Source organism: Lissotriton helveticus, chromosome 4_1, assembly GCF_964261635.1.
Source record: "Lissotriton helveticus chromosome 4_1, aLisHel1.1, whole genome shotgun sequence".
Taxonomy (NCBI): domain Eukaryota; kingdom Metazoa; phylum Chordata; class Amphibia; order Caudata; family Salamandridae; genus Lissotriton; species Lissotriton helveticus.
In genome coordinates, this window is record NC_136063.1 from 1202653770 (window position 1) to 1202942127 (window position 288358).

The following is a 288358-nucleotide window of genomic DNA, read 5'->3' on the forward strand; positions in this document are numbered from 1 at the left end:
TGAATGATGTAATATGTGACATCATCAGCAGCGGATTGCGGGTGCGCGAAATATAGTTAGTACAACTAACTATATAGGAGCAATTTTAATGGTTCTGTATGAGTGAAATGTCCAGCTAACTATAACATCCCTAAAACGTATAGTTTTTTGAGTGAATTTTAAAGGTTTTTTAAATGCTAATTCCTAACTATATAGGGCATTAAACCTATGGTTTTTTCAGTGAATATATATATATATATATATATATATATATATTAATATACAGAGCCACGACACCGTCTTATATCCAAGAAGAATTTTATTCGTCTTTGGCAGCATGTAAGTAACACTCCTCATCCTTACGCGTTTCGATGAATAATCGCCTTGCTCACAGGTGAGTGTCCTTAAAACCCAGTGGTCACGTGGCCCTGATTAGAAACCACAAAGTCCAATATGCATCATCACGGTTCTCTCGTAACATGACATGTGAAAATTGACATCGTAGCTTAATAGCGTTTTCAACTGTAAAAATGTTACGCAAATGTTTCCGCACCAAATTCAAAGTGCATGTCTTTAGATCAGAGCAAAATGCACATGCCGCCACTCACATGATAAGTACTTTGAATGCGGGCCACCGGAGAGAGGAATGCACCTCCCTCGTCTCCCTTTCTCTTTCAACACGCCATATATCTCTGGAAGTCCTGTGGCTGGCGTGTGTTGAGCGGGTCATGCCCCCTCCATCGTATATTCCAAACAAGCTCCACTTTACTGGGGGTCCCCGACCCTGCAGGGTGAGCTCTGTAGCAGGAATGGAGATCCTGTTTACAAGTACTGTCACAACCAAAATGCAGAGCCACAACACTGTCTTATATCCAAGTAGACTTTTATTCGTCTTGGGCAGCATGTAAGAAACACTCCTTATCCTTACGCGTTTTGACGAATAATCGCCTTGCTCACAGGTGAGTGTCCTTAAAACCCAGTGGTCACTTGGCCCTGATTAGAAACCACGAAGTCCAGCATGCATCATCACGATTCTCTCGGAATGTGACATGTGAAAATTGACATCGTAGCTTAATAGCGTTTTCAACAGTAAAAATGTCACATAAATGTTTCCGGACTAAATTCAAAGTGCATGTCTTTAGATCAAAGCAAAATGCATATGCCGCCACTCACATGATAAGTACTTTGAATGCGGGCCACTGGAGAGAGGAATGCACGTCCCTCGTCTCCCTTTCGCTTTCAGCGCGCCATATATCTCTGGAAGACCTGTGGCTGGCTTGTGTTGAGCGGGTCATGCCCCCTCCATCGTATATTCCAAACAAACTCCACTTTACTGGGGGCCCCCGACCATGCAGGGCAGGCTCTGTAGCAGGAATGGGGCCCCTGTTCACAAGTACTGTCACAACCAAAATGCACAGCCACCACACTGTCTTATATCTAAGTAGACTTTAATTCGTCTTGGGCAGCATGTAAGTAACACTCCTTATCCTTACGCTCGCAGGTGAGTGTCCTTTAAACCCAGTGGTCACGTGGCCCTGATTAGAAACCACGAAGTCCAGCATGCATCATCACGGTTCTTTCGTAACGTGACATGTGAAAATTTACATCGTAGCTTAATAGCGTTTTCAACAGTAAAAATGTCACGTAAATGTTTCTGGGCCAAATTCTAAGTGCATGTCTTTAGATCAAAGCAAAATGCATATGCGGCCACTCACATGTTAAGTACTTTGAATGCGGGCCACCAGAGAGAGGTATGCACCTCCCTCGTCTCCCTTTCTCCAGATCGAGAGAAGGTCACTGCTGCAAAGCTTACCTGCAAGGTGTGAGAGACCACACTATTGAGAGGAGACCCAACCAAAAAATATTCTTTTGGAACCACAAGCATGGTTCGTCACGTCAAGACCCTATTCTGCGACCCTATTCTGCAATTATGCGAGAGCTTCTTGTGATCGACTGCGAGACGACCCTCCAGTAGCTGTTGCCAGCACTTCGACTTCACCAGCCACAGTACCATCCAGTTCACATCCGGACATCCGTCCCGATTTCGGAGACTTAATAATCATTTGTAAATTTTGCATAGAAAAACTGTGCTACGGGGAGCAATCAATTGATTTAATTTGCCGGCGCAAACAGGAGAACCGTTGCCTACGCTGCCTATTTTTTGTTTATTTGTTTCTGTTGGACATTTTTTTGTTTGCACAGTTCTTTATTTCCTTTGAAAAAAAAACGAAAACAATTAAAAACTGATTAGAAAATACAAAAAAAATTCAAAACTTTCAAAAAGACAAAAAAAAGTTGTTTTAAGAACTAACTTCACTGGTCAAGAAAAGAGCTATATTAGTATGATAGTGTGTAAAAGTTTTTTTGAATGAATATGTAGTGCATGCATGAATGAAAGAATACATTAGTAATGTATGATGAATGTGAAAGTGCAGAACTATAAGGAAGTGCTACAGCATAAGTCTGTAAGGTGTTTACTTACAGTATACTGTAGAACTTCTGAAGCATTTGAATGTAACATATGTGCATAAATATGTTACAAGTCTATGCTTTCCTTTGCACTGCTGGTGAAACTGCCTGGGTGAATTTGTAAGTGTTATGCGCAGATTTATAACCCCCTTGTGCTTCTTTTATGCTGCTGATCCGTCACATTTGTGACGCAGTGGCGGCGCAAAAGATGCGCCATGGTGTGAGGTATTTACAACGTGACACATTTGGGAGATGCGTCACATTGTAGAGCTCAGCGCCAGAAGGAGGCGTTCCTGCATGGAGGGGGGGGGGAGTTACGGCGCATGAACACCTCCTACAAGTGGCTGAGTGAAATCTACAAAATTTCACCTAGTCACTTTTGGGCCCATGCTGCTTCAAATTATGCACCTGCTTGCAGCAGGTGTAAGGATTGACACATCATTGTGAGCATAGAGCCCCCAGAACATTGCTGGAGCTGCGTTGTGCTTGTGACGTAATTCCAGCAATGAGCCGCCTTTACAGCACAGATGTGTCACGTTGTTGAAATCTGCCCCTTACTGTTTTAATGCAGTGAAAGGATTACTACACGCTGATGAATGAGTCACTACAACAGTGCAACAGCAGTGACAGAGTGCTTGGTGAAAGTGTAAGGATACAGACTGGGGAATGGAAGGTATAAAAGACAAGTTTGCAGGTGCATAGAAGACTGCAAGCATAGTATATAGGGGATTGAAGCAGTCCATGCCCTAAGGCCTACTTTCCTGCCTGAATACTTAGGTACTGACTGAATGATTACAGTTCTGCAAGGAAAGTGCATTATTGAATTTATAAGTGCTTCAGTTTTAGCACAGTGAATAGATAAGGACATACAGCCTGATTCATCAACGGGCCGTTTTGCGAGCCCCTAAAAGCGATTCATAGCGAATCGCTATTAAGGACTCGCAAAACGGTATTCATGTAGGAATTGCTAAATAATTAGCGATTCCTACACATTCCTTATTTGCGAGTAGCAAATTGCTAATCGCAAATAAGGAATAACTCCCCATACATTCCTATGGGCCAAAAGGCCCATAGGAATGAATGGGCCAAAGGACACCCTGTAGCACCCCTTAAATGCAAATTGAAACTGGTGTTGCGCACACACATGTCCAAAGGACATGTGTGTGTGCAACATGCAACTTAGAAAAATGCTTTTAAAAGCATTTTTCTAAGTTTTTGCTATTTACCGAGAGGTCTGACCTCTCGGTAAATAGCGGCCCGAAATTGCGAATTAGCAATTTAAAAATGGTTGATGAATTGCATTTAAGGAATCTCAAATAGAGATTCCTTAAATGTAATTCCTCGCAATTTAGCGAATTAGCAATTACCGATTTTTGCATTTGGGATGATGAATCCCAAATGCAAAAATTGCGCTCGCAATGGGCCAGATTCTCAGAATCTGGCCCTTTGCGAGCGCAATTCGGCTTGATGAATCAGGCTGATACTGCTGAATGGCTCACTACAATACTGAAACAGCAGTGTCAGAGTGTTTGGTGGAAGTGTAAGGATACAGACTGGACAGTTGAAGGTATAAAACACAAGTTTGCAGGTGCATAGACCACTGCATGCATAGTGTATACGGGTTTGAAGCATCCAGTCTCCAAGGCCCACTTTGCTGCATGAGAACTTGGGTAGTGACTGAATGATTACAGTTCTACAAGGAGAGTGCCTGATTGAATTTATAAGTGCTTCACTTTTAGCACAGTGAATGGATAAGCACATACTGCTGAAAGGGTTACTAAAAAACTGAAACAGCAGTGACCGACTGTTTGGTGGAAGTGGAAGGATACAGACTGGGGAACTGAAGGTATAAACAACAGGTTTGCAGGTGCATAGAAGACTGCATGCATAGTCTATAGGAGTTTGAAGCACTCCATGCCCTAAGGCCTACTTTGCTGCATGAGTATTTAGGTACTGACTGGATGATTACAGTTCTGCAAGGAGAGTGCCAGACTGAATTAATAACTGCTTCAGTTTTAGAACAGGGCATAGATAAGCACATTATGCTGAATGGCTCACTATAATACTGAAACAGCAGTGACATAGGGTTTGCTGGAAGTGTAAAGATACAGATTGGGCAATTGAAGGTATAGAAGACAGGTTTGCAAGTGCATAGAACACTGCATGCATAGTGCAAAGAGGTTTGAAGCAGCCCATGCCCTAAGGCCTACTTTGCTGCATGAGTACTTGGGTACTGACTGAATGATTACACTTCTGCAAGGAGAGTGCCTGACTAAATTTATAACTGCTTCACTTTTAGCACAGTGCAAATATAAGCACATACTGCTGAATGGGTCACTACAATACTGAAACAGTAGTGACAGAGTGTTTGCTGAAAGTGTAATGATACAGAATGGGAAATTGAAGGTATAAAATACAAGTTTGCAGGTGCATAGAAGACTGCATGCATAGTGTATAGGGGTTTGAAGCAGTCCCTGCCATGAGGCCTACTTTGCAGAATGAGTACTTTGGTACTGAATGAATGATTACAGTTCTGCAAGCAGAGTGCCTGACTGAATTAATAAGTGCTTCAGTGTAAGCAGAGTGCATAGATGAGCACATAGTACTGAATGTCTCACTAAAATATTGAAACAGCAGTGACAGTGTTTGCTGGTAGTGTAAGGATACAGACTGGGCAATTGAAGGTATAATAGACAAGTTTGCAGGTGCATAGAACAGTGCATGCATAGTGTATACAGGTTTGAAGCAGTCCATTCCCTAAGGCCTACATTGCTGCATGACTACTTGGGTACTGACTGAATGATTACTGTTCTGCAAGGAGAGTGCCTTATTGAATTTATAACTGCTTCAGTTTTAGCACAGTGAATAGATAAGCACATACTGCTGAATGTCTCACTACAATATTGAAACGGCAGTGACCGACTGTTTGGTGGGAGTGGAAGGATACAGACTGGGGAACTGAAGGTATAAACAACAGCTTTGCAGGTGCATAGAAGACTGCATGCATAGTCTATATGAGTTTGAAGCACTCCATGCCCTAAGGCCTACTTTGCTGCATGAGTATTTAGGTACTGACTGGCTGATTACAGTTCTGCAAGGAGAGTGCCAGACTGAATTAATAACTGCTTCAGTTTTAGCACAGGGCATAGATAAGCACATACTGCTGAATGGCTCACTATAATACTGAAACAGCAGTGACAGAGTGTTTGCTGGAAGTGTAAGGATACAGACTGGGAAAATAAAAGGTATAAAAGACAAGTTTTCAGGTGCAAAGAAGACTGCATGCATAGTGTGTAGGAGTTTGAAGCAGTCCATGCCCTAAGGCCTACTTTGCTGCATGAGTACTTCAGTACTGACTGAATGATTACAGTTCTGCAAGCAGAGTGCCTGACTGAATTTATAAGTGCTTCAGTTTTAGCAGAGTGCATAGATAAGCACATACTACTGAATGTCTCACTACACTATTGAAAAAGCAGTGAAAGAGTGTTTGGTGGAAGTGTAAAGATACAGACTGGGCAATTGAAGGTATAGAAGACAGGTTTACAAGTGCATGGAACACTGCATGCATAGTGCAAAGGGGTTTGAAGCAGCCCATGCCCTAAGGCCTACTTTGCTGCATGAGTACTTGGGTACTGACTGAATGATTACACTTCTGCAAGGAGAGTGCCTGACTAAATTTATAACTGCTTCACTTTTAGCACAGTGCAAATATAAGCACATACTGCTGAATGGGTCACTGCAATACTGAAACAGTAGTGACAGAGTGTTTGCTGAAAGTGTAATGATACAGAATGGGAAATTGAAGGTATAAAATACAAGTTTGCAGGTGCATAGAAGACTGCATGCATAGTGTATAGGGGTTTGAAGCAGTCCCTGCCATGAGGCCTACTTTGCAGAATGAGTACTTTGGTACTGAATGAATGATTACAGTTCTGCAAGCAGAGTGCCTGACTGAATTAATAAGTGCTTCAGTGTAAGCAGAGTGCATAGATGAGCACATAGTACTGAATGTCTCACTACAATATTGAAACAGCAGTGACAGAGTGTTTGCTGGAAGTGTGTGGATACAGACTGGGTAATTGAAGGTATGAAAGACACGTTTGCAGGTGCATAGAACACTGAATGCATAGTGTATATGGGTTTGAAGCAGTCCATGCCCTAAAGCCTACTTTGCTGCATGACTACTTGGGTACATAAGGACATACTACTGAATGTCTCACTACAATATGGAAACAGCAGTGACATTGTTTGCTGGAAGTGTAAGGATACAGACTGGGCAATTGAAGGTATAAAAGACAAGTTTGCAGGTGCATAGAACAGTGCATGCATAGTGTATACGGGTTTGAAACAGTCCATTCCCTAAGGCCTACATTGCTGCATGACTACTTGGGTACTGACTGAATGATTACAGTTCTGCAAGGAGAGTGCCTTATTGAATATATAAGTGCTTCAGTTTTAGCACAGTGAATAGATAAGCACATACTGCTGAATGTCTCACTACAATACTGAAACAGCAGTGGCACCGTGTTTGGTGGAAGTGTTAGGATAGAGACTGGGCAATTGAAGGTTTAAAATACAAGTTGGCAGGTGCATAGAAGACTGCATGCATAGTGTATAGGGGTTTGAAGCAGTCCATTCCCTAAGGCCTACTTTGCTGCATGAGTACTTCGGTACTGACTGAATGATTACAGTTCTGCAAGCAGAGTGCCTGACTGAATTAATACGTGCTTCAGTTTTAGCAGAGTGCATAGATAAGCACATACTACTGAATGTCTCACTACAATACTGAAAGAGCAGTGACAGAGTGTTTGGTGGAAGTGTAAGGATACAGACTGGGCAATTGAAGGTATAAAAGACAAGTTTGCAGGTACATAGAACACTGCATGCATAGTGTATAGGGGTTTGAAGCAGTCCATGCCCTGAGGCCTACTTTGCTGCATGAGTACATGGGTACTGACTGAATGATTACAGTTCTGCAAGGAGAGTGCCTGGCGGAATTTATAAGTGCTTCAGTTTTAGCACAGTGAATAGATAAGATCACACTGCTGAATGGCTCACTACAATTCTGAAACAGCCGTGGCACAGTGTTTGGTGGAAGTGTGAGGATACAGACAGGGGAATTGATGGTTTAAAAGACACATTTGCAGATGCATAGAAGACTGCATGCATAGTGTACAGGGGTTTGAAACAGTCCATACCATAAGGCCTACTTTGCAGAATGAGTACTTCGGTACTGACTGAATGATTATAGTTCTGCAAGCAGAGTGCCTGACTGAATTAATAAGTGCTTCAGTTTAAGCAGAGTGCATAGATAAGAATATACTGATGAATGGCTCACTACAATACTGAAAGAGCAGTGGCAGTGTTTGGTGGAAGTGTAAGGATACAGACTGGGCAGTTGAAGGTATGAAACACAGTTTTGCAGGTGCATAGAACACTGCATGCATAGTGTATATGGTTTTGAAGCAGTCCATGCCCTAAGGCCTACTTTGCTGCATGATTTCTTGGGTACTGAGTGAATTATTACAGTTCTGCAAGGAGAGTGCCTGACTAAATGTATAACTGCTTAATTTTTAGCACAGTGCATAGATAAGCACATACTGCTGAATGGCTCACTACAATACTGAAAAAACAGTGGCATAGTGTTTGGGGGAAGTGTAAGGATAGAGACTGGGAAATTGATGTTATAAAATACAAGTCTGCAGGTGCATAGAAGAATGCATGCATAGTGTATAGGGGTTTGAAGCAGTTCATGCCCTGAGGCCTACTTTGCTGCATGAGTCCTTGGGTACTGACTGAATGATTATAGTTCTGCAAGGAGATTTCCTGACTGAATTTATAAGTGCTTCAGTTTTAGCATAGTGAATAGATAAGATCATACTGCTGAATGGCTCACTACAAATCTGAAACAGCCGGGGCACAGTGTTTGGTGCAAGTGTAAGGATACAGACAGGGGAATTGATGGTTTAAAAGACACATTTGCAGGTGCATAGAAGACTGCATGCGTAGTGTATAGGGATTTGAAGCAGTCCATGCCCTAAGGCCTACTTTGCTGCATGACTACTTGGGTACTGACTGAATTATTACAGTTCTGCAAGGAGAGTGCCTGACTAAATTTATAACTGCTTCACTTTTAGCACAGTGCATAGATAAGCACATACTGATGAATGGCTCACTACAATACTGAAACAGCAGTGACAGAGTGTTTGTTGGAAGTGTAAGGATACAGACTGGGAAATTGAAGTTATAAAATACAAGTTTGCAGGTGCATAGAAGAATGCATGCATACTGTATAGGGGTTTGAAGCAGTCCATGCCCTAATGCCTACTTTGCTACATGAGTACTTCGGTACTAACTGAATAATTACAGTTCTGCAAGCAGAGTGCCTGGCTGAAAGTATAACTGCTTCACTTTTAGCACAGTGCATAGATAAGCACATACTGCTGAATGGCTCACTACAAAACAGAAACAGCAGTGGCAAATTGTTTGGGGGAAGTGTAAGGATACAGACTGGGCAGTTAAATGTTTAAAAGACAAGTTTGCAGGTGCAGAGAAGAGTGCATGCATAGTGTATAGGGGTTTGAAGCAGGTGCAGAAAGAGGCGCAGAAAGAGGCAAGAGGAGTACTGAAAGAGGCAGCAGAGGTAGAGAAAAAGGAAGAGAACTGCAGAAAGAGGCAACCGAAGTGCTGAAAGAGGAACAAAGGGTACAGAAACAGACAAGACAGGTGAAGAAAGAAGGAACAGAGGTAAAGAAAGAGGCAAGAGTGGTGCAGAAAGAGGGAAGAGAGGGAGGTGTAGAAATGGGCCAGAGAGTTGCACAAAGAGGGAAGAGGGGTGCAGAAACAGGTAAAAGGGATGCAGAAATTAGCAAGTGGGTACAGAAAGAGGCGAAAGAGGTGCACAAAGAGGCTAGAGAGTTACAGAAAGAGGCAACTGAACTGCAGAAGGAGGCAAGAGAACTGTAGAAAGAGGCAATAGAGGTGGAGAAAGAGGCAAGTGAGGTGCAGAAAGAAGAAAGATAAGTGCAGAAAGAAGCAACAGAAGTGCAGAAAGAGGGAAGAGGGGTGGAGAGAGAGGCAAGAGCGGTGCAGAATGAAGCAAGACAGGTACACAAAGAAACAAAAGAAGTGCAGGAAAAAGGAACAGAGATACAAAAAGAGGCAAAAAGGGTATAGAAAGACATAAGAGGGGTACAGAAAGAAGAAAATGAGGTGCAGAAAGAGGCAACAGATGTGCAGAAAGAGGGAAGAGAGGTACAGAAAGTACAAGAGATTTGCAGAAAGGGCAAGAGAAGTGCAGAAAAAGAAAGAAACATGCAGAAAGAAGCATCAGAAATGCAGAAAGAGGCAAGAAAGGCGCAGAGTGAAGTAAGAGTGTTTGCACACCATTAGTACCAATTTAACAACCACATTTAGCAATAAGTAACAGGTGACTATTCTAGGTTTGCAAAGGGCCTTCCACCACACTGTAACACTTGTCGCTGCATTTTTGGTAATGTTTGAGCTGTTTGAGTTAGAAACAAGGCTTGTTTGTGCAAATCTGCAGATTAGGGAGCAGATGATGAATTATGTAGCTAATGCAGAAAATGTATATTTATGCGAAAGTTGGTGCAGCCAGTCACATAATTCCAGTGGCCCTGCTCATACCTCTGACTAGGTCCACAAGTGCACCTCAGTGATTCCTTCTTTTTTTGTTTCAATGAGTTCTTAGTTGAGATACTATGGAAACGAGGAAGACTAAACCTGAGGCTACCACTACACAACACAGACTACCATACCACAAAATTGGTCTTCATAACACATAATCCCACTCCACATAATTCCTATATACTAAATACCACATACATTCTATCCACATAATTTCACTGCACCTCTTAGCACATAATTCCACTACACACAACGTACATCCACTCCACTCCAAAAAACATTAGTAAAAAACATTTGCATTCACAATGACAAAAGCTCTAATTCTCGCAAATACAAAACCTATTACATTGCAAACACTGCTTTAACTAGAAGTCATGTTTGCAGAGTGGTGGAGAAGCGGTGCTGGACCTCCAACCAGTACTCAGGAATTCTGCTGCGTAGGACTTACAGGGGGTACCAGGAGGGCTTCTTGGCCCTCAAAGTCCCTCAGGAGTAAATTGGACTTCATCCACCATCCTGTAGTCTGCCAGGAGGCGCGTTTGCAGAGTGGTGGAGAAAGGGAGGCATGGCCTCCGAAGACGTCTCAGCAATCCCACTGTGTGGGACTTACTGGAGATAACAAGAGGGGTAGTTGGCCCCCAAGGACATCCTTGGGGGCCAACTACCCTTCCTATTAACTCCAGTAAGTCCCACACAGCAGAATTGCTAAGTTCTCATAGCAGGCCACGCCTCCTTAGCCCACCACTCTGCAAATGTGCTCCCTGATGCGCTCTTGGATGGGGATTGAAGTCCCCTTCCCTGCTTGAGGTCATTTAGGGGCCAACTAGCCTACCTCTTCACCTCCAGTAAGCACCACACAGTGTGATAGCTAAGAGGTGGACTAAGGCCATGCCCCCTTTCCCCACCACTCTGCAAACGCGCCTGGCGCATTCTAAGTTGGGGTATTAAGTTCCATTCATTCCTGAGGGGCCAACTAGCCCACCAGGTACCTTTAGTAAGCGCCACACACCTGGACTGCTGAGAGTGGTCCGACGCCACGCCCCCTTTTTCCACCACTGTGCAAAAGTGGCTCTTAATGCACTGCTGCTCAAGGGAAGAAGTCCACTTGTGCCCTGAGGTCCTCAGGACACAAGTGGACCTCATAGCCCCACCAGCAGTGCGCCAAGAGGCTTGTTTGCAGAGTGGTGTAAAAAGGGGCTTGGCCTCTGACCACCGCTCTGCAATCCAGCTGTGTGGTGCTCACTAGAAGTACCTGGTGGGCTAGTTGGCCCCTAGGGACCCTCAGTATTGAAGGGGACTTAATTCCCCAATTAAACATGCCAAAGGGCACACTTGCAGAGTGGTGCAGGGAGAGGACGGGGCCTCCGGTGAGATGCCGGCTTTTTTTATAGATATTTTTAGAAGAGGGGCTGTGTGACCGCCATTCTTCTAGTATTTTTGGGGCCCTGGGGACCCAATCCCCCAGGGCCTGAACCTTTAAAAAAAATCAGGAATGAGGCCACGGAGACCCCCTCCGAGGCCGATTTCGGCCCTTGGAACCCCATCTCCAAGGCATGGCCTCCTTTTTTAAATTATATTATTAGGGGAGGGGGGCACATGGAGCAGGAGTTTGCTATGACAGGGCATAGCAAATGGCAATGTCCCTGGGGTGGGCACCCCAGGGACACACACACACATCTATGAATACGTTTTCTCACTTACTCTTCTCAAAATACAAAAACATAAATTACAGAAAACTACAATAAATAAATCAAAATAATTTGAATTGCGATTTCTGCTGTCCACAGTGTAGACTCTTCAGTGTTCCTTTCCACTTGCAAGATACATTTGATCATTGTAGTAAATCTATAAGTCATCTAAAAAATGTCTTCATGCAAGTATACTAAAAGGATATTGTGTATATTTCAATAGACATTGTAGTTACTTGACTACTGGATTCTGAAATTAAACAATCACCCCTCGATCTGAATTGTGAACACTTCTGTCTGCAGTGTAGGCCAGAGAGAGCAGTTAGCAAGGGCCCACAGCTACGTAAAGTGGACTTGAACTGTCCAGTTTGTAATACGCGAAGCAAAAAAAAGCATGTGGGGAGCCTGTAATGATGTGTATGCATGGTGCAGACAGAGCGCACTGGAGCAATGTCTTTTCCTACAGGAATGTGTCATCTACGATAGCGACTCAATCTAAATTGTGAACACTGCTGTCTGCAGTGTTAATTGAAGGCAGTACTCACACAGACAACCATGAATACTGTTTCTCACTTCCTCTTCGCAAAATACAACAACATAAATTACAGAAAACTCTGCAATAAATAAATCAAAACAATTTGAATTCCGATTTCTGCTGTCCACAGTGTAGACTATTCAGTGTTCCTTTGGACTTGCAAGATGAATCTGGTCATTGTAGTAAACCTATAAGTCATCTAAAGAAATTCTTCAAGCAAGTATACTAAAAGGTTATTGTGTATATTTCAATAGACGTTCTAGTTACTTGACTACTGTATTCTGTAATTAAACAATCACCACTCAATCTCAATTGTGTGCCCTGCTGACCACAGTGTAGGCCAGAGGCACTATTCATTAACGCCTCACAGCCACATACCGTTGAATTCGAAAGCATGGAGTTGGTTTTTTTTGTTGTTTTTTTTAATCCTCATTTGCCGTCTTGCCGCCCATAACTTCTTTCTAATCCACCTCTGGGCTGTTATTGTCTCTTAAGGCTGGGTTAGAATAATGGGGCGTAGACAACACATATTTTGGGTCTGGTCTGGTCTTGCTCTAAACTATCTTTCTTGACCACCTGACCCAACATGTGAGTCCTCCACCATCTCTATTTATCGTCCTAGGATAGTCCATGTACCAGCGAGACAGGCACGGGCTTAATCATCGGACTTTAGCATAAATATAATTTAACCAAAATTTAACAGGAAGGGTACCCAAAAACCTCTGTTTCTTTTAGAGCGGTCTAACATATCCAGCTTAGCCATATACCTCATGGCTAAAATCCAATCCATTAAGATGGGACTAAGTGGTGAGACCCATAGTTTACATATCTCTCGACGTGCTAGTAACATAGCATAGAAAATAAGTCTAACATTGTTCTTCAAAAATCTATTTTGTAAATCATATCTCCCAGTAATAATTAGTTCGGGGCTTACCTCAATGCGTAGGTTCAAGGATTTGGAGAGAGAATTACTCACGTCAATCCAAAATTGCTTGATATTTGGGCAGGATACAAACATGTGTAAGTCATCAACATTTGGAGCTTTACATTTTGGACATCCAACAATCCCTCCATCCTTAAATTTAGAAAGTCTATACGGAGACCAGTAAGCCCTGTGAATGGTAAATAAAAGGTTTCGCCTTAGGTTTGCAGGTTTAACAATTCTATATAGCATGCACATAGTTACTTGCCATTGGTCTTCTGTCGCGATCCTTGGCAAGCTATCCTTCCACAGGGTCTCTGGTAGGTCGAATAATCCATCTTCCATTTCTAGTATTTGCCAATACCAGAAAGCTACTTCCTTCTTGAAGGCCTCTGACTCCAACTTTGACTCAAAATCATTTTCCATTCCGATCTCCGATTCCAAATGGTTTGCCCAGCTTTGAATCTGTAGATATTTGTATTTTGAAAAAACTGGGCCCCACATTTGCTGACAAAAACCCCAAGAAATTAAATTGCCGTCTTGAAACAAGTCTTTCCACCTTTGCAAAGCAGGTTCCTTTTTCAAATTTAATGCTAGCGCGTCTCTTGTCCAGGAGGGAGCTCCAGGGGATTCCCATATTGGAGCCATATAGCTGAAATAAGGAAGCTTGAATATTTTTCTAATTTTGCACCATATCTCTGCCATGTCTCTCAAAATTCTAAGTCTCACCTTTTTGAAAAATTTAAGATCTCCAAACTTATATAAAAAACCAAACTCATGATATCCTGATCTCTTCAGCATTATCCCAAATAGTCCGCCAATCTGAGAACTAAAAAGGGTACCCAACAACATCCTGCAGTTTTTTAAACAAAAAGCCCATGCATACATTTGTATATCTGGAGCAGCCAACCCTCCTTTGTTTACTCTCCTCCTTATTTTCTTCCAGGAAATTCGAGAGGCCTTTGACGCCCAAATAAATGATGTAATCATGCTCTGTAACTTCGCTAGCCATTCTTTTTTGAAGCCCAACGGAATAGTCTCAAACAAAAAAGTAATTTTTGGTACAATCACCATTTTTACAAGATTAGATCTTCCATATATTGACAGAGGTAAATTCATCCAACCTTTTAGCGTGTCGCCAACCTCCTTTTTCACTCTCTCAAAATTAGTTTTTGCCAGATCTTCAATTTTTTGAGTGATCCTAACTCCAAGGTACCTCATTTCTGTTGTAGTTTTTATCCCTCCCGTATTAAGATTCCAAGTCATTATTTCAGTTTTTTCTTGGTTTAACTGATATCCAGAAATCTTACCAAAATCCTTTGTTGTCTGTACTAAATTTTCCAAGGATCTAACTAAATTAGAAGAATAAACAATAATATCATCTGCATATAAACCAAGTTTCTTTGACCAGTCCATCACAACAAAGGGAGGTATCTCTTCTGAGGCTCTAATTTTACATGCAAGAGGCTCTATATATATATATTAAAGAGCAGAGGTGATAAGGGGCATCCTTGTCGGGTGCCCCGCATTACTCTAATAGGAGGTGTAAGAATTCCGTTTACAAGTACTCGTGATGTCGGTGCACAATACAAAGAAAAAATTGATTGCGTAAATTTATCTCCAAGATTGAGGTAGTGCAGGAGAGCTTTTAAGTATACAAAATTAACTCGATCAAAGGCCTTGGCAGCGTCTAACGCAATCACTGCCAAGGGGTATTCATATTTAGTAGCTAAATCTATCATCCCTATCAAAGAGTAAGTGAGTTCTTTTAAATACCTCATCTTAATAAAACCTCTTTGATCTTCATGAATCAATTTGTGGATGATTTTACCGAGCCTGTCCGCTAAAATTTTAGAGAAGAATTTGTAGTCACAATTTAAAAGTGAGATCGGCCTATACGCATCCATGTTTTTTGGAGATTTCCCTGGTTTAAGTATTAGGACAATAGTTGCCTCATTCCATGAGCTCGGGATTGTCACTTCCCCTTTAAAAATGTTATTGTACAGATGACACAGAGTAGGAACCATTGTATTTCCTAGGGCTTTATAGACTTCTGCGGGTAAACCGTCTGGCCCAGGGGCTTTCCCTCTTTTACTTTCCTTAATCACCTTCCTCACTTCTTCTTGGGTGATTTCCTTATTTAACTCCAACATATCCTCAACTGCAAGTGGTTTTATTAAAGGTAACCAAGTCTCAATCTCAGCCTTTTCTGGACAAAGGTCCTCTGTGTAGACATTAGCAAAGTATTCCTGAAACGCTTCTACAATCTGTTTGTTATCTGTTATAACCTGTCCTGTGCCCGGATTCTTAATCTCTCTAATCTGGTTCCGTATAACATTTTTCTTGGCTTTCCATGCTAATAACTTGCCACATCCCTCTCCATATGAAAAATGTGCCAACTGACTAGCTTCCCATCTCTCTTTAACTCTTTGGGTAAGTGTTGCAGTGAGTTGAACCTTTAAATCTAAAAGTTTTTTCTCCCATGGACCATCTGGAATAATAGCTCCCTGTAGGGTGCGACTAATTTCACACTCTCGGATCTCTTTTTCTAAATTTGAAACTCTGCTATAGTACAGTCTTCGTTTTTTTGCACCTTGAGCTCCCATTCTACCTCTCATAAATGCTTTGCATGTTTCCCACACAATCTCCTCCTTAGCTGAACCCACATTTACATCTAAGAAGACTTGTATCTCTTGTTCGAGAGATTCTAAAACTTCTACATCAGCTAAAATTGTACGATCTAGTCTCCAAACCGAGCTCATCTCTTCTAACTCCAACCTTAGATTTAAACTCACAGCAGAATGATCTGACAGATGTGCCCCTATGTGATCTACACTTATAACTCGCTCTTTCAACCTAGTGTCTATCAGAAAAAAATCTATCCGTGAATTATGTTTATATTTTTTGTTATAAAAAGTAAATCCTAGCTGCTGTGCTGCTTTAAATCTCCAAATATCACAGAGTCCTAACTGAACCATCACTGACTTTACTTTAGCAGTCATTTTGCTGTTCTTTAAGGCCCTAATATTACCAGTTCTATCCAGCTTGCCGTCTAATACTGTATTGAAATCTCCTGCCATGATAATTTTACCTGAAAATTCAAGTAACTCCAATTCAATCTTCTCTAAAATTGTGGGATCGTCTATATTTGGGCCATAATACCCGACAACTACCAACACTTCACCCGACAATCGTAACTTACAAATCACCCATCTTCCTCTACTATCCACTAAACTATTTTCAACTACTATGTCCGATCCTCTTCTAATCAGAATAGCCACTCCCTTTGTAACCAAATCTTGAGATGAAAAAACAGCATTTGCGATCCACTTTTGAGTACTAAATATCTCTTTACTTTCCTTTTGTGTTAGATGTGTTTCTTGCAAAATAATAACCTGCGCTGGTGAATCTTCTAAATATTTCAAAATTAGTAATCTCCTTGATTTAACCCGAAGCCCATTCACATTCCATGTAAGGAACCTTAGCTCCTTATTTTTAACCCTATTAGTCATGCTTATCATATATTGGCCAAATTTTCTTTCCAATTAAGGCACAGCAAGACAGCTCATGAGGAATATATTTTTTTTTTTCTCCCTTAACCCTCTCCCTCCCCTCCCCTCACACTTGATTCCCTCCCCGGAAAACCCAACCATTACTCCCATGGCCTAGGCCAGTGGATGTCTCAGTGGTGTTGTCTTTTATTATTAATATTTTGTATATACTTTGGTCAGTATTCTATGTCTATACATCTTGAGGGCCAATTTTTCCATCTTGAATAACGTCCAAAAAGGCATCTACCTCGTCAACTGTACGAAATGTATGCCTCTTATTTTGCCACATAACTTTTAGAAAAGCGGGAAATTTTAGCTGGGCCGTGGCTCCTATTTCTCTTAAAGGTATCAATCGTTTTCCCATCTCCCATTGCCTGTTTGCTGTGGCTGGTGACAAATCCGACCTAATGTCCACTGATACTCCGTCTATCGTAATGGACTTTTTCTTTAGAGCAAGTGACACATTTTTTTCTTTTAGCGAATACGTCGCAAAATTAATCAGGATTTTTCTTGGCTTTACACGGTCTGGATTCAACCTAAAAGGATCACGATGTACTCGTTGAATATCTCGGGCCAACATTTCCTCAGTTTCAACTAATGATAATTCTTTTTTCAGCAACTGTACAACAAAAGTCTTTATGTCCGTCCCCTCCTTTCCTTCTGGAAGTTTAAGAATTTTTAGGTTATTGCGCCTTTGCATGTTTTCCAATCTTTCTACTCTTTCATCCAATTCTCTATCTTTAGAATACAATGTCTCTATCTCTTTGCGATTCTCCACAACTCTTCCCTTTACAACTTTCATTTCGGATTCCATCTCTCCTGCACGTGTAGTTAATTTATCGATCTTATCTTCTAACAACGTACATGTGGCACTTATGCGCTCCTGATTCTTTTTAGAAGCTTCAAAACCTAGATGTATATCCTGTTCCAATTTCCTTAACAGTTCCATAACAGATATATCTATTGGGGCAGATCTCTCTCGCTGGCTTAAGTCAAATTCTTCTAAGGGAATCAACGTTTTCCCATTACTCCGAGATTCATTGTGCCTTGTAAATATGTCTTCTCCCGCCTTCTCTATCAGCTCCCCAGAGACAACAGTTAAACTTTCCGCTAATGAGTCTGATGTATTAGTTTGGAATTTCTGGACAGAGGATGCCTCTGCGCCCAATCTAATGACCTTGTCTGCCTCCATCTCTATATCCAAAACTTGAAAGGGATTTGGTGTTAAGAGGGTTGACCAATCCTGTTCGCGTTCCTCTTCAATGATACTCAATGAATGATCAGCTTTCTCATCCAGCTCTACTGCCTCCTCCGCCCTAAGTTGAGATTGGGGGATAGAGTCAGGTTTCAACACCAGAACTTTAGGAACTGACTTAAAGTATGCGTTAAGTGAAGGGGATTATTGGAGCCTTAAATACAGCTTTTTCTTTCCTTTGCCTTTTTTTTTTCCCTTTCTTTGAAGGTGAGACCTTAGATTTGCAGGAAGTGGGCTTAGAGAATGCTTCTTCCTTTGTCACATCATTCTTAGCACTCTTTTTAAGCTCTACATTATAAGCGGTGATTGTCTGGTGACTACGCGGTTACCACGGCGAGTTATCGGCTGATTTTGGAGGCCGTTTGTCGGCCGGACTCGGGAGACTTGCAGCGGATGGCGGAGAGCTCGGCTTCGCAAACCACCGAGAGTGAGGGGGCGGAGTCGCGTCATTCGCCGTCTGGGAGTTGGGAGCGAGCGGCACAAGGAGTTAGCAGAGGACGCCGAGTGCTGGCGAAAAAAGCATGGAGTTGGTTGCACCAGATCGGAGGGGGTACACAGAAATAATCACAGACTTTAACTTCAATCAATCAATCAATCAATCAATGACACTTGTAAAGCGCGCTACATACCCGTAGGGTCTCAAGGCGCTGGGGGGGGGGGGTGCCGCTACTGCTCGAACAGCCAGGTCTTCAGCTTCCTCCTGAAGGAGAGGTGGTCTTGGGTCAGGCGCAGGTCGGTCGGGAGGGAGTTCCAGGTCTTGGCAGCCAGGTAGGAGAAGGACCTTCCTCCTGTAGTCGCTCTTCGGATGCGGGGGACGGCGGCGAGGGCGTGGTTGGCTGATCGAAGGTGGCGTTTGGGAGCGTAGAAGTTGACTCGGCTGTTGAGGTAGCTCGGGCCTTGGTCGTGTAGGACTTTGTGTGCGTGGGTGAGGAGGCGGAAGGTGATTCTTTTGCTGACGGGGAGCCAGTGAAGGTCTCTGAGATGTCCGGAGATGTGACTGGTTCGTGGGATGTCGAGGATGAGTCTGGCTGAGGCGTTCTGGATCCGCTGGAGTCTCTTCTGGAGCTTGGCGGTGGTACCGGCGTAGAGGGCGTTGCCGTAGTCCAGTCGGCTGGTGACGAGGGCCTGGGTGACGGTCCTCCTGGTCTCGGTGGGGATCCACCAGAAGATCTTCCGTAGCATGCGTAGGGTGTTGAAGCACGCCGAGGAGACGTTGTTGACTTGCCTGGTCATGGAGAGGGAGGAGTCCAGGATGAAGCCCAGGTTGCGTGCATGGTCTGTTGGTTTGGGTGCGGAGCCCAGGGCGGGAGGCCACCAGGAGTCGTCCCAGGCGGAGGGTGAGGGTCCCAGGATGAGGACCTCCGTCTTGTCCGAGTTCAGTTTTAGGCGGCTGGTCGTCATCCACTCGGCTACCTCCTTCATCCCTTCGTGCAGGTTGGCTCTGGCGGCGGCGGGGTTGTTGGTCAGGGAGAGGATCAGCTGGGTGTCGTCGGCGTAGGAGATTATGCTGAGGTTGTGTTTGCGTACGATGGCCGCGAGGGGGCTCATGTAGACGTTGAAGAGGGTGGGGCTCAGAGATGATCCTTGAGGGACGCCGCAGATGACTTCGGAGGCCTCTGACTTGTACGGTGGTAGGTGGACTCTCTGTGTTCTTCCGTCGAGGAAGGAGATGATCCATTCCAGCGCCTTGTCCTGGATTCCGATGTTGCTGAGGCGCCGTACTAGGGTGCGGTGGCAGACCGTGTCGAATGCCGCGGAGAGGTCTAGGAGGATGAGGGCCGCTGTTTCTCCATTGTCCATCAGGGCTCGGATGTCATCGGTGGCGGCGATGAGGGCGGTCTCGGTGCTGTGGTTGGCTCGGAAGCCGGACTGTGAGGGGTCGAGGGATCCGTTCGTCTCGAGGAAGGCGGCTTCTGACTTTCTTAATCATAGAAGCAAGACTCTGTTTCACTGTTGGGACCTGCTGTACCGTGGTGTACTCCACCGACTGCTGTCAACCAAGCACAATAATCATGTGCAACAGTTAGCTACGCAAGCACAGACTCTGATGCATCTCAACAGAGGAAGTTCTATGAAAAACAAGAAACAAGTATTATATGATATCTTCCATTGTGGAATCAAGACACATTTCCACTGTTGGGACCTAGAGTTGGTCAAACCTGATCGGAGGTGGTACACAGAAATAATCACAGACTTTAACTTCTAACATCCTCAAATATAGAATCAAGACCCCATTTCACTGTTCGGACCTGCTTTACCGCGGTGTACTTCACCGACTGGTGTCAACCGAGCACAATAATCATGTGCAACAGTTAGCTACACAAGCACAGACTCTGATGCACCTCAACGGAGGGAGTACTGTTAAAACCAAGAAGCAGGTTATTTCGGACATCGTCCATTGTGGGATCAAGACACCGTTCCACTGTTGGGAACTAGAGTTGGTTGCACCTGGTCGGGGGTGGTACACAGAAATATTCACAGACTTTAACTTCTGACATCTTCAATCATAAAATCAAGACACCATTTCACTGTTCGGACCTGCTGTACCGCGGTGTAGTCCAGCAACTACAGTCAACCATGCCCAATAATCCTGTACAGCAGTTAGCTACGGAAGCAAAGAGTGTGATGCACCTCAACGGAGGTAGTTCTGTGACAAGCAAGCAGCAGGTATTATCGGACATCGTCCATTGTGGGATCAAAACACCGTTTCACTGTTGAGACCTAGAGTTGGTTGAACCTGATCGAAGGGAGTACCTTCATTTCCACTCTCAGATGCAGTTCTAACATCGTCCATTGTGGGATCAAGACAGCGTTCCACTGTTGGTACCTGTTAAACTTCTGTATTACTAGTATACAGAGCACACCATGCTGCTAGGCCTCAGGCTGGCCGCTGTGTGCCTGTGTCCATCACCACCCCCTTTTGTACAGCTTGTGGCCGCCATAAGTGTGGCAGGGTATGCTCAGACGTTAGTCCCTTGCTCACTTTGCCACTGGATTCAAGCAAGCCGGGCTGAAGACGGCTGTAATGCCAGAAACCAGTCCTCGGAAGCTTGTTTCCGGTCCAGGGAAGACATGGCTTGGCAGTTCGGGCTGGACTGTTCCCATGAGGCACAGGGTCAGACTGATTTGCTTATAGCCATGTCTGAACTGGGGTGGCAGAGTGGGCTAAAGAACGGTGATGGAATAAACCCAGATATTTTGACTGGGTGTGAGTGTTTGATTGGTTTAGATGCTCCGTCCATCACCACCCCCTTTTGTACCGCTTTTGGCCGCCATATGTGTGGCAGGGTATGCTCAGACGTGAGTCCCTTGCTCACTTTGCCACTGGATTCAAGCAAGCCGGGCTGAAGACGGCTGTAATGCCAGAAACCGGTCCTCGGAAGCTTGTTTCCGGTCCAGGGAAGACATGGCTTGGCAGTTCGGGCTGGACTGTTCCCATGAGCCACAGGGTCAGACTGATTTGCAAATAGCCATGTCTGAACTGGGTTGGCAGAGTGGGCTAAAGAACGGTGATGGATTAAATCCAGATCTTTTGACTGGGTGTGAGTGTTTGATTGGTTCAGATGCTCCGTGCATCACCACCCCCTTTTGTACCGCTTTTGGCCGCCATAAGTGTGGCAGGGTATGCTCAGACGTGAGTCCCTTGCTCACTTTGCCACTGGACTCAAGCAAGCCGGGCTGAAGACGGCTGTAATGCCAGAAACCGGTCCTCGGAAGCTTGTTTCCGGTCCAGGGAAGACATGGCTTGGCAGTTCGGGCTGGACTGTTCCCATGAGGCACAGGGTCAGACTGATTTGCATATAGCCATGTCTGAACTGGGGTGGCAGAGTGGGCTAAAGAACGGTGATGGATTAAACCCAGATCTTTTGACTGGGTGTGAGTGTTTCATTGGTTCAGATGCTCCGTCCATCACCACCCCCTTTTGTACCGCTTTTGGCCGCCAAAAGTGTGGCAGGGTATGCTCAGACGTGAGTCCCTTGCTCACTTTGCCACTGGATTCAAGCAAGCCGGGCTGAAGACGGCTGTAATGCCAGAAACCGGTCCTCGGAAGCTTGTTTCCGGTCCAGGGAAGACATGGCTTGGCAGTTCGGGCTGGACTGTTCCCATGAGGCACAGGGTCAGACTGATTTGCATATAGCCATGTCTGAACTGGGGTGGCAGAGTGGGCTAAAGAACGGTGATGGATTAAACCCAGATCTTTTCACTGGGTGTGAGTGTTTGATTGGTTCAGATGCTCCGTCCATCACCACCTCCTTTTGTACCGCTTTTGGCCGCCATAAGTGTGGCAGGGTATGCTCAGACAAGAGTCCCTTGCTCACTTTGCCACTGGATTCAAGCAAGCCGGGCTGAAGACGGCTGTAATGCCAGAAACCGGTCCTCGAAAGCTTGTTTCTGGTCCAGGGAAGACATGGCTTGGCAGTTCGGGCTGGACTGTTCCCATGAGGCACAGGGTCAGACTGATTTGCATATAGTCATTTCTGAACTGTGGTGGCAGAGTGGGCTAAAGAATGGTGATGGATTAAACCCAGATCTTTTGACTGGGTGTGAGTGTTTGATTGGTTCAGATGCTCCGTCCATCACCACCCCCTTTTGTACCGCTTTTGGCCGCCATAAGTGTTGCAGGGTATGCTCAGACGTGAGTCCCTTGCTCACTTTGCCACTGGATTCAAGCAAGCCGGGCTGAAGACGGCTGTAATGCCAGAAACCGGTCCTCGGAAGCTTGTTTCCGGTCCAGGGAAGACATGGCTTGGCAGTTCGGGTTGGACTGTTCCCATGAGGCATAGGGTCAGACTGATTTGCATATAGCCATGTCTGAACTGTGGTGGCAGAGTGGGCTAAAGAACGGTGATGGATTAAACCCAGATCTTTTGACTGGGTGTGAGTGTTTGATTGGTTCAGATGCTCCGTCCATCACCACCCCCTTTTGTACCGCTTTTGGCCGCCATAAGTGTGGCAGGGTATGCTCAGACGTGAGTCCCTTGCTCACTTTGCCACTGGATTCAAGCAAGCCGGCCTGAAGACGGCTGTAATGCCAGAAACCAGTCCTCGGAAGCTTGTTTCCGGTCCAGGGAAGACATGGCTTGGCAGTTCGGGCTGGACTGTTCCCATGAGGCACAGGGTCAGACTGATTTGCATATAGCCATGTCTGAACTGGGGTGGCAGAGTGGGCTAAAGAACGGTGATGGATTAAACCCAGATCTTTTGACTGGCTGTGAGTGTTTGATTGGTTCAGATGCTCCGTCCATCACCACCCCGTTTTGTACCGCTTTTGGCCACCATAAGTGTGGCAGGGTATGCTCAGACGTGAGACCCTTGCTCACTTTGCTACTGGATTCAAGCAAGCCAGGCTGAAGACGGCTGTAATGCCAGAAACCGGTCCTCAGAAGCTAGTTTCCGGTCCAGGGAAGACATGGCTTGGGAGTTCGGGCTGGACTGTTCCCATGAGGCACAGGGTCAGACTGATTTGCATATAGCCATGTCTGAACTGTGGTGGCAGAGTGGGCTAAAGAACGGTGATGGATTAAACCCAGATCTTTTGACTGGGTGTGAGTGTTTGATTGGTTCAGATGCTACGTCCATCACCACCCCCTTTTGTACCGCTTTTGGCTGCCATAAGTGTGGCAGGGTATTCTCAGACGTGAGTCCCTTGCTCACTTTGCCACTGGATTCAAGCAAGCCGGCCTGAAGACGGCTGTAATGCCAGAAACCGGTCCTCGGAAGCTTGTTTCCGGTCCAGGGAAGACATGGCTTGGCAGTTCGGGCTGGACTGTTCCCATGAGGCACAGGGTCAGACTGATTTGCATATAGCCATGTCTGAACTGGGGTGGCAGAGTGGGCTAAAGAACGGTGATGGATTAAACCCAGATCTTTTGACTGGGTGTGAGTGTTTGATTGGTTCAGATGCTCCGTCCATCACCACCCCCTTTTTTACCGCTTTTGGCCACCATAAGTGTGGCAGGGTATGCTCAGACGTGAGTCCCTTGCTCACTTTGCTACTGGATTCAAGCAAGCCAGGCTGAAGACGGCTGTAATGCCAGAAACCGGTCCTCGGAAGCTAGTTTCCGGTCCAGGGAAGACATGGCTTGGGAGTTCGGGCTGGACTGTTCCCATGAGGCACAGGGTCAGACTGATTTGCATATAGCCATGTCTGAACTGGGGTGGACTCATTCAAGGAAATACCCCCACTCCATTGTATATATGCATGTGGTTTATACCTTGTTGTTGTGTGACATTTTGTTTCGTTTTCACTATGTTCACTTGTGTCACGTTCTGCACTCCATCACTCATATGAGCACCTGAAACGTTTTTGACATATGCTAAAATATGAAAATAAACTAATGAGTTTATGTTTACCTACATCCTTAGCTCCCTAGTGTGAATTGATTGCACACGTTATTATCTCTCCAGGACCTTATTAGGCCACCCCTGAACCATTGTTTTTCAAAAATACTGGATTCAAGCAAGCCGGGCTGAAGACGGCTGTAATGCCAGAAACCGGTCCTCGGAAGCTTGTTTCCGGTCCAGGGAAGACATGGCTTGGCAGTTCGGGCTGGACTGTTCCCATGAGGCACAGGGTCAGACTGATTTGCATATAGCCATGTCTGAACTGGGGTGGCAGAGTGGGCTAAAGAACGGTGATGGATTAAACCCAGATCTTTTGACTGGGTGTGAGTGTTTGATTGGTTCAGATGCTCTGTCCATCACCACACCCTTTTGTACCGCTTTTGGCCACCATAAGTGTGGCAGGGTATGCTCAGACGTGAGTCCCTTGCTCACTTTGCCACTGGATTCAAGCAAGCCGGGCTGAAGACGGCTGTAATGCCAGAAACCGGTCCTCGGAAGCTTGTTTCCGGTCCAGGGAAGACATGGCTTGGCAGTTCGGGCTGGACTGTTCCCATGAGGCACAGGGTCAGACTGATTTGCATATAGCCATGTCTGAACTGGGGTGGCAGAGTGGGCTAAAGAACGGTGATGAATTAAACCCAGATCTTTTGACTGGGTTTGAGTGTTTGATTGGTTCAGATGCTCCGTCCATCACCACCCCCTTTTGTACCGCTGTGTCACGGTAGCCAGCATTGATATCAGGAGCCTTCCGAGCTCGCACACCTCGGCCCAGGAGCTTCCGCCGGCACGTGACGGGCCCTCTTTTACATACGGCAGTGTCGAAAGATGAACTGTGGGGCATATGTGTGTCACAGCAACCATGAAGGTTTCTGAGTACCAGCACGCTGAGAGCATCACTCACGCTGCCACCTTCCCTCACACGGGCAACCTCGAGGCGTTGTAAACTGTGCAGACCTGGCAGACACGTTCACCATTCCAAAAGAGAACCACATCCAGAGAAACGTGCCTTTTATTCATACCCCTATGCTAGCCTTGCGTACGCCGAACCAGCCCACCACGCTAAAGATTGGGGGGAGGGGCAAATACGCACTACGTTTCTGTAATCTTCCATACTGACTGTACTATCATGGTAGTGTCCACTATCCACTTCATTCAATACACCATCAGTGTATTTCGACATGTACATGTCTGTGCTCTGCATACTCAAGTCTGTCCGGCACATCCCCTCAACACTTTGCATTGTATGCTTTTAGAATCGAGAATCACTAGCCACCTTTGCACATACTTTGCTCCCATCTCTCCCTGCATTCTACATTGTTTGGCTGAGGTGCCATGCCATGTTTCGTGTGTGTACATGGCTAGCCACGGTTTCCACAGTACATAGTGTCACTGTGTTTGCTAAGTGCACATGTTGTTTGTCATGTTGTATGTGATTATACAATGCAGCATGTTTATACACAACCAGTGGTTTCTCCCATTTGCATATCTCAGTCTTAAAGAGCATATAGAAGTTTTTTCTCACAGGTAAAAACTGCGACCACAATGGCAGTCATTCATTACTATCCAAGAATGTCCAACTGCACGCCGCTTCTAAGCTTACAGCCCCCAATCTTGCGTGCTTTCTTAAAAGCATGCCAACTCCCACAATTAGACCAACATTCACACAGCTTTCTAACGGCAGTTATCTGCTTCTCAATAACATTCACTCCTACGGAATGTGAGCTGGCATACCGTATGTCCTTACTGTTTCAAACCGAGTAACTTCCTGTGGCAATGTCTATTCCCACCCACACAAAGTAACTCCCAAACTTCAACTTGGCCTTCAATCCCTACTTTGAAAACAGATTTCATTAAACTAGCCAAACTGAAAGAGCTTTCGTTCAGAACAGAAGTGTCCCTCACATCTGAAAAACAAATTTATTGACTGCATATAGCACAAACTGCAAGTAAAATGCAGTCCCTTTTAAATACAAACCTTCCATTACAGTTTGTGAATTGTTACACAATTTTGAATACCTCTCACACTCAAGGTCTGGCACACTTTTTTAACATGGTCTCCTCTGGCCTTCTCACAGCTGTTCAAACTGTTTTTGGTACAATACCAGACTTCATTCATTCGATCATCTCTGGAATAACAGGAACAGTGCCTATGATTCTCGCTCTGTTTGCGGCCATCCTAATACTATTTTTGCTTATAAAAAATGTCTGCGCTCCCTGTGGTAACAACAATGTCTGACAGAATATGTCTCTACGCAAAGCTACATCAATAACGTGAAAAAATGTAACTATTTTTCGGCTGCCTTCCTCTATCTATTATCGGAGCCAGCTACAACATGACATTTATGTTCACTTATGCAATCTGCGTGCAACCATCTTTTCATTGCAAAACTCGCCCATTCGACTGGCGAATGGATCGATGCCTTTGCCAACATCCCAACAATCGCTCCCGATATCCAGCATCTAATGCAGTATCTTGAAAACTATGAACATGATTGTTCGGGCACTGGGGAAATGGCGGATGCCACGCAAAAACGTATTGTGGCAGAATGGAATTTCTGCACAGCCGCAAAAGATCTCCTGCAAGATGTGACCTTTGACAACATCGCAGATTGCCTGCCAATTCAAAATGCTGCTCCAACATTCGAGGAACATTACTGTCCCTTCGAGGATATGAATTGGATCGCTTCACTTCTCACACAATGGCAACAATGACCTCTTGGACATTATGCATCTCAAGCCGCTGAAGAACTTGCGGACTGCAGTCTCCAAGACGTGTAAGAAACTCACGTTATTCTTGGATTGATTTTTTCCATCTTTTTTTACTTTTTCCTTTAATTTTTTTTAATACTCTTCAATTGTACTACTTTCATATAATAACTTTCTGACTACGCTTACGCATTTGAACTCTATTTTTATTATTTCCCCTTACATCTCCACTCTAACCAGGGATCCGTGATGTATGGCCTAAGCAAATACGCTATTTACTTGCTAAATTAGCCTAAAGCCAACATCCATTTTGAAACCATGTCTATTCTTTGTGCATACGTCTCTGCCTGCCTGTTATCCACAAAGTCGTTCACACAAATTTACTCTTCCTCAGCCTGTGCTCACAAGCTGCTGATGAAGATCAAAAAAACACAACGTTGTTTAGGAACTAGTTGGCACACTGTGGTAATCGTATCCAACCTTTATTTTCATTATACAATGTAGACATTGCTGTGTAATAGCTGTTGTTCATGTCACATGGAACTGTAACATGTTATGTGGAATTCACTGATGCAGGAGCTTCGGTTTGAATACAGCAGAAGCGGTTGGAGTTTGCCTCAGCTTGATGACTTAGCTCTCTGCACAAGAATGTTTTTTTGAAACAGCTGAAGACAATAATGTATGGTTTGATCAGAAGGGTACAGAATGTGCTTCTCAGAAGCGCAATGTTTGTATGCCTCCTCAAAGTTCCAATGTGGGTAGAACCCTAACCAATTCTGACACGCACCAGATTGAATCTACTGTTCAACAGATTCCTGACTGTTCTACTGTTGATACTTGTGTGTTACAAAAAAGCAGTACCAGGGTACCTAAAAAGTTTGATCATTACGTTTTGGAAAATCTTTTCTTTTCTTTGTTTTCTTAAAGGATATATGTGGTAATCGTATCCAACCTTTATTTTCCTTATAGAATTTAGAGTCATTCAAGTCTAATAGGTATTGTTTATGTCACATGGAACTGTTACAAGCAACCACTTTTGGGTGTTATGGGTAACCGGCGCTCATATAGAATTCAACATATAAATCTTATTCCCCTAGTTATATTGCTGGTGCATCCAAGAATTTCGGGAGACAACACCCCTCCTCCACTAATTTTCAACCAAAGTTGAAGTTACATAAAACACAAGATCTCGGAGCACACAGAAAATTAAATGCAATTGCCAATTGTAAGTCCAAACTTCCACTCCAAAGTAACGGTGTTACAACAGAAATCTTTTATTCCACAAAATCCACTCCTTGCGCCAATGCGTTTCGCCTAGGTTCAAGACACCTACGAATTCGTCAAGGCTGGAAATAATACAAAGAACGTATATTTGTAATCATTTCTTACATGTGGTTCTAAAAAACCATCCACCATTCTCATGCAGACCGTGTCAAGACTGTAAGTAAACATAGGTGCATTGTAGCCATTCAGGCTACTATTTAACCCAAAGCATTGACATATTTTGTAAGTTTAAATACAATATTATTTGAAGTAATACATAGTTGCTTAAGGTGTCTATTGTCATTCTATAGACCCTTATTTACCTTGATAATCATTATTATTTGTACAACCCAAGTGCTCGAGATAAAAAGGGAATATGCATCAGGTATGATGCTAGTACCTTCACAAATTCAGGATCACCCTGAATTCCAAGATAAAAGAAGTATGGCAAAAGTCAGTTACTCAATTATTGTATAGACATGGAACGTATTCCTACCTTATCGATGTTCCCCTCCTGTATTGGATATAATTTCTTCCAAATGCTTGGAGGATATTTTTGAAATGCCGTTTTACCCTGGCTATTCAATCATGTATATTGAGGCAGCATGCCTAAAATCATATTGAAGACCTCATTAATAAACCATCGCCATTCTAATGATATACTACACATTTACGTTTACTGCATAACAGTGTTCTTTTTTAGGGGGGTGTAAAGGCTCTTACCTACTATATTGCAGCTTGGCTTAAATTCTCCAATATTAGAGGTAAAGCCTCCAATTCGTATTGCCATCTGTTTGGTCCAAGGATGTATCTTCCCTGAAATGTCAATTATATACTAGGTTTCAGTCAACAATATCTAGTCTTGAGACCAAAACTTCTAAAGCCTCCTTTTTTCTAAATCAAGTCGCGTTATATCTCTTACCTTTAATTCTGGGTCCCTTCGTTTATCGCGGCATCCTGCCCGTGTACAGGCAAGTGTATGCCTCTTCCGTGTATGTGCTATAGCGAACATACTCGTAGATATAAAGGAAGGACCATGTTATTGCAACCGCGGTTGCCCACCATCTTTGAATAGGACCAGATCAGTCCTACTCTACCATGTGTGCGCATAGATATAAAGGAAGGACCAAGTTATCGCGACCTTGGATGGCCGCCATCTTTAAATAGAGTCACTTGGTCCTTGTTTGTAGAAGTACAGTTTATTCTATATTTAATATATCGAGCTAATTTTATGTGTATTTGTTGGAGTGTACCCCATATCTCATATCTTTCTAAATAAAAAAACTCATAAACTTGTTTAAGTATCCTTCAACATATAGACATCTCATGTCATATATATATATATATATATATATATATATATATATATATATATATATATATATATATATATATATATATACTGAAGAGCAAGGTTATAACCGCAAAGTTAGGAACATTCAAATATTGGCAGTGTAGATGCCTCATAAGCATCATTATGTTGGAGGCCTATGAAGATTAGTCCCATATTTGATACACTATAAACGCATTTGGATTGTACAAAGATATTTTACCGTTCTCATCAAAATTGAAAATTCATTGGTTAACAAACATATACTTGTTCATCATATTCAGATACAGAAAGTACAGGTTTTAAAATATCAATCTGAACAACTTTCTTAAGAGAGAGTGTGTGACCATAGATTGGGCATCATACCCCACTCTTAGTCCATCGTGATCCAACATGTGATTACATTCTAATGGTCTTAATCATGTTTCAGTCCCCCAGAAAAAAACTGTAGCTCATGATCAAAGTTTATTCCGTTTTCCACAGCTTTTAAGCGCACAAAATTTTTACAAGTATTTTGTGCTGGACAGTTATTCATGTGTTCCGCCGTGGGATATCTAGCATCATTGTGTTTCAATGCTCTAACATGTTCTCCCATGCGGTCTTTCAACATTCTGATTGTACTTCCCACATATATCTTACGACATTTACATTGGATAATATACACAACATATTTTGTACTACAAGTGATATTTGTTAGGATTGTTTATTTTTTACAACTATCAATGTGAAAGTCCTTAGTCTTGTCCAGAGCATATTTACAAACGCCACAGTGTCCACACTTGTAAAAGCCCTTAGAATGTAAGTCTAGCCAAGTATCTGATCTTTGTGTTGGATAGCTCGGGCTTAGTAGAGTCCCCAATGTTCGTCCCCTGCGATAAGTAATTTGAGGATATGTACCAATGTGATCTTTTAATGTTTTGTCCATCATCACTACATGCCAGTGCTTATTCATACTTTCTTTCAGTTTCATACTTATAGGATTGCAATTAGTAATCAACCTCTTGGGTTGTTTCTTAGTCACCGTTCTGGTGACAGGTTTGAAGGTGGATATGCGTTTTGTGTCTAAAGCTCTTTGTTTAGCTATCTGTACGTCTGAAGGGCGGTAACCTCTTCACTGGAACCTGCCCTCCATGTCCTCTATACAATGTATGAACCAATGATCTTCGCTACAGTTTCTTCTTGCACGGAGCATCTCCCCAAAGGGGATTGCTCTAATCCGATGTCTCGGGTGTGCACTTTTCGCATGTAGAATAGCATTACATGCTGTAGATTTACGGTGCATTTTACTAAGGATTTTGTCATCTTTAGAGTAGAGTTCCACATCTAGGAAAACTACACTGGTTGAGCTGTGATCGTGGTGCACCTAAGGTTCATGTTATTGCTGTTCAAAAAATCATAAAACTCATATAAGAGGGGTTCAGGGCCGGTCCAAATCATTAGCCAATCATCAATGAACCTGCCCAATACAAAATATGTTCATTCCAGCGACTTGCTTGTGGGACCCAAATAATCTTCTATCCAGCCCATGATAATATTGGCATAGGCTGGGGAAAATTTGGAGCCCATCGCCACACCCTGTTTCTGCTTGAACCCTTCTCCATTAAATAAAAAGAGATTATTGGTCAAAATTAATTCTGTCATGGTTAATACCATACGTGTATGTTCCCATTGGTGGCAGGTTTTTTTGATAGAAAATGGCTAAGAGCCTTAAGTCCTAATTCGTTTTTAATGCTGGTATACAGGGATACCACGTCAAGAGTGACGAGTATCATACCTGTGTCCCATCTAATGTCACTCAAGATATTGAGTATATGTTGTGTATCTTGTATGAAAGAAGGTACATTTTTCATGATAGGTTGAATAAAAATGTCCACGAATTAAGATAGACGTTCCGTCGGTCCCCCCATCCCTGAAACTATTGGCCTCCCTGGTGGAAAAGGGAGGCCTTTGTGAATCTTTGGTAGAGTGTACAATATTTGGTGTCTTGGGCGGCTGACTTTTAAAAAAAGAAATTCATCATTATCTAACAATCCTGAGTCATACCACTTTTTTAAATGTTCGTTAATCACATTTGTTAATTTGAATATTGGATTAGATGCCACTTTCTCATAACATGTCACATTTTGCAGTTGATTATAGATTTCATTATCATAATCAGTTTTGTTCATGAGAACAATATTCCCACCTTTGTCCGCATTCCTGATAATTAATTTCTTATTTTGCTTGAGTGTTTCTAAAGCTTTTTTCTCCCCCAACGATAAATTTGATGCATGTTGTTCACCTCTGTGTATATGTTTTATGTGTGCATCTGAATCAGTCAGGACTAAGCGATAAAAAAATTCAATATGATTTCCACCCATTAAGTTAGGATCCCATCTTGATTTCCCTTTGAGACCACTGGAGATTGTAAGATCTGGTCTCATATCCAAATCCTCCAATACTCTTGAAATTGTATATGGATCCTCTTCACGTTCAGTGATTGATAACAGGTTGACCGTATCTTGAACATCATTAATAGTAAGTGAATCAGAGACTGAGTTATACAATTGCACGGTAGTCGCTTTATTCTGTTCAGGTTTATGCGAGAAATATTTCTTTAATTTCAGTCTTCTTATGAACTTGAATAGATCTATTTTCACATCACAATCATCACCCTTAGTATTTGGACAGAATCCCAAACCCTTCTTAAGCAAACTTATCATTTCTTCAGTAAGATTGACATCAGAGTGATTCACCACTTCTACTTCTAGGGGCCAGATGTAGGTAATCAGATTTTACCGATTCTTAAATACCGAATTTTACCGAATCGGTATTCAAGAATCGGTAAATGAGATGTAGGTAAAAAAAAAAATCGGTATTTGTTACCGATTCGGTAAAATTCGGTATCGGACTTTCGGAATCGTTATTTACCGAATCGGTATTTCCCATTCATCCCTATGGGCCAAAAGGCCCATAGGAATGCATTGGAAATACCGAATCGGTAAATACCGATTCGGTAAAATCCGAATCGGGAAGCAAGCAAAAGTGAAACTAATGAAAACAGCCAATGAGGTGCAACTACCCTCCCCCTCCCTACCAGGAAGTGGCTACCCAGGCAGCTGCAACTGATTAGAAGGTTCTGGAGAGGCAGTCAGAGCTGAGCAGAGACACAGAGCAGCAGGGAGTGATTTCTTGGAGTTTACCACAGTGAAAATGGCTAGCAGCAGTGAGAGTCAGAAGGCAGAGAGGAAAAGGTAAGTTAAGTTCAGCAGCATGGAGCTGCAGGTACTTGTGGAGAAGGTGGTGATAGTCCACAAGCAACTGTTTGGCAGGCACTCCCTCACTGTAGCTGAGTCAGCAAAACGCAAGCTGTGGCTTACTATTGGAAAAAGGGTAAATGCAGTGGGAGTTACAAGCAGGAGCATTGATGACCTTAAGAAACGCTTCCATGACATCAGGAGTCTCACAAAAAAGAAGATGTCAGAGCTTCATAAGCAGGCTGGTGTCACCGGTGGAGGCAGGAACCCAGCGCCCCCCCCTGACTGACCTGGAGGAGTTGGTGGCCTCAACCATCGAGCCAGACAGTGTTGTGGGACTAGGAGATGTGGACAGCTCAGCCAGAGCCAAAGGAAAAGGTAAGACGCATGCGCAGCATGACACCCCATACCAACCTGCTACCCTTAACCCTTTGTGCACAGGGCAACCCTAGTCCAGTACTGCTAGCACTATACAGGAGCAATGCATTATGGGAAATGTAATCAGCTAATGTAAGACCATGTGTAACTGCACAGACATCAGCAAGGCAGTGAAAGTAATGCAGAATAATGACAGTTAAATGTGTAAAGCATTTATTTTAGTGACTGTGACACAATAGCACTCAGTTGACATACGCTTATTTATACCTAGGGTCAACATCAGCCAGTCGAGCCACAGCAACAGCAGGGACTGCACCAGCGAGGGAGGAGAGTGACGAGGCAGGGCCAAGCCATGTCCATGCCTCGCAGGAGGAAGAAGGCACAACTGCCATCTCCCAGAAAGAGGAGACAGTCCAGACCCCCGAGTTTCCCCACTCCCCACACTTTTCTCAATCCCCTCAATTGCTTTTCTCTCCTGAGACCTCCCCATCACTGTCACTGCCTGCACCTGCAACCTGACCAGCCAGGAGGCGAGTCGTGGCCCCACTGCCAGTGATGGAGGCAGCAGAGGGTGAGGCTCAAGCCACTGCACCTGTGAGTCCTGCTGCACTGCAGCCCACCACTGATTCTTTCACCTCGCGCAGACAGCAACGCAGGCCCAGCAGTGCAGGTGGACCTGGAGATGGCACTGTGTTCCGTGGGCTGGAGGGGAGCATGGTGCACATCCAACGCATGCAGGGGAAATCCATACATGCCTGCCACCGCCAATTTCGTGTCCTAAACGAACAAATTGGAGAAATGGGGAAGGGCATCAGAGACATTGTAGAAAGCAACAGGGAGGTAGCAAAAACAAATGCGGACCTTGCTGCAGGAATGCAGCAAATGACCACTTCAATCACCCAGCTGTGCACAAAACTGGACAGCCTGGAGCACACAAGGCGCAGGGACGCCCGTGTCAACAATAGGGCCATGAATCGTCTGGCCACTGCCACATCACAGCTATGCCGTAGAGGCATTAATATGCAGGAGAGCCTCACTCAGAACACGGCCGAGGTCACCAGGGGCATGGCCAGGATCACTAGTGCCCTAGAGGCAATGATAATATCACACACTGCACTGAATCCTGCCCTGGATGTGGCTGAGGGAGATGACAGCAGTAGCTGCAGCAGCTTGGCAAGCGCTGTAGTTCAGCCACGTAGGAGCAGCAGGCGCCCAGCTGAGGCTGCAGGCCATGAGGAAAGCAGTGACCAACATCCCAGTGGCTCTGGGAAGCGCGGGCGCAAATGACTTTGCCGGTGTGGGTGATGTAACCCAGGACATGTAGTCTCCACCTTTATTTTGTTTAATTTGTTGCACTTCAGTGCATGAACGTTGTGGCAACATTAAATTACGTTCTTCTCATTCACAACCTGTCTGTGTCTCATTACTTACTCAGAAATAGTTGCTTGTTATTTCCTCACGTCTGTATCTGCCATCACTTGGTGTTGTCACTCCAGCAGGTTGTCTTTCAGGCACAGCATTGTCGTCGTCATGATCCTCGTAGTCAGACAACTCCACCTCAGTACCCTTCTTAACAGCAAGGTAGTGCAACATGGCACAGGCAGCAATTATCTTACAGCAGGTGATGGGGGTATACTGCCTTGCACCTCCACTCTTGTGCAAGCATCTGAATCTGCTTTTCCAGATACCAAAGGTCCGTTCGACGACATTCCGTGTGCTTTTGTGGGCCCGGTTATACCTCCTTTGGCTGGGTGTTGAGGGGTTGAGGTAGGGGGTGAGTATAAATGAGCGGAGGGCATATACGCGGTCTCCTAAAAGGAAAAGGGAATACATTACTCACATGCATACATGTACTTCTTACTGCAATAGGTAGTATGGGGGTCAGACACTGTGTCTTACCTAGGAGGTATCCTTCACCAAATTCCCCTGCAGTCAGCCGTGCATAGATGCCACTGTTTTGAAACATATACGAGTCGTGGGTACTTCCAGGGAATTTTGCCACAAGGTCAGTGATGACGAACTTTGCATTGCAAATCACCTGCACATTGATGGTGTGGGTGGACTTCCTATTCCTATAGATATATTCTGTGGCAGCAGGGGGACAAATGGGAATGTGCGTGCCATCAATGCAGCCAATTATATTTGGAAATCGAGCCATCTGGTAAAAATCTGATTTTGTTTGCAAAAGTTCAGCATGGGTAGCAGGAAAAGATATGTAATGCTCCATCCTCTGTAACATGGCGTCAAGGAATTTGTGGAAAAACCTTGAGAGGCTGCTCTGGGTCACCCCACCCACTGCAGCAACCACGCTCTGGTAGCTCCCAGACGCAAGCAGGTGGAGGCTGCACAGCACCTGCACATGGGGTGGAATAGCATGTGCCCTTGGGGTAGTGTGCTGCAACAGTGGTTGGAGGTCCCTGATGAGCTCCAAGATGGTGTCTGGATCCAACCTGTACCTCTGCAGTATCTCTGCCTCTGTGAGCATAAACAGGGTAACCCTCTACCTGTAGACCTACTCCTGTCTCAGCCATTCCCTCTCTCCTTCCTCCTGTAGCCGTAGCCATCTTGCAATGACATAAAATGCCGCCATTGTGCAAGAAGAATTGCATTTTGGGTCCATTTTTATACGTTGCACCTGGTTACCACCTGATTTCAATCCATGGTAAATACCGACTCTTAAATACCGAATTTCAAGCAAATTCGGTATTTCAGAGCTTCCCTACATCTCAATATCCATTTTTACCAATTCTTAATTACCGAATCGGTATTTTACCGATTCGGTAACTTTACCGAATCGGTAAATTTACCGATTCGGTAATATTCCTGATTCGGTAATTTAACGAATCGGTAAATTTACCGATTCAGTAAATTTACAGAAACAGAGGATTTTCGGTCTCCTACATCCCGAAAGCTCAATACCGGTCGGTAACGGCCAAAAATACCGATTTTCGTCCGTTACCGAATGAAATGAAATGAAATGAAAGCAGGATTTGTATAGCGCATGGCTGCCCATGAGCGTCCCAGCGCTGACCGGTAAAGGCCTTCCTACATCTGGCCCTAAGTTACTACTTGTTACTTCTTGTCCGAGGACCTCGTTTTCATCCCTGGTCTGTTTGCATCTGTGGGGTCTCTTCTTACCCCGTTTGTTTTTTTTGTTTGTAATGGCACCACGTCTGGCCTGTTCCCTGTTCCCTCTCTTTATGCGATTTACTTCTTGCACAAAGGACGAGTTGCCTAAAGGGAGCATCTGTCTTAATCCTGATTCCGACGCCCCTTCATTATCACTGCTACTGGAAAGAATGGTACTTAGTGATGTGGTACTAGTACTTTCAGTGACTGTCTCTGGGGCCTTTTTGGTCTTATCTATTTGCATTAAATATTCATATTTCTTGGAAAAGGTAAATATTCTCCCAGAGTTATAATCTATTTCATCTCGCTTCAGTTTGCGAGCCTTCCTCTGTTTAATATCATTTTGATGGGCACTCAAGATACCCTTCAAGACCTCATAATTTTTGGTGGTAGGATCGGGTAGGTTTAATGCTTCAATCTCACTCTCAAGTAGAGTAATCTCAGCTACGAGTTTTCTGACCTTTCTCTCTGAGTTTTCAATCAGAATGTCCATTAATTTAAGAGAACTGGAAGTTAGTTCTTTTTCCCATACATCTAGTAGATCTTCGTCTAGATCATCGTAGGTGGGCATGATCTGTGAACGGAGCCCCCTAGGCACCCTATTGAGTTTAACATATTGCTTTAGGGGGGCTCAGTTTCACCATTTCGACATCTCCGCTTTTTTGAGTCTTTCAAGTTTTATAAATTTGCCCTTTAAACCTTTAGTCTTATTTGTGTTACCCAGTTTCACAGCCTCACTCACGGTACTGCCTTTACTTAGGTTATCGAATAATTCTGCAGCAAGCCTATCTCTGTCCAGATAATCACTCATTGTGTCCCGACTATTGTTAATATCTATATGCCTATAGAGCTGCCCCCCTGAAGTACAGACGTACACACTTTCGGGTGTTATGGGTAACCGGCGCTCATATAGAATTCAACATTTAAATCTTATTCCCCTAGTTATATTGCTGGTGCACCCAAGAATTTTGGGAGACAACACCCCTCCTCCACTAGATCTCGGAGCACACAGAAAATTAAATGCAATTGCCAATTGTAAGTCCAAACTTCCACTCCAAAGTAACGGTGTTACAACAGAAATCTTTTATTCCACAAAATCCACTCCTTGCGCCAACGCGTTTCGCCTAGGTTCAACACACCTACGGCTTCATCAAGGCTAGTAATAATACAAAGAACGTATATTTGTAATCATTTCTTACATGTGGTTCTAAAAAACCGTCCACCATTCTCATGCAGACCGTGTCAAGACTGTAAGTAAACATAGGTGCATTGTAACCATACAGGCTACTATTTAACACAAAGCATTGACATATTTTGTAAGTTTAAATACAATATTATTTGAAGTAATACATAGTTGCTTAAGGTGTCTATTGTCATTCTATAGACCCCTATTTACCTTGATAATCATTATTTGTACAACCCAAGTGCTTGTGATAAAAAGGGAATATTCATCAGGTATGATGCTAGTACCTTCACAAATTCAGGATCACCCTGAAATCCAAGATAAAAGAAACTAAATTTCAAATTCACTCAGTCTGGGGAAGTATGGCAAAAGTCAGTTACTCAATTATTCCTACCTTATCGATGTTCCCCTAGAAGTTTTGGTCTCGAGACTAGATATTGTTGACTAAAACCTAGTATATAATTGACATTTCAGGGAAGATACATCCTTGGACCAAACAGATTGCAATACGAATTGGAGGCTTTACCTCTATAATATTGGAGAATTTAAGCCAAGCGGCAATATGGTAGGTAAGAGCCTTTACCCCCCCTAAAAAAGAACACTGTTGTGCAGTAAACGTAAATGTGTAGTATATAATTAGAATGGCGATGGTATATTAATGAGGTCTTCAATATGATTTTAGGCGTGCTGCCTCAATATATATTATTGAATAGCCAGGGTAAAACAGCATTTCAAAAATATCCTCTAAGCATTTGGAAGAAATTATGTCCAATATAGGAGGGGAACATCGATAAGGTAGGAATACGTTCCACGTCTATACAATAATTGAGTAACTGACTTTTGCCATACTTCCCCAGACTGAGTGAATTTGAAATTTAGTTTCTTTTATCTTGGATTTCAGGGTGATCCTGAATTTGTGATGGTACTAACATCATACCTGATGCATTTCCCTTTTTATCACGAGCACTTGGGTTGTACAAATAATAATGATTATCAAGGTAAATAAGGGTCTATAGAATGACAATAGACACCTTAAGCAACTATGTATTACTTCAAATAATATTGTATTTAAACTTACAAAATATGTCAATGCTTTGTGTTAAATAGTAGCCTGTATGGCTACAATGCACCTATGTTTACTTACAGTCTTGGCACGGTCTGCATGAGAATGGTGGATGGTTTTTTAGAACCACATGTAAGAAATGATTACAAATATACGTTCTTTATATTATTTCCAGCCTTGACGAAGCCGTAGGTGTCTTGAACCTAGGCGAAAAGCGTTGGCGCAAGGAGTGGATTTTGTGGAATAAAAGATTTCTGTTGTAACACTGTTACTTTGGAGTGGAAGTTCGGACTTACAATTGGCAATTGCATTTAATTAACTGTTACAAGTAATGTGGAATTCACTGATACAGGAGCTTATGTTTGAACCCAGCAGAACAGGTTGCAGTTTGCCTCCACTGGATGCCTTAGGTCTTGCACCAGTGGGTCCATTTATGGCACTTAAATAAACACACTTTTTATATAACTTTCAAACTCTATCGCTTTATTACACACAGCCACTTTCTTAGACACACCTGATTTCACCATTAGTCTTCTGTGGCATTGCAACATTCTGCATTATATTCTTCCCGATTATTTCTTTACTCCTGCTTGCTAAAACACTACATTTGAGTCTTCAGACCTGTAGAGGTGAGTAGCTCGCTTCCCACTCCTTGTATAGTATAAACACATACTAACACTACTTACACAAGTATGCTACAGAGGCCAGTATCCTACAGTGCCCACAGCACATAACTTTACAGCAATCAGCTCACGGCTTAGGCTCACGGTTTCATCCCGAGTCTTCAGACCGGTACCAGTGAGTAGGTTGCTTCCCCCTCTCGCTATAGTCTAAAAGCATACTAACACCACCTGCATAGCTATGCTACAGCGCTCAGTATGGTACAGCGCCCAGAGCACATCAGTTTACAGCACTCGGCTCACGGTTTAGGCGCACGCTTTCATCCCCGAGTGTACCGGCCCCTCACCTCAGCACCATCTCACAGTGGGCAAAATAGCACTTTCACACCGGTACAGGTAAATACTTTGCATCAGCCAGTATGCTACAGTGCCCAGAGCACATCAATTTACAGCACTCAGCTCACGGTTTAGGCGCACGCTTTCATCCCCCAGTGTACCAGCACCTCACCTTAATACCATCTCACAGTGGGCAAAACAGCACTTTCACACCGGTAGGGGTAAATATTTCACTTCCGCAAGTATGCTACAGCATCAAAGGCACATCAGTTTACAGCACTCATCTCACGGTTTAGACGCAAACTTTCATCCCCGACTGTACTGATACCTCACCTCAGCACCATCTCAGTCTGGGCAAAACAGCACTTTAACACCAGTAGGGGTAAATACTTTACTTCACACTCCCTGTATAGCACACCCTAAACACCCCACAGACCTTACAGTGCTCCTACCCTCCTCTTTCCTACTTTTGTTTACCATTTTACCCCTTACTTGCTTCAACAGAAACACAAAATGGCAGCCAATACTTCCTAGTTGCAACCGACTGCCCAGAGCACATGAGTTTAGAACCCTCAACTCATCATTTATGCCCACGCTTTCATCCCTGAGTGTACCAGCACCTCACCTCAGGACCATCTCACTGTGGGAAAACAGCACTTTCACACCGGTAGGGGTAAATACTTCACTTCACACTCCCTGTATAGCACACCCTAAACACCCCAAAGACGTTACAGTGCTCCTACCCTCCGCTTTCCTACATTTTTTACCCTTTTTTCCCCTTACTCGCTTCAACAGAATCACAATATGGCTGCCAACACTTCCTAGTCGCAACCGCTTGCAGCCGATAAGCAGCAAGCTCGTGCTTGTAACGCCTCACCCAATCAGATGACAGAATTCCCAAATATCAATATCTGTAAATTTCGATATTTCTCCAAAACGTCTGTACGGATTGACACCAAATAAACAAAAGCATGGTTTCTAGACCAAGACCCTTCTCCCTGCCAAATCTGGGGTAATTTTGTTGTCCCGTTTGACCTGAAGCCTTGTCTAAAATTTCCTATGGAAATTAACATGGAGAAAACACGTTTTTGGGCCCTCCTTTTATCTCTGCCCCCCTTAACGAATCACCACAAACTTTCAACATAGGAGCTGATATGAACAAAAAATTCGTTTGGAAAATTTCATGAAGGTTCATCAAACGACGCCAAAGTTATAGGCAAAACAAAAAATGCTCTTCCTATGGAAACTTGGTCCTAACTATAACTACCTACTGGCAACCGCCAGTAGGTAATATATATATACATATATATATATCCAAGCAAATATTCGTTTTGAAGTTAAAAACAACAGACTGGAGCCCATAATCATTCTCTTTTGTGCAATTTATTTATGGCACAATTAACACCCTATATCATGTGATCAAGGCCGCTGGGACGGCCAAAACGCGTCGTGATGGCACACTGGTGAAATAAATCGAATTTGCACTAAGAAGGTCTGCCCTCGTCATTTCTCATGCGGTATTGGGAAGTTAATGTCACGAGTTGAAGTGATTTAGATAGATATATATATATATATATATATTACCTACTGGCGATCGCCAGTAGGTAGTTATAGTTAGGACCTAGTTTCCATAGGAAATCCACAACATTCTATTGGTAATAACTTTGGCGCCGGTTGACCAATCTTAGCGAATTTCTCAAAGAAGATGGCCCGCTCCGCTCCGCTCCTTCCCTAAAAGTTTTGGGGAGATTCGTCAAGTGGGGGCTGAAAGAAAAGGGGGTCCCAAAACGTGTTTTCCCCATGCAATTTTCCATAGGACCTTTAGACATGGCTACAGCCCGAACGGCTAAACGGAATTCCAAGAAATTTGGCAAAAAGGTAGGGTCTGATTGGCAGATCGCAATTTTGTTTGAATGGAGTAAATTCCTCCCGTAGATGTTGAGAAAATTGAGTTTGAAAAAATGTATATATCTATAAGCGCGCACCATGCGCGCACCTGTCTGCGGACGGTGCGCGCACCAGGTGTGCGTGAGCGGAATTCTGATTTGCTGTTAGATGTCTGTCAACATTCCATTTGGCCGAAATCAGGAAGTATTGGCCGCCATTTTTTGTCCGAGACAGAGGCCAAAAGTGGAAAGCGTGAAAAGGGGGCAGGGTAGAGACTCCCTGACCCCCAAGGTGTTCTTAGGGAGTCCCTGAAGGACCCCTGAAGGCCAATTTTTTTATTTTTTTGTTGCAAGGTGCGCGCACGTTGCGCGCACCCTACAGCCGCCATTTTGTGTAGTTTCAAAAGAGAGTGACAAATAAAAGTAGAGAATGTGAAAAGGGGGCAGGGTAGAGTCTCCCTGACCCCCTAGGCCTTCTGAGGGGGTCCCTGAAGGACTCCGATGGGCAAAAAAAAAAATTATTTCTTTTAAAAAAAAGTCGCGAGGTGCGCACACGTTGCTTGCACCCTGTTAGCCGCGATTTTGTGTTGTTTTGAATGAGAGTGACAAATAAAAGTGGGGAACGTGAAAAGGGGGCAGGGTAGAGTCTCCCTGACCCCCTAGGCCTTCTGAGGGGATCCCTGAAGGACCCCGATGGTAAAAAAGGTTTTTTAAATTTTTTTTTAAAAAGTCGCAAGGTGCGCGCACGTTGCGCGCACCCTATAGTCGCCATTTTGTGTAGTTTTAAAAGAGAGTGACAAATAAAAGTAGAGAACGTGAAAAGGGGGCAGGGTAGAGTCTCCCTGACCCCCTAGGCCTTCTGAGGGGGTCCCTGAAGGACCCCGATGGGCAAAAAAACCATTTTTTTTTTAGAAAAAGTCGCTAGGTGCGCATCAGAAAAAAAACTAAAAAAAAATACAGTTAAATAACAAATTTGAGTGTTTAGATGTTGGTTGGCTCTAAAAAGAGCCGTTGCGTTCATTGAGTGTTTTTTGTACCTACAAGTAAGTACCGATGTAGAGTCTAAAGTTTAAAAGGAAGACTCTATTCCCCTCATCTGTGAAATGTACACCATCTCTCCTATAGATGCCTTGCATGTTGTAACGCAAGTTGTTGTGATATATAGAACCCATACCATAGTCTCTGAGGAAAGCAGAAACAGACTTATTGACATGTTTCCTTGCTTTCTCAATCTGCGGACAATATGGGCTGGACCAGTTCCATTTTATACCTTTGGCATATATTAGAATATACCAAGGTAGTTTGGGAAAAAGTGTCATCAATTGCCCAAAGGTGTCCTTTAAAAGCATTTACAGACCTACCCCAGTCAAAGTGCCTAGGTCATTGCCACCACAGTGCACAATTATGAGGTCAGGGTGTGGGAGATGCATAAAGTATTTTACCAACGGCTTCAATTGGTGATATCTCAGTCCTCTCTGGCCAATCCACATAATATCCACATTTGGTAAATCAAGGTTGAGAAAGCATCTATTTGCTGCATACCTTTCACTCCAGAAAATATAGCTATGTCCTACAATCCAGACTCTAAGCATCTTGAAGGCAGATCTAGTTGTACTCAGATGGTCTCTGGAAATGAAACGGTAGTTTGAAAATTTGGAGTTTGGAAAAAAATGTGGTTGAGATTCAGTGCTCTTGAAAAACAAGAAATGATTGGTGGTTTCTGTTAATTTAACATTGAAAACTAGGGTGCATACTACTGTTTTTTTAAAGGAATAATACTACTGGTTTAGAAAAAGTAATTGAAAAGAACATTGCACAGGATAAGCTGGAATATTTAGAAGTCAAACACACTTGCTGCTTTGGTTTGCAACATTGAGAGATGAACTTTTCACCTTTTGAGTTCAGTTAGGTGTTCTATGGAGAGTTACCATGGTAACAGGCAGAGAGAGCAGTGGGGGAAGGTTGAACATTATGTGAGTTTGAAAGTGTTGAAATGTACAACCAATTAAAAAGCTAGTTTGGTTTTGAATTTGTGTGGTAAGAAATTTAATTGGTTATGTACTGGAATATGTGTGAAAAATGAGAGGGAATCAGTGCCATTTGTGGTTGCAGTGTCTGAGGTACATTTCAGAGATTCTGCTTAAGAAAATTAGGTGTGATTGACACTGTTCTAAATCTTCAAAGGCATTTTTAAAGGTGAGTTATTAATTTGTAAGGGGATATATGTTGTGCACTGTTAGTTAATAATAAAAATGTGTTGTAAATGTGGAAGTTACTCACTTTCCCTGTCTTTCATTCTCTCTCACTGTCTTCCTTTCTCTCCACCACTGTTCTTTTTCCTTCCTCTCTTTTTCTATAAATCCTTCTGTTTCACTTACTCCTTTTTCCTTTTTCTTAATATGCTTTTTTTCATCACTCTCCTTTCCTTACTCTCATATCTTTTTCCTAACTGTCATTATCCCTTTCCTTTACTCCTGTTTTCTAACTCCCTCTCTCCACGTGATTTACTTCCTTTTGTTTATTTCTTCCCTCTCATTGTCTCTCTGTTTCTATCTCCCTCACCCTTGCTCTCTTTATACAACACTACTAGCAAGACCCCCTACTCCCCCCTTTCACTGTAGTAATCATTTGACTGAATTGAAGGATTTCTGTTATGTGTCTAAGGTCACAGTGTGAGACTCGTGTAAAGTAATGCTGTAAAATGGAAATGTATTTTGAAAATGACTCAGGTTGCTGCACTGTAATGTAGTCTCTTAAACGTTTAAGTGTGGTAAATGTGTTTTGGTAAAATGTATGATTTTAATTTTTTTTCCAGGATCACACCGAGTGCCTGTGTAAATTAAAGAATTATATGTGCACCTTTTTCTATTATCTCCCCTGTCTCTCCTCACAGTCTACCTCTCTCTGCTTATACTGTCTTCTTTCTTCTGATATTGTGTCTCATGTTTGGATGTAATGCTGGCAAAAAAGTAATGCTGCAAATTGGAAATGTATTTTGAAAATGACTCAGGTTTCTGCACTGTATTGTAGTGCTGAAATAGATAGGCTGTGTTCTGTCTCTTTAACTTTTTCGTGTGGTAAATGTGTTTTGGTAAAATGTTTGTTTTAAGCTTTTTGACCAGGATCACACTGAGTGTCTGTGTAAATAAAAGATTTATATTTGCACCTTTTTCTATAATCTCTCCTGTCTCTCCTCACAGTCTACCTCTCTCTGCTTATACTGTCTTCTTTCTTCTGATATTGTGTCTCATGTTTGGATGTAATGCTGTGTGTACCATGTCTGTGTCTGCTTGCACTATCTGTGTCTCTGATTGAACCATCTCACCCTCTCTGTGCACCATCATTTCTCTGCAAAAAAGTAATGGTTCATATTGGAAATGTATTTTGGAAATGAGTTAGGTTTCTGCATTGTAATGTAGTGCTCATATTCATGGGCTGTGTTCTGTCTCTTAAACGATTTATTGTGTTTTTTGGTGAAACGTATGGTTTTAACAATTTTGACTAGGATGACACTGAGTGTGTGTGTAAATTAAAGAAATATATTTGCACATTTTTCTATAATGTCCGGTGTGTCTCCTCACAGTTTGCATCTCTCTGCTAATAGGGTACTCTTTATTTTGATATTGTGTCTTATGTTTTGATTAAATGCTGGTATAGAAATAGTGCTGTAAATTGGAAATGTATTTTCTGTTTGCACTATCTCTCTCCCTCTGGCTGCACCGTCTGCCTGCACCCTCTCATGTGCATCTGCAGAGGCCTATTATGATATGGTTGCTGGTGTGTATTACACAGCACTACCATGTTAAATCTTTCCCTTCTCTGCCTGTAATCTCACACTATGTCTGTGTCTGCTTGCACTATCTGTGTCTCTGCTTGAACCATTTCACCCTCGCTCTGCACCATCTTTTCTCTGACTGCACCATCTGTCCCTCTGCCTGCAGCCCTGCACCATCTATCCTCCAAATGTTCCAGTTTAGTCTCTGCCTCCATTATCTCATTTCCTGTCTGCACCAACCCTCTCCCACTGCCTGCACCCTCTTATATGCATCTGCAGAGGTCTATTATGATATAGCTGTTGGTGTGTATTACACAGCACTACCAAGTTAAATCTTTCCCTTCTCTGCCTGTAGTGTCACACCATGTCTGTGTCTGCTAGCATTATCTGTGTCTCTGCTTGAACCATTTCACCGTCTCTCTGCCCCATCTTTTCTCTGACTGCACCATCTTTCCCTCTGCCTGCAGCCCTGCACCATCTATCCTCTGATTGTACCAGTTTAGTCTCTGCCTGCATTATCTCATTTCCTGTCTGCCCCAACCCTCTCCCACTGCCTGCACCCTCTCATGTGCATCTGCATAGTCCTATTATGATATGGTTGATGGTGTGTATTACACAGTGTTACCATGTTAAATCTTTCCCTTCTCTGCCTGTAGTCTCGCACCCTCTGTGTATACCATTTTATCTAAGTCTTTGGTATCTCCCCCCTGTGTGTTCCAATTAACCTCTGCATGTGACATTTCTCTCACTGTTTACAGTATTTCTTCTCTGTTGTACCATTTTATCCTCTGTGTGTACAATGTCTGTGTCTGCTTGCACTATCTGTGTCTCTGCTTGAACCATCTCACTCTCTCTCTGCACCACCTTTTCTCTGACTGCACCATCTCTCCCTCTGCCTGCAGCCCTGCACCATCTATCCTCTGATTGTATCAGTTTACTCTCTGCCTGCAGTATCTCATTTTCTGTTTGCTTCAACCCTCTCCCACTGCCGTACCCTGTCATGTGCATCTGCAGAGGCCTGTTCTGATATGGCTGCTGGTGTGTGTTAGACAGCGCCTACATGTTAAATCTTTTCCTTCTCTGCCTGTAGTCTCGCACCCTCTGATTGTACCATTTTATCTCTGTCTTCACTATCCCCCCTCTGTGTGCTCCAAATAGCCTCTGCATGTAACATTTCTCTCACTGTTTCCAGTATTTCTTCTCTGTTGTACCATGTTATCCTCTGTGTGTACCATGTCTGTGTCTGATTGCACTATCTGTGTTTCTGCTTGAACCATCTCACCCTTTGTCTGCACCACCTTTTCTCTGATTGCACCATCTTTCACTCTGCCTGTAGCCCTGCACCATTAATCCTCTGATTGTACCAGTTTACTCTCTGCCTGCAGTATCTCATTTGCTGTCTGCACCAACCCTCTCCCACTGCCTGCACCCTCTCATGTGCATCTGCAGAGGCCTATTATGATATGGGTGCTGGTGTGTGTTAGACAACGTTTACAAGTTAAATCTTTTTCTTCTCTACCTGCAGTCTCGCACCCTCTGTGTGTACCATTTTATATCTGTCTTCACTATCTCTCCCTGTGTGTGCTCCAATTAGCATCTGCATGTAACATTTCTCTCACTGTTTCCAGTATTTCTTCTGTGTTGTACCATTTTTTTCTCTTTGTGTACCATGTCTGTGTCTGCTTACACTATCTTTGTTTCTGCTTGAAGCATCTCACCCTTTCTCTGCACCACTTTTACTCTGACTGCACCATCTCTCGCTCTGCCTGTAGCCCTACACCATCTATTCTCTGATTGTACAAGTTTACTTTCGGCCTGCAGTATCTCATTTTCTGTCTGCACCAACCCTCTCCCACTGCTTGCTTCCTGTCATGTGCATCTGCAGAGGCGTATTATGATATGGCTGCTGGTGTTTGTTAGACAGCACTTACATGTTAAATCTTTTCCTTCTCCGTCTATAGTCTTGCACCGTTTGTGTGTTCCATTTTATCTTTGTTTTCACTATCTTCCCCTCTGTGTGCTCCAATTAGCCTCTGCATGTAACATTTCTCTTACTGTTTCTAGTATTTCTTCTCTGTTGTACCATTTTATCCTTTGTGTGTACCATGTCTGTGTCTGCTTGCACTGTGTTTCTGCTTGAACCATCTCACCCTTTCTCTGCACCACCTTTTCTCTGACTGCACAATCTCTCCCTCTGCCTGTAGCCCTACACCATCTATCCTCTGATTGTACCAGTTTACTTTCTGCCTGCAGTATATCATTTTCTGTCTTTTCCAACCCTCTTCTACTGCCTGCACCCTGTCATGTGCATCTGCAGAGGCCTATTATGATATGGCTGCTGGTGTGTGTTAGTTAGCGCTTACATGTTAAATATTTTCCTTCTCTGCCTGTAGTCTCGCACCCTCTGTGTGTACCATTTTATCTCTGTCTTCACTATCTCCCCCTCTGTGTGCTCCAATTAGCCTCTGCATGTAACATTTCTCTCATTGTTTCCAGTATTTCTTCTCTGTTGTACCATTTTATCCTCTGTGTGTACCATGTCTGTGTCTGCTTGCACTATCTGTGTCTCTGCTTGAACCATCTCACCCTCTCTCTGCACCATCTTTTCTCTGACTGCACCATCTCTCCCTCTGCCTGCAGCCCTGCACCATCTATCCTCTGATTGTATCAGTTTACTCTCTGCCTGCAGTATCTCATTTTCTGTTTGCATCAACCCTCTCTCACTGCCTGCACCCTGTCATGTGCATCTGCAGAGGCCTATTATGATATGGCTGCTGGTGTGTGTTAGACAGCGCTTACATGTTAAATATTTTCCTTCTCTGCCTGTAGTCTCGCACCCTCTGTGTGTACCATTTTATCTCTGTCTTCACTATCTCCCCCTCTGTGTGCTCCAATTAGCCTCTGCATGTAACATTTCTCTCATTGTTTCCAGTATTTCTTCTCTGTTGTACCATTTTATCCTCTGTGTGTACCATGTCTGTGTCTGCTTGCACTATCTGTGTCTCTGCTTGAACCATCTCACTCTTTCTCTGCACCACCTTTTCTCTGACTGCACCATCTCTCCCTCTGCCTGTAGCCCTGCCCCATCTATCCTCTGATTGTACCAGTTTACACTCTGCCTGCAGTATCTCATTTTCAGCCTGCACCAACACTCTCCCACTGCCTGCACACTGTCATGTGCATCTGCAGAGGCCTATTATGATATGGCTGCTGGTGTTTGTTAGACAGCACTTACATGTTAAATCTTTTCCTTCTCTGTCTATAGTCTCGCACCGTTTGTGTGTTCCATTTTATCTTTGTTTTCACTATCTTCCCCTCTGTGTGCTCCAATTAGCCTCTGCATGTAACATTTCTCTTACTGTTTCTAGTATTTCTTCTCTGTTGTACCATTTTATCCTTTGTGTGTACCATGTCTGTGTCTGCTTGCACTATCTGTGTTTCTGCTTGATCCATCCACCCTTTCTCTGCACCACATTTTCTCTGACTGCACAATCTCTCCCTCTGCCTGTAGCCCTGCACCATCTATCCTCTGATTGTACCAGTTTACTCTGTGTCTCCAGTATCTCATTTTCTGTCTGCACCAACCCTCTCCCACTGCCTGCACCCTGTCATGTGCATCTGCAGAGGCCTATTATGATATGGCTGCTGGTGTGTGTTAAACAGCGTTTACATGTTAAATCTTTTCCTTCTCTGCCTGTAGTCTCGCACCCTTTGTGTGTTCCATTTTGTCTATGTCTTCACTATCTTCCCCTCTGTGTGCTCCAATTAGCCTCTGCATGTAACATTTCTCTCACTGTTTCCAGTATTTCTTCTCTGTTGTACCATTTTATCCTTTGTGTGTACCATGTCTGTGTCTGCTTGCACTGTGTTTCTGCTTGAACCATCTCACCCTTTCTCTGCACCACCTTTTCTCTGACTGCAACATCTCTCCCTCTGCCTGTAGCCCTGCACCATCTATCCTCTGATTGTACCAGTTTACTCTCTGCCTGCAGTATCTCATTTTCTGCCTCCACAAACCCTCCCCCACTGCCTGCACCCTGTCATGTGCATCTGCAGAGGCATAATATGATATGGCTGCTGGTGTTTGTTAGACAGCACTTACATGTTAAATCTTTTCCTTCTCTGTCTATAGTCTAGCACCATTTGTGTGTACCATTTTATCTCTGTCTTCACTATCTTCCCCTCTGTGTGCTCCAATTAGCCTCTGCATGTAACATTTCTCTTACTGTTTCTAGTATTTCTTCTCTGTTGTACCATTTTATCCTTTGTTTGTACCATGTCTGTGTCTGCTTGCACTATCTGTGTTTCTGCTTGAACCATCTCACCCTTTCTCTACACCACCTTTTCTCTGACTGCACCATCTCTCCCCCTGCCTGTAGCCCTGCACCATCTATCTTCTGATTGTACCAGTTTACTCTGTGTCTACAGTATCTCATTTTCTGTCTGCACCAACCCTCTCCCACTGCCTGCACCCTGTCATGTGCATCTGCAGAGGCCTATTATGATATGGCTGCTGGTGTGTGTTAAACAGCGTTTACATGTTAAATCTTTTCCTTCTCTGCCTGTAGTCTCGCACCCTTTGTGTGTTCCATTTTGTCTATGTCTTCACTATCTTCCCCTCTGTGTGCTCCAATTAGCCTCTGCATGTAACATTTCTCTCACTGTTTCCAGTATTTCTTCTCTGTTGTACCATTTTATCCTTTGTGTGTACCATGTCTGTGTCTGCTTGCACTGTGTTTCTGCTTGAACCATCTCACCCTTTCTCTGCACCACCTTTTCTCTGACTGCAACATCTCTCCCTCTGCCTGTAGCCCTGCACCATCTATCCTCTGATTGTACCAGTTTACTCTCTGCCTGCAGTATCTCATTTTCTGCCTCCACAAACCCTCCCCCACTGCCTGCACCCTGTCATGTGCATCTGCAGAGGCATAATATGATATGGCTGCTGGTGTTTGTTAGACAGCACTTACATGTTAAATCTTTTCCTTCTCTGTCTATAGTCTAGCACCATTTGTGTGTACCATTTTATCTCTGTCTTCACTATCTTCCCCTCTGTGTGCTCCAATTAGCCTCTGCATGTAACATTTCTCTTACTGTTTCTAGTATTTCTTCTCTGTTGTACCATTTTATCCTTTGTTTGTACCATGTCTGTGTCTGCTTGCACTATCTGTGTTTCTGCTTGAACCATCTCACCCTTTCTCTACACCACCTTTTCTCTGACTGCACCATCTCTCCCCCTGCCTGTAGCCCTGCACCATCTATCTTCTGATTGTACCAGTTTACTCTGTGTCTACAGTATCTCATTTTCTGTCTGCACCAACCCTCTCCCACTGCCTGCACCCTGTCATGTGCATCTGCAGAGGCCTATTATGATATGGCTGCTGGTGTGTGTTAGACAGCGCTTACATGTTAAATCTTTTCCTTCTCTGCCTGTAGTCTCGCACCCTCTTTGTGTACCATTTTATCTAGGTCTTTAGTATCTCCCCCTTTGTGTATTCCAATTAGCCTCTGCATGTAACATTTCTCTCACTGTTTCCAGTATTTCTTCTGTGTTGTACCATTTTTTTCTCTGTGTGTACCATGTCTGTGTCTGCTTACACTATCTTTGTTTCTGCTTGAAGCATCTCACCCTTTCTCTGCACCACTTTTACTCTGACTGCACCATCTCTCGCTCTGCCTGTAGCCCTACACCATCTATTCTCTGATTGTACAAGTTTACTTTCGGCCTGCAGTATCTCATTTTCTGTCTGCACCAACCCTCTCCCACTGCTTGCTTCCTGTCATGTGCATCTGCAGAGGCGTATTATGATATGGCTGCTGGTGTTTGTTAGACAGCACTTACATGTTAAATCTTTTCCTTCTCTGTCTATAGTCTCGCACCGTTTGTGTGTTCCATTTTATCTTTGTTTTCACTATCTTCCCCTCTGTGTGCTCCAATTAGCGTCTGCATGTTACATTTCTCTCACTGTTTCTAGTATTTCTTCTCTGTTGTACCATTTTATCCTTTGTGTGTACCATGTCTGTGTCTGCTTGCACTATCTGTGTTTCTGCTTGAACTATCTCACCCTTTCTCTGCACCACATTTTCTCTGACTGCACAATCTCTCCCTCTGCCTGTAGCCCTGCCCCATCTATCCTCTGATTGTACCAGTTTACTCTGTGTCTGCAGTATCTCATTTTCTGTCTGCACCAACCCTCTCCCACTGCCTGCACCCTGTCATGTGCATCTGCAGACGCCTATTATGATATGGCTGCTGGTGTGTGTTAAACAGCGTTTACATGTTAAATCTTTTCCTTCTCTGCCTGTAGTCTCGCACCCTCTGTGTGTACCATTTTATCTCTGTCTTCACTATCTCTCCCTGTGTGTGCTCCAATTAGCGTCTGCATGTTACATTTCTCTCACTGTTTCCAGTATTTCTTCTCTGTTGTACCATTTTATCCTCTGTGTGTACCATGTCTGTGTCTGCTTGCACTATCTGTGTTTCTGCTTGAACCATCTCACCCTTTCTCTGCACCTCCTTTTCTCTGACTGCACCATCTCTCTCTCTGCCTGTAGCCCTGCACCATATATCCTCTGATTTTACCAGTTTACTTTTTGCCTGCAGTATCTCATTTTCTGTCTGCACCAACCCTCTCCCACTGCCTGCACCCTTTCATGTTCATCTGTAGAGGCCTATTATGATATGGCTGCTGGTGTGTGTTAGACAGCGCTTAAATGTTAAATCTTTTCCTTCTCTGTCTATAGTCTCGCACCCTTTGTGTGTACCATTTTGTCTCTGTCTTCACTATTTTCCCCTCTGTGTGCTCCAATTAGCCTCTGCATGTAACATTTCTCTCACTGTTTCCAGTATTTCTTCTCTGTTGTACCATTTTATCCTTTGTGTGTACCATGTCTGTGTCTGCTTGCACTATCTGTGTTTCTGCTTGAACCATCTCACCCTTTCTCTGCACCACCTTTTCTCTGACTGCAACATCTCTCCCTGTGCCTGTAGCCCTGCACCATCTATCCTCTGATTGTACCAGTTTATTCTCTGCCTGCAGTATCTCATTTTCTGCCTCCACCAACCCTCTCCCACTGCCTGCACCCTGTCATGTGCATCTGCAGAGGCATATTATGATATGGCTGCTGGTGTTTGTTAGACAGCACTTACATGTTTAATCTTTTCCTTCTCTGCCTGTAGTCTCGCACCCTCTTTGTTACCATTTTTTCTATGTCTTTAGTATCTCCCCCTTTGTGTTTTCCAATTAGCCTCTGCATGTAACATTTCTCTCACTGTTTCCAGTATTTCTTCTCTGTTGTACCATTTTTTCCTCTGTGTGTACCATGTCTGTGTCTGCTTGCACTATCAGTGTTTCTGCTTGAAGCATCTCACCCTTTCTCTGCACCACTTTTTCTCTGACTGCACCATCTCTCGCTCTGCCTGTAGCCCTACACCATCTATTCTCTGATTGTACAAGTTTACTTTCGGCCTGCAGTATCTCATTTTCTGTCTACACCAACCCTCTCCCACTGCTTGCTTCCTGTCATGTGCATCTGCAGAGGCGTATTATGATATGGCTGCTGGTGTTTGTTAGACAGCACTTACATGTTAAATCTTTTCCTTCTCTGTCTATAGTCTCGCACCGTTTGTGTGTACCATTTTATCTCTATCTTCACTATCTTCCCCTCTGTGTGCTCCAATTAGCCTCTGCATGTAACATTTCTCTTACTGTTTCTTCTCTGTTGTACCATTTTATCCTTTGTGTGTACGATGTCTGTGTCTGCTTGCACTACCTGTGTTTTTGCTTGAACCATCTAACCCTTTCTCTGCACCACCTTTTCTCTGACTGCACCATCTCTCCCTCTGCCTGTAGCCCTGCACCATCTATCCTCTGATTGTACCAGTTTACTCTGTGTCTGCAGTATCTCATTTTCTGTCTGCACCAACCCTCTCCCACTGCCTGCACCCTGTCATGTGCATCTGCAGAGGCCTATTATGATATGGCTGCTGGTGTGTGTTAGACAGCGCTTACATGTTAAATCTATTCCTTCTCTGCCTGTAGTCTCGCACCCTCCGTGTGTACCATTTTATCTATGTCTTTAGTATCCCCCCCTTTGTGTATTCCAATTAGCCTCTGCATGTACCATTTCTCTCACTGTTTCCCGTATTTCTTCTCTGTTGTACCATTTTTTCCTCTGTGTGTACCATGTCTGTGTCTGCTTGCACTATCTGTGTTTCTGCTTGAACCATCTCACCCTTTCTCTGCACCACTTTTTCTCTGACTGCACCATCTCTTGCTCTGCCTGTAGCCCTGCACCATCTATCCTCTGATTGTACAAGTTTACTTTCGGCCTGCAGTATCTCATTTTCTGTCTGCACCAACTCTCTCCCACTGCTTGCTTCCTGTCATGTGCATCTGCAGAGGCCTATTATGATATGGCTGCTGGTGTGTGTTAGACAGCGCTTACATATTAAATCTTTTCCTTCTCTGCCTGTAATCTCGCACCCTCAGTGTGTACCATTTTATCTCTGTCTTCATTATCTCCCCCTCTGTGTGCTCCAATTAGCCTCTGCATGTAACATTTTTCCTACTGTTTCTAGTATTTCTTCTGTGTTGTACCATTTTATCCTTTGTGTGTACCATGTCTGTCTGCTTGCACTATCTGTGTTGCTGCTTGAGCCATCTCACCCTTTCTCTGCACCACCTTTTCTCTGACTGCACCATCTCTCCCTCTGCCTGTAGCCCTGCACCATCTATCCTCTGATTGTACCAGTTTATTCTCTGTCTGCAGTATCTCATTTTCTGTCTGCACCAACCCTCTACAACTGCATGCACCCTGTCCTGTGCATCTGCGGAGGCCTATTATGATATGGCTGCTGGTGTGTGTTAGACAGCGCTTACATGTTAAATCTTTTCCTTCTCTCCCTGTAGTCTTGCACCCTCTGTGTGTACCATTTTATCTCTGTCTTCACTATCTCCCCCTCTGTGTGCTCCAGTTAGCCTCTGCATGTAACATTTCTCTCACTGTTTCCAGTATTTCTTCTCTGTTGTACCATTTTATCCTCTGTGTGTACCAAGTCTGTGTCTGCTTGCACTATCTGTGCTTCTGCTTGAACCATCTCACCCTTTCTCTGCACCACCTTTTCTCTGACTGTACCATATCTCCCTCTGCCTGTAGCTTAGTGCCATCTATCCTCTGATTGTACCAGTTTACTCTCTGCCTGCAGTATCTCATTTTCTGTCTGCACCAACCCTCTCACACTGCCTGCACCCAGTCTTGTGCATCTGCAGAGGCATATTTTGATATGGCAGCTGATGTGTGTTAGACAGCGCTTACATGTTAAACCTTTTCCTTCTCTGCCTGTAGTCTTGCACCCTCTGTGTGTACCATTTTATCTCTATTTGTACTTTCTCTCCCTCTGTGTGCTTAATCACCTAAATCATGAACTGAGTCATGGTTTAGGTGATGTAGTTGTAGAAAGTCCTATGCAGTCTGTGTTTCAGGCCTCATAATTTTCAAATTGTGTTCATGCTGTGCAATTTAGATGCTGGATGTGCTGTTGAAATGCAAAAGCAACTGTGTCTGTAGCATGTAGTAATCATTTCAGTGATTTTTCATTTGTTCATTCTCAGTCCCAGCATAACTCACTACACTGCTTGAAGTTCACTCCATTGTCCTAAACCCTGAAACTCCATTCCTAGAAAAATATTCAAAACTCTTGCAACACAACTGCAGTGTTGTAAACCCTAAAAGAATATTCCCAGTAAGACTCCCTTTCATTGTAGTAATAATTTTACTGAATTGGAAGGGATAGTGTTATCTGTTTAAAATCACAGTGTCAGTCAGTTTTCATTTCAGAAGAATGAAGCAGAATAATTTGTGTAGTTGTTGTGTTTAAACATATGGGAATATATGTACTTATAAAACTGATAAAGGTAGTTTTTTATTATCTATTAGTGAAAACTATGTAATTAAGTGTTTATATTTTTTGCAAAGTGCAGCAAAATTATCATACATATAAAATGGATGAGAATCAGGAGAACTTTGCAGTCAAATTTGACATTTCGTATGAAGTCATAGAGGACTTAAATGGACCTTTTGGAGAGGATATTGATGAAGAAAATTGAGTTTTCTTTGATGAAAGTTTGGACCATGAGTTATTAGAAGCAGTGGAAGAAATTGGATTTTAAGATACAAATTTGGAAATTGAGGACAATGTTAATGAAATACCAGATGAAGTGATGTTGGAGGTTTTATTGGAGTATGAAATGTTTGATGAATAAATTTATGATTTAGAATTAAAAATTATTCGAGTGAGTCTTTTTGTACTATTGTAATAATTTGGTTTGTTGATGTGTTTAAAAATATAAGAATACATGTTCTGATGAAGTGAGTCAGGGTTTAGGATATGTAGTACTAGAAACTGCTATGCAGTACGTTTGTCAGGCCTCTTAATTTGCAAATAGTCTTGATGGTGTGTACTGAAGATCCTGGCTGTGCTGTAGAAATACCATACTAACTCTTTCTGTAACATGTAGTAATCAGTTCAATGAATTTCAAGGTATATTTCTATCTTTTTTCATTTAGAATGCAAATGAGTGTGTTTTTTTAAATATTGTGTCAGAATCACTTGCTCGGTGTATGTGTTTTAAGACATGGGAATACATGTACTTATGGAGTGAATTAGACTTTAGGACATCCGATGCTTTTTACTCGTAGGCCTTGTTTTGATACCATACACTGTGTACACACAACTGTATTGCTCTGAAGTCAGAAATATAAATCCCACCATGACCCCCTACACTGCCTAAACACCACTGTACTGTTCTAAACCCTGAAATACCATTCTCAGCAAATTTCCTTATAATGTTGAAACACCACTGCACTGCCATTAAGTCAGAAGCAACACTCACTGCATGCTTTCCTACTCTGTCCAGACACTGTTGCTATACCTTAAACTTACTTATGAAGTGAACCAGTGTTTACATCATATAGTTGTTATAATTGCTATGTAGTATGTTAGTAGTGGTGTATAACATGTTTTATTTTCTTTACAATAGATTGTTATCTACAGAAAGAAAAACCAACAAGCCTACAAAGGATGCCATAAGAAGAAAATATAAACAGGTTTACATTTCCCAGAAAACACAATTACAAGATTTCTCTAAACAACATTGTACAGAGAAAAAGACAAATGCTTCTGGTAAGACAACAAAGGATTTTATAAGGAAATTAACTGAAAGAAAAAAAAGTGTGGACAATGTGGAAAGGTAAAAAAAGTATCGGTAAGAACAAAGAAAAAGCAGTTAAAAAAGAAGAATGTTGGAAAAGTGTGTGGCAATGAAAATGTCTATAGTAATAGACGTAAAAATCAGTTTCTTCAAATTCGGAAGAGAATGTTTTATTACAGAGTTGTATTAAATTTACAAAAAAAATGTAAAGACTTATGAAAGGAAAACTGCTTTTTAGAAGCAAAAAAAAAAAAAAAAAAAGAATAGAAAGTATTGTTGATCAGGCTTTTGAAATAAAAAAGAAGTTATTTATTGTAGTAATCAATAGAATTTGAACACTAGACAAGGCAATCAATCTTTTGAAAGCGAAAAGTAAGTGGAAAAGACTAATTAATAGAACTAATTCTTGCAATGTTTTTTCTGGAGAATGGAAGCATTGTTCAAGTTCTGAGCCATTTTTTAATGAAGAGACTTACTTTCAGACTAATGATTTGTTGCATGCAGTTGACACCAGTGGTCGAGCATATGAGGTGAAGGACGGTTGTCCGGTTGAAAAAGAGAAAATTGTCCCAAGAAGTGCAGAAGAGGTGTTAGCTGATGAAGTTTTAGGGAGACGTCCTAAGGCTCCAGTGTACACTTAGAATTGTAGTAGTATTTGGAGTGCACGACAGGATTCAATTGATTTTTTTCGCAATTTCTTACGTAAGTATACTAAGAAAATTCTTAAACAAAAGATTAAGATGTTGCAAGAATTAGATTTTTGCGGACTGAGAGAAAAAACGGGTTTGCAAGGGCATTCTCTGGCTTGTCTTTCTAAAAAAGTATGCCAGAGTGTTTTTCACCATTTTAGGATGTTAGCAGTGCATCATACTGAAGTGAGGAAATTAGTGAGAAGGTTGTATTATGCAAAAAGTCCAGCACTTAAGCTAAAACAGTTAAACAGTGCTCTTTTGCATGGATCTATAACCCAGTCATTTTGTCCATGTGGAATGCAAACATGGTTATTCAATATGTTGCAGACAACTCCATTGCTGTGGCTTGATATGTAACTTCTTACATTACGAAATCTGAAAAGACAGAACTAAAGGAAATGTGGGAAGAAATTTCTCATGAAAAGAGCCTAAGCAAGAAATTGTACAGCTACAGTTTGAAGATGTTGTCTCATCGAGGAATCGGAGCATATGAATGTTCAGATCGCTTATCATCTGCAAGTCTATATGCCAAATCTAGAACAATCATTTGGGTGAGTTTAGGTCTTGCAAGAATACGAAACAGAGTTTTGAAATCTGTACAAGAAATTGAGTATTTAGCAGAGAGACAACCAAACAGTACAGATTATTTTGAAGACAAATATGTTGGATACATACTATCCAAATAGAAGTAATCATCTTGAGAATGTTTGTCTCTATGAAGTACTGCAAAGCTATACTTTTAAGAAGAACATTACAGAAGATATCAATAAAGGAGTATATGCTGTGTTTGGATCTGAAGGATGTCTGGTGAAACAAAGAAAAGGACATTTGATTAATCATCAAAAACTGAGTTGCTAAACTCCTGACAAAAGGGAATTTTACTATTTAGCTCTTTTGCAACTCTTTAAGCCATGGCGTACAGAACAGGAACTACTTCGTGATTTTCTCAGTTATGAAGATTCATTCAACGCATCCAAAAATACTATATAATGTCCTGTTTTTACTAATTATCTCCAAATGTTGAACGAGGAAATACAGCAAGAATCTATAATTGCAGCAGAGATTGCTAGAGACAGTTCTCAAGACAGTCAAAGTTCCTCTTCGTTGAGTCAGGATCCACTAGGAGGACCAATGATCCAAAATGAAGCAGCCACTGCCATGGATGAGGTGGAAAGAGCAATGGAACAAGCTCAGGAGGATATAATAAACTTAGAAGAATTGGAAAAACAACTAAATGATGAGCAAAAACAAATATACGATGAAGTGACAGAGCAGATTGAGCATGGTTTATGTCATGAGAAAAAAGAATGCTCATGTACGTCATTTAAACCTGTCCGACTGTACGTGAGTGGAGAAGCAGGAACTGGAAGAAGTTTTCTAATTAAAGCAATTACAACTTATCTACAGAAAAGAACTGAATTGTCACTCTCTTGTGTTGTTACCACTCCAACTGGGTTGGCAGCATATAACATTAAAGGGATTACTTTACATCGTTTATTGTTGCTGCCAGTAGAGCACGAAAATACATTAGAATACCACAAACTATCTGGAGAAGCTTGTTGTGAAGTTTCCAGAGTCTTGAAAAAAATGTTACTTCTCATTATTGACGAGGTAAGCATCGTATCAAATTTAATGCTTGCCTTTGTGCATTTAAGAATGCACCAAATTCTTAAAACAGAGTATGATGTGTTATTTGGAGGCAAACACATCATCGTTTTTTGAGATCTACTACAGCTAATACCTGTGAAAGAACAACCAGTGTTTAAAACCGTTACACATGAAGATACCAGAAAGAGCCTGGGAAGCATTGGAAATGTTAATATATGGTTATATTTCAAATATACAGAATTAACTCAAAATATGCGACAGGCAAAGGATGCTGATTATAAAAGTATTCTTGAAGATATAAGAATTGGAAAAGTGAGTGAACATGGCAAAGAAGTTTTACAGGAACGATTACTTTCAAATTTGTTTGCAAAAGGAAAATGTTGGTGCAGAGAAAATATATAGAAAAATTGCAGAAAATAAATCAGTGATATGCTTAATGCCAACTCTGCAAGAATGTGCAATCTTCAAAGAAAAAATGTTGAAGTTAGAAAATCAGGAAATTATAAAATTGGAAGCTATTGATAGAATAGAGCATGAAGGAGCTACTATTATTTTATCAGAAAAGTTAAAGTCAAAATTGGATTCTTTAGACAAATCAATATCTAAAACGGCTGGTTTAGAAAAGAATCTATATGTATGTTTAAATTGTCGGATAATTTTACGACGTAATTTAGATGTGGAAAGAGGTTTAGTAAATGGAGCAATCGGTCATGTTGTTGATTTTGTGAATTACCCAAATAGAGATGATATTGAAATTATGAAAATCAAATTTTATGAAATTGAAGAAGTTCAACCATTGTGTCGTTGTTCAACTCGATTTTTGCTTGTACAAGATGTATATGTCCGCCAAAAACAGTTTCCTGTTTGTTTGGCATATGCGGTGACTATTCATAAATCTCAAGGTTTAAGTGTAGATTGTGCTTTGGTGAATATTGGGAGTACTGTGTTTAAAGAGGGTATAAAAGGGGGTGGTGGTGATGGACGGAGCATCTGAACCAATCAAACACTCACACCCAGTCAAAAGATCTGGGTTTGATCCATCACCGTTCTTCAGCCCACTCTGCCACCCCAGTTCAGACATGGCTATATGCAAATCAGTCTGACCCTGTGCCTTCATGGGAACAGTCCAGCCCAAACTGCCAAGCCATACCTTCCCTGGACCGGAAACAAGCTTCCGAGGACAGATTTCTGGCATTCCAGTCGTCTTCAGCCCGGCTTGCTTTTATCCAGTGGCAAAGTGAGCAAGGGACTCACGTCTGAGCATACCCTGCCACTCTTATGGCGGCCAAAAGCGGTACAAAAGGGGGTGGTGATGGACGGAGCATCTGAACCAATCAAACACTCACACCCAGTCAAAAGATCTGGGTTTAATCCATCACCGTTCTTTAGCCCACTCTGCCACCCCAGTTCAGACATGGCTATATGCAAATCAGTCTGACCCTGTGCCTCATGGGAACAGTCCAGCCCGAACTGCCAAGCCATGCCTTCCCTGGACCGGAAACAAGCTTCCGAGGACCGGGTATATGTTGCTTTATCTCGAGTCAGAACTTTATCTGGATTATACCTGATTGATTTTGATGACACAAAGATTAGCGCAGATGTAAATTGTGTAAAAGAGTATAATAGGTTAAGATGAGAACATGCTCCCAATTTACCTCAATATCCAGTACTTGAAAAGCGTGTTGTAAGCCGAAAAAGAAGATATGATAAAAATTGTAGCGAGGTTGCAGAGAAAAGAAAAAAACTAGATAAACCAGTGATAGTAAGCAAAAAGAAAAAGGATTCTATTGAAGAGGTTGTTGGTTTTCGGTTTGAAAACAGTTCTGGTGTCAACTTGTAGTGTAGTTCCTATAGTCCCAATAGGCTCTGCGCATTGGAATAATATATTCAGTAGTGTAGACGCATGACTGAGGTTAACTAGGTCTCTACTGACTATATTAGACTTAAGTTTTTGCCAGCTAGCTCAGAGGTCACTAGAAACTTTCTCGAATAAGCGAGGAGGAGTTTAACCTCCCTGGATTGACAAGAAGGGATTAGCTTCTGACAACCATAAAACATGACAACTTTGCTCTCCCTGATTAAGAGTATATCTCTAGAGTCGTGTGAAAACAAAAGACAGCTATTTCACTCAGCCAAATGTGCGTACTTAGTTTCACCAGATTGCAGAGAAAAGAGAGACGGGCGTTTTCAATAAAAGGTGTTATTGATTGAGCAGTCTTCTTCCTCATACAAGAGAAATTAATTGCCACGATTGTAATGCTCATGGTAAAGTAAAGTGCGTACAGTAAAAGCAGGATTATAAAATAATACTGTAAAAGCATTGATATGGTTTCTTAGCCATATGATACTTTAAAATAGATAAAATATATACATACATATATACATTAACGAATCGTACTCAACTGGTGCTTCTAAATACGCCTACCCCGGTGTACCTGACCTAAGCCTAATACGTGGGAGGGAGTAAGTAGCAGTTTAAGTTAAGTTTGTTTTGCCAAGAATCTGACTCAAGAATTCTCTGTAAGGGTTTAGTCAGTTCCGTACCTGGGTAATAGAAAGCAGGAGGTCTGGTATCTCTCTCTCAGGACTCGATATCCCAGCAACCCGCAAGGGTAGGCTGGAAACGCCGGAGCTGGATTTCTCGGCAGGAGAAAAGACAGCGTCTTTCTCAGCGCGTCTAAGAGGAGGGGCAGCGTCCGTGGGCTCTGGCATCAGCTGGGTTTTCGGAAGTAGATAGCTGCTCTGCTCCAGATTCACCACCGTGTGTTTGCTTAAGGCAGCGTTGGTATATTTATACCTGAAAGGTGCCGGGTTTGACGTAAGGTTGGACATAAGACGTCAATAAAGATGTCACTAAGAACTGGCCGTTCTTACAGTGCTTTACAGGAGTTCTAGGATGAAATCAAAACAATAGCAAGGGGGATTTCCCAGGTTGCTGGAGGCTTGGTTTGTTTAGAGAACTCAGTGTGCTTACTAGGGGGCCAGAGAAGTAGCCTTGCTTAATGTGACAGCACGTGCTATGACTGAATTATGGATATGATTATTATGCCATTGTATGGATATTATTGATTATAGCCGGACAAGGGCATGAAATAGGAATATCGATTCAGGTTTCCTAGATAACACACTACAAACTGCTATGCTAATGTAGTGGTTAATGATGTGTTTTTTTCTTGAAACTTTACTACAAGAAAATGTTGAAAATCGGGACAAAAGATTTTGTTGTTTGTTGAATTCTGTGTTTGAGAAATGTAGTAGCGATAAAACTAAAATAGAAAGTGTTTCTGATATTCGAAATCTTTTAGACATATGTTCTGGTTTAAATCAATTTTCACACAATATTCAGCAAGATTGTCAGGAATTTCTAATGTATATGTTTGTTGTATGCTTGTTGTATTGTAAGGTATAGATATTGAAAATCTTTTTGGCCTTTCACATGACTGTGACAATTGTTCGTTTTCAAGTAGTACTAAAATAGACACTGAAAGATTTATATATTTGACTTTACCAGACTGCAAATCAGTGTCTTTTAATAATCTATTTAGAGAAGAAAATCAAAACATGGTCTGTACCCAATGTAACTCACAAATGTTATCTACATTATTTATACAAAGATATGGACAGTATGTAATTTTAATGCTGCAACAATGCAGACCTGATGGAAGAACACTGACAACTTTAATAAAAAAAAATTGTGGCTTCTCAACTATCAATATCAGGAAAAACTTTAGTAACTGTAGCAATTATTTTCCATGATGGTCCTTCTACAACATCAGGACATTACACAGCTTATTTAAAATGTACAAAAGGCTGGACTCATTGTAATGATACTCAATTGATTTTTAAACAACGTTTGCCTTATGACTTACCAAATTCTTACCTAGTGTTTTAACAACCCAAATTTTAGGGAAAATAATTGGCATGGGAAAATTACTGCTGTTAAGAAAGGGTAGTCTGGTGTTGAAAAGTACTTAGTAAGTGAGGGTGATGAGGTTAAAAAAATTATTGTAGTTGACGTAGAGGTAGTGTAAGTGTATCAGATAGTGGTTGATGTGGCTATCATAGGAGATGTTGATCATCAGTGAGGCAGAGGTGTTTTAGATTTGTTGTAGTTGTTGGAGATGTTGGTGACATTTTTTATTCCCTTGTAGAGGTTTCTTTTTAATGGTATACAGCTCCTTGGTAAGATAAAGGATGAGCAGAGTGTCATCGGCATACCAGATGATGTTGAGATTCTGATAGCATGCTCGTTGTTTAAGGTTCTATGTACATGATAAATAGCATTGAGTGGAGGTATAACTATTGTTAGATGGTACAAACGATGTTGGTGCTTTTGATTCAGAAGGTTGGGAAACGGACGCTTAAGAGTACTATTAAGTATCTTCCAAACTAAGGATTTCACACATACTATTTGGCCATGAGGAATGGTATCCGAAACAAAAAATTACTATTTCGGGTAAATGTTATTAGCATATGTTTGTACATTACTTTATTTAGAGTATATAAAAAAGAAGTAATAATGTTTTGTTACTTTGTGATTGTTGGAAATATCACTTACTTCTGTGAAAAATTGCTGTTCGAAAAAGACATTTAAGATATGTTTTTTTCTAATTGTTACATTCTTAATGAAAATGTTGAATGGGTTTTTTAAAGACAATCATATTGATTGTCTTTTTTTTGTTGCCCGCTGTTAAATCATGAGTACTATTGAACTCACTGTTTTCAGTGAAATTCAATATATTCTGAGAACAGCAAAATAAAGTACATAAGATATTGTACAAATTATTTTGTATTGTGAAATATATATTATACCTCATTTTTTCCTTCTCTTCCACAGATATTATATTTATTAGAAATATATTATTAATTTTTCATTACTTATAAGGTGAGTATGAGAAACAAAAAATACTTTCTCATCACTTACTTCTCTTTCCCTTTTTTCACTTTGTCTCTTACTCCACTTTTTTTGCTTATGTTACTTTCCTTCCCTCACTCCCTTTACTCCCCTTAATTCACCTTTACACTCCTTCTCTCACCATCAGTACCCTTTCCCTTACCCTCACTTATTTTCTCCTGCTCCCTCCTTCCTCTCTGTGACCCTCACTTCTCTTTTCTTTCTTCCTCCATCACTACCCTTCTTTTGCTCTATCCCTCACTCTTATCTCTCTCCCCCTCACTCTCTTTCCTTCACAATATCCCTCACCCACTTTCAGTCACTCCCCTTCTCTTATTCCCTCACTTCCTTTTGCTCACTCCCCTTCCTTTATTCCCTCCCTCACTCCCCTTTCCTCCATCCGTCTCTAAGTCTCTTCCTCTGTCTCAGTCACTATAACTGCCTCACTCTCTCACAGTCCCTCACTCTCCCTCTCTTTCTCTCTCTCACTGTCTCCCTATCTCTCCACCAATCTTTCTTTTCTTTCCTCTCTCTTTCCATAAATTCTTCTCTCTCACTTACTACTTTTTCCTTTCTCTTAATATGCTTCTTTTTCCCTCACTCCCCTTCCCTTACCCTCATATTCCTTCCCTCACTGTCACTGCCCTTCACTCAATCTCACTCCTCTTCTCCTATTTCATATTCTCCTCTTTGTGCATCACTCTCATTCCCTTTCTTTTGCTCCCATTCCCTCACTCCCCCTCACTCTCTTTCCCTCATTCCACCTGTCACTCCCCTTTCCTTGCTCCCCTTTCCTCATTCACTTTTGCTAACTCCCATTCCTGTGGTCCCCTCTCTCCTTCACTCCATTTCTCTCTCCCTCTGTCTCACTCAGTGAAACCGTGCTTACTCCCTCCCCAGTCACTCGGCCTCCCTCTCTTTCTCTCTCACTCTCTCTCTCTCTCTCTCCCTCACCTTTTCTGTCTTTCCCGCTCTCTTTTCCTCACTCCCCCTCACTCTGCTTCTCTCACTCCCCTTCCCTCCCTCTCCTTCCTTTACTCCTCTTTCATCACTCCCTCACTCCATCTCACTTACTCCCCTTCGTTCACTCCCTCACTCACTTTTTTTCATCCATGTTTCTCTCCCTGTCTCCCTCTGACTCACTCACTCTAACTGCCTCACTCCTTCTTAGTTCCTTGCTCTCCCTCTCTCACTCTCTCCCTCTCTTTCATTTACCCTTAATTTTCTTTCTTCACTCTTTCTATCACTCCTCCTCTCTCTCACTTTCCCTCTCTCTTAATTTTCTTCCTTCTCCCTCATTCCCCTTCCCTCACCCTCATACCCCTTCTCTAACTGTCACTGCCCTTCACTCGCCGTCACTCCTCTTCCCCCATTTTACTTCCTCCTGTCTGTATTTTTCACCCTTTCACTTTCCCCTTCCCTTTTCCTCACTCCCCCTCGCTCTCCTTCTCCCACTCCATTACTTACTCCCCGTCTCTCACTTCCCTTTACTAACTCCCTCCATCCCCTCACTCCACTTCTCTCTCCCTCACTCCCCATCTCTCACTTTCCCTTACCCCCCTTTTCTCATCCTCATACCCCTTCCCTCACCGTCACTCCACTTCTCTTACCTTCACTCCCTTTACCCATCTCTACTTCTCCATCTCCGTCTCTAACTCCCCTTCCCTGTCTCCGTCCCCTGCTCCCCTTTTCTCACTCTTCCTCCCTCACTTTCCTTTCCTTACTGCCCTTCCCTTACTCTTTCACTCCCCTTACCTCACTCCCCTACCCTTAGTCTCCTTGTTTCAGTCACTCTTTGACTCCCCTTTCCTCACTCACCATGCTATCCTTTCCTCACTCATTCCATCAGTCCCTTCCTCCCCTTCACTCAGTCATTTCAGTCATTCATTTATACACTACACATTCATTAAAAAAGTATAACACAGTATATAAGAGATATAGCTCTTCTTTGAGAAGTGAAGTTAGTTCTTACAAGAACTGTTTTTTTTGTTTGTTTTTCGAACAATTTTATATTTTTGGGGGATTTTTTAGAACAAAAATAAAAAACAGGTAACAAAAAACTGCTCAACAGGAACAAAAATTATTAACTGAAAAAAATTATTGGCGAGAGCATGTGTGCTGGGTAATCCTCAGCTCCATTAAGTTAATAATCTGCTCTCCATAACAAAGAATCGCATTGCAGAAGTTGCATCGGAGGTGGACATTAGCGAAAAGTGGCCGGATATTCGGAGCAAATGTAAATGTAAATGGATTTGTATAGCGCAAATCACCACTGGTTTCTAAGCGCTTGCTTAGGGAACCCGTCCTGGTATTCCCCTGTGAGATAACCCCGGCAGGGTATCCGCAAGGTGAAAGCCAGGCATCCCACCGCGAGGGGCCGTTGTGGAGATTAAGCAATCTATTGCCCAGAGTCGCAGAGTGTGAACCCATGAATCGATTAGGCACCGGAGAGAGAATTGTCGAGTATATGGACATTTTAGGACTCAAGACCCCGCCGAGCCGGGAATTGAACCCTGGTCCTGGGCTGACCTCTGCTTCCAGGTCTGCCTCCTCTAACCAGTGAGCCACACTTCTCCGCAGTGGATGAAGGAGATGCTCCTGCAGATGAAGTGCTGGGGACAGCAGCTGGAGGGTTCACTGCAAGGGCTTGGGTAGATGCCCTTGCAAAGTTGTTAGGATGCACATTTTTTACGTGCCTAATCATTGTGTGTATACTAAAAGAATAGTGTTTCTTTGGGTCTCCTCTAGAAAGCACACTTCCACAGATTTTGCAGGTGACCTTCGGGGCATTAACTTTTTTCTGCCCCTCTGGAAAGGTGAAAAACTTCCAGATAAAGGACTCCTTGCTCTTCTTACCACATGGCTGTTCTTCAACAGACTCCACATCTGAATCAGATGATGTATCCTGTGGCTGCTGTTGCTCTGCCATTTTGCCAAGATGAAAAACTGAAAGAAATCACGAAAGATCCTTCTCCCAGAAAAGTGAAAGAGATAGTGAGCTTAGTGGGTGGGGTTTTTGAAGATGCTGGAAAAGAAACTAGTACAAACCAATCAAAACTGTTGTTTTCTAGTCACATGACTTTACGTGCGCGCACGGGCGCGCGCACGTTGCGCGACCGTCGCATATGAATGACGTTTTACCCGATTTTCGTAAATACTTTTAAAAACATGAAAAGGAGGCAGGGAAGTGACTGCTGACCCCCTAGGCCTTCTCATGGGGTCCCTGAAGGATCCTGAAGGGCAAAAAAACATTTAAAAAAAAAAGAAAATCACGAGGTGCACGCACGTTGCACGCACCGCCGAGGCAGAAGTGACTCAAAAACCAAAGTGGAGAACCTGAAAAGGGGGTAGGGTAGAGACTCTCTGACCCCCTAGGCCTTCTCAGGAGGTCCTTGAAGGACCCTGAAGGGCAAAAAAAACAGTAAAAAAAATAAAAAAACGCGAGGTACGTGCTCGTTGCTCGCACCCCCGAGGCAGAAGTGAGTCAAAAACAATAGTGGAGAACGTGAAAAGAGGGCAGGGTAGAGACTCCCTGACTCCCTAGGCCTTCTCAGGCGATCCCTGGAGGACCCCGAAGGACAAAAAAAGAAATAATTAAATCGCAAGGTGCGCGCACGTAAAAAAAAGAAGTTAAATAATAAATTTGAGTGTTTATATGTTGATTGAAGATGTAGACTATACTGTTCAACTTTATCCAAATCATAAAAACTAGCTGTGCCGTTGCATATTACAGGATACAGTCACTGTATTACAATATACAAAGGCAGTTTGTGGAAAAATAAATATATAAAAAATATAAAAAGTGATACAGAAATGAGCATTTTAAAAACCTTTGAAATTCACTTAAAAAACCATAGGTTTCACACTCGTTATAGTTAAGAATTAGCATTTAAAAAACATTGCAAATTCACTGAAAAAACCATAGGTTTCACACATGTTATAGTTAGGAATTAGCATTTAAAAAAACCTTGCAAATTCACTGAAAAAACCATAGGTTTCACACAGGTTATAGTTAACTGGACATTTCACTCATACAAAACCTTTGAAATTCCCCCGAACTCGCGCGCCCGTAGTGCACTGCTGATGACGTCACATATTACATCACTCATGACATGGTCAGTGAAATCACTCATGACATCACTGAAGACATCTCAAATGACATCCCTGATGACATCACCGATGACATCATCCTTGTGGCGGAACTCCTCTCACTGTAATATAACCTTTGATACATACGATCAAAAATAGAAACTAAAATTAAAAAGAAAAATGGAAATACCAATTCCAGTTAGAACAACCCATTCAGTAATTCCAAAATCTACATACACATCCACTCATTCACTAACAGTTCTATATAGGCACTCATACATGTACTCACTCATCATATGTACTCATACACCTATATATCCTGTTATACACCAACACTCATCTATAGAGTTACTCACACACATGCAAATAAACTATCAAACATCCATTTACTTGCATATACAGCTATACACCCACCACTACACTAATTTCTACAGAATCGTACACATACTTACTCTCTTAAACAATCACTTATAGAAACACATACTTATTTATAGAGGAACTCTTACAATCTCTCGCTCTCACATATACTCATTTATATACATCAATTCTCAGATATACTAGTTTAAAACATATGTAGTTACTCATAAAGATACTATTGAGACAGTCATTCACTCACTAACACACCCATAGACACACTCATCCACCCATACAGTCCTGCACACGTGCAGTCTTCAAAACACATACAAACAGGGAGTCAGTCATTCATGCATCTGTGCGCTAAGTAATACTTCCCACCGAACCATACAGACACTCATTCTGATACTCAAAAACACAACTAATAACCCATATACACACTCATGTAGCTACTCACCAACCCATGCAGCCACTTATTTACAAAGTGAGACACTGATACAGATATTTAAATATTTAAAGATTACTCGCTAATACACCTATTCACTAAGATATACTTAATAAGTCAGTTATACAATCAATTTTACAAAAAAAACAACCATTTAGACACTTATTTACCCATTTATTCTTCCATCGACCTTTAGATATACATATATAAAAAACTATTTATTTTTCAGAAAGACACATTTACTGGATGATGTCATCAGTGATGTCATCAGGGATGTCATTTGAGATGTCATCAGTGATGTCATGAGTGATGTCACTGACCATGTCATGAGTGATGTAATATGTGCCGTCATCAGAAGTGCATTGCGGGCGCGCGAGTTATAGTTAGCTGAACTAACTATAACGGGGGGAATTTCAAAGGTTTTGTATGAGTGAAATGTCCAGTTAACTAAAACATGTGTGAAACCTATGTTTTTTTTCAGTGAATTTGCAAGGTTTTTTAAATGCTAATTCCTAACTATAACGTGTGAGAAACCTATGTTTTTTCAGTGAATATATATATATATATTACCTACTGGCGGTCGCCAGTAGGTAGTTATAGTTAGGATTGATTTCCATAGGGAAATCGTAACATTCTATTGGGAATAACTTTGACGCCGGTGGAGAAATCTGCCAGACATTTTCCTCAACTTTGCCTCGCGGCGCTCTGCTCCTTCCCTGAAAGTTTGGGGGGCATTTGTCAAGCGGGGGCCGAGATAAAAGGGGGGTCCCAAAACGTGTTTTCCCCATGTTAATTTCCATAGGGCGGTCGAACTCACTTTCAGCTCGAACGGCTGAATGGATTTTCACAAAACTTGGCAAAATTGTAGGGACTGGTAGCCCGATGTGCCTTTGCTATGTCTCAAGATATGTGCTCCAGAGGATTTTGAGTTATTTAGGTTCAAAAAAATTTATATATCTATAGCCGCGCCCCAGTACGCGCACCGGGGAGCGCTCCGGGCGCGACACGCGACTTGCGCACGGAAAGCTGATTGGCTCTCGGGTGTCTGTAAACATTCGAAACAGTCCGCAGTGGCCGCCATCTTGTGTCTCGGTAGGATCGAGACACAAGAGGTGGCAAAAACAAAGGGGGAAATGACCATAAGGGGGCAGGGTAGACCCCCCCTGACCCCGTAGGTTTGATGTGGGGGCCATAAAAGGGTCCCACGGGTGAAAAAAAAAAAAAAAAAAAATCGATTTTCGCGGGGGGAGCGCCCGGTACGCGCACCGGGGAGCGTACCGGGGAGCGTACCGGGGAGCGTACTTTGGTGAAAAATAGTGAAAATAATAGTGTAAAATAATCATTTTCAGTGATTACAGGTAGGGTAGCTCTGAAAAGAGCTTTTGGGTTCTGTGGCTGTTTTAGGTACCTACAAGTACGTCCCACACACACCCACACACACACACAACCCCACACCCCCACACTCCCCACACACACCTCACACACGCATACCTCCACCCACACCCAAACACCCCACACCCCCACACCGACACCTTACACATCCACACCCACACCCACATCCCACACACCCACACTCACACGCACACCTCACCCCCCCAACACACACACACACACACGCAGATACCTCACAGACACACCCCACACATCCCGCACACACACCTCCCCCCACACACACCTCACAGACACATCCACACATCCCACACATACACACACATTCTACACACATACCCCCCACACCCACACACACCCCACACACACCTCACACACCCACACCTCACACACCCACACCTCCACCCACACCCAAACACACCACACACCCACACCCACACACACACCTTACACACCCACACCCCCACCTACACCCACACACCCCACACACACACCTCACCCCCACACACACACACACACACCTCACAGACACCCCCCACACATCCCCCACACACACCTCACCCCCCCCTCACACATGGGGAAAACCCAGTGAAACAGTAAAATAATAATTTAAAGTGCTTAGAGGTAGGGTAGCTCTGCATAGAGTTGTTGTGTTGTGTGGGTGATATAAGTACCAGCATGTAGGTACCAATGCAGAGTTTTAAATTCAATGTAGACTGTGTCCTCTGTAGATAATTTGCATGTTGTTACAGAAGTTATTGTGGTATATGGAATCTATACTATAGTCTGTCAGGAAAGCAGAAACAACATGGAGGCAGGAGATGAAAAAGAGATGTCAAATACACATTGGAGATAATAAAATGGGAGAAAGGAAGTAACTATGAGCAACATTACTATGTAACACAAAAAAGTTGCACAGTATACTATAAGTCTCACTTTATATTATAATCATTTTGGTACTACTTCATGAATTACATATAAAAATGAATCATGTCTCCAACAATTTTTGATTATTAAATATACATTTATTTTTCTGATTCTTTTTCAAAATTTATTAAAACTTCTAACAATATATTGTCTGGAATGTCCTCATTTTCATTCTGTGATTCTATTGCTTCCACACACAAGTATTTCATGGTCCAGAGACTAATCCATAAAGTCAAAGTCATCATTCTCAGCAATATTTTCTTCAGGGTTGTTTTCAATAACAATTTCGAAAGAAATATTCATTTTATTCTGTTCTCCTTCCATTTTCTTGCTGTAAATTGCATAAAAAATAAATATATCAGTAGAGATAGGGCACTGTTGGGTTTAAGTTCAGACAGGTAGTTTTAATTTTTTAACAGTGAAGTTATCTTTGGGCAGTGTATGGTATCAGGCTGGAAGTAGAAATATAAAAAAGTGTATGTGATAAAGCCTAAGTAAATTCATAATTATACAAGAGAAGTCTAAGTCAATCCATAAGTATAACAGAGAAGCCTATCTCAATCTATAACTATTACAGAGGGATAGTATATAACTATCAGAAAATGTTTTCCAAATTAACTTAAAGTGCACAACATACTTCAGTTTTCAAAATAACATCTTACCTTTGAAAAAGAAGTTTAAGTTCTCAGTGAAAATTCTTTTGAAATGTACTTCAGGAAGTAGTAGTCAAAATGGCTGGGTTTCCCTCTCTTTCTTTATATAGATTTGTGTACATAACCAATCAAATGTCATGAAATAATAGTAGAAAATGAAAGTAACATTTTAATTGGTTGTAAATTCTAACACTTCAGATGTGTTTTTGTCAAGTAATTCACCTCAGGATATTTAAAGAGGGCTACAGGCCAAATGGCTCAATGGAATTCCACCAAATTCGGGAAAATGGTAGGGACTGGTATGTAGTATGGCCTATTCTATATTTAGTGAAAGTGTCTCCAGTGGTTTTTATGTAAATTAACTTTTTAAATTTTTGGGAGCGCTTCCCGGTGCGCGCCCCGGTACGCGTACCGGCAGCGCTACGGGAGTCCTCCATTTTGTTTTTCGGTAGATTTGAGACAGAAAATGGAGGAGAAACAATGTTGGGAATGGGTATAAGGGGGTATGGTAGGCACTCCCTGACCCTCTAGGTTTTCTCAGGGGGTCTTAGGAGGTCCATATAGGCAAAAAAAAAAAAAAGAAATTTAATTTTTCGCGGGGGAGCGCCCGGTACGCGCCCCAGGAGCGCCCTGGGCAAAAAAAAAAAAAAAAAAGGTTTTGCATAATTATACAATATAAAATTCATTATAAAAAATATTACTTTTCATACCTATAGAGATTTGCTATTAAAAAAACCTATGAAATTCACTGAAAAAGCCATAGGTTTCACACCAGTTATAATTAGGAATTAGCATTTAAAAAACCTATACAATTCACTGAAAAAACCATAGGTTTCACACCAGTTATAGTTAGCTGGAAATTTTACTGGCATAAAACCAATGAAATTCCCATGTTCTAGTTAGTTGGACTCACTATAACTTGCACGTGCAATGCACTGCTGATGACGTCACATATTACATCACTCATGACATGGTCAGTAACATCACTCGTTTTGGGCTGCAGGCATTGTCCTCGTCGCCCCTGTCTAATGGATTTCTGCATTTGGAGGCTGAGGCGTCATAGGGGAGCTGAGGAGGCTCTATTGTGGACATGTAAGCTGCCAAACAAAGCATCACATTTTCGTTTTGTTTCATGGACTCACTTTGCTTTAATCCGCACTCATGCACAAGGGAACCTACGGTTTTTCCACCCCCACCGCACCAATTTCCTCAGTCCACCCACAAGGGACTCTGGGACATGTAGTTTTTCCCACTACTCGGGATGCTGCGCAGGTGTGCTGATACTAACGCAATTGGGGGAGGTGCAGACTCGATACCTCGGGTCTTAAGAGAGGCGGAACCTACAGCTGAGTGACATTATTCTGTGGAATCTTCGGGCGCTGAAGACGGCATAACAACAGCCAGAAATGCATCTGCCATTACCTGCAAATAAAGCTTCTTTAAGTTTCCCCTGGGTCTCTGCTATCTCTTTTCAAGGAAGGAGTGTATGCTGTACATATTCACGCGTCAGCCAGAGACGCCATCGCAGAGTACCCCGCCTCACCTTGGGTTAGGACATCACAGGCATGTGCTGTTCTCAGCTTCTCTTCGTACCAAAGTGATTTGGATGGTCCGTCACCCGCCCCTGAGTGCAGGAAGAAAACCGGCAGTTGCGAGGTTATTCCAACCTCGTTTTGGGCTGCAGGCATTGTCCTCGTCGCCCCTGTCTAATGGATTTCTGCATTTGGAGGCTGAGGCGTCATAGGGGAGCTGAGGAGGCTCTATTGTGGACATGTAAGCTGCCAAACAAAGCATCACATTTTCGTTTTGTTTCATGGACTCACTTTGCTTTAATCCGCACTCATGCACAAGGGAACCTACGGTTTTCCACCCCCACCGCACCAATTTCCTCAGTCCACCCACAAGGGACTCTGGGACATGTAGTTTTTCCCACTACTCGGGATGCTGCGCAGGTGTGCTGATACTAATGCAATTGGGGGAGGTGCAGACTCGATACCTCGGGTCTTAAGAGATGCGGAACCTACAGCTGAGTGACATTATTCTGTGGAAGCTTCGGGCGCTGAAGACGGCATAACAACAGCCAGAAATGCATCCGCCATTACCTGCAAATAAAGCTTCTTTAAGTTTCCCCTGGGTCTCTGCTATCTCTTTTGAAGGAAGGAGTGTGTGCTGTACATATATATATATATATATATATATTCACTGAAAAAACCATAGGTTATAGACCATATATAGTTAGGAATTAGCATTTACAAAACCTTGAAAATTCACTGCAAAAACCATAGGTTAGAGACCATATATAGTTAGCTGGACATTTTATTGACATAAAACCAATGAAATTCCATATATAGTTAGTTGCACTAACTATATATCGCGCACCCGCAATCCACTGCTGATGATGTCACATATTACATCATTCATGACATGGTCAGTGACATCACTGATGACATCACTGATGACATCTCAAATGACATCACTGATAACAACATCCAGTGATTTTTTGTTTCTATAAAGTTTAAATATGTCTTACATATTGAAGAATGAGTGGATGTGTAAGTGTCTGGACGAAGGATTTAGTAGGTGCATGACTGACTGTATGAGTGAGTGATTAAATGTGTCTCACTGAGTGCATGGGTTAGTGACTAAACTGTCTTAATTTGTGCATCATTATGTCTGTTGTTCTGTAAACTGCTGCATGTGTTGATCAGTAGCTATATGAGTAACTATATGGGTTATTGATTGATTGCCCAAGTATTTGTATGGGAGACTGAGTGTGTGTGTGGCTAGCTGGGAGGTGTGTGACTCTGTGCAGATCAATCTGTACTTGTATCAATGATTGTATAAGAAGGTAAGTATGTGTTAGTATATGTTTGAAAATGTAAGGTGCTCTATGTTTAACTGTATAGACAAGAAAATGGAAGTCTCATTGATTCTTTACAGGACTGACTAGGTGTGTGAGTAACTCCATGGATGAGTGGCAGACTGTGAGTGTCTGTATAGGTGTATGAGTGCATATGATAGTGTTGTAAAGATGAGTGATTGTATGTATGAATGATTGTATGGGTGAATGAGTGAAGGTGTGTGTAGACGTAGCAATCAGTGAGTGCGTATGTAGTAACTAGTATTGGTGTGTCAATGGTTTCAAAAATTATACTCTTTTTAACACTGGGTGAAACAGAGGTTATATTAAAATGTGAGGAGATGCATTGTATTGTCACATGAATGATATCAGTGATGTGGTCATTGATGTCAAATGAGATGTCATCAGTGATGTCATCAGTGATGTCATTTGAGATGTCATCAGTGATGTCATCAGTGATGTCACTGACCATGTCATGAATGATGTAATATGTGACATCATCAGCAGTGGATTGCGGGTGCGCGATATATAGTTAGTGCAACTAACTATATATGGAATTTCATTGGTTTTATGTCAATAAAATGTCCAGCTAACTATATATGGTCTCTAACCTATGGTTTTTGCAGTGAATTTTCAAGGTTTTGTAAATGCTAATTCCTAACTATATATGGTCTATAACCTATGGTTTTTTCAGTGAATTTTCAAGGTTTTGTAAATGCTAATTCCTAACTATATATGGTCTATAACCTATGGTTTTTTCAGTACTCTCTCTTTGCAGATAGTGAAGGGTAGTTAACGCAGCCCTTTGCCCCCTTTGTAATCCGTCGTGCCTGCTTCTCTCTCCATTTGATTGATTGTTCTCTTTGGTTCATTCTCTATTTACAAACAAGCACAGAGTCGCAATACTCTGTTTAGTCTTTGCAGATAGCGAAAAATCGTGTAAAAAAACAAAAGGAATCGAACAAAATCAGTAGGCCACTAATGGGATCTCTTTTTGACCTCGCTAAAATAGAAACATTAGGAACAACCTGTTGAAAATAGCAATGCGTATGTACATAAGCGGCGTTCATTTGTGTTCACAGTACCCCTTGTTGATTGTTTCAATCGAGCATTGAATTGTTCGAAGTTGGTTCTCTTAAGGATCTTCTCTGCCTGCAAACGAGGAAGAATAGGAATATTCTCTCTCCCTTTGCAGATAGTGAAGGGTAGGTAACGCAAGCCTTTAACACGTCGTACCTATTTCATTCCTCATTGATTGATTGATTGTCCGAACATTGACTGTTTGGGAATTAGTTCTTTTTGGAGGTATTCCCTGTTTGCAAATAAACGTAGGAAAATCTTTGCAAGTAGTGAAAGGGTACGTAATGCGGACCTTTCTCCCCCGTTGTAATCTGTCATGCCTATCTACTCCCCACTGATTGATGCACCTGTTTCACCCGGACCATTTACTAGAGATACGTTATCTGGCCCGACCAGAGAGCACCCCTAGTGAAAAGGACATATGCAATAATAACGAAGTGATCACTGTATCCTGTTAACAGAAACTTTAGCATGAAACAACCTGGAAAGAAAAGAATAGGAAAACGGAAATCAGTAGGCCACTGATGAACATGAACTTTTATTAAACAACGAACAAAGAAACGATAACATAACGTAATGATAAAACCTATTAATGTCCTAGAAACAAGAAAACGTTAAAATATGCCAGTGGTGAGAGACCAGAAAAACAGTAAGAGAAACCAAATCACCCCTCGCTGTCCCACCGCCTGCCACGCCAAAAAAATCGATAGACTAGGGAAAATGCAAGTCAGTAGAACATCCGCCCCCACTCTGGAAACTTCCAAGGTGGGGCAGGGTTGCGGCTACGCCCAGCCGGGAGCAGCCCATATAAGGCAGGTCCTGCTGCCACGCCACGGCCAGGAGATCCTAACGTAGGGTGTAGCCGGAGGAGAGGCCGAGGCCAGCGGGACCCGGCCAGGGGATTGCCTTTACAACGCTGAACAGTTGCAGGGGGGGGAAATGTCTCCTCGACCCTCCCCTCTCTCTCCCAGTCCGGCCGCAGTGGCCCTTGAGAGTTGCAGGTACTCCCGCCACATGCTCTTCCGGTCCGGCCACCAACGGTCGGGGGGCCGAGGACGACGGGATCCGGCTGCAGCCGATAAACCAAGAAACCCGTTCATGGGGCCAGAGCCAGGGGCGTCCGGCCGACATCTACCGGAAGCCCGGCCCGAAGACGGACGGGACACTTCTTCTTTCTTGAATAATGGCTGCGACAACACGGGGGGGGATTTCTTGCACATGCCTCCGACCCCCCCCCCCCTCGTCCTCATCACCTGGTCCGGCCATAACAAATCTCAAGCGAGACGCCGTGGGGTGCACTGGGAGGGAGAGACGGTGCGAACAGGCCTCTCCCGCCTCCCCAGGTGGAGGCTTCCCAGCTGCACCCTCAGCGCTCCAGGCGCCCGGAAAAGGGTTCTTCCACTGTGGCCATGCTGCAACGTCTCGCCCGGCAGGGTGGAGCCCGTCCGCTCATTTGACCCCGCGATCGCCAGTAGCTACCGAACTCTCAAAATGGCGGTCGACCTGGCAAGAGCGGGCCCAGCATAAAGAAATGGCCCGGTCACTGCTTGACTCCACCACCGTAGTCCTCCACGACCTTGAAGATTCTAGACCGCGGGAGTCTCCGACCCCCGATGGGGAATGACTGCCATGATCGCCCGTGGAGTGACGAAACTGTATCTGCGGGACGTCGGCGCTCCCATGCTGGCGCCAGCCTCACTTTGAATTACTAGAATCCTGCAGACCTCAGTTCCGGTGAAAGCACAGTGTGACCCGGTAGGAAAAATTGTTGCACCCCCTCCCCTTTTTCACTGATGGTTCAAACCACCGATCCTTTCCTTTGCCCTTTTAACGGAACTTTGGACTGCCTCCCCCTCTTTTACATTTTCTAGAGAAAACAAAACATTAACCACTACATTAGCATAGCAGTTGACACCAGAACTGTTTTCAAATTTAAAACCAACAACATCTTCAACAAAATCCTTTTTGTTTCTGCTGTGACCCTGCTACAGCACAGGCATTGTCCCCAGCAGTAATTCTGCGATGCCGGTAAGAATAGCTGTGGTGCCTACTGGACTCACTCACCCCCGCGGCGCCCCACGCCGTTATTTGCTGGGCGGCAACTTACTAGACATCACTTTCGTGCCATCTAGATTTCAGCACGTTCTGCTGCCTTGGAACTATTCGCACAACAGACCGCTACTGACAAGAATATTTCATTATTGGTGCTGTCAATTTCAATAAATCTATTGGATAATTCAAAAGAAATTGCCACGGTCTCTTCGTTGTTTAAATGTTTTTACTGTTTTTGTTTTGTTGTATATATTTATATGTTATTAAAGTTTTATATTCCTACTACTTTGTTGGAGTGCTACATATTTTTAATGTGACACATAATTGTAAAAACTTTGATGTACCAAGAGTCATTCCTGGAATCTTCCGCTTCAGGCTCGGTCCCCTCCCCAATCACAATACAGGATGGTTTTCAGATAGTAGGAACGCATGTGGTGTGACGGATCTCACCGGGTGTGGGCCTTGATCTACTATAACTCCTTTGAAGAGGGGTGATTCTTTACAGCTGGGGCCATAAACTACATCTGCAGGGCTAGCTGATAGCCTGGACAATCGGACACAGAGGAAGAGGAGTGTCAGAGGGTGCGGTAGTGAATAGGGCGAAAGGGAGGTGTCGGGCGGGCACAGAGTGTGATTCTCAGGGAAGAGCAGCGCAGATGGGGGGAGGTTTATTGCCCATGCATAAGACAGAGAGCGGGGGTGACCAGTGCCTGGGGAAGATGCTTGCGAGGGTGAGGAGCCATGCTACGAATCGACAGCGTGCAGAGAGTGGGTCTGGTCAAGACATCTAAAATGGCTGCCGTGCACCACAAAAGTGTGGCATTTCAAAAAAGGCAAGATGGCGCAAACAATGTTTTTCAACACTTCCTCATTTCCTTCGAATCGAACGTTAACAGACGTTGGGGCATATTACCAAAGTTAAGCGATATTTATCGCTAACGATGCTTACCAACGAATTTTTTACCGCTAAGCATCGTCAGAAATTATCGAAGATAAACCTTGCTATTATCAAGGTTTATCGTAAATGCGATAATAAACGGCCGCAATGCATCAATATCGCTAAAAACTCAGCGATATTCATGCATTACCGAGCTAATGCTCTTAGCCATGTTATCCACCTCCCATTGGATAACATGGCTAAGAACTGCTCAGGGCAGGTGTTACTTTTTGGAGATATTCGCGCTTAGCGCGAATATCTCCAAAAGGAGATAGATATCTTGCATGTTGTAATGCAAGTTATTGTGGTATATGGAACTCATACCATAATCTCTCAGGAAAGCAGAAACTGATCCTTTTGGGACCGCCTAAAAAGGCCTAGGGGGTGAGGAGTACTCTACTTTGCCCCCTTTTCACGTTCCGAACTATTTTATTTTACTCTCTTCTGTAATTACACAAAATAGCAGCGATAAGATGCATCGGAGACACAGTGAGAGAAAGGAGGCCGGAGATGAAGAAGAGATGTCAAATACACATTGGAGATAATATAGTGGCAGAAGGGAAGTAAATATGAGTAAACTTACCATGTAACATAAAAATGTTGCACTCTATACTATAAGTCTCATTTTATACTACAATCACTTCGCTACAACCTCATAAATTAAAAATAAAAATGAATAATGTCTCAAACAATTTTTGATTTCTACATATAAATTTATTCTTCAGAATTTTCTAAATTTGAAAGAACTAGTAACATGTCCTCATCAGCAATGTCCTCATGAAAAGTCTGCAATGATGATTCTTGTAACTCTATGGTCTCCAAACATTCGATAAATTCGCCATCAAGAGATTGATCAAAAAAATCATTCAAGTCATCTCCTCGTGAGAATATTTCATTATTGGTGCTCTCAATTTCAATCAATGTAGTGGAATCATTCAAGTCATCTCCTCCTTGTGACAATATTTCATTATTGGTGCTGTCCATTTCAATCAATCTAATGGAATCATACAAGTCATCTCCTCCTTGTGACAATATTTCATTATTGGTGCTCTCAATTTCAATCAATGTAGTGGAATCATTCAAGTCATCTCCTTGTGCCAATATTTCATTATTGGTGCTGTCCATTTCAATTAATCTAATGGAATCATACAAGTCATCTCCTCCTTGTGACAATATTTCATTATTGGTGCTCTCAATTTCAATCAATGTAGTGGACAATTCAAAAGAAATTGCCACGGTCTCTTCATTGTGAGCCATTTTATTTTGAAATTGCTTGCTGTAAATTGCAGAAAAAAATAATCACTTTCATTTATCGTTTTTAGTAATACATAATATAAAACTAACTTTATCAAGTATTTAGTATAACAGAAGGACTGCAAATAAATAACAGAAAACATTTTTCAAATTATCTTCAAGTGTACAACATAGTTCCCCTTACAAATTAACAACTCACCTTTTTAAAAGTAGGAGAAGTGTTAGTACTGTGTAAATCAAACACCAGAAATTCACCACCAAAAATTCCTCACAAATGTACCTCAGACAATAGTATCACAAAATGGCTGTGGTTTTCTCTCATTTGAAATATATACATAACCAATTAACTTTCATCACACACAAATACAAAACCAAACTAACATTTTAATTGGTTCTAAATTTCAACACTTTCAAATGTGTTTTCCCCATGCAATTTTCCATAGGACATTTACATACGTCTACAGCCTGAATGGCTGAACGGAATTACACCAAACTTGGCAAAATGGTACATCAAACCTAAAAGGTCAGGAAGGATCTACTATGCCCCCTTATGGTCATTTCCCCCTTCGCTTTGGCCTCCTCTTGTCTCTCAATCCTACCGAGAGACAAGATGGCGGCCGCTACGGACTGTTTGGAATGTTGACAGACGCCGGAGAACCAATCAGCTTCGCAAAGCTCCGTAACGCGAAAAGTACGCGAAGCGGAGCGCTGTTACAGATATATATCTTTTTTTGAACGTTAATTTCTCAAAATCCACTGGAGCACATATATTGAGACCTAGCAAAGGCACATCGGGCTACCAGTCCCTAATATTTTGCCAAGTTTCGTGCAAATCCATTCAGCCGTTCGATTATTATTATTATTTTTTTTTTTGCCCCGCGGGGCCCTTTTAAAACCTCCACATCAAACGTAGGGGGTCAGCGAGGATCTACTATTCCCCCTTATGGTCATTTGCCCCTTCGCTTTGGCCTCCTCTTGTCTCTCGATCCTACCGAGAGACAAGATGGCGGCCGCTACGGACTGTTTGGAATGTTGACAGACGCCGGAGAACCAATCCGCTTCGCTTCACAAAGCTCCGTTGCGCGAAAAGTACGCGTCCTGGAGCGCTGCCCAGTCCGCTGTTACAGATATATATCTTTTTTTAAACGTTAATTTCTCAAAATCCACTGTAGCACATATATTGAGACCTACAAAAGGCACATCGGGCTACCAGTCTCTATAATTTTGCCAAGTTTCGTGCAAATCCATTCAGCCGTTCGGGCTAAAAGTGAGGCCAATCGCCCTATGGAAAACTCAATGTTAAAAACACGTTTTGGGACCCCCCTTTTTTCTCAGCCCCCCCTTGACGAACCCCCCCCAAATTTTCAAGGGCTGCTCAGAAACAAAATGTGCCATTTTCCTGAAAATATCAGCCAATTCCGTCCACAAACGCCAAAGTTATTAGACATAGAATTTTCAAAAAACCCATAGAGAAAAAATCCTAACTATATATACCTACTGGCGACCGCCAGTAGGTAATATATATATATATATATTCGTTCCAGGTAGCTCCTTCCGAGGTTCTGGGACCCGAGAAGGATGGCGCATGCTCTGGCGGAGCAAGCCGGTAAATTCCAATATTCCACAAAGTAAACAATGTTCAATGCGCTCTCAGGAAGAACAGGCAAAGACCAAAAATAGTGCTTCCAGGTTTATTCCACACAACGCGTATCTCTAAAAAGATCATCCCAAGCTCCCAATCCTATACCTAATACCCAAGCTACACAAACATGAAACAAAACCACCAGGGCGCCCCATCGTCTCTTCCATCGGCAGTGTAATTGAACACATTTCTAAATATGTCGATCACTTTCTACAGGATTTCGTCACCCAATTACCAAGCTATATAAGAGACACCAAGGATTTTCTGTGTAAAATCGAAAATCTGGCATGGGATCCTGATTTTTTGTTCATTGTACTTGACGTACACTCTCTGTACACCATAATTGATCATGAACAGGGCATAAATGCCTGCAAACACTTTCTGAACAACGGAGCACTTAGGTACCGAGAACACACCAAAATGGTCATCGAAATGATGACATTTTGCTTAAAAAACAATATATTTTCCTTTAACGGCGCCCTCTACAGGCAGACCAACGGTACTGCTATGGGATCTTGCTTTGCTCCCAGTTTCGCAAATTAGTTTATGGGTTATTGGGAGCAAGAAATCTTTGCCAGCACAATCTTATCTGGAGACTTCCAAAAGGTCATCATGTGGCTTCGCTACATTGATGACCTGTTCATCATATGGAAGGGTACCAAAGATGATGCGGTAAATTTCATTACCAAACTCAATAACAACAAGTACAATATTATCTTGACAGGTAACATCAGTGAAAATAAAACCGAGTACTTGGATGTGGCCCTAGAGATCAAACAAAACAACATATGCACTACTCTTTATCGCAAGGCCACGGCAGGTAACAGTGTCCTGCATGCCCTCAGCAGCCACCCAGAGGCACTCAAGTGGAGTATCCCCTATGGGGAGCTGCAGAGGGCCAAACGAAACTGTAAAAACAGTGAGGCATATGCAGACAAAAGTAGTAACATACTTGCAAGATTCCGCAGCAGAGGTTACCCCAATTGGGTACTTAAGAAAGCTAGGGAACGAGCAGAAGGGGTGGAAAGGACACAGACCCTTCGGGACAAGCCCGAGGAGGAATCAAATACAAATGATGATACCACACGCATGATACTCACCTATAACTCAGAGTCCCACAAGGTGAAACACATACTGACCAAATACTGGGACATTTTGAAAACTGACAGTGTCCTAGGGAAAACCTTACCGGTAAGACCCAATATCACATATAGACGGAACAAAAACATACGTGATCTGGTGGTCAGAACTGACATCGCAGAACGTCCATCCAACACACAACATGGTCTTATTGTTTTTTACCCCTGTGGCCACTGCAAGGCCTGCAGGAATAGCAAACACAGAGGGACACTTGAGTATGCTGGCATCACCAAGAAAATTACCCAATTTCTAACCTATAGCACAACCTTTGTAATTTATGCCATAGAATGCACGTGCAAGCTGTGGTATATAGGTGGCCCAGCATTTGATGGTAATTCCTTACTTCCGTCGCGCCAGGTTGGGCGGTCAATCGTTTTCTGTAAAAGCAGCCATTCTTTGGAATGCCCTACCTATAGTCCTACGTCACATTCAGGATATAAGATGTTTTAAAAAACTTCTCAAAACTCACCTTTTCAGCCAGGCCTATTAATTCATTTTCTCTCGCCATAGGTGTATTATTGCTTGGTGCCAGGATACTCATGAGTAGTTTTGCGCGCTATAAATACCAATATAACATAACATAACATAACAGTACTACCCGTGCGGCCAAAAAAAGAATCCTGGAACACATTAGGGCCATTACTAACCATGACCCTAAATACCCGGTGGCACGCCATTTCAAGGAGAGACACTTTTCCAACATCAATGATCTGAGTTACCTGATTCTTGAACATATCCCCAGACATCCTAGGGGGGGAGACTGAGTACTTGCCCTAAGAAAACGCGAATCACATTACATAATCAATTTTCAAACGAAAAACCCGGGGCGATTGGTTATGGACGAGGAACTTGCAATCCATCTAAGGGAGCGCTCCTAGATACTGTATTGGCATTGTATGTGTTGTTTCTGCTGAATTGTATCATGATTAATATTTCCATCTTCGAATGTCTTACAGCAGACTAACAATTTAATTGTGTAATAATTGTCTGTTGTTTTTAATCTTTCACTATTCGGAAATTTACATTTTGTTTTTCTGTTTCTTTATCTAGGAAAGGAAGGGGCCCTCGCACAAGTACTCACCTACACGGGGGTACCTACGCTTTGCACTCCTTGTATCGTATCACCTAAGTCACATAAGGTTGGACACTGTCATATATGTGGTTATTTTCCTGTAAGTGACCTCTTGGCACCTTTGATTACTGAGCTTTGTAAATACAGCAATTGGTTATGCTCGCCGCAATAATAACAAGTAGGTTAAAACTAGGTAATCACCTGTCCTACTCTCAGTATGATCTTGCACTTGCAAATGATACTAGTAAATTACTGATAGGGAAAATCACAAAACGGTGACTTTTTCCATTGTTAGAATGTTGTAATCGTTTTGGCTTCCCTTGTCGTTTTGCAATTACCCCTATATCCAAAAGACTTTCTATAACTTCTTAAGACAGAAGATGTATGACATACAGAAAACTGTTTAGGTGCATACAATTTTCGTAACTGATCAGGTTTTATTGTATAAATGCCGAATTACATGCAAGGTTGAGTCTCCACAACATGTAAAGTTTTACAACATTATAAACATGCATTTAGCCGATATTATTACTAACTCGCAATACTGTTGTTTTACAACTACATTTTACCTTTCCAAGATGGATGCCGTATTTCATTGTAAAATCAGTCCCTTGTCTATGTTTGTTTAATTTGCACGGTCATTGAAAACTTTATTTATGCTTGCATGTGACTCACGCTTCTACATGTGATCAAGGCTTGTTGCCAAAACGCGTTGTGTGGAATAAACCTGGAAGCATTATTTTTGATCTTTGCCTGTTCTTCCTGAGAGCACATTGAACATGGTTTACTTTGTAGAATGTATATATATATATATATATATATATATATATATATATATATATATATATATATATATATATATATATCAATGCTCCAAGAGTGCCCAACATTCCAGAAGCACTCGGACAGCAGCCACGAGCATCAAGCCTTTAATGGTATATGTACTTCCAGCACACCGAATCCATAAGCAGCTCGACCCCCGTTAATGCCTGATGCGTTTCTGGAGTATCTCAACTTCTCCTCAGAGGCTTCGGCAGTTCAAAAAAGCACGAGCCACCACCCCTTCATTAGAATACTAAATATTACGCCCTGGATTGGCTGCTCCGTCGCGTCTCAAAATGGAGTAGTCTGGGATTTGTAGTGTCCATAATCATTTCACAGATGGTTAGTGCTGTTAATTAATGCTGGCAAAAGTAGCAAGCCCTCGATGGGCCTAGGCATGCTAGTGCACACTAAATCCTTAGCTGCTGTCCCACACTTATAGCTCAGTAGATACCAAACAACATGGCTTCAATCTCAGGGTGATGCTGCCCGTGGCAGGGTAGCCACGTTTAATATCAAAGCTCCAAGAGTCCCCAACGTACAAGGAGCACTCGGACAGCAGCCACAAGCATCAAGCATTTAATGGTATGCGCACATCCAGAGCACCACTTCCATGAGCAGCTCGACCACCATTAATGCCTGATGCATGTCTGGAGTATCTCAACTCCTCCTCAGAGGCTTTGGCTGTTAGAAAAAGCACGGCACACCACCTCATCATTCTAAACTATATAGTATGCCCTGGAGAAAAAGTGGTGCCACTGTGGTGCCAAAAGACACTGGACAACCACACAGCCCTGAAAAACGCCAGCCGCAAGCACCACCAACTCATCCAAGCCACCAAAAGAAACTCCTTCAAGGAACGCATCGACAACAAAGCACACAACAGCAAAGAGCTCTTCAACTTCGTGAAGGAGCTCTCTAACCCCAGCTCCAGTTCCAACGACATTCCGCCGTCACAAGACCTATGCGACTCCCTAGCCCCCTTCTTTCACTGCGAGATCGCAGACTTCCACAGCAGCTTCAACACCCAGACCTCCTCAGAGCCACCGACACTGCAAACTCAACGCCCCCTAGCCCCAGCAACCACCTCCTCTCCTGGGCCCACGTCAGTGATGACAACACCATCAAGACCATGAATACCATCCACTCCAGCTCGCCATCCGAACCCTGCCCTCACCACATCTTCAACAATGCAAATCGCATCATTGCACCCTAACTCTGGAAGATCATCAACAGCTCCTTCAAGACCACCACCTTTCCGGAAAGCTGGAAGAATGCTGAGATCAACGCGCTACTCAAGAAACCCACAGCAAACCCAAAGGACCACTGACCTGCTCGCAGGCAGGTCGCTCCCCACGCCACTACATTGCCGCCAGCTGCCTCGTACCTGCTTCCTGCCGCCCGCCTGTTTTCTCACCATTTCCCGATCCTTCCCGCCGCTGTGTCCCTGCATCCCTGTCCCCCTGCTCCTAATTGGCCACCCCACTCCCGCCTCCCAGCTGCTCCTTCCTCCCTCCCTATCCCCCTCTTATGGAGGCCATGCAGCGGCCGCGCTGCTGGTGCGCCGAAAGAGCGCCAAATGCAAGCCCGTCTGCGCCCGTCCGCGCCTGGACCGCGCCCAGCGCCAGAACCCCTGGGCCCCGCGAACGCCATAACACCAGACACCGCGACGACTGCAACCTCTACGCACTCGATGTCGGTTGAAACCACACCTGCTTCCAAGCCGCCCCGAAACAGACTCACGGACCTTTCTCCTGCCATACCTGCAGCTTCACCTGCAACAGAGCCACCAAACCTCCAAGGACTGGACCCAACCACCTCTGCTGCATACTCCTCAACACCCGCTCCGCACGCATACACGCCGTCGAGCTCTGGGATCTGCTCGACACCTCCGCCCCAGATGTGGCCTTCCTGACCGAGACCTGGTGGAACGACTCCTCGGCGCCCGACATCGCCATAGCCCTCCCGGACGGCTACATGATCACCCGCAGGGATCGCGCCAACGGAATTGGAGGAGGAATAGCCATCGTCCACAAGTCGACCCCCAAAGTCACCCCCCATGCAGACGACACCCTCAACACCGCCGAACACCACCCTCAGAGGAACACTCATCTACAGACCCCCGGACCCCGAGTTCAATTCAGCGACTCCATCGCCGACCTCGCTAGCACCCACGCATTCACCTCCACGGACTATATCCTCCTCAGGGACCGAAATTTTCACCTCAAGAACAACAACGACTCCAACTTCACCACCCTAACCGACAACCTTGCCAATCTCGGCCGCAGACAACTCGTCACCACATCCATCCACGCCACTGGCCACAGGCTGGACCCCAACTTCTCCACAGGCACCCACGTCACCTTCGACCATACCACTGAACTCCACTGGACTGACCACCACTGCATCCATTTCACCTTCAATAAACCAACCATGCACCACCGCACCCAACAGCTACCTCGCCGCTGCTTGAGCAAAGTCACCAAAGACAAGCTGATCACCACTCTCACCCAAAACCCACCCACCGACCCCACCAACCCAGACACCGCAACCCACAACCTCAGACAGTGGATCGACGACTGCCCCAACACCCTCGCCCCACTCAAGAAACCCTCCAACAACCACGCCAGCAAGAGAGCCACCTGGTTAACCGACAAGCTGCAGACCTCAAAACGCACATGTCGGAAACTGGAGAAGATAGGGCTCCACAAAACGCACTCCGGACAACCACGCAGCCCACAAGGACGCCACCCGCAAACATCACCACCTCATCAGATTAGCCAAGAGATCCTCCTTCAAAGACCACCTGGATAACAACGCACACGACAGCAAAGACCTTTTCAGCATCGTAAAGGAACTCTTCAACCCCAGATCCAACGCCATACCACCCTCACAAGTAGGGAGGATGGTGGCAGTGTCTTCCTGACCCACTTGAGCCCAGTGGTCTAATTGTTGGAGCGTTCCTCTAACCAGTGATTCTTTCGTAAATATCTGAATGCCCTGAATGTAAATTCCATTTTTAAAACTGAATAGTATTTCGCCGCAATTTTAACTGTGTGCTAACGATTTATGTTAGTGTAAGACCCAGACATTTAGGCATTGAATCTGAGGTGTCACTGGGGGATTTACTTAGCTTCTCAGATTACATGTGGAACAGAAGAACAAACCCCTCCAGAGGGGCCGTTTTCATGTAGGCGTTGTCATTTTCAGGCACTAGACGACCCAATTCCCTGTAACACAGAACACTCCCAAGATACGACTGTAGGTATCATCGTCGAAACAACACAGGGAGGGTGTAATGTAAGATCTCTGGCCAAACACTACACTGAGGTCTGGGATCTCATTTCTACTAGTGAACCTGACCTCCGTTTCCTCACTGAGACATGGCTTAAACCTCATTCGGTCCCTGTTATCACCCTTGGGATTCCGGAAGGGTATAAGATCATTAGATTGGATCGGCCTATTAAAGCGGGAAGGGGCATAGCAATTGTTCATAAATGTAGCATAGCTGTTTCCATTCTAGACCAATGCTGTAATTCTGATTTTGAAATGATGATTTTTAAATGGGTACTTCTGCCAAGTATTGCAGGAAGGGAGCATTAGTGTATCGCCCTCCAGGCCCTACATAAAAAGTCTCTAGCTCCCTGGTGGAAATATTGGCTCCGTATGTCAATATGGACAAAGATTTCCTATTGCTCGGAGACTTTAACATCCACAGCGAGCTTAAAGATAACATGGAGGCCCAGTCCTTCTTGAATGACCTTTCTTTGTTAGGTCTAAAACAGTGCAACATCGGGCCCACCCATCATGCAGGGCATACCATAGATCTGATCCTTTCTAATTCTCCTGATATTAAGTGTTATGTACCTATACAGGCTAATTGGACAGATCATTTTATTTTAGAATTTTCCATGCCCACAATTGATGCTCCTCTTAGCCACTCCCTGAAGATTCCAGTACGACGAAGACAATGGCACAAGATATCCCATGAAACTTTCAAGGAGATATACATTGCGCCGATTTTTCAGTCTACGGAAAATATTGATTCCGCTCTATCTAAATATGAATCTGCCTTACATACAGCGGTAAATCGTATTGCCCCATTTAAAAATTATTTAAAAATCGACCTGCCAAAAAGCAGGAAGTCTGGTTCTCCGAAGAGTTGCGGGTTATTAAAACGAACCGCCAGGAAACTTGAAAAAGCTTGGGGAAAGTCACACTTGGAGTTGGATAAATCCTGTTACCAGACGGCTCTGAGTGCTTATCACAAAGCCATCCGAGTTGCACGTAAGAATCACATTACCTTGCAACTTGAGGCGGCAGGCAAAGCCCCTAAAGTCTTATATCAGATTTTAAACACCTTCCTAAAACCGGTGGCGTGTGAAAGGACAGATATGTCGTCGCAACAACTATGCAACGATATTTCAGGTTTTTTAATGGATAAGATTGACATTATCTATGAAAAAATCAGGGCATCCATCCTACCCATAAGTAATTATACAGTTCACACGCAGGTGATAAAAGGTGCACATTTGCATACACTTTCCAGATTTCCTAATATCACCCGGTTGGAAGTGGAGAGGCTGACTGACAATATCAAGAGCGGGAGTCCATCAGATCAGATACCAGCAAGAATTATGGGAGTTGTGGGTAGGGCACTTGGTCCTGAAATCCAGAGCCTTGTTAACCTCTCGCTTAGTACGGGCTGTGTCCCACGAGATTGGACCTATCCGGAAGAACACCTCCGTCCCATGGACCAATCTGTCCTACCTTAGACCGATCTCCCTGCTCCCTTTCTTGGGTAAACTCATCGAAAAGCATGTTAATAAACATCTGTCTAACTTCCTGGAACAATCTGGAAGCCTGGATCCCTCTCAGTCCGGTTTTAGGCCGGAATATAGTACAGAATCGGCCGTGCTGTTGGTTACAGATGATCTCCGTATGTACCAGGACAAAGGTATCTCAGCTGCCCTGGTACTGTTGGACTTATCGGCAGCGTTCGATACTATATCACATAAAATCTTGATCGAACGACTGGCTGAGAGTGGACTGGAGGGCATGCCACTGGACTGGCTAAAGAGCTTTCTCTCCGACCGCACCCAATGTGTCACCATGGGTGAGTTCCGGTCGGATGAGGTTAAGATCACCAAGGGGGTGCCACAGGGCTCCTGCTTGAGCCCGACCCTTTTTAACATCTATGTGGCCCCCCTGGCTAATATTATGAGAGCCTTTGGTTTTTGTCCAGTGTCACATGCTGACGATACTCAGCTGCTTTTTCCATTTAAATCTCTGACCTCGGAGGTTAAGCGATCTTTCTCCGAAGGGATGAAAGCGGTATCCCAGTGGATGTCTTCCAACTTTCTTCAGTGTAATGTTGGTAAGACTGAGGTTATGCTTTTCGGTGAGGCCAAGATATCATGGTTCCCTGACTGGTGGCCACTGGATTTGGGACCAGTTCCTGAAACAAAGCAAGTTATTGAGAAATTGGGGGTCCGCCTTGAATAGGAGTTGTCCTTGAAACAACATGGAAATTACACAGTGGCGTCATGTTTCCATGTGATAGGACTCCTTCGTAAGGTATTTCCGCTTCTCCCTGACTCCACCAGAAAGACTCTGGTCCAGGCTTTCGTGCTCAGTCGGCTCGACTATTGCAATGGCCTTCTGGCATCTGCAAATGAAGAGGTACTGGACCGACTTCAGGTGATACAGAACACTGCGGCCAGGTTGGTCCTTACTGCTCTTCCCAGATCCTCTTCTAAACCTCTGCTAGAAAAACTCCATTGGCTCTCGGACCGCCAAAGAGTGAACTTCAAGATATGTTGTATAGTACATAAGGGACTACATGACTTAGGACCCTCTTATCTGGCAGACAAATTTGTCCCATATGTTCCCACACGTGCCCTGAGGTCAAGTAACCAGCTTCTTCTGAGGGTGCCTATGATTAAAAGGGCTAGACAGGGAGGTAAAGCACTGTCAGTGGTGGGCCCAACATTATTGAACAAACTGCCTCTCCCGCTAAGACAGTGCTCGGACCACTTTGTCTTTAGAAAAATACTGAAAGCTTTCTTGTTTCAGGCCTAATCAGTTGGGCCTAGACCCAACTCATACATGATTCTCTGTTTAGGATTAACTGCCCCATCTTTATGCCACTGTTGCTTCTGGTGCGCGGGGATACTCCTTCAGGAGTTTATTCAAGCGCGTTATAAACCCGCAAATAAATAAATAAATAAACAAGAACTGTGCAACTCACTGGCCATCTTCTTCCACTGCAAGATCGCTGACAGCCATGACAGCTTCAACACCATGACTGCCCCGACTACGCCAGACCCCACCTCGCCTGTGAACACCACGAGCGTCAACCGTCTGACCTCCTGGTCCAACGTCAACGACGACGAGACACGCAAGGTCATGAACTCCATCCACTCAGGATCTCCGTCAGACCCGTGCCCACACCACGTATTCAACAAAGCAGACGCTGCCATCGCACCCCAACTACGGAAGGTCATCAACATCTCCTTCGAAACAGCGACATTCCCGGAAAGCAGGAAATACGCCGAAATTAAGAAGCCCAAGGCGCACCCCAAGGACCTCAACAACTTAAGGCCAATCTCCCTGCTCCCGTCCCCGCGAAGGTCATCGAGAAAATTTTAAACATGCAACTGGCCCGCCACCTAGAAGACAACATCTTGGACCCGTCCCAGTCCGGGTTCAGACGAAACCACAGCACCGAAACAGCCCTCATCGCCGCCACAGATGACATCAGGCGCTAACTAGACAACGGTGAAACATCAGCCCTCATCCTCCTGGACCTGTCAGCCGCCTTCGACACTGTCTCCCATCGCACTCTAAAGACATGCCTCCTAGAAGCCGGAATCCAAGAGAAGGCCATTGACTGGACCGCGTCCTTCCTCTCCGGCAGAACCCAGAGCGTCCGCCTCCCGCCCTTCCGATCCGAGGCCACCGACGTCCCCCAGGGCTCAGCCCGACGCTGTTCAACGTATACATGGCCCCCCTCGCACAAGTGGCCCACTAACACGACCTCAATATCATCTCCTACGCTGACGACACCCAGCTCATCCTCTCCCTCACCAAGGACCAGCACACCACCAAAACCAACCTCCACGAGGGAATGAAGGCCGTCGCCGACTGGATGAGGAACAGCCGTCTGAATCTGAACTCAGACAAGACGGAGGTACTCATCCCTGGACCCACCCCCTCAGCCTGGGACGACTCCTGGTGGCCGACCACACTGGGAACAGCACCAACACCCACCGACCATACACGCAACCTAGGATTCATCCTAGACTCCCCCCTCTCCATGTCTAAACATGTCAACACCGTCTCCTCCTCCTGCTACAACACCCTCCGCATGCTCCGCAGGATCTACAAGTGGATCCCGACCGAAACAAGAAGAACGGTGACACAGGCCCTCATCAGCAGCAGACTGGACTACGGCAACGCACTCTACGCAGGAATCCCAGCCAAACACCTACCACGACTACAATGCATCCAGAACGCCTCCGCCCGACTGATTGTCAACGTCCCCCACCGCAGCCACATCATCCCCCACCTGAGAGACCTACACTTGCTCCCCATCAACAAGAGGATCACTTTCAAGCTCCTCATCCAGGCACACAAAGCACTCCACAACGTCGGACCAGCCTACAATGTGGAAAAGTAAATTTTGCCATGTTCTGTGTCCCTACGTGTTCCCCATCCTATGTTGTATGTGCATGATTAATATGCATATGTATTCCCCATGTTCGATTAAAGACGCAATTACAGTTGTGTCCATCTCTAATATGCCAGTTTCCAGTTCTCGTGAAAGCTACGAGTATTAGGCCTATGTAAAGTTACGTTGCCACGTTTCCCCAGTGTGCACGTTATTTAATTGAAAAGTCCCCGTTTCTAGGCCTCAAAAGGGCCCGGACACCAGATTCAGCTCCTGTCTCCTGAGCCCTCGCTGAGGAGCGATACAGCCCCCACCTGTATTCCTGACCCTTCACTTACTTCCTGCCTCGCAGTGCCCGGCTCGGCCTGGCTCTGCCTGCTAGTCTGCCAAGAGTATGTTATGATTCTAGTTATCAGTCCGGCTCTCCTTCTCTGCATTCCTAAACTACTGAATCGCATCAATAGTTTCCGTCATCGTCTAGCCCTTACGTCCCCATGTAAGAGAAATACTGTATTAATGGTCATTTAATATTCTTCAACACGCACCACATGTAGAATAATGCATGCACCAGTCTTAGAGTCTGTTAGCCTTTACCCCGATAACTTTTGGATTCTATCAACATGTTCTCTAAACATCAGATACTAGATAGTGTTAGGTACATGTCGCCCTGACTCTCCAGACTTCAGTCTCTGCTCCTAGCGCAGAAGTCATAGCCCCCAGCTTCTCCTAGTAACACGTCATTGTCAGTTTGCGCGCACCATTAGGTTAGAGGTCCCGGCTCCTTAGGTAGCCCCCTCCATGTTTCCGCCCCATTTATGACATATTCTGTTACGTTTAGATCACATGTCTATGTATACGCCTCTTGTTACACCCACTTTCACCCTTATCTTTCGCGACTGCTATTGACCACACCCACTGCTCCGCCTATTGTATGTATTGTAGTGCAACTGTTTTAGTATATATGCTTGTGTACTGTTATTAAAGTTAGCGCGCTCATCCCAGATCCAGCCCCGGCAGCTGCCGGGCTCTGCCATCCTATTCCTGTGCAGGTTGTCCTGTTCCTGTCCTTTATGCTGTATTAAACCTGCAAACTCCTACTACCTCGAATCTTGACTCTTATTTATTGAGCTATCTGTTATTGCTATGTCCAGTCAAACCTAGATCCGGTATTATTTATTTATATACCACAACCTGAACAGCAGACTCAGCTTCTACACCCCCACTCGCCAGCTCTGCTCGAACGAACAACCTCAGGCGGCAGATCCTTCTACTACCTCGCCACCAAGACCTGGAACAACCTCCCTACTTGCCTAAGGCAGACCCCAGACCTACTCGCCTTCAGAAGACTCCCCACGATCTGACTCTTCGAGCAGTAGCGGCACCCCCTCCCCTCAGCGCCTTGAGACCCTCACCGGTAAGTAGCGCGCTTTACAAGTACTCTGATTAATTGATTGATTGATTGATTGAAAGGGCCTCAAGAATTTCCGACCCATCTCCCTTCTTCCCTTCCCGGCGAAAGTCATTGAAAAGATCGTCAACAAGCAACTGTCCCACTTCCTCAAGGAGATCAACATCCTGGACCAGTCCCAATCAGGATTCTGCAGCAAGCATAGCACCCAAACTGCCCTCATTGCTTCCACCGATGACATCAGGACCATGCTGGACAACAGCGAAACCGCGGCCCTCATCCTCCTGGCCCTCTCGGCCGCCTTCGACACCGTCTGCCACCACACCCTCCGCACACGCCTCCACGACGCAGGAATAAGCAACAAGATTCTGGATTGGATCACCTCCTTCCTCAACAACAGAACACAGAGGGTCCGCCTCCCCCCTTTCTGCTCCGAAACAACCAAAGATCATCTGCAGCATGCCCCAAGGATTATCCCTCAGCCCTACCCTTTTCAACATCTACATGGCTCCACTCCCCAACATCGTCCGCTCACACAACCTCAACATAGTCTCCTACACCAACACCCAGCTGATCCTCTCACTCACCAAGGACCCCGCAACTGCCAAAATAAACCTCCAGGAAGGACTAAAGGCTGTTGCCGACTGGATAGAGAACAGTCGCCTGAAACTGAACTCAAGCAAAATCAAGGTCCTCATCCTCTGCTCCTCCCCTTCTGCCTGGGACGGCTCCAGGGGGCCGGCCGTGCTGGGAGCTGCACCAACGGCCACCGACCATGCACGCAACCTGGAGTTCATCCTGAACTCTTCACTCTCAATGACCCAAAAAGTCAACGCCTTCTCCTCCTCCTGCTTCAACGCCCTCTACATGCTTTGCAAGATCTACAGATGGATCCCCATCGGAACAGAAAGACGGTCACCCACGCCCTCGTCAGCAGCAGACTAACTACGGCAACGCCCTCTATGCTGGACCCACAGCCAAACTCCAGAAAAAACTTGAACATATACAGAACGCCATCGCGCGCCTCGTCCTCGGCATCCCCCACCACTCCCAAATCACTGCCGACCTGAAGTACCTGCACTGGCTCCCGGTCAACAAGACGATCACCTTCAAGCTCCTCACCCATGCTCATGATTGATTGATTGGATGGTACTGCTCCGTCGCGTCTCAAAACGGAGTTGCCTGGGATTTGTAGTGTCCATAATAATTCCACAGATGGTTAACGCAGTTAATTACTGCTGGCAAAAGTAGCAAGCCCTCGATGGGCCTTGGCATGCTAGTGGGTGCTAAATCCTTAGCTGCTGTCACACTCTTATGACTCAGTAGATACTAAACCATGTGGCTCCCTTCAATCTCGGGTTGGTGCTCCTCCGCGGCATGGTATCCGCGTTTAATATCAAAGCTCCAAGAGTACCCAACGTACAAGGAGCACTCAGACAGTAGCCACAATTATCAAGCCAGTTCCATTACACAAGGTCTTATTAATATGTTTGTAGGCATGGGGAAATTTGCCGAGAATCAATGGCTATTGAGCCGATGCTGAGATTTGAACTTGATTTCCCAGTAAAAAAGGGATCTTCCGTATACACCAGTAGTCAGCAAACAGTGTGAGTCAGCTCTTTGGGAGGGTGGGGATACCTCAGTTGCTCCTTAGTACCCACACTTTGTTGCCCCCACACAACTCTGCTGCAAACACACCCATAAGTACCCTGTCACACGCACCAGCAGAGATATTTTTATTTCTTATACAACAAAACCGGATCACTGAAACAATATCGATGGACCAAATATCGATTCCAAAAAATATCGAGTTAAATATATTGAGTACAAAAGTATCAACTCCCAATACTTAAACAAAAAACTGCACAAATATTGAGTCCAAAATATCGTAACCCCAAAAAGTCGAAAACAACATTATCGACCCTAAAAAATATCGCAAGTAAAACATATCGACTTCAAACATATATACTGAAAACATCAAAAATATCGAAAATAAAAATATGTACCTCTAAAATATCGTTAAATAAATTATGGACTTCACTATACATAATAAAAATACGAATATATCACGAAAAATACATAGTAAATGGTAACATAAATTAGCATACTTATCTAAAATAAAACAAACTACAATCTATAAATAAATAAACAGCAACATTTATAACATATAAAACATTTTTATAATACAAGTACTTCACATTATATAATCATATAAAACATTACACACCTCACACCACAAAACAATGTTAAATAAAAATAAACAAAAATAAAAGCTCAACAATAAAAAAGCATTACCTGGCATCTTCAAAACGAACCACATAACTACCAAAAAAATTCAAAATATCTCAAACAACCAATAAAAAGCACCAAACAATTAAAATACACCAATCAAATCAACCAACACATAATTGAAACACTATATAAAGAAAGAAAACACACAATTAGATACCATTTGGTTCCACAAAACATGAAGAAGAGTAAACTCTGCCAAATTTTCACCAGAACAGAAAGCTGCTACCATCAAACAAAGGACAAGGAAAACAAACGTAAGTACCAATACCTAACATTAACTACTAAGCCTAGCGCTAAAACCTACAAATAAAAATTAAACAATAAACTAATCATTTTCTTTCATTTTTACCATGTGTTGCAGATATCCCAAAATTAAAGGAAAAAAGCCAACATTTACAATCCTATCAACTCTAAAAACAAAGTAAGTATAGAAACTAAAATAACAGAGACAACTTATATAACAAAACTTAGCAAGAAAATGTCCAAATGGAAAGGAATCCAATAATGCTAAACAAAACATATACAATAAATCTTTTTACTTTTACCAACAGACCCATCAACAAAAGAAACAGAGAATAAAAGCATCAAAAAAACACAGCACAGCCCTCCAAACAACTGAAAAACAGGGAAATATACTGTGAAAATGTGATAGATGTAATGATAAACCTTAAACAATTCTAAATTTCTCTATATAACATTTATTTACTATAGAAAGAAAACAGAACAATGACAGAAGAACCTACATTTATAACTTCTCAGAAAGGCAAAATGCTTCTTTGTTATATGGGCTATACATATACACAAGAAAAACAACATCAATTGAAAGTGTTTTGGAAATGCAGCAAATATTACAGTAATAAATGTTAAGGTCGTGCTGTAACTCAAGAAACAAATGTAACTAACACAACAGAACATAACCACCCTCCCAACGTAACGGAAATAGAAATTAGACAAATGCTTGACTCACTAAAAGAAGCAAGCACTAACGCAGACCGCTCATCTACAACTATTCTTAAAGACCATCTAAAAACTCTCCCCCAACATGCAGCAAGCCAACTCCCTTCTATAGATTCTCTAAAAAGGACAATAGCTAGGCACAAAAGAACAACTACAGCTACACCACCTGCTCCAAAAACTTTTAAGCAAATCCAAATTCCCCCTGAACTAACAATAAGCCATAATAACCAACCTTTCATCATATATGACAACGCATCTAACGAAAAAAGAATTATAATGTTTGCTACAGCAGACAATATGCTAAAATTACACCAATGCGAAACATGGATGATTGATGGTACATTCTCAGTATGCCCACAACCATTCTACCAATTATACACCATCCATGGACACTATCAAAACTGCAATATCCCCTTCATATATGCCCTACTACCCAACAAACGGCAAACAACCTATACTGAGGTACTAACTAACCCTGGGCGTAGTGTGCGGAGTGGGGCTCCGGGGAGCTACGCGAAGTGGGCACACAACTACGCCCACCCGCGCACTCCGCGTAGCCCCACTCCGCGCCGCCCGCCTCCCTCCTGCCCTCCCGCCCTCCCTAAATACATAAATAAAAGTATAAAAAGCTTTTAAAAACACTTACCTTGTCTGCCGCATCCCCGGGGCTCCCTCTCGCCGTCCCTCGATTCGCGCCGCCACCGATTCGGATCCTAATGCGCATGCGCGGGTGGCCGCGCATGCGCATTCCTCATGAGAAATGCGCATGCGCGGCCGCCCGCGCATGCGCATTAGGATCCGAAATGGCGGCGCCAATCGCGGGACGGCGAGAGGGAGCCCCGGGGACGCGGCAGACAAGGTAAGTGTTTTTAAAAGCTTTTTATACTTTTATTTATGTATTTAGGGAGGGCGGGAGGGAGGCGGCCGGCTACGCACCGTCTGCGGAGCGCGCGTAGTGCCGCCTGGCTACGCCCGCTACGCAAAATGCGTAGGAGACGGCACTCCGTGCACTCCGTGCACGGAGCGTAGCTGGCCGCCCACCCTTAGTACCAACTAAAATAAAAGACCTAACAAATAATTACTTCCCCCAAAAAATTATCATTGACTTTGAGAAAGCAATGATCAATACAATTCTAAAGACCTACCCTCACACAGCAAACCATGGTTGCTACTATCACTTTAACCAATGTATATGGAAACATATACAAAAATCTGCCTTAAACACCCTATACTGCACTGACAGCACTTTTGCCTACCAGATAAAAAAAAAGTATTGCACTAGCCTACGTTCCAGTTACAGACGTAGCGGAAGATCACAACATATTAATAGACAGCCCCTATTATAAAAAAAATGAAACAAAACTAAGCCCTCTCTTAGATTATTTCGAAGATACATGGGTAGGGAGACTACACCGATCCGGACACAGAAGACAGCCAAAATTCCAAATCCCCTAGTGGAACGTCTACCTAAGCACACTAAATGAACAAGCTAAAAGCAACAACGCCGTCGAAGGATGGCACATTGCTTTCCAAGCAGGTACAGGCAGAGGTTCCCTAACCCTACATAAACTCCTTCAAGCATTACAAAAGGAGCAAAGCTACCAAGAACTCCGAATGGAGCAATCTATAACCCAAATAGGCCCTAAACTAACTAAAGAAACCAAAAAAATGTACAACACCATACAAAGCCAGGTAACCCTATACCCAACTACCAGAGGCCTACCATACCTATCTACCATAGCTAAAACAATTGTTTAAACATAACTCACATACCTACACTATTCACACAATAAACATAAAATATACATATTAAAAAAACATGTTACAAACTGTAACAAAATTATTCAAACATATTTAATATAACATGCTGTGACTCTGATTAATTTATTTTTAATTACTAACAATTACAATAATTAATTAATATTTTTATAATAATTTTACCATACAACATGAGTTAAATATTGTTAATATCATTATAGATTCTCTCACAAAATACTAAACATTCAAATATAATAATTTACTATTCCCACTCCATCAACTATATATTCTACCAAGGTACAGAACAGTGAACCCAAATAATTTACTATTCCCACTCCACCAAGTACAAATTCAAGGAAGGTGCTGGACACAAAAACCATATAATTTACTATTCCAACTCCACCAAGTATAAACTCAGGGAAGGTGCTAGACAATCAACCTATATAATTTACTATTCCCACTCCACCAAGTACAAACTCAAGGAAGGTGCTGGACACAAAACCCATATAATTTACTATTCCAACTCCACCAAGTACAAACTCAGGGAAGGTGTTGGACACTCAAACAATATAACTTAATATTCCTACTCCACCAAGTATAAACTCAGGGAAGGCACTGGACAATCAACCTATATCATTTACTATTCCCACTCCACCAAGTATAAACTCAGGGAAGGCGCAGGACACTCAAACAATATAATTTACTATTCCCACTCCACCAAGTACAAACTCAACTAAGGTGCTGGACACAAAACCCATATAATTTACTATTCCAACTCCACCAAGTATAAACTCAGGGAAGGCGCTGGACAATCAACCTATCTAATTTACTATTCCCACTCCACCAAATATAAACTCAGAGAAGTTGCTGGACACTCGAAAAATATAATTTACTATTCCCACTCCACCAAGTATAAACTCAGGGAAGATGCTGGACACTCAAACAATATACTTTACTATTCCCACTCCACCAAGTACAAACTCAAGGAAGGTGCTGGACACAAAAACCATATAATTTACTATTCCAACTCCACCAAGTACAAACTCAGGGAAGGTGTTGGACACTCAAACAATATAATGTAATATTCCCACTCCACCAAATATAAACTCAGGGAAGGTGCTTGACACTCAAAAATTATAATTTACTATTCCCACTCCACCAAGTACAATCTCAAGGAAGGTGCTGGACACAAAAACCATATAATTTACTATTCCAACTCCACCAAGTATAAACTCAGAAAATGCACTGGGCACTCAAACAATATAATTTAATATTCCCACTCCACCAAATACAAACTCTGAGAAGGTGCTGGACACTCAAACAATATAATTTACTATTCCAACTCCACCAAGTACAAACTCAAGGAAGGTGCTGGACACAACAAACATATAATTTTCTATTCCAACTCCACCAAGTATAAACTCAGGGAAGGCACTGTACTATCAACCTATATAATTTACTATTCCCACTCCACCAAATATAAACTCAGGGAAGGTGCTGGACATAAAACCCATATAATTTACTATTCAAACTCCACCAAGTATTAACTCAGGGAAGGCGCTGGACAATCAACCTATATAATTTACTATTCCCACTCCACCAAGTATAAAGTCAGGGAAGGTGCTGGACACTCAAAAAATATATATTTACTATTCCCACTTCACCAAGTACAAACTCAAGGAAGGTGCTGGACACAAAACCCATATAATTTACTATTCCAACTCCACCAAGTATAAACTCAGGGAAGGCGCTGGACAATCAACCTATATAATTTACTATTCCCACTCCACCAAGTATAAACTCAAAGAAGGTGCTAAACACTCAAACAATATAATTTACTATTCAAACTACACCAAGTACAAACTTAGGGAAGGTGCTGGACGCAAAACTAAAATAATGAAGTATTCCCACTCCAGAAAGTATAAAGTCAAAGAAAGTACTGAACACAGAACCAATATAATTAACAAATACACTTTATTATTTTTTTTTATTACATTTTTAAATTTTAATAAAAAAATGTAGGGGTCCATTAGGATGGCGGGCCTAACGGAGATCGGGACCGCCCGCCATAAGGGCAGGGGTCCCGTTGGGGGTATTAGGATGTGCCTGCCACAGTGGCGGGCACATCCTATATGTTTTACATTGTGGCAGGCGGTGCTCTCTTCAACGTCCGCCACAATGTAAAACATAAGTTGATGCATTCACACATGCAAAGCGGCAGGCACCGCACGGTGCCTGCTGCTTTGCATATGTAAATGTGGGGGGTACCATAGGTACCCCCCATGTGCCCCCTGACAGTGGGGGCAACCTGGGGGCCCTGCAGGGGGCCCCCGCAGCAATCTCCACCTGCCTTTCCATGGCGGCATTGCCGCCGCGGAAAGGCCCACACATTTTGCCATCATAATATGGCTGGCGGTGTCCATTGGACGCCGCCACCATATTAATCTATTACCGCCGCGGTCGCGAAAACTAGTTTTTAATACCTACAATTTTGAATTAGTCCCTTAAAATAACTTTTGCATTAGAAAAGTGTTCACCTTGCACTAATCCTTACCATAGTTTATTTTGTTTCTTCAAGTGGGTCCTCTTTTATGTCAGTTTATTTGTTTGATCAAATACTATGTGCTCATTCCAATATGTCACTCCTTATTGAGTTGCCAATAATGTCGGATTAACACTCCACCCACTGCTTCTTTTGCAAACTAGTGCTTTCGCCATCAAAACTCTGATTGTGCCCCTCTAACTGCTTGTGTCTTATAGAATTAACTTTGTCATATTAATTTTTAAATTACATATTTTTTTAATTCCAATCGCTTATGTATTTAAAATTTTGAATGTGTTCACTAAAATTGCTTATATATTTTTAAAACCGTTTATGTCACACTAACTTTCATCACACGTGATTTGATTACATAGCAATGTTTGTTTCTAAATACATGAGAATGTTAATGTCTGGCTTTTTTTTCCCTTCATTGATAGCCATGGCTCTATAAACCATAATAACATGATGTATAGATAAAGCTCAAAAATATAATATGACTTTTATAGAAGCTATGTTGCAAATGAATTGTTTTAAATTGGGCACACGTAGTGAAAGCTGATATTAATGATATCAAGTTTAAGATAAATAGAAAAAATATTTTAAGAATATGTCTATGTCAGTCCTTGTCTCTCATTTGGATAATGCCTGTTTTATACATCCTAATTATAAAATAGGTATATACACAACTTTCAAACATTTATTTGGTTCTTTCAGAATGCATATATTGCATGACTTGACCAAATTTGGGGTATACAGAGTGCCAGTAAATACTTTGGATCTAGTGAATTCAACGTACAAAATAAAGGTATGCCTCATGAAAATCTCATAATACAATCCTTTTTCAAACTATATAAAAACTGTAGGCTCAAACCACCACGAAATAAAAATATTAAAACAGTCGGTCACGGCATGGACAGTTAAAATTACATGGAAATTGAAATGGAAGTCTGTTTGGAGTTTTCATCCATTATTGTAATAATACTAAATCTGCATATTTTTGCTTTAAAAATAATTCCTTGATTCGTTTAATGTATATATACACATTTTAATATGTTGCTTCATGTGTTGTATGTGTCTCTGAAACACTGAAGAAGTCCTGTGTGGACGAAACGCATCTGCTGTGGGTGATAAAAAAAACTCTTGCTAAATCTTTGCATTACACACAATACATTACGAATTTTGAGTGCTGAACCACTGTTTTAAAAAAAAATATTTTTATTGTTCTTTGAATTCTGTTGTAATGCGATGGCACTGCTCTGGTGTTCCACAACATATTTGAATGCCGGCTTACAGTCATAATATTGATGACATATATATTCATGATCTCTCTTATCTCTTGCAGAAAAAGGGATGGATATGCAATTTCTGAAAGGCATTTAGGACCTTAGCTTGGGAAATAGTATATGTCATATGCAGTGACACATGTGTATGTGCTTGAGGGGGTGGGGAAGAAATGGCAATTCCGACCACTGGTTGCTTGAACTGCGTCTCCGTTGCAGTACTTCTGTTGTACCAAAGAAGGTTAGAAGTAGGGCTACTGGTTGCCATGGAGATGATTTCTTTTGGTTCCAATGATAAGGGGAGGTTGTGGTTGGCCTGGAAGCACATGGTGTGAAGGTTCCAGCGCAAGCTTTGAGGATGATTGGGAGTATCCTGTTCTACATCCTGCTGCCAGTGGCTAGGGCCCTGCAGGGGTGGTGCCAGGGTAAGTGTGCAACAAGCATGAGGAGGGGCACGTTTAGTAGTCAAGAGGGTAGGAGGAGAGGAGGGGGCTGCAGTAGAAGAGAAAGCCCTGAAGAAAGGAGACTGATTCGGGGTAAGAGCTAGGATAGGGAACAGAGAGGACATGGGAGCCAGATAGCGTTTGCCAAGATAGCTGATACACAGAGCTCTTTATTTGAGAGACGTCCCTTTTCCCAATCAAATTTGGTACTTTCAAAGTGTTGTGAAGGATGTTTGTCAAGGCATCGAGCTCTTTCTAACTCCCAAACTTATTAATGAGCTAGAGGTTCAGTGAAAAGGTGTCCTAAGAAATGCAAAAGAAAGAAACAAGGGTACCACATATCTGTTGTGTTCCTGTTTCTGCACGCCTGTGACACCACAGGCGTGCATCGTTAGGTCATGTGACCTAGTAGAATAAAGAGGGGCCACGCACGCACGTACGCCAGTTAGGCACGGGTGCGGAGAGCCATAAACATCCCCCAAGTATCCGCCTCAGTTATTTCATGGCCACGTGTTAGGCCTTAGCAGACCCAGGTGCCCCTGAGTGTAGGGTCCGAGCTTATGCCCCTAGGGACCGCCCGATCACCCTGAAAACACAACAACTGGCGACGAGGGTGGTTGCCGAGCCCTCGCCGTGTGTGTGGTGCACCTGTGTCATCCTGCAGCGGCCGCGAGCGTGTGCCCTTGCTCGCGGTGCTCGTGCCCCAAGGCCCCACACACCGTGCGAGCACACGGACGACGTGCTGAGCCCGCTGGGTGTGCAGGTGAGCTGTTCTCCCCCCTGCGCCCCGCCCGGCGGCCTGCCGTCGTGCCCCCGATCCCTGCGGGGCGTGCTGCTGCAGTAATTCTTCGGCCTGCAGGCTCCCCTTCGGTGTCACAGCGCCCCTGGCCAGCGCCGCACCCGGCCTCCTTGCCGGTGCGTGAAGCGCGCTTCCGACTGGGCCCGCGCGTCCAAATCTCCGCGTCGGAGCCGCGCCCTGTCGCTACCCACGCATCACGTGGACGCGGTGCATTCGGCTCCTGCAGGCGGCCGCTATTGCGCGTAGGGGACGCGCAGGTCGAGTGTGCCCCGCCTTCTACTGCCTCGAGGAGACAACTACGCCTACGCCCACTCCGGTCCCACTGGTCACACGATACCTGCGCAAACTCCACAGAGGGGGCAGCAACACAGGTGGTGACAACCCTTGCACCAGACTCTTGGCCATCGACTCCCTGGTGATCACCCCACAGCTTGAACGGTGCACCGAGCCCGATACCCCACTAGTTGTGCCATCGCCACGATACCACCTATTGAGCCCTTTGTGGTGGAAGGCTCACCATCCTCACTGGCCCCCAAATGGAAAGACTGGGTGGACAGGCTTTTGGTTTTCTTTGAAGCCACTAAAGTACACAAAGAACAGAAGAGAGCCATGGTGCTCCACCTAGGAGGCAAGTATGTGCACTCCATCGCCAAGACGCTAACAGAGGCGACTCCAAAGACTCATCACTCCCTCATCAATGCCCTGAATGCCCACTTTGAACCCATGGTCAATCAGGACTATGAAAGGTTTATATTCAGGCAAGCACGGCAACTGCCGGTGGAGTCATTGGACACGTACCACACCCGGCTCAAGCGGCTGGCGTTATCCTGTGGATTTGCGGACACCACGGAAGAAATACGAGGACATATAATCCAGGGTTGCGCCTCGGCAAAGCTAAGAGAACGAATACTGGAAGAGTCAGGAAAACCACTAGCTGATATCCTGACCCTCGGTCGCACGAAGGAACTGTCCAAAGCTTGAGCCACTCACATGGAGGCGGCCCTCCAAGCACCGGTCAAAGCGGAACCGGTCAACAGAATTCAGGTAAACTCACCAACCAAGTGGAATAAGAAACCCGCCAGGACATCGGCAGGGGTGTCCGGCAATCCCTGCGGATACTGTGGAGGCCCAAACCATCCAGCACCGGAATGCCCCGCTCAAGGGAAGCGATGCTCAGGGTGCGGCAAGCTCAACCATTTTGAAAAGATTTGTCGTTCGAAGAAATTCCGCAAGCCCCGACAGATGGTGAACGCAGTGCCGGACGGTGACCCGAGCCAGAGTGACATGGACGATGATGAAGAGGAGGAAAGAACGGTGCACAAAGTGCACATGATTGGCACAGCTACTCACCGAGCTAGGAAACTCCCACAATGCCCGATCAGAGTGGCTGAACAAGACATCATGGCCGTAGTGGACACAGGAGCTACCATCAATCTGATGAGTGCAGCCCTTTACAGAACAATGACTCGACCCCCTGCTCTGAGTCCCTCGCCCATCACCGTGTTCGCATATGGCCAGGAGACCCCCATCAAGATCAGAGGAAAGTTCAGGACAGTAATCAACCACGGCGACAAGACTGTCACCACGAACGTCTTTGTGTCGGAAGATGGGCAGGGCATGCTACTTGGATGCCGGGCTGCGGAGGACCTCGGAGTCGTCACATTCGCATTCGGAGTTCACGAGGAGTCGGTGCAGCAACTCATAATGGACTTCTCAGACATATTCAAGGGCATTGGCCGGTTCACAGGTCGCGAAATACACCTACATGTTGACCCGACAGTGCAGCCAGTAGCCTTGCGACATCGCCGCATTGCTTTCCACCTCAGGCCCCTGGTGGAAGAAGAGCTCAAAAAGCTAGAGGCAGCAGGCATCATTGAAAAGGTGACGGGCCCCACCCCCTGGGTATCGCCCATCGTGGTAACTCGGAAGCCAAAACAGCCAGGAGCTGTCAGAACCTGTGTGGACATGCGCCTTCCCAATGCTACCATCAAAAGGGAACGCCACATAACACCTACCATTGATGATCTGATTGGAGAAATGGCAGGGGCCTGCTGGTTTTCGAAACTGGACCTCCGGTCTGGATATCACCAATTGGTGCTGGATAAAGAATCGCGAAACATAACAACGTTCTCAACTCACATAGGTCTCAGGAGGTACACTCGACTCAGCTTTGGCGTATCCAGTGCGGCGGAAGTATTCCAGAATGTGATCCAGAAACTGATCGCGGACATACCGGGTGTGATCAATGTCAGCGATGACATTATGGTACACGCCCGTACCATCGCAGAGCACAACCAACGACTGGTGCAGGTATTCCGAAGACTAAGAGACGCTGGCCTCACCCTACATAGAGAGAAATGTGAGTTCCTACGGCGGAAGATAGGATTCTTCGGATACACATTCTCCGCGGACGGAGTCAACCCAGATCCGGAAAAGGTCAAGGATGTCAAAGAAGCCAAACCCCCCACCACCGTCACCGAAGTTCGCAGTTTCTTAGGGATGGTCAACTACTGCGGGAGGTTTATCAGAGATCTCGCCAACCTGACGCTTCCCCTGAGAGAGCTCACGAAAGACTCCACACCTTGGACATGGGGACCGGAGCAAGAGAAAGCCTTCCAGAGCATCAAGGCAGCTCTCTCAGACACCACGACCTTGGCCTTCTTCGACCCCAGAAACCTCACCCTAGTGGCTGTAGATGCTGGTCCAGCAGGATTAGGCGCGGTGCTGATGCAAAAACAGTGGGATGACATGGACTGGACGCCGGTGGCGTTTGCCAGTCGTTCACTCACGGACACGGAAGAACGCTACTCACAAATCGAAAAAGAAGCTATAGCCATACATTGGGGATGCAGACACTTTCATCTCTACCTATATGGAAAACCGTTCACTGTAATCACGGATCACAACCCGCTAGTTGCACTATTTTCAGGGACCTCGACAAAACCACCACCCCGCATAGAAAAATGGATGCTGCAACTCCAAGATTACAATTGCCATGTTGAATACCAACCCGGGGCACGGAATCCTGCCGACTACCTCTCACGGCATCCACGGGCAGCTACACCAGAAGAAATGGAGGATGCCGAAGACACGGAAGCCTATGTCAAGTGTGTCACTGCACGATCATGTCCACGTCCCATTTCTGTGAGTGATATTGCTGAGGCCACTTTGAAAGATGACTGTCTACAAAGGGCCCGGGAAGCCCTTCGGAGGGGAAACTGGCACCGTGCCAAGAAAGACTGGAAATTACTCACACCGGAAGCCCAACGAATCATGGAGAGCTTGCACCATGTAAAAGGGGAACTGAATGAAGATAACACAGGCTGCTTATTACGGGGACACCGGCTGGTGATACCCTCGGCTTTGACTGAACAAGTGGTACAACTGGCCCATGTAGGCCACCAAGGAATGGTCAAGACCAAGGCAAGATTGAGGACCAAAGTGTGGTTCCCACTCATGGATGATCTAGTGGAGACGACTGTAAGATCCTGCCCAGCCTGCCAAGTCACGGGAGATGTTCCGCGAGAGGCACCCGTCCTAGTGGAGCCTCGGCCTCAACAACCGTGGGAGTGCGTCAGTATGGACTTTGGCAGCCTACCTGATGGGCGACATACCCAAGTCGCAATTGATGATCATTCCAAATATCCAGAAGTCGAAATCATACCCAACACCAGTGCTGCGGAGGTAATACCCAAACTGGAAAAGATCATAGCCACTCACGGAGTGATACGTGAACTGCAGACGGACAATGGGCCCCCATTCCAAGGCCAAGAACTAGCCAACTACCTGAACACCCTGGGCACTCGGCATCGCCGCATCACCCCCCGCTGGCCGCAAGCCAATGGAGAAGCTGAACGCTTCATGAGAACCTTGAACAAAGTAATCCGGATTGCACATGACAAAGGACAGTCAGTGGAAATGGCCATATTCACATTCTTACGGAGCTACAGACAAACACCCCACACCACCACAGGGGTGGCCCCAGCACACCTTCTCATGGGACGCGTAGTGACCGACTCCATTCCCCATCATCCACGGTGGACACCGGAGGCGGTGGATGAAGACAGGATCACAAGGAAAAGACAGAAAGCCTATGCACAAGTCAGCAAGAGAAGGGGGGCGGTAGCAGCCAAGATCAACAGAGGGGACTTGGTGCTGCTGAAAAACAGAGCGACCAGCGGGAAATTCAGGCTGACCTATGAACGGGGACCCTGGCGTGTCATCAGCGTGAAAGGCACCCGGATAATAGCCGCCAGAGGGAGAGAAGTAGTGACCAGGAACGTGTCCCATTTTAAGCAGTTTCACCCTGAGCCGGAGCTGAGACCAACCTCAGAACCACCAACAGCTAACAATGTGGATGCCAGTCCAGTCGTCCTAGACTCAACTGCAGGCCAAGAGGACTCTCTGAGAGACACTAGTCTTGAGGAAGCCAGTGGTGGTTTGGACGATGCTGAGAACAACACTGGAAATCAGGAAGCTCCCGATTCCGCAACCAACAGTCCACGACTCACAGTCCGGACCAGTGATGACGTCACCCCGAGGCGAGGGAGGTCCCAATACAGGCTGAGAAGAAATCCAGAGCCCTCCCGTCGTCTTCGGGATCATTTCACGTAAGAATGTTCTGATGACAACCATGCCTGATTTGCTAGAGTGTTAGTTCCATACTGTGCACGTTAATCTGAAGTGCCTCAAGCAGAGACTGCCAGTTAAGAAATGTCAAGTTGAACTGTTGGATTTGCATTTTTCTCTTTCATGTTTTAGGAGGAATGTTGTGTTCCTGTTTCTGCACGCCTGTGACGCCACAGGCGTGCAGCGTTAGGTCATGTGACCTAGTAGAATAAAGAGGGGCCACGCACGCACGTACGCCAGTTAGGCACGGGTGCGGAGAGCCATAAACATCCCCCAAGTGTCCGCCTCAGTTATTTCATGGCCACGTGTTAGGACTTAGCAGACCCAGGTGCCCCCGAGTGTAGGGTCCGAGCTTATGCCCCTAGGGACCGCCCGATCACCCTGAAAACACAACAATATCCATGAGGGATCACAGGAGTGGGGCAGTGGGAGAAAAAAGGTTGGGTTTGTGACCAGGCATGACCGAGCAATCGATTCTCCACCCACTCTCGGAATTCAAATGAATTTGGCAGAGTTTTCCAGGAACTCTGCGGAATTCTGCAGAGTGAAACTCTACAACCTCCACCCAGGCCTATTCCTTACGCTACCGGAGACACACCTGTTAGACTGCCATTGCCAATTCCTGTGCCGTTACAGCTATGACAGGGTGTATCATGCCGGGCACTCTAATGGATCCCGGGGGGGGGGGATGGCCCTTCTTATTTATAAATGTGTCCTTATATTGTTCTCCCTCAGAGTGTCCAGTGACCTGGGGAGATACGTGGTGATAGATGGTGCGATTGCGGGCCAGATATACAGCTTGCTTTGTCAATACATTCCGCCCCTGCTTGGGGCCACTGCAACACAGCAAGGGCTGTGCTCTAAGCTCTCCCACGGGGCATTACAGTGCTAGGTGGAGATTTCAATATGGTGATTTCAGCCTTGAAGGACAGTTCTGGTAGATCCAGACTGGGCTGGTCTCCGAACATGTGAATGACGGATTGGATTGCCAGTATTGGGCTCTGTGACGTCTGAAGAGTTTGGAACCCTGACACTCTAGCAAACACTCACATCTTAGTAGCACACAAGACATGTTCCTAAATTGACTTTTCTTATGCACTCGTCTTACCGCCTGTGTCTGAAATCTTTTCTGGGGAATTTCAGAACATTCTCCAGTTTTAATGTGGTTTGGGGGGAGGGCTTAGCTATCTTTTTGCCCCATTTGGTGACTGAATGCTTGATGATTAACAACTCCGAAGGTATCCAGCCTCCTTTACCAGGAGCTGGATACCTACCTCTCCCTAAGGATTCCCCAGAGACTTTGTGGGCAGCGGCAAAGCCTATAAGTGGGGTGTTGCTCACTCACACCTCCAGAACAGAGATAGAAGGAAACGTTTATCAGATATAGGAACTTGAGGCCCACATTGCTCATGCAGAAGAATGTGCAGGCACAGCTGAGTCTCACCAGATGGAAATTTACTGGTTTCAGTAAGGCAGCTTTGCCTTGACGAGGCTCAGTCCTGCTGGATTGCATCCCAAAGCAGTTTTCATGGGTGGATTTAACAAGTCTAGTAGATTGCTCTACTGGCTAGCTACACAAAATACAATGGACAGGCTGATACCATGCATAGTGGACCATGCCCGTAGGAGAGTTGTGGATGCTCCAGCAATAGTATTGCGATACAAAAGGGGGGCAGGGTATGCTCAGACGTGAGTCCCTTGCTCACTTTGCCACTGGATTCAAGCAAGCCGGGCTAAAGACGGCTGGAATGCCAGAAACCGGTCCTCGGAAGCTTGTTTCCGGTCCAGGGAAGACATGGCTTGGCAATTCGGGCTGGACTGTTCCCATGAGGCACAGCGTCAGACTGATTTGCATATAGCCATGTCTGCACTGGGGTGGCGGAGTGGGCTAAAGAACGGTGATGGATTAAACCCAGATCTTTTGACTGCGTGTGAGTGTTTGATTGATTCAGATGCTCAGTCCATCACCACCCCCTTTTGTACCGCTTTTGGCCGCCATAAGTGTGGCAGGGTATGCTCAGACGTGAGTCCCTTGCTCACTTTGCCACTGGATTCAAGCAAGCCGGGCTGAAGACGGCTGGAATGCCAGAAACCGGTCCTCGGAAGCTTGTTTCCGGTCCAGGGAAGACATGGCTTGGCAGTTCGGGCTGGACTGTTCCCATGAGGCACAGGGTCAGACTGATTTGCATATATCCATGTCTGAACTGGGGTGGCAGAGTGGGCTAAAGAACGGTGATGGATTAAACCCAGATCTTTTGACTGCGTGTGAGTGTTTGATTGATTCAGATGCTCAGTCCATCACCACTCCCTTTTGTACCGCTTTTGGCCGCCATAAGTGTGGCAGGGTATGCTCAGACATGAGTCCCTTGCTCACTTTGCCACTGGATTCAAGCAAGCCGGGTTGAAGACGGCTGGAATGCCAGAAACTGGTCCTCGGAAGCTTGTTTCCGGTCCAGGGAAGACATGGCTTGGCAGTTCGGGCTGGACGGTCAGTCCATCACCACCCCCTTTTGTACCGCCCAGCAATAGCATTGGCTTTTGCGGACAACTACCGCCCGCTCTATGGACCCCACGTGAAGGTCCTTATGAAGTTTCTTATCTCATTGTTAGCGGACTTACCACTTGCCACCCTGCCAATTTTGGATAGGGCCGAATAAGACCAAAGAATTACTCCTGACTAAAATAATTAGGCCCTCTCAGATATGAAACAAAAGCGCAGAACATCTGACCTTGATGGCTTCCCAGTAGAATATTACCAATAACTCTGCCAGCCCCTGCTTCCCCATTTGCTGGCCATGTACAGCAACAACATCACTAAGGGTTTGCCTTCCAGACAGGCTTAATGTGGTGACTATTGTGGTTTTTCATAGGGTTAGACGCCCCCAGATAACTGCACATTCTGTCACATGATTTCCTTTAACAATAGTGGGCTTAAAATATATGCTAAAGTCTTGGACAATAGGCTCCTTAAGGTCATCCACCACTTGATTCATTCAGACCAGTGTGGCTTAATGCCCCAATGCAGTAAATGCCACTGCATCCATCGGGAGCACACAGCAGTGGCTTATTACCAGCCCCTTGCAGCTTTCAACTTTTTGTACTCAATTTCAAAAAGACTTCTGACTCTCTTGACTGGGACTTCCTGTGGGATACCTTGAGACACTTTGGTTTTGGGCCACGCATCATATGTGTGCATGTTGTAAGCTGACCTAAATACACAAGTACCGGTTAATAGGGTACTATCACAAGTTTTCCTGATACAACGCAGCATCAGACAGGGGAGTCCTTTGTTGTCCATCATTTTCACCCTGGTGATAGAGCCACTTGCCTTCTGGTTGCAATGCATCACCTAAGTCGAGGGGTTCCGATGGTCAGACAATATCAAAGATCAGATAGCTATGTATGCAAATTACATCTTCCTCTTCATCTCTGCTCCGGAGATTACTTGTCCCAGACTGCTTCTTATGCTAAACCAATATGAGGAGGCCTCTGCTCATCCACTCAACTAGTCCAAATCAATTTTGCTCCCTTGAATGAGCCCCTGATAAATATGTCTTTCCACTCTGCTACCAATTAATGGATTGAGCTTCCTTTACTTTGGCATATGCACCTCGCTTCCCGATCGATTGCATAACTTGACTCCTTTCCCCCATATTATGTGGAGAGATTTGGACAGATGGGTCCAACTGCTACTTAACCTACTGGGGAGGGTGGATCTGTTTAAGATGATTATCTTACCACAGTTATTGTATGTCTTCCAGAACTTCCCTCACCCCCTGCCCAAACACTGGATAACCCATATACATTCTACTGTGCACTTTTTTCTTTGGGCTGTTTGTGTACCTTGCTTTGCATTTGGGAAGTGTGTACAATCTTCTTTGATGGGGGGGTTGCGGCAGAAAACATGCAACTCTAGTATTGGGCCTCTCAGTTGGTGGTCCTCAATGACTGGCTTCATAGTACATGAAGCGACCTGGCTTATAGGGTCAAACTGCAGTCTGTCAGCTGAGACACTACAATGGACAGGCTGTATTTAACACCCATCTCCTGCACCCTCCCTGACCTTCGAAGAGCTGTATTCCTGACATGGTGATCAGCATAGTGGTGGACCAGGAGGATGAGAAAGATCACACTGTACACACCCAGTGTCATAATTCCCATGACTTATTTTCTCCTTTGAAGATCGTTGGGAAATGCGGGTTGGCCCCCTGAAGAACAGTGAATGAAGGGAGACTCTTATGGCACCTAGAGACTTGGTGGTTTCATCTAGGTTTTGCTTTATCCAGCTGCACTTTTTGCACACCACATACGTGACACTGTTGAACCTCTAGCGGGTGGGTCAGTGGCAAAATCCACTTGCTCTAGGTGCAACATGAATGCAGCAGACATCTTCCATGTGACTCAGTCCTGTCTGGTGATGGAGATGTACTGGTCCACTGCCCTCCCAGCACTTGCACGAATACTGCACCACCCAATCGACTTTAATCCTCGTATTGCCCTTCTTGGTTTGATGGAAGATATTGGAGGTTCTAGAAGTGACCATCTGCTGGTGGGTCTGGTGACATTAGTGGCTAACAAGGACATAGCTTGATTATTGAAATTGTTGACCCGATCTTTAGTGCCAACAGGGCTAAGAGGCATGGACTGTTGTGTGAAATTAGAGAAACCAGTATACTCCGCTCAGTATGTCCTCATAAGCATTAAAAGATCTCAGGAAATCTTGGGACTGTTATGGGTTGCAGGGCACAGTCAGGTGACTACACATGTAATGTTGACACATGCTTGTGATGCTTGTGAACTGCTAGGGGTTTTGGTCTGTTCTGTTTTCTTGAGAAAGCCAACAAAAATTGGTTTATAAAAAAAAGCCTTCACCACTAAAGATGGCTTTTAAGAACAATTCTTTAGACATCAAACTTGATTTGTCAACCAGTTTCCAGTTGGAAGTTACAGCATATTAAAAGTAGGAAGGTATTGGCGATCGTACCAATGGGAGCAGTAGGACTAGTAATTTTTGGCACTATTTTGACTGAAATCTTTAACCTTGCGTATCTCTGATTCTACTGGTTAGATTTGTGTCATGTAGGTTTTGTTTTATTTATCAAAATTTGTTGAATGTTTCTAAATTGGTGTTGGATTTTTTTGTGTTGTGTTTTCACTTTATTACTGTTTGAAATTCTGCAAAAATATTTTACACATGACATTACCTCTAACTTAAGGCTGACTCCTCAGTGCCAAGCAACGAGATGGTGGAGCTCAGTTTAATTTGGAGTTTGCTTGTGCCTTACTCTGACAAGGATTGTAGTTAAGACTTGAGTAGGGGTTTACCCCCTCAACCAGTAACAGAATTTCTTACAGATGTTCTTCCTTTTGCTTTCTTCTACAATCATTATCCATAGTCAGGAACATCTTCAGAGGGCCTTTGGTGTCTGAACTACTTTCCAATGTATCACCCATGAACAGAAGAACTAGAACAGCCACCCCTACAATTTGCAGTACATCTTTTGTTCTACCTCCTAAAGATAAGGGAAGGTCATTAAATACACATTAAAAATGAGGGAAGCCAAACTCACATATCTGTTTATAGTGACCACATCAGGATATTGACTTTATTAGACCTGTGTGAATTCATGGTCTACCCCACCTAATTTAAGGTGAACAGTGCCATGAGGTTTTGTCATTACCTCTTTCCCTCTCCACCTTAGTTCACCATGTAGTGTACAAAAGTGAAAGACCTAGGAACCACTGTGCATATTAGCAGTCTGGAACATATTTAAAACTAAGGACGTCATTTAAAGTTTTACAGACTGGCTGCTGAATCATGGGAGTGGCCAAGGATGTCCTCTGTCAGACCTTTGGCAGCCTACCTTAAAGGAACAATGGCCTGATTTTGAGTGCAACAAATGGAATACAATGTTACAAAAGTGGCAGATGTCCCGTCCAACGTATTGCCAATGCATTACAGCCTTTGGCGCTTGTAATGCAGTGGATAGAATATCCACCACGTTTTGACAAAGAATTTCATAAACACAATTTAAATAAGGCCTTTAAAGTTCCTCACAGTATCAGTGTGGATTTTTTGCTAAAAATCCCCCAATGGCTTGGCAAGAACATTTTCGGGAATAATATAATAATGACCGAGCCACCAACCATGGCAGCCCAGTTGGCTTTCCATTTTGTTTTGCAGAAACAAATCCTAAAAGCAGGTATTTCTATTTGAAAGCATGTGATAAGTGTCATTAATGGGATGGGAGAATTTCTGCAGAAGAGCGGGAAATTTCTGATGTTTTCATACTTAGCAACCACCATGACTTGCATGGAAGTTAAGAACATGAATAATCAGTGTCAGAAGGTCTTCCAACATCCATGAGTCAGTGGTCGTCTTGCAACTAGACAGTGGACAGTCACCAATGGTTTTCTTTCTGGAAACACAATTGAGACTTTGATGGAAGGACGGAGCATCGACCACTATTTGGCAGAAACCCTGTTAGTGCCAAACTCTAAATCAAGCTTCAAGTCTTCTATCGACAGAGTTCGCAAAAATGTCATAGAATCATTTAAAAGTACAGTGGCACTTAATTTTCCCACCACAGAAAATAGAGGGACACTCAATCTCTACTTTCTTTGCCTTGAATAGGTATAATATGTACATATCCTAAACTTCACATCACCCTTTGGCTCATTTTATATTCTTTACTCTCCCATTGCAAGTGTGTATTTTCCTGTATATATTCCCAATCGAGGCAACATTTCAGGGATTACTTTACACCTCTGCTTTTTATCATAGAAGGTTCAATACTTCCTCCAGGAGAAATTCTCTGAGAACCGTCAATAAATCGACTGTCTCAGACCCTAATTCCACGTATTTACAAGCTGTACTAATGATCCTTGCTATAGTAAACACTGAATCCACCACAGCCAGTCTGGGAGAGCATCACAGTATATCCTGTACCAATGCCACTTCTTGCCATCTCATCCTAAATGCAACCATATAAATATCTTGCCTAAATTGCAGAGGCCTTGATATATGACTTGGCCCTTTTAACTTCCGTATCTATTCAATCTGGGCCAATTATTATGCAGCGCACGTTGTGCACATAAAACCTATATCACATTTATTGACAAGGTGTTTATTGCTTTAAAAATCAAATTCTTTGTAAGCGTTACTCACATGAAGTCATACATGTTATTCAACATTGATACAGTGAAGCTAACACCTGAAATTCAGGTAGAAAGAAAATTAGCCAGAGAGAAAAAGGCTATTCTGTGGCATAATCTGTTCCTGGTTTCAGCACAAACTGTGGAGACTGTGAATGGAGGAGGAATACTCCTCAAAATTGAAAGAGAGGAATTTATTTCCTGGGTATGATTATTTTCCTGCTAAAAATAAGGCTTTTGTGTGCACCTGCACTTTTATATAACAGCTGTGAGGTGCAAGATCCTCTGGGACAAGGACACGGTATCCTGCCACATCACCGCAACTGAGGATTGGAGCTATAAAGCACCCTGTGTTGTACAGCAGCATTGTGGCTCTAAAGATCTGCTGGAGCCTGAGGGTCCAAAGAGGCAGCCCCTTGGCATCATCATAGCCAGTATCAGCACCTGGATTACAGCACGCCATGGGTAAACAAAAGGCAACAGGGAAAACTATACTTCCGCATAGACACCATGCTTGAGGTAGACATTGGGGTGAAGTCAACAGAAATAGCTCTGACTGAGCGTAGACTCTTCATGGAGGCTAAAAGAATCACAGGGGGGCTGTGGGAGTGTTGCGAGGAGGTGTCAGTCAGTGGCAGCATTTTAGGGGGAACATTCCCTAAAGAGGCGAGGGACTGTTTAGGAAGGGATGCAGATGGGGTGCCCACCAATAGTCCCGCAGGAGATGCGGATGGGGTTACAGTAGTAGAGCTTAACCCCTGTACATGCTTGCCATCCCAGAGTTCGGACTTTGTTAATTCCTCCCAAAGCCTGCTGCCAAATATAAGAGGCTCTACCCCCCAACACTCTAAAAGCCAAAATACAGGGCTGGCAAAGAAAGATTAGGACGATGGGAAGCCTTGAACCTCAATGAGATTTATGGGAAATTTGCTTTAAATCCTGCAAGAGCATCTTATTCCAATCAAGGAAAGCTTGGTTGCAAGGAAGCCCAAATGATTAACCTTATAAAAGGCCTGATGTCTGTGTGCGTGCAGAACGCACCCAAGACAGGTGTAGTCCGACATGCCTGCAGATGTAAACCTTGTGGAACAGTTGTAATGGGACCAACGAAGATGGCCAACTTGCCTCAGAAGGAGAGGATACAAACTCACAATCAGGTAGAAAGGAGCAATGATGATGATGTGAGGCTTGTTGAAGCAGAAGAGGGAGGAAAGGCCCCCTCAATGGCAAATCATGCTCCTTCATTATCAATAATTGGTACACAGAGGTGGATGGACATGGTGGTGGTATCAAATAGCTGAAGAGACATAGGGCCTGTTTATGAGTTTGAGCAGTTGCGCCGGCTCTCTGAAGGAAGTGACCCGTTTAGGGCCACTCAGGCCACTAATGACCACATCTCAGCCTTCTATACCAAATTAAGAGTTGGATAGATAGTAGAGAATACAAACCAATATCTGTTTATTAATAAACAATCAGAGTGGAGCCCAGTCTGCCCAGTCACTAGGAGTGCTGCAGAGAGGACTGAAATCGACAAGCATAAAGATACATTACGTACATTTTGTAACTGGGCTAAAACCACCCACAATGGAATTTTCCAGGAACGTGCAGCTAAGTAGTAGAATACAGAAAAAACGATTCAGCGCTCCTATCTTACACAACGTTGCATGATCCAAGGTCAATCCATATGGAGCCTGCCACCAGACACAGGGGAGAGGGCCTCTGTCTACTGAGAAAGCTATGCGCTGACATGAACAGTGTGCTCATTACTAAAACAAAACCCAAACGAAGAATCAAAACTCAGAGAGGGGCGTTTCTCGTAATTATACTAGATCAGTTTTGAACAGCTGAAAATGGCGCCCAAATAGAAAATGGCGCAGCTAATGCAAACTTACTTAGGGCAATGCGCAAACATGTACATTTCTATTCTAACAGACCCTCCTTTTAGCATGAGCTAAAACATTTTCTAAGAGCAACAAGCAGAGCAAAAATCATACATTAAGGAAAGCACAACAAGGAATAATTATGAGAATTCCCTGTCATCAACATCAGGAAGTGAAACAGTGAGGAGGGAAGAATGCAAAAAAAGCCTTCATCTATGTTCATGATATCCTCAATATCTTTCTGGATCACGATTGCGCCTTTTGTGCCACAAATTGATATTTTCTATTTGGGCACGAGTAGGGTAGTACAATAAGAACAACAAAAAGGAAGAAACTGAACAAGAATACCACAATTAACCAATACCACTATGAGATAAAAAAAAAATTCGAGAACACCAAAAAGTGACCAACTCAAATTACCACTTTCCATTCCTTTAACGTTCTCGAGTATGTCTAGGATGTGTTTAGTAATATTCTTCATCATATTTTTTATCCCGACTACGCACTGGCCGGCCGCTACCGTGCGTACACCACCACTATTAGCTAAAATAAAATCTGCATATCTGGTCTCTTTTGAACATATTCGCATACCCTCCAACTGGTGATGTCATGCAAAGCTGCTACCGTAGTATTAGACAGAATTTGCATCTTACATCCAGAATATTCCCTAGCTTTCTCACTTGTGGCCATGGAAGTGCAACCTAATGTGAAAATGGAAGGAAGGATATATCCAAAAGTGATCCCATTACTATAATTATTGACCTCAATGTTGGTCACTCCCTCACAGAATTCTTCTGGGAGAGTTCTTATAACCCAGCGTACATTAGGCTTAGCATATATACAGGGGATACCCAAAGGCAATACCATCTCAAGAGCTACATCATCTGTACTATTATGGACGTTGGAATGGGTACCTTTAGACAAGAATGAAAACCCCAGGTGTGCATAGATCGCCCCTCATGGACCACTGCTGCATATCTTGAAGTCATTCCAAGAGTGTTCGGATGCTTATCGTTCACCAGGGGGATTGAATTTTTATGTATCACTATTCCAGAACAGTTGACATACAAAGAAGTGTCAGTGCTATTCAAAATAGGGCAACAAGCAGGATAATATCAAGCCTCCCGGGTAACTATCAATTCCTTATATTGCCAACTCACCAATGTCACATTCTGTTCTTCAATATGCAAATTATCACAATATGTATTGTTACCACAACCTGGATAACCATTCCCAGTGTTCTTCTATAATACAGACAAGGTTCTGGATACCCGAAACCCAAAACTCCCTTCACTTCTGGAAATTTGCTGTGGGCGAGTATATGTATCATTTACACGTGACAATGGATTTGCAGTCCGTAAGCTAGTGACAGATTTAGTGGGGTAACAATCTGTCCCTTCTCCGAAGAATCGCTTAAAAGTTTCTAGAAATACATTACTTGCGCTGTTCTTTTATTTCCTTTCAGGGAGATATCTTACCCTTATTACGCAGAGGTATGGTTTGATCATTTTTCAAGACTCATGACACTCCACACAATAAAATTATCAGCAAAACCAACAGTACAACACATGTTATTTTCCTTTTTCGTGTCTACAACATATCATGTTGGGCAACAAAAAACATTGGTTTGCTCTTCCTCAGCAACCTTTAGACCAAAGGGATTCATACTATATAATAAAAAGGGGCCAAATAGCAAAAGATATGCAAGTTCTCAGTGTTTGTCAGAGCCTCACTGGTACAGGTTCCTATTGTCCATCAATATGTTTGCGCTCTTAAGCACAGGTGGTGGAGCTTGCTCTGTCCTAATGTTTAATGCATTCCACGTTGATACAGATGGTATACCTTTGAGGTATAATTCAGTTTTCCCTAACTAATGTTCAAACAACTAAGATAAAGTAGACAGAAAACTCTCTATCAGTTTCTGTTAATTCCGTTGGTACTGTACCTCAGTTCTGGCTACCTTACCCAGTCCATCCCTAATCTTTTTTCTCCATAGACTAAGTATCCCTCAGCCGAGGGCGCAATTTTTACCTGGTAGCCCGGGCAACCTGTGGTCAATGAACAAAGGCGCATGGATAGCTCGTGTTTCTGGGGTAACAGCCTCATTTAAAACATCCTTGTTTTCCTTATCCATTTGCGCCCAAGTTAACTGGGTGTTGCTCAAAGGCACAAAGCTGGGCACCTGCTCGCATTATGTGGCCCCTATACCGTCTTTGACCCACTGATCATATGGTAACAGCAGTGAAATCCTCCAACAGTGGGTAGCGTGGACCCAGTTCTTTCAACTAGCAGCCTTTACAGCCGTTCCTGTCACCAACAAAACCTGCTCCGGACCTTTCAAGCATGATTCAAAATATTTCTTCCTCTGGAAGTTACGAAGTAGGATATAATCACCAAGCTGGATGTCACGGCAGGGTCCCTCTAGTGTAGAAGGAAGGAACTCCCGCACCTGTTGGTGAATAGAATGTAAAATTTCTGTTAAGGGGCCAAGGTAATCAAACAACAAAGGATACTCAATATCAGAGTAGTTACAGAGAAGCGGGACAACCCAGACAGTTGCCGGGTGCACAAACACTACCTCGTAAGGAGACAATCCTGTCCTAGAATGAGCTGTTCTTGTTGACAAAAGACCTAATGGTAAAGCATCTGGCCATTTTAACTCTGTTGTCTCCTAGATGTTTGCCAGTTTCAGTTTGAGATTATCATTGTACATCTCAACCAAACCCGCTAATTGTGGATAATTGGCAGCATGACATTTTTGCTTTACATGTAAACCTTCACAAATCAATTGAATCACTCTCGCATTAAAATGACTTATGTTGTCACTCCAGACAATTTGTGGCAAGCCGCAACGAGGTAAGAACTCCTTAAGGAGTACCTTCGCAGTCGTAATGGCTGTGTTATCTTTGGTGGGGTAAGCCTCAACCCATTTCCTGAATGCACATACAACTGCCGACTCATACTTAAGATTGTTACATCTCTCCAATTCAATATGATCGATTTGTAGCACTTCAAAAAGAAAAAGTGGGTGGTGCAAAATTACCAGGTGGTGTCGGGGTACCCTTCCCTGGATTATGCATCATGCAAACCATACAGTACTTTACTAGATGAACAGCTGTCTTGGAAATAGTGTCATTCTGCCATACAGTGGCTAACAATTTACAAATGTGTGTTGCGCTAATATGAGCTGGACCATGTGCCATAGTAACAATGGGAAGAACATATGCATCTGGCAACATCCACCTCTGTTTCTTTGATTTATCTATCCAACATCCTTCCTCATTTAACTGTGCTGTACTCTCCTGTCATACAGCTAATTCTTTTATTGTGGCTTCACTTTGTATCTCCTTTACACTCTCGAGAGTATTTTCAAATATAACAACTTAAGGAACCCACCTAGCTGGACCTGCTACGAACATGCGTTTCATCTTTGTTCCGGCCGTTTCCTTAGCTGTCTGATCTGCAAAAGCATTTCTTCTACCCACATCATTTTTAAACTTCCTGTGGGCACTACACTTAATTATGGCCAATTTCCTGGGAGAGTTAAAGCAGACAAAAACCTCAATATGAGGCGCCCATGCCGAATCTTGGTGCCATGAGAGATAATTAACCCTTTCTCTGCCCAAATCCATCCAAAATTATGGTCAACCCCATCTACGTACTGGCTGTCAGTATAAATATTGACAACCGGCCCTTCACACAATTCGCAAGCTTGAATAAGGGCAGCAAGCTCAGCAGCCTGGGCCGACTGCCACCACTGTGCGCAATGTAGTAATAGGGTAAGCTGCAGTGGGGGTGCCATCTGTTAGTTTACCAAAACAAGAGCCATCAACATATAGTTCTCCTTGAGGGTCAGATAAGGGAACATCAGTCAGGTCTACCCATCCCTTTGTCTCTTCTTCTGTCCGGAAGATACAATCATGTTTGTCAGCTGCATCATTCTCGGAAGGTAGGGGTAGTAATGTGGCTGGGTTTGGAGTAGAACATCTCTTAATAGTAATATGCTCACCAAACAATGTCAATTTGTAGCCAGTAAGACGTGCACTGGTGAGGTGCTGTGTCTTAGTCTTATTGAAAAGGGTATCCACAGCATGGGGTACCATAACTGTGAGGTCAGGATCAAGTATGAGACCAGCCAATTTCCGATCAAAGCGGCCACAGCTGTGACCGCTCTCATACAATTCAGGAGGGTTCTTGCAACAGGATCAAGCACAGCAGAAAAATTAGCACAGGGCCTTTGCTTATCCCCAAACGTTTGTGTTAAGACAGAAAGCGTGCAACCAGCCATTTTGTGGACATGGAGCACAAACGAGTTACTATAGTCAGCTATACCAGCACTGGAGCCAAATAAAGCGTAGTTTTCAATTGCTCAAAAGACTGCTGGCATTCAGGCATCCAAAGGCAAAGGCTCATGCACGGCTTTTGTTGTTAATGCAAGCAAAGGTTTCATTACTAGCGAGTAATTAGGTATTCACTGGCGACAGTAGGAAGTGATATCTATAAATTCATGCACTTCTTTTTGAGTTTGTGGAATGGGCATTTTACCAATGGTACTAATGGGTCAGGGGTCAGCCTTCAACCCTCCTGTGGAAATAGGTGACCTAAATTGGTGACCTCCTGTCGACAATACTGAAATTTGGAAAGGGAATCTTTATGTCCATGGTGAGCCAAATGCAGTAACAATTTCACTGTACTGTCTTTGCAACCTTGTTCTGTATCAAAAGCAATGAGTAGGTCATGAACATACTGAGCTAATACATTACATGGAGGAAGCAATAGTGAATCCAGCTGTCTTCTTAACGCTGACTATAAATACTAGAACTCTCTGTATAGCTCTGAGAATTACTAAAGAATCTAAAGCATCTACCAGCCATTGTGAACCCAAACAAATACCTACTGTCGGGATGAAAAGGAATACTAAAGAAAGCAATTTTCAAGTAAATGACAGAAAAGAATTGAGCTTTAGAAGGAATCATTGTCAAAAGCGTAGTAATATCAGGAACTACCGGGAACTCTGGACTGACTATTTTATTAACCTCGTGCACATCAGTCATAAAATTATAAACATTGTCAGTATCCTAAGAAGAGCCGGAGGGTGTCGTTTTAAGAATCAGAAGAAAAGGACTATTACAAATGTTGGCACACGTTTCTTCAACTACTCCCTTTTGTATCAATTCCTGAATATTCTGGAGAAGAGCCTGTTCTCCTGCATTCAGTATCTCATACTGAGGGATGTAAGGAAAAACAGCATGATCTTTAACCTGTATAGAAACTGGTGGTATATGCAACAGCCCTACAACCGTGTCACCCGTGGCCCATGGACTGGGTGGTACTTCAGCAAATTCAACAGGGAGGGGTGCATCCTGAGACAAACACTGTTTAGTATTCACATCCCGTCCCATAGTAATATAGATGCCCACAGGAGAACAATACATAGTAGCATGCAACTTCTTTAACAAATCTAGGCCCATTAAAATTTCGCCACAAATGGATGGCAACAAAAATGGAGATTTCACACTGAAAGGTCCAACAGTCAATGTAAGGGGGTGTGAGATGGGGCTGACAACCGGTACACCTGAAAGATCTACTGAAACATTATTGTGGCCAGACAGGGCCATCCCAGGGACCATATGTTGAGAAACAAAAATCTTTGTCGCACCTGTATCTACCAAAAATTCCTTAGTCGATCCTTGCAAATCCGCTGGGATATAAGGACCATGCTAATCTACAGGTATCTGTATTGGTCCCTCAACCTGTCCCTGGCTGTCTTAGCTATAAGACATAGCCATCACCTCATCCATTTTGTAACATTATGATATACTGTCTGTCCCTGGGGTGATCAAAATAATAATTATCAGAGCGACCCTGTGAAACCACGGCATTCTGAGCTCTATCAGTTCCACGGCCTTTCCCACCGGAACCTCGCCCTTTAGGAGACGCAACCTTCTGTAAGAACACAGGGCACTGGCTGCACCAATGACCTTCGTTAAAATATGCACGCTGATTCGGCCGAAATGGTGTCATGTAAGGCTGCCTGAGGGTACTTGAAAGCTGTCTGGAAGGACCACCTCATCCCCTATGATTGCCCCTAAAGGCTTGCTGCAACAAAACCTTCATCTTTAGATCCTTATGTTTTTTAACAGTCTTATCTTTCTCTTCCTGATCTCAATGTTCATAATATTGGGCCACATTCAAAATAACAGAGGAGGAATACGTACACCAAGTACTTTGACACTTGCAAACACGTCAATATCTCACCAAGAAGATTAGTAACAAAACTGTCCACAAACAAATGGACTCCCCCTTCAGTGGACATGTCCTTTCCACTGTAATCCAGAGATGTATATTCAAACCAAGTAACAGAGTCAGAGACACTCTCATCCTTCTTCTGTCGACAAGCCTTCAACCTATCCTAACTAACATTCTTAGGTGGAAAAAGAGTGTGCATGTAAGTAATAATATGACCAGGCAAAGCAAGTATCTCTGCACAGGGCTTATCTCCTCACTTTCTTTCCTGATCCCATCCCTTAATCACATTCAATGCACCACCTGATTCTGCAATATGGTCTTGAGCATGCACCTGCCGCCAAATGTCAACCGGAACAAGAAGACCAAAAAACATTTCAACATCAGCAAAAGTCATTACAGTAGAAGAAGCAGCCTCTGTTAATTCCTTATAATAAGCATTGGGAATGTTCCTAGGGTCGGACAGGGTAGCCTTAAGGGGCAAAATCTCACTCATTTTCTACAGAGTTTAGACCCATTGTTCCTGGAAGCGAGCAGCTATCGCTGCTCTAGTGACAGTGCCAAGCTGATCCGTTAACACAGGAATTTCTGGTGATATATTAGATGAACCACATGCTCAGGGAACTGAGTAATGGTAGTGGGCCTCTTTTCAAACAATTGAACTCAATAGGAAACTATGGTATTGATATTTGTGAGTACCTGTCCTGGGGCTAACTCAACAACATAAACACGATCTTTTATATTAAATAACACTTGTGGAGCCTCAATTTGAATATGTGTGCACCAGAGATTGATCAATGTAGCAGACATATACTGGAGAACATGCTGCTGTAGAAAAGGCTCACACTCACACTGCCTGCCAAATATCTTCAGCACTATAAACCGGATTAGTAGCCCACTTCATAGCCTGTCGGACTAACACCTCCTTCTCATCATTCTCTACTCTAGAATGGTTAAACGGACCCATCCGTTCCCTGAATGTTGTCCAGTCTCTATCCTCAAACCCAGGTACTGGCATCTCAGCATTCAAGGATATCAGAGGATGAAAAACCAGAAGTAATGGGTACAATTGTTGCTGGTGCTTGCACCGGAGGAGAAAGAACAGAAGATACAGGAGTTAAAACAGTAGATGTACTGGGAGTCACAGTTGTCAAAGATGGCAAGGACAAAGAAGGAGCAGGAGGTGCCGTAGCCAAAGCTGACGACACAACAGCCGTAGATATGGAAACAGCGGGAGCAGATGAAATAGGCTGTTGTGACTGTAAGGGAACAGCGGGATATATCCTCTGCTGAGCATAAGGAGGCGGAGGTCGAGTGTCTAACAGCTCCTCCACACAAGTATAATTTTCCTCTTTAGTCAAAAAGGGTTTATCAATGTGTAGATTATATCTCTTATCTTCACATTCATCCCCTTACTCCTGTTTTCCTCTATCATATGATATAGCTTTCTGTGTCACTGTTTACATTGTCCCCTTCCGTGCATGTCTTTCCATCTTTAACCATCTGTCTAGTCTCCTTCTGCCAAGTTTGAAGAGAACCAAACATCGACTGCCTACTCCGTACCTTAAACATCTGTTCCTATAAAAACTCAATCTCCTGTTCATCAAAAGTGCTAGTCAATGGCCACTGCAACTCGGCATTGTCCCTCGTATATTTGTGCCATAATGTACTAAATTTGACTCTGATCGTGGCTGTGGACCCTTGAGTGCTAAAGGTCTTTGCTGGACTGAACCTACTTTTCGCCGCACCCGCTGTGCGGGTGCCGCTTCAGAGGTAGAAACACCGGGGATTGTGTCAGCACTGCGGGCGCGCTGTGTCTCTGGGCGTTGGAAGGAGGCATTGACGGCGAGTGTGAGCGCTGCAGGGACTCCGACATCCAGGAGTCCCTGCGTGACCTCTAGAACCTGGTCAGCGCTCCCCAGGCCGGACCCGCCCACCACGCTCACTACATAATTGACACAAGACCCCGCGGCGCGGGAGCGCCGGGCGAAGCCCGGGCAAAGGGCGGGACGTCTGTGGCCGTCCGTGGACGACTGTGGCTGGGCCAGGCCCACTCTTTTGCTCCTTAGCACCACATTCTTCATCGACGAAATGTCTGCTAGTGCCACAGGTACGAGCCCCGAACAGATTACTAATGACAAGGCGGGGGGTTGCCGCTTAAGGGTACCTTGGATAACTACTTCACCAAGGTCCTATTTGACCTAGAGAAGGAGACTACGCTAGCAGAACGAAGGGCGGAGCGTCGTCGTTCTGTAGAAAATATGAAACTCAAAAATTTTATAGATCCCATGCGAAATGTCTCTCTTCTTAATGGAGGCAATCTCTGCGAAACTGAAGATCTCACCCTACTAGAGAGTGTTCCGCTTTTGCTACGTGACTGTACCCCTGTACCATGTGCCTCTATGGGGCAGACTCCGAGTCCCATTTCCCTTGCTAGTCCTATTAGCCTAACACAGGACACGGTCATAACAAATCGTCCATCTGACAAAATCAAATGTAATAAGAAAAGGAGACCATATATGCCCAAAATCCAGGGGCCTCCACCCAGCAAGAGAAGACGAAAAGAGGGGGCAATCCAAAAATCTCTGATAAGTCACTCAGATTTTGGCAAGTCTCACAAACCAGGCATTCCAGCAAAACAGGTGCCAGTAGCCCCTGACGATAGACCGATAAACCTGTTAACACAACATACACTCTTACACACTGGGATGGACATCAGCATTAGTATACCCACCGACGCCCCCACAGAATCCATACTGAAACCAGCCTACACTAGTGTTTCACTAGACAGTATGGAATATCTAATTAGATCTCTTATTCTACCTATTATAGAAAGACTAAAATTACTAGAGAAGCGTCTAGAGGAAATGGAGTTGGGCGAAAGGAGGAAAGATAATCTACCTGAGGCTTCAGTGAGAGAGGCAGTGCCACCCCCAAACCCGGTTACATTAGCTACGCCAAACGTCCCGAAAGTTTCTTTTAAATCTACCATTGTAAACCGAAACCTCCTAAAATAACAAGCACCATCCAAAATAAGCCACCCCCTCCAAAACAGACTAAAAAACCAGCTGCAGTCCCTACGGAAAAGGTACTCGTGGGGAAAATACAAGATGAAAGGAGAGGCACAAAATACATAGGAGTTCCAAAGAATAGGGGACCACTAGCAGAACTCCCACCAGAAGCTGTGCCATATGTGGTCATTTTGACAGGGGTTCCGGTATTGGCAGACGGCAAAAGGGAAGGATTTCCACAGCTTAAGAATAAAATTATGCACTGGTTCAGATTATACAGACCAATTACGAGTAACGCTAATGGCGAAATAGTCCACGTTCGCCGACTACCATGGCTGGGCAGTAGAAGCAAGGATATTGAGGGAGATGTAGTTGTAGTTAATTTCAGAGATTCACGAGTGGTCAACTACATACTGAACTGGTCGGGAGGGAATGGTAGCAATGTCATTATCCCCCGTCCCTTGACCTACTTCTATCCTAGATCCCAGGTGTTTGCTCCGAATCATATGAGCAGACAAACAAACATCCATACTCTTTTTCCAACCCCATTTAATACCGGGCATCCGACACACACACAATATCAAATGCCAGCACCCGATCCTTATGGGTGGAATACTGTTCCCTTCAGTGCAAATACAAATTTTAATAGAAATATGGATATCTGAGGCCCTTTACTCCCCTGGAGACATTCAATAGATTTGATGTCTTCAATGGAATGGAAGATTGCGACTCAAGTTTACAGACCTGGTGGGGCATGGGTGGTCAATCCCCTGCCATTAACTTACAAAATGTAGCCCGTGGGGTTTTAGAAGATACCACTTTGCATTTTACATTTCACCAATCCTTGGCGCAAGAACAGACACTTAGACATATTCACAACGAATCAGTACTTACCAAACCTAGTAGTGTGAATACTGCTCCAAAAACGACTGCATTGGGGGGAACTTCGGTGCTATTAAAAGATAACACTAGAACATACCCTCCTATAGCTGGTAGTGGGGCATTGATGGAAGATAGGACAATTCCTGGGCCGACGCCCCTCAATTATAAAATGAAGATTTTGGGTCGGCCAGTTGAAGTAGATATAGGTTTAAAAATTAGCTCACAGAGCAATATCCCCACCGAACCCAGTAACATACTTCGGAATTCAGACTATCAAGGGGATGCACAAGTACAGAATGACCTGGCCCCTAGAGATCTGGTAAATGACCAGGCTGGCCATCATCTGATGTCCTGGAACATAGCCGGACTCAGGAATAAAATAGCTTCTTATGATTGGCTAAATTTTATTGACAACTATAGCATAATTTTAATGCAGGAAACTTGGGCAACGGAAACTTACCACTGTCTGGGTTATCTACATTTTTCCATACCTGCAACCCACTCACAGAGGGGAAGGCCCATGGGGGGCCTGACCACTTGGGTCAAACAAGATGCTAGGTATACCACGGCGTACTTAGATTCTAATTCTGAGGATATTCTAATTGTTAAGCTCCAATCGTCTGAGTTTGGGGACCTCTTATTATTTAATGTATATGCAAGGGGCATCCCGGGGGGCAAACCCACCGAGACTGTCAAACAACTGGGTCAGTGCATAAATTTACACAGGGGAAAAGCTAATATAATGATAGGAGGTGATTTTAATTGCTCCTTCGAGCCCCTGGATCTATATGATATTGACCTTACAGAGGCAGAGGATGATAGCTGGCAAATTCCTCCACTGAACATACCACCTATAAAGAAGTGGACCCAAGCAGCTATCCAGCTCAAGACCTTTAGTCTTGAGCATGGATTAAGAGCACTAAATGGTAGAACCAAAGGGGACAAGGACGGGAGTCCAACATTTAATAATGGCATTCGCTCAAGTAGGATTGACTATATTTTTGTCAACCTGGAATCATGGTCAACCATTTTAGACATGAATATTATTAAAAGAATTGAGAGCGATCACAACCCTCTTAGCTTAGAGTTTCAGCTTTTTAAAATAGGAGTTCCTAATACAGATACATCCATTGAAATAGTCCTTGCAAATGATACAAGAAGGTTAAAATGGGCAGAATGCATTGATAATTACCAATGCATTCCTGAAATGGAAGAAATGGTGTCTAGTGCAACCAGCGAGCTACAGTGTTGCATGTCTAGCAATGAGTTTATGACCAGGGTGGTCCCTATTCACACAACCCTCTTTTTAAACCTTAGCAAATTTTTTATAAAGGAAAAAAGTGCCTGTCCACGTAAAAATAGGAAGCAACAGGAATCATGGTATGGCAAAAGCTGTAGAGTTGCATATAAATCTCTAGCAATGGCCGTGAAATCAAAGGATAAGCTCCAAATACGCGATGCGAGGAGTCACTACAAAATGACCCAGCAGGAAGCGAAAAAATGTTGGGACAATAAATACTGGGAAGAGCTATATGAGGCATGTAAGGCTAGAAACATGACAGGATTCTGCAATTTAGTGAAATGGGGGAAGGGTTCCCATAAGTCACACCCAGTTAATTCTGTCCCACCCGAATTATGGGTTTCACACTTTAAATCTCAATTTGCAAACCCTCTTCGGGCGAGTGGGGACAGTCTGGACCCTATCACAAATTATGTAGTCACTACTCCGCTAGTGTTCAGTCGGAGTGACATTGAACACGCCTTAAACACCATCCCGAGACGAAGAGCCCTGGGTCCAGATGTGATTCCGGCAGATCTTTTTCTCCATTCTAGAGAGGTATGGGTGCAGTATATACAGCTGCTGGCTAATGCAATTTCCAGGGGCTCCCCGATACCAGATGTCTGGAGAGGAGCTGAAATTATCCCAATTTTTAAAAAAGGGGATCGAGCAGATCCTGCAAATTACAGGCCAATTAGCCTAATTGCATGTATCCAGAAGGTGGTGGCAAGGCTTATATTACATAGGATCCAGAACTGGGTTGACGATTCTGGGGTCATGTCCCCACTACAGGCAGGCTTTCGCCCTTTTACCAGTACCGTGGACCAAGTTTTTAGATTTTCCAACATATACTGGAAATGGGTTATCCTTGGGGGAGGCACTCTTTAGGCAGCCTTTGTCGATTTGAAATCGGCATTCAACTTAGTTCCACGTTCAAGGCTGTGGCGAGTGCTTCATGATCAAGGCATGCCACTAGAACTCCTCACCCTCCTAATCAAATTTCATAAAAACAACTACGCACAGGTGAGGTGGGGCAACCATGGTCAGGTCACAGACAAATTTGATACAGAAAGGGGAGTTAGACAAGGGTGCGTCTTAGCACCAACCCTGTTTACGCTATACATAAACAGGGTTACTGAATATTTCAGGGAGGTTCATACAGATGCACCCAAAAAAAATGGCATCCCCATACCCCTGTTAATGTTTGCAGACGACACCCTACTAATCTCCAAAACACAAGAAGGGCTTCAAAAAGCAATAGGCTGTTTTGAGGCTTTCTGCAAAGACCATGGTCTAATCATAAATGTGTCTAAAACCAAATTCATGGTAATGCATAGACACAAGAAAGTGAGGGGCACAGTTTTTATGAATGGCGAGCTTCTAGAACAGGCAGATTGCTTTAGCTATTTGGGCATCACACTGGGATCTAGGATGGAATGGAAGCCTCACATGACTTATCTAATTGCAAAACATGCACAGCTAGCAGGTGCCATTTTGAGAGAAATAAGATCATCAGCTACTCAACCAATAGCCCCAGCTCTGAAAATATATGATACGAAAGTCAGGGCTTCAATGTTATATGGGGCGGAACTATGGGGGGTCACTGATGTTTCTGCTCTGACAAAAGCGCAAAACAAATTTTTACGATGTATAACTAAACTTTCCAAATCAACACCACTGACACCGCTGTACATCGATTTGGGATGTCAGAAATTTCAGGACATAGCTAGCTTCCGATCGGTTGCATATTGGAGAAGGCTCTGGGTTACGCCCGAATTAACCCACTATGCTTCAGCGCTCCTAGAAACCAGGAATATGGACAAAGGGGGTACAATATCATGGTTCAAACAGGTCAAATCGCAGTATAAAGCCTTGGGAATGGAGCAGCAATGGGAAAAACCAACAGAAAACATTTTCCCATCACGGTAAGCCGTAAAGGAGATGTATTGGGCTAACATCACCCAAAGGGAATTCCAAACACACACTGATGCATCACTAACCAAGGCTTTTCTGGAACTTAAACATATCCCTGCATACGAGAGATACTGGGACCTCATTACCATCCCCACTGACAGGAAACTTTTTCACCAATATAGGGTAGGAACTCTTCCTATCAACTCATTTACAAGCAAATGGTCAAGTAATAAGAACGACCAATGTCCGTTTTGTACAGGTCAATCTGAAACTTTGGCCCATGTTCTGTTCATATGTCCACTATATAAAGCTCCCCGCCATAAATGGATCAAATCAATTTGTTTACAAAAAGGTATTCTTAGTGGTACCGTAGCACTTAGGATCCTAAGAACAGACTGCTCCGACAGTATGGTTATTGCACTTGCAAAGTTCTTAAAGTGGATGTTGACTATACTCAGAGATAAACTGAAGTTGATATAGACTGCAGAGACTTAATCTGACCTCTCGTAGATGGCAATAGTTCTTAATTTTGTAATCAATTCTATTTTAATTGTCTTATAAAAATTTTAGGAAAAAGCATATTTATTTTTTTAAATCAATTGTGTCTGGATTACCCTGTACCAAATTATTACTGAATAGTTAACCCATGATCTCTCAAGGACATTTGGATGTATTAAGTATGAAACATTGTTTTTAATACTTGTTTGTTTTATTGTATTGTCTTTTATGACTTGTGTCGAAATAAAGACTTAATGAAATGAAATACTAAATTTAATAGGCCCCAGGCCATCTTTCACATACATATCAAAATTAGGGCTGCCTTCAGGAGGCACAGATGGAGCTTCTTCCAATCGAGCATCTGTAGAACAACAACGGCAATACAAATTCCAAATTTTGCAAAAACAAGGCATTTTGAAAAGGAAAACAAGTTTATTGCTTTTAACTGGCAAAGTAGTTGCAAGTACTTTTCATCAAGACAGTCCTTAGACCGTCCCAAACTCAAACCCAAATGGTACCATATACGCTATGAACCAAAACAAACTCACCTGATATCAGTAGCATAAACGAACCAGTTCTCCACTGCCGCCTCGTCAGACCATACGATCTGATCAAGGATTTCACCGTGCAGGACTCCAGTCAGGATGACCAATGGGCGAGGCACCGCCTGGCAGGACTAAAGGGGCAGCTGTGAGCAATAGAAACTCTTTGTTCAGGGATCCTTGAGCCTTCAGTCTGACCTGACGATGTCCTCAACCTCCCCCCCATCTGCGGAAAGGGGGGTGGATCAAACGCCCAAAGGAGTACCTGTTTGGACTCCAACTGAAAGAAGTGACCCGTTTAGGGCCACTCGGATCACTAATGACCACCTCTCAGCCTTTCATACCAAATGAAGAGTCGGTTCAACAGTAGAGAATACAAACCAATATCTGTTTATTAATATACACTCAGAGCAGAGCCCATTCTTCCCAGTCTCTAGGAGTGCTGCAGAGAGGACTGAAATCGACAAGCATAAAGATACATTATGTACATTTTGTAACTAGGCTAAAATATGCCCAGAGTGGCATTTTCCAGGCAGGTACAGCTAAACAGTGAAATACAGAAAAAACGATTCAGCGCTCCTATCTTATACAATGTCAGGACTCCACAATTACAAGTCGGGGCGACAGAGCAGGGAGAACGTAGCAATGACCAGACCGGCAGTATTCGATTGACCTGGTCCGATCTGACTCGAAGATGGTGCCTGAACAGGCCGCCAGAGTCAGGTCGGGGTTAGCGTTCTAGTCTGCTGCCGCTCTACTGTACTCTAGGTGAGGCGCGCGCAGCTGACAAGCCGCGCACTTCACCGAGAGCCCGACCGAGTACAGTAGTGCTCGCCTGAGTTCCTGTAATCCCAGTCAGAATTTATAGTTAGGGCGATTATAGTTTTAAGGTAGGAGGAAACGAAAGGAGTCAGTGTAATTATACATTAGGCATAATCGTTCGTGAAGAAAACGAAGTGGCATTTTCTGAGGAGTTTTGAAGTCCCTGTGAAGACGCGTCTGCTGACGGTCATTCGTGAGGAAGAGGAGCAGAACTATAAGCTAAGTGTCAAATCTGAGAATTAAGGAAGAAAATGTATAACTGAGGAAACGTTATAAATGAGAGCTAACAGATACGGTGAATGTAATGTATCCTAGTCAGAGTCAGTGAAGGATAATTAACAACGTAAATTCTAAAGGCGCATTATATCTCAGTCAGAGTCCGCATAGATAAAGATAAACGACGGTTAAAGAGGATAACAGTATTGTGCTTACCAATAGAAGATAAGTCGAAGCTTAGAGGAAGATTAAGGTACCAGGAAAATAAAACTTACCGAGTAAGAGTCTTTTTCAGCTAAGGCATCCAGAGTAGCTCCCACTAGTCAACCTACAGGAAGAGGACAAGAACGCACGTATTAAAAGACAGCGTAATAAGAGAAAAGGAAACGCATCAAGCACATCAGACAAAACACAGCAAGAAATAAACAGGAGATACCAATAAAAGAAATATTCGCAAGAATATGAGAATGTAAGTGAAATAAATAGGGAGGGGTTTAGGGAAAACAAATAATAAGTTCCTGTGCCTTAAAAGTATTTCTAACCTTACAGACAGACATCTCAACCTAGAACCTATACCATAGAAGATGTCCTAAAAGAAGAAACGTTAAGAGAAAGAATAGAAGAGAAGCAGAGTACTGAAGGCTTAGGGTAAGCGAAGGTACAGATTAAGCTCTAGAAAACGGGTAGTGTAGTGTAGTAAGGAACTCATGATATTCTAACTCATTTCCCCACAGGTTATCTCGAGTAAATAGAAGTCTGCTGGACGGACTAACGAGGAACCCATCAGGACGGCCTCTTCTCTCTTTCTCTCTTTTATTATTTTATCCAATATCCCCCTTCCCTTAGAATAGCCTCACCAGAGACTTGTGACCTCAAGCTCTGGGTTGCTGTTTTGAGTGGAGTTGGGAATTAGCATCTCTGTTCCTGTGTAACCCGGAGTGATACAGGATCTGACAGAGTGAAGTGCCCAAGTTGCAATTTACACCCGAACAGAGATGGCAGGGGAATTAGACTTGCAAGGTTTAGGAACTATCCTGGATACCATACAAAAGGAGTTGAGCGCAGTTAGGGAGGAGAATCAGAACCTTAGAATGGAAATAGTGAATTCAAGAAAAGAGACCGCGGAATTGGCACAAAGGGTTAGACAACCTTTTGGGTCAAGTCCAGGTACTCAAACCCCATTGGTAGAAGGGGCAAGTAGAACAACAACTCAAGTGATCCACTCATTATCACCCGTCATTCCTTTAGCAGCTCCCGAACGCTTTAGTGGCGATCCACAAAAGGCCCAGATATTTATCACCCAATGCTCGTTACATTTCCTGTGCCGTCCATCTATTTTCCCTGACGCGCAGTCTCGAGTAGCATTTGTTTTGTCGTATTTGAGTGGAGAGGCAGCTTCTTGGTCTTTGCCTTTAATAACGAAGAATGATCCAATACTAAGAGATTACGAGAACTTTAAGGAAGAGTTCCTTTGTATATTTGACAGACGGCGAATATCTCAAGCAGTTGACAATGAGTTGTTAGATCTGAGACAGGGGAATCGTGATGTGGTCTCGTATCTAGCCCAATTCAACAAGCTCGTGGTGGAGACGAACTGGCCAGAGAGCAAGAGGGCAGCCGTCTTTTATCGTGGTTTGAAGGACGAACTGAAAGATGTTCTGGCGGGAATACCAAACCGACCCACGGAGATCTCTGCATTAGTAGATTTGGTTTTAGAAATCGACTTTCGTCAAGGGGAAAGAAAAGGAGAAAAGAAGAAAGATTACAGAGTAGTGACGCCAAGGTTTGACCGAGTAAGATCGGAAGGAAGTCGGAGTTATGAGACACCACAGGGCGTCGAACCAATGCAGATTGGAACTACCCGTGGTCCTCTCACTAAGGAGGAAAAAGAAAAACGAAGAACCAGCAATCTTAGTATGTATTGCGGATCTGGAGGCCATTTTGTACGAAATTGTCCGAAGAAACCCAAGACAAACTTCAAGCCGAAGGAAAACTAGCAGCACCATCTGTTGGAGGAGTTGGACAGGTGGATGCAGTTTTAGATCAAACTCCAAGAGAGCATAGAGTGGCAAATACTCTACAATCAGCGTCTCCCCATTTAATTCTATCCATGGAAATCAGGTTTCGACAAGTAACATTGATGGAGGTCTCAGTAATGATTGACTCAGGAGCCACTGGGAACTTTTGCGACCTGAAATTTGCGAGCAGAGTGGGAATCAAAGCCATCCAGAAATCGAGAAGTGAACCTGTCAGAGCAGTAGATGGCACCAATTTATCTTCAGGTCCGATAGTCAGTCACACGGAGTTAATACAGTTGATTTCAAATGAGGGGCATGAGGAGAAAATTCAGTTTAATTTAATTGATGCCCCCCAATTTCAATTAATCTTAGGACTCCCATGGCTCACCGAACATAACCCGAGCATTGACTGGAGTACAAGAACCGTGGAGATGGAGTCAAGTTACTGCTTAGAGAATTGCTTTGGAAAATCAAAGACAGAACCAGAGGAAAATCCTGCACATTTGTTATGCCAAATCAAAAGATCAATCTGTTCAATCCAAATACAAGAAATACCAGAGGAATACCAAGAGTTTGAGGATGTCTTCAATGAAGTAGAAGCGGAACAGCTACCACCGCACCGCCCTTATGATTGTAAGATAGAGTTGGAACCAGGTTCAAATCTGCCCTGTAGTCGAGTCTATGCGCTTACAGAGAAGGAGCATCGCCATCTAAGAGAGTACTTGGATAAGTACTTAGCGAATGGTTTCATCCGTCCTTCGCAGTCCCCCGTCTCCTCGCCTCTGTTCTTCGTGCCAAAGAAGGAAGGAGACCTGAGGACTTGCATTGACTACAGAGCGATTAATAAGATCACGAAGAAAAACCGTTATCCTCTACCATTGATATCAGTCCTGCTAGATCAAGTAAAAGGAGCAAAGATCTACACTAAATTGGATTTGAGAGGGGCCTATCATCTGGTGAGGATGAAAGAGGGAGACAAATGGAAAACGGCTTTTCGGACGAGATTCGGCCTGTTTGAATATCAGGTCATGCCCTATGGTTTATGCAACGCTCCAGCTGCCTTTCAACACTTCATAAACGATGTGCTGAAGGAGTTCATCGATCAGTGTGCCATCGTGTATATCGACGACATCCTTATTTACTCAGGGGATGAAGGGAGTCATCAGGATCAGGTCAGAGGGGTCTTGCAAAAACTAAGAGAAAACAGACTGTTTGTCAAGCTAGAAAAATGTGCCTTCGGTGTATCCCAAGTTGAATTCCTAGGTTTTGTAATTTCTCCTACGGGGATACTAATGGACCAGAAGAAAATCGAAGCAGTAATCAACTGGAAATCCCCAGAGAGTGTTAAAGAGGTGCAAAGTTTTATTGGATTTGCAAACTTCTATCGGAGATTCATTAGTGAGTTTTCACATAAGATCTTACCACTCACTCGACTGTTAAAGAAAGGAACTAAATTCGAATGGACCACTGTGGCGGAAGAGGCCTTTCAATCCTTGAAGGAAAGTTTCACGTCAGCACCAATTCTACAACATGCAGACCCGGCTGAAGCTTTCTACGTGGAGAAAGATGCATCAGACCAGGCTGTTGGAGGGGTCCTATCACAGAGAAGTAAAGTAACTGGGCAACTACATCCAGTGGCTTATAGATCCAGGAAGTTGAACCCGGCCGAAGTCAACTATACGATCACGGAAAAGGAGTTATTGGCAATAAAGGATGCATTTAGAGATTGGAGACATCACCTGATGGGTGCACAACACCAAGTCACGGTGTATACAGATCATAGAAATTTGAAATTCCTGAAAACAGCTAGAACTCTAACCCCCAGACAATTACGATGGTCACTGTATTTTGCGGAATACGATTTCATCATCACCTATCGACCAGGAGCCCAGAATGGAAAAGCAGATGCACTCTCCAGAATTGACACCGAGAATCATAAGACACCGATAAGAGACCAATCAATAATTCCAGAGGAAAGAATCATCGGAGCTACCACTTCAATACATTTGGAGAATGGTATTTTGGAGGCAATGAATGACAGGGCCATGGAGGATTGGGCGAGAAAAGAAGGAGGAGAAATTCATCATCGATTGCCGTATTATCAAGGGGCTCTGTATATTCCAACCAAAGAACTACAAGAACAGATTATGAAGGAATGTCATGATGCAAAATTGGCTGGACATAAAGGTGAGGCAAAGACCAAGGACTTGATCCAGCGTCATTATTGGTGGCCAGAAATGTCAAAGGACATAGAGCAGTACGTCAAAACTTGCGAGATATGCGCTCAGGGAAAATCAGAAAGACAGGCTCCAAAAGGGCTACTTATGCCTTTGCCAACTCCACCCTATCCCTGGCACACAGTTACACTAGACCTCATCACGGATTTACCTCTTAGTCAGGGTTTTAACACTATATTAGTAGTGGTGGATTCCTTTTCAAAAATGGTTCATTTTACCGCTCTGAAAGGAGTGCCAACGGCAAAGCAGTTGGAGGCTCATTTCAGCGCTCAGATTGTAAAGATCCACGGGATTCCAAGGGTGGTAATAACTGACAGGGGCCCGCAGTTCATTTCCCATTTTTGGAAGTCATTCATGGAAGGGTTGGGCACAGAAGTCCGTTTTTCCACCAGCTATCACCCAGAGACTGATGGTCAGACAGAGAGAGTGAACCAAGAACTGGAACAGTATCTGAGATTGTTTCTTTTGAAACAAGAAGGAAATTGGTCAGATTATTTGTGGGCAGCAGAGTTTGCTCACAATAATGCAAAAAATGTATCAACTGGATTTTCCCCGTTTTTTTATAAATTAAGGAAGACATCCAAATTCAACTCTAGGTCAAGTTGATATCTCAGTCCCAGCAGTTGAGGAGATAGTTACACAATTAGAACAGGTGCATCAGAGCGCAATAGAAAATCTCCAAAAGGCCAAAGAAAAATATAAGGTTTATGCAGACAGAAAGAGACGTGTAGGGCCTCTGTTAGAAATAGGGGACAAGGTCTGGTTAAGTACTAAGAATTTGAGACTCAAAGGCAATCGGAAATTTCAACCAAGGTTTATAGGGCCATACAGAGTAGAAGGAAAAGTGAACCCAGTTACTTATTGACTCCAGCTGCCATCAAGGCTGAAGATCCATCCAGTTTTTCACATATCCCTACTAAAGAAGGCCCCAGAAGGTTTGCGAAAAGAGTTGCCACCAAGACCTCAGCAATTCGAGACAGGTACTGAGTTCGAAGTCAAAGAAATTCTTGATTCGAAAAGACTAAAAGGAAAACTATATTATCTCGTGGACTGGAAAGGTTATGGGCCTGAAGAGAGATCTTGGGAACGAGAAGAAGATGTGCATGCTCCAAGACTGACCAAAGTCTTCCATCGACGATTCCCAACGAAGCCTCGGAAGGGAGAGTCTACCTTGTTGGAGGGTACTGTCAGGACTCCACAATTACAAGTCGGGGCGACAGAGCAGGGAGAACGTAGCAATGACCAGACCGGCAGTATTCGATTGACCTGGTCCGATCTGACTCGAAGATGGCGCCTGAACAGGCCGCCAGAGTCAGGTCGGGGTTAGCGTTCTAGTCTGCTGCCGCTCTACTGTACTCTAGGTGAGGCGCGCGCAGCTGACAAGCCGCGCACTTCACCGAGAGCCCGACCGAGTACAGTAGTGCTCGCCTGAGTTCCTGTAATCCCAGTCAGAATTTATAGTTAGGGCGATTATAGTTTTAAGGTAGGAGGAAACGAAAGGAGTCAGTGTAATTATACATTAGGCATAATCGTTCGTGAAGAAAACGAAGTGGAATTTTCTGAGGAGTTTTGAAGTCCCTGTGAAGACACGTCTGCTGACGGTCATTCGTGAGGAAGAGGAGCAGAACTATAAGCTAAGTGTCAAATCTGAGAATTAAGGAAGAAAATGTATAACTGAGGAAACGTTATAAATGAGAGCTAACAGATACGGTGAATGTAATGTATCCTAGTCAGAGTCAGTGAAGGATAATTAACAACGTAAATTCTAAAGGCGCATTAAATCTCAGTCAGAGTCCGCATAGATAAAGATAAACAACGTTCAAAGAGGATAACAGTATTGTGCTTACCAATAGAAGATAAGTCGAAGCTTAGAGGAAGATTAAGGTACCAGGAAAATAAAACTTACCGAGTAAGAGTCTTTTTCAGCTAAGGCATCCAGAGTAGCTCCCACTAGTCAACCTACAGGAAGAGGACAAGAACGCACGTATTAAAAGACAGCGTAATAAGAGAAAAGGAAACGCATCAAGCACATCAGACAAAACACAGCAAGAAATAAACAGGAGATACCAATAAAAGAAATATTCGCAAGAATATGAGAATGTAAGTGAAATAAATAGGGAGGGGTTTAGGGAAAACAAATAATAAGTTCCTGTGCCTAAAAAGTATTTCTAACCTTACAGACAGACATCTCAACCTAGAACCTATACCATAGAAGATGTCCTAAAAGAAGAAACGTTAAGAGAAAGAATAGAAGAGAAGCAGAGTACTGAAGGCTTAGGGTAAGCGAAGGTACAGATTAAGCTCTAGAAAACGGGTAGTGTAGTGTAGTAAGGAACTCATGATATTCTAACTCATTTCCCCACAGGTTATCTCGAGTAAATAGAAGTCTGCTGGACGGACTAACGAGGAACCCATCAGGACGGCCTCTTCTCTCTTTCTCTCTTTTATTATTTTATCCAATATCCCCCTTCCCTTAAAATAGCCTCACCAGAGACTTGTGACCTCAAGCTCTGGGTTGCTGTTTTGAGTGGAGTTGGGAATTAGCATCTCTGTTCCTGTGTAACCCGGAGTGATACAGGATCTGACATACAAGGTTGCATGATCCAAGGTGATTCCATCTGGAGCCCTCCACCAGACATGGGGAGCGGGCCTCTATCTAGTGAGAAAGCTATGCACTGACATGAACAGTGTGTTCATTACTGAAACAAAACCCAAGTGAAGAATCGACCACTAGATCAGGTTTGAACAGCCTAAAATGGTGCGAAATAGAAAATGGCACAACTAATGTTAACTTACATAAGGCAAAGCGCAAACATGTACATTTTATTCTAACATCTCCTCTGGCACAGCTGTGACAAACCCACACAAGGACTGCCTGCCGTAATATGAGTTGAACTCATGTACGGCAGTTGGTCCTTCACCTTTCCCATTGGGGTTCCTGGAAAACAGGCACCACAATGGAAACAGCAAAAAAGTTCCAGAACAGCATGGACAGTGATGTCTATGCCATGCTGGAACTTTGGGAGAATACAGAGGGGGGCACATATTGTGTCCCCTTGAATGTATGCCGATGGCAGGAGGGGCCCCTTGGTTCCTGCACCGCCAGCCTTTTTATGGTGGTTCTCTTACCATGAAATGGCTGGCTGTGCAGGAAGTCATAATATGCTCTAATTCCGGCAGTCCAGCTGAGCATGTTACATTGTGGTGCATCTCTGCCACCACCAGAGAATGACTGTTTCCTGGCCCAGCCAGCGGCCTCCACCGCAATGACTTTTCAAGTCATAATGCGGTGGACAGACCACTGCCACCACGAGTCTGGCAGTCTCAGGACCGCCGGACTCGTAATCAGGCCATTAGTTTCCAGTTTTACCACACTAAGTCTTCTCCCGAGGCGTGCCTGCATGTGCTGGCATTGGCACGCATCTCACCTCTGAAGTCCACTGTTAGACCTGGCACCCTTGGCGTGGTTTTCCCTGAAGTTTTGCCTCTACCTCCTGTGTTTTAGATGCTGTGTTGGATTTTGTTTTTGCTAGCTTAGATGCTTTGGGCACTTTGCCAAGGCTGGTCAGTGTCAAAGTGCAAGTGCTCCCTGTGTAAATTGATATTGTGATTGGTTCTTCCTGATTATCATATTTGTTTTACCAGTAGGTCACTAGTAAAGTGCAATGAGTGTGTGGGGCTTGTAAAACAAATGCTACTATTGGGCTTGCAGCACTGATTGTGCCCCCACATGAGTAGCCCAAAAAAAGAGATCTCAGGCCTGCCACCGCAGTGCCTCTGCGCCGTTTGTTAACTGCCATGTCATCTTGGCAAGTGCACCCACCTCCCAGGCCCTACCCTTTTCGCGCACATAAAACACCCCTCTGGTAGGCCCAGGGTAACCCCCTGGGCAGGGTGCGTGTATGTGAAAGGTAGGACATGTGCTGGTGTGTGTAACATGACCTGATAGTGAAATACTGCGAATTTCCTTTTATTACTATTGAAAGGTTATCTTGCCCAAAAGATGGAATGGGGAATGCTTTGTGACATTTTACAAGCGTATCTTTCCATAGGGATAACATAGAAAAATTTAGTTTGGTATCCCTAAAGTCAGGATTTAATAACACATCTTTTAGTAAAGATGGTTTTTGAGTTGTGTTTGAAAATACCACTTTTAGAAAGTGGCAATTTTCTTGTTCAACCTTCCCGTGTGCCTCAGCCTGTTTGTGGATTGACTGGCTTTGGAGAGACAGGGGCTGGGGAGGTGCAGTGGCTCCAGGAGAATGGATGAGTCAGCACTAGGCTGAATAGGCCTTATCTGCATTTAGAGTGATGGGAGGAGTAGCACCTGTACCTGAATAGGGCTGTACCTGCCTTCCACAATGCTGGCTCTGCCCCCCGTGGTGTGTCTGGAGCCAAGGCTCACACTGACAATGGATGTTGTTGTGCACTTGCAGGGTGCCCCCCAAGAACTGGTTTGAACTGGTCTCAGAGCCCCTTGCTCAAAGAGAACAAAGACATTTTGAAGTATAAGTATCAGACCCTAAATCCCAGACTTTAGATCATTCCCGGAATTCAAGAGGAACCTTTGCCAAGAAGAAAAGCTGGAGAGACTGAGGAGAAGTGGTGAGTGACCATAGCCATTAAATTATTTCACTCTAAATTATTGCCCACAATACCATAAGTAATGCAATTGTTACCAGTGGCATTCCAGTCAGGCCTAATGGTGTCCAGAATAAATGGGCAGTGATTGAGCCAAGTAAAATATTACAATACTTGTTAAGTACGAATTCTGTTGAAATTGGGTTAGAAGAGCAGGTAGATAATGCTGACATATGGAATGCCTTTGAGGATTAGCGGGACGCTAAAATCACTGCTTACAAAACCTATAAAACCCGGTAGGGTAGGAAAATGGGGGTGATTTGACCATTCATGCACCCAGGCAACAAAACTTCTGAGGGGGGCTCTTCATGGATTTCCTAGGGATTGCACTGTTATCAGATGTATACCTAAGAATTATAAGGAGGCACTTGCAGACAGGAAGAAGGCACTACAAGAGGTGGCATCAACAAATCTGTCTCATGCCTAAGAGACACATTATCAGTTTCATTTTGGAGTACTGTGAATGTCCCGCTCTTAAAAGCTGATACTCTGCCCAAACTCACATCATTGGTTGACTCTGATGCTTAGGTGAAAGATTTTATATGTAGTTTCGATTCTCTTTTTCCAGGAGAGGAAAAGGGAGTATCAGTTTAACCTGAGATTGCATTATACATTACCTATAAAAAGGTCCTGCTTGCCATAAATATGAGTGTTGGAGGGAAAGCACGGGGTCAGATGGGGTCCCAGTAGATACTTTCAAAACTGAGGGGGAGCCATGTGGTCCTATTTTGACTAGGGTACTCTGTGCAGCTGCTGAGGGCTCAATGTATTCCCCCTGGGCTATTTCAACCATTATCCCCATCTTAAAAAGGAAAATAAATCTGACCTGAAATTCTATTGGCCTATTTACCTCCTGTATTTTACAGCTAAATTGATGGGAAATGTCCTCCTCCAAAGATTAAAGACTTGGGCTGAGAGTAATTCCATCATCTCTGAGGTACAATGCATGTTTAGTATTAGAAGGAGGACTGTAGAGCAATGTGTAAATCTTGATCACTCTAAAGCTAAAGCTGGGTATATCTACTTATGTTTAGCCAATCTAGGTAGTGCCTTTGATCTGGTGGACCACTCAATGCTACTGTGATTACCCTAGGTGCCCCATGGAATATTATGTGTTTCCTTGCTGGCCTGTCTGATAACCTATTGGCTATGGTGCATTATCGCCACTTGGGGCATATTCCTCTCTTTTTAAGACCAAGAAGGGCATCAGGCAGGGGTACGTACTGGTGGCATTCTTGTTTTCACACTTTATTAATGGGGTGAATGGCGCACTACAGACTTAGCAGGTCGATGCTCCAATTGCATGCAGCTCGTGCCAATATTGTTGCATGCCAATAATGTTGTCCTGTTATCTAGGACGCTGGTCAGCCTACAAAGAATAATGGACACCTTTGGAAATTTCATGGTATCTAGGGGAATGTATATTATTAAAGAAAAAATGTTTACGATGGTCTGCGGGAAAAAGATGTTGAAGTACAGGACCTTTTATATTGAGGGTACCCCGATTGCTAGTGCAAACTCCGTTTGTTGCCTAAGGATTTTATTTTTTAATACTGGATAATGGCCACAACATGTTTTAAATACCCAGCTGAAATTGAATCGAATATGGGAGTGAATATTTAGATTTTACCATAAAATCAGCAGTCGGAGAGTTAAGAAAATGGTCGAAATATATAAATCAAGAGGGGTATCAACTGCTACCTGTGGGACAGGGCTATGGGGTTATACACCCAGTAAATCCCTTCAGGCAGTGGAGACTTTTTTACCTCAAACACTTGTTGTGTGTACAGAGGTCTGCATCATCTTTTATATTTCATAAGAAAACTGCCCTGCACTAATTGGAGGATATATTAGCCTTAAAACCCCTAATATTATGGCAGTCCATTTGGGCAAATACTGAAATAAGTTTAACCAAGTCTATCATTTTAGACTGCCTTGCTTTAGACCATGCTCTCAAGATACCCTGGTTGTCTTATATAAACAAATCTTTTAGTTTATTGTTTGGTCTGCCTGTTTTGAATGACATGGAAAGAAGCCTTTCCATTGAGAAAAGTGTACTTAAGGCCTCTTTTATGAACTATAGATTGGAGCAAAGAATGTGCGAACAATCTAGGAAGCAAACAGATAAGATATATGTACTGAACGATTTGCTGGAGGGCTTCCAATTATATCTGATCTGGGTGAACAATGGTCAGCGCCGCTTTGACTTGACCAGACTGTGGCTGGGCACTGTCAATCACTTGGTTGCTTTTTCTGATATGAAAAAATACCCTACAGCTACTGCCATGCCTCCTTGTCCCTGCGATGGTGCATTACAGCACTTTATTTTATGTTGTGGTTTTGAGGAGACGTTACTTAAAACCAATTTTCTTTTTGCACAAAATATTACAGAGTTTAAAATTGCTGCATGCTAAATATTTGCAACCCACAATCTTTGTGTATGCCTTAATACTGCACTGTACTTTTCGGGCGCTATACACCTCAGGAATTTTTTTATTGTAGTCAAATTATTAGGGACGATCCAGCTGTTCTTAATTTTATATTGCTTTTAAATATAATAATTATTGGTGACGTATTTTATGAACTTTTATTGCAACATGATTTGTGCGGAATAAAGATTTTAATTGATTGATTGACATTTCCCCATATGAAAGGTCCACACATCAGATTTCTGTATGCATAAATACTTATACCTGTAAGTACTCATAAGAGTCTCCAACTATCAATACTTTACAGTAGGACTCCAGGAACTTTTATTAATTCCTAAAAAAGTAAGGGGCATATTATCAAGGAAGGCATTAAAAATTATCGCCGGTTTAGCGGCAGAAAACTGCAGCTAAAGCGGCGATATTGGGCTTGATAATATGCCCTTGAGAATTCCAATAGAAGTCCATGTTCTGGTGTGAACTTGGGCTTCCATTGGAATTCTACAGGGCATATTAGCAAGCCCATTATCGCCGCTTTAGCAACAGTTTTCTGCCACTAAACCAGTGATAATTTTTAACGCCGTCCTGGATAATACTCCCTGTAGTAATTAGCCAACTTATAAGAGTAACTTTTGGGGTGAAATTGTCTGACTTTTGCCTGCTACATTTTCTCAATATGCCCCTGAAGGACGTGACCTCCTTTTCAAACATCTGTACTGAAAATCTGTTGTTAAAAACAAATACACTGAAATAATTCTGTGCCAAATGTAGGTAGATTTAAGGTTCTTTTTTAAATCCCGCAGCACATACCTTAGTGACAAGCATGTTTGCCATTTTAAACATTTGCTAGCACAGGTGTCTAACATAGACGTCAATAAAAGCAAGAGCAAAGCACATCAGACGCGGAAGGATGAATTTTCCTTCATTTGAAGTGTTTTGCCTTTAACATCCCACAGGCAAACTAGCAAATGCCTCCAGGCAGTCACATTGTTAAGTCTGCTCCAGTTTCATACTGTGATTACATCCCTTATTTTACCCATTAATCCTTGATGTCTCAATCGAACCGTGCCTTTGCGAAATGCATTTTCACTGCTGCCTGTCACATTTCGAGGAAGAAATAAAGACTTGTGGTTCCTACGCTAAACAGTAATGTTGGCGCTTCGCTGTACAGTTTATGAAGAATCAATTTTGCCTCACTTTAACAGTGCACGTATGACACTATGTTAGTTTTGAAATTTTGAAAATGCCCTGTGGAGACTCCGGGGCGGATTTACAAGAAACTGAAGCATCTGTAGAAATGCGCCACCCTGCGATACCCTTTTGCCAGCATGGATGCACCATATTTAGAATACGGCGCACCATAGTGCAAGGATTGACAGATGACTCAGAAATTCTGAGGTATCTGTTGGCCCAAAAGTCAGACACTGCTGGATTTGGGTTGCAAGCACGGCGCAACTCCAGCAATGCATGTTGAGGACTATACTTATTGTACTGCTCCCCCTCATTACACCTTCGTCAAGCTGGTGTAAGGTTTTGATACAATGGCGTCCTAGAAGTGGCGAAGTGAAATCTTGTAGGTATCAGTGCATCGCTTTTACAAGGATTTCCTGCGTGGGAATGTCCACCCTGCCAACATTATACCTGATGCAGGTATGTGACGCAGGGCTTTTCAACGTAACGTACCTCCCTAGATGCGTCACATTGTAAATTGGCCGCATTGTTTACGCCTCTGTTGCGTCACAAAAGTGACGCGACACTGAAGTATCACAAAAGTGACGCAACGGCGATGCTGAAGTATCATAAGGTGCTTTTAAATCTGCCCCTCTGTCTCCATCGCCCCCCACACCCGACCACCCCCCGCCCCAACACCCCCTCTCTCTGAAAACAAAATTATGGAAAATGGAAAAGGCATGGTAATCCTGCAGCTGAAGAAGGATATTTGTTTTGTTTCTTGCAAGACTGGATTACTATCAAAAGAACTGATGCCTCAGAACCACCTCTTCACCTTTCGGTGTATTTATACAAAATAATAATCATATGTCATTTGTAAATTTCTTCCTTTTTTATGTCAAATTCAGGTATTAAAAGACATTAAAAACCATGTTAGTTTTTGGAATTTTGAAAATTCCCTGTGATAGCACTTTTTACATGTGAATTTTGTTGCAAGTTCTATTTTCTTGTAATGTAAATCTTGTTTAACATCAAGCCGTGAATTTTAATAGAAACTGATTAAGTGTACTCCTTGGGAATCACATACGTGTGCAGCATTGAGCGCTGTATTGGTTTTTCGAATAACTAGCCTTTTGATGTAAATGTTTAATGCATTAGCCTAAAGCCTTGTGCACTAAAATGATTCACCATGCACCTGGATTGAAACGCTTTTGTAAAAGTCAATTTGTTCCTATATACTTCTCAAGCAAAATAGATTAATTAATGGTTTCTCTCATGACAAAGGCCATTTTCGAATTAATACTAGGTATATACATTAGCAATCAGTACATGCCATTTCCTATTATAACATTCAATTTAAGCATTGCATTTATATGCAATAATAATTGCTCGATTTAATGAGCAATCATTGGGGTGTTTTTTCTGAAATAACGATTTGCTTGTTGTTTTCCTTATTGATGTTTTTTTCTGCTTCGGGTTGCGTCTCCTTACTAATTGAAGATTCTTCCACAACAAAACATATATGGCAACAGAAAATATAATATAATAAAAACAGTACTAAAAAGGAACACACAGAATAGTATAACTAATTTGACCATCTAAATTAATTGAGATGCACATGACTTCTGTTACATCAACTGCTGTTGTGAGGCTGTGTCACATAATTAGTGTCATGTTTTTTTAATTCCAGAAAAAGCATGTAATTTATGCGTTTGGTGGATAAATATGTGTTGCATAATATTGCATCGTTATGCCATTGCACTCTTAGGCAACCATACCCTGGGAGTGGATGTGCTTTGTTCAGGGTGCTTATGGTAGCCCAGAGTGACCATAGGGCCATACTATTGAAGTGCCGCAAGGGCGCAATGGGCTTTTATGTCCACTATGTGCCCCTCCTTTTGGGGCATGACCCCATGCAAATGAAGGAATCCCTTTGCTTCTGCACCCGAAGCCTTATTACAGACACAGCCACAGAGGCAGATACGCTCTCAGGAGGCTCACTGACAGTGAGCCACCTAAAAGGTCGTGCACTGTCAGTTCGCCCTTTGATTGTAGTCCTCTGGAGGGGGCAAAGAATGTCTCATGAACACCGAAGACATCCCCTAGCAGGCAGGTCCAGTCAGTCACTGCAGCAGCCTGCAAAGGGATCTCTAATCTCCATCAAAGTGTAGGTGGGTTGCGCTGGCACTGTAAAAACACGGAGTGGCTTTTAACCGCATGCGCGCTAGCGGTTTTCCCGCTGCGCGCTGCGATTTTAAAAATCCCGTGTTACATGACGAGCTCAGCTCGTCATCCGCGTAGCGCAGGTTACACTCATGACGAGCTGAGCTCGTCATGAGCGTAGAAGGGGTTAAGCAGCCGCTCCATTTTTCACATGAATACTCTGCCCCAAGGGCAGCACATGTTTTCAGCTGTCCTAGGGTCAGCGCAATCACCCGAATATGGTGCATTTTCCTTGATTGGGCTGGGGATCACATTTTAAAAGGTGCACATGGTGCAATCAAGGAGAATGAGCCGTATGTATCATGGAGCCCCATGCATTGCTCCGCAGTTCAGTCGAAAACCTGTACCTTTGCTTAGGGCTTGATTGTAACAACAAGGCAGTTGCAATCAGTGACCAAGGACCCCTAGTGGTCCAGAGGTAATATTAACTGGCCAGTTCCTCAGTCCCAACACATCCTGCCTTTCCAAGACGAGGCTTCATCTTAAAACAGTGGTTCTTAACCTGTGGCCTGCAGAACTCATTCAGGGGTTCTGCGATACGTACAACCCTTATCATAATTTTCTGTCTAAATTCATGAACATTTTGAGCTAAATAACTGCATAAAGATCGTGCTCCCTCGGAGTGTAATATTCTCATTAAATAGCAATAATACTTACTTGAAGTCTGTTGTATTGCCCCCTAGTTGTAATTGATATATGTATTAATAAAAAGCAATCAAGATATGTTTAAAACAATATAGGATTTAACATTTTATAAACAATACTAGTGAGAATCTGATTGCTAGTTGTGGACAGAGCATGTGTCCATGTGCCTGGGCCTGAAATGGAAATCAGTTTCATACTATAATCACTTTATTTGCCAAGCTTAGAGAGCCAGTGTTCTAAGCGTTTAGTGATCAATGTATGTATGCATAGCTAGACTGCCAAAAAGGGTTTCCAGACTTCGAGTTCTACCATCCACTGCTTGTCATGGACAGGCAATTACCGTTTCCAAGCACATACACTTCATGTATGGGAAAAGGGGAATGCCTGCACTTTTCAGTAGAGCTGAAATACTTCCAAAGGTAGTGTACCACTTCCCAAGAGCAGCATGTACTCTGATATAATTAGCACCTGCTCTTGCTTTGCAATCACTGTCTTTGTCGCCTTTTGACACAAAGCCTCTGCATAGTCTCCAAGATTTGCAGCCCATTTCCTGCCCGAGGCCGATATCAAACCATTTACTTCCGCCCCAGCACTTCTGCTGAGAGCTCGGATTTCGCATGATAGCCTATTGTTTGGTCAATACAACTGGGGTCTTCTAACTGTATGTAGTCTCTCTCATATTTGGACATGCTGTTGCGAAAGATAGTGTATACTTGTTTGTGATTTCTGGTGTTTTATTGTGGAGGTACGAGTTTAAGAAATGGCTTGGGGGGACCCTGGCTTCCAGCTGCTATTCACTGGAGTGCCAATAAGTCCAAAGGAAAAGAACAACTTTCTTAAAAAAAAAAATTGAAATGACTGACAGAAATATACACTTTACATTTTTGAAAGCAGTATATTATTCTCCTGTGCAGTTGGAGAGCGCCTGATTAACAAGGGGCTCTCAAATTTACAGAAACACCATTTGTGAAGTCATATAAAAACAATAACAATCTATTTTGATCAATTATATTCCACAAGGAGCAATCAAGAGAAAATACTGCACGAATAAATCAGTCCAAAAACATTAGATACACCTTTAACAAGCATTGGCAAAGCAAATAGTGTCGGTCTGTAACTGAACGTTATTAATTAAGCAATTGAATGTGCAGTTGTGTCGTGGAAGAATGGATAGAAATCTAATGCAAGATAAATAAGGGAGTCAGTAACTGAGTGTATGGGAAGAAGAGTGAGTGTATGAATGAAAGATTGCAGGCATGGATGGGTAGTAGATTAAATGCATGCTATGATGGTAAAGCAATTGGTAAGCGATTGAATAGAAGGAGGGTGCAGGGGCAACGTGTAGGGCCAAGAACAGTGTTTCAGTTAGGACAGGTTGGTGAGGCTGCAGAAATGAGATGAGAAGTAAGTGTGTATGTGGAAGGGGCCATGAACTGTCGAGCGAATGAATGCTTTGATGGAAGTGGCAGTACATGAATGGATGAATGAGTGAGCCAATGGCAGATGGTTGGATTAGTGTCTGGGGGTGTGAGTGCATACATGGACGAAGGTGGAAATCAACAATCAATCATTCTCCAGTTGCACCCTGAGATCATTCTCAGTGTTCTATCCAAGTAAACATTTGGTCTCAAGGTCAATGAAACACCTGGATTCCTGTTTTCTATGGGTCGAGAACATATTGACACCCTCAATTTATTGGGTATCTGTTCTATCAGAAAAATGCAGAGCGTTTTACTGTCACTGAAATTCTTTTCCTGAAAATATCTAGCCATAGGGTAATGTACATCATTGAATTCACAACAGAAGCTGCTCCTATGGTTTTGACAGAAAATTCCCTTACATTCTGAGTGAAGATGCTAGCATCAGGAGTCCTCGCTCTCTAGAAACTAGGTTTAGTAGAGAGTGGGCCATCACCTGAAGACAGGGTGACACTTCTAAAGCTAAGTTGGGGGCCGGCCAGTGAAAGTGAGTGAGGTTTCAAAAACAGGTATATTTACAGAATTACATTTAACCAGAAAGGTAACTATATGGTGTTAAAAATAGAAGAACAGTGAAACTGGGGGAATATTATTGCCACCTCACCCTAATGGTTCTTTTAGTCGACATGCTTCTAACTTCTTAGCCCAAAAGGTTTGCGGCATTCATCAGGACAAATAAATGATAAGGACTTCGTTCTTACCAAAATAATGGTATGAAATTACCACTTGGTAGGTTGACCTGTGTCAAACTCTACCAGGATAGATCCTCAACAAATCTGTAAAACAGAAGTGGAGAGAGAGAGACAAGGATAATATCAAAAGGTTCGGTCATATACAAATGCAATTACTTCACATGCACAAATTAATACAAAGTGGCTATTTGTGTGTAACACGTGTCACTGCAACTGTGAACATACAAAGTTTAAAAAAGAACAATGTGGGAACCAACTCACATTCTTACCCTCAGGTAGTATCCAACACGCCCCATGGGAGGAGAGTGGAGGAAAGACCCTTGTAGTCAAACTCTTGAGAAGGGATGTAAGCAGAGAGCAAGTCAGGGTCTTAAATACTCTTTCTCAATGGTGAAAGCACTTTCTCAAAAGTGAAAAACATATACACATGCATACACCCATTCACTCTCTTACTATATCAAGGTGGGTCTCGCGCATTTGCACCTAGATGTGTCTGCACTTCCTCCCTAGAGATAAATGAACTACAGAGGAGGAACAGTTTATATAGTGCTTTAAATTACCGTAAATTGGTGAAATGGTAAAAATTGCCTTCACATTCGCTTGTTTACGTGGAGGGTTCCGGTGTCTTGAGAATGCCTTAACAGTAACAAGCAACTTGCCTGACCTGCGGGTCAGCTGGGTCTCGAAGAGTAGTGATCTGCTGTGAGGTTCAGCACCTGTGTTTAGAAGGTATCCGTGTACGGGTATGCCCATGATGCAGGCAAGGGAGAGTGCCTGACCCCCGCGTCAGCCGAATCCGGAACCAATAAGGGCCGAGCGGTCGTAATGGAACAGGCCTGTCACCAGTTGAGCTGAAACGGAGCTCAACAGGGGACGCCACGTGATGCGAAGGTGTGCCTCACTTGTCCATAGTGGAGCTTATTGTGGAAAGAGCCTGTCACCAGTTAAGCTCGAAATACAGCTCAACGTGAGGAAGTCACATGACGCAAGGGGCGTGTCTCTCTAATCAATGGTGGCGGGATCAATAAAGCATCGCAAAGGGCTCGTGTGAAAAAATTGAGTTGAATTGCATGGAGAGTCGTGAAAATTAAAGCCCATTGTGATTGATTACACGTAGAGTTGTACAAAACAAATGCAGTAATAGGCCACGTGTGAAGGTAAGCATGGTAGTGGGAAAACATGATACACGTTTTAGGAACAAAGAAGGCTCAACAGGGGTGAAACCTGTGAAAGAATAAATAATAATATTAAGCCTCGAGAGGCGAGGCCTCTACAGGGGTCTCACCCTTCAGGATGACTGTGTGTAGTGTGTGTCATACCTGGAGATACCGGGGTGTCTCTGAGTCTGTGAGCTCATAGTTTTGTTGGAGGATTGTGAAGGGCAGTACCTCCCCCCTTTTCCAAAGATCAGCCACCTGCGAGATACCTATCAGATCCCATCTATCAAAGCCCTTTGTCTTACAGAGATTGCCCAGTTGCTCAGAGTCCCACAGTGGGGTTCTCCGAGTTATACACTTCATCCATTCCATATGTTTTTGGAGCAGGTTCCACACTTGTACTGAGTGTTTTGTGGGGCCTGTCAAGGGGAACCTTGCGGGTTTTGAGTACAGTGCCCATGCATGATACCCCCAGGGTGTAGCCACCTTTCTATAGCATAGCCCGGATCAGTACTTGGCGGATATAAACAGTGATTGATGGCCGCTAGCTGCACCGCCCAGTAATATTTCTTGATGTTTGGCAAGTTGAGTCTCCTGTCGTACCAGTTTCTCACAAGTTTTGAGAATGAGATACGTGGTGGAACATTTCCCCAGAGGAGCATTCGCTGTGCACTTTCCGCCTGTCTAAAATACGACGCTAGGACTAGAGCAGGTGAATTCAGCAACACATATAGAAAACGAGGCAGTGACATCATTTTAAACAATGCGGCCTGCCCCAAGAGTGACAACGGAAGAGACTGCCAGTGTTCTACGTCACACTTCAGTCATTGAAGTGGTGGCAGAAGATTACATTCATAAAATAGTTTGGGGTCGTTGTTGATAAAAATGGCCAAGTATTTAAATCCCTCCGTTACTATCCTTAGCTGTTGTTACTTTGGCAGGGCCGGTGGTTTGCCCCTAAGCACGGAATATGCGATTTTGCCCAGTTGATAGTGTATCCGGAGTATGTACCAAAATTAGCGAAGATTTTTAAAACCCTGCATAGAGATTCATACAAGAAGGCCAAGTACAACAGAATATTGTCTGCATACAGCGAGATACAGTCTTCCTAGTCCTCAGACCAGCCCAGCCCCCTTATGACGTAGTCTCGTCGAATCCAACAAGACAGAGTTTTCAGCGTGAGTGCAAATAGCAGTGGAGCAGTGGGCGCCCCTGCCTCATCCCCCTACGGAGGTGGAACATCCCTGAATTTTTGTTGTTGACCACCACCTGCGCTATTGGGTCAGTGTATAAGAGTCGGACACAACCAATAAACTTAGGGCTAAAACCTAACCTCTCCAACACAGCTAAAAGATATGACCACTATATAGTGTCAAATGCCATGGTGGCGTCCAGAGACACCACCACTGCGTCTTCATTGATGGTGTCTACCCTACACAACACTCCATGCACCCTCCTTAAATTCAGGGCTGTGCTCCTTGTTGGCATGAATCCAGATTTGTCTGGGTGGGCCAGTTTCGGTAGGACTCTAATCAATCGGGTGGCCAGCAACTTGCCCAATATTTTGGCCTCTGCATTCAGCAGTTAAATGGGTCTATATGATGTGCAATTATGTCTTCGTTTCCCTTCCTTAGTTATCACTCCCAGGGTGGCCAACCTTTGGTCCAATGGAAGGATGCCCATCTCAAGACTTTCTTTGAGCCTTGCGCGGAGGTGGGGGGCTACATTGCCTTCATTCTCGTTAAAATAGAATTCAATCTCTTGCTCAAATTTTAATCTTATAGTGGGTTTTCGGAGATGCCATGGGCTAATGTGTGCCACCCTCGTACAGTCATCCATTCCATATGCCATCTGTAACCAAACTGGGCAATAGGCTGATATTCCTCTTGCTGTTTTTATATATTTTAACCGTAATACCCTGTCACATGTATTCGATTGAAATGAAATTGTTTAATTGTATTTTACTTGTATATAAATGTTTTTATGTTCTTTGTATGATTTTTAACTAAATCTAATAAAGATAATTTGACTGACTGACTGACTCTCGCTAGGTGTCTTATTTCTTTAACATATTCAACTTGTGCTGCCGGGGCAAGGATATAGTCCAACCGGGAAAAGCTTTTATTGGCCCCAGAGTGAAACGTGTATTGTGGCTTTGAAGGGTGGTGTACCCTCCATATGTCCACCAGTCCAATAGCATCCAGAAAATGTGGGAGTCGGTGTTGGGATACAGGTATCTCTGTAGGGGGGTAGAAATGAGGCATCCCCTCCACCACTGAGTTTAAATCTCCACCTAGTATCATTCTACCATTAGGAAACGCCAGCAACACTCTCCTTAGGAACCTAAATGTACTGTCCTGCTGTCCCGGTGGTAAATACAGTGACATTATTGTCAAAGCTTTGCCCTCCCATTGGCTTGTCACTTCTGCATATCTTCCCAAGTTGTCAGTGTAAACCTGGCCAATCGTCCTTGGGAAGGTGTATTTTTTCAATATGCCCACTCCCCTGGAACCCGGAGTGAACCCAGAGTGTGCCACTAGATGATAGCCCCAATCGGCCATATTTCCTATGAGGTGTGTCTCTTGCAGCAAGACCACTTCTGGAGTGTGTCGTTTTAGAAATTGCAATATGATCCCTCTTTTAAGTTTATCCTGAAACGCATTTACATTCCAGGATAATATCTTAATTTGCTTCTCACACGTGACACCCATACTTTAGTCCATAGTCACTCATGGGGGGGGTAACCTCGCCACCTCCCCGATGCACTCATTGTCAACCAGTCAAACCGACCTCAATTACAATATTTTCCTCTGTAGGTTCCTGATCACTGGCTTTCCTACGCCCAGACTTGCTATATATTACTCTGTGATAACCCCCAAAAAAACGCTCATAGACAAACCCCCAAAACACCCACCTTATGACCCTCCCTGCTCCCCGCACTCTGGGTTTAAAACTGCCCATATCCCCAATAGTGCAGAACGCCTGTTGCCCTAACTAAGAACTAACTAGAAATCGGGGGGAAGGGGGTGCAGACACCCTCCTGATGGACCCACTCTGCATATTGTGTTCCCCTTTTACAACATATGAGCATGTCTTACACATATAACCCATCAATTAGTGCAGAAAATGTTTGCTTAGCCAGTTCGGTCCGCTGTCCCATGGCTGTCGTCACCACAAAAACTGAAGTTGACTCTGGACTGTTACAATCGACAACTCCCAGTGTTGTAGAATGTTCTACAGGTCGCCTCACATAACCGAGTGTCATCTTACATTGTTAGCCTTCGCTGGTCTCCAGCTCTCCAGCCACTCCTGCACCACCTCCGATGTCTCAAAGAACCAAGTTTTCCCGTCGGTCTCTACTCTCAGCTTTGCAGGAAATAACATCGCGCACCGAACACCCTTGTCCCGCAGCAGTTTTTTAACATCCAGAAAAGGGCGCCGCCAGCCTTGAACTGCCATGGCAAAGTCTGAAAAAAAAGGACAGTTCACTGTTGTCGATCTTCATGGGGGATTAGTACGAGCCATTTGTAAAATACTGTCCCAATCCCTGAAGTTGAGCAACTGTGCAGGAATAGGCCGTGGGGGAGCACCCAGCTTAGGTCTTCCCCAGGCACTCTTTGTGCTCTTTCAACTGTAAAGAATTTTGATAGGGTTTTAGGACGCAGGCGGTTGATGATTACGTCTTCCACAAAGAGATCAGTGGACGGCCCCTCCGCCCATTCCAGGACCCTATGATTCTGACATTGTTGAGTCTCGCTCTGCCTTTATAATCATCCAACTGGGCATCAAGGGCCATATGTAGGTAATCCAAATTTACCGATTCTAAAATACCGAATTTCACCGATTCAGTATTTCAGAATCGGTAAATGGAATGTAGGTGTTGATTCAGTACATTTTACCGATTCAGTAAAATTCGGTAAATAATTCCCATACATTCCTATGGGCCTGGAGGCGAATTACTAATTCGGTAAATACCAAATCGGTAATAGGGGGAAGACTTCCAAGGGTGGCAGGGTGGCAAATTGACACCCTCCTGCACCCCTGAATAGTGCATGGGTGCACATGTGGCACACATACATGCCCTCAGGGCATGTATGTCTGCCACATGGCACTTTTGGAAAAGCAAACATTTGCTTTTTCAAAGGTTTTCGATATTTACCACCAACTTTTAGTTGGTGGTAAATGCCGAATCCTTAACTCAGAAATGCACTCACTTGAGTGCTCCCTACATTAAGAATTCGGTAATTTACTGAATCAGTATTTTAAGGAATCGGTAATTTACCGATTCCTTAAATTACCGATTCGATAAATTACCAAATCCTTAAATTTGCCCCCTACATCTCAAATGCCCAATACCGGTCGGTAACGGAAGAAATTCGATAATTTCGGCCATTACTGACCGGTTTTGGGCTACCTACATCTGGCCCCAAGTCTTTTCTGTGCCGTTTGAAGTTCTTTGATTTCTTTGCTCATCACTGGGTGTCGCCACTGAGTTCCCTGGTTACTTGCTCAATGCTGTTCACTTTCTCGCTTGTTCTCTGCAGGTCAGTTCTGATCAACGCCATTTCGATCGATAAAGAGTCCATTCTGTGTTCCAGCGAGGAACGGACCCCTGCAATGGCTTTCATCATGTCAACCAATGTTGGCTCGTCTCCTGATGGTGCCATCGACTTATCAGCCAATCCCTTGGCTGCCCCCTTCAGTTCACTCACTTTGTGAGTAGCAAATTTGTCCAGCTTTACCTGGAGTGTATTCTTCTGCCCCTTTGGTCTAGACATGGTACAGCAGCCCGGGAGGAGTCGTAAACACTGGTGGTTCCATCTTGGCAGCACGTGCTCCGCACACTGTGCACTACTTTCAACACTTAAGACTGACCCAAACGTTGTCCAATGGTGATCGTCAATTGATCTCCATCCTATCTCCAGTTTTAAAGAAACGGCTAGCAGTTAATTTATCCCTCCTTGTAGCAAAGGAATAGGGCCAGTGACACCCGGCCCGAGCCAAGGTCTCAGTTCTTTGTGTGTCGTGTCTGTTGGGGCATGGGATCAGTGTCTCCAGTGTGTAGCGCATGGGGTTTCTCTAGGCAGGCCAGGTGTTAAGGATGCCCTGATGTCGCACTCCTTTGCACCGTGGTGTCAGTAACCCCTTCAGTCCCGTCACACACTAGACTGCAGGGTTGATTCTCGCCTACTCCCAGCACCACTTACTCATTGGGAGCGCCGGGTGTTTGCAGGCCCCCCACCCCATGCAGTGACAATCAGGTTAAGTCACTGTCACACCCCCGGGGCCTCCGAGGGCATCAGATGGGTCCGAGCATGTGGAGTTACGCCACAGATTACAGGCGCACAGTCAATCTCAGCCGCGACCCACCAGTCCGCCACCAAGCAGCACGGAAGAAGAAGGGGAACCAGTGGCAGGAGCTATGCCACTCAGGCACCAACATCTGGAGTCTGGATTTGGGATCCGATCAGAGGGCGATCCAGCCGCTGCTTCTCACCAGCAGCCTCCCCCCCCTCCCTCCCTGGTGATCCAGGCTCCGCAGCCGCTCCGCAAGTGTAAGGCCGGGTAGTATGGAGATGGGGAGAGGGGAGAACAGGGGAGCAATTGTTACCGGCACTGCATCCGCTCCTGGGGTCTTGATGAGCAATGCCAGTCAGAGGCTCTTCGGGCATCGGCACGGTCCCACATTCATAGCCCCTATCAATGGAAGTCCAGGCAGGCTGGTGGATAACTTGAGCCTGGGGATCCCAGGCCCAGACTCATCATGGTGTTTCTTCCATACGGAGCCTCACCTTCGACATTCCCAGTATGTAGTGCCACAGCGAGTACTCAGCTCATACTCCGCTGCACTTTCAGGGGGATAACGGATACATTTGTTATGTTATGTTACATGGGTATTTGTATATCGCACATACACCAACAGGTTTCTTGGTGCTGCGGAAGTGATAGATGACTGCAGCTTAAGCCCGGGATAGCTAATTTTAGGCCACGGCGAAGAGCCAAGTCTTCAGTTGTTTTCTGACCCACAGATAGTCTCCCTCAAGCCTGAGGGAAGCAGGGAAAGCATTTCAGATCATGGGACCTAAGAAAGAAAACCTACTCCCGCAGACGCGTTTACAATGGATTCTGGGCACCGTCAAAAGGTTCTGGTGCAAGGATCTGAAAGTCCACTTGGGTAGGTGTTTATTGACCAGAGAGACAATGAATCTTGGGCCGGTGTCTTGGATAGCTTTGAAGAGTATAGAACCAGCTTTGAACATGGTTCGTTGCTCCACTGGGAGCCAGTGGAGGTCTCTAAGCAGGGGGGTGATATCGCATTGCCTATCCTTAAGATAGGTGATCATTGTCGCTTGATTTTGAATCATCTGCAAGTGACTTCTCTGGAATTGTGGGAGTCCAATGTAGAGGACATTCCCATAATCGATTTTGGAAAGGATAAGGGCTATAGCAATTTGGGTGATGGCCTCCTTAATAAAAAAAGTCTGATCTGGCGCAGTTTGCATAATTGGACAAAGCATGCCGCTGTCACAGAGCCAATTTGGGTGCTCATGGATAAGTCAGCATCAACATGAAGACCCAAACTTTTTATAGCAGATTTAGCGGTGGGTGCCACATCTAGATCATGGGGCCAAAAGGAGGGAGTCCAGTAGTCAGTTTTACTGTGGGGTACAATGATCTCATTTTTTCTGAATTCAACTTTAGCTGATTTTCAGTCATCCACGTTTTGACATACAGCATAGACCTCTTGACGAAGTCCTTATATTCTGTAGAGTTGTCAAGGGTGAAAATAAGCTGCATGTCGTCCACATAGTTGAAGATTTTTACACCCATCTGACGTAGACCTGAGATCAGGGAGCGTATATAGATATTAAACAGAATTGGCGAAAAAGAGGAGCCACGAGGCACGCCACCGTTCAGGTCTACCATTCTAGATTTGAAGATTGATAGCCACACTGACTGTTTACGGGCCTCCAGAATTGAGCCAAACCAGTCTAGCGCAGAGCCCTCGAGACCCGCTGCGGCAATGCGCTCCAACCGAATTTTGAGGTTCACGGTGTCAAATGCAGCAGACAGGTCAAGGAGGATCAGGGCTTGAGTGTGATCTATGTCGACCTGTCCCTTGAGGTCATCCAGTACTGATAGAATCACTGCTTTGGTGGAATGTGCAGGATGGAAACCTGCCTGATGGTTATCTAGGAATTTAGTAGTTTCCAGAAAAGAGCTAAGGCAAGTGGCCACATGGGTCTCCAACACTTTTGCCGGGAATGGAAGAAGAGAAATGGGTCTGTAGTTGACCAATTTATTGGGATCTATTCCTTGCTTTTTTTTAAGTGGAACGACCACTGCTTCTTTACAAGTAAGTGGTACAATGCCAAGGAACAGAGAGTGGTTCAGAAATTTAAGAAATATATCAAGTAAAGACAGATAGATTGCTTTTGAGACATTAATGGAGCAGTCCTCCTTAAGTGAGCCTGATTTGATCCTAACTACGAGGTCCAGGAAATATTTCTTATCCATCAAGGGGAGGGAGTTGAGAACGCAAGGATTGGGAATATCCCTGTTGTTTCGGGAGCCACAGTTGGTGGGGGCAATGGAATTTTGAATTTTCTTTATCTTATCTAAGAAAAAGGAATTCAGGTCATTGCAAAGTACCTGACTAGGCACAAAGGATGGGGTCACACAGCTTGGGTTAGAGAGTTCTTTCACTATCTTAAAGATTTCTTTCGAACCATTATCAGAATCAAGTACCCTGTTCGTAAAGAAGGCTCTCTTAGCCTCCAGTATAGCCGCCTTATACTGATGAAGATTGGTGGTATAATCAAGTTTATCTTGCACTTTGTAGGTTTTCCTCCATTTCCGCTCATCTTGGCGTATTTGGAGTTTAATTGTTTTAAGGTCTTTGTTAAACTATTTGGCGGCTTCATGCTGCCTGATGCGGTAGGTTTTGGTCTGTAAAGGAGCATGGAGGTTAAAGGCCTTCCTTTGCCAGTCGGCAATCTCGCAGATTTTGGCGCCGATTCAGGCCATTGATGTCAGGAACCTCGCAGCCATCGCGATCGGCAGTAAAGCCACGCCCTCTCTATATATTGTGGAGAAGTGTGGCTCAATGGTTAGAGCGGCAGACCCTGATGCAGAGGTCCGGCCCGGGACCAGGGTTCAATTCCTGCCTCGGCGGGTCTTGGCCTCAATTTCCTCGGACCTGATAATTCTCGCCTCGGTGCCTATTCTAATCATGGGTCCCACTCTGCAACTCTGGGCAATAGCTTGCTTCATCTCCACAATGGCCCCAACAGCGCTGGGATGCCTGGCTTCACCTTGGGGGTACCCAGGAGTGGACATTTCACAGGGAAAAAAGCCAGGAAGGGTTTCACAGCGGTATGCGTTACAGCGCCAGGACACCCCAGTTGGGGTATTAGTGTGCTTTACAAGTAAAAAGTACATTACATTACATATTTCTCTTGATAAAGTTGTATTAATACCTTTAACTCTATTGGAATCCTATGTTTTTATAGTGCTTCATATCTTTAATTAAACAGTAAGATCTAGCCGCTCCTGAAATACTAGCAGTCCTTTTTTAAATCCCATTTGCTTTCTTTCTTTGATTTCTTTCTCCAAGCTCTCAAGTCTGGTTTCCAAATCCTTGAAGAATTTCTCAATAATGTCCTTCTCTGGCCTTTTCTTAAGCTCCCATTTAATGCACTTGATCTCCTTCATGGCCTTGTTACATGGGAATTTATAAAGCACACGTACACCAATAGGTTCTTTGGCGCTGTGAAAGTGAATAGATGAGTGCAGCTTTAGGCCCGAGACAGCTATTTGTAGACCATAGTGAAGAGCCAGGTCTTTAGCTGTTTCCTGAACCGCAGATAGTCTCCCTCAAGCCTGAGGGAAGCAGGGAAAGCATTCCAGATCATGCGACCCAAGAAAGAGAACCTAGTCCCGCCAACGCGTTTGCGATGGATTCTGGGCACCGTCAGGAGGTTCTGGTGCGAGGACCTCAAATTCCGCTTAGGTAGATGTTTATTGATCAGAGAGACAATGGATCTTGGGCCGGTATCTTGAATCGCTTTGAAGAGTGTACAATCTGCTTTGAGCAAGACTCGTTGCTCCACTGGGAGCCAGTGGAGGCCTCTAAGCAGGGGGGTGATATGGCATCGCCTGTATTTAGGATAGATGATCCTAGCTGCTTGATTTTGAATCATCTGCAAGCGATGTATCTGGAATAGTGGGACATTCCCATAATCAATTTTAGAAAGCATTAGGGCTATAGCGATTTGGGTGATGGCCTTCTTACTAAAGAAGCATCTGATCTTGCACAGTTTGCGCAATTGGACAAAGCATGCCGATGTCACTGAGCCAATTTGGGTGCTCATAGAGAGGTCGGCATCAATATGAAGACCAAGACTTTTTATAGCAGATTTAGGGATAGGTGCCTCACCTAGATCGAGGAGTCCAATAGGAGGGAGTCCAGTAGTCAGGTTTGCTGTGGGGAACAATGATCTCAGTTCAACTTTAATTGATTTTCATTCATCCACGTTTTGACATAAAGCATAGACCCCTTGAGAAAATCCTTAGATTCTACAGAGTTGTCAAGGGTGAAAATAAGCTGCATGTCATCTGCGTAGTTGAAGATTTTTACACCCATCTGACGTAGACCTGAGATCATATATAGATATTAAACAGAATTGGCAAGAGGGAAGAGCCCTTTCTCTGTCTAAACATGCACCTTAATTTGTATCTCCATCATAGTTCTCAATTTCTTAGCTGAATGTTTTACTCATTCAGAGTAAGCATAATATGATCTGGTGATTCATAGGAAGGTATTGTTTAAATATATGATCCTTTTAGAACAATGTCTGCCTCTATCTAATTTTGATGGGGTGCAGCTTCTGACTATTCAAAAATCTTCATCTTTGATAGCTTTTACAGCCTCTTCAGTTTATCCTCTACGCCTTGTTCCCCCTCAATTGTTTTGAGCCTGCCTTCCCCATTTTACAAAGCTCTGGAGAACAGCATTTTGGCATCCCTTGCTCTGTGTGTTTCCTGCTCACTTGCAATGGTTCTACATCTCCTAGTGTTGAAATCTAATAATCCACAGTAGAAAGACAGACACTGCTTCTTCCCACCTGTACGAATTACAGGTTCACCCTGCCCTGCATACTATACAACACTGGCTGACAATTTTTATGAGGTATTGTCTAGTCTTGGGAGTAGCCAGACAAGCAACGGAGATCCCAGAGATGCAAGTCTGACAGATACCACACGGCGGCCACTGAAGAAATCTCCACCGTCTCTGTAACTCATCAGGACCCTTTCCCTCAGTGTTCTGTACCAGAGTACCACCTTCCCCACCTCTGATACACAATACCTTTGGGGACACAGTATGCTGCCAGAGAGAATCTTAGGTATACTGTTCTTGCGGCTGACAGTAGCAGTTCACACTACTCATGCATAGGCTCCTGTTAAACCCATAGCTCCACAGGGTTGTAGCGACTTAGCTGGAGAAGCACTCCAGTATAAACATTCACAGCCACACAGTTCAATATAAATAAAAGCGCTCACTCAGGGTAAAAGCAGTGTACCTTGTTATCCGTCATTCCGTGCACTGATCTGATGACGCATTTTGGCAATGTCTGCCTTGATCAAATGACAAGCTGTTCCCCTGCCCCACCATATAGTAAAAAAACATAGAGATAGGACGATTGCGGGCCTGCATTGTGCCATCTTGGAATAGCAAAATCAGGTATTTACAAGATCAAATATTTATAAACCTTTGTGCAAATTAGATTCAATATTTTTAAACAACACAAAGAACAAATCTGGACCCAAGTGAGCAGAATATTGCCCCAGTGGGCATTGGGTGCCAATGTAGTATAAAAAAGAGTGGTAGGAATACATAATCTTCCATATGACCAAAACTAGGATGGTTACAGTGATTAAACTCCCCCCACCCTACCTATGGGCCAATACATAAAACCTTTGATTTGTCCCCTCTAACCCTACTGTTATAACAGTATTTGCAGTGGAGAAGTGAAACTATCTGATGGTCTGGCTCCGGGTTAGGTAAGATGAGGGAATTTTTGCGCTTGCGGCCAGGCACTGCATATAACTACTGTGAGCAGCCAACCCCCTGCCTTTGGCCCAGCACATAATGGGTTTGGCCTCCGGGCCTGGTCTTTGGACAGGTAGTGAGTCGAACCCCGTGGGCAGCCAACCCCATGCCATGCTCAGCCTTGTACAGCCCTGAACCACCTTTGGCTGTGTGTAGCATGGGGTTTGCCACAAGACCATACCTATTTCTAGGCCCTGTAGCCAACCCCCCCCCCCCCCAGGCTTGCACAGCTGATAATATGATTTTGCAATATAAAGGGTGTCATTTTCAGTAAGGAAAATCTACTGACTTTTTCGAAGGGTCAGAACACCAAAATTGAAAGAGTAGGTCCGATTGTTTTCTGAGAGGGTCTGCATAGTAATTTATATAAAGCAGAACAAATATATTGATAAAAAAGTCACTAGTAATTGTAATTACATGTACATTATATAAATTAACTTATTAATAACACCTTATTCAGACTGATTTGCCTATGGTTGGGACCAAACAGAGGTGGCATGATGGGCAAAAGAATGAATGGTTGGCGTCTTACCCTGAGTGATTGCCAGTGGTTAGAATTAATGCACGGAATCCTCCCATTACATTGTATACGATTAATGTACTGCCCTAAGTGGCAAGGTTTATGCCTGGATGCTGGTCTCGTGCTCATTGTGCTACTGGAACCAAGCTACTTACCAATTACTGGGTTGACGCGAACAAACGCTCCAAAATAAAGAATGATTGATTATATATAGACCAGGAGGGTTTCTGATTTATTTGGGTTGAGTGTCACATGCCTATATACATCTGCAATTTATCTAAAGTAAGCTTTTTTGCATTGCTCCCCACCAGATCCTGGCAAACTCTGTGCCTGTGACAGTTAATGGGAAAAATAAAGACGGTGACTCCCCATAGACATCCTAAACCCGTGTGTTTCCTCTGTGAGTTCTAAGGCAAAAGTTGTGGAGGAAGAGGAGGCACAGACTAATCCTTGTGTTTCCACTGTATGTTTTAAGGGGAAAGATGTGGAGAAGTATGTAAAGAAAATGGAGGAAAATGAGAAACAGAAGCAGAATGCAGAGTCATGTCAAATAAGATGTTATAGACTAGATATTTACTGCCCATCCATGGAAACTGTACTGAGATTGGATGTTTGATCCCGGTCCCTCTCACAATACAAATCAGAAGATTGCTTCCTTATTAGATAATACAGCTGGTGGTACATCACCTTATACATCCATTTGTAACCCTAGCTTAGATCTCTCTAAAGAAGGTAAGAGTAAAAAAACTTAGAGACTTGGTGTAACCATGATTGAAAATAGAAGAAATAACAAAATGTGTACACTGGAATGTTCAGCCTGGATTAATGTGAAAAACTGAAAGGATAAAACATTCTACTCAGTAGAGTCTTACACTTGCTGTACGATTCTCATGCAAAATCGGAAAAGCTAAGCCTCTGATCGGCATTAGCAAAAGGAAATCCAGAAATGTTTTAATACCAACAGAAATTACACTTAAATATTTCTTTTATCTCCTTAGCACTTGGAAGCAGGTAATTTCAACGGGATATATAAAAAGGATCAATCAAAATACAACAGACACTTATAACAGATAGGCTTGAGCAGGTAGAACTTTCCAGTTGCTCTTTCAAATCAGAGCAAAACAGTAACATTGAGTCAGGATCTAAATCCAATGATAACTACAAAAATGCAACTCTCTCACATGATAATGTACTGGGTACAGACTCAGTCTCTAGCCGGTACACAAAAGTCATAACATAGGAAAACTAGCGGGCAAAGGAGTGTCAAAGGAGCTGGTCCAGCTTATTGAATCTTCTTGAACAAATTTGTGATTTTGTGCAGCAATCCATTAACGTGCAACAAAAAATAGTGAATGTATACAACAGATCAGAACAAAACCAGACAACTAAAAGTCAAACAAAAATGCAAAATGTTTTCATAAATGATTGGTTGAGATGGAGAAACACTCTCTTCCATGGAAGACACCTGTAAATCAAGACATGATGAAAGCCTAACTGCAATGAAAGCACTGCAGAGGGAAAACAAAGATCTGAGACTTGCTGAAGGAGACTAACCTTCCAGTTTGTGGAGGTGCCAGGGGATGCAGAAGGACATGCACAGCTGACACATACACATTATACGTAGTTTACATTCCTACTAAGTACTAGCCATCAATATGCGCCATTTTGGCATTTAAGTTGGTGTCTAGGACAGCTCTTTCATTTCAAGTAGGAATTTCAACTTTTCTCTTGATAAAGAAAATTGTTACCATTGAACTCAAACCACTTGATTAACTGAGAAAGGTCAAGCTACCATTATTAAGTTGATGGTAGTACTAGGACTGACTGATGGGCAACAATGAAGATGAACTTGAGTATACATGTTATCCATGACCACACACAAGATATACACAATTGATATATTTCTAATATAAATGGCAACTTATCCTAATACTTTCATGGATGTTTAGCAAAGAATAATTGTTAATCAGGAATCCTCTGTCATTTTCAAACCAAGTATTGAATAATTGGGAGAGAATGCTGCAAAGAGTATGTCAGAGATCACTTTTTATAAATTCTGATTTTAGGGAGAATGTGGTTAATAAAATCCGGAAGTAATTTAATCACAATTCAAACACTGATCCAATAGCTATAGTATGGGATACACTGAAGACATTTATAGGAGGATCAACTTGCAATATTGCTACAAGGAAACAATGAGAAAAAATGGAATACCTGTTTCACTTTAAGAAAGTACATCTATTTGATTGATAAGGAACATACATAAGCTATTGCGGCCAAACTTACTAATCAATAAATGCTCTTGCTAATGTGATTAAATAGTGAGGTGCTTGTGTCAGGTAGCTTGAGGAGAAAGCCTCAGTATTTTATTTACAATCCCATACTAGAATATGAGAATAGCAGGTAGGAGGGGCACATTTTAGCGAAATTGCATCTGTCAGTGTTGTTCAGCAGAAGTGACAGTGGGCAATTAATCTCCAGTGGTATTCAAATTAGTGAGCAGTTAAAATGTTTTCTCAGTCCTTAAATAGCAAGGTAGACTAATTCTTGGAAAATGGAAGCAAAGTGACATCAAAGCATATTTAGATAGCCACACTTTGCGTTTTTGACACCTCAAGATTCCTCCTGCTTAGCTACAACAATCAACATGGAGAATGTGATATTAGCTATTTTTAAACTACCTTGTGAAAAAGCATCAGGGGAGGTCCTTTTTGTCATATAAGTCTTTAAAGTGTATTAGGAGACATGAGCATCTCTATATCTCAAGGGTGTTAGAGACACTTTTAGGGGAAATGAAATGCCAACTTCGTAGCATAACCAGCCAATTGGACTACGGAAACGCCCTCTACACCGGAATGCAGAAATCCCTGCTCCGGAAACTCCAGATTATCCAGAACACCACTGCCAGACTCGTCCTTGTCATCCCACAACAAGACCACATCCTCCAGCACCTATGAAACCTCCTTTGGCTCCCCTTCGAGAAGAGAGTGACCTTCAAGCTACTCACTCATGCCTACAAATCCCTCCACAACACCAGAGCCCAATACCTCAACAAAAGAGTTTCCTTCTACGCACCCAAAAGAAGCCTCCGATCCACTGACCTGGCCCTTGCCAAAACCCCTCACATCTGCAGAGCCAGAATGGGTGGAAGAGCCTACTCATACATTTCGGCAAAGACCTGGACCAAACTCCCGCTCAGCATCAGACATTATCCCACTCTGCATGCTTTCAGAAAGAGCCTCAAGACCTGGTGCATTTGAACACATGAATGATCATTTTTAGTCTTTTTGATTATGTGTAGGTGTAACTAATTCACACATTTGTAACAGCTTTTGGGGACGCAATACCAATTCTTTATTGGCTAGATTAATTGTGAACGCCTGATCCAGCTTTTGAGGCATAATTAGATTCATCTTTGTGATTGCAGGCTGTCTACTTCTTTTCACAATTCCTCGGTTACTGGTTTAATGCCTGAGGCAGCCGAAACTCCAAAGGCACACAATACCTCATGAAGGGAGGAAGGATTTGGCATAAGATATATCTCCATAAAAAAATCCCCATGCCTCCCACGACAAATAGTATGACATTTTGCCAGTGCATTCGTCGGATTTTCTCAATTGTGAGCCATAAGGATTTTGACATCTGCAGTGGTCAAACCCATGCTGATCCCTTCATGTTAGGATGTTTTTGATTTATCACTGGTGTGCATTAAAAAGTTGATGGCACTGGTTACTTACAGGAAAACATTTACTCTTTGCCACACATCAAAACCTCTTAACCAATTATCTTCATGTCTGCACATATTTTTAATAAAATCTGTTAATTTTTAAATTCTATTTTGTCTCATTATTTATTGCCTTATATCACCACAGGAACGTCACAAAAAGTGATGTTGCCATGGCGATAGGGGCTTATACATATCCCACTGAGTTTCATATAAATGATGAGAATGTTGTCTTTAAATTGGCGAAACAGAACACAAAAAGTGCAGAATTGTTTCCCCTGTTAACAAGAGATGATCTGCCTTTATAAGTGACACCGTAATTCCAGAGATCCGATGAAAGGTGTGGCTGAAGTAAAACTAGGGGGATATTCTCAAGAACGTGCGATAATCATCACCAAAATCAGTTAACACAATGTTTCATATCGCAGTCTTTCGTGGGAAAATAACTCAGTGTTAACGTCCTATTCACAACACGGCTGTAACATGCAATAGTCTCCCAATAACGCAGCAAACGTCCACGATAAAGTCACCAGGACAGCGATAAAAATCTAAACCCCAACGTAAGAAAAGTTGTGATGGGCCCAACCGTGCTAAAAAAATCAGCGATAAGCTGCGCTAGGCCTGCAATTCACACATGTCAGGCAGGAAAAATCACTATAAAAGTAGAAAAAAAATACAAGCAAAAGCAAAACAACTGCGAAGCACAATGGAGGTAGCCGGAGCAAGTACAGAGGACAATCAGAACCCCACAAGCCCCCCGGAGGCCCAGGCCCGGACCTCCGGGTCAGGGAAGGGCAAGGACAAGAAGAAGAGGAAGACGCGGTTCAGTCTACAGGAAAATAGGATCCTGATAACGGAGGTGATAGAACACCATCAACTACTGTTCGTCACCGCCACTGTGTCATTAGCAACAAAAAATTGAATATGGCAGTCCATCATGGACAAGGTGAATGCAGTCCCGAGTGCTGAGGAGGACAATGGAACAGGTCAAGAGGCGCTGGAATAATGTGAAGTGCAAAACCAAGCAGAAACTCACCAACAACCAGAAAGCAGCAATGCATACTGGAGGTGGGAGTCCAGCGCCACAGAAGGAGCTGGATGAGATGAAAAAAATGGTGTCCACAGTCATCAGTGTGGAGACGGTGGCAGGAGTTAGGGGACCGGACACTGCTCAACATGACCTGACACAACAGCAACAGGGTGTGTAACAAACAGGGACGGGGGGATGGGGAGATGGGCACAATGGCACACATGCACAATTAAGCAGAGCACAGTGCACACCCACAATGACTCTATAGCATGTCTCTGTTCCCCTTGGCACACTGCAGCACACCTAGAAATAGCAAGTAGGCCCCCGTCGACTGTGTGCCCAGAGGAGGCCCTTCCCACACACCACCAATCTCACAACCAACCCATGCACATGTGTCAAACCCAGCAAAGTGGCGTGTCTGTGAGCCACACTGACAATGCAAGTGACACTGCATGATGATTAGCATGGCTGCAGTCAATATGCCATGAAATGTTGCATGCCATGACACTGAGGTAGCTGACTGTGGCCCACATCCGTTAAGGAGTAGGTCACACTCTGACACATCCACATGCACAAACAACCCCTGACGTCAACAACACATCAGCAGACAAACCATGCCCCAGACCCCCAACTCCCACCTAGAAACTGATGTACCCAAGTATGCAACATCTCAGCACTGTAAAAGCACAGAAGTCAAAGGCACACCGCATGAAAGGGATAAGGAGCAGCACAATCAGAGCTGCAGGGTCGACTCTCCCAAAATGCATCACACACACATAACATGCAGAGCACATCAACATTGACAACAATGGGGTACAAACCGCAACACATCCACAACAGAACAGAGGAGACAACTGGTGCCCCTTGTGTTTGGAAACTGGCCAATCACATTTGACATAGCAGGGAAATGTGCGTTGAAAATGTACAAGTACAAACACACATCAATGATGTTGTAGAAATGTTCACTGTCCCGCATCAAATAGGCAGCTCCTCACAAACAGTCACAATGTACCATGTCATGCAGTCTGTTTGTAAATATGTACAATGTGTCACATACATGTAAACACAATGTTAAACTTCATCTCCCCTTCACATTGCAGAGAGAAACCCAACACCTCCTGCAGAAAATACCAAACTTCTCTTCTCTGATGACGAAGAGGACCTCCACACCTCTGAAACCAACGCCCTCGAAGAGTTCATTGACAGCTACGTCAACCCACCTCCAGGAGCTGGGCAGCCCAGCTGAATCGATGAGACCCCACCCCCTGCACAGACCACACAGCAGGCAGCACCCATCACCACAGCTGCCTCCCTGGACCCCATGAACAACACATGGCTTTCTAACCCTGTGTGTTTGGCTGCCAGGAGAAGGTGGCTGAACAGGTGTGGGTGGGGTTTGATCGCATGGCAGTCAAACTAGATGCCATACTTGGGTGGCTAAGTGACATCAGGGACGACTCACAGACCCTAAACGGACACCCACAGTCCACTCCATGCTCTCCAATGATCCATTGCTGACTGCTGAAGTCCTGACTCTGAGACAAGAACAACTGTCTAGTCAGAGTTGCTCCAGCGCTGTCACCCGGGAGTTGGGACACATGCGGAGGATCATGGAGAACATGGAGTGGACGCAGGTGGAAAGAGCGCTGCCATGTCTGCACACCAGCAAGAGGTAACTGGGTTCCTCAATGCCCTGCAGACATTCCACCTCTGGCCCCTGAGGTATCTCTCCCACACAGTGCTGGAGACAGAACACCAACACCCACATGTGAGGCACATGAAACAGCAGAGGATGAAGATGCAGATGATTCTGCCTCAGTGGTAAGAAGGACGAAGAAGCATTCATCTCCGCCTTTTGGCCTGTTTCTGCTTGGTTCTGCCCTCTGCATGATCATCTTCCACTGTCCCCCGAAACACTCTGCGACACTCACCTTGGACCGCAACATATTCTGTTTGGTTAGCAATGACACAGCAAGGAGACTGTGGACTGAATTCTTCCTCTTCGATGAACGTGTCATTCCCTAAAGGACTCTGGCTGGCCCTCCACGGGCCAACAATGTTAAGTGGGGTTTTCATGGCCCTGTACTGCTACAGCTACAACACTCCACTGAATGTGCATTAAACATTCATGTTCACACAGATGTGTCATGCCTATGATCATTTAAGTGTGGAAGTATGGATGAATGTAGGGTCAGTGATTCCCCCTCACGTCCATGTTGCTCATGTTGTGGGACTTGAGTCACACGGTACAACATTACTGATTGCGGTCTGAGTGGCAGAAACACACGCATTAGTTACTTACTTGCCTAGCCCAGGGCAGAGCCACGACTAGAGCCCCGGAAATTGTTCACACCCCTACGCTGGACTGGCATATTCAAGGCCAGCCCACATTGGTAATGCTTACAAGGGGGGACAATAACGCTACATGTCCCAGGTCTTCCCTGTAGTGATCTTCTGATCACAGGTCTAGTTGTCGGCAAGCAACAGCCACTCCCTGAGGGCTGGTTTACAGCCACACCACACCCATCTAGCACACGCGTCACAGGACATGTGACCCTGCCAGTAATTGTGCTTGACGCCATTTCCACTCTCTATCTGGGTGTATCCGTGTGCTTATTATTTATGCATGAGGGTCTAGGGCTCTACCACATCACATTCCCCACTGCTGGAGGTGACTTGATGGCATCCCCACCACAATACTCAATCATAAAAGGTCCATAACTTTCATTGCACAGACTTGGTGGCACCCGATACACTGTGGCCAGCACGGGCCCACCGCCACAGGACGGTGACTTCTGGTACATTGAGGTAGGGGCAGCTTAAGTGCTGAGTGGGTGTGCAGCCTGCGATGATGCGCCTTCCTGGCGGTCCGGATTGCTAACAATTTGTGTGAGCCCTACTGGACCACAGTGTAGGCCTGAGCCAGCAGGCAGCACAGGCCTACTGCCACGTGGCGTTGCCTCACGGTTCGCTGAGTTAGTGGCACCTTAAGAGCTGAGTGGGTGTGCAGCTTGCGATGATGCCGTGTGCGCTGATATGGTCTCTGCCATTGCGAAATCAAGACCCAGAGTTACGTGTGTGACCTGGTGGCCAGCGGTGCGGAGCTGCATGATGTGGAGGCTGCCAAGGTCACAGGCCCCAGACTTGGAGCTTGCACCGGCACATGGTGGGCCCTCTTGGAGACACGCTATTGGCCGAAGGATTGCAGTGAGGCCTGGGTGCACAAGGGTGGGAAATCACCACTGGGCGGTGGTAGGGGCTGGGGTGCAGCAGCCTGTGGCGCAGGGTCGGGCAAGCGATGATGGCGTGTGCAATGATATGAACTCTGCCATTCATAAATCTGGACTCTGTTTCATATGAGGGACCTGGTGGACTGCAGTGTATACCAGCACGTAGTTGGAGACACACCGGGGGCAGCAGATGAGCAGTGAGGCCTGGCTCCACAGTGTTTCGCACTCTCTCTCCCACTCTTCCTTTTACTCTCTCTCTCCCTCTGTTTCTCTCTCCCTCTGTTTCTCTCTTTTCCTCTCTCACTTTCTCTCTCATTCTCTCTCACTTCCTCTCTCTCTTTCTCTCTCATTCTCTCTTTCTTTCTCTCTCTCCCTCTCTGCCTTTCACTCTGTCCCTCTCTCCATTTCCATCTCTCTGCCTCTCTTTCTCTCTCTCTCTCTCCCTCTCTTGCTTTCACCCTCTATCTCTATCCCCCTTTCTCCCTCTCTTTCTCTCTCTTTCTCTCTCTCCCTCTCCCTCTCTTCCTTTCTCTCTCTCTGCCTCCCTCTCTTTCCCTCTCTTTCTCTCTCTCTCCCTCTCTACCTTTCACTCTCTCTCCCTCTCTTTCTCCCTTTTTCTCTCGCTCTCTCTTTCTCTCTCTCTCCCACTCCTCCGTTCAATGTCTCTCTCTCTCTCCCTCTCTTTCTTTCACTCTCTCTCTCCTTTTCTTTCCCTCTCTCTTTCTCTCTCTCTATGTCCTTTGATGAGCGCATGACACATCTTCTTATCTTGAATTTTGTCTTGCAGGCTGTGACTTACAGATTGTCCAGAGAAGACCCGCCATGACTCTTCCAAATAGTTGTTTGACTTTATTTTGAATACAATTATTTGTTTGGAAATTCAAAGATGAATGAATGATTCTCCTTTTTCTGTCCACACATGAATGTTGATTGTTGTAATTGTGCGACATCAGGCAATTTGTTTTTTTCATGATTTCGTAAAGTTGATCTAACATATTTTTGTCCGGGGAAGCAGGGAGCCTGAGGGGGGGCAGGGGAAAGTGGCAGTGGTGTTGTGGCCCTCTTGGGTGTCCGAGCTGCATGATCATGGCATTTGTTGTTCTTCAGGTGTGGTTCTGGGCTGGGCTCCCTTTAATAGTGCAGGTTGTGTTCCGACTTTACACCAGGTAGGAGCAGGTGTTAAATCCCTGCTGCTAACGCGTTTTATCGCTTGTTTTGGGATCTTATCGCCGATCTGGCTGGTCGTTGAGCATGTTGCAAAGTGGTGTATTTGCTGCTTTTTGCACGGGAACGCCTACTCTGCATATCATTAGCATTACTTGCCTGTGTAATCTGTGGCAATGTTTTTTGTGGCTGCTATCGCAGGTAACAGTGAAGAGGAAGGACTGTCAGTGAGATGGTCATTAAGAGCGAGAATACCAAGTCAAAAATACGCTGCACCTGAACGTATTTATTTGGTGTTGAATGACTGGGAAAAAGCTTATCTTATCTTTTGATAGAACAATTCGAGCTTGAATTAGCCCCCATGAGAAATTTCAGTGTTCCAGGTGAAACGCTTGAAATACATTTGCCAATAAAAGAACTGAGTCAATTTGTACTGAAGAAATTTGCAACTTTTGAGAACTGTGCATTTGCCAAAAAATCTGCATTGATTACCTAAAGAAAGTGTGAACTGTGCTTTAGAATAACATAGCTGAAGTCTTGAAAGGCACAATCTTTATGGAGCTTACTCTGCTGCTAACGCTATTAACATCTAATACAAATGTATAAAACATTGTGAGGTCTGATTCAAAATAGACAGTGAATCCTAATGCAGTATAATTGAAAAGCAAATTTATCTCTGTTTGCGATACCTGCTATATTTTCTGTTTTATTTGTAACATTGCTTATAGTTCTGTGAATTTGCCTCATCATATTTACATGAGCAAGCCTGGGCCTACTTCTGTGCCTAAAATTAATTTAGTAAATAACAATGAGTTAAGCAATTCAGGTGGCAAAATAATGCATAGAGATCAGTCTATTGGGGATTTTTCGACAAATGTGTTTACAAAATTGCTGTACGAGTATGCCAATATCATGGATGGTAGTGATTGATTTGTGTGTTTACAACTGCCTAAATCGGTCTCGAGAGGGTGACCTACTATCACCTACCTGTAACATATAGTATTACTTGTAGAGTGCTGGCAAGCTTATTTTTATGGAATGGGACAATTTAGGTAATATCACTCTAACTATGATCTTATCTATTCGGAAGTGCCTGTGTGAAAACTTTTAAATCCTGTGCCTGTTACTAAAACAGTTGAAATGATGGGAGAATTCTTTAAATGTACACAACGTTTGGATACAACTTATGCACACCGACACAATCTAACATGCCTTTTGCATCATGTAGAAAGGCAATTCTTAGAATCAATAGAGGGTAGATGAAGAGCGATTATTGCTAAATCTGCAAACCATTTGACGATACCATCTTGGGAACTTAAAGAACGATATCTCAAAGCCATGGGAAACCAAGCTGCTATAGCCCTAGATTGGCAACATAGAGATAAAATATTAATATTAAAGCGCAGAACTGAAGCTGATACTAAGTGTGTTGGTTCCAGTGAATGTGACCACACATTCCAAGTTTTGAAAATTTGGGGACTGTTTTTGGGAGGTGTTAATCCTTTATTCCCTGGGGTTTATTACATCGGCGGGAAAAATGCCTAATATAGTTTGCCTAAAAAAAATTATGTGGGTCAATGTGATGGAACCAATGGAGTTTCTCCTAGGAGACTTAAGAGACGTGCGAGTGCAGGAGGATCGTAGGAGATATTTTTGGAGCCCTGATACCATCTGTTGGAGTGATTTTGATTCTCACAAAATATGAAAACTAGAGTTGTATATAAGCTGTCTACTGATAATGCTGGAGGAGTTTTAGCACTATATACTGAAATGATTGCCATGAGATCCGAGGTTTTTTAAAATTGGCTTACTTTCGATGTCCTCCTCGCAAACGAAGGCTGAGTCTGTCGAATGCTAAAGGTACAACAGTATTGCATGTATATTCTATACAAAATTAAAGATTTAAAGGGTTATATTCAGAATATCATACATCTTGAAAAGGACCAAAAAGATGTGAAAGCTGATGGTGCTTGGGAGTCAATTGGGAAAGGAATTTCATGTATAGGTAGATGGTTATCAAATCTAGGCAGTGGATTGTTGGGAAAAATCTTAAAGCCCATCTTGACAATTGCATTATGTGTACTGACATTAGTTGACATCTTTAAGGTCTATAGACACCTAAAAATTAGGAAAAAAACTAAAGGAATAAAAAAGAAAAGAGCTGAAATAAAATTGGAGGATAGACAATGTGGTTAATATGATGAGATGAGAGCTTTGGAAAACTCTAGACTAAAACTGATAAAGACTACAAAATTGGAATGTGTGACATCAGTAAATTATTTGATGGCTTAGTTTGCCATCACATGGGGGATTGTTGCAGCAGATAAACTGCTGAACCATAATTGACACTCAAAACCAATTTTGACACCTTTTGAAAGAAAACCTACAAACATGCACAATTGGTGCTCACTATATGTTGAAGACTCATGAGAAATAGATCATAAAGGGTCTTAGTTACAGCATAGTAAAAGTATGCTGAAGAGTGTAGACTTCAATGATAATGATGGTTTGAGTGACATAGGTTTGTGATTACAAAATTTCCATGGGGAATTCTTTTAACGTAGAATAGAAATATGAAAATGAGGACTCACATCTTACGGCCTTACTATTGAATAGCACACTGCACTGCCAGTAGAGCTGGTTGAACTCAGGGGCTCTATATCACCTCTTCAAGGCAGCCTGGCTAATCCACTTAACTCTAACTAATCAGGGCAGACCACTGGAAGGCTGAACTTGGGTCCACGAAAAAGAAAGCCTGATAACTTCTTGTCTGTACATTTTAGGAGAAATTCAACAATATAACATTGTTGGATTTTTCACTACCATTCTAGGAAGTGTTTGAACGGTAGCACTATCTCCTTCCTATCAGGAGTTATTTTTTAATAAATTCCTGCAATGTTAACCTATGTGACCTGGGATTGGCAATTGGGAAAATGACTCGGGACAGTTTTTTAGCACCAGGACTTATAAAAACATATTTTATAAGTATTTCCCTAATTTCAACAGGGCCCCCACCCCCTGTGCAACTAGGGAAGACTTTAGGGACTCTGAATCTGCAGAAATATTGCAGATCCTCCTTCCACAGTGCTTCTAGCATCAAAGTAGAATTTGAGCAGCACTTTAACACAGTGTGGGGAGTGAACTGTGACATTTCGTTTAACCCAAGCATATTAAAATTAATTTTATAAGGGTGTGCCTTATAAATACCTAATCCCCACCCCTGGGATGCCTAGGGCAGACCCTGGGGGTCCCTAATATGCCAAAACATTGTAGGTTATCCATATTTAAGTCCTGCTACCACCAAAGTCGAGTTTGGGCACACTTTACTTTTTAAAAGCAATCCTGGCAACCAGTGCTGCTTTTAAACTGACCTCTGGCTTCTGCAGTGTACACTTCCAAGTACAGAAAAAGCTGCTGGCCTCTACACTGCCATGCCCCAGGGTACTGGATGGGGACTTCTAGGTAGTTTCAATCCCCAGTCCTATTAGATACTAGGGGCTTATGGGGTAGGTCATGCCAATTACAGGGGTACCCCACCATACAGTAATGTACCCTAGTGTATGTTAGGTATTTTAACTGTATCCTAATGTGTCTCTTTTAGCTTAGCACTGGCATTGGGCCTGGTTAGGCAGAGCCCCGGGTCAGTCAAAATCAGTTACCACCAGTATCAGTCAGCAAAAGGTTGGGGGTGCCCATGTCACAGGATGGCTTTGCAACAGTTGCACATGCTAATTGCAATGGAATTCAAATGCTTTATAAGTTACATAGATTTCAGAAAGAATAAAAGGTTTTAGAAACTTTAGAATGAAATATGCATTTTTATTAACTTATATCAAATGTTTCATGAACTAAAATTCAATATAGGTCTGCATTTTCTTTCTCCTGCATTTGCAATGTGGGAGGAAACTATGTTTGAGGATTGCCCGCTCCCCGGAGTGGCGAGCAGCAGGGACCTTGGGAGTTCGGGCCATTGGTGGTGATGCTTGGTGGTGCTTCGAAGGCCCAGACACAGCGTGGGAGGCCTTGATAGAGAGCGGTGGCCCTGCTGAGATCGTCTACTGGGAGCCCGGCTGTGGACTGTGGAGGGGCAACTCGGACCCACTGCTCTTAGAAGTCCTGGTGATAGACGCGGGCTTCGTGTACACGGTGGTGGCCGGGAGGGGTGGAGAGTGGAGTGACCCGTGTGCAGTGGCCGGTGATTGCGGCCTGAAGGGGTGGGGGACTGTTGCCCCTCATCGATACTCAAGATGGGGAAAAGGGAGGCGCCGGTCAGGACCCAGAAGCAAGGAACCCTCGACAGGTACGCCATGGGCCCACCTGCAGCAGATGCAACTACGTCCCCCCCACGCTCGGACACGGCCCTGCTGATGGAGGCCATCCAGGCTTTCAGAAGCGATATCCAGGCCTCCCGTGTGGCTCTTGAGGTTAAAATTGGAGAGGTGGGCTCAGAGGTGACGTTACTGCGCCAGGACTTCCGAAACCTGACTGAGAGAGTGACCGTGGCGGAGAAAAGGGTGGGAGATGCTGAGGATGTCATCAGAGGATTACAGAAGGACGTTGAGGACCTCCGGGCATCGCATAAAAGCCTCCAGTGGAAGGTGGACGATGCTGAAAATAGGGCCAGACGAAGCAACCTCCGCTTTGTGGGCTTTAGGGAGGGAATTGAAGGGAACAACATGGAGGCCTTCCTACATGCGTGGCTACTTAAAACCTTCCCGACTGCGCGCTTCTCTAACTGCTTCGTCATAGAGAGGGTGCACCGCGCACTCCTTGCAAAACCGCTGGAGGGGGCCCGGCCGAGGCCCGTAATAGCCCGCTTTCTGAACTTTGCGGACCGAGACTCAATTTTGCGGGAGGCCCGTCGACTTGGGGAGATCAGACTAGAGAATGTGTCCATCATGATATTCCCGGACTACAGTCAGGAGGTCCAGAGACAACGGTGCTCCTTTGACCAAATAAAAGCGAGGCTCAGAGAACTACTGATGCAATACATGCTCCTCTTCCCTACGAAGCTGAAGATTATCTATCAGGGAAAATCACACTTCTTCACACATCCAGACGACGCCTGGCAGTGGCTGGAGGAGCGCCCTCCGCGACGAGACCCGGAGGCAACAGAGATCCCAAAGGCCCAGGGGATCCCGTGGCACGCGGCGGCAACAGTCGACTCCCTACCCGGCCCATACTACAAATCAAAGGACCCGGAGAAACTCGTCTTCGTCGATACGGAATTCACGCACCGGCTCCAGATTCAGCTGTCTCATGCGGGATGCAAGATCTGAGGGGGAGGAGGACACCGGTGGGCGCTCCTCTGGTGATGAAGGGGCTGAAACACCGTCACTACATCCTTTGGTGGTGGCGATTAATGAGCTGGAGAAAGAAGTGAGCGGAGGGGCCGCGGCATCATTAGGCGACCTTCAAGACTCACATTCATGAAGTGGGAACTTCTGAGACATGGCTGATGCAGGCTCGAGACCGGACTACACACAAGTTGGCATACCCCTCCCCGTATGTCCTTCCTTCTTTCTTTTCTATCACTTTGACTCTAGGGTGTTGGACATTGACGGGTGGTTGGAGGGATTGATTGAGGAGGAAATTCGGGTTTCCAAGTTTTCTGTGAGTTTGGAGTTCTAAAGGGGGGGTTTTGAGGGTGGGCGACAGACCCTTCCCACCGGGCACGTCCCTTTGGTGCCAACAGGCCGGAATGGGACAGACGGGGGGAGGTAGTGGGGTTGGGGCAAGGGGAAAGGGGGGAGTTGCATCCAGTTTTGGGTTGTTGGATGGGGGGATACTGACTGCTGATGTCTTTGGGAGGGTGGGGAGTTCGAGGGGGGAACTGTTGTATGCATGTCATTTCACTCCGGGGGTATCGACACAATGGGCTCGTACCATAGCACCTCTGGGACACCGCCCACACTTTGATGAGATGGGATGATGATGGCACCGTTAGTAGAGGACCCATCCAGTGGGAGGTTGAAGATCTTGACGTGGAACGTCAATGGCCTGGGTAACAAAATTAAGAGGGGGTTGGTAAATAACTACATTAAAAGACTGAAAGTAGATGCGGTCCTCTTACAAGAAACACACATACAGGGCACCTGTTGTAATTTCCTCGCTAGAGGGCAATATCGGACGCTGGCACATGCATGCTTTACCTCGGGCTCGAGGGGGGTGGCAATCCTCTTCCGTAAGCAGCCTCTGTTTCACATTACGCAGACATGGGTGGATCCGCAGGCGTCGTTTGTAGGGGTGAGGGGGCGCTGGAGGAGAAGAGACTATACGCTCCTCTAGGTCTATGCTCCACCTAAACTGCAAGCAGGCACATTGAAAGCTGTGGCGGATATATTAATTGAAACGTCCGACACTATCCAAATAGTAGGGGGGGACTTCAATGATGTTATGGACCCCACTAGGGATAGAACGGGAGGGGGGGCCAGGGCATCGACAACCACACTGCTAGCGAAGACTATGGTAGCGTTGGGCCTCACGGATGTGTGGAGATGGCGACACCCTGAGAGGGCGGAGTTTTCTTTCTTCTCGGGGGCACACAGGGTCTACTCATGGCTGGATTATATCTTTATGGCCCGGGGGACTTTACATGCCACAGACACGATAGAATACCAAGCAAGGGGCATATCAGACCACTCCCCCCTCCTGGCCATTATTGGGTAAGGGCCGGGGAAGTTGAGGTCAGATACGTGGAGAATGGCGGCCTGGGATCTCCAAAATGCAGACATTGTCAGTGGCCTTCGGGCAGACGTGAAGGTGTACCTAGCAGAGAATGTGGGCTCTGTGGAGTCCCGGGTGATGTTGTGGGAAGCGCTCAAGGCGGTTCTTCGAGATAGGCCCAAAATAGAGTAGCGGGTGAAAGGAGGAAGGCGGAGGAGGAGGTGACTGCGCTTGAGGAGCGGATCCGAGCGTTGGATTGCCGGTATCGCTCCGGGGGTGACTCGACTGTCCTCAGGCATTTGCAACGTCAGTACAAGCACCTTGTGACAGGCGAGGCGAAGGCGCAGGCCCAGGCGACGCTCCACCGCCTCTACGATGTCGGAGACAAGTCCGGCAGGCTATTAGCTTGGCTTAGCAGGAAGGAACGGGATGCGAGATGGGTGGAGAAGGTGCGGGATGGGCTAGGTAATTGGGCACAGACGGATGAACGGATAGCGGAGGCATTTGCGGCCTACTACCGCGCCTTCTATGAGGTCAGGCCGTTGGGGTCAGTGGAGGACGCGCTCCAGTATATGACTTCAATTGATCTCCCAAAATTAGAGGAGGTGGACCTAACTGGTCTGGAGGCGGACCTTACTGTAGAGGAGGTCAGAGAGGCACTGTCCAGGCTCCGGGTGGGGAAATCGCTGGGTCCCAATGGCTTCCCGGACGAATTTTTTTAGAAAACGGCGGACTTGCTGGCAAAACACATGCTGGGCCTGTTCGACGACGCCTTGGAGGAGGGTACACTGCCATTGGACCTCCGCCAAGCCACAATTGTGCCTATCTATAAAGAAGGCAATCCCCCCGAGGACTGCGCGTCCTACAGGCCTATCTCCTTACTGAACGTGGAGGTTAAACTCCTGGCGACACTCTTAGCACTGCGCTTACGGGAGGTCATCTCAGGCTTTGTGCACCTGGATCAGACAGGCTTCCTGCCGGACAGGGCTACCCGGTATAACCTCAGGAGGACACACAATTGGCTGCTGGAGGTCGGCGACCACAAGGACCCCCACCTTTTCTTATCCCTTGACGCCGAAAAGGCATTTGATGCTGTCCACTGGCCATTCTTGGAGGGGGTTTTGATTAGGTTTGGGTTTGGTCCAAAATTTAGGAAATGGGTGAACCTGCTCTACACGGACCCCAGAGCGCGAGTCAGGGTGAACGGAGTACTGTCTACAGACTTCCCGGTACAATGAGGAACTAGGCAGGGATGCCCATTATCCCCGTTATTGTTCGCGCTAACCATAGAGGTCCTTGCGTGTACAATTCACCAGAACGTAGAAATTACGAGGTTTGGCCTGGGCGGGGGGGCGTCGCACAAGAGAAAATATCCTTGTACGCGGACGATATCCTCCTCTACATTACACGTCCGAACAGTACGATTCCAGCACTGTTTGGGGAACTGGCCAGATACGGAGCCCGAGCAGGGTACCAGATAAATTGGTATAAGTCGGTCCTCTATGACCCTGGAGACAGGGAGGGTTGACCTGCCCTACCAGAAAAGCTCCTGACGACAAGGGAGGGTTTTAAGTACCTAGGGGTATTCATGACCACAGACGGCTCCCTCTCATACGCCAAGAATATTCAGAGAGTGTTGACCAACTTTTCGGCAGACGCTGCACGTTGGAGACTCCTCCCGTTAACGCTCTTGGGCCGATCGGCCATGTTTAAAATGATCACTCTACCGAAATTCCTATATGCCTTCCAAAATGAATATTTCCCCCTCAGGAGACAGGTTTTCCGCGACCTACACGCAGAACTGCGCAAGTTCCTATGGCTGGGGAAACAGCCCCGAATTGCGCTGACCACCTTGCAGAGACACCAGTACGACGGGGGTATATCTTTGCCCAATTTAGAAGCCTACTATTGGGCAGAACACTTGACGCCAATAAACGAATGGATACACGCTCCTGCACAACACCCTATGTATGCACTGGAACGACACACGATGAGTACACATACTTTTTATACAATGGTAGGGGTAGGGGCAGGCTACTTCCAGCCACAAAAGTCACCTTAGGGGCGTGGGCCACTGCAACGAGGGCCACAGGGTGGCAGGGCAAACCTACTCTTCAGAATCCCTTATGGAAATGTACCTGGCTCAAGGAATTGCATAAACTAAAGGGCTTTGGGGCCTGGGACGCCATGGGGATTACCACTCTGGGCGATGTGATAAAGAGGGGAGAGTTGCAAACGTTTGTGGAGTTGAGGAGGGAATATGGTCTTAGGCCCACACAAGCTTTCAGATACACGCAATTAAGGCACGCTTGGAGGGCAGAGGCGGTTCTGGCAGCTCCACTCCCGGAATACGCGCCGCTGGAGGGTCGCCTCCTACAGGAACAGATCCCACGAAAGGCGGTCTCCCTCACATACAGGACACTCATGAATAACATACCCAACGGGCTAGTAAAACTGCGACAAATCTGGGAAAGTGAGGTGGGGGAAATGGACGAGGTGGACTGGGGAACTGTCCTAATGCATCCATGTGAAGTGGCAATTAAGTCTCGCCTGCGACTGATACAGCTCAAGGTGCTTAATAGGACCTATTTTGATTGGATGAAATTGTATAAAATGGGGAGGGCGCCAGATCCCTGTTGTCTGTGTTGTGGGTTTGAAAGAGGGGATTTTTTTCACACCATCTGGGCGTGCCCGACCATTCAGACTTTCTGGGATGCGGTACTCCAAGAACTGGGAGCGGTGCTGGAGACCACTCTTCAGCTGGATCCCAAATTAGTCCTATTGGGAACGAGAAAAAGACGTTGATGTAAGCCGCCCACAATTAATCTTCCTAGTGCTGGCCTTAGTGGTGGCCAAGAGGGATGTGGCCAGGAAGTGGGGAGCCCCAGAGTGCCCGCGGCTGGAAGACTGGCGTGATGGCCTGGACCTGTATATGGCTGCGGAGAGGGTTACTTACAAGGCAGGGGGGTGTCCAAAGAAGTTTGGGGGAGTGTGGGGGAAATGGCGCCAATATCATGGGTTGGATGGAGGCTTCTGAAAAGTTGCTGGGATGGGGGTTGGGGGATCATGAAGGTCATGGACTGGCTGGTGCTGTCCTGTACATTTTTGCCAGTGACACTGCTGTGGACTACATATTGCTTAGACTTTTCTTGATGTACAGAGGATTGGGGCTCGGGGGGGGTGGTGGGGGGGCTCGGGGTTTGGAGCTTCGGAGGAATAATGACATGCCTGTTTTGTTGTTCTGCACTGAAAATGCTAATAAAAATATTCCCCAAAAAAAAGAAACTATGTTTCATAAGAAGAGTTCCCATGCACATACCAGGACTATTTTGTTACTTTGGTGATATCTACAGTGAGAAATTGTCATTTTCAGCTCACTCATGTGCCTATGCTGAAAGCCGATTGTTCAGAACTATACATTTTGAAGACTTCAACAGCTTTCGTGATGATCACCACCTGTTTGCCATAAAAAGTGTCTTCTACGTGCTGCATGACAATCACCCTAAATAAAGTGACCAATTGACTGAGTGATCTGAGTGAATGAGGAGACCCAGGAGGTGGCAACCTTGAACTTGTGGATTAATGTACGTTGTGTGACCAAGCTGTTGCTGTACGTTGGACACCTTTTGCTTCTCATTGGAGATTTTGCTCTTGGCGGACTTGTGGAATTTCATTGTGGAAGATCAAATTCAGTTACACAATCATTAATCACCCCAAACTTGGGGTGATTAATGATTGTGTAACTGAATTTGACCTTCAACACTCGAGCACCTGCTTTATTTCATCTATTAGTGCTTCCTGTTGAAGCTAACTTAGTAACTATTTTAGAATGGCGCTGGCAGGTTGCCGGCGCCATTGTAAAATAAAATAAATTCGTCGAGGCTGGACAGAGGGCAGAAGGCCACAAAAATGAGTGGGGTAGATGGCAGAAACAAGTGGGGCAGAGGGCAGAAGGGCACAAAAACAAGTGGGGCAGAGGGCAGAATGGCACAAAAACGAGTGGGGCAGAGGGCAGAAGGGCACAAAAACGAGTGGTACAGAGGGCAGAAGGGCACAAAAAACGAGGGTAGCAGTGGTGAACCAGAGTATGCTGTAATGGATCGGACGGTGGCAGTGATGAACCAGAGGGCACATCGCGGTCTCGCACAAAAAAAACCCCGCGACCACGCAAAGCACCCCGCGAACACGCCAAAATAAAAAAATCCGCAAATTCGCACAAATTCAAGAATTTTGCGGATCGCGAATCCACAAATTCGCAAATTCGCGGATCGCAAATTCGCAAATTTCGCCCATCTGCTTTTGTTGGTTTTATGACTCTGGCACTTTACCACTGCTGCTCATTGCTAAAGTGCATGTACCCTCTTTGGTAAACTTGGTATGAATAGTCTACACCTATTTGGCATATTTAATTTACCTGTACGTCCCTTGTACAGTGGTTTCCTATATAACCAGGGCCTGTAACTTAAATGCTACTAGGGGGCCTGCAGCACTGCTTGCGGCACCCACTGAAGTAGCCTTTCAAATCTGTCTCAGGCCTCTGCCACTTAAAGGACTGTGTGTGCAGTTTACTGCCGCAGTGACGTGTCATGTAAAGGGGTTGCCATGTCTGAAACTGCTCTTTTACTACATAAAAGTCACCAATAAGGTAGGCCCTAGCCAGCCATATGGGCAGGTGCTGTGTAGGTAAAAAGTAAGACATGTTCCTTAACTGTGTGGCACGTCTTATTAGTGACAAACAGCCTATTTGGTTTCACACTGCTGTGAGGCTGCCCACTCATAGGATTGAATTGGGAACTCCCTGAAATGTGTTTCAGTGGTATTTTAGGATAGAAGAAGGGTAGCATGACCATGTTTGGTATGTTTGTAATAGTAGTAATAACTCCTGCTTATTGGTGTAAGCGGGATTGTTATTACTACTTTAGAAATACCACTTTTAAGAGTGGGCATTTCTGTGTGCTTATGAGTCTCTGTGCCCTGACTGGTTGTGTATTCACTATCTGGTTTCGACTGACAGGAGAGAGGGGATGTGCATTCACTCTAGACAATCACAAGGGGGGTTGAGGTGTGTCATGCCTTTCCTGAGCGACTCAGCGCAAAGATGAATAGACCTTGGCAGCATTTAGAGTGGCGGAGCAGTTTCCCTTGCACCTGAATAGGACTGGTCTGCATTTAGAGTGGTGGGAGGAGTTACACCTGCACCTGAATAGGGCTTGGCCTGCCTTGTACAATGCTGTCTCTGCCCATGCTCCAGATTCAAGGCACTAGACACCAGATTTTATGCACTCGACAGGCGCCTTGATGGAATAAGCGAGAGGATTGACCGGTATGACGCCAGACTTGACACCGTGGAAGGCCGCACGTCGTATCTCAAGGACGGAGCAGCTCAAACTACCAAGAGTATTTAAAGGTTAGAGCGCATATTGAAAACAGTTGCCGCAAAGAATGAGGATTTAGAGGGCAAGCAGCCGCCGCAATAACATGTGAATCATAGGGTTACCTCAATCGACTAACACCAGAAGACTGGATCAATTCATTGAGTGACTTTAGACAGACCTGTTTGGCTTAGCTGTTCACAACCACCTTCACTGTAGAACCAGCCCATAGAACACCTGGCCCTCGCCCTAATCCAGGACTGATGAAGAGACCAATCATGGTGCGGTTGCTCAATTTCAAAGACAGAGACTCTGTGCTCAAACTTGCAAGAGAAGCAGTAACACTGACATTGCAGGGCTCCAATATCTCATTCTATCCGGACTTTACCACTTTGGTGCAAGAAAACAGTTGTAAATTTGTGGGAGCCAAAGCAGCAGTCAGGAAATGGAGACTTCACTACGGTATGTTGTACCCCGCCCTACTAAGAGTCAATGTAAATGGCAAGAAGAGAATCTTCAACAGCCCAGATGATGTGCAGACCTTTTGCAAGCAGTATGTTGGAACTGAAGGTGTAAAGGGAGGGTCCTCTCCAAGGGAAGCATCTCAGGAGGCACTGTCGGGAACGAGTGCGGGTCTGTTTTCAGAAAGTTAACTACAGAACCAGGATAGATGGACCTCATGCAGCATTGACAGACATATGTTCTATTTTAGGCGGTAATACGCATGGGTAGATACACTGAATATAATTGTGGCTGCCTGTTCATACACACAGTAATCACTGAAGTGGGACAAACACTAATTCATTGCTGGGTGTGTGGGGTCCCACATGGCGTTGCCTCTGCCCCTGTGGGAGCACAAGTTACCGAACAGGGGCGAAATTGCCATGTTGGGGTTTTGTGTAGCAATTGTTATTGGGGGAACTGTTGGGGCATCACCTGGTAGACAGGTACCTAGTGTGGGAGGGGGAGAAGGGGAGGATTTTTGTATTGAATTGCCATTCATTTAATGCAGGTTTACAGTTGCACCTGTTAGTTTGTTGTTATATTCTGAAAAGCACGTATGGTACACATACACAGAACGCCCGTTGTGGCTCACAAGGTAGATTTGCGGCACAGTGCCAACATTACCCTACTGACATGGAATGTCCGCTGCTTGAATAGCCCTAAGAAATGCAGACTAGTGCTTCAGTACATGAGACATCATGTGATAGACATAGTTTATCTTCAAGAAACAAATTTGTCCCCTTTATCACTGTCCAAATTCGCATCCACTTGAGGTACCCACCGATACTTCTCAAACTACAGTGCATATGCTCGAAGGGTGGCCATATTGATTAATTGAAAAGTAGCATTCACTCACTTAGACACGCTATCTGATCTGGGCAGACACTACTTAATAGTATCAGGAACACTCACAGGTCATAAAATCGCACTGGTTAATGTTTACACTCCAAACACGGACAACTTTGCCTTTTATGAACAGTTACAGTCGCACATAAACAGGGTAGTGACAGATAACATAGTGTTAGGCGGAGATTTAAACATTCTATTGGATCCCCATTTAGACAGCACCGCAAAATCCCTGGAGAATAAACCTCGCTCCCATAAAGTTTTGAAAGATATATGTCAGGATTAGGACTTGATAGACATGTGGATATCTTAATCCTTCCAATAAAGAATATACCAGTTTCACAGAACAACATAATACATGGACAAGACTTCACTATTGGCTGATCACTAGGCCAACTGTAGCATGGGTCAGCAATGTTAGGCATCTCCCTCGCACTCCATCAGATCACTCCCCAGTGACTCTTTCGCTGCAATTTCCCGCAGAAGGGGGTTTCTAGCGGCAATGGAGATTCCCCTCCATGGTATTGAAAGACCCAGTATTCCAAGACGAACTGCACACAGCAATAGTGAATTATTTTGCTAACAATGCTGGCTCATTCACAACACAGGCAATGCTCTGGGAGGCCTTCAAGTCAGTCATGAGGGAAGTCTGAATATCGATTCACACCGGAGTATTTAAAGACCTTAGGAGGCGGCTGGCTAGACTTGAACATGACCATCACTTGTTAGACAGGGAAAACAGGACAGGGAACGACAGCGACAGAGCGAAATAGATGCTCCGCAGATCTGAGCTATTGGCAGAATACACAGAGGAAGAGGACCGTTAAGCGCTATATCTAGGAAAATATGTCACAGCTCGCAGGTACGGGGAGGGAAAACGGTCTGGCCAAACCTTGGCGTGGTTACTCAAACCCTGCTACACTTAGAACTAGATTAATAAGTTGCGTGATGAAGACGGGCAAATCATAGTGGGAAATTCCGCTAGTGGACACACGCTTCTGGAGTACTACACAGACCTTTATACTACTAAGTTAGAAACCAGCGCGACCGGGATTAGGGAGTACTTGGACGAGATTACCATGGTATGGCTTCCTGATGCACAATGGAAGTTTCTTAGAGAACCGTACTTGGACGAAGAAATAGAGCAGACCATTGAAGCAATGATTGGTTCTAAGGATCCAGGACTAGACGGGTTCCCTGGCATTTTTTACAAGACTTACAAAACGCTTCTAGCCCCACACATTTTGTAAGTCTATGCTGAGGCATTGGACATTGATTATCCCTCTTCCGCCTTCTTTCAGGGAAGAGATTTTTGTGTTGCTCCGTAAGCCTGTTGAAGACCCTGCACAGTTTGGATCGTACTGGCCATTATAGCTTCTGGACTTTGACTTAAAAATCCTTGCCAAAATGATGGCGACCAGATTATCGCTTTTAATGGAACGATTATAGCACCTGTCCAATGCGGGTTTGTATGGCACAGATCCACTGCGCATAATCTCAGGACCTTTTTCTCAGTTGTTAATAGAATAAATCCCTCCATACCTGCAATCGCTGCCTTTTTGGGCACGGGAAAGGCAGTTGATTCTGTGGAATGGCCCTTCCTGCCTGCAGCGCTTGCCAAGATGGGCATCCCAAAGAGCTTCACGGATTTGGTGCAACTGCTCTATGCAGACCCATCGGCCCGCCTTCGATACAATGGTACAATACCAAAACCATTCTGAGTATCCAGAGGTACATGATGATAGGGCTATCCCCTGTCCCCCTTACTTTTTATAATTGCAATGGACCCCATAATAAGATACTTTCAGAAGGACCACCTTCAGAAAGGTCTTCAATTCAAGCATGGCCCTGTACTAGTGACATTATATGCAGACGATGTGGCACTATATATTAGGAAGCCTGAAGACAATCTGCATACACTATTTATGGCTAATAGAGTATTTTGGAGCATTGTCTGGCCTTGAAATTAACTGGGTAAATCAGAACTGTTCCCCTTGACAGATATACGAAATCACGAATGCGGGGAATTTCAGTTGCAGAGGTGCAAAGCGGACACCAAATATTTGGGGATCTATTTGAATAGAGATCGGGAGAAGGTATTACGCTTAAACTATGGCCCGGCAATGAGTTGCTTACAAGCCCAAGTAAAACAGTAGATTAAGTTGCCACTGTCTGTGGTCGGATGGATAGCCATTATAAATATGGTGATGCTGCCTTGCTTTTTCTATTTATTCAATAACATTCCCAACCCATTGACCAACCTATTCTTCTTGCAGCTCCTTACACATCTCATGAAATTGGTATGGGGTGGTAAACAGCCTAATAGGGACACTTTAACACTTCCGTATGAGAGGGGGATTTGGAGTTCTGCACATGCAGCTTAGTTAGTGGCACAGAGTGGATATGCACATCATTGGTTTCACCCTGATGCACGCACACCCTATGCCAAACCAGAAAGCGATTTAGCAGACCCTACACCACTAAATGAAAAACTACTGATTGTGATCCCACGTGACCCACTCGATATCCAACCACTATCCACCACAAGCTGGGCATAAAAAAACTACTCACAAAAACAGGAGGATCGACCCTTTACTCTCCGGCACTACCGCTGGCTGTGAACCCCTGGCTCTCCCACACAGTAGATAAAAGAACCAAGTGCACTCTATCTCTATTAGGTTTAGAAACTATCAGAGATCTATTTCCTGGAGGTCATGCATTTTCCTGCACTGAAGACTCACGATTCACGTCAGACACATCTATGGATCACTTTGTACTGTCCTGTTTACAGAGCATACTCAGAGGCTCGATATCAATTTATACATTAGAGCGTCCACTCACATTAGTAATCAAAGATATCAGCGGCGAACACATAACATCTAGATTTTACAAAGCTAGCCTAGTGCTAATGCCTCAGTGTGACGATAAGGTCAGGGAAGATTTCATTGGGCAGCTGATATAGCACAACCATTCACAGATGACATCTGGAAATCGTGTTGCAAACAGATTAAACTAGTTTCCTGTAACCACTGCCATCAACTATTGCAATTTAAGATGCTTAGGAGGGCCTATGCCAGGATACAGAGCTCTACCTTTAATCACTGCCCTAAATGTTATTTGCATGCGGCAGCATTCCTTCATATGATCTGGTTATGTAGTATAATAAACACTTGCTGGCAAGAAATATATGGACTAGTGCATCAGATGATGGGGATATAATTAGCAGCTTTCCCTTTAATAGCTTTGATGGGTTACGTAGATAAGTTACCCAAATGCACTTGCAATGATGTTGGGGAAGCGAGAAATTTTACTCCACTGGGGCACCAGGCTGAAGCCCATGTGAAGAGTTGGCTTTAAAGCATGTCATATTGTGATGCCACAAGCCAATTATATGCAGAATTACAACCACCCACATTGGTACCCAAGGATATTTAGCAACCCCTTAGGGAATATCTTCGAGTACACGGGACATCAGACGCATCACCTAGTTGAGGACAACAGGGTATTGACCAGAACAGACAATCCAAGGGGTGAGGTAGAAGAGCCTGTAGAAATTGCAAATGAGATCTGGGGACTATGATCACACAGTGCTGTCAACGAGGTTATGAGACAGGGAAAGAGAGACTCATGAAACACATATCGCATACTAGCTAACTATATCCGATATGGGAATGTTCCAGCTTATATGTGCCTATTTTATTAACCATGATACTCTTCGACCTTATGTGCAAAGTACCTGCATGTCTATGGCTTTATGTACGTTGTTAATTAAAAATGGTAAATAAAGTTAAAAAAAACATAATGATAGTACTGATTGTTCTCTATACTATTTCTAAAATCCTTCTATCTATTTCTTTAACAATGTTTAAGCGGGTTAATTACATACTTTCATTTTTTTTATGGAAGAAGAAGTAATCTTGCCTCTCTCTAACAAAAATAAAATGCCTTATAACAGATGGTGGTGTTAATTTTCCTGATTTTCAGAAATATCATTCAGCCAGTGTATTGAGACAATCGTTCACTTGATCCAAGAGTCCAACAAATATTCTGATTGGTGGTTGCAATTGGAAAAATCTTTTCTTTCTCTCTTTTCTTTTTGTGAATATTTGGCCTTCTTAAAAAAAAAAACTAAACTCAATCTACCATTTTTAAACACCTTTGCTATCTCTTAAAAACCGGTGAGGTTGTATGATTCTATTGGTTCATTCCTCAACTCTCCAATTTGGTACAATACTTCCATATTACACAGGAACAATAGAAAAACAGCAAAAGGGTTGAGGCAACAGATTGCACCTGTTATTGAAGTGGCCTATTGGTTAGGTGATGGTGCCTGAGAAACCTGGGAGTACAACCCTATTTACTCCCAATTGGGCAAGACCCAAGTCATAAATTAGAGAATTGTTTTGGAATCAGCACCCATCAAATGTCATAACATCTTATTAACATTGAATCCGTCCATAGGCTACGTATTCAAAGAAGCCGGTCCAGAATTCAAAGACGGTCCAAGTATGTCCTTTATTAATTGTTTCCAAATATTAAAATCCAAATACACATAGGAAGTTCTTTTAGCCAACACGTTTTGTCTCTAAATCGAGACTTCTTCAGGGCTAAAGATAAAACATACACAAATTACTATAAATAAAATGTACAACTGTACAACATTAAAACAAATATGTACTCCAATATCAAAGAATTTTGAAATTAATCAGAGTTAGCTAATCATACTTTAAAGACATATACTGTTATAGCCAGACATTCGTATAAGAAGAGGGGATATACACAAACAAAAGCGGCGAAGGGAGAAGGGAAGGCATGCTTGCAACTATAGTACCTTTGATTCTATATTCGTTTTCTATAAACCGAATTAACACTGAGTTCAGATACTAACATAACATTGGTATCAGCAATAAATTCTTCAAAACAAGGTATTTTCAGAGAATTGATGTTTGTAACAATACCAGACATCTTATTACATATCCTGCGTAAAAATAGAGCATAAACAACATTTAGAGATATGCTACTTGATTGGATATATCACAAAAATGCATTCTCCTTAACTCATCTGAGAGTTTAATAAGTTCTGCACAGAATAAAATAGAAATGTTTGACACCTACCTCTAATACATCAGTGTCTAATTATCTATAATGCCTTGTTTTATTGGATTTTAGTACATCTAGAAGCATCAACGTAAGTTTTCTTTCATTTCTAAAAAAACAAAAATGATGTTTGACACATACCTCTAGTAAATCAATGTCTAATTGTCTATAACACGTTGTCTTATTTGATTTTAGTAATCTAAAAACATCAATGTAAATTTTCTTTTATTTCTAAAAATTAGAGAATAATGAGAACAAGGAAAAGAATTTATTTTAAACAATTATTAATCCAAATAATATATGCAAAGGATCATATAATTATTAAAAGAGGGCCATCATATCCCGTCTGTTGCTCAATATATGAACAAACAATCAATGTGACCAATTAGGATATTCACCTCGCTATAGTTTTGTCCATAAATTGCAATATGCAACACTCAAACAAAAAAGTACCCATGAGGAGTCTGTAGCCTAAGTCATAACAAGTTGAATTCAAAGCTTATATTGTTCCGTTTTTTAAAAAGACAACTATAAGGAGACCGTGGCCTAAGGTATAGGAGAATTGAAAGAAACTTATATCACCTCTTTAAAACAAATCATTTAGAGGAAAATGCAAAATTTAACAATCGACTAATTAGAAACAATGAAAAGAAAGGCTATACGAATATACTGCAAAGCCAAAATGTTACCACGCATTGGCGAACCAAAGGAATTGAATGTTGCTATTTCATATTACCTGATAAAAGTGTGTGAAAGCTGAAACGAAACAAAGAACATTTTGGAAGACAAAAATTAATCACAAACTAACGTGACAAGAAAAAGAGCCATAGTGCCCAAGATAAAGGAGAAATTTCACAAAGTGAAAGCCCTAGACACGCAAGCAAACTTACCGATTCTAGGCATGGTAACCAAGAGCCAAGACAACGTCCGTATTCCAGCAGTGAGAACGAATACTGAAATGCCGTCCATTATATAATGGCCGATAATTGGCAGATTTCGAACACCTGTGCGGAGGGCTGTTCCCAAAACAAGTGGACGCTGACGTCACATTGTGTGCACGTTACCCTGGTAACTGCGTCAAGAAGCGCGTGTCGGCCATTTTGAGTAAGGTTAAGTAATGATAATCTCACTTAACCATACAAGAAAGGCATGCCAATACGTAATTCTAACAAAAATAGTGTTGGCCATTGCTAAACGTAGATGATAACAGTAAAATGTATCACTTTCATGGACACCCTTCTAGGCACATAAGATAGTGCATTTTCCAATACATGTTCTTGACAGTAAAATAGTTTCTCAAGCTAATAAATTAGTTGTTGTCACGCTGTCTATACGAGACTAGGGACGGCAAAGTCGGGAATTAAGTGTCGGCCATCTTGAGACAGTCAAGAGAAGTCAATAGTACTTCAGTTACTATACAAAAGAGAGAGGTGGGGGACCAAGGAGCTATTATAAGGTCCAGTGTCCATGCTCCTATTTTAAACTGATTTCCAAAAGGGGACACTGTTCCTAATGCAGGGTGCAAAAAGTCACCAATGCATGTGGGTGCTAATGTCACCCATATGTGAAACAAGAAAAGAAAAAGGGGAAAAGAAACAGAATCCCTAGGTAAGGGGACCCACAACAAACAGGGAAAACATTTTGTGTCCTCTGTTGCCCTCACACACCTCGAAAGGTGTCATGCTTCATCATCGGGCAGTTGCTCCTCGTAGGGCCGGCGCTGCAATCCCCTACGGGTCCCCCGAAGGGTCACTTTTTCGGAGATCTTTTGTAGGACTGCCAGATGGTGCATGCGGGTGTGTGGGGGGGGGTGGGTTGGGTTGGTGTGTGGTGGGTCAAATGAGGGTAATAAAAATGCGTGCTAGTGTAAAGTGAAAATCGTAATGGGGTAGCCATGCAGCAAATGTTCTAGTCATGTACCCTGAGCAGACTTAACTGCTAAATAAAATCTAGCCCCAGTGGCATACTATGCCTGGGTATAGAGAGACATAGGTCAACATGTTTCGCGCCTTCGTTGCCTTAAGGGTCATTGGCGCTTCGTCAGGACCAGAATTAAAAGTTGTAAAGTGCACGTGATAATTGGATTAAAAATACCCTCATAATTGTTAACTCCCTTTGGTTTTTGCACCCTGCATTAGGAACAGTGTCCCCTTTTGGAAAATAGTACTTCAGTCACTTGATGTTAGTATCGCAGAAAAGTGTTGGCCATTTGTAAAGATAATCAATATCAGTAATATATCGTCCTTTTAATGAAAAACCTCGTCGCACATAACACAGTAAGTTTTCCAAATAATATACATTCCTGACAAAAAACTATTTTCTCTAACTGGTAATGTACTTCTTGTCACGCTGCGTAAATCACACTAAACCTTAAAAGGTTAAGTAATAAGTGTCAGCCATCTTGAAACGGTAAAAGAAGATAGATAATACTTCGGACACATGATGTAAATATCATCATCAAAAGCAAACAATGTGTGTCAGCCATCTTAAAGCAGTCAAGGAAGTCAATAATACTTCCGTCACATGATATAAAATCACCATGGCAACGAGAACAGCGTCCAGATCATAAGTCGATACATTTCTTTCTCGAGCATGCACTACCCCGAAGCAAAGACAAAAAAGTTCATTACAAGATGCCAGTCAAAGCCAGGATAGCAACATTGTAGACCAAGCCAACCTACAGTTTATATAGCAAACCACTGTGTTGCATATTGCAAAAATAGACAATTTCACAGAGACATATTTAAACAAAAGGGACAGAAAATATCATTCCCAAAAATGACATTACTCTTTTTTGAAGACATACAAACATTTTGCATCCATTGTCAAAACAATATATATGCAAACAGGGAAAGAAAAGGTTTAAACCATTTACAGATTATTTTCTACAAAAAATAATGCTACTCATTATTTTGATTTATACCAAATTTTACACTTCTGAGGCGGCAAATCCATTCAGACTCCAATTGTCTAAGAGCTAGCTCTCTATTTCCGCCTCTTTCATTGGCTTTCACCTGTGCAATCGTATGGAACTCAATATTCCTTTCATTAGGATGTTCTAAGTGAATATGGTTGGCCATGGGGTATTTTAATTACAACAAGGGGTGGTGATGGACAGAGTCTCTGAATTAAGCAGAGTACTCTCACCCAGTCAAGAGATCAGGGCTAGATCCAACACCGTTTTTTAGCTCATTGCACCATTCCAGTTTCAGAACCTGGCTGTATGCAAATTAGTCTGTCCCTGGCCCAGTGCATCATGGGAACAGGGCAGACCAGACTACAAAAGCCAATTCTTACACTGGGAAGGAAACAAGCTTCCGGGGACCGGTTTCTGGCATTTCAGCCGTCTTCGGCCCGGCTTGCTTGAATCCTGATGGTGCAATGAGCAAGGGACTCACATCTGAGTATACCCTTCCACGCTTAGGGTGGACAAAATTATTTACAACAAGGGGTGGTGATGGACAGAGTCTCTGAATTAAGCAGAGTACTCCCACCCAGTCAAGAGATCAGGGCTAGATCCAACACCGTTTTTTAGCTCATTGCACCATCCCAGTTTCAGAACCTGGCTGTATGCAAATTAGTCTGTCCCTGGCCCAGTGCATCATGGGAACAGGGCAGACCAGACTACAAAAGCCAATTCTTACACTGGGAAGGAAACAAGCTTCCGGGGACCGGTTTCTGGCATTTCAGCCGTCTTCGGCCCGGCTTGCTTGAATCCTGATGGTGCAATGAGCAAGGGACTCACATCTGAGTATACCCTTCCACGCTTAGGGTGGACAAAATTATTTACAACAAGGGGTGGTGATGGACAGAGTCATCACCACCCCCTTTTCTGTATCGTTTTTGGCCACTATAGGTGTGGCAGGGTATACTCAGACATGAGTCCCTTTCTCACTGCTCCATCTGGATTCAAGCAAGCCGGGCCGAAGAGGCTGAAATGCCAGAAACCGGTCCCCGGTAGCTTGTCTCCTTTCTGGTGAAGAATTGGCTTGGTAGTTTGGTCTGCCCTGTTCCCATGATGCACTGGGCCAGAGACAGACTAATTTGCATATAGCCAGGTTCTGAGCTGGGATGGGGCAGTGAGATAAATAACGGTGATGGATCAAGCCCTGATCTTTGGACTGGGTAAGAGTGGTCTGCTTAATTCAGACACTCTGTTCATCACCACCCCCTTTTCTGTATCGTTTTTGGCCACTATAGGTGTGGCAGGGTATACTCAGACATGAGTCCCTTTCTCACTGCTCCATCAGGATTCAAGCAAGCCGGGCCGAAGAGGCTGAAATGCCAGAAACCGGTCCCCGGTAGCTTGTCTCCTTTCTGGTGAAGAATTGGCTTGGTAGTTTGGTCTGCCCTGTTCCCATGATGCACTGGGCCAGGGACAGACTAATTTGCATATAGCCAGGTTCTGAGCTGGGATGGGGCAGTGAGATAAATAACGGTGATGGATCAAGCCCTGATCTTTGGACTGGGTAAGAGTGGTCTGCTTAATTCAGACACTCTGTTCATCACCACCCCCTTTTCTGTATCGTTTTTGGCCACTATAGGTGTGGCAGGGTATACTCAGACATGAGTCCCTTTCTCACTGCTCCATCAGGATTCAAGCAAGCCGGGCCGAAGAGGCTGAAATGCCAGAAACCGGTCCCCGGTAGCTTGTCTCCTTTCTGGTGAAGAATTGGCTTGGTAGTTTGGTCTGCCCTGTTCCCATGATGCACTGGGCCAGGGACAGACTAATTTGCATATAGCCAGGTTCTGAGCTGGGATGGGGCAGTGAGATAAATAACGGTGATGGATCAAGCCCTGATCTTTGGACTGGGTAAGAGTGGTCTGCTTAATTCAGACACTCTATTCATCACCACCCCCTTTTCTGTATCGTTTTTGGCCACTATAGGTGTGGCAGGGTATACTCAGACATGAGTCCCTTTCTCACTGCTCCATCAGGATTCAAGCAAGCCGGGCCGAAGAGGCTGAAATGCCAGAAACCGGTCCCCGGTAGCTTGTCTCCTTTCTGGTGAAGAATTGGCTTGGTAGTTTGGTCTGCCCTGTTCCCATGATGCACTGGGCCAGGGACAGACTAATTTGCATATAGCCAGGTTCTGAGCTGGGATGGGGCAGTGAGATAAATAACGGTGATGGATCAAGCCCTGATCTTTGGACTGGGTAAGAGTGGTCTGCTTAATTCAGACACTCTGTTCATCACCACCCCCTTTTCTGTATCGTTTTTGGCCACTATAGGTGTGGCAGGGTATACTCAGACATGAGTCCCTTTCTCACTGCTCCATCAGGATTCAAGCAAGCCGGGCCGAAGAGGCTGAAATGCCAGAAACCGGTCCCCGGTAGCTTGTCTCCTTTCTGGTGAAGAATTGGCTTGGTAGTTTGGTCTGCCCTGTTCCCATGATGCACTGGGCCAGGGACAGACTAATTTGCATATAGTCAGGTTCTGAGCTGGGATGGGGCAGTGAGATAAATAACGGTGATGGATCAAGCCCTGATCTTTGGACTGGGTAAGAGTGGTCTGCTTAATTCAGACACTCTGTTCATCACCACCCCCTTTTCTGTATCATGGGGTATTTTAAGTCACCATTCTTGATTGCCCTAATATGTTCCTGTATACGTATTTTAAGGCTACGGATACTGCTGCCAATGTATGTTTTACTACAGAAACATATCAGAACATAGATGGTGAAAGTTGTATTACAATTAATGAAATGGTTCACGGCAAACTGTTGGGAGCGATTGTAGGAAAAACTGGTCTTTTTGTTTTTGCCAAATTTACAGATACAACAATTTCCACAAATAAAGAAAACTCGTGGTTTCTCTGGAAGCCAAGTTTTTTTGTATTGTCCAGATTTGACGTAAGTAGGACATAACGTGTCTTTTAATGTAGGTCCCCTTTTGTAGACTACTTTAGGCTTTAAAGGGACAATGTCCTTTGGAATACTGTCTGAGTTGAAAAGATGCCAATTTGTTCCCAGCACATTATAGATATGGCTACTGTATGAGTTGTATTCTGTGATAAAAGTCACTTGTCTGGAATTACATGTGGTATCCTTGTTCTGTTTGCTCATTGGTTTAATGATCTATGATCAATCTACTGCACAAGCTCTCATTTCAGCTTGACGTAAGCAATCAGAGTCATATCCTCTACGTTTGAAATTGTTTTTGATTTGATTAATGTTTTTAAAATAATCACAATCACGACTGCAATTTCTTCTTGCACGTACCATTTCCCCATAGGGGATTGCTCTTATGGTAGAGCTGGGGTGTGAGTTAGTAGCGTGTAACACGCTATTGCATGCAGTGGATTTTTTGTAGATTTCACTATGTATTTTTTCTTCATGTACAAACAATTTGAGATCCTGATAATCAATCTCATTTGTAGAGTGTTTGATGGTCAACTTCACATTGAAGTCATTTTGATTTATGTATGTAAAATACGTCATTAAGACCTCAAGGGGGCCTTTCCATATTAGAATAATATCGTCGATATAGCGTGCATAAAAGATTATATGATCGCACCATGTCTTAGCATTTGGGCCCCAGGCATGCTCAACCTCAAACAGACCCTTAAAAGGTTTGCATAGGATGGGGCAAACCTGGAGCCCATTGCAGTGCCATGCTTCTGTATATACCACTCATAGTCATGCAAAAATGCATTATTCATGAGAATCAGTTCAGCCATATCTAACAGCATCAATGTATGCTCAAGTTTATTTGCATCCTGTTTGAATAAGAAATGTTTTAGTGCACGTATACCCTGATTTTGTTGGATGCACGTATACAAACTCTCTACGTCCATTGTGACAAATAAAAGTTCTGTACCCTTCCATGGAAAGTCTTCCAATTTGCAGAGCAAATCTCCACTATCTCGTAAATAGTCAGCTTCAGCGCACTTCCTGGCAGCGCTCTGTCACTGTGTAGCTCTTGTGAATTTTAATATTCCCGTTTTGTCTTTTTGGTTACGTTTTTGTTAGCACTATTTTTCCCCTGTTCTTAAACTTTGCTGGCCACGCTTACCTTCATGCTGCCATCCATACTTGCACTATAATCGGGAAAAGCACCGCATTTTGCGGGCCCTCGCCAGTGTCTCGTTGGCGGCCATATTGGGTGAGGGGTGAGTCACAGCGCGCTCTAGTCCTCATTTAGGAGGCGCGAACAGCATAAATTGCAGGCAAATATTAGGCGAGCTCCTAGTCAGCTTCAGCGCACTTCCTGGCAGCGCTCTGTCACTGTGTAGCTCTTGTGAATTTCAATATTCCCGTTTTGTCTTTTTGGTTACGTTTTTGTTAGCAATATTTTTCCCCTGTTCTTAAACTTTGCCGGCCATGCTTACCTTCATGCTGCCATCCATACTTGCACTATAATCGGGAAAAGCACCGCATTTTGCGGGCCCTCGCCAGTGTCTCGTTGGCAGCCATATTGGGTGAGGGGTGAGTCACAGCACGCTCTAGTCTTCATTTAGGAGGCGCGAACAGCATAAATTGTAGCCATGCTGACGCGCAGCGTCATCGCGCAGCGGGATCGCCGGACTTCCGCCGGAGTTACGCCAGAGTTCAGCCCGTCTGCGCCCGTCCGTGCTGAGGACGGGCTGGCCCTGGCTCCTACCCTGTCATCACTTGTAGAGGTAATGAGGCAATATTCTTCATTAGAACTTTTGGCTTTTAGACCCTCAGCTCGCCCTTGCCTACACAGCCTCTCCCCGGAAGGGATATTGCATTCCCGCCGCTGTCGGACTTGTACAGTTTCCTTTCATCTCCCTGCTGCTAGCTCTATTGGACCTCATCCTGCCGTCATACAGCCCACCATCTCCCCCAGAACTGGTTTTCTTATTAATGCGCGTTCGCTCATTAAACATAACTTAGCTTTCCATGATTTTGTGGATGAGAGACAGCCGGACTGGGTCTTTATCACGGAGACCTGGGCATCTGATTAGAGCCAGCTTCTCGGCTGATTTATTGAGGATTCTCGAACCCTATTTTGGAAAGCCCTGTTTTACTATACTAGGCGACCTCAATTTCCATCTTGACGAGATTGACTCTAAGGATACCATGTCATTGGTTGAGGCACTCGAAGCCTGTGACCTTGTTCAGCTTGTGAATAGTCCCACACACAAGGCGGGCCATATCCTCGACGGGGTATTTTCTAGTGACTCGAGACTCTCTATTGGCCTTCCTTTGCCACTGGTCTGGACAGACCACTTTGCAGTACCTTTGGAACTTGCTCTCCCTGCCTGATGGCCCGCTAATCAGGTGATTACTTCATTTACTCTCAGGAGAAACCTCAGAAACATCACGGATGAGGCTCTTGCCTCTCTAGTTTTAGCTCCAGAGCTCCTCTCCCTGAAAAATGCGGATGAGGCAGCTCAGGATCTGATGGATTCCATCACTAACGCAGTTGAAAATCTTGCCCCCGCATCCCTGCGTTACGCAGCCCGGCGGAAGCCTACAGCACCGTGGTTCTCTGACCAGCTGAGATTCTTGAGGCAGGGCTGTAGGAGCAGCGAGAGAAGATGGAGGAAATCCTGGGACCTTAAAGACCGAGAGGCCCATAAGTCTGCTCTGCGGGAGTATAAACAGAAAGTGATTTTGGAAAAACAGGAGTACTTTTCCAACCTTACTAGCTCTCTTGCCTCCTCTAGGGAACTCTTTAAAATCGCTGACTCGCTATGCTCCCTTCAACTTCCAGACCCTGTTGTTAGTTCCCAGGATCTTTGCAATGACATCTCAGACTTTTTTCACAATAAAATTCTGGATATCCATACCTCTTTAGAAGTACAACGCCACTCCCTGGATGAGAATATCTTTCCGGCTATAAGTAATGGGGAGTCTATGGATGAAGTTCCTTCCAGATCATTCCCTGAATTTCCATCCCTGTCTCTGGAAGGACTGAACCTTCTACTGGACAGGATCAAATCCTCCTCCCCTATGGACCCTTTACCTCTTAAAAACTTAAAGAGTGTCGAACCGGTCTTCTTCCCTCTATGTTGGAGGTGATGAATAAGGCCATTGTTCAGGGTTCCTTTCCATCGGTATGGAAGAAGGCTATTGTGAAGCCTCTCCTCAAAAAGCCGTCACTTGACCCCGGCCTTCTCAAAAATTTTAGACCTATTTCTTTACTCCCTGCACCAGCAAAAATACTAGAAGCACACCTTAATATCCATCTGTCTTACTTTCTGGATGCCTCTGAATACCTTGACAACACCCAACACGGATTCAGAAAACATCACAGCACAGAATCTGCCCTCACTCTTGTGGTCGATAACATCCGACGCAAAGTGGACTCTGGTCAAACAACAGTTCTAGTCTTGTTGGACCTCACGGCCGCGTTCGATACCCTGTCTCCCGCCATCTTAACATCTCGGCTTAGGGAGGCAGGTGTCACTGGGCCGGCCCTGAGTCTCCTTAATTCTTTTCTCCTTGATAGGGAACAGAGAGTGATGCTTGGAAACCACCTCTCCCCTGCCAAGTCATTGCAATGTGGGGTGCCACAGGGGTCGGCACTAAGTCCGACCCTGTTTAACATCTACGTGGCCCCCCTTGCTAGACTTTTAAGATCGCAGGGGATGGAGGTGGTATCCTACGCCGACGACACCCAGATTATGGTGTCCTTGACTCATTCCTCTGTCATTACATCCGCCTTCAGCTTCAGGTCATGCATGCAGCATGTGGCAGATTGGATGGTCATCAACTCCCTGAAGCTGAATGGCGACAAGACAGAGGTACTTGTCTTTGGGAAAGACCAAGATGTCTGGTCGAGTGAGTGGTGGCCTTCCTCTCTTGGCACTTGCCCCACCCCCTCCCAGTCAGCCAGAAACCTTGGGGTGGTCTTCGACACTTCACTCTCGATGTCCCTACAAGTGAATCGGACCGTGGCCACTTGCTGGGGTGTGATCAGGATTCTTAACAGAATCCGTAGCTATCTCTCCCTTCAGGCGCGCAAACAGATTGCAGTCGCTCTTGTTGGCTCCAGGTTAGACTATTGTAACTCCTTATACATGGAGTCCAACAAGGGCCTTATACACCGACTGCAAATCGTGCAGAAAGCTGCCGCGCGTTTTGTCTTAGCCCTCCCTAAGACATCATCCGCCACCACTGCGAGGAGGGATCTTCATTGTCTCCCTGTTCAGTTTAGAATTTCTTTTAAAATTCTTTGTCTGACGTATAGAGCACTCTCGGATGGGTCAAAGGGTGCTATTAGCTCTCTGCTTACCCGCTATTCTCCAACAAGGTGTCTTCGTTCTTCGGGATTATCCCAACTTGTTGTTCCCCGATTCAGGCTGACCAGATGGGGAATTAGGGCCTTTTCTGTTGTTTCCCCTCAGCTCTGGAACGCTATTCCAATTGAGATCAAAACCTTACCCTCAGTGGATCTGTTTAAAAAGGCCTTAAAAACGTGGTGCTTCGCCAGAGCTTATTAATGATGGACTGTTACGCCATGGATATGTGCTGGTTTTTATGAAGTAGGCGCCTTGACGCCCATTGGGCTTAGTTCGCGCATGATAAGACTCCTTTCATTCATTCATTTTGTACAAATGGCTTGATGTATGAGTCAACAAACTCAGATAGATGTTCCGTAGACCCACCATTACCAGAAATGATGGGCCTACCAGGGGGAAAAATACACCCCTTGTGAATTTTTGGTAAAATGTACAGACATGGAAATCTAGAATGATGGGCCTGAAGATATCGATGTTCTGAGTCAGATAGAAGGCAAGATTCATGCCATTCATACAGTATTGAATTAATAAGAGTTTCTATTCTAGCAATTGGGTTCAGACTGAGTTTCTCATAACAGCATAAGTCAGATAATTGTCTTTTGATTTCGGCATGATAATCCTTTTGGTCCATAAGGACTATACTCCCACCCTAATCAGCCTCTCTTATGACCAAATCATGGTCATTCTTGAGAGCATTGAGTAAGACCCAATCATCATGCGACATGTTGGTATGATGTTTGCACTTATTAGTTTTCAGATGTTTATCTTCAAGTCTATATAGATCAGTTGTCACTCTGTTATAAAATTCATCAATAACAGAATCATGTGGTTGCGGAGGCATGAACTTAGAAGCAGACCGTAAACCACTATCAGTGCTGCAATCTTCAGAAATGCCCAACATTTTGGTAAAATCAACAACAATGCCAATTTGATCCTCATCATATAGGGTGGCTAGCATATGAGAATTAGAAACATCGTTAATAGAAGGCACATCTGCAATAACATTAGACCCAGAAACAGGAGGCAGAGATGGATGTTCTGCAAAGTGTTTTTTTATTTTCAATTTTCTAGTGAACTTAAACAGATCAACATGAACCTCATTAAAATTACTTTATTCGTGGGGCAGAAGTTAAGTCCTTTACTTAAAACAGCTGTTTCCTTGTCAGTAAGTTCACTGCATGAAAAATGAACCACACTTAAATCATTCAAAATCACATTGTCATCTGAGTCAATCGTTATATAGCAACCTATGCTCTCTATTTCTTCAGATTGGTTTCCTGCTCCCTTGCCTTTGTGCCTGCTCTTGTATTTTGTTCCACCCTGCCGTTTTCTTCGTTTGCGTTTCTTTTCCGATTGCCCAGACGGTATCTTTGCACTTCCTGTAAAAAAGCTGACGAAGTACTGTCGGACAACATGTTGCTAGTTCCTTCTCCTGGATCACTTTCAATTGATGAGAGCGAAGTGCTGCTGGTTGATGCACTAATACTAACCGGATTCTCATTAGATCCCTGTGCCTTGCTCATAATATCACCGTACTTGCGTGCAAAGGTGAAGATGCAACCCTTCTTATAGTCGCCTTCATCTCGTATAATTTTCCTTTGCTTTTTTTCCTTTAAGTACAGTTGATAACAATTGAGTTCCTTTTTTAGGATCTCATTGTTTTTCTGAATACTTTTCTTTAGATCAGACTCATTAATTACTCTTTCTAGTTTCACAATTTCTTCTCTAATCTTTGCTACCTTCCTTTCTGAGTTGGTAATAAGTCTTGTCATCATTCTATATGATGCAGTATGTAGGCCTTCCTCCCAGTCCATTAGCAGATCCTTGTCTAGATCTTCAAAACTGGGAAAGATCATTATGCTAAGTCCTCGAGGGATACGTTTGTTTTCGATGTATTTCTTTAGGGTGGCCCCATCCCACCATTTAGCTAACTCAGATTTCTTAAGTTTTTCTAAACGTATACATTTGGCTTTTAAACCCTCATTGATAGTTGCTGTCTTATCCTGTACATTTGGCCTGCCATTCGTCTTAGTAGTAAATAACTCATCAAACATTTGCTCGCGGTTATCTTTAAAATCCATTATAAATGACAAAAGTCACTCCTTAATTATATCCAGCAAAGAAATGCCCGGTAACAGTGCAGAGTGCTCACAATTAGCATAGAAAAACAGCAAAAGGGTTGAGGCAACAGATTGCACCTTTTATTGAAGTGGCTTAATGGTTAGGTGATGGTGCCTGAGAAACCTGGGAGTGCAACCTTATTTACTCCCAATTGGGCAAGACCCAAGCCATAAATGAGAGAATTGTTTTGGAATCAGCACCCATCAAATGTCATACCATCTTTTTAACATTGAATCAGTCCATAGGCTACGTATTCAGAGAAGCAGGTCCAAAATTCAAAGACGGTCCAAGTATGTCCTTTATTAATTGTTTCCAAATAATAAAATCCAAATACACATAGGAAGTTATTTTAGCCAACACGTTTCGTCTCTAAATCGAGACTTCTTCAGGGCTAAAGATAAAGCATACACAAATTACTATAAATAAAATGTATAACTGTACAACATTAAAACAAATATGTACTCCAATATCAAAGAATTTTTAAATTAATCAGAGTTAGCTAATCATACTTTAAAGACATATACTGTTACAGCCAGACATTCGTATAAGAAGAGGGGATATACAGAAAGAAAAGCGGCGAAGGGAGAAGGGAAGGCATTCTTGCAACTATAGCAACTTTGATTCTATATTCGTTTTCTATAAACCGAATTAACACTGAGTTCAGAGATTAACATAATATTGGTATCAGCAATAAGTTCTTCATAACAAGGTATTTTCAGAGAATTGATGTTTGTAACAATACCAGACATCGTATTACATATCCTGTGTAAAAATAGAGCATAAACAACATTTAGAGATAAGCTACTTGATTGTATATATCACAAAAATGTATTCTCCTTAACTCATCTGAGAGTTTAATAAGTTCTGCACAGAATAAAATAGAAATGTTTAACACATACCTCTAATACATCAGTGTCTAATTATCTATAATGCGTTGTTTTATTGGATTTTAGTACATCTAGAAGCATCAACGTAAGTTTTCTTTCATTTAAAAAAAACACAAATAATGTTTGACACATACCTCTAGTAAATCAATGTCTAATTGTCTATAACACGTTGTCTTATTTGATTTTAGTAATCTAAAAACATCAATGTAAATTTTCTTTCATTTCTAAAAATTAGAGAATAATGAGAACAAGGAAAATAATTTATTTTAAAGAATTATTAATCCAAATTATATATGCAAAGGATCATAGAATTATTAAAAGAGGGCCATCATATCCCGTCTGTTGCTCAATATATGAACAAACAATCAATGTGACCAATTAGGATATTCACCTCGCTATAGTTTTGACCATACATTGCAATATGCAACACTCAAACAAAAAAGGAGCCATGAGGAGTCTGTAGCCTAAGTCATAACAAGTTGAAGTCAAAGCTTATATTGTTCCATTTTTTAAAAAGACAACTATAAGGAGACCGTGGCCTAAGGTATAGGAGAATTGAAAGAAACTTATATCACCTCTTTAAAACAAATCTTTTAGAGGAAAATGCAAAATTTAACAATCAACTAATTAGAAACGATGAAAAGAAAGGCTACACGAATATACTGCAAAGCCAAAATGTTACCACGCGTTGGCGAACCACAGGAATTGAATGTTGCTCTTTCATATTACCTGATAAAAGTGTGTGAAAGCTGAAACGAAACAAAGAAAAAATTGGAAGTCAAAAATTTATCACAAACTAACGTGACAAGAAAAAGAGCCATAGTGCCCAAGATAAAGGAGAAATTTCACAAAGTGAAAGCCCTAGACACGCAAGCAAACTTACCGATTCTAGGCATGGTAACCAAGAGCCAAGACAGCGTCCGTATTCCAGCAGTGAGAACGAATACTGAAATGCCGTCCATTACATAATGGCCGATAATTGGCAGATTTCGAACACCTGTGCGGAGGGCTGTTCCCAAAACAAGTGGATGCTGACGTCACATTGTGTGCACTTTACCCTGGTAACTGCGTCAAGAAGCGCGTGTCGGCCATTTTGAGAAAGGTTAAGTAATGATAATCTTACTTAACCATACAAGATAGGCATGCCAATACGTAATTCTAACAAAAATAGTGTCGGCCGTTGCTAAACGTAGATGATAACAGTAAAATGTATCAGTTTCATGGACAGACTTCTAGGCACATAAGATAGTGCATTTTCCAATATATATTCTTGACAGTAAAATAGTTTCTCGAGCTAATAAAGTACTTGTTGTCACGCTGTCTATACGAGACTAAGGACAGCAAAGTCGGGCAATAAGTGTCGGCCATCTTGAGACGGTCAAGAGAAGTCAATAGTACTTCAGTCACATGATGTTAGTATCGCAGAAAAGTGTTGGCCATTTGTAAAGATAATCAATATCAGTAATATATCGTCCTTTTAATGAAAAACCTCGTCGCACATAACACAGTAAGTTTTCCAAATAATATACATTCCTGACAAAAAACTATTTTCTCTAACTGGTAATGTACTTCTTGTCACGCTGCGTAAATCACACTAAACCTTAAAAGCATAAGTAATAAGTGTCAGCCATCTTGAAACGGTAAAAAAGATAGATAATACTTCGGACACATGATGTAAATATCATCATCGAAAGCAAACAATGTGTGTCAGCCATCTTAAAGCAGTCAAGGACGTCAATAATACTTCCGTCACATGATATAAAATCACCATGTCAACGAGAACAGCGTCCACATCATAAGTCGATACATTTCTTTCTCGAGCATGCACTACCCCGAAGCAAAGACAAAAAAGTTCATTGCAAGATGCCAGTCAAAGCCAGGATAGCAACATTGTAGACCAAGCCAACCTACAGTTTATATAGCAAACCACTGTGTTGCATATTGCAATAATAGAAAATTTCACAGAGGCATATTTAAACAAAAGGGACAGAAAACGTCATCCCCAAAAATGACATTACTCTTTGTTGAAGACATACAAACATTTTGCATCCATTGTCAAAGCAATATATATGCAAACAGGGAAAGAAAAGGTTTAAACCATTTACAAATTCTTTTCTACAAAAAATAATGAAACTCATTAGTTTGATTTATACCAAATTTTACACTTCTGAGGCGGCAAATCTATTTAGACTCCAATTGTCTAAGAGCTAGCTCTCTATTTCCGCCTCTTTCATTGGCTTTCACATGTGCAATCGCATGGAACTCAATATTCCTTTCATTAGGATGTTCTAAGTGAATATGGTTGGCCATGGGGTATTTTAAGTCACCATTCTTGATTGCCCTAATATGTTCCTGTATACGTATTTTAAGGCTACGGATACTGCTGGCAATGTATGTTTTACCACAGAAACATATCAGAACATAGATGGTGAGAGTTGTATTACAATTAATGAAATGGTCCACGGCAAACTGTTTGGAGCGATTGTAGGAAAAACTGGTTGTTTAGTTTTTGGCAAATTTACAGATACAACAATTTCCACAAATAAAGAAACCTCGTGGTTTCTCTGGAAGCCAAGTTTTTTTGCATTGTTCAGATTTGACGTAACTAGGACATAACGTGTCTTTTAATGTAGGTCCCCTTTTGTAGACTACTTTAGGCTTTAAAGGGACAATGTCCTTTGGAATACTGTCTAAGTTTAAAAGATGCCATTTTTTTCTGAACACATTATAGATATGGCTACTGTATGAGTTGTATTCTGTGATAAAAGTCACTTGTCTGGAATTACATATGGTATCCTTGTTCTGTTTGCTCATAGGTTTAATGATCTTTGATCTATCTAGTGCACGAGCTCTCATTTCAGCTTGACGTAAGCAATCATAATCATATCCTCTACGTTTGAAAATGTTTTTGATTTGATTGATGTTTTTAAAATAATCACAATCACGACTGCAATTTCTTCTTGCACGTACCATTTCCCCACAGGGGATTGCTCTTATGGTAGAGCTGGGGTGTGAGCTAGTAGCGTGTAACACGCTATTGCATGCAGTGGATTTTTTGTAGATTTCACTATGTATTTTTTCTTCATGTACAAACAATTTGAGATCCAGATAATCGATCTCATTTGTAGAGTGTTTGATGGTCAACTTCACAGTGAAGTCATTTTGATTCAGGTATGTAAAATACGTCATTAAGACCTCAAGGGGGCCATTCCATATTAGAATAATATCGTTGATATAGCGTGCATAAAAGATTATATGATGGCACCATGTCTTAGCATTTGGGCCCCAGGCATGCTCAACCTCAAACAGACCCATGAAAAGGTTTGCATAGGATGGGGCAAACCTGGAGCCCATTGCAGTGCCACGCTTCTGTATATACCACTCATTGTCATGCAAAAATGCATTATTCATGAGGATCAGTTCAGCCATATCTAACAGCATCAATGTATGCTCAAGTTTATTTGCATCACGTTTGCAGAAGAAATGTTTTAGTGCACGTATACCCTGATTTTGTTGGATGCACGTGTACAAACTCTCTACATCCATTGTGATAAATAAAAGTTCTGTACCCTTCCATGTAAAGTCTTCCAATTTGCAGAGCAAATCTCCACTATCTCGTAAATATGAGGGGAGATTTTGTACAAATGGCTTGATGTATGAGTCAACAAACTCAGATAGATGTTCCGTAGGCCCACCATTACCAGAAATGATGGGCCTACCGGGGGGGAATATACCCCCCTTGTGAATTTTAGATAAAATGTACAGACATGGAAATCTAGAATGATGGGCTTGAAGATATCGATGTTCTGAGTCAGATAGAAGGCAAGATTCATGCCATTCATAGAGTTTTGAATTAATAAGAGTTTCTATTCTAGAAGTTGGGTTCAGACTGAGTTTCTCGTAACAGCATAAGTCAGATAATTGTCTTTTGATTTCGGCATGATAATCCTTTTGGTCCATAAGGACTATACTCCCGCCCTTATTAGCCTCTCTTATGACCAAATCATGGTCATTCTTGAGAGTATTGAGTAAGACCCAATCATCATGCGACATGTTGGTATGATATTTGCACTTATTAGTTTTCAGATGATGATCTTCAAGTCTATATAGATCAGTTGTCACTCTGTTATAAAATTCATCAATAACAGAATCATGTGGTTGCGGAGGCATGAACTTAGAAGCAGACCGTAAACCACTATCAGTACTGCAATCTTCAGAAATGCCCAACATTTTTCTAAAATCAACAACATTTCCAATTTGATACTCATCATATTGGGTGGCTAGCATATACGAATTATGAACATCGTTAATAGAAGGCACATCTACAATAACATTAGACCCAGAAACAGGAGGCAGAGATGGATGTTCTGCAAAGTATTTTTTTATTTTCAGTTTTCTAGTGAACTTAAACAGATCAACGTGAACCTCATCAAAATTACATTTATTTGTGAGGCAGAAGTTAAGTCCTTTACCTAAAACAGCCGTTTCCTTGTCAGTAAGTTCTCTGGATGAAAAATTAACCACACTTAAATCATTCAAAATCACATTACACAGGAACCAATCTACTTATTGGAATCCTGGAGGAAATCAGGACTAAGCTAGGGCAATCAGCTCATCTTGAATGACTCCTTTCTTACTTTTTCTCAACCCGATCTATTTTTCATTTTCCCTCATCTTTTCAGCATAAATTTCATCCTTTACAATCCATCATACTAAATGCACGTACTAAGTGTACCTCCATCCAAGAACAACCTTCCACAACATATTCCATACCTGCCAATCTTTTGCTCAATAACCCTAAGGTCTCTACCATATACTGTGTCTAATGGCAACCTCTCACTGATAGGCCTAAGTCAGATACTGAGCTGGCATGGGAAAATGATTTGGGAATGGATTGAACTGTTTCTTTTTGGATACAAATTTGGACAAAAATACAGTCTTCCTCCTGAGCTGCAAATGCCCCTCAAACACTTTTCTCCAATTTCTTTGCAATCTATCCAGATCACTCTAATAGCTGCTGGTTATGCCACTCACATTTAGCAGATATAAAAACACATGATTCTCAAGTGTATACATGTTCATTCTTTCTGGACATAGACTTAGAATCAAATGTATGCAATTATTGACACGTCTGTACCTATGTCATTTACTTACATCTTTCTAGGTAGTTTTTCTACCGATTGGGAGCATGTGTGACCTCACATAAAAATCATTGACCTTCTACTAGGAGTCAGTTTCGTTTGTTCAATATCTTTATTCAGATTAATTAAAATCCATAAAAGAAAAAACATAAAACAGCATTCATTAGTTTATGAACAGCAACTGCTTTCCACAAAATGTAAAATAGGGAAATAAAATGGAATTTTACAGTTTATACAGTATTTTTAAAATGTCATATTAACCTCAGTTCAACTAATAAATCTCAAGTGTACCTAATGTATACAGACTTAAAACTTATTCCTAAAATCCATCATAAAACTATATTAAATAAAGAAGTATGTGCGTGGAAACCCCAGGGCTTTCTTCCCTATCGCGAGGCCTACTAGTTTATCAGCATATTCAGCAACATGAGATTTAAAAACAGATCGATGGGACCATAAATACAATGTGGGTGGCACATAAATAGACTAAAAATAATCTAAACACATTGCATCATAAATAGGACAAAATATGTATTAAAAGAGCGGACCCTCCCTCGCTTTAGCAGCTGAATTTCAACAACTCACCAAAAATTGGAAGGATTTTTCTATATTTTCTTTCCAAGGCTGGTGGTATGTGGTATGTAATAATCACAGACTTGATATACATATTAATTGTTCTATATTATGGCGTGTCAATACAACTTTTATCGATCGTCATGCTAAATTTTCACACTATCGTCACTTTGTTAGGGTTTATGGGCCAGATGTACAACTGTTTTTTGCAGTTGCACATGGGGAATCAGCCTATTTGCGACCACAAAATAGGTTAGCCCCATGTACAAGCTATATTTTGTGAGTCATTAACCTATTACCAACTCGCAAAATAGGGCCAAGGGCACCCCTTCCAAATAGCAAGTCGCAATTCAATGTACAATGGTTTTGCTACAACAATTGTGGTCACAAAAAAACTTGCAGTTTACCACCTACTTAAAGTAGGTGACAAGCTACTTGCAAATGGGAAGGGGTACCCAGTGTACCCCTTCCTCTTTATGAATGTATGCAAAATTGTTTTTTACGAGCGGGTAGTTTTCTCACAGACGACTGCCTACTCTGAAAAAATGTAACAGTGTGACAAGAACACTTCATTATTGTCTTTTAAATGCAGCCCGTTTTGCTGTAACCACTTCAGTGCTCGAGTCGGCCGCACTACCTTCTAGGTGCTGTGAACAACCGTTAGCCGATGCAGTCCCACCCACTCCATAGAATGCCCGCACAGTGGCGGAATGTCCGCTGCGGTAAACAAGTTAAGGAAAACGGGCTGTATTTAAAAAAAAAGGCTTTATCTAGAAAGCAGTCACAAACATGGTGGTGACCCCATTAGGAATCGAAAACAGTGTCTAAGACACTATTGTAAATTACATTTTGAGAGTCGCAAAATATGCAATTTCCGAGATTTCTAAACCTCCTTGGTGATCATTTGTCGCTTTTGCAGCTAATGTATCAATGATCGTAATCTTAAAATGTTTTATTTATCTATGATCATGTATTTTATTATTGTTGTATCCCACTCAAATTGGATCTTGAACATTCTTACCATAACATTGTGTAATTTTCCTTCTCCCTCCCTCTCCCCCTTTTCATTTTTCACCTCTGTAATAACTTTAATGCATTAAACTATTTGTATTTGTTTGAATCTAATAAAGTTCTTCTCAACTTAAAAAAATGACTAAAATGTCCCAGTGTGCAAAACAGATATTAGCTGTTTAAGTAACTAGGAGGTCACATGGTTGCATAGATATTGTGAGCTCAGAAGGTTAATGGCTTATTCTAAATGCAATCAGCACAGTGTGTTAAACAAAAAAGCTTCATTCAGTGAGGCTTCATCATAATCCGCCTCACCAGAGATCCACAAGCTCATTGAATAGACCTTGCTGAGCTGTCGAGTGAGTGTGCGCATGTAAATCTGTAAAGGCCCACGTTCCACTGGAACTGTAAACTTTTTCATGAAAACCCGCAAACAATCAAAAACGGTAAACCAGCAGGTAAAGGTTGCTTTATGTGTTGTATTTCTTTTTTTCGTAGGCAATGCAGTCTATATTTACACAGTAGAATGGACTCCTTATTTAAGTAAAAATATAATTGTGCAGTTAATGAAAACCTTTACTGATTGCTGATTATTATGTTAATATTGAAACCAACCCAATAAATCTGCACTGTGTTTTTTTTTTAATGCAGATTTATATAGTGCAAACTCGACCCGAAGGTATTGGAGCCCTTTACATGAGCACCGGTTACGTTACACAAGGACATATTCAGGGACAGGGAGATTAAGTGATTTGAGCAGATGTGGAGGAGTCCCCGAGGTTTGAACCCTGGTTTCCAGCACCAAAATTGGCAGTCTAGCCGTCAGACCACATCTGAAGCACTCTATAGTTTAAAAACGCAGATATTCATTCAGTAGCGTAGCCAGTGTGTTTTGGGCCCTAGTGTAAGGTAGGAAATGGACTCCCTTGTGGCTGGTGTTTGAATGATAAAATACAGCAATAATCAGGGCTCAGTGGGTCCCTCGGTTCTCTGGATGCGGGTACCACTTCACCCCTTTCGCCAATGTAAGTATGCTTCGGTATTCATTTATGTTCAGTCATAAAATGCACTATGGTCATATTTTCGGGGCAATTACGATGTCGGGCATAAACTTTTCGTCCGAGACAGACTAAGAATCAGGGCTGATCAACTCACGATTGGTATTTCCATCAGCCCGATTACGATGCCACAGAACACTGTTCGTCTGATTCCCATTGTTTCCTATGGGACCTTGTGTTCCACCTAACAACCGTCCATAACACAGACTTCTATTAGGAAATGAGGTGTGTGTAGAAAACCCTGCACCCCATGGTGCCTGCCACAATGTGTAGGGTTTTACAGAAGGGTCCCTTCGGCACAACCTTGCGCCCCAACTGGAGGCTGCAGGACAAAGGGGGCCCTGCCAGAGGCCCCTAAAGTCACTTTCTGACAGCCTTTTTGTGTCGGACAGGCCGACATGGATAGGCTGCTGGAAATCAACATCGCTATCCCAAGTTGGAACCACTGTCCATAGGCATGTATGATGCAGTTCCAACCGACACAAATCATCTGGGAACCAGTAGGAACTGATTCAGAATGACCATGCAGTTTACCTTACGACCATCAACATCGTAATCGATTGGTTGGAAGGGCTCCAACATGGTTGAGGAGAATTCGACTGTTGGAAGGAGGCTTTCCGTCCGACATCATAATCGACCCCCTAGTGATAATTGTTGAGTGAAAAGTCAAAATAAGTTAATCCTGAAGAAAGCCCAACAAGACACTACAAAATAGGCCTAGATGGCAAAGGCACTCATTGTTTTTATATTGAATCCACAGGAGGCCCAAGTGCCAATACAAGACTACTGAGAAGGAAGCAGTTACCTGAGCTTAAGCATACCAACGTGTCCTGCATGCCTCATTACCTCATCACCTAACATCACGTTACTTGGCGACACACCCTGCAACTGTGAAGGAATGGTGCGGGTTCACAGAAAATTGGCACAGAAAAGTGGCAAGACTGTAAGGACACAAAGGACAACGGAACTCATGAATGGATGGTCGCATATAATTTCATTTCCCTTGCACATAATTATTTCCTGGAAAATGGTCCCAATGAAGGAGTTCTACAATGCTCTATTTTTCAATATATGGTTGCTTTATTGCAAAGGTATGGTTACACAAAGTTTTGCTGACGTGTAGCTCCTTATCTATCAGCAAACCATCTCAAGGACTTCAAGCATATAAGGGCCAGATCCTTACTTTACACTGACCAACTTTCTTTTGACTGTCTCCATTCAATTGGACCCTAGTAGGGGTCTTTCAATAGGCAACACTTTATGTGAAGCAGTCATAAAAATAGAATAGAATAAGTAGTTTTAAATTTAGAATTCAAAATTATTATTGGTAGCTGTGCCATTTCTGTTATTGATCTATGACAACGGTAAAAAAACTGCTGCGGTTCTATTTTTGAATGTGTATTACTTTTCAAATGTTGAGGACTTATAGAAAAATAAGTACAGGCAAATATTCCCAAAGAAGACAACAATCATTTGTCGTCTAATAACTGTTAAAGTCTGCAGGGGGAATAAAGTAGAAGTGATGTTGCTGAATGCAGGGCCATAGCCACAGAGGGGCATTTGAGGGCCTGGCCAGCCCATAATATTCTTTGTCTTCCCCAAAATAACAGAGGCAGCAGGCACAGTTAGAGGTGCAGGCGTTATTCAGAATGTGATTAACAATAAAAACAAGTAAGTTTGTTTTTAACTTGTTACATTTGTTTCGTGTTGCAAGACAGGTTAAATGTGAGGCTATGTCTTTTGACATACTGCTACATATTCTTTTAAGGTCAAGATGTTGTTTACTTTTCTTTCTTTGACCACAAAGTGGGAGGATTTTTTTAAGTGAACTACGTGACAACCTCTCTGGGATACAGACAGAGGCACTTAAATTATGCTGCGGGGGTTGGTGCAGTAAATTATGGGACAATGTTGACTAAATTATGTGACAATAAAACAAAAATTATGCAGCTTAATTTATAATATTTTGTGATAGTATTAATTCATTATTTTGTAATTTTTGCAAATGAGCACTGTCTGGGCAAAGGTTACACTTAATTAGTAGCGGTTCTGCATCAAAAATCAGCTGTAAGTAACTGAAAGGCAACTAGCCAACCGTTGCAATGGACCTAAAACTGTATGGAAGCACTTCTCATTGCATTATTAGTCAATTATAATCTTTATTTTGGCCCAATCGAGCCATAAAAGATACATAAAAACACGCATTACAATCAATTCTATTTAGATAATTTCTGCTCTTACAGATAGCACAGAAGATGTTAGGAAATCGTGACATTAAAAAAATAAGCTGAAAAGGCATCTAATTAAAAGCATATAGAATCATACATTTAAAACAATTTGTAATCATGTCCTATTGCAAAAGTACTTTTAAAATCTGTAATACATGGACACAATAGCAGCAGCAATTTATTAATAATTGCAATACACTTCCATCGCTAATTTCTGTATAGGTTTAAGTCCTTATATCATGAATTTCATTGTAGATTCAGACCCATTTTTTTACGTAAAAAGCTTATTGCGAATAAAAATCTACTGACACCAAAAACTATCACCTGCCTGGTATCAGTCTTAAGGATCCTTTCCGCTTCCTTATAGGAGCGCATACCCAAATTCCGACAAACAGGTATAATCCATCTTTTCCTAGCTACCTCGTAAAAAGGGCAGAAATACAGGATATGAGCTTCATCTTCTTTTGCATTACTCGTACATAAAGTGTATAAATCGCAAGTCTTTTCCTTACAAGAACTTGTCCACCTAGCAACGGTCTGGTTTGTTTTCAAAGTACCATACCTTAACTTCATAAACAAAGTTTTAGCCAAGGCAGTTGAACCTCGTCTAAAAATTGTTCAAAGTAAGGAATATCTTTAAATACAATTTTGGGTCAATATTGATGGATCTTCCCAAAACTGAATCAGGCCGTTTCTTTTTTAACCATGTGCGCACATGTTTTAACCAAACATTTGTAGTATTGCAATCTATTCTCATTATTTCCTGAAGACCATTCTTATAATCATCTAGTTCTGGTGTACACCAGAGTCTTACCCACAGGGATAGCGGTCGCAGGATAGCATAATGGTCAGTGCGCTTCATATTTAGGTCAAACAGTACAGGTATTAATGGGGTACTTGTTGGCAATCTCAAGAGAGCCCTAAAAAACTTGTTTTCACTTACTGCGAAAACATTCTTACACATGGCCCCCCATATTTCTGCCCCATATAATGCCGCAGACTGTGCCTTAAACTTAAAAACCTCGAGTGCCGGAGATACTGCCTTGCTAATACTCTCTCCATGTTTTTTCACAATCGGCAATATATTCTGTTTTAACAGCATTTTGCTTTTTTTCTAATTGGGTTTTCCACAGTAAATTAGAATCTAATGAAACTCCCAGGTATGTAAAATTCTGTACAGCTTCTATTTTTTCATTGTTTAACATTAAGTTACCCTTAAAGGTTTTGTGGGTATTTATGGCCATGTATATGGTCTTATTTGTATTTATTTCAAGGCCCTTCCTATTGTAATATTTTTGGAATAAGTTTAAGAGAGATTGCAATCCTCTAGGCGTTTGGGATATTAGTATAGGGTCATCTAAGAAGAAAAGGGCAGGAACCCTTTGTCCATTCAATTTAGGGGCGTCATTATTACAACCCTTCAGGTGAGATGGAATGTCGTTAACGAACAGTGAAAACAGTGTGGGGGCCAGCACGCATCCTTGGCGTACTCCCCTCTTGATTGGTATAGCTTTAGTTAATTCATCATTTGGGCCCCATCTCACTCTGGCAAAGTTATTATCATGCAACCTTATAATCTGTTGCAAGGGAGCCCTATAGAATGCAATGACTCCCATAATAACTCACGCGGTATAAGATCAAAGGCAGCCCTAAGATCCACATATGCTACATACAAATGTCCCTTCTTTAAACTAACATATTTCCAACAAAGGCAACAGAATATAAAAACCTGGTCTACAGTACTTATTCTTGATCTAAAACCCGCTTGAAACATCGTGAGAATAGAATTTTCATCAATCCATGTATTCATACGAACTAAAATATGCCTTGCATACATTTTTTGTAAAATGTCCATTAAACTGATAGGACGATAGTTCCCTGGATTATTCCTATCACCCTTCTTAAAAATGTCTACGATATCCGTCCCTCTCCAGCTATCCGGCAAATCTGCACCTGCCGCTAAAATATTACATAAATGATTAATGTAGGGAGCCCACACATTAATTTCGTGCTTGTAAAGATCACCCAGAGCCTTATCAAGTCCGGGTGCTTTTCCATTTTTAACTGCATTAATAGCTGCCACTGTCTCTTCCAATTCAAACTCCAAGTTTTGAACGCTATCAATTAACAATGGTGTATCCTTGTCCGGGACCCTAGTATTATCAGGAGCACTATATAATTTGGTGAAATGTTCAACCCATGTCATCTCGTCAAGAAAAACATCTCTAGCTGCTCCTCCTGAACGGTTCCCCTTTGCCACCAATCTCCAGAACCCCACTTGGTCCTTATTCTTGGCTGCCATGAGCAAATCTGCCCATATTTCCTCATCCCAATTTGACCGTGCCTTCTCTTGTACGGCCGTATAATCTCTTCTGGCCTCCTTAATCTCGATAGAGTCCTTCTTTTTAATTGCTTTTATTAGTCTTGACTTGCCATTTCGGCAGACCTTGTCATACCAAAGTTTCCTATTTGCCATAGTTTTAACATTCTTGGTTACTTTTCTTGGCATTCTTGTTACCAGTGGTACTAATAATTCAAACAACCCATTGTGTAATTTTATAAAGGCATTCCCTTCGAATGGTGTACTCAGGTGTCTAGCAATTGTATCAGCCAGTAAGCTATACATTTCTGCTAACACCTCGCCATATTTCAGAATATGGACTCATTTTAATGAACGACGATTGTTAGTAGCTACAACCACATCATTACTTACTTTGGCCGAGACACCTATCAGTCACTTTTGATCTGTTGGAGCTAGAAATAAAATGTGTTTTTTTGTTAAAACAGCAGACTATGAAGCAGGTGATAGATTAGTAGAAAATCTGGAAAACACTGCAGCCAAAGAACCCCAATATAAAAGAAATACTGAAGGATGTCAATTTGTTTCTAATTCACAAAAAAATAAAATACCTGTAAATGAGCTGTACAAATGTTTTAACATCTACCAACAGTTATGCAAGCATAAATGAAGCTTACTTTCCAATCTTTATTTCGGCCATTTTGCCATAAAAGATACACAATACACATATACAAAATAAGAGTCAGTGCATTACAATATAAAACATTAGAATAATATACTAAAATGCATTAAAAGCTATGAGTCTTAAAATTTTAGGGGGAAACCAGGGTCTTTAAAATGCGATTACGACTGTGCCAGACATTAGTAAGGTATTTAGCCAGAGCAAACACAGTTGGACCTGAAACATCAGACTTTAAAATCCTGTACATTGGTGCATATTCCCTGCAGCCCATATTTCTTATCAGCGGCAACAGCCAATATTTCCTTGCAGCCTTATAGGCTGGGCAGAAAAAAGCCACATGTAGATCAGTTTCCTCCGTGGCATCACAGGCCGGACACTGCTTGGTGGAAGGGGGGGATGACCAGGAACTGGTAAATGATCGAAATGGCAGCGTGCCGTATCTCCATTGAAGGAAGAGCTTTCTGGCCAGCACTGGGGAAATGGCATCCAGGACCCCCTCAAACCTATATAGGTCCTTGCTTTGTACAAATGCCGACGATAGCGACCCTTCGGCCTGGCTGTCTAGGGCCCTCGCTCGTTTTTGTTTAAAGTATGCTTTAGCCAGAAATCTTTTGGAGATATTTGTTACGGCGCTGGGTGGATCATACCATAAGTCAGATAGCCCTAGTTCCATGCAAGTGTTTTGGATGTATTTTATCCACGGGATGCGGAGCGCTTTTGGATGGGTCAATAATTCCAGCAACTCCGCCCTGTATGCAGCAAGATTGTTACTACTCCACAGCCTACGCCAAAAGGCTATGGGTCTCAGTCCTATTTCTTCGGCTATTGGTCGTAGACCTAGATCAAGCCTTAGGGGAAGGAGCGGGGTGCTGGGCGGGAGTGCGGCTATCTGCCTAATAAAATTGTTCTCTGTTAGTGACAGACTGCGGCATGATTTGTGTCCCCAAAGTTCAGCCCCGTACAATGTCGCTCCCCTGGCCTGGGCCTTATATATCTGGATAAGTGACCCCAGCGGGCGGTATGAAGAGCCAATCATCATCCGGGCAATACCCCCGGTAGTTTGTGTCAATTTAAGGTTCGCCCTACTCTGATGGGATCCCCAGGACATGGTTTCGTTAAGAGTCACACCAAGATATTCAAAGGTGGATACTCTCTCGAGCCGTACTGCTCCTAGAATCGGGTTCGGCCGCAGTTTTTGGCTCGGGTTCAAAACCATGAACTTTGTTTTAGTCGCGTTCATTTCCAACCCCCTGTCGGTGCAGAAGGTCACAAATGAGTCGAGGATCCTCTGTATCCCCATTGGGGTTTTAGATAGCAGCAGGGTGTCATCTGCAAACATTATTGCAGGCACCCTGTTGCCATTCAATTTGGGAGCGTCAGTATAGTCCGTGGCATTCAAGTGGGCGATTACCCCGTTGATGAAGAGGCAGAACAGGGTCGGAGCCAGCACGCAACCCTGCCTTACCCCCCGGTCAACGGGGAACCTTTCAGTGAGCTCCCCGGACCTTCCACACCTCACTCGGGCATAATTGTTGTAAATGTTGTTGTTGCATAAATGAAGCACATTTTGTTTTAGAATTCTGAAGGTGTGATGGAAACAAAGATTTGAATAGGATCAAAACCAATCTTGGTGATGCACAAATGATAAGTATTGTATTGTAATTCACACTTCTGTAGCACCTAATACCCCTATGTATGACACTGAAGCACTTTCATACATGGGCAGCAAGCTACACTGTATAGGGTGATGTGTGGTTGGAAGACTGTTGTCTTTGTTTTGTGATCCTGTGTGGGAAGTGTTGCCATGTCTTGGATATTGACCACTGAGGTGCGGTTTTCGTGTTTTGAGACGCAGCATGTGGCAGTCTGGTGGATGATGAGCTGTGGGAGACACAGACATGCAGAAAATGTGCAATGTTTACAAACATATGGGTAATTTCTTCTGTCCCCTAGCGATGGCACGCAACGTGCTGCCTAGTGCCAATGTAGGCATCTTGCGTTCCACATGCGGCTGCTTTGAAGCACCCATGTTCCACCTATGGAACGCCTGCCTATTTGCAAAGAAAGCAATAAGCATTGTCTTACATTACTTTGTATTTACTAAACCACACAAACTCACACAATGTGGCTTTGCATGGCTCAGTAAGTACCAAATATTATTTTGCATCACAGTTACCCCACAAAAGTGAAGCAAAACCTGCAAAATCTTATTAAATGTGTCACCTACTTTTTTGTTCCGGACCAGAGCTGGTATTGTTGGTGGGAGAGAGAGATGGAGACAACCGCTGAGATGTGCACTGTTACTATCATCCCACATCTGAAAGCCACTGTGATATGTAAAGAAGCAACCATAATGTAGAGATATTTGGGACTTGTAGTCATGGACTAAAATTGAGTATTATGATTGACAAAAGTATTCGACAAATCTCTTCAGTTATTCATTGCCTAGTCATTTATTGATTGCTGGTTTATTAGCTGCACAGTACTGGTGATGACAACCCTAGTAGCATATATGCAGTAATTGAATGTAAAAGGGTAAGTTACAGTTGGCTGCTGATTGCCGAGTGTTATAGTATGACTATTAGTGTGGGCCAGAAATGTGAAATATGAACTCACATAACAATATAATATCCCGGCTAAGCCTAGGTATGCCCTCCTTAACTTACCTGCTTATCAAAATTAGTTTGCTGTTTGGGCTATTTCCAATCTGTGGATTGTAAGCGAAAAACTGAGTTTGGGGGTGCAACTGTATTTTGAAATTCTGTCACCGGGATGTGTGGTGGTGTCGTTTTCTTGGAATAGCCATGTTTTCAACTGTCTTTGGAAGTGGAGTCCATCATATTCCCCGTATTATTCAACATCTACCTAATCCCCTTACTTACTTGTAGGAAGCAGTTCCATGGCAGGCCGACTTTGAGTTTGGAAAAACATTGTCTTTTCCAGTTCTATGGATGACCCGTTGAAGTCCACCAAACTGTGTAGTAGTGGGGAGGGCATCAGTGGTCATTTTCTGCTTTAAAGCAGCTACAACTCATGTAATCAATGTAATCTGATGTCCTGTCCAACAAGAACTGACAACAAGCTGTAGGGATATGATGACCACATGGCAATAACTTCTTTGTTCCGTGATTGTAGAGGACTTTCCCAATGTTAAGAGGCCCCCAGGATGGTAGGCATCTGGGACAGGGGAACAGAGAAAAGCACGGTCATCAAAGAAAGGTGACAGGTGCTGCTAATGGGCATGCACAGCCAAGATAAAGCTTCTTTTCCATACATGGTCTATGGAGAGGATGGATATAGAGAGAATGAAAAATATTGAGAAGCACAAAGAAGATACAAGAGACTACAGAGAGAAGGGGTTCTAGAAAAGCAGAGAAGATTAAGAAAAAGAAAGGAGAGTAAATAGTGAAAAGAGAGAGAGAGCAGGAGAGACAGGAATGGGAAGATAGATGCAGCAGAAAGCAGAAAAAGGTTGAGGGAGGCAATGGGGGCAAAGATTTGGAGACTTGGAGAGAATAGAGGAAGTAAGATAGATCCTACAGGGGAAACATGAGAGCTAGGTACATGTAGATGAATGGTGATTGGAAAGTAGTTTAAGCACAATTTATACCTTATCATTTTTGGCCAATATACCTGCCCCAATGTTATATTGAAGCACAATTTTACACTTTACTTTCTAAACAATATCTTAAGTGTAAAATCATCTTGCATTGTTGTCACTAAAATCCTAATAAAATCCAAGCATTGTTACTTGATTTAAAATTGCTTTTTGCAAATTGCTTAACAATGGTATCCATTTTTGATACTATATGCTTTTGGTGAGAAGTGCTTATGCTTTCTCTTTTAATGCATATCAGCCATGTCTACATTTGTTGGTATAGTCACTGTACAGCCTTCTTGCTGATTAATCCAAGTTCAATTAAGGTGGTGATTTGGCTTTCTAGTGTACATTTAGGTACAGCAGCCTCTTATTGACTGTTTCATAACATGAAGCTTCACTTTTATCTGCACTTGTAGTAATACCAAACGATTGCACTACAAGTAAAGATTTTCCATTTATAATTCACATGGCAGGCTTACATGTGTGTTACATTCACCACCCAGAGAAGTGCATGTTCATCCAAGAAAGGCTAGACACCTTGAGGATTCTATGCAAGTAGTCTACTGCATGTGAAAGAGTAGAGCAGGTCCATACATACAAACAACAACAAACAGAGATGTTCTCAAAGAGCAGGATCCTAGATGCAAATTGTGAAACCCCCACTCAGGCCTAGAGGCAATGCTAGTGCCTGCCCATCTACAGCTCCTTTAACTGAAGATGGAACTGGTGACCTCAGCCAGGCCACAGGCTTGAAATGGACCCATCCCAGGCTCAATCACCTTTCCCTTACCATGCATGCCTGTCTTGCTGATCAATGTCAAACAAAGGTCTCTTTTGTGCAATACCTTTTACTCAATCTACCTCTACTTGTAACCATGAGGGGTGTATGCTAATTTCAAGTCCTGCTTCAAGTACATTCATTTTTAACTGGTGCTGTTGATGCATTCATGTTTTTGCACAACCTTACAATGAAATTTATTGTGGGACCTTCCATACTTTCCCTGTAAAATGACATTTACATTAATTTTAGTTCTCATCATTGTTGCAGCTCTAAACATTTTAGAATCAATCGTTTTTATTATGTGGTAAGGTATCTACGACACAGCTCAACTGGACACTTAAAGGACATTGGATGCTTAAAGGACACTGTTCGCAACTAATATCCTAAATTGTTCTTGAGGGAAATGCTCCAAGCTCTCTGTAAAGTTATTTAAACCATCACTTAAGAAATTGGTTGGAATTAGCAAACTCCACACATTATGATGCCGGAAAAGTTTCCTAAATTAATGTGAAGTAAGGTTTATCCTTTCAGGTCTTCCTGGTGTCTTTATTTCCTGATGCAAAATGTCCCAGGTAGGACATCATCGAGCAAAGAAAGTTCTGAGTGTTGAGGCTTGACATCTACAATCAGAGGCAAGAGGTGTGTGAGGGAAAGCTCATTAGCTGAAAAATACAACTATTGGCGTGGTACCCTTGTGTTTAGAGCATCTGGGGAGGTACCACTTGCTTCTCCAGTGATCCTATCTGAAGTTTGCTGGTGTATCTCATACTAAACCTTCTTCATCACATGCCACCTTGTCCCACCCTGGTAGACAATACTAGAAGAGCAAACCCGAACTCGGACTTGGCTATTCCAAGGGAGTTCTTAGAAAATAATCTTTTTCTGGATAATTGGGTCCAGTTTTGTTGCTAAAAATACCTTAGGGTATACCACAAAAGTATCCTTTTTTTAAAGTGGTACCCTAGGTATAATTAAAAAGTGCCATAAGGTATTGGCATGATATGTTTGTGGACTATGATCCTTGCATACCCTTGAAATAAACCAACATGTTTCTGTTGGATTATAAGTCTAAATAGTCTTGGGCATTCATCAGGGTTATTAAAAAATCCACATATTGCTTAATATAGAATCATATGACATGCACCTTTATATCAAAATCAGAAGATCAATGGCAGAGAATATCAAGGAATCCAAAATATAGAAAGGTAAGCAAGTATAGTTTTTGTGCACCATACTCTACGTATATGTACCTACGCTATATATATCATCAAGGTATATAGATGTGGAGTTTGGAATAGCAAATCTATACTTCCCAATATGCTCATAATTTTCAACATTATGGGCCAGATGTAGGTGGCTCATTACCGGCCGGTAACGGCCGAAATTAACGAATTTCGGCCATTACCGACCGGTAATGGGCTTTTCTTATGTAGGGGGCTGAAATTAAGGATTCGGTAATTTACCGAATCAGTAATTTAAGGAATTGGAAAATTACTGATTTCTTAAATACCGATTCGGTAAATTACCGAATTCCTAATGTAGGGAGCACTTAAATGAGTGCTTATCCAATGTTAGGATTCGTTATTTACCACCAACTACAAGTTGATGGTAAATAACAAAAAAAAAATGTATGCAAATTGCTTCAGTGCCACATGGCAGACATACATGCCCTTAGAGCATGTATGTCTCCAACATGTGCACCCATAAACAATTGAGGGGTGCAACAGGATGTCAAAGTGACACCCTGCCACCCTTCAATGTTTTCCCCCATTTTACCGAATCGGTAAATACTGATTCGGTAGATACCGAATCTTAGCGATTTGTAAATTTTTACCGATTTTTTAGCTACATAGCATTTACAGATTCGTAAATACCGAATTGGTCAAATTCGGTATTTACGAATCGGTAAATACTATTTACCTACATTATACCCTTGATTTTCTTGTACCACAATATTTTAGGAGTCAGTATTTAATAGTACGACCAGTAGGTGGGGAAAGACTGTACCCACAGAGCACATCTTTAATGTTTGGTCATAGCTGAGAGCCATGCCCCCCCAAAAAAATAATTCTGACTACAGGGATCAATGGTGTTGTTTTTCTCTCCAATTATACTTTTGATTGTTTTGTGTATTGCTGATTACAAAGTCCTTTGATGATTTTCCTTAAATTCATGCCCATGCCAGTAACGTCTATAATTTCAGTTTTTGTGCACTGCAGGGTATATTGAGGTTGCCAAAAGAGTAATGAGAAGTATATTACAGAAGAATAGTAACCAAAATAAAGAAAGCTCATTTTGATACATCAGTAAAAAAAGACCAGACAAGTTGTGTACTATAAAAATATAACTACATGATGCACTCCAAATGAACCTAGCAAAAACATTGTACTTGGGATGGGAATACATGGCTAAACACATCTCTCAGAGAGGAGCAGGTGATGCTTTGATAGCCAAAAATGTTGCCTCTAATAAAATATATTATGCCATGGCAATGAATCAGACTGTTTTTTAGTAAATATTTTACTACAGAAAGAAATGCCCAGTAACTCCTGCATTGGGTTCCATAATATGTGTAATATAAGAAAGTTAAATTGATGTTAAAAGGCTGAAGTGCATTCAGAATTAAAGTTTTAACAATTGATGAGAAGTAGACCCTGATGCATAGATTGCCAAAAGTTATTTTTTTTAGATTTACTCAATGTTACCATTCATTCTTCTGTTGGACATCACAGTATTTAGCTCAAATAATAGTCTCAAAAGTTATACTGTTTATACAGCTGATTATTTATTAGCAAGCCCTACTTTCAGCTAAATGGGTCACTTCCATATTCTATGCCTAAGTTTACTGTTAATTGTTAAAACACAGGGACTCTCAATGCAGAGACTAGCGAATCAAGGGGTATATGTATCAAAGGATGCATTTGCGATTCTCAAATAGTGATTTTTAGAGAATCGCTATTTGAGAATTGCAAAACGCTATGTATGTAGGATTTGCAAATAATTTTGCAAATACTACATATTCCTTAATTGCGAATCTCAAATTGCGATTTGCAATTAAGGAACACCTCCCCATTCATTCCTATGGGCCTGGAGGCCCATAGGAATGAATGGGGAGGTCGCAATCTGTATATTTTCTATTTTGGCATGTCCTGTGGGATGTAGCACATGCCGCAGTCCAAAAAATACACTTTTGAAACATCCCTGCACTATGTATCATGCACCATGCAGTGGCTGTCACATGGTGCAGTGCCCCCCCAGGACCTATAGCGGAGGACCAGGGGGAAGGGGGGGGGGCACTAGTGTTAAGCGTTTGCTCACGAGGTTCCTGTTGTTTCCTTCTTTGCACTGCAAACTCCCATATCCCTCGTGGACTAACCCGTCAGCAAGGATTTGAGCACTTGACCACACTGATTAATCCCCAAGGGAAAGGGGAAGTGGATAGAGAAACAAGACAAACACTGGATCTCTTCTAGAGAGGTCAGGTGGGTTTCACTTGAAGTGTTCTGGACTTCTTAAATGGTCACTGGTACTTTAACACACTGTCTCTGGATAAATACCAGGCTTACATGAAGTGAGATGCACCGTTGTATCGCATCAGTATACATTGACTAAATAAACCTGTACATACCATTTCTGTCAAAAGCCCCTTTAAACACTTCTACAATTGCCTGGCGCTTTTGTTCAAGTGCTTGCCTTTAAAGTAAACACAGGAATATGTCAGCCAAGAGCCTAGAGTGTAATTGTATTAAAAGAACTTGTTAGTGATTAGTGATGAGTTACGATATAAAAGAAAACACACTTCAAACCTGTCCTACCTTGCAATTGTAAATTGTAGTTCTCAAATGGATTCTGCAGTATGAGGAGAAAAATAAAGAAAAAAGAAAACAACAAACTATGCCACTCTTAGGGAATTCAGAATCTAAACATTAGCGTACATTATTGTGTACATGCATCTAAACAGTAGTGTACATTCTTCTGTACAGCAGTTTTTACCAAATACTTGTTCACTTTTTCAAACAATGTATTGTAATCTTAGGCTTGTGCATACAGTTTTGATCACTGTCGTGCTATTGCTTGAGCAATTGTTGTTCTACAATCTTTTAAATGAGTTCAATGGTTTTCAATGATGTCCCAACACGTTCCATATTACTCACAATTGTTTTGAAATACATTAATGTTCAAAAGTCGTGTCTTAATGATTCAATTCAACACAAACACGGAATTGACTTTACCAATGATTGTTGTTTGTTTCGTTGCCTGGTAACCAAGGGCCTCATTTATGAAAAGTGACGCATCGCTGCTTGAAAACAGCGGTGCGTCACTTTTCACTGCGCTCTCCTTGCGAGACCAATGATGCGTCATATTTACACCATGACGCATCATGGTGCAAGGAGTTACAGACACGTCAGTATTTCTGACGTATCTGTAAGCGCTAAAGTCACACATTGCTGGAATGTGTCCCAAAAGTGACGCAACTCCAGCAATGTGTCCTTTCACATGGGGAAAGCCCCATGTGAAAGGGCTTGCATCAGTCTTACGCCTGCTGTGAGGCAGGCGCAAGATTTTGACGCAACAGTGTCCTAAAAGTGACGCAGTGAAATCTCATAGATTTCACTGCATCACTATTACGAAGCTTTTTGCGGGGGAACGCCCCCTCTGCATACATTATACCTGACGCAGGTATAATGTAGCGCAGGGGTTTACAAAGTGACGCATCTGCTCAGATGCGTCACTTTGTAAATAGTGCGCAACAGGAGGCATGTTTTACGCCGCTGATGCGTCACAAAAAGTGACACATCGGAAGTGCAAAACTGATGCAAGGCCTCATAAATGAGGCCCCAAGTCTCTTACTGTTTCAGGAAGCCGGAAATCATGCAGGGAACCAAACCGGAACCGCAGACGGAAGAAGCTGCAGATCTTAACGAGTCTCGAGGGAAGGAAGAGATGTCCAGAGCAGGTAAGAGGAATCAGGCTTGGGCGGGGACTGAGGCAGGTACAAAGGAGCGGGGAAAATGAAGGAAGACGGAGAATCCGGGCGGCTCAGAGAAGCAGATCAGGAACGCTCGCGGTGACGCTGGAACAAGAAGCGAAGCGTCACCGCGTGTGGGGGCAATGTATTTATAGTCTCTGTACAGGGCGAATGCTCTCCGCACGTGTAATCCAAAAGCCGTTGACACCAGCTCAAAACGTGAGGCAGCTCTGAACTGAACAGTCCAGGATCCCTGAGCAAACAAGCACTGCTAGTTGTAAATGAATTTGAACCACAGTCCAGGATCTTTGAGCAAACAAGCACTGCTTAGTTGTAAATGAATGTGAACCACAATCAAACAAGCAATGCCAAATCTTAATTAAAGCCACAATCTGATAATCACAACTATATTTTACAAATAAGAGGCAACACAGTTCACAATTGCATATGAACCCATGACAACTAGAGGCCCCCAAAGTCACTTTCTGACTGTCTTTTCATGGCGGGTGAACCACCATGACAGGTAGAAGGAAAGGAGCATTTTGACCCCTACAGTGGTGCCTGAGTAGGCTCTGCCACTATTGTAGGGATTGAAGTCACTTCAACGGACTGACGGCCTCCTTGAGCCCATCAGATTTATGTCAGATGCTCTCTCTGCCAGCCCACCATATGTCTGCCATCGTAATGCGGTGGCTGAACATGCAAGGGCAGATGGTGGTGGGACAACCACAGATGGTCTGACAGTGGCGCTTCCACCACCATCGAAATCAGCCCATTGGTTCCTCAGCTCCAAAGTCGGCAGCTATGGCTGTTACTCCACATCATTTCCGCAATAGCCCCCAATGAGTTAAATAATAAGAAGCTGTAACTTGAATAATACAATTCTAATCCACTTCTCTTCTGCATCTCTCACAAAACAACATATTGTTAATAATGTTTCATTAGGATTCAAGACTTTTACATCAGAAGTGTCAATGACAGGCCACTAATGATCAATGTTGACAAACATTTAGCAATATTAGTCACTATTAATGAATTATTGTGAAGAAAATTCCTCTTTTTGCATAATGACCCCCAAAGTTTTGAACTGATGCTCCTGGTTTTTAAACTCTGAGTGTGCACTGAGGACTGCTAACAAGACCTCAGTGCCAGTATTCAAATACCTAATAAAGTGTATGTTGAACTGGTTACCCCCAATTCGTATACGCTGATTTACTTATATGTCCCTAGTATAAGGTATCAAGGGTACCCATGGCATGTAGGATAGAGTGTCCCCTCCAGGACTGTAGCCCTTGTTGTGCCCCACTGTGTGGTACAAGATACAAAATGCGCCACTGCAGCCTTGAAGAGCAGTTTGTAACTACAAGTTCAACCTTGTAATTTAGAAGATCAATTGCCATTGGGAGTGTACCTAAAGCCAAGACTTAACAATATATGTAGGTGCCCCCTAATGAAGGCCAATGGATCCCTAAGCCAGGGAGCTATATATTATTAAGTAGGGCATGACCTTTTTAATCTACCCTGACAGCAACACTTCCAAATTGTCATTTTTGCTGTGGAAAAGTTAGTAGCCCCATTAGCTAAAACAGAATTATTGGCTGACCCCTCAGCCCAGCTAACCTCTGAATGAAGTTGTAGCCACAATTCCTGGAATTGTCGCCAACCGCTGCTGGGCACCTCAAGTACCGTTCTTCAATGGCAAAAAGTTGCACATGGGACTGCTGGACTTAGGAGTGTCATCTGAGCTTGGAATGGTCACCCCCCAAAGGACACACGTCTCCACCAAAGGATACCACTGAACCCCTGTGTGCAGAGACGCACAGTACAGCAGCAATGGGCACCCCACTGGCTCAAAGACCTCTGTACCAAAAATTGCCCTACCTGACCCATGTACCAAGACCTCACAGACGTCTCCATCAAATTGACAGAATCCAGAGCATTTTGAGCATCTCTCCGTCTCCTGCATCCTCAGCATCAGGACCAATCTATTAAAGTCAATGGAGGTCATCCTGTAGAGTTCGGAACTGGACTAGAGAATGCTTTTGTGGACAGGTAACTGGTCAAGTACTCCTTAGTGGCCCCCCTGAACCTTTCCCAGCTGGATGTGGTTGTTGCAGTTGGGCCAGAGTAGCCAAACACAACTCTTCAAAACATCTCAAAAGTTCTAAACACCACGGTTACCAGTGCTTGAACTCAGATTTATGTTTTAAAAAAAAAATCTATAGTTCCAGAACCCTCTGGTGGAATTTGCTCATATTGGTCTCTAGAAATTCATAAAAATATAATCAACTTTTTTATTGGTGCTGGATTTATTCTTGTATTTGTTTTGATGTTCATTTGTTTTATAATTTATCCATTATTAATTTGGATTTCTTTAATTGAAAACGTTCATTAATACATGGTGATATGCCTGATTTTGTCTTGCATACATTACTCCTGGTAACCTCCTTTCATGAGTGGAAATATGTTAATTTTGTCTAAATTCGATAGTAGTCAAACACTAAATAATACAGCAATACCTTTAAAAAAAAAATATGGTCAATTTGGTGTGACACTTTAATAATATTGTTAACAAAGGCCTCAAGAACACTTCCAGCTTCTTACGCAAAATCCTTTCAGGACACACCATCTCTTAGGTAAAGCATATCCTTTCTACTCTTAAAGCACTGTTCTTTGCAGGGCTGAGGTTGTTAGCTCCACATAAGCACTGTCAAGAATCATTTCACACTGTACATCATAGGGAAGTCATAAAACATGAAATCAATATGGTTTTTAGGCCATAGGTCATCTGGTCCAAAGGCTATGGGCAGTTCAGCCAAACATGTATGTATTACAGTATTATAATGATTAACACAACAGAGGGCACTTAACAGAGAGCAACAAAGCCAGCATTATAAATACTGTTGCAGTTTACAGCGGCCATTTCATTTTACTGTACTATAACACAAATTGTGTTAGTGTTTGTGACTTTATTTATATTACTGAACGGTTCTTTGTGTCCTATAGATTTACAGGCTACTGGGCAATTTTTTCTAACACGTATTGCCTATTGCCTGCTGTGTATGGAATCAACAGCCATAGGGAGTGCGCCTAAAGCCAAGACTTTCAGCGAGTGTCAAGGGACGCAGCTGAAGGTTGGTATGGTGTTGAATGCTCAGACAGAGTAAATCTTACCCTAGCACACAAGAAATATATATATGCGTATTTGGCACATGGCAGTGCATCAAGTCACTTTGCTGCGCTGCCCTAAATCGAAGTGAAAGGGCAGGAATATTCTGTGTCCATGGCATATGTCGCATTCGTGTTGATTCCACCTGCGCTGGTACAGTTTAGGCAGCCTAGCGCCAATGCAAGCACTCTTGCACATTCCTGCACAAAAACAATCCCAGGAGGTCTTTTCCTCTCTCTCTATGTTTGCTGTAGAATGCAGAACACACAGAAAGAGGAAAGAATAGTGAGAAATAAACAGATTTTGGCACATCCACATGTTTACATGGTTTTGTACATTTTGGGATAAGTCAAAATCCATGAGTGTTGCATGGGAACTCCCACAGCAATGGCCTTGGAATGCTTCCCTAGTGCAGAGATTTGTGCTGCCTTGCCGTACTCCATATCTCTGAGGCCATTCCAAGTCACGCAAAGTGGCTTTGCATGACCTGGTAAATGAGATTTGGTGGTTTTGGGTAGCTGTTGAATCACAAAAACTGATGCTATGGAGGCACAAGTAACACATAGATATGCCCCATAATGTTTTGCCAAGGTAATAAATGTCTAAGACTGTGGGGATTATTACAAGTATGGCGGTCCTGGGTCCGTGTACTCGCAGTGGCAGTACAACCATGGACAACCCTGCATGTCCACCCGCCGTATTCTGAGTGTAGCAGTCGGACTGCAACAGGATCACTGCTTCCATCGGGATGCAGGATCTTGCAGCAGTGGCAGAGTGGAAAAAACCAGGAATATGGAGTCGATGCGGCACTGCCCAGCATATTCCGACTTGCAAATCTACCACCCATTTCATATGGAGGGGGTGTGCCATAAAAAGGGTGGCAGAGATGCAGGTAAGGGGCCCTACCAGGGCCCAGGCCAAATGTGGGCCTGTGGGTGCATGCTGGGGGCACATGTTATGCCCATCTGAAATTGCACCCTCATTCTTGCACAGTGTGGCATGCATGACATGGTGCATGCCCCACCGTGCTGCAAAGTGCTACAAGCACTCTCACAGTAGCGGTCTGCTGCTAATGTTCTCCTATGAACCAAACACAGCTGTCACCGTGAGACAACCTCAGCACCATCTGCCCTCCCTCGATTCAACTCGGAATCCGGCAGGTTGGTGCACCACAGGCTTGGCTATCCTCCTGTGGGGGCAGTGGGAGTGGTCCTACAGGAGGACTGCCAAGCTTGTAAGCAGGCCCTTAAACTCGAAATTAATGTTCTAATAGCAAAGTAACAATCTTTCAAATGTCCCCATCATGAATTATGTTTAATAAAATTGACATACATGGAATATTTCTGATGTGGTGGGGTGGGCAGAACTCACAAGAAAAACTCTGCCATGCGCTAGTGGCAGAGTTTGGCCATAACTTTGCATTATAAGCATATTGCGGAGTGGCAAAAACTCTGAAAACTCAGCAGGTGGAGCAGAATTTATAGCCAACCCCTAATATTTAGCTGGTCACTGGGTAAATACTGAATGCTCACTCCTTCTATGTATATGGCAAACAAGTTACTTTATAACTGGTTGCTGGCTACATAGCAGAGTTTATGTACAGTTTGGATTGCCACCATACAAATAGCATAGAAAATTCACTGTCCACGTATCCGGCTACTAACTAAATAGCAGAAACGATGGAGGGGCACATTTACAATTTTTTCATGGATCACAGTGAAGCAAGGAAAAATGCTGTGAAGCTGTGTTGCATTGTGTGAACGGGAGAGAGCAGAAATATTAAATATTTAAAAAGATATGGAGCATTGCTGCTCTCTCCTTGCACTGGTACAATGATTGCTGATTAACACCAACGGAGGAACACTTGCAATATAGTGCAAGAGTACCTGTGTTATGGGCATGATTGCTTTCTGCATGAAGGGACACCATCTTAACCCATGTAGCATCAGGAATTTAGTAGGCCTTCTGGCTTTAGCATTTGACCAGATATATCTGCTGACCATATCTTCCATAAATTTAAACCACCGATTTTCAAACTCAAGTGGGATTGCCCTGAAAAAATACAGCACCTTGGGTAAGAACAGCATTTTAACAACATTACAGCGCCTGATGGTAGACATGTGTCGATTATCCATCCTTCATAAATCTCTTTTTACTTTAAAAAGCACCAGAGGTAGGTTCGATTCAACAATCGGATCTCGGTCCGCCATAATATTGATCCCCAGATAAACGTACTTCCTTACAATGCGAACATCAAAAGTTTGTACATAATTATTGGCCACTACCTGAGTCTTTGACTGGTTTAGGGAATGCCAGATAGTTTCCCGAATTCTAAGGCTTCTTTTCCCACCTCCTGCATTGATATCACTGAATCAGATGTCACAACTGCAATATCATCGACATAAGCCAAAATCTTAGTGCTCCTGCTGTGAAATCACATAGACTTGATGTAAACATAAGACTCTGGCCCCCTGATCAGGGTATCTATGTAAAGGGAAAACAGTAAAGAAGAGCAGGGGCATCCCTGTCTAGTCCCTTTCATAATGGGAGCAGATTGCCCCCCATTATTTGAAGCTGACCAATAGAGTGTTGATATACAGATTGAATCACTTTGATTTAGTTCTGCCTTATTCTGAACCACTTCATAACTTCCCAAAGATAGTCCCAGGCAACCCTGTCAAACACTTTCTCTGCGTCTAACTGGACCAGAGCCATAGGTTCCTCCGAGATTGCTGCAGCATCAAACAGTTTTATAACCCAGTGGGTATGATCCACAGTTCCTCTCTCTGGGATGAAGCAATGTTGACATGGGGAGACCTGTTTGGCGATGACTTGACACAGCCTTGTTGCTAAAACTTTAGAATATAGCTTAGGGTCGCTATTAATTAATGTAATTGGCCTATAGGACCAAGGGTCTTGCAGGGGTTTTCCTCTTGTGTGGAACACCACTATATTAGTCAGAGTCCAAGACTTGGGTATCTGTTGCCCTTTTTCTGCCTTAAGAAATAACTCAGCCAAGTCGATATTCAAAGCTAAAAAAACACTTTATAGAATTCTAGCAGGATTATTTCCACCCCTACAGCTATTCCAGAGGGGAGCTCATTGAGAGCCATATAAAAGTAATCCTTGCTGATAGAGGCGTCTAGAAAATCCCTATCTTCATAGCTAACTTTAATTCCAGACATTAATGCGAGAATATGCTCAAACACTTTGTCATCCTTTGCGCCTTCAGCCCCATATAATACATCATAGAAGTCTAAAAACGCTCCACAGTTTCCCTCGGGGTTGATAACTAAGTGCCCACTCTATCCTTGATTTCAGTGATCTCCCCATATGTTATGCTCCGCCTAGTGTGCACAGCGAGCAGATGACCAACTCTGTTGTATATTCATAGTACTCCTTTTTGTAAGACACATACTTTTCTGCCACTTTATTGGCATGGATACTACTGTAAATGGTCCATTTAGCTAGGTAGAGATTATTTTGGGCCACTAGTAGGTCCTCTCCTCTTGAAGCATCTGCTAACTCCCTATACAGTGTTTTCAAATTCAGCATTTGCACCTTCTGGTGGTTCAAACTGAAACTAAGGGGCTCATTGTGATGTCTGGGGAAAGCCTCTGCTTGACAGTCGTAACCTTCTCGACCATGCTGGAGCCCTTCCGAACGACTCCATGAGTTTACATTCTGATTGCCCAATTGCGATGTTCACTGTCAGAACGTGAAAACGGTCGGTCATTCCAACTCGGTTCTGAATGACTGCTGGGGGTATTCCTGTTGGTTGGAACCACAACGTCACCCCCCATGGACGGTATTTCCGCAGTCAGGATTGCGATGTTGGTTTCCAACAGCTTTTCTGCGCTGGCATTTCCAACACTGAAAGGCTGTCGCACAAAGTGACTTTGGAGATCCCTAGAAGGCCCCCCTGGGCCTACGGTTGGTGGCTGAGGGGGTACTTAAGAAACCTCCATATAAAACACTGCCCTGTGGGGCAGGCACCATGGGGTGCTTGCAACAGGGTGCAGGGTTTTAAACACACACCCCATTTCTCCACAGGAGCCTGTGTTATGGCCAGTTCTCAGGCGTAACATGAGCTCCAATAGGAAACAATGGGAATGGTCACATGACAATCCGGTGGTCGGAACCGCCGATGGCAAGTCAGTCGGTCCCAAATCTGAGACACTGGGCAGAAGCTTTCCGCGTGACATCGTAATGAGCCCCTAAGTGTCTCTCCTTTGACACTTGCCTGCACTACACCAGGAGGGGCACTACCTTGATTCTGTTTAAAAACTCCAGGATCCAATTGTTCATGTGGTCGATATATATCTGGTCATAGACTAAACCTTTTCTGAATGTCCAGACTGCATTGACCCATACACTGCTAATGTTCGATATTTCAATGACCAAGGTATTTTGATCAGACAACTCTTTTTTTTCAGTTACCATTCCCTGGGCCATGCTGTGGGATACAAATAAATAGTCAAAACAGATATGTTTTCTATGTGGATTGATAAAAAAAGTGCATTCTGGGTCCAGTGCATCAATTTTAATGCCAGACATCCACTAGCCTATGATTATTCCTGAGATGCTATAACGCCCGAAAGACTTTAGGCTTTCGACCTAAACAATAGTTAACTGCCAAATCAAGTAGCACCCCAGGCAAATTGATGTTCAAATCCCAGCACATTATAAATGGTGTAGACCATAATGCCAATTTTTGATTAAAATATCTAACAATGTAGGATTATCTGTGTTTGAGCAATGCACAGAACCGATTGTGATTGCACTACCAGCCAATTGACATTCAGCAATCTTTAATTTGCCATACTTGTCAGAAGGGGGCTGCTTAAAGCAACAAATATTTCCACAGACTAAAAAGGCCACCCCTCGAGTATTAGTATTTTGCGTTGTGCATGCACCTAGGTAAAACTCCAAAAGTACCTTTTTGTCCTGAGCCATCTGTATGCTTTTTTGCATAAATAGAATATCAGCTCGGAGGACTAGTTACATTATTATTCAAGCCACAGATGTTAACCAAAACAATTTGCATCTTAGTTGCATACGTCTGAGTCGTCTATTACCTACTGAAAAATTGCTTTATCCTCCATCAAGACTCGCCCTACATGCAATCTCAAGATATGCCATTTGAGATCATTTTATTTTCCTTCTTCAACTTAAGTAATGCCGTTCACCCCACCACATCCACCTCCCTCCCATCCCCCCCCCCAGGGCTCCACTCGAATTAATAAATGAACAAAATATTGCCAAGGTAAATATATGTAGTGGTGAATAAATATCATTATCAATACCGCACACACACACATACACGCATGCACACCTGCATGCACGCAAGCACGCACATGCACACATATTACTCTGTGGCGTTCACCACAGGGTAGTTATAGTTAGGACCACCTTTCCATAGGAAGAATCTTTATGATTTGCTTAAAACTTTGGTGCCATTTGATGAAACTTCATGATTGATTACCCAAAAACATTTTACCCACCCCAGCTCCTTTAGGGAAGTTTTGGAGTGGTCTGTTATCTAGTGGTTGTATCCACCCCAGCTCCTTACGGGAAGTTTTGGAGTGGTCTGTTAACTAGGGGTTGAGAAAAAGGAGGTGTCCTAAATGAGTTTTCCCAGTCTTAGGACTGGGGGATGCAGTCTTCTCTCCTAGTCAAAAGTTTAAAAAAAATATTAGGGGCAGGGTAGAGATGCCGTGCTCCTTAGGCCTTGTGCGGTGAGGGCAAAAACATTTGTGAGTTTTTGTATCTGTGCAGTGGATCCATGGAAAATCTGTGGATCTGAAGCTCTGATTAAAATAAATGATAGACCCCTGCCTTTTAATAAATCCCTTTGGGGTGTGCCTGGGCTCAACAGGATGCTGCATTTATACTATTGGGGGAGATGGCGTATGCCCTTCTCCCTAAGCTTTCAAAAGGACCCAGGGACCCCATCCCTCAAGACAATATCTGAAATACAAGTGAGGGGGCATGCTACCCACCTCTTTGAGCCTCCAAGAAGCACCAGGGACCACATCCTGCAGGCCGTTCCTAAAATGAAGGGGATAGGGACATGCACCCTTCCTCCCTGATCCTCTGAGAGGCCCTGCGAAACACAACCTATTGGGCCTATTTAAAAATAAAGTAGAAGGGGCCTGTGCCCCATTTTCCAAGCCACACTAGGGCACTGGGGACACATCCCCAGGGGCCAGGTGATTTCTGGTCACCTCTCTCTGAGCCGTAGACCCAGAGCATAGATCAGCAGAGTCCCAGGCACCCCATCCCCAGGACAATTTGGTACCCTGTCTAAGAAAATAGGTGCATACCCTGCCAACACTCTTCCAGGCAGGGAACACAATTTTGTTCTGAGTCACTGGATGATGTTGTGAGTAATGTCATCAGTGATGTCATTTGAGATGTCATGAGTGATGTAATCAGTGATGTCACTGACCATGTCATGAGTGATGTAAAACACTACCCCCTTCACTACCCAAACACCACTGCACTACCCTAAACACTAAAACACTACCCCCAGCATGACAACCTACACTACCCAAACACCACTGCAGTACCCTAAACCCGAAAAACACTACCCCCAGCACAACCCCCTTCACTACACAAACACCACTGCACTGTCTTAAACCCTAAAACACTACCCCCAGCACGACCCCCTATAGTACACAAGCACCACTGCACTATCCTAAACCCTATATCTACCCCAGCATGACCATCCTATATTACACAAACACTACTGCCCCACCCTAAACCCTAAAACACCAGCCCCAGCACGACCCCCTTCACTACCTAAACACAACTGCACTACCCTAAACCCTAAAACACTACCCCCAGCACAACCCCCTTCAGTACCCAAACACCAGTGCACGACCCTAAACCCTAAAACATGAACCCCTACACTACCCAAACACCACTGCACTACCCTAAACCATAAAACACTAGAACCAAGCACGACCTCCTACAGTGTACACACACAACTGCACTACCCTAAACCCTAAAACACAACCCCCTACACTACACAAACACCACTGCACTACCGTAAACCCAAAACACTACCCCAGCACTACCCCCTACACTACCCAAACACCACTGCATTACCCTAAACTCTAAAACACTACCCCCAGCATGACCTCTACACTACACAAACAGCACTGCACTACCCTAAACCCTAAAACACTACTCCAAGCACAACTCCCTACACTACACAAACACCACTGGACAACCCTAAACCATAAAACACTACCCCCAACACGACTCCCCACGCTACCCAAACACCACTGCACTACACTAAACCATAAATATACCCCAGCATGACCTCCCACACTACACAAATACCACTGCACTACCCTAAACCCTAACACACTACCCCTAGCATGATGCCCTTCACTACCCAGACACCACTGCACTACCCTAAACCCTATAAAACTAACCCCAGCATGACCCCCTACACTACCCAAACACCTCCCTATACCCTAAAACATGACTCCTACACTACACAAGCACGACTGCACTACCCTAAACCCTAAAAAAATAACCCTCAGCATGACCCACTACACAAACACCACTGCACTACCCTAAACCCTAAAACACTACCCCCTACGCTACACAAACACCAATGCACTACCCTAAACCCTAAAATACTAGCCCAAGCATGACCTCGTACACTACACACACACCACTTCACTACCCTAAACCACCCTACACTACACAAACACCACTGCACTACTCTAAACCCTAAAACGCTACCCCCAGCACAACCCCCGGACAACACAAACACCACTGCACTACCCTAATCCCTAAATCTACCCTCAGCATGACCCCCTACACTACCCAAACACCACTGCCATACCCTAAACCCTAAAACACTACCCCCAGCATGAACCCCTACACTACCCAAACACCACTGCACTACCCTAAACGCTAAACTACTACCACAGCGCTACCCTCTACACTACCCAAACACCACTGCACTACCATAAGCCCTAAAACACTACCCCCAGAACAACCCCCTACACTACACACACCCCACTGCACTACCCTAAACCATAAAACACTACCCCCGGCACAACCCCCTACACTACCCAAACACTACAGCACTACCCTAAACCATAAAACACTACCCCCAGCAGGACCCTCTACACTACAAAAACACCACTGCACTACCCTAAAACCTAAAACACTACCACCAGCATGACCCCCTACACTACTCAAACACCACTGCACTACCCTAAACTCTACAACACTACCCCAGTAGAACCCCGTACACTACCCATACACCACTGCACTACCCTAAACCCTAAAACACTACACCCAGCACTACCCACTACACTACTGTACTACCCTAAACCCTAAATCACTACCCCCAGCACGACCCCCTACACTACCCAAACACAACTGCATTAACCTAAATCCTAAAACACTACCCCCAGCACGACCCCCTACACTACCCAAACACCACTGCACTACCCTAAACCCTAGAAAAGAAACCCGACCCCATGCCCAATCCCCCTTACCTCTCACTCCTCATGGTTCCTCTCTCCTCGTGGTTCCTGCTTCACATCGTCTCTGAGGGGCTGGGCACGTCGCTGTGAGGAATCGGAAAAGCCTCTGTTTCTTTACAATGACGTGAATCATCTACATGATTTTAGAATGCATGGTCATTTACCATACATACCTTTACAACAAAAGTTGTTGTAAAGGCATGCTTGGTAAATGACCAGGCGTTATAGAAAAATGCGTAGTAATGACTTTGCGATGTACAACGCATGCGTGGTAATCCATGAGTTGTAATGGTATCGCAAAGTAAAAAAGTTGTTGTAAAGGCTGTTTACCGATCGAAGCTGGCCCCTGTTCTTCAGTGAGACGTTTATTTGATTGATTAGGAGGAAGGAATGTGTTTTTTACCAAAAAGTGAATTCCCGGCTGTTGTATTGTGAAAGGGTCCGCGTGGCCTGGTTTCACTTCCGGTGGGAGAGTGGAAGAGTCTGTTTGGATCTAAAGGAGTTCTGTTTTTGGACGTGGTCGGCGCGACCCGTCATCAGAAAACATAGCTAATAGAAAGCGTACTCCCTGGACTGTGGAGCAGTGCCATGAGAGGTTAACAAGTGTGCGTCCCACCGCAGTATGACCGTACCGTGTGACCCATGTGCCGCTTCAAGAGTACGGGAGGTAGAAGCAGCATCGCAGGTCCTCTTGAAGACCGTTGTGTTATGTTATGTTATGTTAAATTTAATTTCTATAGCGCACGGCTACTCGATTAGAGTGTCCCGGCGCTTTATTTTGGCAGCTCAGAGAAGAAACATAACACAATAAAAACATTCATGAACAGCAAAAGAAAACAGCAAAACGGAAACACACTAAAGGGTAAAAAGCCAGGTTTTAAGGCCCCTCCTAAAAGACAGAAGATTGGAGGTACCACGTAAGGCCAAAGGCAGAGTGTTCCAGAGCTGTGATGCCCTCAGTCTGAAGGAACGCCCCCCGATACGGGCCCTCTTTACTCGGGGAACCGCCGCGAGAAACAAAGATTCAGATCGCAAGGATCGGGCCGGGCAGTAAAAGACAAGCCTACGCTGCAGATATTTAGCTCCTGAACCAAAAAGCGCCTTATGGGCAAAGGTCAACGCCTTAAACATTATCTGCTATCGGATAGGCAGCCAATGGAGCGCCTGCACAAGGCCGGACACTCTGGCTCGCCTGTGAAGGCCAAAGATAGCGCGTGCCGCAGAGTTCTGCACAACCTGCAACCGCTGTACAAGATATTCCGGAAGACCCAGATAGAGGACGTTGGCATAGTCCAATCTGGAGCCAATTAAGGCTTGGACCGTAATCCTCCTATGCTCCTCTGTGAGCAGAGGCAGGAACTTCCGGAGCATCTTAAGAATGCCAAAGCATGTGCCCGTCAGACCGAGGATCTGGGACCTCAGCGTCAGCCCATTGTCAATCTTAACTCCCAGATTTTTTGCCAACTGGGACGCCTGTGCAGGGGGGAACATATCCACCGGCCACCATGCCTGCCAGTCAGGATCTGAGGAGCAGCCAAAGAACAACACCTCCGACTTGTTGGAATTGCATTTGAGGCTGTTCTGCTGAAACCAAATGAAGACCGCCCCGAGACAGTCCCGAATGCTCTCTCCGTCAAAATCCTGATCTTTCCTACACGTGAAAAGGAGCTGGGTATCATCAGCATAGGAAACGATCTGGGCCCCAAAGGACTCCACCAGTGCCGCCAAAGGGGTCATAAAGATGTTAAAGAGAGTCGGGCTCAACACAGAGCCCTGCGGAACTCCGACTCCCAATGGCGGCATCTCAGCGGAGCTCGGGGAGGCCCAGACCGTTTGTCGGCGACCAGCAAGAAAAGATGTAAACCAGCTGAACACCGTCCCCCTCAGACCGATGTCATGAAGTCTGGCGAGGAGCCCTTCATGGGGGACAGTGTCAAAGGCCGCCGACAGATCAAGCATGACAAGCATAGCCGTGCCTCCTGAATCCAGGGTCTCCTTAATGGCCTCTGACACCTCCAAAAGTGCCGTCTCCGTACTTAAGTTAGGGCGGAAGCCCGATTGCGTGGAGTGCAGCAGGTCATTGGATTCTAAGAAGCCCGAGAGCACGCTATGCACATGCTTCTCCGTGATTTTAGCCAGCGCGGGAAGGAGAGAGATGGGCCTAAAATTGGCTAACACCTCAGGATCTAGGCCGAGCTTTTTAAGGAGGGGGATCACCATTGCCCGCTTCCAAGTCTGCGGGACCACCCCCTCCCTCAGAGAGAGGTTCAAAAGTGGGTTAACCAATGGGTTAACCACCACCGCCATCTTCGCCAAAAATTTGGCCGGACAAGGGTCTAACGGCGACCCCGATTTGAGGTTGGCCAAAAGTGCCAATGACGTAGAGATAGAGATGGGTGGAAACTCCGCCAAGACGGAATCCAGAGTAGACGAAGGAACTAGCCCAACCATAGTGTTGGAATGAGTTTCAACCATCCTCTCCGGAAAGGAGTCCTGAATCAGTTTAATCTTGTCCGTAAAAAACTTTGCAAGATCACACACCCACGACTCAGAGGGAGCAATTTGAGGCAAATTAGATCTAGGGGCCGTGAACTCCCTCACAACAGTAAAGATCTCCTTACATGAATTGGAAGCAGCCTCTATCCTCCTAGCTAGATAGTCCTTTTTCTCACGGAGGACATCACGGTGATAGGCTTTGACCGCCGTCCTATATGCAAGTCTGGCACTAACTCTACATTTTGGTACTAGGGCATTTTAACTTTGTTGTTCCTGCCAGATACAAAGAGTAGATCCTGTATTATTCAGTGCCCTTGTTACCTTTTTTGTGGGTTGTGGTGCTTGTCATATCGCTGCACTGCCGGTGAACACGACTGGGCTCCCCACCTCGTGTGCCATCTGCAGGGCCTCTGCCCTCAGGTCACTGGTTTCGCTTTCTGGAGTGGCAACATACACAGTTGCTCCCAGAGGACTAGCCTGAACACTTAGGTGAATATCCCCTGCACCAGCATTCCACGGAAATTATTTCCTAGCTCTCCCTCGTCGATGTGGAAGTCATAATAGCACGGCTCCGCTCGCTACACCGTATGACGTCATCGGAGCCATAAGAGGACCTCGTCGGCGTGCTGAAGTCAGTTCCACCTATTTTTTCCATGCCACCGAGGCAAACAGGTGGACCGAGACATTTTCACATGTATACATACTATTATAAATATGTATATTTTCACTGAAAAAATGTAGGTTTCAGCGTGTTATAGTTAGAAATTAGAATTTAAAAAACCTTAGAAATTCACTGAAAAAAACATAGGTTTCAGGCACGTTATAGTTAGAAATTAGCATTTAAAAAAACCATAGAAATTCACTGAAGAAACCATAGGTTTCAGGGACATTATAGTTAGTTGGACATTTCACTCGTAAAAAAACATAGAAATTCCCCTGTTATAGTTAGTTCAGCTAACTATAACACGCGCGCCCGCAATGCACTGCTGATGATGTCACATATTACATCACTCATGACATGGTCAGTGACATCACTCATGACATCACTGATGACATCTTAAATGACCGGCCTTAAATGATGTCAAAGACCGGCTCAAGTTGAGCTTATTTGAAATGTTTAGGCAGCAACTCTTCCTACTCAATAATGCATTATTGAGTAGGAGGAGTTGCTGCCTCGAGCGCTGGGAGCAGATTGCAAGTCTTTAAGGAGACGCAGGAGCCGCGTAAACAAATCAGCCTAAGGACCGGTGACCATCATAAAATCAAAACAGCTTGCACTTGGCAGCTGCGGAAGCAGGAAATAGACAGACTGTAGGAGTCATTGGCAAGAGCAAGCATTTGACAAGCAATGTGCCACGAAAGAATCAGCCAGTAAGCTTGAAAAGCACACGAACAGGTGGCCACAGGCGACAGTACGATTCAAACAGAGGCCATCGACATGCCCTGAGTTTTACTAGCAGCCACCATCTTTATAATAAACATTTGAAATAAGCTCAACTTGAGCCGGTCTTTGACATCATTTAAGGCCGGTACACCAAACACTGAGAGAAAATTGACAAAGCCCTGATGACAGTCCGGGAACTGGTTTCCCTGGACTAGAAACGCGTCGGCACAACTGAGGGAGAGAACAATACCATTAAGTGTTGTAACTGGCATGATCTGGTCACAAAGCCATCTTTACTTTAGGATTGTGCTCCTTTCTGACTTTGTCCTTTCTTCTATTATAGATTTTGATTAATTTCATTGAAAAAATTGCGATTTTTTGTTGTTTGTATATTGTATTCATTGTGGAAGGTATGATATTTGTAAATATGTGTTTGTAAAATGCGTGTAATGTAATTGCAATATAATGAATGTACAGTTTATCCTTTTTTGTGAAAAATGGAAAAACTAGAGTATACAATTTATAATTAGACAGGTATAAATAAAAATACCGGGTCAAATCAGAAAAATCTGTTTGCCCTTTTTCTAAGAATAATTTTCTCAGACAAGTGGTTGGGTGTAGGCACATTTTTTGTTGTTTAAATTCAGAATTTATTGCAAATGTGTGACACATCTGAATGCCATCTTGATGGAACCAAAGTAAACAAGCATTGAAAATGCAATTGGTCTCGCCCTAGTTTAAGTTACATCAATTCTGTTTGCAATTAAGTGTACTTTCATGTACATAACATGCACATGTATGCATATATGTATATGTATATGTATGCATGCATTTATGTTTGTATTTATATAGATATGCTCATTATATATATATGTTTATATATTTATTATATATATATATATATACACATACATGTATATATATGCATATATATATGTGCATATGTGTGCATGTAGAGAGAGGTAGAGGTGTAGAGGTAGAGAGGTAGAGGTTGAGAGGTAGAGGTACAGAGATAGAGAGGAGTAGAGAATAGAGAGTGAGTAATAGAGAGTAGAGAGTGAGTAGTAGAGAGCAGTAAAGAGTAGTAGAGAGAGTAGCAAAGAGTGAGTAGTAAAGAGTAGTAGAGTGAGTAGTAGAGAGTTTGTAGTAGAGAGTTAGTAGTAGAGAGTGAGTAATAGAGAGCAGTAGAGAGTGAGTAGTAGAGAGTGAGTAGTAGAGAGTGAGTACTAGAGAGTAGTAAAGAGTGAGCAGTAGAGAGTGAGTAGCAGAGAGAGAGTAGTAGAGAGTGAGTAGTAGAGTGAGTAGTACAGAGAGAGTAGTAGAGAGTGAGTAGTAGATAGAAGTAGAGAGTGAGTAGTAGAGTAAGTAGTAGAGTGAGTAGTAGAGAGTGAGTAGTAGAGAGTAGTAGAGAGAGAGAAGTAGAGAGTGAGTAGTAGAGAGTAGTAGCGAGTGAGTAGTAAAGAGTGAGTAGTAGATAGAGAGTAGTAGAGAAAGAGACTAGTAGAGAGTAGTAGAATAGTAGAGAGTGAGTAGTAGAGAGTAGTGGAGTAGTAGAGAGTGAGTAGTAGAGAGTGAGTAGTAGAGTGAGTAGTAGAGAGTAATAGAGAGTGAGAAGTAGAGGGCAGTAGAGAGCAAGTAGTAGAGAGTGTGAATTAGAGAGTGAGTAGTAGGGAGTGAGCAGTAAAGAGTAGTAGAGAGTGAGTAGTAGAGAGAGTGAGTAGTAGAGAGAGTAGTAGATGGTAGTAGTGAGCAAGTAGTAGAGAGTGTGCAGTAGACAGTGAGGAGTAGAGAGTGAGTAGTAGAGAGTGAGTAGTAGAGAGAGTGAGTAGTAGAGAGAGTAGTAGAGTAGTAGAGAGTGAGTAGTAGAGTGAGTAGTAGAGAGTAGTAGAGAGCGAGTAGTAGAGAGTGAGTAGTGGAGAGTGAGTAATAGAGACTAGTAGAGAGTGAGTAGTAGAGAGTGAGTAGTAGAGAGTGAGTAGTAGAGAGTGAGTAGTAGAGAGTAGTAGAGAGTGAGTAGTAGAGGGTGAATAGTGGAGAGTGAATAGTAGAGAGTAGTAGGAAGCGAGTAGTATAGAGTGAGTAGTAGAGAGTGAGTAGTAGAGAGTGAATAGTAGAGATGATTAGTAGAGAGTAATAGAGAATGATTAGTAGAGAGAGCAGTAGAGAGTGAGTAGTAGAGAGTAGTAGATTGAGTAGTAGAGAGTGAGTAGTAGAGTAGTAGAGAGTGAGTGGTAGAGAGTAGAAGAGAGTAGCAGAGTGAGTTGTAGAGAGTAGTAGAGAGTAAGTAGGAGAGAGTGAGTAGTAGAGAGTAGTAGAGAAGAAGGGAGAGTGAGTAGTTGAGTGTGAGTAGTAGAGAGTAGTAGAGTTGTAGAGAGTGAAGTAGTAGAGAGTGAGTAGTAGAGAGTGAGTAGTAGAAAAAGAGTAGTAGAGTGTAGTAGAGAGTGAGTAGTAGAGTAGTAGAGAGTAGTCAGTCAGTGTCAGTTAGTGTCAGTGCGTGTTAGTCAGTTAGTGTCAGTCAGTGTCAGTGTCAGTCAGTCAGTGTCAGTCAGTCAGTCAGTCAGTGTCAGTCAATCAGTGTCAGTCAATCAGTGTCAGTCAGTGTCAGTCAGTCAGTGTCAGTCAATCAGTGTCAATCAGTGTCAGTCAGTCAGTGTCAGTCAGTCAGTGTCAATCAATCAGTGTCAGTCAATCAGTGTCAGTCAGTGTCAGTCAGTCAGTGTCAGTCAGTTAGTGTCAGTCAGTCAGTGTCCGCTAGAGCAGCTCTGCTGACCTGGTTCTCGGTTCTAAACAGCTCTGCTGACCTGGTTCTCTCCCTCTAAAGCAGCTCTGCTGACCTGGTTTCTCTGGCTCAACAGGAGGTCTGCTGACCTGGTTTTCTAGCTCTAGAGCAGCTCTGCTGTCCTAGTCTAAGGTTGTAGAGCAGCTCTGCTGACCTGGTTCTCTGGCTCTAAAGCAGCTCTGCTGACCCTGTTCTCTGGCTCTAGAGAAGCTCTGCTGACCTGGTTCTCTCCCTCAAGGTCAGCTCTGCTGACCTGGTTCTCTCCCTCAAGGTCAGCTCTGCTGACTTGGTTCTCTCCCTCTAAAGCAGCTCTACTGACCTGGCTTCTCTGGCTCTACAGCAGCTCTGCTGGCCTGGTTCTCTGGCTCTAGAGCAGCTCTGCTAAAATGGTTCTTAGGCTCTGGAGCAGCTCTGCTGACCTGGTTCTCTGGCTCTAAAGCAACTCTGCTGACCTGGTTCTCTGGCTCTAAAGCAGCTCTGCTGGCCTGGTTCTCTGGCTCTAAAGCAGCTCTGCTGACCTGGTTCTCTGGCTCTACAGCAGCTCTGCTGACCTGGGGTCCCTGGCTCTTCAACGGCTTACCTGACCAGGTTCTCTGACTCTAAAGCAGCTCTGCTGACCTGGTTCTCTCCCTCTAAAGCAGCTCTGCTGACCTGGTTTATCTGGCTCTATAGCAGTTCTGTTGACCTGGATCTTGGCCTCTAGAGCAGCCTTGCTGACCTGGGTCCCTGGCTCTAGAGCAGCTCTGTGGAGCTGGTTCTCTGGCTCTAAAGCAGTTCTGATGACCTGGTTCTCTCCCTCTAAAGCAGCTCTGCTGACCTGGTTTATCTGGCTCTATAGCAGCTCTGCTGACCTGGATCTTGGCCTCTAGAGCAGCCCTGCTGACCTGGGTCCCTGGCTCTAGAGCAGCTCTGCTGACCTGGGTCTCTGGTTCTAGAGCAGCTCTGCTGACCTGCTTCTTAGCCTCTAGAGCAGCTCTGCTGACCTGGTTCTCTGGCTCTACAACAGCTCTGCTGACCTGGTTCTCTGGCTCTAAAGCAGCTCTGCTGACCTCGTTTCTGTGGCTTTACAGCAGCTCTGTTGACCTGGTTCTATGGCTCTAAAGCAGCTCTGCTGACCTAGTTCTCTGGCTCTACAGCAGCTCTGCTGACCTGGGGTCCCTGGCTCTTCAACGGCTTACCTGACCAGGTTCTCTGACTCTAAAGCAGCTCTGCTGCCCTGTTCTATGGCTCTAAAGCAGCTCCGTCCACTCCTGCAATCATCCTGACAGACGCATGTCCTTATCTAATCACTCTGCTGAAACATAAGTGCTTATAAACGTATCCTGCTGTCAACTACTAGCACTCTAGGAACCCAGTCACTGTCTATGCACTTGCAGAATGACTCAGGCATTGAGACAAGAAGTGGTAAGTCAAATTTGCACAATATATGCGGTCCCTTAACCCCTTACAGACTACTGAGTCACTCCTGCAAAAGTCCAGGTAATAGTCAGGCGTGTTTGAAATCACACTGTAAGTCTGTGTCCACTCCTACAATCATCCTGACACAGAAGCATGTCCTTATCTAATCACTCTGCTGAAACATAAGTGCTTATAAACGTATCCTGCTGTCAATTACTAGCACTCTAGGAACCCAGTCACTGTCTATGCACTTGCAGAATGACTCAGGCATTGAGACAAGCAGTGGTGCAGTTAAATGTGCACAATATATGTGGTCCCTTAAACCCTTGCAGAAAACCTGAGTCAGTCCTGCAAACGTTTAGGTAATAGTCATGCTTGTTTGGAATCACACTGTGAGTCTGTGTCCACTCCTACAATCATCCTAGCAGAAGTATGTCCTTATCTAATCACCCCGCTGAAACATAAGTCCTTATAAACTTTTTCTGCTGTCAACTACTAACACTCTAGGAACCTATTCACTGTCTATGCACTTGCAGAATTATTCAGGCATTGAGGCAAACAGTGTTACAGTCAAATGTGCACAATATATATGGTCCTTTAACTCCTTTGCAGACTACTGAGTCAGCCCTGTAAAAGTCCAGGTAATAGTCATGCTTATCTCGAATCACACTGTGCGTCTGTGTCCACTCCTACAATAATCCTGACAGAAGCATGTCCCTATCTAATCACTCTGCTGAAACATAAGTGCTTATAAACTTATCCTGCTGTCAATTAGTAGCACTCTAGGAACCCAGTCACTGTCTATGCACTTGTAGAATGACTCAGGCATTGAGACAAGCAGTGGTACAGTCAAATGTGCACAATATATGTGGTCCCTTAACCCCTTGCAGAATACTGGGTCAGTCCTGCAAACGTCCAGGTAATAGTCATGCTTGTCTGTAATCACACTGTGAGTCTGTGTCCACTCCTACAATCATCCTGACAGAAGTATGTCACATCTAATCACCCTGCTGAAACATAAGTCCTTATAAACTTATCCTGCTGTCAACTACTAGCACTCTAGGAACCCAGTCACTGTCTATGCACTTGCAGAATGACTCAGGCATTGAGACGAGCAGTGGTAAGTCAAATGTGCACAATGTATGCGGTCCCTGAACCCCTTGCAGACTACTGAGTCAGTCCTGCAAAAGTTCAGCTAATAGTCATGCTTGTCTGGAATCACACTGTGAGTCTGTGTCCACTCCTACAATCATCCTGACAGAAGCATGTCCTTATCTAATCACTCTGCTGAAACATAAGTGCTTATAAACATATCCGGCTGTCAACTACTAGCATTATAGGAACCCAGTCACTGTCTATGCACTTGCAGAATGACTCAGGCATTGAGACAATACCTAAGCACTTATAAATTAACTGCGCACTCTGTTTGCAGCACTGTCATCATTCTAGTTACTAGTGATGTTCTTATAGAATGACCTAGGCACCAACACAAGTACACGTACACTATTCTGTGCACAATGCCTACAAACCTCTAAGCAGATACATACTAATGGTACACTCTACTAAATTCTGAAGTAGTGCTAATGCAGCCTAGGATACCTCCTGTCAGTCTCATGCAGTTCGTCAATCAGTCATCCAGCACTATGTTCTAATTGTATCACTCAGCCAATACCTAAGCACTTAAGGGGAAGATTTACAAGCCCCCTGCACCACCACTTTTTCTAACGTAGTGATGGCGCTGAGGACTCCTTCATATTTGTAAGGAGAGGAAAAGCCACCCTGCGTGGCTTTTCCTCCCCTTGAAAATACGACCTGTTCAAACGCAGCACTTTGCTTTGAAGGGGCAATCTATGGGTGTTGCTGTGTCTGTTCCCACACAACACCCATGGAATAACACATCTCAAGACGTACGAGAAAGTGTAAATCTATAGATACGTGTTAATGGTGCGCCACCCTAGAGGTGGTATAGCGAGGCACAACAAGGAGAAATGTTTTAATTCCTCCACGTTTTTTCCTCTTTCAATGCATGCTGCATTCCACAGCACACATTGAAAGAGGAAAATGCCTTTAGTGATTGTTTTTGTGCAGGAAGTAATCCCTTCCTGCACAAAACAATCTCCCCACAACACAGATATCCTTGCACCATGGCTGCAGTTTGTGCGCTAGTGCAGAGGGAGCACAGAATTGCGACATATTTATGTAGATCTGTCACATCCCTGTGCTTCAGAAGTGCTGCAGCGCGGTGCAGCTAAAGGGCTTGCAGTTTCATGCTATAGCACTTCCTCATAGATCTGCCTCTATAAATCCACCATACAGTACTAATGTATTCTTTCAGTCAATCATGCTCTACACATACATTCAACCAAACTTTCAGACATTACAATGCAATTATAGTTATTTTTTTAAACCAGATAAGGTAGTTCTGAACTTTTTTTTCTTCTGTTTTTTGTTTTCTATTTTTTGTAGTTTTTTAATATTATTGTACTTTTTTTGGTGTTTTTTAAAAATTCAACAAAAAAGGAACAAGTAAACAGTTAGCTTTTGGAATTCAACATCATTCCAAAAACAAAAAAACCAAAAAGAAATTGCATTTGTGGTTCTGTTGAGCTGCACAAATAGCGTCCACTGACTGTTCACCATAACAGATGATGGTTTTGCACTTAGTGCAGTGCTGCTGCAGAAAAGCAAATTCTGGGCGAATGTCTACTGGTGGTGCTGAAGTGGATGCTCCGTAGGTGCTAGCAATGCCTGGTGGTGGATTTTTTGCTGCACGCCTCATTTCTTCTCGTGCCAGATTCTTCGGGTGAATGGTGTGCAGATGTTTATACATACTCGCTGTTCCACAGGAGTATTTCTTGTCACTGCCTCACGACAGGACCCTGTCACACAGCAAGCATGTGACTTTTCTTGCGCTGACCTTTTTTTCTCTGGCAGTAGAAGGTGAAACATTTCAACACCACTGATACAGGCCTCTGCTTGGATGGATCTTCCTCCAAGATATCTTCATCTGAGGAATGATGAGGAGCTTGCGAACCAGATGCCATTTCTCCAATGCAATTCTTTAAAAACACCCCAAAAATTAAAAAAACAGCCTTGGAAGAAGAGATGTCTCTCATCAACTGCTCCGAACAGAATAATTAAAATGGGTGGGGTCCTTCAATAGGTACAGTGGGAAATGTTATGAACCAATAAATTCTTTTTTTTTTTAGGTCACATAGGCCCCGACGTGACTTTGTGAAAATATATTTAAAAATATAAGTTTTTTACAAGTAGAAATATATTATTTTGATGAATACCTTAGATAAACTTTTGCCCTAGTATGTACATTAAACTTTAGAACATAAAAAATGTCACGGGAGACGCGCACCCACCATGCCCCAGCGTGTATATGATGTCACGTGGGGCCTGCCACCGCGCAAGCGTTGCGTAACGTAATATGCATGTGTTGCGAATGCACATGAGCAAGAGTCGCGGACTGGTCGCATACCGTTCTAGCGCACCACGTCACATTGTACGTGTATGACGTAACTGAAAAAAACCAAGCACTCGTCGCTCACCATACGCGGATCCTTCACGACTTTACCAAAATGGCAGCTCGAATACACGGACCCGCTGCAGTAGGTACGCTTTGCGTGCTCAACTCCCCTAAAAACTTTTTAAAAAAATTACAAAAGAAAATTATATAAATATATTAAAATAGAAACAAAACAAAATAATGAAAAATATTTCAGTTTTCAATTTATTAAATTTTTTTGCAATTTTCAGAAATATATATAATGTTGTTTAATAAATAAAATATTTATAAATTAACAGTTAAAAAACTGTAGAAATTCTGTACAAAAAAGTATAACTACTATTGCACTTAAAAATTTGCATTCAAAAAACCTTTAAAATTCACTGAAAAAAACATTGGTTTCAGAGACGTTATCGTTAGAAATTAGCATTTAAAAAACCTTTAAAATTCACTGAAAAAAAACATAAGTTTCAAAGACGGTATAGTTAGGAATTAGCATTTAAAAAAACTTTGAAATTCACTAAAAAAACCTTAGGTTTCATGAGTGTTACAGTTAGCTGGACATTTCACTCGTACAAAACCATAGAAATTCCTCCGTTATAGTTAGTCGTGCTAACTATAACTCTCGCGCCCGCAATGCACTGCTGATGATGTCACATATTACATCATTCATGACATGGCCAATGACATCACTGATAACATCTCAAATGACATCACTGATGACATCATCCAGTGAATTTATTTTTGTTTGAAATTTAAATATCTATTTTATATATATATCTTAGGCTCCGAGAAAAGATGACACGCACTCTCGGGGGTTTTTTAAATCCAGATCGGATTTATTTGGCACAAAGAGAAATTAGATAGACGCGTTTCGGCGGTACGCCTTCGTCAGTATAAGGCGGTTGCCCAAACGCTACACACTTTAAACAGCAGCTTCACCACAAAGTCTCATGAGATCTGTCCATCAAGGACGCTATTGCGATGTCAGGCAGCGTTGTTGTTAACACGAAGAAGACAAATAAAATGTTTACATTGAATAACTGGCATGAAAAACATGAAAAAACATATACTAGTCTTTAGTATAGTTCGCAAAATTAAGTCCTCAGCATATATATGCTTAAAGTGAAGATAACGCCCTGCCCCACCCCCATGACGCGTTTCGGGCAACACAGTGGCCTTGCTCACATGACGCTCCTGAGGAGTGCCTCCCATTTAAAGTGACAGTGCAATGCAAATCACGCAATAGGCATAAACATGAAAAACATACTATAATCAATTCCATAATGAAAAATCGAGTACATTGATAGTCCCATGATTGTTTGCTATAAATAATGAAAGCTAATAAATAAATATTATCAACCATTTCACATTTAAATATGCATTAAATATGGTAAATAAGCATTTAAAAGACCCCTCTATGCGAGTTCTTCTTTTTTTTAAAATGTCTTGTTCCAAAGCAGCAACCAAATACCTTTACTTAAATTGTTTAGGTATAAGTTATTTGTGCAAAATCGCAAAAATAACGGGAATAAGTTGTAAACAATGAACTCATTGGTGATATATATATATATATATATATACCAATCTGTATTGGGCAAGAAAGAAAAAAGAATAAAGAAATAAATAATGAATAACGCCCACTGGAGGGCAAACAAAGAAAGACAAAGGGAAATAAAATAAGGAACACCCACCGGAGGGCAAAAAAACTAAAATAACAATAAAATTGACAGAACTTTATCTGTACATAAGGACTACATATATGATGGTGCCATATAACTCACAAGATTTTTCTTAATGAAATAGACAGAAAGTTCATAATTGTGTTAGAAGAATGCATAAATGTAACACCAATTAACTTTGCATGCAGCGCCGTTAAGCCGGGAAAAGGAACCCCCTTTGGGTTTTGATTATATATATATATATATATATATATATATATATATATATATATATATATATATATATATATGCAGGTTCACAGCGTGTAGCCACAACAGCTACGCAAATGCACTCTCCTTGACAGCAACAAACAGGTAATCAATCCCAATCCTTTGTGTGCATTCCAAATGTTTTTATTTTCATAATTGCAGCATCGTGACAATCAACACGGAAAAAACCCAACGCGTTTCAGCGATACCTTCGCCTTGGTCACGGGTAGTTACAATGTCAGTCTTCCAAACAATAAATACATTTTCACGTGAAAGTGTGCCAAAAATAAACAAAGGACTCAAGACCCTAATATCGCGGCCATCTTAGAGTGTAGTAATAACACCATTGTACCCATTGCACCCACTATACAATCAAACGCTTGATAATTTAAAGACAATCCTGTCGTATAAATCAGGCATTATAAGTGGTTTAAACATTTCATAACGAAACACCATTTGTAATATATTCAAACGGAAAAATGTGGCTTGTAACACCATAAATAAACTGTCACCACAATAACCATAATGTAAATTAGCAAAGGTTCACAGAATTCATTAGCTCAAGTGAGTTGATCTGTTCACATGTATGGACATATGCGTTATCTATAAGTAATGACCTCCCATGTGGGTTTCTAGTCTCAAAACCACACATGTATGGTTATATGCGCAGTTCATTATTTGAAAAAATCTCAAGTGAGAAATTATAGTCCAGGTCCACACGATCTTCGATACTCAACACCCCAGTGAGGTTTCTTTTCTTTTCATTATGCTCCCATACCTGAAATGTAAAAAAGTGGGCCAATCAGAGCTCTTAAATCTCATATATCATCATCTAAGTCCTATCAGGGTTATGAGTCTTCAAAAAATAGTGTGTACAAAGTGAAACACTTAGCAATAATTTAAATCAGTAGAAAAGCACTTAGTCGACTTCTGGTACCATCAAATGCATAAAATAATCCAGTATTAATTTTACATTACGTTACATAGGCAAGCCTTACATCATATTCAGTCCCTCGAGTTGTTATTCCCCCAAATGCCATTTCATCTCTTCTTCAGAGTTCAATCCTCTCGGCATCAGGGTGTCTAGTTCGAGTATGTACCTATTCTCCATCTGTCTGAGTTTGCGGATTTTATCCCCCCCTCTTTTCATAGCAGGAAGTTTGTCAATCACAAAAAATCTCAATAGGTTTCTGTTGCTCCTATGAAGCTCCTCGAAGTGACGAGCAACTGGGGAGGTTTGATCTTTGTTATCAATTGATCTCATATGCTCCAGGACACGTTTCTTAGCTGGGAACATTGTACTGCCCACATATTTCCTGGAGCAAGGACACATCAGTACATACACACAATATTCAGACAGACATGTAAGATGTTTGTTGATAGTTTTCTCTACAGCTTCTATTGGGAAAAATACTTTCTTGGTGTTCTTGCTATACCTGCACGCCTTGCACTTCATACAGGTGTAAAAGCCCTGAATATCCGTGCTTTTCACTGGAAAAGTACTCACGTCGTTCCTGCTCAGTTTATCTTTCAGAGAATGAGCCTTCCTATAAGTCATATTGGGGTTATCACCCAAGACATCAGTTAGAGTAGGCTCAGTTTTCTGCCTCCTTGTGGTGGCGGGCTGCCAGCAAGGTCGCAAACCTTAAATATCCAAAACCACTTAATCATCTAGTTTTTGAAAGGATTACGCCGAGCCCCAATTCTTCTTTAAAGCGTGCTTTATTTAATTACACAAAGCCATGGCAAACACTTCCCAACGCGTTTTGGAGCACGAAGTTCCTTGGTCACGTGACCCGTGACCAACGAACTTCGTGTTCCGAAACGCGTCGGGCAGTGTTTGCCATGGCTTTGTGTAATTAAATAAAGCACGCTTTACAGAAGAATTGGGGCTCAGTGTAATCCTTTGAAAAACAAGAGGATTAAGTGGTTTTGGATATATATATATTCACTGAAAAAACCATAGGTTAGAGACCATATATAGTTAGGAATTAGCATTTAAAAAACCTTGAAAATTCACTGAAAAAACCATAGGTTATAGACCATATATAGTTAGGAATTAGCATTTAAAAAACCTTATTTTACTCACACAAAACCATTGAAATTCCATATATAGTTAGTTGCACTAACTATATATCGCGCACCCGCAATCCACTGCTGATGATGTCACATATTACATCATTCATGACATGGTCAGTGACATCACTGATGACATCACTGATGACATCTCAAATGACATCACTGATGACATCACTGATGACATCTCAAATGACATCACTGATGACATCACTGATGACATCATCCAGTGACTGTGTGTTTCTGTAAAGTTTAAATATGTTTGATATATTGAAGAATGAGTGGATGTATAAGTGTCTGGATGAAGGATTTAGTAAGTGCGTGACTGACTGTATGAGTGAGTGAATAAATGTGTCGTACTAAATGCATGGGTTAGTGACTAAACTGTCTGAATGTGTGCATCAGTATGTCTGTTGTGATGTAAACTGCTGCATGTGTTGATCATTAGCTATACGAGAGGCTATATGTGTTATTGATTGGTTGCCCAAGTATTTGTATGGGAGATTGAGTTTGTGTGGGGGTGGCTGGGAGGTGTGTGACTCTGTGCATAGATGTGTGAGCAGTTGATTCACTAGGTGTATGAGTTCAAGAGTGCATGTGGAAAAAGCTACATGGGCGGTTGACTGTGTGCATGAGTGTATTGATGAGTGAATGGATATCTCAATGCTACATGTCATAGTAAGTACATATGTAAAACACAGTACATGTGAGAGTTGGCATATATAAATAACTGTGCATGAGAGCCGCTGAATGTGGGAGTGGCTGTATGGATCATTGTGAACTTGTATCAGGGATTGTATAAGAGAGTAAATATGTGTTAGTATATGTTTGAATAAGTAAGGTGTGTATAACTGTATAGTTGAGGAAATGGAGGTGAGATTGTTTCTTTGCATGACTGATTAGGTGTGTGAGTAACTCCATGGATGAGTGACAGTGTGTGAGTGTCTGTATACACTGAGTGTATCTAAGGTTATATTAGAGTCTGAAGAGGTTTATCGTATTAGCACAAGAATGATGTCAAATGAGATGTCATCAGTGATGTCATCAGTGATGTAATTTGAGATGTCATCAGTGATGTCATCAGTGATGTCACTGACCATGTCATGAATGATGTAATATGTGACATCATCAGCAGTGGATTGTGGGTGCGCGATATATAGTTAGTGCAACTAACTATATATGGAATTTCAATGGTTTTGTGTGAGTAAAATAAGGTTTTTTAAATGCTAATTCCTAACTATATATGGTCTATAACCTATGGTTTTTTCAGTGAATTTTCAAGGTTTTTTAAATGCTAATTCCTAACTATATATGGTCTCTAACCTATGGTTTTTTCAGTGAATTTCAATGGTTTTTTATTAGTAAATATCATAAGCTGTCGAATGTCAAGTACGTGGTAAGTAAAAACATTTTCGTGTTTATGCACACTGATCTGCTTTGAATGCTGCCCCCCCACCTCATTTCTATTAGGAGTACTCTCTCTTTGCAGATAGTGAAGGGTAGTTAACGTAGGCCTTTGCCCCCGTTGTAATCCGTCGTGCCTGCTTCTCTCTACATTTGATTGATTGTTATCCAAGCATTTACTGTTTTAGAATTGGTTCTCTTTGGTTCATTCTCTATTTACAAACAAGCACAGAGTCGCAATATTCTGTTTAGTCTTTGCAGATAGTGAAAAATCGTGTAAAAAAACAAAAGGAATCGAGCAAAATCAGTAGGCCACTAATGGGATCTCTTTTTGACCTCGCTAAAATAGAAACATTAGGAACAACCCCTCATGAGAAATACGAAACTAGTGAGATGAACTGAGCTCCACGCCATGATGGCTGCAAGACAGCTCGGCTCCGCCACCCATCCCGCCCAAAATAACGATAAACTCTATGCAAATATTACAAATATATACAACACACCAGCAAAGTAACAGGGTAAAACGTTTTATTAAATACCTATTTACATAACTATCTTATACTTTTTGTTGCCCGATCCGGCTAGCTCAATCGATCAAGCATGAAACTCATGCACTCTGATAGTTCAAAGTTTTGAGGAGTGCTTGTTACACTGTCTGAAGGTTATTTGCACCTGCTACAGCTTCACTATTCTCAATGTAAGTGGGGGCTGTTTGAGGACGTGACTGCATTTGAAAACAATGTGATGCGGTGCCTCCCTGAACCGCTTGACGGAGGCCCCCGAGGGACGGTGTGATGGCGCGGACTCGGAGGGGGCGCTTGGCTCCGGCCCCCTCCCCAAGTCGTGTTGCCCTGGTGTGGCCTGAGATCGCCCCCGACATAGGTGGCCGGCTCCCGGGGTCAAGCGGAACTTTTTGCCTTTTGGTGACTCTTCCATTCTTGACCTTGTCCCACAATCCGTTTGACCTGAAGACAAGCTGTAGTGGGGCGCCCCTTTACCGTTTCAGTTGCCATTCCGCCCGCTTTTGCTACACTGTGCCTCTTCCGCTATTCAGCTGTTTACCGCCCGCTCTTGCGACTACAGCGTTTCGCTCACCATGTAGTTGAGTTGCTCCCGCTCTTGCGGTGCAGCGATAGGCGTCTGCCACAGGACTCTCAAAATGGCGGCCGGCTCTTCAGATTTGGGCGTGGTCCACTAAAATGGCCCTGCGACACCTTGGAACTCGGACGCTTGTCTGCTAGGGCTTGGGCTCCATTCTCGAAAGTGTCCCCTCAGCCTTGAAGATTCTACAAAAGTCTTGGGGGCCCCCGACTCCCGCAGGCTTCTGGTGGGGAGCGGCTGCCATGATTGCTCGTGGAATGGCCACGACGGAGCTACGAGATGATGGTGCTCTCATGCTGACGCCAGCTTCAGTCTGAAACATCCAGAAACACTGTAGACTACCAATTCGATCAGTTCCGGTAGCGCCCCAACGTGACCCGGTAGAGAAGAACTTGCCCTCCCCTCTTTGACTGATGGTTCTTGTTGCCTGTCCCTTCTGTTGTCATTTAACAGAACTATTTAGCCTGCTGAAAGGGGTTGTGTTCCGACCGCTGGTTGGTGGAGACATTTTGACTATATTCTGGACCTGCGTTGTCGCGTAATGCGTCATATGACGGGCCGCGTTAGCGCATCCGGAAGCGACCCGGGGCGCGGCGCGCGGCGCGCAGCGCGTAACGTAAGCATAACAGGTCATGTGACTTGTTAATAAAACTTTTCATTGGTTTTCATTTTACTTTTCTTATTCTAATGATGAAAGGCTTGGTCATATGACCTAAAAATTACGCTTTTTATTGCTTTCGAACATTCTTTTTTCTTAAACATATATGTTATAATGTTCCAGGCTAACGTACTTTCCCGGAAAATTTTCAACTGTCCTGCAAGTAAAATATATTCCTTTTTCGAGAAAAAGGGCGTTTCTTCGTCCCATGACGGAGCCGTTGAGCAAAAGAGGCTCGCCCTGCTGTCTTAGTCGCCGATATGCCTGAATATCAGATTCTTATCGATCACTTTATGTTGCAGGAGTAGAAAACACAACAGCCCTTGACCATTTATCTTTACTGCGTTCCTGCGTATTATACCTTTTACCCTTCATGTAATTGGACTGCTTTATTTCACTTGCCTTTTACTGATTCGAAAACAGTGACTATTATTAAAAACTTTACCAATGTAAATACTACTACCATGTTTTCTTTTAAAAACCTTTATTGTGAAAATGTCAGTATACAAATACGGGCCTATAACCACGTGGGCTGGCCACGGAGCAAACTTTAATCGTATATGATGAGGAGACATTTACACTGTAGAGGAACGTAACGGGCGGGCCATTAGGTTGCAAGAACTAAGGTGTCTAACAGTTGCGGAATCGGTGGACGTACATTTTATAATTAAAATACGACAGGGCCAGTTACAATAAAATTATCTAGATATACATTTGCGGGCAAGTACCATGGGTGACGTTAATTCGAACTTTCAATAGTACAGTAATCAATAACACATCAGAACTTAATATCAATAGGGATGTCGAAATATTCAATCAATTCTCATCCCCGCCCGCCATGTGCTTCAAAACTGCATACGTATCTCGTGATATCAAGGTTGTGCAACCAGTACACAACAAGGAGTTACGAGTCCCATTTATTCTGGCGCCATTTTGGGCGAGGACGGGCAGGTCCAGGATATAGTCAAAATGTCTCCACCAACCATCGACTATGATGATGTTCATATGCTGTATTTATTAGAGTAACACTCATCTGTCCACATGAAATTAATTTGCCACAATCTAAACATGTCATTTTAATCTTTCCAAAGTTCTTCTGAATATTTGGGACCGTTTCCCTTGCCTCTGATGCTGTCAGTGCCACTTCTTTGGTGAATGTACTGGCAGGTCGGGGGTTGTCCTCCAAATCTCTCTTTTGTGCAGCACTATAATTAATTGGTGCCACCTCTCCATATGACGATGCATGGTATAATTACCATAACTATATTTTTTTTCGGTTCCTCTGGAGAGTACATCGTGGCAGATGAGGCAGGTAACGTACCGGGCATTTACCTTTTTTGCATGTAGAGGAAAGGAAAAAAAATTCGAGCGTCCGAGTTCTAAGGTGTCCCATGGCCATTTTAGTGGACCAGGCCCAAATCCAAAGAACAGGCCGCCATTTTGAGAGTCCTGTTGCAGCCGCCTGTCGCTGTAGCAGCAAGAGCGGGCGAAACTCAGCTAGACGGCGCTCCACTGCAGATGAAATGCCTCAACCTGGAGAGGCGGGAGAGGCTCGTTTGCGCCGCCCACCCCCCCCTTCGGGCACCCCACGCCGACTTTCGGCGCAGCATTGTAGGATGGCCACACCAGTGCGGCAACTTGCTAGACACCACCTCGGTGCCATCCGGATCTCGGCGCCCCACTGCAGATGAAGTGCCTCCACATGGAGGGAGAGACTCGTTTGCGCCGCCTCCCCCCCCGCTTCTCAGAACTCTCAACTATGACACCACCTCGGTGCCATCCGGATCTTGGCGCCTTGTGCTGGTACCGGCCTATTCACACATCGGTCCGCTACTGACGCCACCTCACAGGCCAACGTGGTACCCCACGCTGACTTTCGGCGCAGCATTGTAGGATGGCCACACCAGTGCGGCAACTTGCTGGACACCACCTCGGTGCCATCCGGATCTTGGCGCGTTGTGCTGCCTTCGGCCTATTCGCACATCGGTCCGCTACTAACGCCACCTCACAGGCCAACGGGGCGCCCCACGCCGTCTTTCGGCGCAGCATTGTAGGATGGCCACACCAGTGCGGCAACTTGCTGGGCACCACCTCGGTGCCATCCGGATCTTGGCGCGTTGCGCTGCCTTTGGCCCTATTCGCACATCGGTCCGCTACTGACGCCACCTCACAGGCCAACGGGGCGCCCCACGCCGACTTTCGGCGCAGCATTGTAGGATGGCCACACCAGTGCGGCAACTTGCTGGACACCACCTCGGTGCCATCCGGATCTTAGCGCGTTGTGCTGCCTTCGGCCTATTCGCACATCGGTCCGCTACTGACGCCACCTCACAGGCCAACGTGGTACCCCACGCCGACTTTCGGCGCAGCATTGTAGGATGGCCACACCAGTGCGGCAACTTGCTGGACACCACCTCGGTGCCATCCGAATCTTGGCGCGTTGTGCTGCCTTCGGCCTATTCGCACATCGGTCCGCTACTGACGCCACCTCAGAGGCCAACGTGGTACCCCACGCCGACTTTCGACGCAGCATTGTAGGATGGCCACACCAGTGCGGCAACTTGCTGGACACCACCTCGGTGCCATCCGGATCTTGGCGTGTTGTGCTGCCTTCGGCCTATTCGCACATCGGTCTGCTACTGACGCCACCTCACAGGCCAACGGGGCACCCCACGCCGACTTTCGGCGGAGCATTGTAGGATGGCCACACCAGTGCGGCAACTTGCTGGACACCACCTCGGTGCCATCCGGATCTTGGCGCGTTGTGCTGCCTTCGCCCTATTCGCCGCAAGTGCGCACGCAACTCAGCTGCATAGCGAGTGAAACACCAAGGGGCGCCCCACTGCAGCCGAGGAACCTCCATCTTGGGGGCGACGCACAGCATCACATTGCTTTCCAATGCAATCAGATCCTCAAACAGCCCCCACTGACTGACGCGAACTCACAGGCCAACGGGGCGCCCCACGCCGACTTTCGGCGCAGCATTTTAGGATGGCCACACCAGTGCGGCAACTTGCTGGACACCACCTCGGTGCCATCCGGATCTTGGCGCGTTGTGCTGCCTTCGGCCTATTCGCACATCGGTCCGCCACTGACGCCGCCTCACGTGCCAACGGATTTTCTACGCTTTTTATAACCCTATGCCGCATAACAGGTCATGTGACTTGTTTATAAAACTTTTCATTGGTTCATTTTACTTTTGGTTTCCTAATGAGGAAGGCTTGATCATATGACCTAAAATAACACTTTTCATTGGATTAAAACATTTTTTTTTCCCAAACGATGAAAGCCCCACCTTGTTTCTGGATGTTTCAGACTGAAGCTGGCATCAGCATGAAAGCACCACCATCTCTTGGCTCCGTCGTGGTCATTCCGCGAGCAATCATGGCAGCCGCTCCCCACCGGAAACGTGCAGGAGTCGGGGGCCCCCAAGACTTTTGTAGAATCTTCAAGGCTGAGGGGATGCTTTCGAGAATGGGGTCCAAGACCTAGCAGACAAGCGTCCGAGTTCCAAGGTGTCCCAGGGCCATTTCAGTGGACCAGGCCCAAAAAGGAAAGAGCCTGCCGCCATTTTGAGAGTCCTGTGGCAGCCGCCTATCGCTGCACCGCAAGAGTGGGCGCAACTCAGCTGAATGGCGGATTTTGGCACAGTGTACCAAAAGCGGGCGGAATGGCAACTGAAACGGTAAAGGGGCGCCCCACTACAGCAGACGAGCCTCCACCTGGGGAGGCCCGTTCACGCCGCCACCCCCCGGGGCGCCCCACGCCGTTATTCGGAGCAGCATTGTAGGATACCAAAACCAGTGCGGCAACTTACTGGAGATCACCTGGGTGCCATCCACATCTCAGCGCGTTCTGCTGCCTTGGGACTATTCGCACAACAGACCGCTACTGACAATGCCTCCCCCGGGGCGCCCCACGCCGTTATTCGGAGCAGCATTGTACGATACCAAAACCAGTGCGGCAACTTACTGGACATCACCTGGGTGCCATCCACATCTCAGCGCGTTCTGCTGCCTTGGGACTATTCGCACATCAGACCGCTACTGACAAGGCCTCCCCCCGCGCCCCCCGGGACGCCCCACGCCGTTTTTCGGAGCTGCATTGTAGGATACCCAAAACCAGTGCGGCACCCAGGTAACATCACCTGGGTGCCGTCCAGAACTCAGCACGTTGTGCTGCCTTGGGACTATTCGCACAACAAACCGCTACTGACCATTGTTGCTTCTTTTTTCTACATTTTTTTTAAATGTATTTACTGTTTTTGTTGCGTTGTATATATTTATAAGTTATTAAAGTTTTATAATCCTACTACTTTGTTGGAGTGCTATATATTTTTAATGTGACACATAATTGTAAAAACTTTGATGTACAAAGAGGCATCCCTGGAATCTTCCGCTTCAGGCTGGGTCCCCTCCCCAATCACAATACAGGATGGTTTTCAGATAGTAGGAACGCGTGTGGTGTGACGGATCTCATCGGGTGGGGGCCTTGGTCTACTGTAACTCCTTTGAAGAGGGGTGATTCTTTACAGCTGGAGCCATAAACTACATCTGCAGGGCTAGGTGATAGCCTGGGACCGGCCTGGACAATCGGACACATAGGAAGAGGAGTGTCAGAGGGTGCGGTAGTGAATAGGGCGAAAGGGAGGTGTCGGGCGGGAACAGGGTGTGATTCTCAAGGAAGAGCAGCGCAGATGGGGGGAGGTTTATTGCCCATGCATAAGACAGAGAGCGGGGGTGACCAGTGCCTGGGGGAGATGCTTGCGAGGGTGGGGAGCCATGCTAAGGATCCACAGCGTGCAGAGAGTGGGTCTGGTCAAGGCATCTAAAATGGCTGCCGTGCACGACAAAAGTGTGGCATTTGAAAAAAGGCAAGATGGCGCAGACAATGTTTTTCAACACTTCCTGATTTCCTTCGAATCGAACGTTAACAGACGTTGGGGCATATTACCAAAGTTAAGCGATAGTTAACAGACGTTATCTCTCCCACACTACCGGTCCCCCTGGGCTTAAACGCCGAGATGGTAGGGACTGCATCCAGTGGAGATAGGCCGAGACGTCACTCGGCAGAAAAAAAAAAATATCAAAAAAAGTCTATAAACATACAATAAGTTAAAAGTCAATCATTCTTGTTTCCTTGTAGTACGCTCCCCAGACCGCTTCCCGGTTCGCGAACCGGGCGCACCCCACGAAAAAAAACGATTTATTTTTATTTTTATTTTTTTGCCCCGCGGGGCCCTTTTAAAGCCTCCACATCAAACCTAGGGGGTCAGGGAGGATCTACTATGCCCCCTTATGGTCATTTGCCCCTTCGCTTTGGCCTCCTCTTGTCTCTCGATCCTACCGAGAGACAAGATGGCGGCCGCTACGGACTGTTTGGAATGTTTACAGACACCGGAGAGTTAATTTCCATAGGGCGGTTGGACTCACTTTTAGCCCGAACGGCTAAATGGATTTCCACCAAACTTGGCAAAATTGTAGGGACTGGTAGCCCGATGTGCCTTTGCTATGTCTCATGATATGTGCTCCAGTGGATTTTGAGTAATTTAGGTTAAAAAAATATATATATCTATAAGCGCGCCCCGGTACGCGCACCGGGGCGCTTGCCAGCGCGCTACGTGAGTACGCGAGTGGAAAGCTGATTGGCTCTCCGGTGTCTGTCAACATTCCAAACAGTCCGGAGCGGCCGCCATCTTGTGTCTCGGTAGGATTGAGACACAAGAGGTGGCAAAAACAAAGGGGGAAGTTACCAAAAGGGGGCAGGGTAGACCCCCCTGACCCCGTAGGGGCCATAAAAGGGCTTCGCGGGGGGAGCGCCCGGTACGCGCACCGGGGAGCGTACCGGGGAGCGTACCATGGGGAAAACCCAGTGAAACAGTAAAATAATAATTTAAAGTGCTTAGACATAGGGTAGCTCTGAATAGAGTTGTTGTGTTGTGTGGGTGATTTAAGTACCAACATGTAAGTACCAATGCAGAGTCTTAAATTCAATGTACACCGTCTCCTCTGTAGATAATTTGCATGTTGTTACAGAAGTTATTGTGGTATATGGAATCTATACCATAGTCTGTCAGGAAAGCAGAAACAATATGGAGGCAGGAGATGAAAAAGAGATGTCAAATACACATTGGAGATAATATAGTGGGAGAAAGGAAGTAACTATGAGCAAAATTACTATGTAACACAAAAAAGTTGCACAGTATACTATAAGTCTCACTTTATATTATAATCATTTTGGTACTATTTCATGAATTACATATAAAAATGAATAATGTCTCGAACAATTTTTAATTATTAAATATAAATTTATTGTTCTGAATTTTCAAAATTTAATAGAACTTCCAACATTAGATCATCTGGAATTTCCTCATAATTTTGATTCCATGATTCTATGCTGTCTACACAGTCAATTAATTCTTGGTCCAGAGACTGATCCATAAATTCCAAGTCATCAATATCTTCTTCAGGATTGTTCTCAATCATAATTTCAAAAGAAATATTAATTGTGTCCTCTTTTCCTTCCATTTTCTTGCTGTAAATTGCAAAAAAAATAACTATATCAGTAGAGTTAGGGCACTGTTGGGTTTAAGTTCAGACAGGTACTTCTGAGTTTTTAACAGTGAAGTTATCTTTGGGCAGTGTATGGTATCAGGCAGGAAGTAGAAATATAAAAAAGTGCATGTGATGAAGCCTAAGTAAATTCATAATTATACCAGAGAAGCCTAACTCAATCCATAACTATAACAGAGGGACAGTAAATAACTATCAGAAAACGTTTTTCCAAATTAACTTAAAGTGCACAACATAGTTCCCCTTACAAATTAACAACTTACCTTACAGAAAGCTGTTGAAGTTTTCTGAGAATATCCTTTATAAATGTACCTCAGGTAGTTCTAGTCAAAATGACCGTGTTTCCCTCTCATTTTTCATATATATTCATGTACATAACCAATCAAATGTCAGCACATAAAAGTAGAAAACGAAAGTAACATTTTAATTGGTTGTAAATTCTAACACTTTATATGTGTTTTTGTCATGTAATTTACCTCAGGATATTTAGACAGGGCTACAGCCCAAATGGCTCAATGGAATTCTACCAAATTTGGGAAAATGGTAGGGACTGGTATGTAGTAGGGCCTATTCTATATTTGGTGAAAGTCTCTCCAGTGGTTTTTATATAAATTAACTTTAAACAATTTTGGGGAGCGCTTACCGGTGCACGCCCCGGTACGCGCACCGGCAGCGCTTCGGGAGTCCTCCATCTTGTGTTTCGGTAGAATTGAGACACAAGATGGAGGACAAACAACGTTGGGAATGGGTAAAAGGGGGCACGGTAGACTCCCCCTGACCCCCTAGGTTTTCTGAGGGGGGCTTAGGAGGCCCATATAGGCCAAAAAAATAAAAATTAAAATTAAAATTAAAATTTTCGCGGGGGGAGCGCCCGGTACGCGCACCCGGGAGCGTACGTTGGTAAAAAATAGTGAAAAAAGTTAGAGTAAAATAATCATTTTGAGTGATTAGAGGTAGGGTAGCCCTGAAAAGAGCTTTTGGGTTCTGTGGCTGATTTAGGTGCCTACAAGTAGGTTCCAATGCACAGTCTTGAATTCAGGAGGAATATTCTATTCCCCTCATCTGAGAAGTGCACACCATCTCCTCTGTAGATATCTTGCATGTTGTAACGCAAGTTATTGTTTTATATTGAACCCATTCCATAGTCTCTCATTTAAGCAGAAACAGGTTTATTCACATATTTCCGTGCTTTCTCAAATTGTGGACAAAATTGGTTGGACCACTTCCATTTCTTTCTTTGGCATATATTGGAATATACCAAGGCAGTTTGTGGAAAAAGTGCCATCAATTGCCCAAAGGTGTCCTTTAAAAGCATTTCCAGACCTACCCCAGTCAAAGTGCCTAGGTCATTTCCACCACAGTGCAGAATTATGAGGTGAGGGTGTGGTAGATGCAAAAAGGTTTTCACCAATGGTATCAATTGGTGACATCTCAATCCTCTCTGGCCAATCCACTTGATGTCCACATTTGGTAAATCAAGGTTGTGAAAAATTCTGATAGCTGCGTACCTTTGAGCCCAGTGGATGTAGCTATGTCCAATAATCCAGACAGAATACATGGTGAGAGGAGGTTCTGGTGCAGTCAGATGAAGTGTGGGAATGAAAAGGCAGTTGGAACAGTAGGAGTTTGCAAAAAAAAACTGTGGAGTTTCAGTGCTCTTGAATCACAAGCAATGATTGGTGGATTCAGATAGTTGGAAACTGAAAGTTAAGGTGCATGGTTCTGTTCTGTGAAAGAAGTCATTTGAATGGTTAAGAAAAAGTCATTTAAAGAAACATTGCACCGGATAAGCTGGTGTATTGAGAGGTCAAATATCCTTGCTGAGTTCATGTGCAACATTGTAGAATAAACTTTTGAACCTGAGAGCTCAGTGAGGAGGGAGTTGCTATGGTAAACGGCAGAAACGGCTATTTTTTTTTTCGATTTACGCGGGGGGAGCGCCCGGTACGCGCACCGGTGCGCGTACTGGGGAGCGTACCCTGGAGAAAAAAGAATGACAGAGTTTTTAAAAAATTTAGCATTTTTTTATAAATTGGAGGTAGTTCTGTTTTTTTATTCTTTTTGTTGTTTTATATTTTTTCATAGTTTTTTTGAACATTTTTTACTTTTTTTGGCTTTTATGAACAATTTTATATTTTTTTTGTAATTTTTATGGGGACAAACAAAAAACTCGGAATTGTAAACGGCTCAACTGGAGCAAAAAAAATCAGGAAAAAATTAAGATTTCTTTCTGCAGATGTGGTTGTCTCCAGCACGGTTGATGGGAGAAGATTGGGGAGGGTTTCTGGTCAGTTCCCTGACCTCTGCCGCAGAATAGTTGTTTGGATGCCGGCGTTGCATGTGGCGAAGCATTGTGTGGTTCCCAAATGAATATTTTTTTGCAGGGTTCCCCCTGGAAAGTACAGTGCCACAGATCAGACATGTCACTTTTGGCGCATTGACTTTCTTTTGGTCCTTTGGGATTTTAAAAACTCCCACACAAAGTGCTCCTTAGGTTTATATGGGGGATTATCTTCAGGCAGGAAGTGCCTGTGCTCCTCCTCCTCCTCCTCCTCTTCTTCTTCTTCACCACCACTGTGGTGTTGTGGTGGTCCTTGTGGTGGTGGTGGTGGTGGTGGTGGTGGTGCGGATGCTCCTGCTGCTGCTGCTACTGTAGCCATTTCTCAATGAATAGAAACAGGTCTTCCTCACTCAAAGAACAAAGTGAGAATGAGGAAAAAAGGTAGGGGCTTTCATCATTTGGAAAACAAAACTGTTCTGAACCAATGAAAAGTGTTATTTTCATGTCACATGACCCGGGCTTTCATCATTTGGAAAACTAAACTGTTCTGAACCAATGAAAAGTGTTATTTTCAGGTCACATGACCCGACGCGCTAACGCTACGCGCCCCAGGTCTCGCCCGGGTGCGCACCCGGGTGCGCGCCCGGGGGCGCTTACGTAGCGCGATCGTATGCGCTCGGGCGCTTCCGGATGCGCTTACGCCGTGCGTCATGAGACGCATCACGCGGCTACGCGATACGTCACGATGATGTTTTCGTTCGCGGCAATAGCGCTAACGGGACGCTCACCGGTACGCGCACCGGGCCGCGCCACTAGACTGCGCACCGGTGCGCTCACGGGTACGCGCACTGGGAGCGCTCCAGGGCAAAAAATAAATAAATAAATAAACATGAACAATATACATAAAAAAAAGTATTAAATAAATATACAATATAGGATTCATTATAAAAAATTTGCTATTAAAAAACCTATGAAATTCACTGAAAAAACCATAGGTTTCACACCAGTTATAGTTAGGAATTAGCATTTAAAAAACCTATTAAATTCACTGAAAAAAACATAGGTTTCACACCAGTTATAGTTAGCTGGAAATTTTACTGATATAAAACCATTGAAATTCCCACGTTATAGTTAGTTGGACTCACTATAACTCGCGCGAGCAATCCACTGCTGATGATGTCACATATTACATCATTCATGACATGGTCAGTGACATCACGGATGACATCTCAAATGACATCACTGATGACATCACTGATGACATCTCAAATGACATCACTGATGACATCACTGATGACATCATCCATGTGATAATACAATACACCTCCTCACACTCTAATCTAACCCATGATACACCTAGTGTTAAATACAAACTACCATTCCTGAAACCATTGACACAGTAAAACCACTTACCACATACGCACTCACTGATTTCTAGGTCTACACACACATCTACTCATTCACCCATACACTCTTTCATACATACAGTCACTCATCAATACAAGACCAACATATGCACTCATACACCTATACAGAGACTCACACACTGCCACTCATCCATAGAGTTACTCATACACCGAGTCAGTCATGTAAAGAATCAATCACACTCCCATTTCCAGAACTATACAGTTAAACACACACAACTTTGCTTATTTAAACATAGACTAACACATACTTACTGTCTTTTACAATCACTGATACAAGTACATATTGATAGATACAGTCACTTATGCAATCACAGGCTGTTATATATAGTCATTTATATATGACAACTCTCACATGCAGCAGCTTACACAACAACAAACATAATGATGTACACATTCAGACAGTTTAGTCACTAACCAATGCATTCACTAAGACACATTTAATCGCTCACTCATACAGTCAGTCACGCACCTACTAAATCCTTCATCCACACACTCATACATACACTCATTCTTCAATATGTAAGACATATTTTAACTTTACAGAAACACACAGACACTGGATGATGTCATCAGTGATGTCACTTGAGATGTCATCAGTGACTTTGAATCAGAATATGAAATTGAACAATAATTGATAACGCCAGCCAGGATAGGCAGCAAGTGCGCAAATTTCCCACTGCCTTTGGCCAGGGTAGTAGCTACAACAACAAGCATTTGCAATGCAATAGGTTTCGCATTAGGAAAGTGTGAGCTATTGGTATTGTAAATGACAAATTTTTTTAATATGTGTTGGCTTTGAAAATATATAAATTAATAGCATCGATATTCACAAAGCCAATAGCTTACACTTTCCTAATGCGAGTCCTATTGGCTATGGCAATGCTTGTTGGAAGCAAGCAAGGACAGTACTGTTGTGGTGCTGAGTGATGATGTGGTTGGGCTGAGTGATGTGATGGTGTATTAGACTGATGTGGTGGTGTATTAGAGTAATGTGGTGGTGTCACAGAGTGATATGGTGGGGTTCCAGAGTGATGTGGTGTGTATTAGAGTAATGTGGTGGTGTCACAGAGTGATATGGTGGTGTTCCAGAGTGATGTGGTGGTTTCCCTGAGTGATGTGGTGGTGTCCCCGAGTGATGTGGTGGTGTCCCCAGAGTGATGTGGTGGTGTTCCCAGAGTGAAGTGATGGTGTCCCCGAGTGATGTGGTGGTGCCCCCTGAGTGGTGCCCCTGAGTGATGTGGTGGTGTCCCTGAGTGATGTGGTGGTGCCCCTGAGTGATGTGGTGGTACCCCTGAGTGATGTGGTGGTGTCCCTGAGTGATTTGGTGGTGCCCCTGAGTGGTGCCCCTGAGTGATGTGGTGTTGCCCCTGAGTGATTTGGTGGTGTCCCCAATTGATGTGTCAGTGTCCCCGAGTGATGTGGTGGTGTCCCCGAGTGATGTGGTGGTGTTCCTGAGTGATGTAGTGGTGTTCCTGAGTGATGGAGGGTATAGTTGGAGGGTGGTGTTGGAGGGTGGATTTTGAGAGTGGAGTTGGAGGGTGGAGTTGAAGGGTAGATTTGGAGGGTGGAGGGTGGAGTTGGAGGGTGGAGTTGGAGGGTGTAGGGTGGAGTTGGAGGGTGGAGTTGGTGGGTGGAGTTGGAGTATGAGGGTGGAATTGAAGTGTGGAGTTGGAGTGTGAGGGTGGAGTTGGAGGGTGGAGTTGGAGTATGAGGGTGGAATATGAGGGTGGAGTAGGAGGGTGGAGTGGAGGGTGAGGGTGGATTTGGAGGGTGGAGTTGGAGGGTGGATTTGGAGGGTGGAGTTGGAGGGTGGAGTTGGAGGGTGGAGCTGGAGGGTGGAGTTGGAGGGTAGAGTTGGAGGGTGGAGTTGGAGGTGGAGTTGGAGGGTGGAGTTGGAGGGTGGAGTTGGAGGGTGGAGTTGGAGGGTGGAGTTGGAGTTTGAAGGTGGATTTGGGGGGTGGAGTATGAGGGTGGATTTGGAGGGTGGAGGTGGAGGGTGGAGGGTGGAGTTGGAGGGTGGTGTTAGAGGGTGGAGTTGGAGGGTGGAGTTGGAGGGTGGAGTTGGAGGGTGGAGGGTGGATTTGGAGAGTGGAGTTGGAGGGTGGAGTTGGAGGGTAGAGATGGAGGCTGGAGTTGGAGGGTGGAGTTGGAGGGTGGAGTTGGAGTATGAGGGTGGATTTGGAAGGTGGAGTATGATGGTGGATTTGGAGGGTGGAGTATGAGGGTGGATTTGGAGGGTGGAGGTGAAGGGTGGAGGTGGAGGGTAGAGTTGGAGGGTGGCGTTAGAGGGTGGAGTTGGAGGGTGGAGTTGGAGGGTGGAGTTGTAGGGTGGAGTTGGAGGGTGGAGGGTGGATTTGGAGGGTGGAGTTGGAGGGTGGAGATGGAGGGTGGAGTTGGAGGGTGGAGTTGGAGTATGAGGGTGGATTTGGAGGGTGGAATATGATGGTGGGGGTGGAGGTGGAGTTGGAGGGTGGCGTTAGAGGGTGGAGTTGGAGGGTGGAGTTGGAGGGTGGAGTTGTAGGGTGGAGTTGGAGGGTGGAGGGTGGAGGGTGGATTTGGAGGGTGGAGTTGGAGGGTGGAGATGGAGGGTGGAGTTGGAAGGTGGAGTTGGAGTATGAGGGTGGATTTGGAGGGTGGAATATGATGGTGGGGGTGGAGGTGGAGTTGGAGGGTGGAGCTGGAGGGTGGAGTTGGAGGGTGGAGTTGGAGGGTGGATTTGGAGGGTGGAGTTGGAGGGTGAAGGTGGAGGGTGGATTTGGAGGGTGGAGTTGGCTACTCTTGCTTAGGTCACTTGGGTGATTTAGATTTTTTGACATCCCCCACTTTGGAAATTGTTCCAGTACAAATGAATAGATATGTCCAAAACTCTAGACCAAACGAAGATGCCTCCTTAGGAAGCATTTAATAGCCCTTGGGGTCTGCACCTGTAGACGCTATCACAGAGTGCATGAAACCAACAGACATGGCACTCAACGCAGGATTCGGTAAACTCCTGGTGTTTGCTAACAAGGCTGAGGCTGTCCGCCCCAGTTACACCCAGCCATGCCATCCAGTGACTGGCAGAACAGGATATTAAGAAATGGCATAATTACTGTGAAATAACTGACAGAACTGAAACTAGAACCAGTCATTTTACAACTAGTTTTAGATTTTATTTGTTCTGAGTTGTGGGCCAGTTCCCTGGTAAACACGTTTTAACGATTGCTCTAACACATTTTAAATTCTCTAGGATTGTACAGCACATCACGCATTGTATTTGCTCCATGACTGCACGTATTCCAACGAGAAACAGGAGAAGTGACACCGCACACTGCAGCAGTAAAACTATTCGCACATTATTACCACTGCCCTTGGCACTATAAGTGTTAAAGCCTCATTGCAAGCAGAAATTGGGCTTTTTTAAGCTTTTGACTCGTCGCTATTTTTTACTGTACGACAGAAGATGCAGTTATGGCTTGAAATTTGTACATGATTGAATGTTGCCCCTTGGGGATAAAGTACCAATGTTACCAAGAGATTACACGGAAGAATGAGTACTGCCTCTTTTAATCTAGATTTGCAAAATGTATACATTTGATTGTTGTATTTTATTTTAGAGCAACATAGGCATTTTCAAATTAGTCAGGGCGCATGCCTGGAAATCAGCTTTCACAGCTTCCCAGGAGTGCTTGCACATATAAACATTTCTGCACTTCTCAGGAGGACGGCAATACTTTCAATGGGAGAAAACTGGCACTGCTCAGTAGTACAATATTTCCTTTTAAATAACTGAATTGATGTATACACACGCGTTTTGTTATACTGACAAAGGTAAGAAAAAAAAACAAGAAACTTCTAAACTGGGCTGAGTAAAGTACTCATTTAATTAGCAAACTAACCTGTCGTGTTAAAAAAAAAATTCTGTAATACAACAAGTCTTCTCTGTTCGATGCTGTTTAGGAGGTGGGAGGGGAAGTAGGAGAGGGGGGAGTGATCGGGATGAAAGCACTAGCAGCCTCATGCTGGCAAATGGTGACCTGCAGAGCACGTGAATGTGAAGCGTGGCCGTGGGAGGTGGGAGGGGAAGTAGGAGAGTGGTGGTGTGCGATGTGCAGGCGGGGGCGGGGGAGCGGCAGGCTTTGAAGTGTGATGCGAGGCACAGACGAATGGTGGTGTGCGAGCGGCTTCCTTTCAAGTGTGATGGGGGGGGCGGGGGAGCAGCGAGCCCGCGCCCGTCGCACATGCACTGGCCATAATCCGCATTCCAAAGCCCTCTTGGTATGATTTTCTGGTGGCCCTCTATATCTCTCGCCAGCAATGCGCAAGCGCTTTGGCAGGCGAGACCTAACAAGGCTCGATAAAGGGCCTTGAGTTTGAATCAGAATATGAAATTGAAGAATAATTGATCATCCCAGTCAAAAAAGGCAGCAAGTAGGTGTTTGTATGTGTGGATGAATTGTTGTTTGAGTGGAAGATAATAAAGGTGAAAAATAAGAAAGGCTGCCGACGCTCAAAGTACCCATCCTTCACGGCGTATTGCACGGCGGGCGCCAATGCTGCTGGATTGCTCCATCGGAACAGTTGTGTTCCTTGGGACTCCACCCGCCCTACGCCATTTCGAGCCTTATGAATTAATAGACTCGTAACAAATGTTCCACGGGTGTCGAAGTACCCCCCACGTGGTATCCCTCTGATGAATTACCAAATTATAGGTAAGAGGTGACTAAGGACTGGGACAGATAGACTGTCCTGAAAAAGACCGACGTGACCCATATAGTCAAGGGCACTTTTCTAACGGTCGAAACATGTTAACTACCGCAGTACAAGGAGGAGTGTTTTAGGATCTTGACCTCCTGCCTTCACTATTTTTAATCCTGACCCTAGGACCCACGAATAAAATACAAACGGGTGTTTAGGAGCCAGTTTTAACGAGCACATCCTAACTGCACTTTTTGTCTACCACTTACCCAGTCCTTATGGACAACTCAATTTGGTGTGATCACTGTTTGTCACTTTTGTGTTGATCTGTGTTTGTCTTCAGTGTGTCTTTTTGTGTTCCCCCTCCCTATGCTCTGCCCCCTGCATGGCTACGTGGGGGCTTATTGTAAGCAGACCTGATGATGAAGCATGTCACACACATAGTGTGTGAGTGAGGGCAGTTTTTTCAAATCAATTTGATTTTTCCTTAGCCCTTTGTAGTGTCTTATATTGTTTTTTCTCCCCTCCCCTCTATGTGTTTATATTATTGTTTAGGGGGTTCAGGTGGTGGAGAACACTAATTGACCCTCTCCCCTCCTCTGTGTTTAATGACCTCTGTATCTCTCGCCAGCAATGCGCAAGCGCATTGGCAGGTGAGACCTAAAAAGGCTCGATAAAGGGCCTTGAGTTTGAATCAGAATATGAAATTGAAGATTAATTGATAATCCCAGTCAAAAAAGGCAGCAAGTAGGTGTTTGTATGTGTGGATGAAGTGTTGTTTTAGTTGAAGATAAAAAAGGTGAAAAATAAGAAAGGCTGCCGACGCTCAAAGTACCCACTGCCTTGTAAGGGAAGTGTATCTTTGGATACCCAGCTTACTATACAGACTGTGCGTCGGATTCCGCACTGGAAGCCTGAGAAACGGCTACCACATCTAAGCAAGCAAATCAAGTGCACTAAGTTCCCAGTCAGGGCGGTATGGCTGAACAATTACAACACTGGGCACTTTTCAGGGTCTCTACTTTGAATTAGAATAATACTTGTCAATGGCAGCCAAGAAAGTCCGCAGGTAGGTTTGTTTCAGCTAGTGGATGCAGAATAAGGTGAAAATTAGGAAAGGCAGCAGACACGCAAATGACCCACTGCTATGTAAAGGAAATGGGTGTTTGGTTTTTCAGTCCATTACAGACTGCAAGTCGGATTCCGTAGTGGGAGCCTCAGAAACGGGTACCACATCTAAGGAGTTAAGCAAGTGCACAAAGTACACACACTGTGCGGTAGAAAGGACGCAAGAAAGGATGCAAGTGTGCAAATTACCCACTGCCATTCACGGGTAGTAGTTACCAAGAAGGCTCAATAAAGGGCCTGCACTTTCAATTTGAATTACTTGAAGAATAATTGATAACCCCAGCCAAGAAAGGCAGCAAGTGTGTACATTTCCCACTGCCTTTGGCCGGGGTAGTAGCTACAACAAAAAGGCTCGTTAAAGGGCCTTGTCTTTGAATCAGAATATGAAATTCAAGAATAATTGATAACCCCAGCCAAGAAAGGCAGCAAGTGTGCAAATGTATTACTGCCTTAGGTTGGGGTATTTGTTACACCAAAAAGGCTCCATAAGGATCCTTGATTTTGAATCAGTATATGAAATTGTAGAATAATTGATAACCCCAGCTAAAAAAGGCAGCAAGTAGGTGTGTGTATGTGTAGATGATGTGTTAATTGAGTGGAAGATAAAAAAGTTGAAAAATAAGAAAGGCTGCAGACTCGCAAAGTACCCACTGCCTTGTAAGGGTAGTGGATCTTTGGATACCCATCTCATTACACAGACTGTGCGTCGGATTCCGCAGTGGGAGCCTGAGAAACGGCTAGCACATCTAAGCAAGCAATGCAAGTGCACTAAGTATACACACTGTGCCGTAGAAAGTACGCAAGAAAGGATGCAAGTGTGCAAATTACCCACTGCCATTCACGGGTAGTAGTTACCAAGAAGGCTCAATAAAGGGCCTGCACTTTCAATTTGAATTACTTGAAGAATAATTGATTAACCCAGCCAAGAAAGGCAGCAAGTGTGTAAATTTCCCATTGCCTTTGGCCGGGGTAGTAGCTACAACAAAAAGGCTCATTAAAGGGCCTTGTCTTTGAATGAGAATATGAAATTCAAGAATAATTGATAACCCCGGCCAAGAAAGGCAGCAAGTGTGCAAATGCATTACTGCCTTCGGTTGGGGTATTTGTTACACCAAAAAGGCTTGATTAAGGGCCTGCTCTTTGAATACGAATATGAAATTGATGAATAGGTGATAACCATAGCCAAGAAAGGCAGTAAGTAGGTATGTGTGCTGTATATGATGTGTTGACTGAGGTGAAGATGTATAAGGTAAAAAATAAGAAAGTCTGCAAGTGTGCAAATTACCCACTGCCTTCAGCTGGGGAAGTAGTTACAACAAAAAGGTTCGATAAAGGGCCTTGACTTAGAATCAGTATATGAAATTGAAGAATAATTGATAACCCCAGCCAAGAAAGGCAGCAAGTGTGCAAATTTTCCACTGCCTTAGGCCGGGGTAGTTGATACAACAAAAAGGCTCGATAAACGGCCTGCACTTTGAATGGGAATATGAAATTGAACAATAGTTGATAACCCCAGTGAAGAAAGGCAGCAAGTGCGCACATTTCCCACTGCCTTCTGCGGGGGTGTTATCTACATGAAAAAGGCTTGATAAAGGGCCTTGACTTTGAATCAGAATATGAAATTGAAGAATTGATAAACCCGGCCAAAAAAGGCAGCAAGTAGGTGTGTGTATGTGTTGATGATGTGTTGATTAAGTGGAAGATAAAAAAGGTGAAAAATAAGAAAGGCTACAGACGCGCAAAGTACCCACTGTCTTGTAAGGGAAGTGGATCTTTGGATTCCCATCTTATTACACAGACTGTGCACCCAATTCAGCAGTGGGAGCCTGAGAAACGGCTACCACATCGAAGCAAGCAATGCAAGTGCAATAAGTTCTCACTGTGGGTGGTAGGGCTAAAGAATTACAACACCGGGCCCATTTCAGGGCCCCTACTTTGAATTAGAGTAATACTTGGCAAAGGCCGCACGAAAGTCAGCAGGTAAGTGTGTTTCAGGTAGTGGATGCAGAATAAGGTGAAAATTAAGAAAGGCAGCCTACGCAGAAACAACCCACTGCCTTGCAAAGGAAATGGGTGTTTGGTTTTCCAGTCCATTACAGACTGCGTGTCGGATTGCGCAGTGGGAGCCTGAGAAACGGGTATCTCATCTAAGGAGTTGAGCACGTGCACAAAGTACACACACTGCGCGGCATAAAGGAAGCAAGAAAGGACGCAAGTGTGCAAATTACCCACTGCCATTCACGGGTAGTAGTTAGCAAGAAGGCTCAATAAAGGGCCTGGACTTTGAATTTGAATTACTTGAAGAATAGTTAATAACCCCAGCCACGAAAGGCAGGAAGTGTACAAATTTCTTACTGCCTTCGGCCGGGGTAGTTGTTACAACAAAAAGGCTCCATAAAGAGCCTTGAACTTGAATCAGTATATGAAATTGTAGAATAATTGATAACCCCAGCTAAAAAAGGCAGCAAGTAGGTGTGTGTATGTGTAGATGATGTGTTAATTGAGTGGAAGATAAAAAAGTTGAAAAATAAGAAAGGCTACAGACGCGCAAAGTACCCACAGCCTTGTAAGGGCAGTGGATCTTTGGATACCCAGCTCATTACACAGACTGTGCGTCGGATTCTGCAGAGGGAGCCTGAGAAACGGCTAGCACATCTAAGCAAGCAATGCAAGTGCACTAAGTATACACACTGTGCGGTAGGAAGGACACAAAAAAGGATGCAAGTGTGCAAATTACCCACTGCCATTCACGGGTAGTAGTTACCAAGAAGGCTCAATAAAGGGCCTGCACTTTCAATTTGAATTACTTGAAGAATAATTGATAACCCCAGCCAAGAAAGGCAGCAAGTGTGTACATTTCCCACTGCCTTTGGCTGGGGTAGTAGCTACAACAAAAAGGCTCATTTAAGGGCCTTGTCTTTGAATCAGAATATGAAATTCAAGAATAATTGATAACCCCAGCCAAGAAAGGCAGCAAGTGTGCAAATGTATTACTGCCTTCGGTTGGGGTATTTGTTACACCAAAAAGGCTTGATTAAGGGCCTGCTCTTTGAATACGGATATCAAATTGATGACTAGTTGATAACCATAGCCAAGAAAGGCAGTAAGTAGGTATGTGTACTGCATATGATGTGTTTACTGAGGTGAAGATGAATAAGGTAAAAAATAAGAAAGTCTGCAAGTGTGCAAATTACCCACTGCCTTCAGCTGGGGAAGTAGTTACAACAAAAAGGTTCGATAAAGGGCCTTGACTCAGAATCAGAATATGAAATTGAAGAATAATTGATAACCCCAGCCAAGAAAGGCAGCAAGTGTGCAAATTTTCCACTGCCTTCGGCCGGGGTAGTTGATACAACAAAAAGGCTCGATAAAGGGCCTGCACTTTGAATAGGAATATGAAGTTGAACAATAGTTGATAACCCCAGTGAAGAAAGGCAGCAAGTGCGCAAATTTCCCACTGCCTTCTGCGGGGGTAGTATCTACATGAAAAAGGCTTGATAAAGGGCCTTGACTTTGAATCAGAATATGAAATTGAAGAATTGATAACCCCAGCCAAAAAAGGCAGCAAGTAGGAGTGTGTTTGTGTTGATGATGTGTTGATTGAGTGGAAGATAAAAAAGGTGAAAAATAAGAAAGGCTACAGACGTGTAAAGTACCCACTGTCTAGTAAGGGAAGTGGATCTTTGGATTCCCATCTTATTACACAGACTGTGCGCCTGATTCCGCAGTGGGAGCCTGAGAAATGGCTACCACATCGAAGCAAGCAATGCAAGTGCAATATATTCTCACTGTTGGTGGTAGGGCTAAAGAATTACAACACCGGGCCCATTTCAGGGCCCCTACTTTGAATTAGAGTAATACTTGGCAAAGGCCGCACGAAAGTCAGCAGGTAAGTGTGTTTCAGGTAGTGGATGCAGAATAAGGTGAAAATTAAGAAAGGCAGCAGACGCGGAAACAACCCTCTGCCTTGCAAAGGAAATGGGTGTTTGGTTTTCCAGTCCATTACAGACTGCGAGTCGGATAGCGCAATGGGAGCCTGAGAAACGGGTATCTCATCTAAGGAGTTGAGCAAGTGCACAAAGTACACACACTGTGCGATAGAAAGGACGCAAGAAAGGACGCAAGTGTGCAAATTACCCACTGCCATTTACGGGTAGTAGTTAGCAAGAAGGCTCAATAAATGGCCGGGACTTTGAATTTTGAAATACTTGAAGAATAGTTAATAACCCCAGCCACGAAAGGCAGCAAGTGTGCAAATTAGCCACTGGCTTCGGCCGGGGTAGTAGCTACAAATAAAAGACTTGATAAAGGGCCTTGACTTTAAATTAGAATATGAAATTCAAGAATAATTGATAACTCCAGCCAAGAAAGGTAGGAAGTGTGCACATTTCTTACTGCCTTCGGCCGGGGTAGTTGTTACAACAAAAAGGCTCCATAAAGAGCCTTAACTTGGAATCAGTATATGAAATTGTAGAATAATTGATAACCCCAGCTAAAAAAGGCAGCAAGTAGGTGTGTGTATGTGTAGATGATGTGTTAATTGAGTGGAAGATAAATAAGTTGAAAAATAAGAAAGGCTGCAGACTCGCAAAGTACCCACTGCCTTGTAAGGGCAGTGGATCTTTGGATACCCAGCTCAATACACAGACTGTGCGTTGGATTCCGCAGTGGGAGCCTGAGAAACGGCTAGCACATCTAAGCAAGCAATGCAAGTGCACTAAGTATACACACTGTGTGGTAGAAAGGACGCACGAAAGGATGCAAGTGTGCCAATTACCCACTGCCATTCACGGGTAGTAGTTACCAAGAAGGCTCAATAAAGGGCCTGCACTTTCAATTTGAATTACTTGAAGAATAATTGATAACCCCAGCCAAGAAAGGCAGCAAGTGTGTACATTTCCCACTGCCTTTGGCCGGGGTAGTAGCTACAACAAATAGGCTCGTTAAAGGGCCTTGTCTTTGAATCAGAATATGAAATTCAAGAATAATTGATAACCCCAGCCAAGAAAGGCAGCAAGTGTGCAAATGTACTACTGCCTTCGGTTGGGGTATTTGTTACACCAAAAAGGCTCCATAAGGAGCCTTGATTTTGAATCAGTATATGAAATTGTAGAATAATTGATAACCCCAGCTAAAAAAGGCAGCAAGTAGGTGTGTGTATGTGTAGATGATGTGTTAATTGAGTGGAAGATAAAAAAGTTGAAAAATAAGAAAGGCTGCAGACTCGCAAAGTACCCACTGCCTTGTAAGGGCAATGGATCTTTGGATACCCAGCTCAATACACAGACTGTGCGTTGGATTCCGCAGTGGGAGCCTGAGAAACGGCTAGCACATCTAAGCAAGCAATGCAAGTGCACTAAGTATACACACTGTGTGGTGGAAAGGACGCAAGAAAGGATGCAAGTGTGCCAATTACCCACTGCCATTCACGGGTAGTAGTTACCAAGAAGGCTCAATAAAGGGCCTGCACTTTCAATTTGAATTACTTGAAGAATAATTGATAACCCCAGCCAAGAAAGGCAGCAAGTGTGTACATTTCCCACTGCCTTTGGCCGGGGTAGTAGCTACAACAAAAAGGCTCGTTAAAGGGCCTTGTCTTTGAATCAGAATATGAAATTCAAGAATAATTGATAACCCCAGCCAAGAAAGGCAGCAAGTGTGCAAATGTATTACTGCCTTCGGTTGGGGTATTTGTTACACCAAAAAGGCTCCATAAGGAGCCTTCATTTTGAATCAGTATATGAAATTGTAGAATAATTGATAACCCCAGCTAAAAAAGGCAGCAAGTAGGTGTGTGTATGTGTAAATGATGTGTTAATTGAGTGGAAGATAAAAAAGTTGAAAAAACAGAAAGGCTGCAGACGCGCAAAGTACCCTCTGCCTTGTAAGGGCAGTGGATCTTTGGATACCCAGCTCATTACACAGACTGTGCTTCGGATTCTGCAGTGGGAGCCTGAGAAACGGCTAGCACATTTAAGCAAGCAATGCAAGTGCACTAAGTATACACACTGTGCTGTAGAAACGACATAGGAAAGGATGCAAGTGTGCAAATTACCCACTGCCATTCACGGGTAGTAGTTACCAAGAAGGTTCAATAAAGGGCCTGCACTTTCAATTTGAATTACTTGAAGAATAATTGATAACCCCAGCCAAGAAAGGCAGCAAGTGTGCACGTTTCCCACTGCCTTTGGCCGGGGTAGTAGCTACAACAAAAAGGCTCATTAAAGGGCCTTGTTTTTGAATCAGAATTTGAAATTCAAGAATAATTGATAGCCCCAGCCACGAAAGGCAGCAAGTGTGCAAATGTATTACTGCCTTCGGTTGGGGTATTTGTTACACCAAAAAGGCTTGATTAAGGGCCTGCTCTTTGAATACGGATATGAAATTTATGACTAGTTGATAACCATAGCCAAGAAAGGCAGTAAGTAGGTATGTGTACTGTATATGATGTGTTGACTGAGGTGAAGATGTAATGGGTAAAAAATAAGAAAGTCTGCAAGTGTGCAAATTACCCACTGCCTTCAGCTGGGGAAGTAGTTACAACAAAAAGGTTCGATAAAGGGCCTTGACTTAGAATCAGTATATGAAATTGAAGAATAATTGATAACCCCAGCCAAGAAAGGCAGCAAGTGTGCAAATTTTCCACTGCCTTCGGTTGGGGTAGTTGATACAACAAAAAGGCTCGATAAACGGCCTGCACTTTGAATAGGAATATGAAATTGAACAATAGTTGATAACCCCAGTGAAGAAAGGCAGCAAGTGCGCAAGTTTCCCACTGCCTTCTGCGGGGGTAGTATCTAAATGAAAAAGGCTTGATAAAGGGCCTTGACTTTGAATCCGAATATGAAATTGATGAATTGATAAACCCAGCCAAAAAAGGCAGCAAGTAGGTGTGTGTATGTGTTGATGATGTGTTGATTAAGTGGAAGATAAAAAAGGTGAAAAATAAATAAGGCTACAGACGCGCAAAGTACCCACTGTCTTGTAAGGGAAGTGGATCTTTGGATTCCCATCTTATTACACAGACTGTGCGCCCGATTCCGCAGTGGGAGCCTGAGAAACGGCTACCACATCGAAGCAAGCAATGCAAGTGCAATAAGTTCTCACTGTGGGTGGTAGGGCTAAAGAATTACAACACCGGGCCCATTTCAGGGCCCCTACTTTGAATTAGAGTAATACTTGGCAAAGGCCGCACAAAAGTCAGCAGGTAAGTGTGTTTCAGGTAGTGGATGCAGAATAAGGTGAAAATTAAGAAAGGCAGCCTACGCGGAAACAACCCACTGCCTTGCAAAGGAAATGGGTGTTTGGTTTTCCAGTCCATTACAGACTGCGAGTCGGATTGCGCAGTGGGAGCCTGAGAAACGGGTATCTCATCTAAGGAGTTGAGCAAGTGCACAAAGTACACACACTGTGCGGTAGAAAGGAAGCAAGAAAGGACGCAAGTGTGCAAATTACCCACTGCCATTCACGGATAGTAGTTAGCAAGAAGGCTCAATAAAGGGCCTGGACTTTGAATTTGAATTACTTGAAGAATAGTTAATAACCCCAGCCACGAAAGGCAGCAAGTGAACAAATTAGCCACTGGCTTCGGCCGAGGTAGTAGCTACAAATAAAAGGCTCGATAAAGGGCCTTGACTTTAAATTAGAATATGAAATTCAAGAATAATTGATAACCCCAGCCAAGAAAGGCAGGAAGTGTACAAATTTCTTACTGCCTTCGGCCGGGGTAGTTGTTACAACAAAAAGGCTCCATAAAGAGCCTTGAACTTGAATAAGTATATGAAATTGTAGAATAATTGATAACCCCAGCTAAAAAAGGCAGCAAGTAGGTGTGTGTATGTGTAGATGATGTGTTAATTGAGTGGAAGATAAAAAAGTTGAAAAATAAGAAAGGCTGCAGACGCGCAAAGTACCCACAGCCTTGTAAGGGCAGTGGATCTTTGGATACCCAGCTCATTACACAGACTGTGCGTCGAATTCTGCAGTGGGAGCCTGAGAAACGGCTAGCACATCTAAGCAAGCAATGCAAGTGCACTAAGTATACACACTGTGCGGTAGGAAGGACACAAAAAAGGATGCAAGTGTGCAAATTACCCACTGCCATTCACGGGTAGTAGTTACCAAGAAGGCTCAATAAAGGGCCTGCACTTTCAATTTGAATTACTTGAAGAATAATTGATAACCCCAGCCAAGAAAGGCAGCAAGTGTGTACATTTCCCACTGCCTTTGGCTGGGGTAGTAGCTACAACAAAAAGGCTCGTTAAAGGGCCTTGTCTTTGAATCAGAATATGAAATTCAAGAATAATTGATATCCCCAGCCAAGAAAAGCAGCAAGTGTGCAAATGTATTACTGCCTTCGGTTGGGGTATTTGTTACACCAAAAAGGCTTGATTAAGGGCCTGCTCTTTGAATACGGATATGAAATTGATGACTAGTTGATAACCATAGCCAAGAAAGGCAGTAAGTAGGTATGTGTACTGCATATGATGTGTTCACTGAGGTGAAGATGAATAAGGTAAAAAATAAGAAAGTCTGCAAGTGTGCAAATTACCCACTGCCTTCAGCTGGGGAAGTAGTTACAACAAAAAGGTTCGATAAAGGTCCTTGACTCAGAATCAGAATATGAAATTGAAGAATAATTGATAACCCCAGCCAAGAAAGACAGCACGTGTGCAAATTTCCCACTGCCTTCGGCCGGGGTAGTTGATACAACAAAAAGGCTCGATAAAGGGCCTGCACTTTGAATAGGAATATGAAATTGAACAATAGTTGATAACCCCAGTGAAGAAAGGCAGCAAGTGCGCAAGTTTCCCACTGCCTTCTGCGGGGGTAGTATCTACATGAAAAAGGCTTGATAAAGGGCCTTGACTTTGAATCAGAATATGAAATTGATGAATTGATAAACCCAGCCAAAAAAGGCAGCAAGTAGGTGTGTGTATGTGTTGATGATGTGTTGATTAAGTGGAAGATAAAAAAGGTGAAAAATAAATAAGGCTACAGACGCACAAAGTACCCACTGTCTTGTAAGGGAAGTGGATCTTTGGATTCCCATCTTATTACACAGACTGTGCGCCCGATTCCGCAGTGGGAGCCTGAGAAACGGCTACCACATCGAAGCAAGCAATGCAAGTGCAATAAGTTCTCACTGTGGGTGGTAGGGCTAAAGAATTACAACACCGGGCCCATTTCAGGGCCCCTACTTTGAATTAGAGTAATACTTGGCAAAGGCCGCACAAAAGTCAGCAGGTAAGTGTGTTTCAGGTAGTGGATGCAGAATAAGGTGAAAATTAAGAAAGGCAGCCTACGCGGAAACAACACACTGCCTTGCAAAGGAAATGGGTGTTTGGTTTTCCAGTCCATTACAGACTGCGAGTCGGATTGCGCAGTGGGAGCCTGAGAAACGGGTATCTCATCTAAGGAGTTGAGCAAGTGCACAAAGTACACACACTGTGCGGTAGAAAGGAAGCAAGAAAGGACGCAAGTGTGCAAATTACCCACTGCCATTCACGGATAGTAGTTAGCAAGAAGGCTCAATAAAGGGCCTGGACTTTGAATTTGAATTACTTGAAGAATAGTTAATAACCCCAGCCACGAAAGGCAGCAAGTGTACAAATTAGCCACTGGCTTCGGCCGAGGTAGTAGCTACAAATAAAAGGCTCGATAAAGGGCCTTGACTTTAAATTAGAATATGAAATTCAAGAATAATTGATAACCCCAGCCAAGAAAGGCAGGAAGTGTAGAAATTTCTTACTGCCTTCGGCCGGGGTAGTTGTTACAACAAAAAGGCTCCATAAAGAGCCTTGAACTTGAATCAGTATATGAAATTGTAGAATAATTGATAACCCCAGCTAAAAAAGGCAGCAAGTAGGTGTGTGTATGTGTAGATGATGTGTTAATTGAGTGGAAGATAAAAAAGTTGAAAAATAAGAAAGGCTGCAGACGTGCAAAGTACCCACAGCCTTGTAAGGGCAGTGGATCTTTGGATACCCAGCTCATTACACAGACTGTGCGTCGGATTCTGCAGTGGGAGCCTGAGAAACGGCTAGCACATCTAAGCAAGCAATGCAAGTGCACTAAGTATACACACTGTGCGGTAGGAAGGACACAAAAAAGGATGCAAGTGTGCAAATTACCCACTGCCATTCACGGGTAGTAGTTACCAAGAAGGCTCAATAAAGGGCCTGCACTTTCAATTTGAATTACTTGAAGAATAATTGATAACCCCAGCCAAGAAAGGCAGCAAGTGTGTACATTTCCCACTGCCTTTGGCTGGGGTAGTAGCTACAACAAAAAGGCTCGTTAAAGGCCTTGTCTTTGAATCAGAATATGAAATTCAAGAATAATTGATAACCCCAGCCAAGAAAAGCAGCAAGTGTGCAAATGTATTACTGCCTTCGGTTGGGGTATTTGTTACACCAAAAAGGCTTGATTAAGGGCCTGCTCTTTGAATAGGGATATGAAATTGATGACTAGTTGATAACCATAGCCAAGAAAGGCAGTAAGTAGGTATGTGTACTGCATATGATGTGTTCACTGAGGTGAAGATGAATAAGGTAAAAATTAAGAAAGTCTGCAAGTGTGCAAATTACCCACTGCCTTCAGCTGGGGAAGTAGTTACAACAAAAAGGTTCGATAAAGGTCCTTGACTCAGAATCAGAATATGAAATTGAAGAATAATTGATAACCCCAGCCAAGAAAGGCAGCACGTGTGCAAATTTCCCACTGCCTTCGGCCGGGGTAGTTGATACAACAAAAAGGCTCGATAAAGGGCCTGCACTTTGAATAGGAATATGAAATTGAACAATAGTTGATAACCCCAGTGAAGAAAGGCAGCAAGTGCGCAAATTTCCCACTGCCTTCTGCGGGGGTAGTATCTACATGAAAAAGGCTTGGTAAAGGGCCTTGACTTTGAATCAGAATATGAAATTGAAGAATTGATAACGCCAGCCAAAAAAGGCAGCAAGTAGGAGTGTGTTTGTGTTGATGATGTGTTGATTGAGTGGAAGAAAAAAAGGTGAAAAATAAGAAAGGCTACAGACGCGTAAAGTACCCACTGTCTTGTAAGGGAAGTGGATCTTTGGATTCCCATCTTATTACACAGACTGTGCGCCTGATTCCGCAGTGGGAGCCTGAAAAATGGCTACCACATCGAAGCAAGCAATGCAAGTGCAATAAATTCTCACTGTGGGTGGTAGGGCTAAAGAATTACAACACCGGGCCCATTTCAGGGCCCCTACTTTGAATTAGAGTAATACTTGGCAAAGGCCGCACGAAAGTCAGCAGGTAAGTGTGTTTCAGGTAGTGGATGCAGAATAAGGTGAAAATTAAGAAAGGCAGCAGACGCGGAAACAACCCACTGCCTTGCAAAGGAAATGGGTGTTTGGTTTTCCAGTCCATTACAGACTGCGAGTCGGATAGCGCAATGGGAGCCTGAGAAACGGTATCTCATCTAAGGAGTTGAGCAAGTGCACAAAGTACACACACTGTGCGATAGAAAGGACGCAAGAAAGGACGCAAGTGTGCAAATTACCAACTGCCATTCACGGGTAGTAGTTAGCAAGAAGGCTCAATAAAGGGCCTGGACTTTGAATTTTGAATTACTTGAAGAATAGTTAATAACCCCAGCCACGAAAGGCAGCAAGTGTGCAATTTAGCCACTGGCTTCGGCCGGGGTAGTAGCTACAAATAAAAGACTTGATAAAGGGCCTTGACTTTAAATTAGAATATGAAATTCAAGAATAATTGATAACCCCAGCCAAGAAAGGCAGGAAGTGTGCAAATTTCTTACTGCCTTCGGCCGGGGTAGTTGTTACAACAAAAAGGCTCCATAAGAGCCTTGACTTGGAATCAGTATATGAAATTGTAGAATAATTGATAACCCCAGCTAAAAAAGGCAGCAAGTAGGTGTGTGTATGTGTAGATGATGTGTTTATTGAGTGGAAGATAAATAAGTTGAAAAATAAGAAAGCCTGCAGACTCGCAAAGTACCCACTGCCTTGTAAGGGCAGTGGATCTTTGGATACCCAGCTCAATACACAGACTGTGCGTTGGGTTCCGCAGTGGGAGCCTGAGAAACGGCTAGCACATCTAAGCAAGTAATGCAAGTGCACTAAGTATACACACTGTGTGGTAGAAAGGACGCAAGAAAGGATGCAAGTGTGCCAATTACCCACTGCCATTCACGGGTAGTAGTTACCAAGAAGGCTCAATAAAGGGTCTGCACTTTGAATTTGAATTACTTGCAAAATAATTGATAACCCAAGCCAAGAAAGGCTGGGGTAGTAGCTACAACAAAAAGGCTCCATAAAGAGTGCAAATTACCCACTGCCTTTAGGTGGTGAAGTAGTTACAATTAAAAGGCTCCATAAAGGGCCTTGACTTTGAATTAGAGTATGAAATTCAAGAATAAATGATAACCCCAGACAATTAAGGCAGCAAGTGTGCACATTTCTCACTGCCTTCGGCCGGGGTAGTTGTTACAACAAAAAAGCTCAATAAATGTCCAATGACTAATGTTGAGGAGAGCAATCCTCCTGCTTCCTGTGTTTTATCAGGTCGATAGACTGTTCCACGTAACACAAAAGTTCATCGCAATAAATGCATAGAATTTACCAAAATTATGAACAATATGTGAGTATGGAGGGCTTGCTGAAGATGCTGCTGCAGCAGTTGATGTGCTTGGTGCAGCAGCAAGTGGGTTGTCCTGCAACCTCTGTGTTGCAGCTCAAGCAAAGTTGTTGGGGTGCAAGTTGTTTAAGTGTCGCACCATATTCGGTGTGCCAAACGAGTATTTTTTGGATTGATTGCCCCTTGAAAGAGTTGTTTGGCAAAATTTACAGGCTACAGGCATTAACCTTTTTTTGCCCTTTAGGGAAAGTGGTGTAACTATATTATAGATTCTACTGTCAGACGTCTACCTTAGTGATAGTGGAATTATCACTACTTCTTAGACTACCATTGAACAATAACGTGTGGATAAGAGGTATTGCTTGTTGACCTTCAAAGAGGAGTAAGATTTAAATTTATATTTCAACAACTTAGAAAAATAGTTGCTCGATTTCAAAAAGAAAATTAAGTAGGAATGTTAGAGAAAGTCTGCCCAATTCTAAAAGGATTATGCAAGTCGTCACAGCTGAAGGAAGTGTGTCTCAACTTTGCTTTTTATGATAATCCGAACACAACACTAGATGGCAGGAGTATGCAAAACATCTAATTAGACATTTTGCATGCAGTCACATCTCTACTTTAAAACATACATTTTGTACATTTGTAACCAGTAAAAGGTAACCAGGATGATACATTTGTTTTGATACATTCAAGGTGACCCATCTGCGGGATTCGAAACATTGGGCCTGTTGGGAAGATAGTAAAAAGTAACTTGTTATTAACATTGCATTGTTTAAAGGTCAATAGCTTTTTTTTTGTTGAAATTTTTTATTGAAATATTCAAAGAAGAATACACATATGATACCAAAGCAGAAAAAATATCATAGTAAATGAATGAGAATAGAAGCGATAATAAATCTTACGAATAATAGAGCAAATATGAGGAAATAAATAATAACATATATTCCATAATCCAATATAAGGTAACAATAGAAAGAGTGATGGGCCGATCATGATATAAAAAGCAAAGTAAATAAAAAGGAAGAGAAAAAGAAAGAAGAGAGAAGAAAGAAAAAAGAACAGGAAATTAAATTAAAAAAGAAAAGGAAAGGAGAAGTGTACCAGAGCAACAATAGTGGAGAGGGAATGAATTAGTAGAAGGTAAGGGGAAAGGACAGCTATAGGAAAGTAATAGAAAGGGATCCACCGAAGGAATATAATTAAGTAGAGACACTATGTGGAGAAGTGTGGCTCACTGGTTAGAGGAGGCAGACCCTGATGCAGAGGTCAGACCCGGGACCAGGGTTCAATTCCCGACGCGGCAGGGTCTTGAGCCCAAATGTCCACGGACTCGATAATTCTCGCCTCGGTGCCTACTCAAATCATGGGTTCACACTCTGCAGCTCTGGGCAATAGCTTGCTTAATCTCCACTATGGCCCCCCCGCGGCGGGATGCCTGGTCTTCACCTTGGGGATGCCCAGTAGGGGTAATCTCGCAGGGAAAGCCAGGAAGGGTTCCCAAAGCAAGCGCTAAGAGACCTGTTGGTGATTTGGGGCTATATAAATCGAAATTAACATAACGTATGTGCAGGAGAAGAAGGAGTAGATGTAGAGTCATCATCTACCGTGGTTTCCAAGAAAGGGGACCAAATTTGGAGAAAAATGGAAGACTGATCTTGAAGGTTTTACATTGTGCGTTCGTGTAAAGCTGTTTGCATCATTGCAATCAACCATTCTTCCTGAGAGGGAGCTGAGGGAGATTTCCAGTGAAGTAGGATATAAATTTTGGCCGTGGCCAAAGCAGTATGAAGAAGACGAATTTGTGGTTTGGAAAGCTTCGGGAAACCTCGAAAATCATGTAGAATAATGGTGGCGGACGTAAAAGGTAGTGGTAACGACATTGTAGAAGTCAATGTCTTCCCCACAAAAAGCCAAAAGGATCTAGTACGGGGACATTCACAAATGATGTGTGTTATGTCACAACCAGAAACAGAACATCTCCAGCAAGAGGTATGTGATAACAATTTCGCTTGGTGTAACTTAACAGGAGGCCAATGCCATTCATGGAGAATTTTGTAGATACAGAATTTAAGACGAGCTTCCCGAACACCTTTATGTAACCCTTCTAAAATTTTATCCCATTGAATATTGGAGTATACAATTGATAAACGGGATTGCCATTTCATCTGAAGAGCATGTGAGAGAGGCTGTGAGAAGAGAGGATGCAGAAACGTTCTATAAAGACCAGAAGTCACTCCTTTAAGATTTCCCCACAACTGTAAATAAGACATAATGGGAGACACTGAAAGCACTTCTGGTGGAGAACCTAAGTGTTTTGTGATACATTGTTGAAGTTGAATATATTTAGGGGATTGTAAAGGTGGTAAATGAAATTCCTCACAAAGTTGGGGAAAAGATTTAAAGGTTCCATCATGAAAAAGTTGATCTATATAATATATGCCAGCCTCTTTCCATAAAGGCCAGGACAAGGTACGGCCACAAATACGAATAGCTGAATTATGCCATAGGGGAGCTTTAATGTGAATTCGCGAATTAGATTTAAGTATGTGATGACCTCTCTGCCAAGATTTATGCATTGCAGATAAAATAGGGTTTTTAGGGTCAGAAGAACTAGTCCCTGTACCATAAAAAAGGGACAAGCCTAAATCTTGAGCCAAAAGGTGACGTTCAAGTGGAACCCATTGAGGGATATCTTTAGATTTAGGCAAGAAAGATGAGAGTTGAGAGATATGAAGGGCAAGTGAATAATGCTCATTGGAGGGAAGACCCAAACCCCCATGTAGTTGATGGGCCTTCAATTTGGCCAAGGCAAGACGTGGCTTAACCGTGCCACAAATAAGGAGTTTTATTTTGGAGTCAATGGATCGAAAGGTAGTTAGGGGAATGTGGAAAGGAAGCATACCTAGAACATAAAGAAATCATGGTAAAGTAACCATCTTAACCGCTTGAACTCTCCCCCAAAGAGATAGTCCAAGAGCTTTCCATTTATCGAAGTCTCTTTGCATTTGTGTAAATAAAGGAGTCAAATTGTCCATGACCATATTATTTAAGCCTCTATT

General features: G+C 43.6%; 1 long non-coding RNA gene across 2 annotated transcripts; it reads right to left on the reverse strand.

Moving 5' to 3' along the window:
* Window positions 1–27571: 27571 nt before the first annotated feature.
* Window positions 27572–150675, reverse strand: LOC144827471 (uncharacterized). 2 transcript variants are annotated; one of them, XR_013610204.1, is made up of 7 exons: window positions 150628–150675; window positions 150436–150507; window positions 138806–138858; window positions 132920–132972; window positions 29084–29176; window positions 28857–28969; window positions 27572–28443 (listed from the first exon to the last, which is right to left on the reverse strand). It is a non-coding gene; the product is annotated as an uncharacterized LOC144827471 (long non-coding RNA). The 2 variants fall into 2 exon arrangements; XR_013610203.1 differs by lacking the exons at window positions 150436–150507; window positions 150628–150675 and adding an exon at window positions 150184–150204.
* Between the last annotated feature and the right edge of the window lie 137683 nt (window positions 150676–288358).